This window comes from Choloepus didactylus, chromosome 4, assembly GCF_015220235.1.
Source record: "Choloepus didactylus isolate mChoDid1 chromosome 4, mChoDid1.pri, whole genome shotgun sequence".
In the NCBI taxonomy this organism is placed as follows: Eukaryota; Metazoa; Chordata; class Mammalia; order Pilosa; family Megalonychidae; genus Choloepus; species Choloepus didactylus.
The window spans coordinates 173,382,428-173,670,785 of record NC_051310.1 but is presented as its reverse complement, the minus strand read 5'-3'; the positions used below and the strand labels follow the sequence as shown (position 1 = coordinate 173,670,785).

The following is a 288,358-nucleotide window of genomic DNA, read 5'->3' as shown; positions in this document are numbered from 1 at the left end:
TTAGGGTGGGTTAATATATCTCAATAAAACTGTATTTAAAAAAAATAAATGAACAATGTGGGTGAAGAGGGAAAGGGGATGTTTTGGAAACTCTTTTTATTTTAATTTTTGTTTTACTTTTTGGAGTAATGAAAATGTTCAAAGATTGTGGTGATGAATGCACAACTATATGACAATACTGTGAACAAAAGATTGCACACTTTGAATGATTGTATGTTATGCAAATATATCTCAATAAAATTGCATTTTAAGAAAAGACACAGATTGGCAGATTGGATTTAAAAACATAAACCATCAATATGTTGCTTACAAGACACTCATCTTAGACCCAGCGATGCAAAGAAATTGAAAGTGAAAGCATGGAAAAAAATATTCCATGCAAGCAAAGGCCAAAAGAAATCGGTGTAGCAATATTAATTTCAGACAAAATAGACTTTAAATGCAAGAATGTCATAAGAGACAAAGAAGGACATTATATACTAATAAAAGGGACAATTCACTAAGAAGAAATAACAATCATAAATGTTTATGCACCCAATCAAGGTGCTCCGAAGTACATGAGACAAACATTGGCAAAACTGAAGGAAGCAATAGATATTTCCACAATAATTGTGGGAGACTTCAATACATCACTCTCTCCTATTGATAGATCAACCAGACAGAGGATCAGTAAGGAAACTGAGAACGTAAACAATGTGATAAATGAAATAGAATTAACAGACATATATATAGCATTGCATCCCAAATCACCAGTAAATACATTCTTCTCTAGTGCTCATGGAACTTTCTCCAGGCTAGATCATATGCTGGGGCATAAAACAAGCTTCAATAAATTTTAAAAGTTTGAAGTTATTCAAAGCACATTATCTGATAACAGTTGAATACAACTAGAAGTCAAAAACAATCAAAGATCTAGAACATTCACAAATATCTGGAAGTTAAACAACACACTTCTAAACAATCAGTGGGTCAAAGAAGAAATTGAAAGAGAAATTGCTAAATATCTAGGAATGAAAGAAAATAAGAACACGACATATCAAAACTTACAGGATGCAGCAAAGGCTGTATTGAGGGGGAAATTTATAGTTCTAAATGCATACATTAAAAAGGAAGAAAGAGCTAAAATCAAAGAACTAATGGAACAACTGAAGAATCTAGCAAATGAACAGCAAACTAAAGCAAGTAGAAGGAAAGAAATAACAAGGATTAAAGCAGAGATAAATGACATGGCGAACAAAAAAAATCAATAGAGAGAATAAACAAAACCAAAAGTTGGTTCTTTGAGAAGAACAAGAAGACTGACAAGCCCTTACCTAGACTGACAAAGTCAAAAAGAGAGAAGACTCAAATAAACAAAATAATAAATGAGACAGGAGACATTATTGTGGATCCCAAAGAACTCTAAAAAACCGTAAGAAGATACTATTAACAATGGTATGCCAACAAACTGGATAATTTAGAAGAAATGGATACTTTTCTGGAAACACATGAACAATGTAGACTAACCAGAAAAGAAATAGAAGACCTCAACAAACCAATCACAAGCAAAGAGATCCAATCAGTCATCAAAAAGCTTCTCACAAATAAATGCCCAGTGACAGATGGCTTCACAGGGGAATTCTACCAAACTTTCCGAAAAGAACTGACACCATTCCTTCTTAAACTCTTTCAAAACATTGAAGAAAATGGAAAACTACCTAACTCATTTTATGAAGCTAACATCACTCTAATACCAAAACCAGGTAAAGATGCTACAAGAAAGGAAAACTATAGGCCAATCTCCCTAATGAATATAGATGCAAAAATTCTCTACAAAATACTTTCAAATTGAATCCAAAGACACATTAAAAAAATCATACACCATGACCAAGTGGGGTTTATTCCAGGCATGCAAGAATGGTTCAACATAAATTAACCAATCAATGTAATACAACACATTAACAAATCAAAAGGGAAAAATCAAATGATCATCTTAATAGATGCTGAGAACTCATTTTGACAAAATCCAGCATTCCTTTTATATAAAAACACTTCAAAAGGTAGGAATTGAAGGAAACTTCCTTAGTATGATGGGCAGATATGAAAAACCCACAGCCAGCATAGTACTCAATGGAGAGAGACTGAAAGTCTTCCCTCTAAGATCAGGAATGAGACAAAGATGCCCACTGTCACCAATATTATTCAACGTTGTGCTAGAAGTGCTAGCCATAGCAATCCAGCAAGACAAAGAAATAAAAGGCATCCAAATTGGAAACAAGAAGTAAAACTGTCATTATTTGCAGATGATATGATCTTATATTTGGAAAACCCTGAGAAATCTATGACACAGCTACTTGAGCTAATAAATAAATTTAGCAAAGTGGCAGGATAAAAGATTAATGCACAAAAATATCAAGTACCTAGGAATAAACTTAACCAAGGAAGTGAAAGACCGCTACAGAAAATTACATAACTTTACTAAAAGAAATAGAAGGGGACCTAAAGAGATGGAAAAATATTCCATGTTCATGGAGAGGAAGGCTAAATGTCCTTAAGATGTCAATCCTACCCAAACTGATCTACAGATTCAATGTAATTCCAATCAAATTTCCACAACCTACTTTGCAGACTTGGAAAAGCTAGTTATCAAATTTATTTGGGAGGGAAAGAGGCCTTGAATTGCTAAAAGCATTCTAAAAAAGAAAAACAAAGTGGGAGGACTTACACTTCCTGATTTGAAGATTATTATAAAGCCACAGAGGTCAAAACAACATGGTATTGGCACAAAGATAGACATATTGATCAATGGAATCAAATTGAGAATTCTGAAATAGATCCCTAGATCTGCGGTCAACTGATCTTTGATAAGGCCCCCAAATCCACTGAACTGGGACATAACAGTCTCTTCAACAAATGTGGCTGGGATATCCATATCCAAAAGAATAAAAGAGGACCCCTACCTCACACCCTACACAAAAATTAACTCAAAGTGGATCAAAGACCTCAATATAAGAGACAGTACCATAAAACTCCTAGAAGATAATGTAGGGAAACACTTTCAAGACCTAGTATTAGGAGGTAGCTTCTTAGACCTTACACACAAAGGACAAGCAATGAAATAAAAAATAGATAAATGGGAACTACTCAAACTTAGAAGTTTCTGTACCTCAAAGGAATTTGCCAAAAAGGTAAAGAGACAGCAAACTCAATGAAAAAATATTTGGAAACCATGTATCTGACAAGAGACTGATATATTGTATATATAAAGAAATCCTACAACTCAACAGCAATAGTACAAACAGCTCAATTATAAAATGGGCAAAAGATATGAAAAGATGTTTCTCTGAAGAAGAAATACAAATGTCTAAAGAACATGTGAAAAAATGTTCATCTTCACTAGCAGTTAGGGAGATGCCAATCAAGATCACAATGAGATATCATCTCACACTAATTAGAATGGCTGCCATTAAACAAACAGGAATCTACAAATGCTAGAGCGGATGTGGAGAAATTGGAAGTCTTATTCATTGCTGGTGGGACTGTATATGGTACAGCCACTCTGGAGGGTAGTTTGGCAGTTCCTCAGAAAACTAGATATTGAGTTACCCTATGATCTAGCAATTTCACTTCTTGGTATATACCCAGAAGATCTGAAAGCAGTGACATGAGCCAATATTTTCACACTGATGTTCATAGCAGTATTATTCACAATTGCCTAGAGATGGAAACAATCCAAATGTCCTTCAACAGATCAGCGGATAAACAAAATGTAGTATATACATGCAATGGAATACTACATGACAGTAAGAAGGAATGAGGTCATGAAAGATATGACAAAATGGATGAATTTTGAAGATATAATGCTGAGTGAAATAAATCAGACACTAAAGGAGTGATATTGCATGTTACCACTAATGTGAACTGTGTGAAAAATGTAAAATAAGTGTCTTAAAATGTAGAATATAGGGGACCTAGAGATAGTCAGAAACTTGTGAAGGGGGTATAATAATCTAATATGGACAGATGTGATAATGAAGGTGATCTTGATGGTATGGGAATGGTCAGGAGTGACCATGGTTCGTTAATGTGGCTATAAGTATCAGTGACACATTGAAGGTGAACTTGTTCATAAATGTTTGTTTAAAGGTAAGTAACACACAGAGTAGTGCCACAAACCTAAATAAGTGTTAGCATGATATACTTATAAGGTATGACACTGCTGCAGAGGGTTAACATCAGAGTGGTATGGAAAAACTACCCATTGTGTATTAATGATTTCATTTAATAGTAATATCAACTCTACACTAATATTAGGGATGAATAATTAGCAGCTGATAAGAGCTCTGGGATGTTTTTGGTTATGATAATTGTTTAAAGTTGAGAGTCATCATGATTGTACAACTAAGTGAAGATAATGTAACAAACTGACTGTTTATCTTGGGATAGAATATATATTAAATCAAGTTAGGAACCCACTACTTAATAAATCAAGCCATTGACTTGGGACTTGTTTTTTTGAAATTTGGGATTGTAAATAGGAGGCTGAGCCCTCCTATAATTATGCTTAAGAGACAACTCCAGGTAATCTGTTTGTTGCTCACATGTGGCCTTTCTCTCTCTAAGCCCAACTCAGCAAATAAATTCATTAACCGACCCACTATGAGGAACATGACTCCCAGGGGAATGAATCTCCCTGGCAACATGGGACATGATTCCCAGGAATGTGCCTGGCAGTGAGGGATTGAAAATGCCTACTTGACCAAAAGGGGAAAAAAGGAAGGTAACAAGCTGAGGTCACAGTGGTTGAGAGATCCCAAATAGAGTTGAGAGGCTGTCCTGGAGGTTTCTCTTATGCAAGCTCCAGCTAGACATCCCAATTGGCCACAGCATGCCATGCCCTTACCAAAAGTAGTACCCAAATACCTAGGTTTCTACCTGATATTCTATAAAAGATGCACTCGCTAAGTTTTTTCTTTCAGAAACTTAAATCAGCTAGAGTACTCTAATACCAGACAAGTCCTAAAACCCAGAGGCAGCAGCATCTTTAAGAACAACTATCAGATGTGGCCCCCTTCCCCATACTAGTGACACCCCCTTTGATATGAACAAGTTAGGGTAGTCACTGCTTAGACACCCCTGAAGATGGAGAAAGAGATTAAATGAGAGTAGGGGGTAGCAAGAAACAAGACAAGATTGAACAAAGGTCTATGAATACTGAAACTTTATATAATTATATATATTTTTTTGGATGCTGGGGTGTTGGAATGGATGGAAGGAGGTAAATGACATGGTAGAAGTGTAGCCTATAGCATCCCTTAGGATTTGCTCTATAGCTACTTGTTGAATTGTGTCTTGAAGGTCTTCAACTTCTGTATATACCTTGTATTGCATAATAAGGAAAGAACTGAAATTGTGGAACTATAACCCGTAACAATTTTTGAAATTACCTATATGACTGCTTGTTAAGCTGTACATCAAGAGATGACACCTTTTGTATGTATGTTATATTTTATAATAATGGAAATGGATGAAGTTGAAGTTGTGGAACTGTGACCCATGACATTCTTTGATATTTGCTCTCTAGCTGCCTGTGAAATTGTCCATTGAAAGTTATCACTGTTATGTATATATGTTAAAGTTCACAATAAAAAATGGAAAAAAAAGAATTGGGGAGACTTATAATTTATAAAAAGTGAAATATTCTAATAAGATGCAGAGAATAAGCACTATGGCACTATGCAAATTAAAGGAAGGGACAGGGTTATTCTGTGTCTGGGAACCAAGTCCCTCAAAGAAAAGAAAATCATCAAATCAAAAAAAAAAAGTGATGTATACCTTCCAACTCATGAGAGAGATTTAAAATAAATAAATCATAGTTTATATAGAAATTCTTTTGGAAAATGCTTTAGAAATATTAAATATTACATAAAATGTTTAGTAATACATTTATACCATTTGATCCAGCAACTGCATTTCTAGGAACCTAAGAAAATAGTCGTTAATGCATAGTAATTATTGGAAAACATTGGAAAAATATCTATTCATATTATAGACTATTGTGCAACCTTAATGTAGGGACTATAAGAAAGTGCCTTGCAGCCCTCCAACTACAGGAAACATAGTTGACTAAGGGCCCTCCTGGCTGCTGCATTTTGAATCCATTGCCATGCTTGCAGGGAGGCCAAGTTTCCCAAGGCCACTCCCAGAAATGACTGAGAAGACAGACCCATTTCTGGGAGGCAGGAGATCCCTGGCCAACTCTCAACAAAGTTGTAATGCCTGAGCTGCCCTGGTAGAGGGCAGAGAAAGAAACAAAAGCATGAGGAAAGTAGGTATGCTGGGTGCATAATATTATATTAAGTCAGAAGACCCATGCAAGGACTATGTTCCACAGAGGGACCCAAAAGTCTCACCAGAAGTCTGTCAGGAAGGCGCTGGTGAGTGGGACAGCAGCATCACTAAGGACAGGAGTGATGGTAGGAGAGGTGGAATCAGATCTGGGCTCATTGATATCCCTGGGGATGATGAGACTCCAAAAGAACAGAGGCCAAAGTGTGGCTGAGTTCATCACCATAAGCTGGAAGCCTCCATTTACCATAAAAAAGTAGGAAGAGTAGTACCTGCAGGGCATTGGTTAAGAGATAGTAGGAGATAGTCAATAGAGATAGTTAATAGAGCCTGGTACAAAGGCATAAGGCAGAGATGGGCCATCTATCATCCAAGAAAAAAAAAAGAGAAGAAGCAAGAGGCCAAGGGCAAATGACCAAAGAAAAAGTATCTTCTGCCCAGTTCCAGGACCTGATTCAGAGACAGGCCACTTTAGTAAAGTCTTCAGAGAATCAGTGCTTAGGGATTGTGGGAAAATGGCCTGAGCTTGGAATGCGTCCTTGACATACTCAAGGGTGCGGACATTGGAACACCAAGTCCTGCCCAGATGGAACATTGTCCAGGGCAGCACCCACATTGTGTATGCAAGAAGCATGCAAGTCTCGAATGGCCCGTCCCTGACTTCCCTATCTTGCTAACTTCCCTATCTTGCCTTCTCCGGCCTGTTAGCAACTCCTCTATTTCCTATGATAAAATGAAGCTAATAAATATGATGTGGAACAAGCAGATGCACTCTTTGCCAACTAGGCTCTGAGTTCCCTGCTCCCATCTTTGCTGCAACTGTTATTTTGTTCCTTATGTTCTGTATTGCCTCCCGACAACAAGGGATGGCCTGGAAATCCCACTCAAAGTAAAAGACAAATTTTCTGCATCTTGCATCACCAACCACAAAGAAGGAAGCATATTAGCCAGCAGTTCTCTTTGAGTTCTGGAGGTGATGCATTCCACATATACCTAAGAATATTGCCTCAACCCTTAAACCAGGGGATGTGGAAGTCTTCCAGCTTTCCATGGGTCCAGGAGTAGGACAAAGCTCTGAAGCAGGTTTGGGCTATTTTGGAAGCATTTTGTGTTATAAAATTTGGCAGATCCTATGGGGTTGGAGGTGCCAGTAGTAGGAAAAGGTGCAGTGGCCCAAAAAGAAACCCAATAGGAGAACAGACACAATAGGTGAATCACAACTCAGGCCCCTGAGCTTCTATAGCAAGGCCATGTCAGCTACAGCAGCGAATTATCTCATTTAAAATGCAAGAGGTAAATGATATGCCTAGAATAAGTTAGATATTTATATCAAGCTAGATATTGTGGGAAAATAAAAGAAAAAATACACATTAACATGAAGATACATAAAAGATACATATATTATACAATGGATCAAGATATACCAAAATGTTAAAAGGGGTTATCCTGGGATAGTAATACCATAGGTGTTTTTCATTTTATCTAGTTTTTCTGAATATTCTTTTTCTAAAATGAGATTGTTTTTATAATTTAAAACATGATATAAACAAAATTTAACAAAACAACAATTTTATAGAAAAGTAGACAAAATAAAATTTAGCTAAGCATAAAAATGGTTGAGACACATGATCCTTTCCTAAAATAATTTAGGATTTTTTGTTTGTTGATTTATTTTAAATAGGAACTTCAAAGAGAAAGATGGGATTTCATATTCCTCCATACATTTTTTCAGCAGTTCTATTGAGATACATTCACATACATTCAATCCATCCAAAGTGTACAATCAATGGCTCCCAGTATAATGACAGAGCTGTGCATTCATCACCACAATCAACCTTAGAGCATTTTCATTGCTCCAAAAAGAAAAATCCATATGCCTTAGCAGTCACTCTCAATCTCTCTATCCTTCCCCAGTCCTACACAACCACCAATCTAATTGCATCCATAAAGATATTTATATTCATATTTTATAGAATCATACAATACACAGTAGTACTTTGTGTCTGGTTTCTTTCACTTAGCATAATGTGTTTTTTAAATTATTGTTGTATATATAATATATTTATATATTATATACATACTTTTTTAATTAGAGAATTTGTAGGTTTACAGAAAAGTCATGTAAAAAATACAACATTCCCATATACCCCCCCCCTATTGTTGACACTTTGCATTAGTATGGGACCTTTGTTATATTTGATGAAAGAATATTAAAATATTATTGTTAATTTTAGTTCAGTAGCTTACATTAGGTGTATTTTCCCCTATACTCTCCTATTATTAACACTATGTAATAGTGTCATATATTTGTTATAATTCGTGAGAGAACATTCTTATATTTGTACTATTAACCACAGTCCATTGTCTACAACAAGGTTCATTGTGTTATACAGCCCCATGTTTTATCGTCTAACTTTCATTCTAGTAACATAAATGATCCAAAACTTCCCCCTTTCAACCAAATTCACCAACATAATTCAGCACTGTTAATTAACATGGTTTTGTTCACTCACCATACACTCCCTCCCAAGTAAATAATCGATGTTTCTCTGCATGGTCATACATTTATGTGTTCACCACCTTCACCACTATCTATATAAGGGCATCTACATTTCTTCCACAAGGCAGGAGGGAGAGTCAAAGAAGGTAGAGAGGCAAAAGAAAGAGGAAAAAAAATGACATCTAGGAAGCAGCAAAAAGGAAAAATAACCTTAAATCAAAGTAGAGTAAAGAATCAGACAATAACAGTTTTGCATTTAAAGTCTATTTTGTCCAATATTTGTGTAGCTACCTCAGCTCTTTTTTGGTTACTGTTTGCATGGAATACCTTTTTCCAATCTTCACTTTCAGCCTATTTGTATCTTTGGGTCTAAGATGAGACTTTGTAGACAGCATATAGATGGATAATACTTTTTTATCCACTCTGCCATCTGTGTCTTTTGGTTGGGGAGTTTAATACATTAATATTAAATGTTATTACTGTAAAGGCAGTACTTGCTTCAATTATTTTGTCCTTTGGTTTTTATATGTCATATCTTATTTTTGTCTCTCTTTTTACCCTTTTGGTTACCCTTACCAAAGGTAGCCAAATAATCTTCAAGATTACCAAATAATCTTCATTTCTACACCCCCTTCTATACCTCCCTCTCCTGTCTTTTCTTTTCAGCCTGCAGAACTCCCTTTAGTATTTCTTGTTAATGAACTCTCTCAGTTTCTGTTTATCTGTAAATATTTTAGACTCTCCTTCATTTTCATTCCCATAAATTATTGTTTCTTTTCATACTTTCAAATTCTTCTTTATACTCACCCAGTGTCTTCTAAATATCCTTTATCTCTTTAGCAATATTTTCCTTCATCTCCTTGAATTGTTTTAAGAGATTTGTTTGAATATCTTTGATTAATTGGTCCAAATTCTGTACCTCCTACGAAGTGTTAATAACGCTATGAAGTGTTCCTTTGATTGGGCCATATCTTCCTGTTTCTTAGTATGGCTTGTAAGTTTTGCTGAAATCTAGGCACCTAATTATTTTGATGAGTTTACTCTGAAGGTCAGTTTCTCTCTCTGGCCTCAGGTTTTGTTGTTGATTGGCTTTGTGTTGCAGCTCTCTTTTGACACTTGGTTCAACTTATTCTGGACCTTTAGAATGGCCCATATTTAACTGATCAGAATTCTTCAGCTCTTCTTCATCTGATTCTTGCCCTGGGTATGTGATACATGATTGCCCTATTTGTGAAACTGTTTCACCCCCAGGGTAAATCTTCCTTTCCTGTGTTCCTTCTCTGGGAATCTTCCTCTCTTTGTTTGTTTTTGTTTTGCCTCTCCATATTTATTACTCTCCTTTCATTGCCTGTAGCTGCTTTTGCCTTTAGGGCAAATCTGGAAGGCGGGTCACCCCAAAGAGGACTTTCCCAGGTCAGTATGTCCTAGCCAAAACAGAGGGAGGGACCCATGATGGGGGTGCAATCCAGTTCCAAGAAGCCCTGGGGAGAGAATCAAGAAAGACATCAAAAAACCTTTTTGATGGTTGCTTGAAGCTGTGTTTTCCTGACCTACCCAGCAGATGGGGCTCTTCAGCAAACTTGCCAGCAGCCCCAAGGAGGCCCTCCATCTTTGAACTTCTGCTGCCTTCATCCCTGTCAGATACAGTGTTGAAATAATGGCTAGGTGGTCCCTGTCTGGGGTGGACTAAAACCATGGCTCAAATCTGGGACACAGGGATTGCAATACGCCAATCAAAAGCCATGATAGGTACTCAGCAGTGCCCTCCACTGCATTGGGGGATGAGGGCTTCCACAGCCCTCTCTGTCTGTAGCAACCAGCCAGAAACCAGACCCAAGATGGCTAGCCTCAAAAGTGGGGGCTGGGCACCGGCAGTTGCTGCTGAGCACTTTGCTTACAGTTCTTCACTGCAGTGTCTCAGCCTCTTCATCTTGCTCTTCCCTGGATGCTGTACAATGCTCCCCTAACCTCCACAGCCCCCAGAACAGTTGTTTCAGAGTTTCTGCATGTCCACTAGCTATTTTTGGAGGAGGATTTAGTACTGCAGCTCCCTACTCCACCATCTTCCCCAGAAGTCTGATTTCTCACTACTTTGATTAATTTGAATATGTGGGATGGAATCACTGTCTTCTCTTTTTATTTTAATGGATAAAAATAAACTATCTATTTTATGTTTATGAACAAATGTGTCACTACTAGGAGAAAATGTTGCATTTCAAAAAAAAAGTAAGAAAAGACATGGAGCTCCATGCTTCCTTTCAAGAGAAAATAAACCCTGCTCTTGATGTAATTTATGGCAAAAAGACTATCTTCTAGCAAGATTATACTTTGAGTTACATGGACTATTGCTTCTGAAAGCATCTGTGTGTGTGTGTGTGTATGGATGGTTGGGAGGAAGTTTCAATGGTTAAGGTGGGGCAATTTATGACAAATGCTTTTCACTTTCCAGCCAGCTTTGGTAGCCCAGTAGTGACTGCTTTGATGAGAAGGATTCTGTGGCAGCATCTGATTTAGATGGCAAGAGTTACATAATCAATGAATTATGTCTGCCTAAGTGTGAAAGGGAAGGTGTTCTAGTTTGCTAATGCTGCCAGAATGCAAAACACCAGAAATGGATCAACTTTTATAAAGGCGGTTTATTTGGTTACAAAGTTACAGTCTTAAGGCCATAAAGTGTTCAAGGTAACACAGCAGCGATCGGGTAACTTCACTGGAGGATGGCCAATGGTGTCTGGAAAACCTCTGTTAGCTGGCAAGGCATATGACTGGCATCTCCTCCAAAGTTCTGGTTTCAAAATGGTTTTCTCCCAGGATGTTCCTGTCTAGGCTGCAGCTCCTCTTCAAAATGTCACTCTCTGTTGCTCTTGGGGTGTTTGTCCTCTCTTAGCTTCTCCAGAGCAAGAGTCTGTTTTCAACAGCCATCTTCAAACTGTCTCTCATCTGCAGCTCCTCTCTCAGCTCCTGTGCGCTCCTCAAAGTGTCCCTCTTAGCTGTAGCCAGCTTGCTCCTTCTGTCTGAGCTCTAGTAAACTAATCAAGGGCCATGCTGAATGGGCAGGGCCACACCTCCATGGAAACTATCCAATCAGAGTCATCACCCACAGTTGGATGGGTCACATCTCCATGGAAACACTCAAAGAATTACAATCTAATCAACACTGATACATCTGCCCACACAAGATTACATCAAAGATAATGGCATTTTTGGGGACATAATACATCCAAACCAGCACAGAAAGTATTTGTTATCTCTGTGGTAATGGGTAAGCAACATACCATCAATCTAGAAGGGTTTGTTTGTTTGTTTGCCAATACATATGTGTCTTCTGTGTGACAACTATTTAAATTATCTGTCAGCCTACTATTGATCAAAAGCATTATGCTTTTATGTCTCTTCCAAAGTCTGTTGATTTTGAAGCTGTTAATTGTTGAATAATGTAGTTGAGGAGTCAATGATATAAAGTAGGAGAGTATTCTAGTTAGCCACAAAAAATCTGAGAATCATGAACATTTAGAAACTAATGATCCATGTTTCTGAGAACTGATCATTTTTATGGAGGTGGGGGTAGTTGTTCATACACCATTAAATTTTACTATGATGTCTTCTGTATTTGCACAACACTAAAATGTTTGTTGTAACGTCAACTATGATGCTGGAGTTGTACATTTGAATGTTTAAATATAATTCATAGTTTTTTGTTTTGTTTTGTTTGCTTAGTTTTAAACCAAAAGTGTTCATGTATTGTGATTTGAAAAGAATACTAGTACTTCTCAGGGATACAGAATGCGTGTATTTTATAAGTTACTATTATTCAGAATGGAATCTGGATGTATTAACACATGAGTCAGAGTCAGGGAAGGATATCCAGCATTTCACATTGTGGAACTTGGCTCAATTAGCTAGAATCACATGGGAGCTTCTTCACAGCGCAGTTTCCTGGTCCCTGCTCCCCACCTTCTCAATCAAAGTCATTTGGGCCCAGGTTCTACAAATCTACATTTTTAACAAGCACGCCAATTTGAGAACTACTGATCTAAACTTTTGAAAAGGTTTTGCCACTTAATCCTCCAAGGCAATGTCCCTACTCCCTCCTCCCACCCTACCATTAACCCTCATCCAAAAGCACCACCAGGACCTAGATTATTCTCTATTCCATACCTAAGTCTTCAGGGCAAATTCTGAGGGACAAGTGTACTTATTCCTAAGCCTGAATATTAACAATCCTCCCAAGAGAAGCTGTCGACATGCTCAAAAATTTTTGGAAAATAGTTGCTAGCATCTTTCCTTAAAGCCAGAGTTCTTCTACTCTGCATTCTTCTTAAGAAAACATATATTCTTTTGGAAATTGAGGTATCTTTCACACTGAATGTGAAAATGGCCTCAGGTGCATTTCCATTATGATGGACATGATTATGTTTGGTACTTTTTACAAAGCTAATTTGAAAAGCAGTAGTAACAGTAGTAGTAGTAGTAGATAGGAATTGAATGTATTGAATGCTCTTCCTGTGTCCAGTCCTGTGTACTCAGTATTCAGATGTCTGTGGAATAGCTTTGTATACATCTAGATTGATAGTTAACTTTCTACAGCCTTATACCTGGAGCAAAGCACTGGTCTTCATAGCCTACCCCTCATCCATACCCTCTGGCCAGAGAAAATATGGATTTGAAGGAAGTCTTTCTCTTTATGGAGTCTCATTCAAAACATAATGAATTTTAAATGATATCATGTCAGCAAATCCAATGAATGATCCCTAAAAAGAATGTGTTACCTAAAATGACTTACAGCATCGATTATCCTTGGTTGAGGTAGAAAACCACATCTAAAAGGAGCTGCTATCTGGTATTGCAGTTGCCCTAACAGCAAACGCACAAGGTTTCTGTTGGACCAGATGCCAAAGCTGTGTTGACATTTTCTTCCATTACAAACCTCGTGAGTTTACTACTGGACACTACAATGGGTGATGCTCTGGTTACTGGACACAGAGATAAAATGCACTTAAAGTTTTAAATGTTTACTAGCTCTGGTAAAAGCAAGATGGCTCCATAAAATACACAATAAAACAGTCTCTTGGGGCTTTTGAAAGGCAAAAAATGCAAGAACTTGTTTGTGGTGCCATTTGTGACTCAGTGGTCGTGAGGCTATCAGCATTTCAATTCCTAAATTCTGCATTTTTAAATTCTATTTGGGCAACAACAAAGTCCTACATCGTGGAAAGGAAAGCTCTGTTCAGAAACTGTCTTTATCAAAAAGACCGTATTTATAGAGAGATCACCAAAAAAAAAGCTTTGTTATATCTCTTAAACAGATTAAGTGTTTATGCCTGAGCATGCTGACAATTTCTCTTAAGAGGAGTGTTAAAGTGCAGGCTTAAGAGTAAGTATACTTGTTTTCTAGTGCTTCTTTTAAAATATTCTCTCTTTGTTTTTGCCTCTAAAGTTGTGGGGTTCTGGAGGGAGTAATATTCTCATTTTAATCCAGAAAACATCTCATGAACCCCATATTTGTCTCTAACAACTCTGGTAAACAAGCTCTTAACTCCCTTGAGAAAAAGTGTCCTTTGGACCTTACAGGGAGTTTTCAGGCCAGGAGATTGAACTAGAGATTGAATCAGGATCTGGAATGAGCAGTAGGCCAGCGGTAATGGTACAGAACTGGGAATTAATAATTCTGCATTCTGACTCTACCATTAGCAAACCATGAGATCCTAAATAAGACCCTGAATTAATCCAACCAAAATCTGTTCTGCCTCTCTGGGGACAGAATGCTGCTATAGAAACACATGCCATCAATGGGCAATATTGAAAAATGCTGGGTCTCCATCCCAACCAAACCCTCACCACTGTTTAGTAATATTCAAATTAAAAGAGAGACAGATGGGTCTAAAACTGCAAGAGACGTCAAAAAAGCTCTTGGTCAGAGAACAAGGCATTCATTATTCTGATGCCTGAAGCTCGGTCTTCTGCTGTCAATCCTGAGGAGGCCCATTGCATTCCTGGTGGGAGTTCTTAACCACAGGATTCCCACAGACATGCCTCAGGTGGCTGTGCCGCCCCCGAAACTGGATGTAAAATTAGACCTTGTGCCTTTCCCTGGGGAAAGGCTCCATTGCTTCTTTAAGATTTCCAAGGAGCTGCAAGACAAAAAGATTAAAAGCCACTTTATGTACTGTGAAAAGAAAGGAAAGTTCTGCATTATCCACATCAGCCTGAGAAAGGAGAACGGTATTTCAGCTTTGAATCTATAGTGCCTTGCACATGATATAACTGCCATATGACATACTCAAAAAGGGTTCCATTAATAGATAAGGGAAGGAATAAATGAAAGAACAGATGCACAAACCCCATTTGGGATAAGTTTCCAGGCCCTGTGAAGCACCTGCCTGCCGCAAGTAGCACAGCTAATCAGGAAAGAGCCTCAGTTCCTTAAATGAGCCGTGATCTCTGCTTCCCCCATGGCAATTTGTGAACCAATTTGGTCTGCCTTTCTTTCTACTAGACATAGTGCTTATTATTATTGTTCATGGCCAATTAACTTCAGTGGAAATATGAAATCCATCATAACATTCATTTCTTTAATGGAGAAGTTAGATGCAATCTTCTCTGAAATAGGGAGGCATGATAAAGGACATACTGGAACAGACTTGAGAGTGAGCACTTTTCTTGGACCACCATGTTTCGGTTATTGGGGCCAGAACCAAGCCAAAGCTGGGTATTCGTGTGGCCAAGGCCCTTGGGTGCCAGCTCTGCCAGGACAGATCTCTTTGCTCATTTGTTCAAGAGTCCATTAAATTGTGGTTACTTTGGCTCTAGCCCAAAACCCAAGAATTCAGGTGTCTTTGGTTTATTTGCTCAGTTGCTATTCTCACTCTGGTCCCTTTCCAACCAGCAGCCTTCTTTTTATGCTGCCCATTGCTGATGTTCTCTCATTTTGACATGTTCCAGGAATAGATTGAGCTTTCAGAGCTGCCTTTAACATATCTCTGGCACTACACACTCTTCAAAGAGCACTGACACTGCTGCATGGGAAAGCCAAGCTGCTGCCTTCCATATCCCAGGTGAAGGCAGGTGCTTCGCAGGGCCTGGCAACTTATCCCCAAATGGGGTTTGTGCATTTGTTCTTTCATTTTTTCATTCCCTTATGTATTAGTGGAACCCTTTTTGAGTATGTCATATGGCAGGTATATCATGTGCAAGGCACTATAGATGGTCGCTCTATAGTGGTGCTAATACAGGACCGCTGTTGGAGTCCCATTAATACCAGGGAAGGTTTCTGCTGCTTCTATGAAGATATCCTGATGCATGCTGCATGATGGTTGTGTAAAACCCACGAAGCACCTCTACTTCTCCCTTCTTCTTGTCTTCTACATATCCCATCTTTAAAAAGTTAAAACTAAGTCATTCAAGGCAGTTGAGCCTGAAGAATGGCAGGAATGTTTCCTCACCACAACTGACTTGAAACAGACCTTAAAGATACAGCTCTTCAAGGGTGCAATGGTAATCAAGAATCACAGACTCCAGCTACAAAACTACTAGATATAAAGCAAAGATGGAAAAGAAATTCTCACAGAGGTCCACGGAGGACAAGTATCTGTACATGTGACGATGGGGAGTTGGAGGTGATGGGAGAAAGAATAGTAAAACATGATGGAGATATGTCATACAGCATCAAAAAGCAACAGACTAGAGGTTTATAGAACAAAATAATTATATCTTAAAAATATAGTATGGACTTCCAGTTTCAGCCAATGTGTAAAATGCTTGGAATGCATCACCTCATCCTTACAACAAGAAAAATCTAAATAAATTTAAAATCAATGACTTTTCTTAGACCCATTAAAGAGCTAAATTTACAGAACACACCACCACCCCAAAACCTGAAGAAGGTGAATCCAGATAGTGGCAACCAAAGTTGCATACCTATAGCAGAAGCCACTGGGGTTGTAAACTTGTAGAAACACTTAAATAGTAATTTGAAAGAATTGATGGAGGCTGAGGGTGGACAGAAGAGTGAGCAACTCCTGGGAGCCACAGTCCTAGAGGGGCTCCACACTTTCATGGGCTTTATCTCCAGGTAACCCACCAGGATGTCACATAAAGATCCCCTTGTGGGTCTGGCAAGGGGAGGGCAAGAGTAACCCTTGTGAAATGTGCCCAGAGCCTTCTTCATAACAAAGGCCTACATTCCAAGGGAAAAAACCTTTACTAGATCTTGCTTTAGAGCCTGGAACTCCTGCCGCCTCTAGCCTTCCTGTCTCATCTATGTGTGTGAGAACAGATGGATAATGTAAGCAGAGATTAAAATTCTATGAAAGAAGCCAAGGGAAGTGCTAGAAATAAAAAACACTGTAATAGAGGTGAGGAAGGCCTTCAATGGGCTCATCAATAGACACAATATGACCAAGAAAAGAATCATTGAGCTTGAAGATAGGTCAATAGAAATTCCCCAAACTGAAACATGAAGAGAAAATAGAATGAAAAGTAAAACCCAAAACAGAACAGAATATACAAGTGTACTGTGAGACAATTTCAAAAGATGTAGCATGTTTATAATTGGAATGCCAGAAGGAGCAAACTAGAGAATAGAACAGAAGAAATATATGAAGTAATAATGGCTGAGTACATTCCAAAATTAATGGCAGACATCAGCCACAGATCCAGGAATCTCAGACAACACCAGATAGAGAAACTACCAGAAGAACTTCGCCGAGGCATATGATATTTAAACTGCAGAAAACCAAAGACAAATAGAAAATCTTGAAAGAAACCATAGGAAAAAATAAATGCCTTGCCTATAGAAGAACAAGGATAAGAATTGCACACACTTATCGTGAGGTGAGTGGATAAATTCTGGTAATATCTATAAATGGAATACTACTCTGCTATAAAAAGGAATGGATTAAAACAGGGCAAGATAGATGAATCTCAAAATATTTTTTGCTGAGTGAAAGAAGCAGATGAAAAAGAATATGTACTGTATGATCACATTTATATAAAACTTTATAAAATGTGAACTAATATATAGCAACAGAAAACACATCAGTCATTGCCTGGGCGACAGGAGGCATAGTAGAAATAGTTCGCAAAGGAGCATGAGTGAATTTGGGGGGTGATAGATACATTCATTATCTTGATTGTGGTAATGGCATCATGAGTATATGCATGTCAAAATATATAAAATTACACACTGTAAATGTGCCAGTTATAGCAAATATGTATAAAGCTAAATAAGAGAGAAAGCAAATATGCAGTTTCTAGTTTTCTGAGTGAGAAAAGCAAGATCATCCACAATGTAATGATTCTCAGGATCCACAAGGAAATTTTAAAAATTCATTTGAGGAAGCAATAGCTGTCTATAATTTTTTCCAATATTCTTTCTCTGGATATAAAGATTATCTTTCACATCTTTGAAAAAATACAAAATATCTCTGCTCTTCTAAAAAATATTTTTCTAATGAAAGAAACAAAGTGTATAAAAATACAACAATCTCTCCCACTGCCCCCACATACTCTTGGTACCCAACCACACCCATAGAACAGTTGCAAATCCTAAAAGAAATGATCACCACCATGTGTTTCTAGATTTACTGTTGAATAGTGAACTAGTTCCACAAAATTAAATTGGGCAAGCCATAAGTGCAAATCAGAGTAAATTTCTTCCTTGCTTAAAAGAAGAGAACACTCTAATTTTAATACTTATTCAACCATTAATTAAGGAAAAAATAAATTAGATGTATTAGATTCCATGAGTTTGTCTGTATAGAAAATACTGCATTGATTAAGCATTTTATAAAATGAAAATCTTAATGGATTAAAATAGCCAGCATTTTATATTTATCTCGGTAAATAGAAACCAACCTAGAGCCAGCAAATTTTCATCACTGCTGTGCTTTTCTTCTGTTGGCTCAGTTATACTCATGAGCTGAAATTTTCATGAATTTGTATGACTCCCTTTGGACAGACATACAGCATTGAAACAGTTGTCTAGGTAGAATTTTAGTACATTCCGTCTCTTTCAAGGGAATGGCTCAAACTGAGCCAGAGCAAGATCCAAACATCATGGAAGGAAAGATTCTAAGAGATACTAAGGGAAGTCAGTGATTCATCTTTGATATCCTACATATTTTGTTTTCACAGTGCTAGCTCCCCACTCATTTATTGGGCCCAGTGCTCTCATGCTAAAATGTAAAACCTACTTTCACAGAAAGACAGTGTAGGAAAAAAATAATAATGGTTATTTGGGTTATTTATTGAGAACTTAGTATGTGGCAGGCAGTATTGTAAACTCATTTCTGCTGATAAGAGTCTTATGAGGTTGGTATTATTATGATCCCCATTTTAAATCATGGGAATGGAGACAAGAGAGATTAAGTGACTGCCCAAGGCCCACAGCTGGTGAGTGACAGAGCAGGATTGGAGATCAGAAAGTCTGGCTACAGATCCCACATTCCGGATTCCCACCCTGCAGGCCTCCCAAACATGGGCTTTGTTGCCAGATATACCTGGACTTGGATTCTCATTCTGCCACTCTCTGTTTAACCATGCAGAGTTTCTCTTCCTCAGGCTCTTAAATGAGCCTACCCCTCAAGCTGTGATGGCAATTCACTGAGACCATGTAAATCTCCTGCTACAGATCCAGTGCACAGGAAACATTTTATTTATGGTTATATAGACACTGGAGATATAAAGATTCATAAGATAGGAATACTGTCCTTAGAAGAGCTCACCTTTGAGAGAAGAGGGTCTGCAGTATAACACCACAACTGCAAATTCTTCATTGAGGACACATAGAATTGCCTCTCTGTATCTTACTCACACTCTATGCATGTTGTAGTCATCACTCCAAATGACCACTGCCTGTTTTGCTGACTACCTCATGAGATGGGGTGGAACTCTGGATCATTGACTTCCATGCTTGTTCTTCTGCTTCCTGCTGCCTGTGTAGTCTGTGACAGCCTCTGAAATCTGGTGAAAATATATCATTATTATGCAGTGCTTTAGAAGGCCAAATGATATTGAATGTGCAGTGATCAGACAGTACAGATCATCAGTTCCAGTTCTCAGGGGAAAGTTTAATGACATTACACAGGAAACTTCATGCTGCCACACAATAGGGAATCCATTTCCAACATGAAATTTCAGTAAGGATTTTGAAATATCTCTCCCATTACTAGAAAAACTAAATACCAAGTGTTCCAACCCAGATCTTGAAGGGCTTGGGTCAGCACAGTTCTAAGACCAAAGAACACACCAGGCCAGAGTGAGACATGGGTTTATTGGGACTTACGAACAAGAAAAGATTCTTCACAGTGGTGGCCAAATGAGGAAAATGGAATTAGTGCTCTGCAAAGGGTGGGGAGTGCAAAGGGCAGCTTATAAGAGTTTAGGACAAGGACTTTCTGTAGGATATCAGAACAGAGTTTCAGCTGAGTCTTGTGACACAGAGGTCTAGAGGTTTGTTATCAATGGTGATCAGGGGAGGGGAGTTTCAATGCTTTGCTTACAATACCATCTGTACATACTTTCTTCCTTGAGGAGGTCTGATGACCTTCAACTTATGTCCCATTCAAACAGGCTGCTACAGGTTGTGGGGCCTCATTCCCCATTATGGAGGGGGAACCCAGGCCCTCGGTCACCACAAGTGTGACTCAGAGAGCTGGCTCTATGAAAGAACCCAAACACAGAAGAATCAGGATGCAGAAGAGCTCAAGATCCTGAAAACATGAATGAGTATTTTGCAGAACATATTGAAGTAAATCAAATTTTCTGTAGAAATCAGTTGTTATTCCAAAGGCTATACAGCAATAAAGTCACAAACTACATACAGTAAATAAAGCAGGGCCTTTGGACAAGGTGTAAATCATTTGATACAATTCTATGAGGAGATGCAGAGAGACTTTTCAAAAGGAATCATTCAATGTACATTGCATGTTTTCTTTAGGTTGAGGAGCACTGGTCAATAGAATTGATCTATTATACTGAAGTAGGGACAGCATGGTTAATTAGTATAAAACACAGTGAGTTTGCACAGTTGGCAAGACTGTGGGGGGTTAGCTAATGCAACAAAAAAAGAGGAGACTGCAAAGCATTTGAGGTCTTGGATTGGAAGGAGGCAGTTCAAATGGAGCAGAGGATTTGAGTGAAACAAACTACACAACAGCACTCCTTCTCATGCTAATATTTTAAATTAGAAGTATAAGTATTTAGTAATCAAGGTATGGCCACAAATGCCACTTTAGCAAAAGACCAGTGCATGATTTAGGAATGACCTGTGCTGGACACAAAGTATGGGATCACTGGGCCATAGTCTAGGATTGTAATAGGCAGGATTGGGCAGAGCCTATTGATTCTCTTTTAAATAAGTCAAAATCAGTTTGAATAAACTAAATGTGTACCTAAATAGCCTCACCTGTCTCACCTGACTCCATCAAGGCCAGGAAGGAAGACCTAAGAAGGAACAGGATAGATTAGGCAACAGTTCTCGGTGTGACAGTTTTGCTTTTATGAAGACTTAAGATTCAAACAAAATAAATAGCCATCATTCAGTGCTGGTTAAATAAGTTGTGGCATATCTAAACAATAGAATGCTATAGAGCCATTAAAATCATATCACGGAAAAAATATGTGATCACATGGGAACATGATCATTGTATACTGTTAAGTGAAAAAAACAGTTTTTATAATGCATAACATTACACTAAGGACACAACAGTGAACAAAGCAGACAAAAACCCTGCCTGTATGGAGCTTATAGTCTATGACAACAACAAAATATGTGTATAATAGCAACTGTGTATTGTCTTTCTAGTATCTTTTTGGAAAACCAATCCTTCTCTACTCTGATTCTAATAATTTTCTGCAGCCCTTGAGCTCTAACTAATGGGCCTATCACCTCTTCAACCCTCTGCAGCCCTTGGAGTGGGCAGTCAGCATAGATGTAGCCAATCAAAGTAATTCATTCTCTGACTCTAGTGACCAGTTAAATAATAAGTACATAACCTAAACTGGGATAGTTAGAATCTTCAGTGGCACTTTTGTCACAGAGGAAATTGTCCTGCTAGGAGGGGTTTTGGGCATGGAGGGATGAGACAAAAGATACAGAAAGCAGCATGATGTTTGTTCTTCAGTCCCCATGCTTTTGTGTTTGAGCCCTAAGAAAAGAGATGAGGATGCCAGCAAAAGGAGATGTTTTGTAAGTCTTCTACTAGGTATGAGTTCAAGCACCTTTGTTTGAGGGTCCAGGTGCCAAGTAGTGACACAGCAGGCAGGGTATGAAGACTGCAGGACATTGTGTTCATTTGGTAGCTCAAGGTTTTGCAGATTAAGTGCGACTTAAAGACAGTTCCCTTAGCATGAATATAGTGTTCTCAAGGAAGATACAGAGAATAAGGTACCTAAAGGGCTGTGATCCAAGTGGCTTTACAAAGAGTTGACTTGGATTGCAGGAGACATACTTATTGACACCCCATAGGAGTCACCCCAGGGCATGCCCAAAATAACATGGGGAGTGTGATGGTTAAGTTCATGTGTCAACATGGCCAGGTGATGGTACCCAGGTGTCTGGTTAAGCAAGCACTGGCCCAACCATTACTGCAAAGACATCTGTGACTGATTAACAAACCAGAAGGCTGGTTTATTAAATCCTCAGTCAATTGGCTGCAGCTGTAACTGATTACATCCATGAAGGGCATGTCTTCCACAATGAGAGAATGCAATCAGTTGAAGACTTTTAAGCAGACAGAGGACCTTCATTTCTACCTTGGCTGACCAGTGAAGCATTTTCTGAGATCATCGAAGTTGCCAGTTCATTGCCTGAGGAGTTCAATGAACATCTTCATTGAAGTTGCCAGTCTGCTGCCTGCCCTACGGAATTGATTCATGTATACCATGGCTGTGTGAGACACTTTTATAAATCTTATATTTATAGATATCTCTTGTTGATTCTGTCTCCCTAGAGAACCCTAACTAAACAACTTGGTACTGGGAGTGGTTCTTGAGAAACAGAATCTTAAAATGGGCTTTTACAATCAGTTTTCTACTCTGATTAGATTCAAAGGCACTGATGACTCCATTTCCAATAATCAAGATGGCACTGACATTCCATGGCATGTGTTGGCAATGGAGATATGCAAAATATCACCATTTGATTCTCCTAATCATATTCTTGCATGAAGCAAGGCTCTGGGTGACAGTGTTTTTGACACCTTAACAGAGATTTGCGGAGTTGAGGTATAATGATGTTGGTTGGTTTCTTTTAGATATGCTAAAGTTGTAAGAGAAAGGAATGAGCTAAAGACTTCAAATTTAAAACTTAAGCACCATAAACAGATGTAAATGTTTCTATGTGTGCCCTGAAAGAAAATCTTCTTTCCTGTGGCTGCAGACTTGAGATTTCTGAAATCCAGACCCAGAGTCTCATTGTGCTAGTAGAAGATTTACAATGTAAACTAAAATCTCAATCTCACAGGGTGTTGCTGTTAAAGTAAAGGCACTGAATGTAAATGAATGGGATCCTGAAACTTGGGATGGGGACATATGGATTGATAATAGTGGCAGTGAGGACATTGGAACCCTGGATTCTGAGTCTTTGTTAGATATACCTGTAGTGGTCTGCCCTGAGGAAACAGCTTCCCCACCTCCACTCTGCCCTGAGGAAACAGTTTCCCAACATCCAGTATGCACCCAGGAACCTGCCATCCAAACTCCACCTAAAGAGATTAACCCTTCCATGCCTGCTAAAGCTGTAATCACCTCCCCTGAGGAAGCAGCCCTCACTCCTCTGTCTGGAGAGATTAATCTTGTTTTACAAGATGAAACAGCAACAGAATGTCCTGAGGTAAATGACTTGAGGGATACTTCTAATTCTTTTAGAGCCCCACCCCCACCATCAGTCTTTGCTTCAAGACCTATAACTAAAGTCCCAACAGGCCCTGAAGGGTAAGGTACCAGCTGTGACCCATGAGGAAGTACACTATACTCAAAAAGAACTGCGTGAGTTTCCAACTTATACAGACAGAAATCAGGGGAATATGTGTGGGAATGGATATTAAGGGTGTAGGATAATGGTGGAAGGAATATAAAGTTGGATCCGGCTGAATTTATTGATATAGGCCCACTAAGCAGAGATTCTGCAATCAATATTGTAGCGTGAGGGGTTAGAAAGGGTGTTAACTGTTTGGGTGGTTGGCTGAAACATGCATCAAAAGGAGGCCGGCATTACCAGAGGTTGAAATGCCAGAACTTCCCTGGTATAATGTAGAGGAGGGATTCAAAGGCTTAGAGAGATTGGAATGTTAGAGTGGATTCATCATGGGAGACCTGCTCACACACCCCTGGAATGTCCAGAGGACACATCTTTTACCAGGACAATGAGGAATAAATTTGTGAGACTAGCTCCATCATCCCTGAAGAGCTCTGTAGTCGCCCTTCTCTGTAGGTCAGATATTACTGTGGGAACTGCTGTCACTGAGCTGGAATCCTTAAACACAATGGGGATAATCAGATCCCAAGTGAGCAGAAGCCACATGGCAGAAGTTAATCATCAAAGACAAGGTGGGCATGGCTACCATAATGTAAAACAGGCTCAAGGCAGCAGTCAAAATAATCTGATTTAAAGAGACTTATGGCTAGTAGATCATGGAGTACCAAGTAGTAAAACAGATGAGCAGTTGACTAAATTCTTGTTTGAACTGTATAAGCAGAAGAATTCTAGGTCAAGTGAGCAAAAGTCTCCCTTGAATTACAAAAACAGAGAGTCATGTCCCCTTAATCAATTTCCAGACTTGAGACAGTTTACAGATCCAGAACCCCTTGAACGAGAGGAAGGCCGTGTACCCTTGGAGAAGGACCCTGTTACACTGCCCAAAGTTTATATTGTTAATCTTCCTCCCAGCCTTGCCCAGAGGACCTACAGCCTCTTACCAGGGTAACTGTGCATTGGGGAAAAGGAAATGATCAGATATTTTGGGGATTATTAGACACTGGCTCAGAAGTGACATTAATTCCAGGAGACCCAAAACGTCACTTTGGTCCACCAGTCAGAGTTGGGGCTTATGGCGGTCAGGTGATTGATGGAGTTTTAGCTCAAGTATGCCTTAAATTGGGTCCAGTGGGTCCCCAGACCCATTCTGTGGCTATTGCCCAGTTCTGGAATGTATAATTGGAATAGAGATACTCAGGAACTGGCAGAATCCTCACATTGGTTCCCTGACTCGTGAAGTGAGGGGTATTATGGTGGGAAAGGCCAAGTGGAAGCCACTAGAATTGCCCCTGCCTAGCAAAACAGTAAACCAGAAGCAATACCAGATTCCCGGAGGGATTTCAGAGATCAATGCTACTCTTAAAGACTTGAAGGATGCAGGAGTGATGATTCCCACCACAACCCCATTCAACTCTCCTATTTGGCCTGTGCAGAAAACAGATGCGTCTCGGAGGATGACAGAGGATTATCACAAGCTTAAACAGGTGGTGACTCCAATTGCAGCTGCTGTTCCAGATGGGGTATCATTGCTTGAGCAAGTCAACACATCCCCTGGTACCTGGTATGCAGCTATTGATCTGCCAAATGCTTTTTTCTCAATAGTTGATAGTAAGGGCCACCAGAAGTAGTTTGCATTCAGCTGGCAAGGCCAGCAGTTTACATTTACTGTGCTACCTCAGGGTTATATCAACTCTCCAATCCTATGTCATAATAATGTCCACAGGGATCTTGATCATTTCTCCCTCCCACATGACATCACACTGGTCCCTTATATTGATATTTAGTTGATTGGACCTAGTGAGCAAGAAGTAGCAACTACTCTAGATTTGTTGGTAAGTTATTTGCATGGCAGAGGATGGGAGATAAATCCAACAAAAATACAGGGGCCTTCCAACTTAGTAAAATTTCTAGGTGTCCCATCTTGTGGGGCATGTTGAGATAGCCCTTCTAAGGTGAAGGATAAGCTGTTGCATCTGGCCCCTCCTATGAACAAAAAAGAGTCACAATGCTTAGTTGGCCTCTTCAGATTTTGCAGACAACATATTCCTCATTTGGGTGTACTACTCCAGCCCATTTACTGAGTGACCAAAAAAGCTTTTGTTTTGAGTGGGAACCGGAACAAGATGAGACTCTGCAACAAGTCCAGGCTGCTGGGCAAGCTGTTCTGCCACTTGGACCATATGATCCAGCTGATCCAATGGTGCTGGAAGTGTCAGTGGCAAATTGACATGCTGTTTGGTGCCTTTGGCAGGCTCCTATAGGAGAATCACAATGCAGACCCTTAGGATTTTGAAGTAAAGCTTTACTATCTTCTGCAGATAACTACTCTCCATTTGAGAAACAGCTGTTGGCCTGCTACTGGGCCCTAGAGACAGAACACTTAACCATGGGCTGCCAAGTTACCATGAGACCTGAGTTACCCATGATGAGCTGGGTGTTGTCTGACCTGCCCAGCCATAAATTTGGGCATGCCCAGCAGCAATCTGTCATAAAATGGAAACAGTATATATGACATAGAGCTCAAGTGGGTCCTGAAGGCACAAGTAAGTTACATGAGGAAGTGGCCCAAATGCCTATTGCCCCCACTCCTGCCACTGTATCTTTTCTTTCCCAGCCCACAGCCATGGCATCTTGGGGAGTTCCTTACAATCAGTTGACTGAGGAAGAGAAAACTTGGGTCTGGTTTACAAATGTTTCTGCATGATATGGAGGCACCACCCGAAAGTGGACAGCTGCAGCACTGCAGCCCCTTTCTGGGATGTCCCTGAAGGACAGTGGTGAGGGGAAATCCTACCAGTGGGCAGGACTTCGAGCAGTGCACCTGGTTGTTCACTTTGCTTGGAAGGAGAACTGGTCTGAGGTGCATTTGTATACTGATTTGTGGGCTGTTGTTAATGGTTTGGCTGGATGGTCAGGGTCTTGGAAGGAACATGATTGGAAGATTGCTGACAAAGAAGTCTGGGGAAGGGGTATATGGATAGACCTTTCTGAGTGGGCAAAAACCATGAAGATAAATTTGTGACCCCTGTGAATGCTCACCAGAGGGTGACTTCAGCAGAAGATTTTAATAACCAAGTGGATAAAATGATCCAGTTAGTGGATACAAATCAGCCTCTTTCCCCAGCCACTCCTGTCATTGCCCAATGGGCTCAGGAACAAAGTGGTCATGGTGGTAAGGATGGAAGTTATTCATGGGCTCAGCAACATGGACTTCCACTCACCAAGGCTCACCTGGCCATAGCCACTGCTGAGTGTCCAATCTGCCAGCAGCAAAGACCCACACTCAGTCCCCGATATGGCACCATTCCCCGAGGTGATCAGCCTGCTACCTTGTGGCAGGTTGATTACATTGGACCACTTCCATCATGGAAAGGGCAGCAATTTGTTCTTACTGGAATAGATGTACTCCAGGTATGGGTTTGCCTTCCCTGTATGAAATGCTTCTACCAAAACTATGATCTGTGGACTTACAGAATGCCTCATACACCATCATGGTATTCCACATGGCATTGCTCATGACCAAGGAACCCACCTCACAGCAAATGAAGTGAGGCAATGGGACATGCTCATGGAATTCTCTGATCTTACCATGTTCCCCATCATCCAGAGGCAGCTGGGTTGATAAAACGGTGGAATGGCCTGTTGAAGACTCAACTATGGCACCAACTAGGTGACAATACCTTGCAGGCCTGGGGCAGTATTCTCCAGGAGGCTGTATATGCTCTGAATCAGTGTCCACTCTATGGTGCTGTGCCTCTCATAGCCAGGATTCACAGATCCAGGGATTGAGGGGTGGAAATAGAAGTGGCACCACTCACTATCACTCCTACTGACCCACTAGGAAAATTTTTTATTTCCTGTCCCTGCAAGCTTAAGCTCTGCTGGTCTACAAGTCTTTGTTCCTAAAGAAGGAATGCTTTCACCAGGAAACACAACAATAATCCCATTGAACTGGAAATTAAGACCGCCACCTGGCCACTTTGGGCTTCTTCTTATGCCTCTGAATCAACAGGCAAGGAAGGGGATTACTGTACTGGCTGGGGTGATTGATCCTGACTATCAAGGGGAAATAGCACTGCAATGTCAGAATGGATGTAAAGAAGAGTTTTCCTGGAGTACAGAAGATCCCCTAGGGTGTCTCTTAGTACTACTATGCCCTGTGATTAAAGTCAATGGAAAACTGCAACAACCAAGTCCAGGCAGGACCACCAATGGCCAAGAAGCTTCAGGACTGAAGGTTTGGGTCACCCCATCAGGCAAAGAACCACAGCTAACTGAAGTGTTTGCTGAAGGTGAAGAGAACATGGAATGAGTAGTGGAAGAAGGCAGTGATAAATATGAACTTTGGCCATGTGACCAGCTGCAGAAATGAGGACTATGATGGCATGAATATTTCCTGCTTGTTTTGTTATGAGTATGTTTGTATTTGTCTGTAAAGCCAGTATCTTTGCTTTCTTCCCTGTCTTATTCCCTTATTAAATGACATAAGCTGTGTTGTTCATTTTGCAGTATTTAAGTTAAAGGAAATCAATTTTAAGAGTTAATGTCACCCAAGGACTTGCACCTTATTCTGGAGAGAATTAGTTTGTTTCCAGTTGTATGCAGTACACCAGAACATTGTTAGGTGAAATATGTCTGTTATTGTTCTCTACTTAGAGATAAAGTATGATTTAAGATGATATGTATAACTGCGAAGTTGACAAGGGGTGAACTGTGATGGTTAGGTTCATGTGTCAACATGGCCAGGTGATGGTACCCAGGTGTCTGGTCAAGCAAGCACTGACCTAACTGTTACTGCAAGGACATTTGTGGCTGGTTAATAAACCAACAGGCCGGTTTATTAAATCATCAATCAATTGGCTGCAGCTGTGACTGATTACATCCATGAAGGGTATGTCTTTCACAAGAGAGAATGCAATCAGTTGAAGACTTTTAAGCAAGACAGAGGACCTTCACTTCTTTTTTGGTTAAGCAGTGAAGCATTTCCTGATGAGTTCATCGAAGTTGCCAGTTCATTGCCTGAGGAGTTCATTGAACATCTTCATTGGAGTTGCCAGTCTGCTGCCTGCCCTATGGAATTTGGACTTGTGCATACCCACAGTTGCATGAGACACTTTTATAAATCTTATATTTATAGATATCTCTTGTTGATTCTGTTTCCCTAGAGAACCCTAACTAATACAGGGAGGTATTGAGGGAAGGCTTGGGCTCTAACATTGTGCTACAAGCCAGGGAAGTTAAGATAATTACAGTGAAGTATTGAGATAAGTGCTTTAACCTCACTTATGCCAATAGAATGTTGTCTAGAAATTTTTAAATTCATGTTTAGAAGGATATGTACCAAAATGATAATAATGGCTGTTTTAGAATAGCAGAATTATGGATGACTTATTTTCTTCTTTGACCTTTTTTTAATTCCTCCAAATGTTCTATAATGAAATTATATATTATAGTGTGACCAGCAAACAAGTGCACAATAACATGATGTTTAAAAAGATGTGCTTTGACCTTTCAGCCATGCCATTCAAATGCACCCAAGAGCTTATCTACCTTCTCAAGAAATAATCTCACAATTTCAAGTTCAGAATAGAAAGAAGAAAACCTAAGGTCTTGGAGATCCAAGAGTTGGAAGATTCCTCTTCTCAGGAAAATTAACTTATCTTCTTTGTTTGTGACCAAAATCATCAGTAATATCAGCAAACATCATCTCAGAAAGTCATCTGAAAAACAAAGAAATTGAAATTGTTTTGAATTGATGATTTTTTAAATTTTAGGTATACGAAATATAAAGTTCATTTGACACACTCTGTATCATTTGAATGACTGTTAATATATAGATATAGATAGCTATTGATGTGGATATAGATATAAAAATACAAACATGGACATAAAACAGGCATAGCCATTGGTGTAGGAATATATCAGGGCTTTCAGAGCCATACTTGGAGACAATTCCTATTTTCTCTGGTATATACTCCTTCATTCCTCTACTAAAACTTATCTTATTCAAAATGTTTTCAGAAACCTAATCCTAGTCTTAAGGAAAGAAGTATTATAGTCCAGTCCCTAGACAACTTTCCATTTTGTCTCTTCTCCTGCTGGCTATGTATTCATTACAGAACAGTGGTGTGCAGAGTTGATGATTTAAAAGAAAGGGCAGATACAGGTCCCCTACACAAGGATTGTATTACAATCAGGGGACAAAAAAAACCCAGGATGACTACGTTTCTCAACTCTGGGGCACCACTCACAGCAACCGTCGGCAAATACCACACACAAAAATTTTTATAGAGATGGCCAGTAATTGTTTTCCTAAAGGATCAAGAAACAGCCTGTAACTTAACCTCTGGAGATACACGTTTCCCATCTTCCTATAGCTGATTGCTTATTTCATGTTTCATTATCTGATTGACCATTTTCTCTGGTCTTCAGTAAGAGTCCACTCTGTTTCCAGCAAATCATTTAGCAATAACTTCCAGCTCAAATTCTCTCTGTAGTTTCTTTCATATGTATGATGACTTGTTGCTTTGCTAAGAGCTCATTTGCTGGACTGTAATTTTGGTTCAAGAAGAATTAACATTTTGCAGAACAGATGGTGGATAATAATTCATCACACCTTGAGAGTTTCCGTGTTGCTGCTGCTGCTAAAATGAAAGCCAAACTCATTTGACAGGTGTTCCATTGCCACTTGCTATTGTTCGAGGTAATACAAAACTTTTCTCTCCTGCATGCCTTGAATTTTTCTGCAAATTTTGCAGAACCGAAAAGGCTCTCTGAATGAAAAGCAGCATATTCTTGTAGGGCAAGTCTTACTGTGTGAATAAGAAAAAAATGTAATCTGCGGACGCATTCATCACTTCTTTGGCTAGAGAGACAATTACATAATTTTTGCTAACTTTTTCATTTCATTTTCATTTCATTTGCCAGAGCAAATCTAAGACTTAAAAGTACATTTCTAAAGCAGCCATCCTGACTCAGCAACTAAGAATAAGACTGAAAATTTTATTTTTAATAAGAACAGCTAAACAGGTTTCCACTCTTGGAAAGTTGTTTGCAAATTCAAATTTTCAAAGGCATTAGACTCCCTTGTTTTAAGCAGACTCAGAGTATGTGTAAAATTGACCTCAAAGTTACTGTTTGAGGATCTATTCCCTTGACCTTCTCCAGGTACTGTGTACAGCACAAGAGTGTTGACAAGAGCTGTACAAAGGGTTCTAATGTAGAGAACTGACATGCAGAGGCAAATCATCCTCCAGAATGATTCATAAAAAGTGACAGGTTGGAAGGATCCAGAATTATCATGGAATAAAATAAGGGAATACACAAGATTCAACTTTTTATCCATGACAACCTTGCCATTATGATTTTGGAATTTAAATATGAAAATTAAGAAGTGGTTCTCACAGAGGTAAAAAGTAAACTAAAAATGCAAGCCATGCACTCTAAGGACATAAGCAAGGACAGAATTCTTGGAGGAAATAAAGGAGCATCTATGGTGAAAGGACAAGTGTTTCTCTAAAAACACTCAGAAATTCTGAGGCATATTCTGCTTTGTCTTTCAGAGTTTTCCAATGGGATTGAGCTCAAATTGCCCATAGTGGTAAACTGATCCAAAACTCACCTTTTACTGGCTTTCTTCCCTTCCCTGTCTCACTGCCTCACCCCCTTATTAGTGCTTCCTGGGTCCATCTCCAGAGAAACTTTGTGTACATAAATCTTTATTTCTGAGGTACCTCAACCTACAATGATGTGTGTGCATACAAGCCCCTCTGAGCTAGAACACCCTATTTTTCCAGCATCTACTGTGGTAGGCAGTAAAAGATAAGGAGCTGCATAAAATCCAGTCAAAGAACAGAGAAAAGCTCTAATCCTCCTTAAAAAAAAGGGCTCTTACTATTTATGGTGTCCAACCCCATACATGCTACATCCACCAGCTTGACCTGAAAAGCAAGTCAAGTAGTGCTCTTTCCTCACACACATACATACCAAATATGATGATGATGATAGATGATAATAATTTTAAAAATTTACTCTAGCTAGGAATAAAGCTCTTAGCACAGTTAGAATATGTGGAAAATGCATGGTCAAAGGTTCCTAGCTCCTACTATTACCTAGTTTATGTTTTTTTCTTTCTAGATAGGCTATAGTCTGCAGGATTTTTGCTCTCAGAATTCAGTTACGGACAATGGATCACTATTCTCCTCTTTCCTGAGAAGAGTAATTTGGACAAAACAGCACCTTCCCTAGACAGTGAAAGCCAAAAGCGAGATCCCTGACCTTAGCTTCAGTCATTCTGGGAAACACAGACAGTAAGCAAGAAAAAAGCCAAGTGCCATATTTTCATAGTTGGTCCCTTGCAGTTGAGTGCAACAGTTGTCATGGGCAAACCTGCTCTCATCTTTATAAGCCTGGTTTTCAAGTTAAATACTCCCAGGTTCTTGAGTAATTCACAAACATGTAATGGTATTTGCTCTAGTTTGCTAATGCTGCCAGGATGCAAAAATGGATTGGCTTTTATAAAGGGGGTTTATTTGATTACAAAGTTACAGTCTTAAGGCCATAAAGTGTCCAAGGTAAGTCATCAACAGTTGGGTACCTTCACTGGAGGATGGCCAATGGTGTTCAGAAAACCTCTGTTAGCTGGGAAGGCACGTGGCTGGCATCTGCTCTAAAGTTCTGGTTTCAAACTGGCTTTCTCCCAGAACATTCCTCTCTAGGCTGCAGTTCTTCAAAAATGTCACTCTTAGTTGCACTTGGGGTATTTGTCCTCTCTTAGCTTCTCTGGGGCAAAAGTCTGCTTTCAAAGGCTGTCTCTAAAATGTCTCTGTAAGCTGCAGCTCCTCTCTCAGCTCCTGTGCATTCTTCAAAGTGTCCCTCTTGGCTGTAGCAAGCTTGCTTCTTCTGTCTGAGCTTATATAGTGCTCCAGTTAACTAATCAAGGCCCATGCTGAATGGGCAGGGCCACAACTCCATGGAAACTATCCAATTAGAGTCATCACCCCCAGTTGGGTGGGTCACATCTCCATGGAAACACTCAAAGAATTATAATCTAATCAACACTGATACATCTGCCCACACAAGATTACATCAAAGATAACAGCATTTTGGGGGACATAATACATTCAAATCAGCACAGTATTCAAACCATATGAATGTATATTCAGCTTCTTTGATGTGATTTCTCTTTTGATTGCTAATGAGAAGGCAATGAAAAGGAAAAGAGAAGGTTACTGAACAACCAGAGCACAATATCCATCACTAATTATTTGAAATCCTAAAGATCCTGCATCCTGATTAGCACAAGCCTGGAAAAAGCAAAGAGCAAAACTAGACATTTATTCTTCAATTAGAGAGCAGAATGAGTACTGCCTTCCAGATGTCCTGGGGAGAAACACTTTAACTTCATCAATCCATGAGCAGAAAAGTAATTTAAAACACAAAGAAGTGCCCACTTAAGTCTATGAACATAGCATCAAAATGCTCTAGTGTGGAAGATGCTCCTGACTTTTTCAGCTTTTATCTCTTAATCAAATTAGTTTCCTGCTGAGATAAAAAAAAAATACAGTTCACAAAATTATATACACGCTACTATCTCAGCTATTTTAAAATATTCATGGAGGGGGGAAGAAGAAGAAAGTATATAACTACTGACTGTACTTATTTTTGAGGATGTGATTATGCATGATTTATTATTTTTCAATACTTTTATATTTACCATTTTCTATGTTAAGTATATGTTGTTATGTTAATATTTAATCATTAATAGCTTAATATGCTGAATGTTTATAATGTACATGACAGGATGGGAAGAAAATTTCACATATCTCCTTTAATTCTAGGGAAAGAAAGAAAGAAAGGAGGGAGAGAGGGAGGGAGGGAGGAAGGGAGGGAGAGAAGGAAAAGTAGAAAGAGAAAAAGAGAAATAAAGAAACAATAAAGGAAATATTATCTTTATTAGGTAACTTGCCTAAGGTCTCTTAGCTGATATATAGTAGAGGCAGGATCCAAACCCATATCTACATAATTTCATTCTATCTCCCATGTATTGTTCTCATAATCAGAGGAAATAAAGGCTATTCTGAAAATAGTATCTGAGCTAGTAAAGTATAGGAATCAATTTGTGTGAACCAAGCTTCGTAGAATGCAAATAAAAATAACCAATATATTTGGAGAAGATAAAAATCTGTAAAAACATTTTATCTCAGGTTTTCCCAGTGTCAACTACCAGATATTTAATGGTTTTTCAGTCTGAAAATGCATATTACCATCTATATCACTTTATAAAGTGCCTGGAAACCAGAGGTCCTAACAGGAAGATTCAGGTGCTTTTTCTTTCTGAAATTCCATGTTTTCATCTGTGTGGTGGTTTGAAGCCATATGTACCCCAGAAAAACATGTTCTTAAATCTAATCCACTCCTGTTCTCCTGTTAAGTGTGAACCCATTGTAAGTAGGACTTTGTGACAAGGTGTGTTCAGGTGTGTCCCATCTCATTCAGGATGGGTATTTTTCATCCTACTGGGGTCCTTTATAAACAGAATGAATACAGAGAGAGAGAAAAAAAAAATCCTGGGAACAAGAAGCTGAAATCAAGGGAACCCAGAAGTGAAGACCACATATGCCGCCATGTGCCTTGCCATGTGGCAGAGGAGCCAAGGATCACGGGGAAGAAAGCATTGCCCTGATGATGCCTTGATTTGGACATTCTCCTGGCCTCAAACTGTAAGCTAATAAATTCCCATTGTTTAAAGTCATCCCATTTCATGGTATCTCCATTGATCAGCCTAGGAAACTGTTCATTCATCCATCCATTAATTCAACAGATATTTGTGTGCCTGATATGCCTGGCATCCAGCTAGGCCCTTGGGGTAAATGCAATGAGTGACAGACTCATGTTCTCAGCCCTCATGGAGCTTGGTATCTCACCTATAAATAAAAAATACATACTATATTCTTCAGCTGGGGTTGTTGCAAGCATGAAAAAAAGTAAAGTACTTGTCACAGCACTCAACATGTGGAAGGTGCTCAATAAATGTTATTGCTGGTATAATCTCATTATTCCAGGTATAAAATAGAATCTATCTTATCCTACTTGGCTGGGTGTAAGAGTACTAATCTCTCTAATCGTTTAGTGATTCATCTGTCCCAGTCCAGAGAACACCTTAGTTTTTAAAAGATGCTGCAGAGAACAGAATGTCAGAAGATAAGATGAGAATTTAGGTGTTTGAGTTCAGGGTTGCAATAGGTTAAGTTCCATTTGCTTTTCAGAAATATTTTTTGTTTTGACTATCAAAATCCACAACACCATATACCCCCATGTAAAAATTGATATTTCATTAGGAAAGCTCTGAAAATATTTATGTAAGCCAATTCTTATGATCTGAGCTTTCATGACAGAAGAAGTTAAGGAAAAAGTTTGATAAAAACTATTATAAGCAAGTTCCTACTTTCTAAAAGTCTTTCAGATAGATATATTGTGATATAAGTCAAAGTAGAATTCTTCTATGGCTAGAAATATGTTCATGCTCACTATAAGATGCTGTAATGCATATTCAGTATCTTGTGAGCATAACATCTTCATTGTCTCATTACAAATCTAGCCTTATGTACAACGGAATGGAAATTTTTTAAAAAATCAAATCAATAGTGACTAAAAAGAGCAAGTTAATAGCACAATTATAATAATATGCATTCATCAATTGTAGCAATGTTGCCACACTAATTCAAGGTGCTAATAATGGAAGGGAGGCATATATTCTTATTTTTTGCATGATTTTTCTGTAAACCTGTAACTTTTCTAATCAAAAAAAAAATCTTAAAAAAAGAACAAGCAAGGGGAAATAAATGGCCAATGAGCAATGGCTGTTCTCTTTTATGATTGCTCTAGGATCTTAATTACAGAGTATTACGGGGATCCAGGATTGTACAGGATCTGCAAACACAATCCACTCAACTGCTCAGAGTTTGGTTTAATGAGTTACCAATCTAATTGTATGTAGCTACCACTGTAATCATAATAATCCAGAGCAACAGTACAGCTTTGAGCTCGTATCAAGGGATTTACACAGATTTTTCTCTAATGCTCCAAACATCCCTGGAGTAAAGTGTGACATCCTCCATCAGAAACCGCAGCCTGGAGACCTTGAGCAGTCTACCAGATCACACTGGTAAGTGTCAAGGTCTGAATGTGAGCCCCAATTGTCCAACTTCACAATTTAACCTCTTTAAATAACACCACATTCCTGTTCTAGCAACTGGGGTTTATTAATTCCCAGAACATCTCATTTCATCTTTAGAAGCTCATACAATTCAGACTTCCTCCTAACGTTGACCTGAAGTCTATCCCATTCTAGTATTTGCCATTGGTTCTAGGTTCATACTTCAGTTAAATTAGTTAATCTAATTCCGTCTCTGTGTGAGAACTCTCCAAACATTCAAAAACATTTCTCCTTTCTTCCTCTCCACTGAATTTTCCTTTTCACAAAACTAAACAGTACCATTGTTCTACTGTTCTTGAAAGTATATGGTCTTGAGTATCTACCGTTTCCTACCCAGTTCCAATAACCATAGTCTTGTTTGATTATATCACTTTTAAACATATAGAAAGAACTAAAGACAATACCACAGGTGTGGTATGAAGCTCACAGGGTTGAATTTTCTTATATCCATCCTTGTCCTAGATATTTTACATCTATTTATGTAGCTCAATAGCAAATTAGTGATTTTATTCCAGCCACCACATGCTGCTAACTCACATAATGTTTGCTGTAATTATAATAAAGCCTCTAGGTCTTTTTTAAAAGCTCAACTATTAATCTACATTTTCAACACTACACCTGAGCCTCGTTTACATGACAGTGCAGAATTTTACCTTTTTTCCATATTTAGCTACAACTCTTAGATTGGGAAGGCTAGGATGATGGGCCAAGCCTTTTTTTTTTTTTAATTTATGTTTTGGTCATTTAATGTAGCCCCTCTCCTTCACAGTTCCACTTCATCATAAACATGCTTCCCAAGACATTGAGTAAAATATTGACCAACCAGGGAAGGTAATCGAGTGCTGGGATTCAGCTTCCTATCTGGGAAACTCCTTTCAGGGGTGACATAAATTTTCACATTAGCAACTTGCATGCAGGGTCAATTTAATCACTTGGGTCAAGTCCATGTGCTCCTCCACTGCCCCTCAAGGATTCTACCACAGACCATAACAGATGCTTTACTGACATCCAGAGGTTCTTGGTCTGCTGTACGTCCCACACCCCCAATATGACAACCTTGGTACTTCTGATGGTCTTCTGTTTTAGGATGTACAAAGCTCTTGGTTTCTTTCATTTTGTTTTCTTTCTTCATCTTCTAGAGCTCACTCTCACCAAATGCTCATCATCTTGCTGCTACAGCCCTAGGCTTCACTACTTTCCAGGCAGGGTCAGCTTCATGGGTGGATTCAGTCCCTGGTTTAATGCTGTGCTGTTGCCATCTTGAAATTCTTAATTTTATCTTTGACTTTGTGCTTTGTGTTTGGAGCATGCGTGTGAGCGGAGGAGGTATGCACAATATGTGTGTCTGCTGTTGTTCCACCCCATTCACATACAGCACTTGCTATGCCTCACGACACATGATATATGGGAGTTCAATGATACTCAAGGTGAGTACAAGGTAAGCGTGTTATGTTTAAGAATGAGTAAGTGCAGGCTCTGACAGGACCGAGAAACCATCTTTTCAAACCAGAATTTGCTTCAAACAAAGTAAAAAAAAAAAGAACAATGAACACAAATAAGGAGGAATCTGATCCTAGTCTTTCTTATTTGTGTTAATTCCATGTATTAGCCAGCCACTTATGCTGAAAATGATGGCTTAAAAGAAAAGGGGAAGATAGTACTATTGCTGACAGGGCGACGCAGGAATGAGACACGGACACAAAGCTAAGAGTTAAGGGAGCAGGGGGCCCACTGTCTTTAGGGTGAGTGGACGACAATGCATCTTTGCTCCAGCTATTTATTAGAGCAGATCACGTGCATATGCTAAAGATCCTCGGGCTCAGGAGAGCCCACCAGATACCTACGTTCACATCAGGTGTAGTTACATCAGGTGTGTACATCTTGTTTACATCAGGAACGTCATAGTCACAAATTACATCAGGTGTATATCATAGTCACAAGACACATACATCAGGTGTATATCGTTATCATAGTCACAAGGCTTACATCTTTACAGGGCGAGCCTGCATGGCATTCTATGCAGGCCTGCAGCTCAGCATTCTCAGCCACCACCCTAGAAATGCCTCAGGCAGCATGGAAGACTCGGTTTCCCACATAGTACAACACATAGTTCCTTTTCCTTTTAGTCCTTCTTTATTCATCAGTAAGCCAAAGGTAGAGAGTGTTGATAGAATGTGAAGATTAACAAGAGAAGTAAAAACAAGTGAGTTAGAGTTAGTTTTGTACAGTATTTCCACTGCTCTTGTAAGAACAAAATACATGTGCATGCACGAACTGCAAAATAAGAAATTTGTAAGCTTGGTGTTAAATTTTGGCATACAAGTTAAATGCTCTTATACTGGCATTTAAAACTGACATTACACAATACAAAAAATGAATAGTATAATACATGCTAGTAATTTAAATTTTTAATTTTTCTTTATGTAGAATGACATTAAATAGCAAATAAAAAGTACTATGAGAAGTCAAAAGACAGACCACAGAAGAAAGGAAAGAACTTTATATTTAGTATCTTCAATGACACTTTTTCCCTGCATTTTGAACAACGAGTCCCATGTTTTCACTTTGCACAGGACCCCACAAATAATAAAGCTGGTCTTGTTTCCAGGGTGAAAATTCAAAATATTTAACAAGTGCCACATGAGCCCTACCAAACTGGATTAGCTGCTTAACCAATCAGAAACCAATCATTGCGTAGAACTGCAGCAAGCAAGCTGAATTTTGGCCTTGCTGCTTTCTGTCTATCGAGTTGACGTAGTTTCCTGCAGAAGCATGTTTTATTATGAGATCCCTTGACACACACCGAGCAACCTTAGGCTTGTGCCACTGTCAGTCCTACTCCCCCCTACCTATTTTCCTGTCTCCAAGCTGCCACACTGCATCAAACCATTGTTTAATAAACAGTTTACCTTGTTCTGAACTTGAAAAACAAATAAAAATACATTATTTCCAGAGAAAGATTAAAGTGAAAAACCCGTTTAGAACCTTGCAAAAATTATAGAAAACATTAACTGATTTACCATATCGCATGGCAACGTCAGAACTGTTAAATTTTCATTCCTTAACTTCATGGCTTGAAGAATTTGTGGTTGAAGAAACTTGGTACACCAGAAGCCTTCCTAAAGGCAAGGGGTGGGGGGTAATAGCTACAAACTTGTCCATATATCACAACTTCTGACAAAGCTCACAGATTTTTGCCTTCCAAAAGTACTGCTTGCTATTGGTGTTCTTCTATGTATAGGTTTTGGGGACTCTCAATTGAAATACAATCATAACAAAGACATTCTCTAATTCTTTTATCTTTCTGAAGTGAGCAAAAGTCATTTCTTTCAGAGCTCACCCCCAGTAAAAGGTGAAGTACCATCTCAATCCCTGTCCCATGTCCCTCTCTTACTCGTAAGTACTCGCTAGGACCCCAGCCCTGGCTTCCCAGTCCTCTCCTGGTCCTGCCCAATTTTACATTATAATCACCATCTATAACACTTGCTCAAACTAACATCTCTCCTCCTAAAATATCCTCCCCTCTCTGTTTTCCTATGTTTCCCATATATCGTTTAAGGTTCCAGTTCAACTTCCATTTCTCTGTGAAATTTTCCTCCTCTCCCCTACAAAGACTCACGTTACTTCTGTATTCCTGTTTTCAAACAGTCTGTTTCAATATCATTTATCTAAATGTCTGTTTAAGATCCAATTTATCTGCTTTGCCTTTAGAAAACATCCACAGTTCAAGTGAAGTGAAGGCTGATTAGAAAAGCTCTAGACATTTATATCTATGAAAGATTGAAATCTAAGTAAGGTGACAGAAAGAACGTTGGCTCTGAGTTGAAAACATGATATTCTTACTTTCTTATATGTGATCTCTGGAAATCCCTTTATTTTATTAGCTTGTATGTTTATTTGTGAAATTATAATAATACCCACCTGACCAGGTTCTTATAAATGTGAAATTCTCCTTTATTAAAAGATAGCCGACTAGTACAATTCCTGGCCCATAGTAAGCACCAACTAAATAATAGCCATCAATATTAGGAAACACTTTAACACTACTTGTCTGATTATTCGTCATTTCAATTCAAGTACTATAAATAGGTAGTGTCCTCTATGAGCAATCAATTTTGTGCAAGAAAAAAATATATATATATGTAGTCTTTGCTGCCTAGGCATGTTATTGAGGACAGTAATATTTGTAATTGAAACAGAGAACACGTTTGTGAGAACTAAAACATAAACAACTTCTCAGGAGGTTAGAGGTGGATATGTGGTCATGTTTAGCAGAGTCCGATACATGCCAGGGTATCAAGAATGGCCTCGTGGTTTCTTGGTCCCTGTATCGAGAGAGAAATAAAGAGTCTACATTTCTTCTGAGGGTCCCATGAGAAATATCCTGACTGCCCCATTCCTGTTAGCCAGGCATTTTAAATCCCTACTGACCTGGAGCAGATGAAAAATTATAGGACATAAATGAGATTTATGTGGCAGCCCCATGCATCATTTTGCTCACCTCAGTGACCTTAGCCCCAGAATACCATTTTTTTGTAAAGTGCCTGAACACTGAAGAATTTAACAGGTTGTCTTTATTTTGCTTATTTCTCCAAAATCCTGCTTTGCAAACTTTTTGGCATTTCAGCTACAGAAATTATTTCTCAGGGATATATAAAAGTGTCAGTGTTACCAGGCGGTCTGATGATGCATGGCATACTTCTTCCTAGAGCAAAGGCAATGGAGAAGGCATTGCTTTGAATCAAACACTGACACAGGGCCAAATCATGGCATGTAATACATTCTCTGATGTAATAGGTCACAAATGTGCCAGGAGCTGTGATGATGCATGTGTGAGATGCACACCACACATCAAGACAGCCAAGGTAAGCTTTAGCTGAGAATTTGAAGAAATCCTCAGAATTGTTCTCATGTTGGCCTAATTGAAGTTTTGAACTAAAAGGCATGATACATATGTTTGGGTGCTAAGAGGCAGGAAGAGGAGAACATGCTCCTCCTTCATGTGGCTGATTCCTACATATCCTTCAGGGCTCAGCTCAGCAATTACCTTCTTCAGGAAGTTTTCTCTGACTCCCACCACATCCATCAACACCAGTCCCCAGCACCCCACCACTGCTACCACCAGCTCTACCTCCTCCGCCATCACCCCACCACCACTGCCGCTACCACCACTGCAGCCCAATCTATTTAGGAAACCCCACATATGTCTCTTTTGAGACTACATTTGCCTAACTTTTCCAGGTTTCCATAACAAAGTACCATGGGCTAGTTGACTCAGACAACAGAAATTTATTGTTCCACGTATTGGAGGCTAGAAGTCCAAAATCAAGGGATTGGCAGGACCATATTTTCTCTGAAGTCTGTAGCATTCTGATGGTGGCTTGCTGACAATACATAAAGCAATCTCTACCTCCATAATGTGACCATTTTCTCCATTCTGTCTACTGGATTCAAATTTCTTCTGCGTGTAAGGACTCCAGTCAAAATGGTGTCTGATTTAGTTTGGTCTCACCTTAACATCTTCAAAGTTCTTATTTACAAATGGGTTCACATCCACAGGACCATGGAACATGTCTTTGTGGGGTACTTGATTCAATCCATAAAAGTATTTAACTGTCACTTGCTACTATCTCACTGGCATTACTTTTTTGGAGTCAGGCACTGATTTTGTCCAGGGCCCAATGAAGAGCCTACCCTACAGGAGGCAGGCAATAACAGTTTTCTGAATAAATAAACAAAATAGAATTACTGCTCAGAAATGTTTACTATATGAAACCACCTTCCTTTTAACAAAATATAAAGAGCCAGATTTTCACGGTGTGGAAATTAGTAACTTCATTAATCTTTTCCAGCCACTAAGGAATGTTAAAGAAATAATCTATGCAATGATACCCTAGTGACCAGAATGAGGTCACTAATGTGACTAATTTCAAAAGTAATTTCCAAGGAGAGTCTGCCCACAGGAAAAAATATGGCTAAATACTTCCTCAGACTATAAGGATGGGGAGCAGTAAATTAATTCACTGGGCATTGTCTTTTCAGACTCTCCGAGGAATTGCTATGTGGTGTCCTGTGGTGGAAGCCACTATTGAAAACCCCTCGTAGGGAAATCCCACTCCCTCCTTACCTTGATTTATGGCTTGATGATCCATACATGGAAATTCATGTTTGACTCTAACATGGATTGTCAAATTGCTCACAAATGATCTCAGAACAATAGGGGGGAAAACAGAAGTTATTTTATTCATTTCTACAGGTTGTTCCTTCTTGTGACACCTGCACATATTTTAAAGATAGGAAAAGAAACAGAAGAAAAGGGAAGAGGGAAAAGGGAGAGAGAAATGGAAAAAAGTTTTAAAATATATATTTATACATGCAACATCACATCAGTTATTACTTCCAAAAACCAATGTAATTTTAGAATCTGTAACTTCTAGTAACACGAAATTCTCTTGTTCTATCTAGTCTTAATTCCCTTACTAACAATTTGACATTAAGGAAATGACTTCACCCTTCTATTTCTTTTTCTCTAAGGTTAGGGGTCCAGGGGAGGTGGCTGGTATAGTTTATCCCAAAGGTCCCTTCATGTCCTATGATTTTATAAACTTCTACAAATCAGTGTCAAGTGTTCCCCATTTTCTTTTCTCTCTGCTTCTTTCTCAATTAGAATACCACAGGTCTACATGAAGGAGAGACATGCTACAAATGATCACCCACCCAGGGATCTCAGGAGATATTTTTTCAAAACTTACATAGTGAAAGAGAAGTTGCTTTATTCTGCTGGCAAGCTCAAGGAGAGTTATAGGCACAATAACTGGGTTTGAATTTTAAGGCCTTTATCAATCACATTCACCCAGGGTTTAGTGTTGATCTCATTCCAATTTTTCAGCACCTTACAACAACAAAAAGAAAATAAGAAAGACACACAGAGTAGAATGGTTCCCTTGGCCATTGCTGTCACCAATTCCTTTAGACAGTATGTTCCCAGGGAAGGAATAAATCCTATCCAGGAGTAACCCATCCATTTATTTACCACCTAGCATTTACCAAGGAAGGACCATCTACCCAATTCTCAATCCAGTCCTTTCCTGACCTCAGAGAAAGGAAGGTACAGAGAAAAGGTCAGGGGAAATGTGGAAAGGAAGAAAGCCGAGGTCGACTCTGCTTTTGAGGTTAGGAATTACGTGCACTGGATCACCATGGTTTTGCATTTTATTTATTTACTTTGTTTTTGATTGTCTTTATGTTATTAGTAAGCCATTTTTAAAGAGTTAAAAACTCCTTCAACCTCAGAAGTCAGGAGCAGTAAGAGTGATTCAGGAAGCCGAGCTGAAAATGAGTAGTTTGGAGCAGTGAGTGGAGTGAATACATGATCACTATTCCCACACCCATTGGATGTCCCTTTACATATTTGCTCCTTAGAAGCAGACTTTCTGCCATATATTAAGTAAATTGTAGCCCCTAAATGTAGAACCTTTTTATGCACTCAGCCCATGCATTTGAAATTTTATCAGTAGTACAGTAAAACTAACAGCTTTGAGAAAACCTCTAACAGGGATATGAGATTTAGCAAATTCTTGGTTTATGTACCATTCTCCATAACAAATTTTATGTAATGGAAAAAATATAAATGCATATCTGATAATGATACAGCTTTAAAGTTTTCATTATCTCAAAAGATGAGAGATTTTTCATCCCTATTTCTCAAAATAAGCAAAGTATCCTTTAAGTATTGCACATGAAATTAATCCAGCAATAAACCATGGTTGTGCTTGTATTCAGCCTCTTCTAATGAAAAAAAAAAAAAAACTCTGATTTGTAGTGTTTGCCAATTTCCATGCTGTAAATACCCTTACTATGGCCAATTTCAAGCTACCAACGGTTTAGCAACCAGCTTGTGAAATACCTGAATATTAAATAATTGGCTGTGTGAGCCAATCCAAGCCAGTTCTACCACATCATTGCATCATGTAATTAAACAACCTAAGAATTCTCTTCAGAATGTAAACTGTGTTATTTAAACAACTGGAATAAGGCAATGTGAGTTCATAATTTCTTCTTTCTAGATTATGAAATATTGGCTCTGTGAAATACCATCAAAATAACCTGATAATAAAGCAAAGCTGAGCTTTTAATTGTAAGAACTTCCTTGGCAGATTCTTAGAAGCATCTCAGAGGGAAGAAGGCAACAATAGGATATTTATGAGATTTAGGACCTTGGTTTAAGCAGATTTTTATTCAGATGACGTAGGGGTCATGGTAAGTTTTTGACATAATAGTTTAGGATTGATGAACATGGCAAGGCAAGTGTTTCAAAGTGAATCTTTAAGAGTAAATAGTTTTTGGTGCTATCATCCTGGGAAAGGGAATTTATTCTGATGAAAGTAAGTTGAGTAGTCTAGTGATCAGATCAATAAATTTTGGAAAATTTTCTGAAACAAATAATAAAATTATTTACAACTTTTTCTATCTGGAAAAGAATTTCCTGGAATATTAAAAATTGTGTTTAACAAGATCAGTCAAATATGAAAATTAGTTTAATGAACACAGCCAAATAATAAAGTTCTGTGTGGACAGAGATGGTTTCAGTTCCTAGAACCAAAGCTCTTTGAACCTAGAGGCTTCTTTACATGCAACTGGTGATTTTCCTCTAAGGATTAGAAAGGACCATTAATTTTTTTTCTCAAGTCGTGGAGAGATTCAGTTCATGAACATTAGAAGATGCCTACAGAGGCCTAACAAGTATTCCAGAGCTCCTAGATAAAGAAAGAATAGCAGGGTGTAGACAGGTTAGGCATTTGTCTGCTTCATGTAATAAGGGGATTCACAGAAGGCCCTTCCACAGAAGTGTTGCAAAATATCTGCCACTGGCCTTTCTCATCTTGGTGATCTCCTTTAAATACAGATTTTTCAACACGGAGTCCTACTAACAAATAGTCTCTAATATGCTGGTATGAATGAGTCATTATTCCATTGTTTGTTTCAATCAGGCAATCATTCATTCGTCAATTATTTATAAAGTGCCCTTTAATTTTCAGACTGTAGTAAGCATACATTCACAAAGATGGACACAAAGAAGTATATTCAATATGCCATCAACTAAAAAGGAAAAACAAAGAGTGTAAAACATTATTGCTGTTGGTTACAGAAACTCCAGTACTTGCAGACTTCAAATTTTAAAACATTTTTGTTCGTACTGGAAAAGCAAAAGCATGTCAAACTAGCCTGCCCTTAAATAGTGGTCATGTGCATTCATTTCCATAAGGGACACTGCATTATTCATTAGCCTAAGGATATTGCTAGGATGTTAATGTTGAGGCATTTAAGAACATTTTTACCCCATCACATTCTATAAGTGCATTAACAGTGAGACTGACTCTTAAATTCTTGTAAGATGGAGCATTAAATTGCAATAGAAATGAAAAGAAGTGTGTATGTGTAGTGTTTTTTCAAGTGGATGAGAAAATAGTGAATATCACACTAAAACTTGGACTAACTCATTCACAAAAGCAGGGGTTATGATGGAAAGGTAGTAAATCATGCAACCTGTGAAAAGGTCTGAGAAACAACAATAGTCATGAAGAGAAAGGAAAAGTGATGAACAAAATGGCGTGGGGGGGGGGTCGACGTGGGGGGGGGGTGAAAGACTGCAAAGCTAAAGCACCAGTATCAATCAATAAAGCACCAGAATGAAGAGAATGCTAGGAGTTATTTGAGAAATTAAAGGTAAACATGGTGGAGTCCTGCTAATAAAGCTTGTCCTGCAGAAATTCCATAGATTCAAAGCCTCTTTGAATCTGCACAACATCAAAGGTTTCTGAGTGAAAATAGTGTAGCTTAAAAAGAAGTCTCCTAGAACATTTCCTAGATGGTGGTGATGAAGGTGGGTGGGATGGGTTGGGTGGTGGTTAAAACTGATCAATTTAGGGTAGTTTATCAAGAAAGAGAGGAGGCTTCTTGATTTTAAAGGTTCTCACTGGCAGCTCTCCTGGGAGCTTATGTCCTCTGTGTCACTCTGTACTTACCAACGCATGGCCCTATGAAAAACCTTTCAGAACCTGCCCCATTCTTACCACGTCCTTCTCGACTTCAAAGGCTTGCCGGCGCCTGGCACTAAAAATAGGCAAGTGGCTGCATAGGAGCAGCACATAAAAAATGTGGCAAAAGCAAAGGTTCTACATCCTAGTGTAACTTGGAGAAACTGTTTTCATGTCTCATGCTTTCAATTTTTTGACCTCAGGAAAATGAGTTTTAATGAGAGGTTGAACAAGATTGAACTATTTTTTCATTGGACTATTAAAGAAAACATCTTAAAGATTCTGTGCAGGGCTTTTAGGGGGCTGAGGTTAGCTTTTAAGTAACTCAGGAATAAATTTCTGAATGAATTTAAAATTAAACTTTAACTATCCGACAATTTATAAAATATACCATGTGCATCTAAGCAATTTTAAAATGTTACTTCCAAAACATACACACACACACACACCAGAATTATTGAGAAAAATCTAGGAAAACAGACGCAGATATTTTTCTCCCAACACCTAGCTCTGCTTTATAAAATACAATGCAAACACAGAGACATAAGCCTTCAAGTCTTATACCCAAAGGATTATCTTTTGTAAGTTAAGTTGTTAAAAATCTGTATTTATAGAGATAAAACAATCTGAAGGCATTGTTATATTTTAACAGCTTTATTTTTACCAAAAATTAATGTTCTTCAGTCATATTTAAAAATGCACATTAACAAATGAAGAAAATAAATTAAATACTAGCTATAAATTTCATGACAGTAAATAATTGTTTTTTGCAATGTCTTAATTTTATATCTAAATATTAAATATATTTTGTTTACAAAAAGTGACTTTATACCTTATTTAGTACTGTTATCTCTTTTGACCCAACAAATGTTGGTCCATATTATTAAATATCATCCCACAACAAATTCTAAACAACTACATATTTATTTTAATATATGGTCATACCATATTTATTTAACTCATCCACTATCAATAGAAATTTGGATTATTTCCAACTATTTAATATTAGAAAGAATTTTATGACTATCTTGAGTTATATTATTTTCTAAATAAAATATTCCATAAGACAAAATGTATTTCTAAATTATACCCAAGAAATATTGTATACTCCCAATAGCAGGATATGAAATTACTTTTTTCCAAATATCCTCATCAACATTTAGTATTAACATAATTTAAGTATTTGGAATTTTGAAAGGTAAAATATGATGTCCCATTATTGTTTTGTACACATGTGTGAGTATATACATATGTACACACACTCATATATATGTATAAAGAGAGTTTTGTGCATGTGTGTGTATACATATATATTTGATATATGTTTGAATATTAGTTAGGCTATAGTTTTATATGTTTCTTTATTATTTCTATTTCTCCTTTGAGAATTGCTTGTTCACATCCCTCGCCCAATTGTCTTTCTTTTGTTGATTTCTAATTGTTTTTATATTATTATATTTATCATATATTTATATAAATTTTTGTCTAAAATATTTAAATTTATATATACTTTATGTTTTAAATTTTTATATACTTATACTACTATATGATATATTCAATAATTTAATCCTTTGCTTGTCAGCTATCAAGCTAATATTTTTTCATAGTTTATCTACCTCTCAATATTTTTCATGGAGTTTTAGAAGTATGAAAGTTTTAAATGTTTAGGAATTGATACCTACAAACTTGTTAGCTGTTTTTATTTCTGTATTGAATCCTGCTTTGGAAGTCTTTCCCTATATGAGGATTTTTATAAATATTTACCTATATTTTATTTTAGTGTTTATATGGTTTCCCTTAGAACATTTGTCTTCAATTTCTCAAGAAATTGTTCTGATGTATACAGCAAGTTATGAAAGTTAACCATTTTGCTTCCAAATAGATTCCTGATTGACCCCTAAAAATTACTGAATAATTCACCCTATAATCATGGCTATGAAAAGCTGCTTTCAATATAATAAATTCTTATCTTTACTTGAGTTTGTTGTCAGACTTTCTAGTCTGTTACACTGATCTCTTTAACTGTACCTGGGCCAATGTAATATTGTTTGGTTTAATTGTAATTTCATCTTTATTAACAAAGCACAAATTTAACTGTATCCCATTAGGTTTAGGAATGAGATGGTATCTATTAAACTGCTTCATTGTGATTTTCTTTTTGATTAGTGGGATTATCTGTGAATATGTTTCTTAATTTTCACATTGCTAAGACTTTATTGGATACCTTTTTTATTTTTTCTAATTTTATAGGATTACAATCAGACTGTGTAACTTGTAAAACATGTAAAAAAAATCTAAAAAGCTGTTTTGAATTTCTGAATACTTTCTTTGTAGCCAAATGCATGATCAACTTTTGTACCTGTTCTATAAATGAAACAAGTATTTTCTCTGAAATATAACGTGATTGTAAGGAACCTTAGCTATTTCACAAGGGTGGAAACTTTGTTCTTTATTTTTTATTTTTGTAAAAAAATAGTTAAGGCTATTACAGAAGTAAATGCAATCAGAGAAAATTATTCTGGTGAAATATGGAATCTCTGCTGTCTGAATAGATTTCACAGAGGGTGCAGAATAACTTTTGACTATCAATTCTATGACTCACTTATAATTTTAACAGAAAGAAAGCTAAATTCCAGTTTTGTACTAACAATATTTGGCAGCAAAAGATTCACAGGCTCCTTTTTGTTCCTTAAATTATCTGATGAATAAACCCATCAAAGCCAAATAAATTTTGCCAATTTTATAGCATATCAAAATCAGATGCAAGGACATGTGAACTTGAAATTACGCTTAGTAATCAATGTTTCTGTATCAATGCTACTTAAAAATTATCTGGGTATCCATTGATTATCCTTTGATTAGGGCAGTACGGAAAATTCCAAGATTTGAGTTAACTAAGGTTCTTGGCAATTGTGTTCAAACTGACACACTACAAAACATAATTACTGCTATAAAAATGTTTTTCAGAATTATGAAAGAATTATGAAGACAAATTCACATTTTTATAACCATAAGCATTATGTCTCTGTGATGTTAGTTTATTTGATTAGTAAACCACTATAAGAAGTTTAGGAAATTCAAATTAACAGTCTCCTCATGAGAAAACACACCCAAATCTTGTTTTAAATAAAAGATGCCAATTATACCGAACACTGATAAATCAAAGAAAATTATTATACCAGTATAATCTGTCCAAAGATTTGCCTTAATTAAATGAACTTGGATTCTTAAAATATTTCTAAGCTAGCAGTTTCTATAAGAAGGATTTTTTCCTCAAAAGTCTAGCACATTTATTAAAAGATTAGTTTATTTTCTAAGAATTATGGGATTATTTGATTTGTATTAGCTGTTGTTTATCTCTATAAATCAATCATAACAGAGTTCCTTTAATTTAATAGACATTGCAGTCTCCAGAAGCAAGAAAATATTTCATTTTCACACAAAGGTGTAGAGGCTGTTCTGAATTACAAATACCCAGACACGTAGTTCTGAACTCCAGTTCTGCAACAACAGCTGCAAGTCAAAAGGAAACCCAGAAACACAAAAACTCACCTGTTCCGATCCCAAGAGCTGTTGCCCTTCCCAATGGACATGAAATATTTTTAATTGATTTGAGCTCACAAGTAGACAAGCAAGGAAAGATGGACAAATCAGATTCTGTCATCTCTCACCCCTCAGAGATTACATATCCATCATCCATTTGACAGGAATCACCAATGGTCAGACCATAAAACCAAATCCCCAATCTTTGCTGCCACCAATGGGGAATGATTTTATTGACTATGCAGGAACCAGAAAAAACGAAAACACAAAATCAATAGGGAGTGGGAGAGGAGAAAACTAGAAAAACAGAGTATCAGCAAAGTTCAAGTTCTGTTGTTGCTTAGGATTTACTCCAGGAGGCAATCAAAGACATGCTTGAGCTTAAATAGGCTGTGAAGGGCACATCTCCAGCCATGCAGCTTCTTCAGATGAGTCCACTTGAACATTTTGGTGGAAGATCTCCAAAACGCTTAAAGAATAATTTTCAAAAAGGTAAAAGCTTGATTCTCATGCAATATAAAGTGAGCACATTTCAATGATTTTATTCAACTTATTAATTAATGAGAAAACCAGTAAGATATTAAAAATGATTCAAAAAGCATTCAAAGTAGATATGCACAAGTAATTTAATAAAGGAATGTTAAAATAAGATGACTATGGTAGATAAAAACTGTTCAGCATCATACAGAGAAATCAGTAGTATCTTTGGAGCTTATCTGTTCCACAAAGCAGAAATTACTTTCATCTCTACCAGACAAAAATCTAAACGTTAACCCCTGCCACCAAGGACTTATAAAATAGCTTAGTAGAAAGTTAAGCCCAGCACAGCACAGTAAGAATACCCAGCAATCTCTTTTGCCTGTTTCCAAGTTTTGGATCATTTTTCTGGCAAGTTCAAGAATTCTTCTTTGACTCGATAAACCCTTCCTTGGATTGTCTTTCCTTTACTCTTCTCAACAACTGGGTGGTAAAATCCAGACAGTGGTATTAATGTGTGGGCTTTGAAGACGGAAACCAAAAAGGCCTCTTGGCTATTTTGTGGTTATCGTTATGGTTGTTATTGTGTTTCTTATTGTTTGTCCAAACCACTTAGATCTGACCATGATAGAGTAAAAACATTTTTGTGACATATTGTGGCACAGTTTAGCTCAGAGGGAGACTAAATTTAAATCTGGAATTAAGCCTCCAGCTATTTATAGTCAATCTTTACCCAAATTTATTTCTTACACATCACCCCTGCAGTCCAGTACAGTTAGGAGACTGATCACAAATGACACTTTGCTTCAGGTAATTGGGCTAACTTTTCAAAGGTGGGGAACGATACATCCTTCAGGATTAAATAAAACAGGTCTCATGGCTCTAAAAAGATTTTATGGCTATATAAAAACCAGACAAACTTGAAGCATTATCAATATTATTAGAATCTTGAAATGGATTCAGAGATTTCCCTGCCTCATTCCTATTTATGTCCATAATTATTCACAGGTGCAAAAAGAAAACAAACCAAGCTGAATATCTAAGCAGTAGACTGAGCCTGCTTTTTTAACATTATGAACAGAAAACATTATTTGCTTTTACTTTGATTGATTTGTATCTTTAATGTTATTTTTCAGTTTATAAAAATACAAAAACATAAGAAAGAAAATAAAAATCACCTATGGTCTCACTAGAGATAACCTCAACATTTTACTGATTTCACTTTCAGTCTTACATATACATAAATCGAATGAATTCAGGTGTGTCTATATATTCATTTTTATCTGATGATGTGGGCAATGTAGAGCTAGTACTTAATGGTTATAAACTTTTTTTCAAAATTGTATTTGAACTTACTTTTTACTAATTATAAAGTCCAATAGTTACATAAGTACTGGTTTAATATTCGTTTACATCCCAATCCTCACCAGTACAGCCCAGGGATATGCACATAAAACATCACTGGGTTATTTTTCATTCTTATATTTTATTTTGATATTAATTTATAACAATTACTTGGTCTTCACTCTATACATAGATATGGAATTGGTGCTTTCACTACAGTCCTTTAGGATCAATATAATTTTTGTACCCTCAACTTGCTTTATTTTTCTTAATTGAAAACTTTAAATTGTTTTCATATTGACAATTAAAATTTCACCAGCATATGTCTAGGACTGCTCATTTTATTCATTTTGCCTACATTTCCCTTTCCAATCTATAATCTCAGGCATTTTTTTTCAGATGCAAAAACTTTTTTTAGTCTCAATCTCAAGGGTGCCAATTATTCGTAACTTCAAGCTCCATCCCCCAAATCAATCATTTTCTTTCTTATAATTTTCTCTTTTATTCTGTATTATATAAAAGACTCTGTGCTTACTATCCCAAATGTGGATTTTAATTCTACAGTGGGATTTTTAAATTTCTATGGCTTCTTTTCTTAGCAATGGTAATTCTTTTTTCATTTATTAACTCCCCTTTCAAATATTTTTTCATAGATACAATTTTTGTCTTTTAATAACTCTAAGTAGGTGTATTCTAAATTTTCTTCTTTTATCATGATGTTCTTGTACACATATTTTTTTCTTCATTGTTCTTTAGCCATGGATCCTCTCTTTTATTTTACATAGGATGTTTTGAAAGGTTGTTTGGTATTTTTATCCCTTGTTTACACAGGAGGAAAAATTTTAACCAGGCCTAGTGATTGCCAACTAGCAGGGGCAGACTACCCTTTGTTTCCAGTGGGTGTTCCCAGCTCTCAGAGCACACCCTTCTCAGGCCCTCCACTGAATATGGATGGGCACAGCCCCTGTAGACATTAATGTGGGAGACTCTAGTAGGACTTGTTCCTATTGCTGGGTCCTCTGCTATAAGTTGCATTAATTCCTGGAAATCTGGATTTCATATGCATCCAGAGACACTGTGTGTGTGTGGGCATGTGTGTGTGTAAAACCCATGTTTTGAACAAGCATACTCCATGATGTGCTATAAAGGCAAGAGTCCCACATTATCACCTTTTTGGGTGTTTTGTTTTTCACTACTTAAAGTAAATTTTTAAATCGAAATATAATATACACAAAGAAAAGTTTACAAATCTTAAATGTGATGCTTGGTGAATTGTTCATCTAGTGGATATGCCCATGTACCCAACCAGATGAAAAATTAAAACATATTTAGCACTCCAGACACCACCCTTGTGCCTCCTTCTAATCATAAATCTCTCCCAGAGGTAGTTACTATTCTGACATATCACCACAGGTTAGTTTTATCTATTTTTGTACTTTATATAAGTGGAATTACACTGTATATAGTCTTTTGTGGCTAAGCTTCTTTCAATTAACATTATGTTTTTGAGATCCATTCATGTTGTATGCAGCAAGACTATGTTCATTATTGCTGTATAGCAATGATACGTATTCAATTGTATGAATATATCACTATTTATGTATCTCTCCACTATTTCATGCACATTTGGGTTGTCTCCAGTTTGGAGCTATAAACATGCCTTTTGTTATATACATGTTGAGTCATAGATTATGTGCAGATGCAATTTTGGCAGATTCTACCAAACAGTTTTCTAAGCACCCCATGAGTGTTCCATCTGCTTCTAACTTTTAGTACAGTCCATTTCTTTTTTATTTTAGTCCATTCCAGTAGCTGTGTCGTGATGTTTCACTGTTTCATTTGCTCGTAGACCATTTGAATATCTTCTTTTTTAAAGTGTCTGTTCAAGGACTTTTCCTATTTTCAATTGGGCTGTCTTTTACTCATTGATGTGCAGGAACTCTTTGTATACTATGGATATGAATCCGTTTTCAGTTATACATATTGCAAAATACATTCTGCCACTATATGGCTTACCTTTTCACTATCTTATTGGAGATTTTAAAAACTTTTTACATTGAAATAATTTTGGACTTCCTGAAACTGCACTCACTTTCCCGCTGAACAGCCTCTCCCTTTACTGGCCTTGTAAAAGTTTCTATTTCCTTTGTGTGAGCTCCCACCTCCTCATGTTTATCAGAAGAAACTGCTAAGCTGCAAGAACAGTAACTTTCTTCTTCCTTTGCTGCACCTGTTAAAGCTGGTTCTGGCCATCTAGCCACTAAGGGTATGCACAGTCAGGAGAATTCCCAACCTAAAGTTAGCTCTGCCTAATTATAATAATAAAAATCACACCCACTGTGCAGGCTAAGCTGCCATTTTTGAACATGCATTACATAAAGTAACATGATTTGGAACTATACCTGCTCCACTTAAGCCTGCCCCTAAACCATATCACCTCACCTTATCCTAAACCACTCCCTTAGACTTACTTACCTGAAACTGCATAAATATCTCAAGTATCTTCAGCTTGGGAAAACAGATCTACTTCCTGTTTACCTCCTCTTTAACCTCCTGTTTCCTTGATGAGCTGCTCACAACAAACTCTTGCCTTTCTCAAAATCCTGGTGTCATGGTATTGACTTCTGTGCACATCGGGCAGTGAGCCCACTTTGGGCAATAACACTCCCCCAAATTGCCAAAATAGTAGATACCTCCTATATGTTCTTCACCCAGCATCCCCTAATGTTAACATTAACATTTAAATAGCTCCATTTTTGAAACCAGGGAAATAGCATTGATATAATACTATTAATTAATCCCCAGTTTGCCAATTGTCCACTAGTGTCTTTTTCTGTTCTAAGATCTACTGCAGAAACCAACATTGCATTTAGTAATCATGTCTCCTTAGTTTCCTCCAACCTATGACAGTTCCTCAGTCTGTCTTTATCTTTCATGATTCTGAAACTTTTGGGAGTACTGCCTATTATTTTGTAGAACATTTCTTAATTTGGGGTTGTCTGATGTTTTCTAATGATTAGAATGAAGATATGCATTTCAGGCAAGAATATCACAGAAATAATGTTATGGCCTTCTCAGCACATCATCAGGAGGTATTTAAGGTTGAAATCTTATTACACTAATGGTGTTAACTTTGATTACTCAGTCATAAAGTTACCATTTTCACCTTTCTACATTAATAAGTATCTTATGAGAAGATACTTTGAAACTGCAAATATCTTGCTTTTCATCATACTTTCACCCACTAATTTTGTTCATCCATTAATGACTCTTGTCTGCAACAATTATTACTAATTGTAATGTTAGTAATTATAATTGTAATTATTACTAATTGTAATTATTTGATGATAGTGATGTTCTATTTCTATCATTTCTTTCATATTACTAATTGGATTTCTAAAATAATGAAGAGCTGTCTCTTCTCCCTAATTTGTCTATTTATTCAGTTATTTATTTCTATAAATGTAGATTCATAGGTATTTATTTTAACCTGTGGGTTATATTTTGACCTCTTCATTTCTTTTTGGAACCACAGATGTCCAGGCTGTTTATGTATTTTTCTTGCCCTAGACAAGGAATCCAAAACTTTCTCCAAACGTTCTCCAAAACTATCCTTTCTACTGGACAATGGTATTTAAAAGCCAAGATCTGGGTGTGATCACTACTACTGGGTGGCAAACAAGGTTACCAATAATGATCACAAAGGCCAACAGTGTTGGGAAAAATGAGTTTTATTTTTCCTTGGTAACATGAATGTTTTATCTTTCCCAAATAAACCAAGTTGCAAAAGGATGAGCTCAAACTTCTGTCTCCTTAATTTTTACCTTGAAAGACTTTCCATCCTCCCCTCTAAGCATTCCCTGTGTCTCATTTTCATTATGAATATGGTAGATTGGGGGGAGGGGGTGGTGGAGACACTGCCTGCTCTGTTCTTTCTTATGCACAAGAGCAAGAGCATGGCTAAAAAGCAGGAAACTCGGAATAGAGATGTTAAGGCATTGATGAGCTGTTTACCCTCTCGTATCATCATTATCATGGCCAATAAATCAGTTGTACTGATTGGCTCCCTACAGCACTGTGTAGGATGCATTTCTTCATGCACTGATATACTGTCATTTATCATTACTCTTTAATTGTCACTGAACGGCCAGTTTCAAGTGCTCGGTGAATTGTCAACGCTTCAGTGGCAACTGGAATAAAATTTTCCCATGTCTGGTTCTTTTTTTTTTAATTATTAATACATTCACTTAACTAACATCACTAGCATTTAACTACCTTCAGTCACTCTAAGCACCATTCTAGATTTTGTGGTGATTGTGTCACAGGCCTTGCTTTCATGACAAAACAAGAGTAAATGGTATTTGAGCTAGTGTGTACTAAATGCTACACAAAGAAACACAATGGTATAGAAATCCAGAAGAGGGGATAATTGTTTCCATCCTAGAGAATTAAAGAAGGTCTCATAGAGGACTTAGTTTCTGAGCTTTTCTGTACAAATAAGTGGGTTTTGAACAGATAAAATTGGACAATAAAGGAAAGAGATTTCTAGTAAATGGGATAGCATGAAGAAATAGATGATTATCCAAAGAACGGCAACTGGACTGGGGTGGGGGAGGGGTCCTTAGAGACCGATAACAGAGGGCATAATTTGGGAAATATAGATTTGAAATAAGTCAGGGAAAGCTTTCAATGCCAGTCTAAATAGGTTTATATTTTCTATTGTAATCTTACCCACAAATACACAAAACTTGGAAATTTTATTTACTTAAAAAATTCTGACTGAAGATTTACCAATTATTCTACTTGAAAGAATATATTATTTACAAGAAAAAATAGTTTTGAAAATCTTTAGATTTAATGTCCAGCAATATCAGATAATTTTTTAAATAAATTTAATTCTTGTACTACCACTAAGTAAATTATATGTTAGACAGCGACACCTAATGGTAATAGGTTATTTTACAGCCAATTCTATGATTTGGGTAGAACGGAGACAAAAGCAAGGAATGGAGTTGAAAGAGTCCTCCTCCCACGAGGTAGACTGCCCACGATTCCAGTAACAAGTGTGGTGGACTTAGCCAAGGGCAAGAAAAAGAGATGGCAGGGGATCAAGAAGGGCCCAAAATTTCCTCCGTGCCATGTTCTCTGTATCTGCTCAGGGATGATGATGGCAAGCCCAAAGGATTTCTAACTAAGGATAGTGGGAGAGTAAAAAATCCACATATAATATTTGATTCTTCCAGTTCCCTGGAAATTATTAATGCATGCACACCAAGACAAACCCCAAAGTCTAAATATTTGTCTAACACCACACATAAACAATGAAAATTTATAAGAAATGTCTTACATTCTATTACTAATTATCTTTCTGAAAAAGAAATGAGATAATATGGCAAAGTGCCAGGCACCAGATGCTACTGTTCTGCCACCTCAAGTGCAAAGGTCTTTGCACCACTTGCCTACAGATGGCCGTGGCTTTGTGCCAGAGGAACTTCTCTTTTGATTGCATCCTCAGAATGGAGTGGGCGATGGACCTGGCTAGGATAAATTCTCCCAAGCACTTTCCCAAGGACAAATCAAACCTACTAAAAAGGAATAGATCCCCTCTCACACTCACACAATAACCACAATAACATTCAAAGCCTGCATTCTCTTGCCCACCCTCTAGTACTGGATCAAACATGGATAGAAATTGTCCAGCTGATGAAATGAACAGGGAACTTTGTTTTCACTCTCTGCCTGTGTTTAGTATGAAGACCATCATCACCCTAACTGTCTGGGACTCCAGGCTATAATCCACTTTATCCTGATTTTAGTAGAAAAAGTGAACATTAATGCAAAACACCCAAGTCATTTTAGGTTCTGAGTTTGTCAACAGCATGGCCTTCTACTCACACCTTCAAGTATTACCAAAAAAAAAAAAAAAAAAAAAAAAGACAACTCTATGTGTTTATATGATTCTAATTAAGTACACTTCATTTCAGCTTTTAGTTCAACCTCTATGATTTTAGCTCAGACCACAGAACAACTTTGAATTATATTTCTATTTTGATTCAAGTTTGTGGATATAATTCAGTTTCCTAAATGACACGAATTGAACACCATCTTTTGAAAACCTGCTATGAGCCCATCACAGAACTAGGTGCAAGGAAAATACTGATAAAAAAAAAAATACATTTTTCTTTCCAATATCAAATATTTGTTTTCCCTCTGACATTCGCATCCAAAGAAAATACACTTATGCATATCAGGTTTACTCATATCTCTTAGTTTGACTTCTGTTGGATTTAAATTATATAATGACCAGAATATGCTTCCAAAATTTTCAGTTCCTACAATTGTCTATATTGTCATCTCTTAAGAATGTATAAAAGCTGGGGGTAAGGGACAGGCATCAGAATATAGTATTAGCTGAGGAATAGAAAGATGTTTAAATAAAGAGGGATTACCTGAAGACACATGGCCTGAACCCAGAATGACAAAGTAATTTGAGATATTGCTATTGGTTCTGAGAGTGAATAATCAGGGTACATGTGTCCCAACTGCCACTCCCTGCCCCCAGAGAGAGGGAACTAGAGTCTGTGGAAAGAGCTGATGCTGCCCAAGGCTGCCCTGCCTGTGAATGGCCCTGCCAGCACCGGTTCCTTGGTGAGTTGTAAAGAGAACACCATGCAGAGCAAGTGCTCCCAGGAAGCCTGCCTGCCAGCCACCACCAAATGCGGTTCCACCCAGCTGGTGGAAGACTGCCTCTGCAGCAAGACATATCCCAAAGAGACTGATTCTCCATCCCTCCCGCTTGCTTCTCCCGTCTCTAGCAGCATAATGTGCCCTGTGAGAATTACAAAAAGCTACTGATGCCTTTTGGCCACAAGATTGTCAATTTCCTTTAATAGGAACCCCAAGCCCAATGTGCATTTGCCTTAAAACCACAGCTTGACAATATCCCTCATAAAATTAGATAACAAACCTCTATGTGAAGTCCATACCACATGACCACCATACATCTGCAAGACCTTTTCAACCTTTCCTGGCCATTCTGTGATGCATGAATTTCTTATAAGCAGCATATAGTGCAATGCTTTTAACTCAATCTGAAGTTACCTGTCTTTCAATTAATGAGTTCAGTCCACTCACATTTTACATCAAAGGAAATATATATACCTTGACCCATTCACACCTTGACTATTGCTTACTTGCTCATATTTTTTTCATTCACTTGCCTTCATAACTCCCTCACCTCTACATCCATTAATTGGGAAGCTAAGCAGTATATGTTCATTTTGCTAAGCGATTATTGAATCTATATTGCAATGTTAATATGTCTAAATCAAGGTGTCTCAATATGTCTGAAGGTTTTGCTTCACCAGTCCCCTCCTTGCAGTGCCCCCTTAGCAACCTAAGGTTTTGCTTAATTAGGATTTTTTTCTGAGAAGCTTCTGTAGTGGTGGTTTGAGCTCAACAGGCCTCCACCTTAAACCAGCAGTCCACGCCCTGCCTCCGGCAGGCTCAGGCCAGGCTGCATCCTGAACTAAGAGCAGCAAGGCAATCGAGGACAGTGCCAGTCAATTACCTGCAATTGAATGACCCTTTTAAAGTTTTCTAATCCTTTCCATTTTTTTATTTCCAATCTTTTGCAGGTACTTTTTTATAAAATACAATCTAAATAAACTGCTAGAGGAAATGAAATTAAAAAATGAAGACACACAAAAAAACAAGCCAAAGTAAATCTGATACATAAAATCAAAACAAGCATCATGGAAAAAGAAAAGAATTATAAAACTGCTTGCATCATTCATTGAAAGTATGTAAACAGGAGATTAATATAGAAAATTGTCATCACACTTGCAATTTTTACCCATGCTTCAATTGAAACACAAAATTATGAGTTAAACAGTGATCCTCATAATAAATACTCTATATACACCTTGAACACACACCATATATATCAACACTTAGTTTTGAATGCTACAAAGGAACTTGCTTCTTGCTTGTTAACTTATGTAAAAGTTAACCAAGTTTACTTGGCAATAATGTTACTCATAGGGGATAACAGGTATCTAAATAAACTATTTCTATGCTTTCTTTTAATAACACCTGTAATAGAGAAACCAGTCTTACAGAAGTATGCTAACAGGAATGGAATATGAGCTTTTCAAGCCATTTTAGCAAATTCGGGATATTCATTTTCACCTTTTATCCAAAATGAAGCAAGTAATTCCATATTTTCAAAATTCATCTATCCTAATTCATCTTTTATTCTTATCCAGTAGAAGGATTCTTATCCTTATATCCTCATCATTAGCATGTTACAACAATTTATTCTGTAAAGTTATAGTCAAATTTAAATTATTTTGATGAAAATAGTGAATTTCATATTTTGTACACTTTTAGATTTGAATTAACAAACTAACTTTAAAATATCACCCAGAATGCTCAGGAACGATACAGTTTGTTAATTTCTGGGGGGTATGGTAGGAACAAGTTTGCAGAAATGTAGTTATTTTAGGTTATTTGTTTTTCTTAATCCTTTGTTGGGTTATAGTCTGTCTATTTTCTTGGGGTAGGGTAGGAACGTCTTGGAAGCAATGTAGCTATTTTAGATTATTTGTTTTTTCTTATTCCTCTGTTGTGGTTTTGTTTGAAATGATTTTTTTTATTGCTTGTTTTTTTAATTTTTTTAATGAAGTTAAAAAAAAACAATGAGTGTGAAAAAAAGTAAATGAATGATGGGAGAGGAAGGGAATGGAATGTTTTAGATGTTCTTTTTTTATTTTAATCTTTATTTTACTTGTCAGAGTAATGAAAATGTTCAAAGATTGATTGTGGTGATCAGTGCACAGCTATGAAATGAACAACTGTACACTTTGAAGGATTGTATGCTATGTGAATTTACCTCAATAAAATTGCATTAAAAAAAGAGAAAAAAGTTTATATATATATATATATATATATATATATATATATATATATATATATATAAAATCACCCAGTGTAACTTGGTTTTGGTTTTGCTGACTGGTACATCTCATCTACAAATGGAATTTACCACATGAGGACCCAACACCTGAATTGGACCCACCTCTTCAAGGAGATGACCTCTGATGATATCCTTGAATGTCATGGCAGTGTCAAACTGCTGTAAAAGTTTCTAAATGCCTACTGTCAATTTCTGTACAAAGAGATCACATACAAGCACTGGTCCACAGACCAGACTTTGAATAGCACTATGCGAGAAGGCATCCCTGGAAAGAATGGATCATCGCCATCTGTGGCAAGTTTGAAAGAAAGATAAGTTTCAGAGATTCTATTTGGGTTCTCTCAGCAGGAAGCTTCACAGTAGTGGATCCATCTGTCCATGCTGGCTTCCAGATACACACTCTAGAGCTGCAATGTCCAATAGAACTTTCTAGGAGGAAGGAAATGTTCTATATCTGTATAGTCCACTTCAGTAGCCACCAAATGATTATTGAGCATTATGTGACCAACGCAAGTGAGGAACTGAAATTTCATTTTATTTAAATTTAAGTGCCACATAGGGTCCCCCAGGCATGCCTTAAGATTTAAGGATACACACCCTCATTTCCCTCACAATATGCTTTGGATGGCCAGTTTCATTGAATGAAGGCTAAGATTTAGGCAATTTAGGCATAGTATCAAAAGAAATAAAGACTCGAGACCTCATAGCTTGAAGTGTTGATGCCAGAGAGGCAGAGACACCACCTAGAGATGTTTTTTGCCTCTTTGTAATGACTGCCCCCATCATCTGGGACCCGTGGGAGGATAGCACCCCAGTCAAGTATGACATATTTGCATCCTGTGGGGCCCCAGGATTGGGCAGGGACCTATATGTCAGTCTAAATGCTAGACAAGAACATTACCCTTATCAAATCAAATGAGTAATTTATTTCTTCCTCATGTAGCTGAGTACTTAATGACCCAAATCTTAGAAACTGCATTGAGTCAGTTCGCTGCTGGATGACCCATCCTGACTTTAGAAGTTACTATTGTTTATACATTACCCTCAAGTGTTATCATTGTGTTGGGAGAAAAACCAATTTCCTTAATCACCCCCGATTTCCCAAACCCTTCTTCACTAGAATAATAGCATCACAGGCTGCACCATCAGGCATCTGAGATATAGTTGAATTAGTAACACCTCAAAGATCATTATGGCTGAACCATTCAGCCTCCAATTTCATCTAATTAGAGAACAAGATTAGTTCCCCAAAATCCTCACTAATATTTTGAAGTGACAAACAATGACGCAATCCCAATAAGGAGAATGAATGAGCTTCATAAAGCCGCCAGCTGTTGCTCTTTTGCTCCCTCTACAATAACTTGACCACGCTGCTCCATGTGCAGCTTCAAGTTTCAATGACAGAATATATAAGTATTTGTCACAATAGTCATCAGCCAAAAAACAGCCAAAGAAACTTCCCTGAATAATCAGAAGCATTTCAATTCTCAGGCAACCATCGCCAGGAACATTGCTACTGCTTGTATGCATAAATTCTTTAACACTCAGGGACAGAGACAAAACTTGCTTGATCTCTTATCAAGAGAGTACTTAATTGTTTACTAAAACTAATTCTCCCAATAAATTACAGCTCATTCCCCAAAGACAGTTATTTCTCAAAAGCACTAAGAAGCATTTAAGAAAAATGGTCAATAAGGTTTCATGGGGGAAAGGCAATCTGGCTAAGTCTGCTCTAGCTTATTAAAGACAACATTTTTCATCTGAGACAACACATCATGTTGCCTATTTTTAAACACACATCATGATCTTGGAACGAACACAAAATTGTGGACACAAAATTAGTGAGTGGACTACAAAGGAAACAAGACAGGAAGGAATATAGAAAATGCTCAAAACAAGGGGGAGACAATGGAGATAACAACTGAATGAAAAGAAAAGAGGGAAAATGAACAGAAAGAAGACAGCAAAAGAGAGAGAGATTAGTGTTGTGCAACCACGTATGTTCTCCATTGAGGGGATTTGCCTTTGTCCCCAGGTCCTTAAGTCACAGTGAACCTGGCAGAGTAGATGTGAGCCACCAGGCAGTTCAGTTTACACCATGGCCGTGTTGGGGGAGCAGTAAAACAGAAGGTGCTCAGTAGGATAATGGGAAATCCTGCATTCCCTCTGCCTCAACAGAAGATGTTCAGGTAGTAGGGCCCATAAACGTGTCCTAGGCAAAATTAGATGCATCACCTCCTCCTGCCATTTGCAACGAAAGGGGTACAATGGGCAGAGTTTGAAAGTTGCTCTATGAAACCTTAAAATTGTCTAATTTAGTGTAAAGCCAAGTACTCACTTAGAGATGTGCAAACTAGCAACATTTTCTAGAAATCTAGAAAAAAAACTAAATGCCTTGACTTTCTGAGGACCAGTAGTACAGCTTATTAAAGCAAATGTCAGCCAAGGAAAGAGGACCTGCCGATATTGTTTTTCCTCTCTCCAGCAGGAGTCTGGAGACCTGTTTATTTTTCAAGGAACAAAGATGAAGGCTATTAAGTGGTGAAGTCGGGATCTGAGGGCCACTGGGTCTGACTCATGACCACACTAGTTCCCTGACCTCTATGCCACATTCAGTCACTCATTGTACTCTGATTGGTTATCAAACATATGTTTTTAACCTTCCTAGGTATTTGAGACATGCAAGTCAAGGGATCCTCCCCTCTGCTGGTGGGCTGTCAGTCTTGTGCTAAGCCATATGAGCCCTTAAATTAGTGGAAGTGAATACTCTTTTACTAGGTAACGTTTCGTAAGCATTTACCATGTGCTGTGCAGTGATCTGAATATGGCTCGTGAATCACCTCATTTATTATAACCACCCTGAGAGGTAGCTGTCCCTATTTTACTGATGAGGAAATTGGCACATGGAGACGTTAAGTAGCCCAAGGCCTCGTGGTAAGTTAATTGGGTAAATAGGAGAGGGAGGCCGAGCTGTGGACTGTGGCTCCAAATGGTGCTTTATTCTACGACACCAGACCACCAGTTGCCATCATGTCTGTGGTGATTTGGAGCTATGTACCCCAGAAAAATATGTTCTTAAACTTAATCCATTCCTGTGGGTATGAACTCTTGTAAATGAGACCTTCTGATGAGGTTACTTCAGTTAAGGTGTGGCCCACTGAATCAGAATGGGTCTTTATCTTATTATTGGAGGACTTTTAGGGAAGGTCTCAGAGAGAGACAAAGCCACAGGGAGCAGCCAGAAGCTGGAAGTCAATGGCACTGAGAAGCCAGGAGAGGCCATCACGTGTACAGCCAAGTGACTGAAAAGCCAAGGACCAAGGATCGCTGACAGCCAGCCCCAGAAAGCCCCAGTCTTCTGGCAGAAAGCATCGCCTTGAGGATGCCTTAATCTTGGACTTCTCCTAGCCTCAAAACCAGGAGCCAATAAATTTCCATTGTTTAAGCCAACCCATTGCATGATATTTGCTTTGGCAAGTTTTAGTTTAGGAAACTAAAACAGTGTCTCTCTCCCTTTATTTTTTTTTTAAAGCCTGCTGATATTTTTTCAGGTCACAGCCCCCCACATGCTTGATTAAAAAAATATTTTAATATATTTTATCATTGTTTTCTTCCACTATTATTTTAATTTTTTGAAATGTTATTGAATACTTTGAGCATTTTCTTTTTCTTTTTTTTTTGTTTTTTTAAAGAATTCCTGTCAAAACACGAGATAAGACATTTAAAGAACACTGTTGGAGGCTGTGCTGCCATCCAGGCCCTTATATATCCTATACAGCCTGATTATCTGAAAGCGGAATTCTTGTGTTCCACTCTTGGAGCTGCACTAGCTGACCTCCACTTAACCCGCTTGGTGGCTAACAGATGATCCCCACTCTCTCTGAAAACACACCCTAGGAAAGTCTGCAGCCATCTGAACGCTAGCAGCTAGCAAACCTAGTTATTTCTGCCTCCACCAATTATTTGCTTTCCAAGACAAAACTATATTTTCTCTCAAATTTATTTATGCTAGCTAAATTTATTATTATAATTTAGTTAAATATTATGCAAAGTGTTCAAATATGACAGTAAAAAGATATTAGACGTTTCTGTGAAAACTTAGTTGATTGCTTTCAAAACACTTAATAAATTGGTTGCCAAAAATTGCTCTAATACTAAAGCTATATTAGATAACTATTAAACATTGGGAAAATTTCTAAAAGTGCAGAGGTTTAGAAGCATCCTTCACTCAGATTGCAATGAAAAGAAAAGGTTCTGGCTCCACATCAAAAGACTGCCAAATGAGGGCAATTTTTGTTACAATAAAATGAATATTGTATACAGCACTTTTTTATTATTCTAACAGGCTTTTCTAGTAGCTGACTCTTGCTACTCAATGTGTAATCTCCAGACCAGAAGTTTCAGGATCAGTGGGAGCTTGCTAGAAATGTAGAATTTCAAGCCTACTGATTCAAGAGATACAGTACAGTGCACATACATTAAACTTTGAAAAGCACCAATTTACAGAATATTTTCTCTCTGATTTTTTTAAGGGATGGATGTTAAAATCAATGTTCAGTTGAGGAATTCTTGATGCCTTACTCAGCCCATATCAAAAATTTCTTTAAATCTGGTATTTGGTAAAGTTTTGCTTCTCCTAAAGAACTGCAAGTTCTTTCCTCATGGACAGTAAACATCACAATATCAATCTCATCCCCTTTTGGCTTTGATCACAAGGAAGCACATAAACAGAGATTTACTCAGTCATATCATCTGTTCTTTTCTTTTCCCCTGTCTTGTCCTCCTATTTTAACTTGCCTCTCCTTTAATGCAATAATCTCTATTAAAGTTTTATTTCATTGTATATGGGTTTTCACATTTATTTTTTTCCTAGCATTGTAAATGAGGAAAAGTAGGAAGCTAGAATTGAAGAATTGCATTTAATCTGATCTCCACCTACCTTCCTGACCTTAGCTCCTTCTCCTGCCATACACGAGCATCATCTTCTAGCCCCTATTGAGCCCTGCTGTTACCCAAACATGTTTTTTCCTTGAATAACCTCCCTTGATTCCTCAAAATGCAACCCGAATTATACATCCTTAATGAAGGCTTTTTCCCAGCTCATCCTCAAGGAAAGTTTCTTTCCATCTCTAGAGTCCAGAAAGCACTCTGTTGGTCCCACCCAAATACAAATTCACTTTTAGACTCACATTGTGTTCATTTGCATGTGTGGCTTGCAAGATCATTTTGCAAGTGGTTGGAAGCATGTATTATTTGGGTCACCTGCAGTGCCTAGTGCACAGTCCATGCTGTATCAGTGAATGAACAAATGTGTAATAGGATGAATTAAGCACGTATGATGAAGAGTTTTGTTCAGCTTAATTTATTTTTTTAAAGGGATTTGACACAAGTAAGCCAGTCTTGTAAGGAAAATAAGCCACTGTTTTTTCATTTGTTTCTTCACTTGTTCATTCAAAGGAATTCATAACCCAGGATTTGGTTGGGCCTCTGTAAAACTTATGCAAGATATATAAGTCTACAAGAATATGAACTTCAAGGCAAGCCAAGGTGGTTTGAGGATGTGAGGTAGAGCAGGTGAGATATCTGTGTGCAGAATTTGGAAGGTGATAGAAGATACATCCATTTTTACCAAAGCCATAGTGAACACCACAGGACACCTAGCACCATTTCTAAAGATCAAGCCTTTTAGGGCCAAAAGCTCTCCACAGACTGTATCACAAGGATCTGCAGGGAACCAAGGTAACATTGACTATGTTGGCTGAGAAACTGCACAACACAGCAGCAGACAGACAGCCTGGCACATGGCCAGCCAGGAAAGTGGGAAATCTGCATATGAGCCAGAACATTCCACTGACCTTGAGCTGAAGGGATGAGCCTCTGCAGGCACCATTCAAAGACTCACACTCCCCAAGCAGAGCGAGAACTTCACACACAAGAGCAGAGAAACCTCCTGTGCCACATTCACAAGCCTGGGACATGGCACTAATCAACAAAGTCATCTGGGGACACCGAGAGCAATAAAATACATCACTTTTCCTCTCACATTCTGTTTAGATCAGCACGGCCTTACAGAAGTGTAATGCAAGCCACAAATGTCATTTTAAATTTCCTAGTCTCCATATTAAAAAAGTAAAAAGAAACCCGTGAAATTAATTTTAATAATACATTTTATATTTAACCCAATATACCTAAAATGTCATTTCAACATGTAATCAATATTTCAAGAGTTAAGAAGAAGATAATTTACATTTGTTTTTCGTACTACGTCTTTGAAATCCACACTTCAATTTGGGCTAGCCACAGATCAAGTGCACAGTATCAGAGACTTTAGATACTGAAAATGTAAAAGTGGTAAAGTAGGCATCTGTCAATGATGGATAAGGTCCTGGCTTCATAGACCAAGGCATCTAGTTTATGTGTCTACCCCATGGCTTACTAGCTGCTGCACTAGAGAGGCCATTCAACTTCTCTGAGCCACTGCCAATCAGGAAAATGTGGATAAGTAATCTTTACCTTTTGGATTTGCAGGGATGAATGTATCCCCAGCACCCAAAACAATTCCTAATATGTGGAGGATGCTCAGTGTGCTGTGACATCGAGATAGAAGGGGGACTCCAGTGCTAGTTGTAGTGGAAGTGAGGACTCGCTAGGAAGGGAATTAAACCCTCTCTTTTTTACTGGTTCCTAATCATGGTGATAGAAGAGAAAGGTTATTTCAATCTACTTTTTTTTCATTATGTTATTTCAATGCATGTATTCCTTCTATGAAAATATACTGGTTGGAGGAACCCATAGGTTGTTACGTTTATTGTCTTCAAATCAAGGAGTCAAAAATATTTTGAATGTGCAATTCATCAATGTTTGGAGATGTTGAGAGATGGAAAATATCTTTCACCAAGGAATGTTTTGCCTCCTACCGTCACTCCACAAAATGATTTCATGATCAAGGAATTTTTTAAAAAGTGACTAGTGTCAATTAGCTAAACAGAATAGCTGAAAATGTTCAGGCATCATGGGGTTCATGCCACTGCTGAATTTAACCTCTCCCATCCTTAGTGTCCTTTCCTCACTTGCCACAATTGGGCAGCTGGAGTCCAAGCAACCAGTCCACATTTTTGCTCTATTGAAAAGTAGTGTTGGAAAATATTTCAGAAGAAGGAGAAATGAGGTTTGGCATTCAGGAAGTAGGGAGTTGTTCTAGAAGCAGAGAGTTCACTAAGGAGATTTTAATCAGAAAAAAAAAAAAAACAGATTGTCAAGAGATGATTTCCTGGTCTTGAGCAAAAGGAGAACAGAATCATTTTGGTAGATGCAAGTGGGGCTTGGGAGGTATAGGAAGTCACCATCCTCCAGAAAGGTCCAAACTTAAAACAATTACTAAAGAGAGCGGAGAAGATAAGTTATGAAATGAGGACAGGGTGAATGTGGTCACCTTCCAAAACCACTGTGCCAGAGAGATGAGCGGATGGTTTTCAATGGACAAACAGAGCAGTGAGGCCAGAATGTGAAACTAGGGGGCAGATACCACAATGTCTTCCTGGAGGGAAGTTAGAAGCAATAATAACTTCACTTTAGGAATAGAAACAGAACTTTAGGGATGCCCCAGTAAGAAGCGGATCAAAGTCACTGCAGTCTTTACAGAGGTCAGCTGTGAACAGTGGCTAGCTACTTCTGTGTGGACTAACAAAGATGGACTGAGGATACTAGGAGGGGGGAACAGAATGATATCCTGTCTTGGTAGGAAGCAAAAGGAAATCTCACTTATGGAACCATTCAGGACAGAATTATTTTTAGATTGACATTATTAATGGTAATTATTAAACATTTTTGCTTTCCCACCTCCAACTTCCTACCCTTCACCTTGTTTTTTCTTTCATTGTTGCCATTAGTAGCAATTCAGGAAGAACCAGCTCTTTCCTCCTAAGAATGAGGAAATTCTACAGACCCAACATATCAAATGCTTAGATTAGAAGGTAATGCGGGGCGGGGGGGGGAGGCGGGGGGTCAGCTTGACAGGGGAAAACACCTTTCATTTAGCAAAATTAGAAATAGTATATCTATAAGAATGATTACTTCCCATATCTTATTTTCCTTAGGAACTTCTGAACCGGCACAAATTGTCCATAAGACTTGTAAAACTTAAGTTATCCAGGTTTAGAGCAAGCATCACTTCACTGCTTCTTGCGGTCAAAAGCAACAAAGTGTGACTCTTAAAAAGGAACTCCCTTCCCTCATGTTGTTTGTCCTGGGTCTCTTACTGTGCCTCTGCTGCCCCACTAGCTGAAGCCAGATAAGCTCCCCAGAATCTCACTCTGCCATGGTTTAAAATCTACACTTATTACAATGCCACATGTTTCAAAATTGCCCCGGGTTTTGCTGGCAAGCTAGTATGTATTTGGACATGTGTAATAGATAGAGGAGAACACCACCTCAAGCAGTGGCTTTTAAACCTTTTTTTTCTTTTACTACAATTCACAATAAGAAATAAATTTTATAGAGTAACCCTGTACCCACATGTGTAAGATAAGATAAGAAAACATATACATACTGAATCAAGAGAATCATTAAGACAATGTTCTATTACCCCTGATGCACTCTAAAATTTCAACTCTAGTTCTATTTCATTAAAAAGAAATGTTTGCTGCTACCCACTGTATTGATCAGTGTCCATTAATCAGTCATAATCTTGGTTTCAAAAACACTGGCATAAAGATTGTATTTCACTTCCCAAGTTTTTACTAAGTCTTGTGTTCACTCAGCTGCCTGATTTGCAAGGCCTTCTATGATGTGGTCCCATTTACCTGTCTTGTAAGTATTCACACTTTTCTTAACACAGCTTTAAATATAACATAACAATAGCTTCCTTTTGTAGGACATCTACTATGCGACAACTTCTGTACCAAACACTCAGTGTATGATATCTCTATTACAACCCAATGAAGAAGGTATCACTTTCCTTCCAAGTTACAGATGAGGAAACCGTGGCTCAGGGAAGTTGACAAGGTAAGTAAGTAACTGATCAGGAACTAGACCTAAGGTGGATAGAATCCCAAAGTCCATTCTCTTTCTAGTGGAACACCCTGTCCTCCAAGTACGTGTGTCTCTCCCTGCCCCTCCACCCAACATACCCGGGGCCCTCCAGTGTTGATGCTGTTCCCTGACTGGAAGGCCCTTCCAGCCTCTTCTTCTGGCCATACACACCTGTCTACTCAAACTTCTGGACCCAGCTGGAACCCTGCTGTTTCCAAGAATCCAGATGACATTGTTTCATGTACTTCTCCATTCTTGTAACTCTGGGAGGCAGCAAATCTCAGTGGTAGCCCTGAAACCAGACCACCAGGTTTGAATGCTAGCTCAGCCACTTAGGATCTGGTGACCATGTTAACCTTCTGTCTTCCCCCCCACAGTAGTCTAAGTTCCTAAGATCAACCAGGGTGGGGTGGGAAGATGGGGTAAGAAATAGGTCAATAGCTTTCGTAGGTTTTGGTGTTTTAGTTTTTTTTCTAATTCTGGCTTTTAATGAGGCCATGAAGGAACGTGGTTCTCAGAGGTTAGTTCGTTATCTGGGCCTCTGTAGATAAAAGGGCATTTTAAGCATAGTCACCATAGCCACTTTTTTTGCTGCTGTTTCTTTTTACTCTCACCCCATTTTATTCATTCTGCAAACTTCTCCCTTACAACAAGGACTTCACTTCAAGGAAATAATGGTTTATAGCAAACGCAAAGTCCTCCAGCCTGGCTTACTTTTGCCACCAATCATAATAGGAACACATTTTTTTCTTGTACACAGAAACACAAAACAATAGACACAAAAGGACACAAATAGAAATCTCACAGGAGAAAGCATCCAGAAAATCTAAAGCAAGTCATGTATTTTACCATATTATTACCTTTTCCAAGAAATGAAAGTGTGAGGTCCCTTGACTTTCTGCCTGCAGGGAAAACATTTCTGTTCTACTAGAACTGTCCTGATCAATTTCAATGGCACCCAGACCTGGACTTTCACCTGCTAAGTGGTGTTCCTCAAGGATGTGGTTCTGCCATCTTGTTCCCACATTTTGCTCATAGCATGGGTTCTGGTTCAAGGAAGGAAATGTGAAGAGAAATGACAGCTACTGGGGTGGTGATGGAGGGTGGGAAGCTTTTTTTTTTTTTCTGGAAAGTGACTTGAATAGGCTTCAGCTGAGGCATAAATGTCCTACTCAATTGATGGCTCACAGGAAGCTCTAGTAGAGCCTGGGCACACACTGGTTGCTTGCGTTCTTGGAATTATGACCTGTCATTGAGTGAATTCACTTCTGAAGCCCCAGCATGCTATATGCCATGTGCTTATGTAGGCACAAACAGAAATTAATAAATCAGTGCACAGTCAGCTGGGACTGAGGATTTTACAGTGTCCTTTGATATATTTGGTAAGAGACTAAAATTGCTAAGTCCGATTATGGCTTCAGCCCAAAGCCATAGGTACTGGTTGTGGTCAGGGCAGTGCTAAATGAGAGTTAGGAGAAACTTATTTTAGGAATCACAGACTTGTTTGACATCTCTGGAGACCCCAGCAGCAAGCTCAAGTGACCACTTAGTAGGCTTGGCCTGGCTGCCCATGGGCTTATGACAAAGATGGACATCAAAAGCTACTATGTCAGTGATATTTATGTAAAATAGTCATTTATGTATGTTAAGAAAATATAAATAATACATTTCACTAAATAAATGATTTTCTGTGGTAACAAAGTGTAGAACCAAGAAAGCCAGACTTTATTACATAATAAAATCTTTCACCAACTTTATTTTGACTCTTTTTTTCACAATCTCTGCCTAATTGTTTAAAAAAACAAATTTCATTTTTAAATCATAGATTAATATAACCTCCCTTCTACCCTGCTGAAAGGTGTGAAATGAGAAATACCTGCTTGTCAGTTTTCAGAGTTTGAAACATCCCACCTTCTCCTTCTGGAAGAGTTGGAGGTCTTCCTCCTGAAGTAAAATCTTTCTTTGAGCAAAATCATACTTTTGAGATACTTTTTTTCAAGGAACTCTCCCTCTGGAATTCCCTTTCGAGTAATTCTATCAAACTGGTACCCATCTCTACTTTAAACCTAGAGAAAACTATCCTTAACCTTTATATACCAGAGGCTTATTTTCAAAGAATAAACATCAGTTGATATGGAGTCTAAAAACATGATGGAGAAAAAATTTCAGAGACTACATCAAATCCACTCGCTGAAGTTTTGGAGCAGGTGGCTGGCCAGACAAAAAAGAAAGAACCTGTTTTGGGGAGTCCATGAAACATGGGCAGCTCTGTTCTGAACCCTGTGATGACGCATAGGGGGAGGGGTGGCTGGATGGAGACAGTAGGATGTGGCTCTCCTGGGATCTGGGCCCCTGCAGTTTAGCTCCCTGAGAGTGGTTACCACATGGGATGAGGAGAAGGACAGAAAGCCTTGAATGAGCCATTCCAGGGCTCATAGCCTACACTCAACCCAAAGACGGCCACAACCATAGATGGCACCTTGAGCCGGAGATTTAGCATCAGTCTAACCTGCGAGAACATCAGCAAGGTCAGTGAGAAGGACAAGATCATCACACATCATTCTCCTGTGTTTACCTCTCCAGTGGCTCCCATTTTTCTTACAATGAATTACCAACTGTGTTCCAGGTCCTTCTGACACCTGCACAATTTGGCTCCCACGTGCCTCGCCATTCCCCTCTTGTGGGGCTACTTCTCTCTACTTCTGTGCTCCAGCCTCACCCCCTTCCTTCTGCTCCCACCCAACTCCTGCTCCAATCAGAACCTTTTTTGCCTAAAATGTTCTTTTCCCCCTCCTCCCTCACCAGCTCCGATATCCTCATGTCTCAGTTTAAATGTCAGTTTTTCATGGGCACAACGTGATCTTCCATCACCCTGCATGTTCCCTTTTGGAACCTGATACAATTCTTATTAAATCATAATTTTTTTACTACATATCTTTCGCATTAGACTTGAAGACTAATGACAGCAGGAATTCTCAGCACCTAAGCCAGTGCCTGACTCACAGCAGGTGCTCAGAAAACCTTTGCTGATCACATAGCTGAGAAAGAATGAAGCTGTGCAGGAGAAATGGGGGACAAGTCAGTTAGTAACTGATTATACTTCTAGCATTCTGAAAATCTCCCAGACAGGTATCTTCTAAATACCTATTGCAGTTATATACAAAGATTTTATAAACGACTAACAAAATAGATCTTTTAAAAACGTATGGAACAATTTTATTCTATCCTCAAAGCCAGAATATGGCTTTTCTGCCACTTCAGCTTTTTAATTTAGTGGATTTTTAAAATTTAGAATTCCACTTGAGCTACTTCCTGCTTTCATTATCAGGCAGTCATCATGGCAGAAAAAAATGAGCAGACCTGGGCCAGAGTTCATCATTGCCAGGTGTTGGGGATTGAATCATGTCCCCCACAAAAAGCAGGCTCAGGTCTCAACTCCTGCTTCCTGTGAACCCATTTGTAAATAGGACCTTTAATGATGTTATTAGTTAAAGTGTGCCCAAACTGAATGAGGGTGGGCCTTAATCCAATAAGGTTGAAGTCCTTATAAGCAAAGGAAATTGGACCCAGGAAGAGAATCCTCAAGAGAATCAAGAAGCTGGAAGTCAATGGAACCCAGAATAAAAAGGAGAAGACTCTGCCACATGCATTGTGTGACAGAAAAGGCAAAGACCAAGGATTGCTGGCAGCCAGCCCTAGAATGCCACAGTCTTAGGAGAGAAAGCATCATCTTGCTGATGCCTCGATTTTAGATGCCTCCTAGCCTCAAAACTGTGAGCCAATAAATTTCCATTGTTTAAGCCAACCCATTGTGTGGTATTTGCAGATAGGAAATTAATCAGGTAAGCAGACTGGAACAGGAATTAGAGTGATCAGAGATAATTACCCAGCAGGTAACATTGATCTCAATTCTTTCCCAGAGTTTAGTTGATTTACAGCAGAAGTTTATAAACTTTAATGTGCATATGAATCACTTGGGAATCTGGTTAAAATGCAGATTGTGGCTCAATAAATGTAGAGTGGGCCCAAATTCTGCATTTCTAACAGGCTCCTCTGTAATGTTTACGATGCTTGTTTGAGGGCCACTCTTTATGTAGCAAGAAAGGAACTAGAACAGACAGGACTGGTCAACACGGGTTGGCGCAGGTCTCAGAGGGCACAATCATGCTCTAAAGGAAAAAATTCTTCACTGGGAAGCACCACTTCGATATTTAGTCCCTGGAGGGGCCAGGGCACGAAGAAGGAGTAGCAAAGACCAGCTATTGCCAGCAGAGGGCAGCAGAGATCCGGGTAAATTGCACAAGACTCCCCATCAGAAAACTCACGCCAAAGGTAATTCCAATAAAGCTCAAAACCTAGCATAGACACAGGGCCATTGGAAAAGCAGGACACTGAGAGAACCAGCAGCATGGAGGGCCAGAATAAACTCACAGGAGGGTGCACTTTGTAGCAATGGAAAGGATACCAATCAGGGAGACAAGAGACCCAAAAACAAATTATGGAGTGTAACTATGATGTGCCCTTCCTGGGCCAGCCACTCACTGATCCTCAGCCTTGATTTCCCCAACCGTAAAACAAAAGAAAGTGCAAAGAGGGCTCTGTAATGGGCATTTCCAGCCTTAACATGCTGTAAGTCAGAGGTTCTTGCTCAGACTGAAGACACAGAATGGTCCCTATATAGACCAAGAATTAGGAGTCAAAGGGAAGCCAGAGTCCATGAGGAGATGGCCGGTCACCAGCAAAGACGAGACGCCATAGAGCAGTTACTTGCAGGGCAGTGAATCACTTTGGTCTGTAAGTCAGAGCTCAATGGAGACCTTTTTTTTTTTTTTTTTTTAATTTTTATTTATCAGGTTACATTTGTCCTCTGTTTTGTAGGCATATCTGGAATCTTTCATTGAACAGAGACATTATTCTGCTTTTTATCCCCCCTCCCCCCTTTTAATAATGACTTTGTATGTGATTCACCTACAATCCTTTTCTGCACTAATTTTTCAGAGAAATTAGTCTTCCTGCACTCATAGGAGGGAGGGGTTCATCTAGATAGCTTTTCTAGTGTCACAGCTCTAGTGATCCCTCTCTTATTGGTTTTTGAAAACAGATACATGTATGGCGTTGAACTTTCTGAGATGTGATTCCTCTGCTCCCCATTCCTGTTCTCATCCACGACTTCTCGTTCCTTTGCCGTTATTATTTCTGTCCTCAGTCTGGACTCTACACTTGGCAGTTTCTCCTCACTGCAGGACTTCACCACTTGAAGGGAGCATTGGATTTTTGGTTTCTAGTTTTCATAGAACCCAGACGTCCCCTGGATGCTCTCCCAGTCACTGTATTCCCCTGGCCAAGTCCTGGATTCAACTCATGCTCAGTACACCAGCTCCAAACACTGTGATTGTTTCACCACATCTTACTGCAAGTCAGAGAAGTGTGATGCTGGTTTCACACTGCTTGGTATCACATTCTGCTCCCTGGGACTTCTTAGGAACCTACCTAATTAATAGACAAAGTTTGAAGAGATTCAGGAAAGGTGATAGACTGTGGCATAATTTATTAATCTCTTTGAATCCCCTTCCCCTTAAAACTGACAGAGCAGTTATTTACCTTGAGTTCTTAAGTTTTTACCAATATTATTTCAAAAACAGAAAACTCATTGGATCCATGGAATTTGGTTTTGTTATTCCAGTTTTTTATGTTCAGAGTAGCTGAGTTTGAATTGAGTAGTGACCTTGGACTTATACAACCCATTCAGAGCCTTAGGTTTACCATTTGTAGAATAAAGAATAATTCATACCCAGCTCAATGAGTTATATTATCATGATTAGATGAGGTGATATAGAACTTGAAACATAAAATTGCTGGTATGATTGAATCTGATATTTTAAATGTATTTATACACTTTAAAGTGATATGACATTAGTTGTTTTAAAGTAGATTTATGAAATATGTGAAAACCTATAATTTTATGTTTAACTGCATTATTTTCACCTAATATGCTATATGTACTTTTTCTGTCTTTTTCTACCAAAATGTAAGCATCACAAGAGCAATGCCTGTTTTTTGTTCAATCTCATATCCTCACTGCCTAAAAGGGTGCCTGGTGCACATAAACACTAATAAACACTTGAATGACATAATTATTTGTACTAGTTTTGCCTTAAGCAGATTATGCAAAGGATAAGACAAATGGGCAAAATTAAATGAGTATTACACTGTTGTTGGACTGGGCCTGCGTAACATGCTCTGCCAACTTACTTCCTTCAGCATTCAAGTGTGCTTTGCATTCTTGCCTAAAAATAACATTGGCTCCCCTGCTGAAGAGCAAGGATTCTGCAAAACTCAGAGTGCCAGAAACAGCTACTGCAGGAAATGTGGCAGCCTTGCTCTCCAAGTCTCAGTCTTCCAGTCCAAAGCATAAAAAGCTCAATACAACATGGATAATAGCTGGGCCGAGAACAAGGAGCAGCACTGTGTTTCTCTTGCTGGTGTTTATAGAAGTCTGGCAGTCTGTTTTTAAGTAAATAGACTTGCTTCAATGGCGCAATCTATCAAAATAAGCCGGGCCGCTTAGAACCGGGGAAAAGGTGCAGGGCTGCTCCCCTCTCCCCTGGGAGCTGTTTATATGAGGAGGATAACAAATGAGAATCGGGGCAGACGCCTGCGGTCACAATTCTCAACGCGAGAAGAATAGCGTGTGGTTTAGGATGGTCTCATCTTAACGTGTACATGGGTTTTGTGTGTTTAAAGAGCGAGCCCTTTCCATTTGCATCTCAAACACACACCTGAAGGAGGAGACAAAAGCAGAGCCATTACAAAGAACAGGGGTGGTTCAACGAATGCATTAATGTACAGAAGTTTGGTCTATACAGGTTTTCTCCCACTTTACTAATGGAAGGGTGACAAAACCAGCGATTTGCTTCATCACCACCCAGCACTTGATAAATGAGTAACATATTTACCTGGTGAGATGGATGGGGCGGGGCACGGGAGGAGGGGCGGGAAAGGACCCAATACTCCCAAGAAGGCTCATATTTTGGACCCTGCTCACAGTATTCGCTGCTTGTGAAATGACACAATGAAAGGGCCAGGTGTAGTTTAACCCTTTTAGTTTGTGCCAGAACCTTGAATTCTTTGGAAAGAAGAAAGGGATTTAACATAAACTACAAACGCTTTAATCAAGTGGTTTCTTCACATACCATGAAAGCATTTTGAAACATTCAAGGGAAAAAAAAAATATATCCTTATTTTCTGAAAATATAACCTCTTAAACACCAAGGACGCTGACAGGCCAAGTCCCGTCAAGTAACGAAGCACAAAAAGAAGCTTAAGAAGGGTAAGGATTAAGTTACATTTGTATGAATAAGCTCATTTTTATTGTTCAGGTCCCAATCCTTAAATGATCCCTATCTCGTGTATGGAAGGTGTCTCCTCATTAAATTATACACTAATATTCTCAGTGTGGGTCCCTATTGGGCCCAAATGTCCCCAGGCCTCACCAACCTTCGGAGACAAATAAGTACATCTATGGCAGTGATTCAAATTCTGCTCGCCCTCTGTCCCCACCTGCAGCTCTCTGCTTCCCCAAGGTGTTCCTGGGACTCCCTATGTGCGGATGAGGTGGCCAAGCCTGCTTACTCCACCTGAGCACAGGTGCTGCCCCACACTGGCACTGTCTTGGTCTCCCAGGGCTGCTGTAACAAAGTACCACAAACTGGAAGTCTTAAAACAATAGAAATTCACTGTCTCACAGTCCTGGAGGTTAGAAGTCTGAAATCAAGGTGTTGGCAGGGCCATGCTCCATCTGAAACCTGTAGGTAAGAATCCATCCTTGCCTCTTCCTTGGTGGTTGCTGGTAATCCGTGGGGCACCTTGGTTTGTAGCTGCAGCACTTCAGTCTCTGTCCCCATCATCCCTCGGTGCTCTCCCCTCTGTCTGCATCTGTGTCCAAATTTCCCTCTTCTTGTAAGGTCACCAGTTGTGTTGGATTAGGGCCCAACCTAATCCAATTTAGCCTCTTCTTAACTAATCACATCTTCAAAGACCTTATTTCCTAATAAGGTCATATTCATGGGACCAGGGGTTAAGAATTGAACATGTCTTTTGAGGAGACACAATTCAGCCCAAAATAAGCATCTTCTGAGGGGATGCCATTCCTGCCCCCAGAGCTCCCCAGGCTCCCAAAGCTGCAAAAATCACCAGATGCCAATAAACGCACATCCTCTTCAGTCGTCATGGAACCAGAGCCATGCTGGCTCCACAACCGAAAGGGACCATGTAGCACCATGTTACATGTTGGTTCCTGGGCCCCCAAACAGCTACACCTCTCAAAACCTCTCATGGAAACATCTCCATCAGCTTCCGCTTTCTGCTCTTCTCTCTGCCCAGGTCAGTTCTAGACCAAGGCCCTGGGAATGGCCTTCCTCCATGACCCAAAGAGACACAGATTTCCTTTTTCCAAGAAAAATAACAAGTCCCCAGGTAAATTCACTCCTCGGAGGCCTCTCCTACCATTTTGTCAAAGATACCAAGACATACTGGAAGCTTAACAGTAGCGACAGAGTGTCTAACCCTGCCTAATCCGTGTCCCTCACACCCAGGTACCAGGTCCTGTAGACTTTTGCTTCCTAATGCTTCACCCTGAGCCTTCCTTTCCTTCTCATCCACCACCGTCTTAATTCAAGTTTCTCTTTTCTTTGCTCCTGGCTTACCTCAGAAGCCCACTAATTAGAATCACTCCTCTGGTAATTCATCCTAAAAGCTGCTGCCAAACCAATAATCTTTAGACTCTGCCTTGAACACTAAACTTTTTGCAGTAGTTTCTGACAATTAGCCCTAAGTATCAGCGGTGTAATAATGGAGAGAGTATTCGACTTCGAACCAGCCAGCCTGGGTTCAGATCTCACCTGTGCTTAAATAACCTTTGTGACCTTAGTCTAATCGCTTAATTGCTTTTAGCTTAAATTTCATCATCTGTTAAATGTGATATTAATATCTGCCTCATAGAGCTGTTATAAGACAAAAAATAAACAATGAGTACAAGGTGTTTTTAAAATGTGTAAGTACAAATGTAAGATGTAATGCTATAAAAATCCAAGCACTTTGTCCTGAAACTGAAGACCTTCATAATCTGGCTGCCACCTACTTTTCCAAACTTTTCTCCAATTATTCTCATTTCCAGCTCTCCTCCCTGGACTCAACAATCTTGTTTCTTGCCTTTCAAACATGTCTTCCACTTCTAGATAGTTCTGGTTGATATAACAGATGAACCAAAATTTCAATGGCCTAACACAGAAGAGGTTTCTTTCTTACTCACTCAAAATCCAAAATAGGTATTCCTACTTGGTGGGCAGCTGTCCTCCAAGAAATGATTCACGGATCCAGGGTCCTTCCGTCTTGTGGCTCCACCATCCTTGATACGTGGCCTCCAGGGACACTCCAGAAGAAGTGAGAACGTGAGGTATCAGATGTGGGAGGCTGCTATAGGCCAAAACTGGAGGTGGCACATATCAGAGCTCAGTCACGTAACATCACATAATGTAGTCTAGTGTAGTGTCCAAGAAGAAGAGGAAACAGGTTTGGTAAACAGGTGGTTACGCTCTGCCACCCCTATAGACACACAACTAGAATATATTTCCCAGAATGCATTCCCTAGAAATATCCTTCAGAGACCAACTCAGGTCTCACTTCCTATATGAAGTCCTTCTGGAATAATCCAGCTGATGTTCTTATTCTCTAAACTCACAGTCCCAGCACATATTGATTATGCTATCCTTTGACCCAATGACCTCCTTTTAATTTCTGTATTTTTTGGTGTCTCCATTGTGGTAAGAGGAAGTGCTCAAAATTATTGACTCTGAAAAAAGGTGAGTCTCAGGCCAAAGGTCTTGGCAATGTTTTCTCTCCTTTGCCATCTTTAATCTTTGCCAAATTGGTAAACAGATCAGAAAATGTGAAGAGGGAGGGGCACTGCTATTGCTTCACCTGACCACAGGAGAGAGGTCCTTAACCATGACTATGTATTGGAATCCCCTGGGGAGCTTTTAAAATAACTGTCTGCCTGTGTCCCACCCCCAACCATCTTAATCAAACATCCTGGGTGGTGGACACAGGCATTTTTTTTTTTTTTTTAAGATCTTGGGTGACACTAAATGCAGCCAGGCACTGTCTAATGCCGTAGAAGTCCTTGCAGGCAGTATCTGATGCCTGTCGTCTGTCAGAGGATGATCGGAGTGTTGAGATGCTATCAACAAACTTCACTCTAAACAGTACACTCAGCTTTTACGTGTATAAGAAAGCATGTTTGAATCTTCTGGTTGAAAGTGGCTAGGTAGATGGAGCCAGGTCTCAATCCTCAACCTCAAAGCTAGAAGCATTAATTTGGGAAGAAGTTGGCCTTAGCCCAGAGATTTTCCAAAGCTTCCAAAGCCTCTTCAACTGTTAAATCAAGTTAATAATTTGTATATAAAAGGTAACGAAGTAAAATATAATTTATACTTGTTTGTAGTCAATAATCCATGATTAGAGATGGGTAGTATAAGCTATAGAAACAGTAGTGATAAAAATAGGAATTAAATATTCAAGGCAGTTAAAGACTGGAAATAGCAGAAGATGTAAGAAGAATTCTCTGTTCACTTTTTATAGTGTTCATTAGTCAGACATGGTAAAGTTCATGCAATACATGAGATGGCAACGTAAGTACTATTTCACTCTCTTGTCTGTTCTTCATGGCTCTTGGGAACAAATGAGCCCCTATGAGACTGAAATAAGAGTATCATTTGGAGATAGAAGAAGGGAAAAAAAAAGAGAGACTGGATTCAATAGTAATTGCTCACAGAAATTTAAAATACAAAAAAAAAAAATTCAGCAAAATTCCTAAAGCCCATTTGCAATTGTAAAATAGCTTCTATTCCCTCTCCTCTCTTCCAACCTTGAACTTCTCAGATCCCCGAGTCTTACAGGACAACCGAAAATCCCTGCTTTGAAATCTCTAGAGATGCCCTGAAGTGTAGAGATACTGTTTTTCCTCCAAGAAGCACAGCAGTGAAGCCTCCCTGTTCCCTCCAGCTGGAGGAGCTAGCTCAGCCCATCCTTTTGAAGACATAAACCTCACTTCTCGTTCCGCTGTTGATGGCATGGAACGGTGTAAACTAAAGGCTCCTTCACACTTATTCATGCAGCTCAGCTCCTGCCCTGTTAACGTTCCTAAGCAGATGTGCAAGTGCCCAAAGACAATTAAATTATGATTCATACTCCAGGACGCCTGCTACAGCAGGCTGCCTGGTTGTGAGTGAAAACATATTTCAGCAGTAGCTGATCTTTTCCTTTGGTAGAAGACCAAGTCAGACTAGGCATGGCTTTGAAGTTATTTCTGTCTCGGTGGATTAGAGGTATCAAAAGAAGCAGCTCCACAAACCTTTCAACAAATATTTACAATTCTGCACTAAACAACCTCCACCGTACCTTAACCTTTACTGTCTTGTGAAATGCTTGCCAACCTCCCTGCCAAACTCATGCACTTGCCAGAGTAGGAGAGAGGGCAACAGCTCAAAGGAAATGATGAAGAACAAAACGGGAAGGCATCTGCTCCCTTTATGGTAGAGGAGAAATGAGCCTTTTTGTGCTGGCCTGGCTACAGAGGTGATTTCCCTTCCCTGCTCACCCCTGGAGTTAGGCCCATGATGGGGTAAGTAAAGGAGACTCACAAGGTGGGGCAAGCATGGGCAAGATCCTCAAGTGGCTTTAACCAGAAAGAGGGGCCTCCACCAGAGAAGTCACCAAAGGAAGGCAGAGCTTTACAGGACTAGGAGTGGGCTGCAAAGAAAATGGCCGGCAGCATTTGTTCATGAGGCCCCACAAGGACACGGCATCCAGGGACCCCAGAACTTACGGTGAGGCTCTGAGAGAGCCTAGAAACCCCTTTGCAGTGATGGAGGCAAGAGTCAAAAAACATATGCTATCTTGTTAACAGCACATCAGCTGTTACCTCGGGCCAGTATGACCCATGAGAAGGAGATGAACTCAGGATTTGGTGGCTAGGATTGCAGTCAGGCATTTCATTCATTCATTCATTCATTCATTCATTCAACAGCTGCTTCAATTTCAAGTCACAGGGCTGTGTTTTAGAAAACACTATAAATTATACCCAGGGCCTGCCCTCTGAAGTCTTATACCAATCACTAATAGAAGGATACAAATATCTATAAAATAAGACAGTAATTGGTTAAGTTTTGTTATATAGTCACAGAAGCCTTTGTTGGTTCAGGTGTGTGAGAGAGGATCACCATGTTAGGAAGACTGGAAAAGATTTTGCAGAGGACATAAAGGTTGATATCAAATTGTTGCATGCAAAGGTAGTGTAGAGGGATTCTCAAAGAGAAGCAGCATGAGTAATGGTATTCAAGAGAGAAAGTTTGGACAAACTCAAAAAAAAAAAAAAAATTCAATTTGGGCAATAGTGTATATGAAAGAGATTAGTGGGAAATGCTGTCAGAAATGCAGATTAGTTAGGAAATGAGGGTCTGAGTAGCCAGTTTGAGGAGTCTGAATTTTAGTATTTCGTATGATTGTATATATTTTATATATATCTATATACATATATTAGTCAGTAAAGATTCTTTAGCAGAAGAGTAACTTGATACGATGGTTACTTCAGGAAGATTAATCTTCATTTAACAGCCCAAAAATCTCTGGTATGTAAGGCCAAGTTCACAATCAATCTTCAAAGTGCCTCCTGTTTCTGTAATACTCAGTTGCATGAGTAAGCAAGATTATCACCCAGTTTTCAATCCCAAACTTATTTCTTCCTATTGTCTGTAATACTGTCTCAAGCTATGAACTTTGCTGAAAGCTCAGGGAGTGAAAACTCATTTAAATAACAGGCTGTGTCAATCATAATTAGGAAGGTCAACCTGCTAGAAAGAGGGGCAAGGCAGAATGCAGTGAATAACTAATTGCATATGAAATGATTCTCACCCATGCTGACCAACAGGGGGCATGTCTGGAAGCCTTTCTGACTGCTCCACGGCTCCCTCACCCCAGGTAGACTGCTGCCTTCTTTCTAGCCCATAACCCCTGCACATATTCTTAATTTCCTCAAATAGCTTTCTGTCATTGATGCAAGACCTCATTCCCAAAAAACAGTGAAAATGTATTTTTTTGACAGGGGCATTTTCCTTGTTAATTATGTAATAATCATAATAGCACAAAGACACTGTCAATCTTATTTTGAGGCATTAAACTTTCCATAAACTCAATACACTGTATTTCACACATTTTAAGACAATGAAATAGGAACAGCAGTCATCACTACATGAAATCTAGTCAACACCTGTTAGTTGTACTCAAATGTAATAATCTCTCCTTATAGAAAATGTCTCCATGACCCAGCTGGTCATGAGTATTTGCATTTAATTTCAGAATTGTTTTATAGTTTGAAAATCAAGAGGGATTCCAAAAATCAAATGTAAACTTTTTTTCTCTTTTCAAAAATGTATGCAATACGTCTTTTGCTGTTGGAAGATTAGAATACATATAAGCAAAATGAAGAAAATAAACAACTTAATCCCACCATTCAGAAATTATGACTATTAATACATTGTTATATAAATAACCTTCCAGATATAGTTGCAGACAGGATCATGCTTACACATTATTATGTAATTAGCTTGTTTTATTGAATAACGTATTGTGAACATCTTTCTAGGCAATAACTATTCATTTATGTTGTACAGAACTTTTAATAGAGAAACACTATTTTATTTTATAAATATATCATAATTCACTCAAACAAATATGCTTTTTGTTTCCAGTTTTCAATTTTAAAAGCAGAACTCTGGTGAGCAGGCTGATATCAAATATTTGCTTACATTTGAAATCATTTCCTTAGGATAAATTTATAGAAGTCTAATTTCTAGGTCAAAAGGTTGTCAAATCTTCCAAAAATCTTAGACCAATTTAATTTCCTTTCTTCAATGAAGGAAAGTGACCATTTTCTTGAATATTAGAAATAAAGACTATATTTTATTATTTGTCTGTTTTATAGGTGAAATATATGGTTTAATTTGCATGTCTTTAATTAGTTATACTTAATATTTTATATTATTCATGTTATTTCATTTCTGAGTTATGTCCTTTGCCTGTTTTTAATTTGGATATTTGGGCTTTTTCATTCTTATTTTTAACAGCTCTTTATGTGTATGTGTATATATATATATATATATATATATATATATATATACTTGCCAGTATATTTATTTTTTTAGTTTCCTGTTTTCTTTTTTCCCTTTTTGGTAGTATTTTTGATATAGAAAAGATTGAATTTGCACATAATTAAATATGTACATTTTCCTCTTATATGATTTCTGGATTTGATGTCAGGCTTAAAAATATAGCACATTCAAGATTATATAAATATTCATTAAAATTTCCTTTTCCTATTCTCATGGATTTATTTTTCATATTTAAATTTCTTTAATCCATTTGGAATTTATTTTGGAATGTGGTGATAAGTATTGAATTATCCCTGTGTCTTCTGAAAACTGCTACCCAGTTGTCCCAACACTATTTGGGAAAAATTCCATCCTCCACTGTTTCACCCATTTAGTTACATACCAAATTTGTAGAGATGAAATGGACCAGATTTTCTATTCTTTTCTTTTCAGTAGGATGCCATTCCTTAGCCAACATTATACACTTTATTTTTGCCATAATGCCTTTTTAATATCTGGTATGGTATGATGAGGTCCTCATGATTGTTTTGTTTTATTTTGTTTTATTTTCAAATAGAAATTGAGATAGTTTCACCCATTTATTCATTAGCATTTTTCAATGTACTGTAGTATGAAAATTTTCAACTGTATAAAAGGCATATAGAATAATAAAATAAACAATGTACACCACCCACCAGCTGAAAAACTAAAAAGCGCTAGCAATATAGTTGATGTCTGTTATCCCTCCCCATTTATTGCCCCCCCAAAAGAGAGCCAACCACTGTCTGAATTTAGCATGTATCATTGGCTTGAATTTATTTACACCCTCATATGTAGTCATCATTTAGCATTTTTAAAACTTTTTATAAATATTATCATACCATGCATATATTTATGTCTTCTTGTTTTTGTTGTTTAATATTTTGTTCATGAATTCTAAGTAATTGACATATGTAGCTCTAGTTCATTCACTTTCATTGCTGCATAATAGTCCTCTCTATGAATGGAATTTATTGTTTTCATTATTTATCCATTCTCTTGTAAATGAATATTTATGTGGCTTCTTTTGCTGTGAACATTCTTCTCCCTGTGTGCATATGTAGGAGTTTCTCTAGGATATATACTTAGGAGTAGAATTGCTGGCTTGTAGGATGTGCACATCTCCAACTTTATACCTGACATTGTCCAGCTGCTCTCCAAAGAGGTTATACACTTATTCTCTCACAGAGTCTAAGAAGTCTCATCGTTCCACATCCTCAAGCTGTTAGTACTTTGTCAATTTATTCTTCCAAGATGAACTTTAGAATCACATTGTCAAGTTCTAAAAATATATAACCTATTGAGATTTTTATTGGAATCTTTAGCATATATTAATTTGGAAAGAATTAGCACCTATATAATATGAATTCTTCCCATCTCAGAACATGATCTTGCTTCCCAAAATTTTTTTTTGCCTCATAGTAAAATTTTACACTTTTATCATACAGGTCTTGCACATTTCTTAAGTTAATCCATATACATTGCATATTTTGTTGCTATTGTCAATGAGCTCTTTTCGCAAAAGAATAATTTTTTAAAGCCAAATTTTACTTTATTCTTTTATTGACTTTGTATTCAAGTAGATTAGTGCCCCCCCAAAAAGATGAAAAATATGTTAAGAACAAATAGCTGAGCACATCCATAGCATTATCTAAAATGTCAAATAAAAGGTCAGCACTGAAATTAAATTTCAGTACCATTATAAATACTGCTGGTCCCTTCACTTTATCTGTCCCACTCCCCAGAAGCTTATTAAAAAAAAAAAAAAAAAAGAACGAACCTCACTTTTTAACTGCACCTCCTCCTAAGGCTGGTAATCACAAACCGTCTAGAATTTATCACATGAAGGAGAGGGCAGAGTAGACAACTCCTTCCCAGGGCACTTGACACCACCTTGCCAAGTTCTCTACAGTTGGAACGGCAGTGCTTAACTCTCAGCTGTAACCCTAAAGTCAAAACTCAGGGACACAGAAGAGAATGAGGAGTACCTATTTCCATTCTCCTTTTCTCTCTTAGCATCTACCCCTTCATCAGTAGAAGTTATGGAGCTACTTCCATATGGATGCTGTTAGGGTAAGGGAGGAAATATAAAAAAGTCTGGAAGACATGGTTCCTGCCCTCAAGGAGCACACAGTCTAGTTCAGAAGTTGACTAATGACCAGGCAGAACTAGAGAACAATTCTCCACCTCTAAAGTGTATTCTTATTTTTTCCATTGTACTCTCAACTGCCTTATAGCATCAAATAATATTTATATATGTATATAAAATATTCTTGGCATATTGGTTATTCTTTAATTGCCGGTTTCTGGCTTACTCTGTGAATCTGAACAATGGAAAACATTCCTTTCATACCACAACTGGATGGAGGATCTGATTTAATGCTACTGTGCCTCAACAGTGACAGCCAGGTAAAAAGTTGCCATTATTTCCCTTTGGCCTCTGAGTTCAACTCGTGGAATCACCACTCACTGGTCCTCACTTACTCAGTTCCCCTGGCTATGGGTTGTTTTAGACCACAGCTCTTTCCTCTCCCAAAATATTGAGTCCCCGGCTCTGTCTCTGCCATGAAACAGTAAACTGCTTTTCACAATTTTGAAAGGGTAAGGAAAAAGTCCAGAAACCTGTGTACCTGGGATTAATTTTCCTTCTGTTGAAAAAAAGAAAAGAGTTCTCCTCTCCAGCTCATTGCTTTAGAATGACACTTGGAGTAACATCTAGTGAGAGAGAGATTAGTCTGTACATTTGTTTTGCATTATGGTGCACATCATTAAAGATCTAAATACAAAAGATATACACACAGTCTTGAAGATTAAAAGTAAATTGCAAGCTATTTTGATTCTTCAGAGGGAATTAATAGTATCATATTCCTTAATCTTTTTGTAGAGGGTTTTACAAAATAGTTTCATAAATATGATCCCCTTTAATTCCCACAACTACCCGGTCGGGAAGGCTGAGCAGGTAACATTAGTCACATCAAATCCACAGACTTTAAGGCTAGAAGGAACTTGAAGACCTAACTTGCAGATAAGAAAACAGGTTCACAATGGCTAACTGAGGTCACGCAGCTGGCAAAGGGACTAGAAAACCTAGTTCTGACTCCCAGACCTGTTCCCTTTGTACCACACCATGATGCCTTATCTGTCTAAAGTAGGGGAAGTTAAAAGGTGGTCATTTGGTCTGTAGACGACCACAAAAGGAGAAGGAGGAAGAAGTTGTCAAGAATTTCAATAGCAGAAAGTCTCTCTTTTACCACCACATCAGCTGAGACACCCCCTTCACCACACAAACACACTTTCCAAGTTATGAAGTGTGAGGTATAGAACGCCTTAAATATTCTCTGGTCCTTGCGTCAATGCTACAGCTAACAGCAGTGCAAAGCCCTTTCTTTAGCCTCTTCCATTCCAAGGGAAAATTGTTTCCCAGTCAAAGCATTCCCACCTGCTCTTTCTCAGCAAATGTCCAGGGTCAATTCTAAGGCTGACTGTGATGGGTAGGGACCAAACTTAGTCCAAAATCCTGGAACCCTGTTAGAAAAAAAAATTCTATCCAGAACAGAACCAAATTTTACAGTTTTTCCCAAGACCAAAAACCACGTAACATTTCCAGAGCGAGGATAACTCGGTGCTAGCCCCTGCCTTGTGTGAGCCTATAAGCTAGACCCACAAGGCTAAACAATGTGAAAGTCAAGGGAGTAAGGAACCATTTTTTCAAATCATTAGGAGATCCCTGTGTCTACTTTCATATTAAACAACTGACATGGCAGGTACAGAGGTGAGAGAGGTTCCCCAAGGATCTTACCCCAATCCCTCTCCCCTGATGAGGCAGGGGACTATGTGACAGTCTAGATAAGCTCTTTACTTGGCAAGCCATTTGGGACAAACAACTGGGTCATCATGTCCCTGTGACATCAGCATGGTTCAGACACTGGAGCAAGTAAGACAGGAATTTGATCCAAAGATTGGTTTTGGAGAACCACACTCAGACTGGAAGGCTGAGCCCCTGAAAAAGATCTGTCTCGCCAGCTGGCCAAAATAAACACATTCAGAAATAAGAGAACGGGAGAGAAAAGCAGATTATGAATAGTTTTTCCAGACATGCAATTCTAAACCTAAGTCCAGATATGCACTTTAGAAAAAAAAAAAAGTGCCCAGTCTTTTGAACTATTTCATCTCTGGAAACAACCTTATTTTACTTTTAATTCAAAACCTGACATAGATTGAGATCAAGGAATGTATACGCATTTATATAGAAGTTGATCATTCTGAATATTAAGACACATTAATACATGACTGAAATGCATGCCTGCTAATTATTACCATATAAGCTTACGTAACTCTCTTCTATATCCTGGCTGTTAGCACTGACTTTTTGTTGTGGAATTACCAAACCCATGTCTATCTTTTAAATTCAGCTTCTTTTTTGAGGGCTCATACTTTTTTCCCAAATGTTAAGTTTACGTATTTTAACAAACTTGCATCAAATGCTTACTATGTGCTGTGCATGCTGTTATTGGTAGAGGACTGCTTCATTTTTATGTCGAGGAGAGGAAGAAAAGAAAGTAAAGGAGTCTTGATGGTTTAGAATGCTGATCTTCATGTAACCCAGAAGAGTAGACAGTAAATATGAAGAAGTTTTAATACTCCCCTAAAGAAGAGATGGATATTATTTTGCTTCTGCTTATAAAGATCATGGTCAACTTATATTTTGAAATGGTAGCATGCATTGGTTGGTTGTAATTCCACAGTCTCAAATAAAAACACCAGTGAAGCAAAATTATTAGGAATAATATATTAATTATTACATACCCAGATTTTAACAGCAATGATATGGCTTGTAAGTAGACCATTTAAAAGCAAAATCTTCAACAGTAAAGAAATAATTCATCCAAATACTGTAAAATTATGTAAAACACAAAATAAATGCTTGTAATTAACTGCTACATTTACTTGTTCTAAAACTCTCAGGCCTAAGGAGCAGAATGTTTACAGCGTGTGTTACCATCCGTATCCTAAATAGCTGTTTAATGACACTGTTCTTCTTTGGTTAAATTATGTCACATAAAACCTCCCAGAGAAATGAAAAGGAACACAGTAATGAAAAAGACGTATAAAGTTCCCCACCTCATTCAATAGCCTTGCCGAAACACTCATCCCATTACTAAACAGGTTTCAAAGGAGACTCTCTGACCCTCCTGATGAGCATCTTTTGAGAATCGCAACTGTTGTAACGGGAAGAGATCTTACTACCCAAGAAAGTTCATATCCCACATAAGCCCCACACATTAAATATTACATAATCCGTTCACTAGGGAGCAAGAAAAATCCATACTCTAAGTGCAGTAATCTCAAATAAGCTTAATTGAATGCTTGTACATTTGGAATAATAATAATCTACTCTGAACCCTATATTATGAGAGTAAACATTTTCATACAAAACATTTAAACACTTTCTCTTGTTTTAGACAATTTATTTAAAACTTTTAATTAAGCCTTTGATGCCTGACCCATTTATACATGAGTTACACTATAAATCAATATGAAAGAGATGTCTTTAATTGGCTATCACATAGCATAATTAACTTTCCATGTCAAAAGATATTTATTCTTCTTCATTACAAATTGAGATGGATTGGAAATATGCTCAAGAATATCAATCTTTATATAACCAGCCCTGGTTACTGTTTGATATCAAATTTCTGTAGCCAAATAGCTAAAATATATATTGTTTTGAAAACACTCAAACTAAAGAAATATGAATTATAGAGGATTAGTAACAACAAAAAATTTCAAAAACAAATCCACTCGTTGTATTGATGCTGCATTTATATACTTCATATTTTTAATTATGTCTTAATGCTGCTTACCCACATCAATGATGTCTGGTTTTTGTGGTAAAGCTCAGATTAATAGTTTCTTTAATAGTGTCTAGCACAGTACAAAACCCATTTAATAAAAACCTTTGATGATGGTTACAAACCCAGCATAACTGCCAAATACCACAGGGTATCTTGCACCAAAAAAAAAAAAGTTTTTAAACGAACCTATAATCACCAATAGTAAAGATTCCAGTACTGACTTGTCACTACTTTTAAGAACTTTCAGTCAGAAGGGAACTTTTAGGAGTAGGGCATGGCTTCTTAAACTTTACTGTGTACAGAACACATGCAAATTCTGTTCTGGGAGTATGGGGTGGGACCCAAGATTCTGCATTTCTAACAAGCTCCCAGATGAGGCTGTACTCTGGTCAGGGACCACACTTTAAGCTGCTGGAGAGTAGAGACATATGTCTAAGAATCCAGCAAGAAGTGTGAGTAACTCTATGGTGCTTCCCTTGGATTTTAATAGGTTGTTATAAAGAGGCTCATCCCAAGCACTACCTACCTTCTGCGCCAAATTAAATTTTAAAATAACCAGCATTGCTGTGAAGATAGAGCCTTCAAATGTGAAAATAGGAAGCATTAACTGTCTAGCTGTAATTTAAAGGAATTAAATACATGCTTCACCTACACAAGAACTCATTAATCAAACATCTGTTGAGCATCACCTAAGTGCCTAGCCCTCCTCTATGCACTATCAGGCAAAACAGAATTTTTAAAAATCACAGCTGTGTATTTAAGGAGCTTGCAGTATGGTAGAAAAGACAGAACATCTTCCCCCAAACATAAATAACTCTGCCACCATGTGGGAAAGAATCAGTGTCTTTGAACACACACAAGTGAAACTTGGGGGTGGGAGGTGCTGAGGAAAGAGATGACTCACAACTGTGTAAGTCAAGGAGGGCTTCCTGAAGGAGACAGGAGCCACCCTGTGAGGGATGAGCTGGGTTGGGTATGCAGAGATGGAACAGTGCAGACAGCAGCTCAGATAGAAGTTGGGATGTTTTGTCACGCTTATGTTTCAACAACCAATATATTTAGCATTTAACATTTTAGGGCATGTTTTGTTAAAAGCTTTTCAGGACTTTAAAGATTAGAACTAAAGCACTGGTCCTCAAAGTGGGGTTTCCAAACCAGCAGCATCAGCATCCACTTGTCACAGAATGCAAGTTTTTGGGCCCCACCCCAGAGCTACTGATTCACAAACCCTCCATGCTAAGTTTGAAAACCATTGGATTAGACCTTCTCAAGCTTCAGTGTGGGTAGGAATCTCCTTGGGGGCTCATTGAAGTATATTCCTAGGCTCCAGCCCAGAGATTCTGATACAGCACAGATGAGGTAAGGCCTAAAATGTGCATTTTTCAATAAGCATCCCACCTAATTCTGGTGCAGAGGGACCAGAGATCCCACTTTGAGAAAACCTGATTTAGAGTATCGTCTCAGAATAGGGGCTGAGGGAAAGAAAAAAGGATGGGAAGAGATGCAACAACACATAAACAATGGGGAGAGGAAGAAAAAGAAAGAGTAAAACATCTCTTGTTTATCAGTTTGAAAGTGGCCAGTAAGGAAAGGGGTTGGTTCTGAAAGCTCCGGAAAGAAAATTAGATCCAAAAAGCTGATACCTAAGTAACTTACACATTTCATAAAGTTTGATGGACAGTTCCATGGGATTTTTCAATAGCCATAAGCAATTCCTCTTTTATCACAGAGGTCTCTGAGTATGACTCCTCTTGACATTACGACTGTAGAGAAATTGCTTCAGTTCTTCCCTGCTTTAAGCCCAAGAATTCGATAAGCCGTTGCCATTTTTAAAAGACTGTCATTTATTGCTTGTGGGCCACAGGCGAGCTTAATGGCAGAAATACTTCTTAAAGTCTTGTCCTGTTTAGAATGCTAGCCCAGCATTAGCCATTTCCTCTCAGAGTTTCCTTTCTTTTTCCTATAAACTTTAGGGGATGAAGATCGGAAAGACTTAGCATCTAAAAAATCAAGTTCCTGCTCAGTGGAAGCTGTGACCCTATAGCAAGGTGAGATTAATTATTAGGTTTAAGGTTGCATTTTATCCTCTAATCTTCCTCATTTTAAAAGCAAAATTGAATCACCCACTTTAGGTATAGGTTATTGCAAACAGAGGTTAAAATATGAAGTTCCTGAAGTCCTCAAGGAAACTTAACAATGTTTGGGGTCCCAAGAGATAGAGTTTTCAGGGCAAAGATCTTCCAAAAGATTGGAGGCAGCTGGCAGGCAGCTCCTTTGTAAAGGAATGGCGCCCCAGTGCTTTTCCTCCATCCCCAGTTTAGAATTGTGGCAAAGAGCAGAAAGCCGTCGGATCAAACTGCTCTATCCCTTCCTAGATATGTGGCTTTAGGCAAATTACCCATCTCTCTCTGTTTCAGTTTTCTCATCAATAAAATGGCCACATGAATCTTAATTGTGATCATAATTAAAGCAGTAATGCAGGTAGAGCACTTAGTAAAGATTTGACCCTTAATATGCACTTAATAAAATGTTACTAATTTTTCTCCATATTTATATAGTAGAGGACACTTCTAAATAGGTAGGAAAATTGCACTTGAAACATTAAATACAAACACTTGTATCAGTGAATTCCTTTGAGAAATCAATTACTCTGCATCTAGTTAGTCAAGAGTGCATTAGATCAGAATCCCTAAAACCAACTCAAAGAGAGAAGCTCCAGCCTTTTTTTTTACACTGCTTTGTTGGTATTTCCTTTGCAAAGTATTCCTGAAATGGTGTCTCTCAAACTTCTCAGATTGTCTAGGTTTATATCCTGACTCGGCCCTTAAATGTGTGATCTCCACAAGCCACCTAATTTCTCCAAACCTAAGTGCCTTCATCTGTAAAAAGGGATAAGAACTCATTGTGAGGATTCAGTGAGCCCCTGCTGAATGGGGGACTCCGGGACTGGACAAAGTGAATGCCAACCCCTGTGCATTTGCAGCCCACCCAGAGAAGGAGAAACATCTTTAATGCTTTATCATTCTCCAAGGATTTTCAATTCCCAAACTTTCTTTCTTCCCCCATCTTGTCCACACAACCATCAGAGATCCAATATAGTAAATACGTAGCCTAGGAATTGAAAGCGGAAGACAGAGCACTAGGAAAGCCAGCAGTCAGTAGAGATGAGAATGCTCTGCAAAGCTATTACACAACTCATACATTATTCAGTGTAAACTGCAACCAGAAGAATTGCATTGAGATGTCTCCCACATTTCAAAGGCACAGAGTTCTACTACAGAATTTGTAAATATTCTGAATAGGGATCCAAGAGTGTAATAAAGTCACTTGCTCTATCGTTTTTAAGGAAAAAAAGACTTCATCTCCACTTTTCGTGTAATAAAACACCTTAACTTAGACTCTAAAACTCTTATCTTGGTCTTCAGACTGAAAAGCAAGATTTGTTCCTAACTTATAAAGCAAACATACCTAAATGGTGGTCTCCCAGTCTAATAAATTCAGAACATCGTGACTTACCACAAGCTCTAAAAGAAAACTTACTACTGTGTAACGGTCAGAATGCCATAAAATATTACTTAAGCTAAATTCCCAATGACTTTTTGTTTCTTTGCATAAACATAAGTCAAGCTAAGTTGATTTGTAGACTCATATACATCTCCCATGGGGAAGTTAGAAAAAAAGAAATACCTCATGCAAAACAGTTAGGGATATTTCCCTTATGTCTTCCCTTACATAAGTAAAAATGGTGCTTTAAAGTGTCAAATGATGAAAAACTATGTGTAGCAATAAATGGAATTGTATAACCTATTAACAAATTGAAGAAAGATTAATGAACATTTTTATATTTGGAATGTATATTATTTTTTTCACTTAGTGATTTATTACTTATAAGTGATAGTTATAAAATTGTAAGTACCATTGGCATAATAACCATGGGTCTCTTAAGATTCCTTTCTCTATTCAAATTTGTGTCATAAAGTTGATAGATAGGTTAAGAAAAAGTTCCCAGTGATTAACTTTTTTTTCCTTTTTAGCATAGGCTATGGAGAATTTTATACTTTCAGAGAAGAATCCTTAAATTAAAGTAAAATCACATAACTACATGCAAACTTCCCCTTTTGCAAACAAATGAAAATTGTAGTACTGGAAAAAGAAATGGTCCCAACTGAACCACAGGTTTAGACAGCACATTTTACATTTTCCTTGGAAATTTAAATGACTATGACCATTATCCTATGTATTCTAGAGAAAAGATATTTAAGGTTAAGTTTTTTCTAAGAGATGATCATGGTGAAAACCCGGACCTGAGATCTTCATGGGCAAGATCTGCCTGAACCAGTTCAACCTGTGACAGTCTCCCCCACCCCCACCAATTCTAGCTCAGAGTCCACTGTCGGCACCCCAGGGAAATGGCAATGTGGATCTGTCATAGTTTTCGATGTTGCCTCCAAATAAGCTATTTAAGTTGGGAGAGTGAGAGAGATTATTTTATATTTTTCCTTTTGTAAAACTAAGACATACTCAATGATTAAAAAAATAATAGATTGAGAAAGCAGAAGTGTCAAAAATGAAAAGCCAATTGTTATGCTTTGCTAATGCTGCCATTATGCAGGACTGGCTTTTTATAAAGGGGGCTTATTTGGCTACAAATTTACAGTCCTACAGCCATAAAAGTGTCCAAACTAAGGCATCAACAAGAAAATACCTTCACTGATGAATGGCCAATGGAGCCTGGAACACCTTTGTCAGCTGGGAAGGCACATGGCCAGCGTCTGCTGTTCCTTGCTCCCAGGTTGTGTTTCAAAATGGTGTTCTCAAAAATGTCTCTGGGTTTCTCTTAGCTCAGCATCTCTAAATGTCCTTGTCCTTCTGTCTGCATCTCCAAGCATCTCTAAGCATTAGCAAGCATCTGGGTCTGTGTTGACTCTTAACTTCTCTCTTAAATACTCCAGTGAACTAATCAAGACTCACCCAGAATGGGCAGGGCCACACCTCCATGGACATAGTCTAACCAGAAGTATCACCCATAGTTGAGTGAGTCACATCTCCATGGAAACAGTCAATCAAAAGTTTCCACCCTTATCAAAACACTAATAAATCTGCCCCCACAAGACTGCATTAAAGAACATGGTTTTTGGTGGACATAATGTATCCAAACTGTCACACCAAACTAAGGATCTCTTAAATCTCCCCACACCCCCTACCAACAAACCTACACCATCAGCCGCATTCTCCACAGGCACTTTTATGAAATATGGTACATTCTGCATATATATATATATATACTTTTATAAAACATGAAATCATACTATCCATATTTTTCTGCATGTCCATTTGGAAAAGTAAACTATAATTAGAAATTTTCTTGGATAGAATAGAAGCAAAGAGAAAAATGTTAGTCAAATTACCTTGATTTATTGGATTCAAGCTACAGCAGTGGGATGATCCATTTACAATATGGAAATTTATCAACTATTGAGAGGTCAAAGGATCAGAATGTTTCTGTCCACTGCTTAGAGCATCCCTTCAGCAACCAGAGCTAAGAACATGCATACAGATGTTTGCACTCTGACTGCTCTCTCTCCCCCCCCATTCTAGAATCAGCACACATCATGCCCCCTTCATTAGTGCAACCTTTCAATAAGTAAAGGTAGTGATTAAAATTTTATTATAGACTCTTATTCCCTCTACTTGGTTGAATTACAACTTGATTATGTTGTAGCATAATCCAATTATAAGGATTGCAATGATTAGCTTAAGATGTTGATACATCATGATTTCAGACATTACACCCTCATCACCTTGACAAAGTTCTGTTTTCAGCAATTTATTTGTTGACTAATCATTCCTGCAGGTCATTTTACAATACACTGATCTCATCTCTTATATCTTGATTTTTTCCTAATTTCATTTTGTAAGGTTAATCTTATCTTGTGGCCCTAAGAGTGCCTTGTGTGTGTGTGTGTGTGTGTGTGTGTGTGTGTGTGCGCACGAGCATGCAAGTAAGTTAGGTGAAAGCTGTATGGGTGGAAGCTAAGGACCTCTCCTATCTCAGAGAATCTTAAATAAAAACCATTGAGGACAGATGCTGTCATTGCCTTGATCTTGGATGATCTTGGATGATTCTAGACTTACCGAGACTCTCACAAGATGATCACTTTATTGTTGAAAAGGATAACAAAACATATATCCCCAGCATATTGTGTCATGCTTTAACAAGAGTGAGTGCTCTAACTTGTGTGCTATTTAAATAAATTCATCAAATATATATGAAACCCCTGCTATGTACCAGGAACTGTGATAAACATTGGGGATACAGTGATGAACAAGGTACACATAAGCCTCACCCTCATAGAGTTTCCAGTCTGGTGGGGAAGACAGCTGTTGAACAAGAATTTACGGCTGTGAAGCATGTTGCAAAATGGTAGGTAGCATTTTGTTTTGTAGAACGAAATTCTGTAGAAATGTATAACAAGAAGATCTTGGGTAGTGGATGGAATTCCATCGTGACAGTAAATAAGCCAAACCAAGATGCATAGGGAGAGCAAGAAATGTTCAACATTGCCTGAAATCTTGTAGTAAATGCCCATTAAGGTTCCTGTTATTTTTGGAAATCAATGCTTCTAAGACATTGACTAACAAAACATTTTTATGACATTGGAGAACCTCTGGGAGTAAGATCTGATTGTTTCAACAGGTTAAGAATGTAGACTGAGACTCTCAAAGCACAAGATTACTGCTTCCAGCTCCAACCTGCCTGCCTGGGTGTCAATCATTTTCTGCTTTTTGTTCATTCCCTCTTTCACCATCTCAACAGCATCATATGCTTTTCCCTCCCTCACTCTTATCACTCTTCCTATGTGACCCATTAAGCAATACTATGGAGTGCACTGTTCCCAAAAATGTAAAATGAGTAACACTGGGAGAAAAAAAAAGATGATTTTCAATAGAACAAGGACAAATGTTTAATAGTTATGTATTTATATTTACACATTCCTTCTTTTAAAATACATTTAATTAATACTAGTGAGTCAATTTAAAGAAATATATTTGAAATAAGACTTAAGTGGAACACAAAATTTGGGTGACATTTTTACACCAGGGAAGTACTAAACTGATTGTTTAACTTTTCTGTACCTCATATTTTTCTTCTTCAAAAAGCGAATAAATAATACCTGCCTCATTGATATGAGTGAAAGGAAAATGTCCTTAAGCCATAGCTGAGTGTTTGGCACAAATGATCGTTCCCTTTTCCTTCCTTTTTGTACTGCCTGCGCATTGACCTTTCACTTATCAATTCCTATCTGGCCTTCACTATTAAAGATGAAACTATATAATATTACATATTGACTGTATTTCAAATTATTAAAAGCTCCAGATAATCTTATTACTACAGTGCATTTATCTAAGAATGTATTAGATATAGGTACAGACATAGATATAGATGTGGACACAGATATACACACGGATTTGCCAGTACAAAAAGAAATGTTTAATCAAAGACTGGCAATCCTTGTTATGCGCTAAACATCATTAGGGAGGCAGGCAGAGAGCTTTAGTGACATTACGACAAAGATGGTATAACAGACTATGAGTTTATTTTGCTTTGTTTTTTTTTCTAGGTGCAAAGGAGCAGGAGAGCATAGACCTTGAAACTAGAATAGGGTTTGACTCTCAACTCCATCATTTACTAGCTGTGACCGAGTGTATAACTCAATTCTTCTGAGGCTCAGTTTCCTCACCTAGTGATACCTTCTGTCTTATAAGGCTGCTGAGACAGTAAAGGAAATGTATGTGGGGCATGGAACACTATACTTGGCTTAAAGGAAGTGCTAAAAATAATGATTATTATAGTTATTATTTCCAAGCTTTAGTTATCTGCTTCTACCTATGACCAAACTATGTAATACCCTATTGCAAGAAAAAAAAACAAAAAACAACAACAAAAAAAAATGCTATTACTTTTACTCAATCCATAACAAAAGAAAAATAAAAACCTAAATTAGTAAAAAAAAAAAAAAAATCTTTGCTGCATAACATATCAGCAGAGTTCAGTTTTAGGTAACAGAAGCCACTCTAGTTATCTAAGCAGAAAAGGATTGTGTAGAAGGAAATGGGTGCTCACAAAATCACTGGAAGGCTGGAGCAGACGGAACTAGGCTGAGCCGTCCAGAGCAATAATGCAAAACTGGCCCAACTGATGGAGATGCCGCTCTGCCATAAGGAGGTAGCTGGGCAATCAAGAGTTGGGAACAGCGACTATTGGTTCCAGGAAAACATAGAAGCCATCCAGGGTCAGGAACCCTGGCCATGACGGTTGACTCCACAATAAGCTTGCCAAGGAAAACACAGGACACCTGGTTAAATTTGAGTTTCTGATAAACGATGAATAATTTTTAGTTAAGTGTGTCCCATACAATATTTGGGAGGTGTTTATGCTGAAAAACTTATTGGTTGTTTATTTGAAATTCAAATTTAACTTGGCATTCTGTATTTAACTCGGTGTCATAAATTATTCATTGTTTATCTGAAATTCACAGTTAACCAGGTTTCCTGTATTTTTAATGCTACATCTGACAACCCTACTCTAGAGGCACCCCAAGCCTATTGTGTTAGCACCAGCAGAAGGGTGCCTTGTGTAATGCTGCTTCTCTCCCCACTTAACTCAGTTTTAATTCAGGTTTCATGGGATTGTATCAAATTGATAGAAAATAAATCACCTCAGAAACACTGGCTGCAAAGACATCTGGGAGGCAAAATTTTTAGCTTTTCAGCCTCTATATTATAGGAAGATGTGCAAGAAATATGAAGAAACAAGCAAACAATCCACCCCAATAGCTGCACAATAATATTGTTTCATTGAATTTATAATTTGTTTATTTATTTATTTAACAAATATTTCTAGAGCATCTATTTCCTGCCAGGCACTATAGGCACTGGAGATAGAGCATTAAACAAAAAAAGACAAAGTCTCTATCCTCACAGAGCTTATACTCTAGTGGAGAAAAAAATACAACCAATAAATAAAAAGAATTGGTATAAACAAATGCTTAAAGTAATAACATAAACAAATAAACCAATCAGATTTTAATCCATGATGGCACCTGGTTTAGAGTAGCGTAGAATGCATTTATTTTACCACATGGAAAGTCTAACATCCTATTGTCCTATGCATCCCTGCAGTGGGTCTGTACAAGCTGAGTAGAGCCTCCAGGCAGACATACTGGGGACAGATGACTGCTCAGAGCTGCCAGAGGCTAAATGTAAGCTGTGTCTATCACAGGGAACACCAAGGGTCTAAGACTAAGAAAGCCCCAAATGGTTAAGTCCAAAGGAAGATGAACACAGTTTTTCATCTAACTGCAACTACCAAGCACATGGCCTGGTGTCCTGAAGGACACTGGGCTATATACAGGACCACAGGAAGTCCCAGGGAGACCAGATGCAGTGGCTGGCATAGGCTAGTGATGTAAGACCCCTATGTATACACACTCAATCAAATGCTGAAGGTCATGGACAAACAGGCATGAGCTCAAGTGTGCAATTTGCTACTTTCTGTGTGTCTGTGGGCAAGTTATTACACCTCTCATATCCTTGGATTCTTCATGTGTAAAACAGGATTAATGATGTCCACCTCATAGCATTGCTGTGAAATTTTGCACAAGTGTCTTATACATGGTGTTCTAGTTTGCTAATGCTGCAGAATGCAAAACACCAGAGATGGATAGGCTTCCATAAAACGGGGGTTTATTTCACTACACAGTTACAGTCTTAAGGCCACAAAGCATCCAAGGTAACACCTCAGCAATTGGTTACCTTCACCAGAGGATGTCCAATGGCATCCGGAAAATCTCTGTTAGCTGGGAAGGCAGCCAGCATCTGCTCCAAAGCTCCAGCCTCAAAACGGCTTTCTCCCAGGAGGTTCCTCTCTAGCAAGCTTGCTCCTCTTCAAAACATCACTCCCAGCTGCACTCAGTTAGTTTCCTCTCTCTGAGTCAGCTCATTTATATAGCTCCACTGATCAAGGCCCACCCCGAATGGGTGGGGCCATGCCTCCATGGGAACATCTCATCAAAATGATCATTACCTACAGCTGAGTGGGGCACATTCCAAGCAAATCTAACCAGCACCAAAAACGTCTGTCCCACAAGACTACAAAGATAATGGCATTTGGGGGACACAACACATTCACACCGGCACATTCCACCCCCTGGAACCCAAAATGACATTATCTTTCCAAATACAAAATACATTCATTTCATCACAATATCACAAAAACTTAAATCATTTCAGTAACAAAAGTTAAGTACAAAATCCCATCAAAATCAATTTAGGCGTGGTCAGTCCTAAGGCATAATTCCCCTCTAGCTGTGGATTTGTGAACTTAGAACAAGTTATGTGCTTCCAATATACAAAGGAGAGACATTCATAGGATAAACATTTCCATTGCCATAAGGAGAAACAGTAAGGAAAACAGGGTTAACAGGAGCAAAACAGTTCCTAAAACCCACAGGACAAACTCCATTAGATTTCAAAGTCTGAGAGTTACTAACAAAACAACGTTGCATCCTTGGGGCTTGAGAGAGTGGGAGCCTAACCCTTCCCAAGGGCCTTTTTGGCAGCTGTTTCTTCTCCAAATGCTTGGGTGAGTGCTCCAACATTTCCACACATTGGGGAGACCACCTTCTCGGCTCCACCCTCCTAAAACCTCGGGGCAGCTCCCGGATTCCCTTCCATCTCCGGGGCACACGCTCAACCCCTTCAGAACAGTGGGGTGGCAGCCAGGCTCTCTCCAATTCCCTGGGAATGTGCTCCACCCTCTTTGGGACCTGAGGTGGCAAAACTCTTCCAGAGCATCGAGGCGGAAAGCCCGCCCTCGACCTCCAGGGCAAACTCACCCTTTCCATGCATGTGGGCTGCTCTGCTCTCCCAGCCCAAAACCTCCTGACTCCAGACCTCAACCTCCATGGCTCTGTCTTTGAAGAGATTTTTCCTTTAATTTTTTCCTTGTCTGTCTCCTCCAGTCCAGACCGGCAATGGCTCTGTCTATAAAGATCTCGCAAAAATTCTGTTGGCTTTGCATGAAGCATGCAGGGGTCAAAGCCATCAGACAATAGGACTTTCCACAAATCCTTTCTGGATAATTCCATCTCCAATCCTGGCCAGTACTGAAATGGTGGCTGGGTTCCATGTTTGGTTACATCCTCACGTTGGGCTGTAGCTTCTGGGATTCCACCCCCTGGAAGCTCGTAATTTTCCAAGCCATCAGCTTCTGGTTTCTTGGAACCCAAGAGTTCAGTTCTAAGTTTATCTCTTTCTGCTTGCATTTTACTATAAGCTGCAAGGAGAAGCCAGGGTATCTCCTCCACATGTAGTCTGGAGATCTCCTCAGCTAAGTATTCCAGGTTGTCACTTTTAAATTCTTCCTTCAATGTGACACCAGGACTCAATTTTGCCAAATTCTCTGCCACTTTAAAACAAGGATCGCCTTTCTTCCAGTTTGCAACAACACATTCATCATTTCTGCTCAAGTCCTCATCAGAAGTATCTTTAGAGTCCATATTTCCATAAACAGTCTCTTTAAAGCAGTTTTGGCCTTTTCTATCAAGCTCGTCCCAATTCTTCCAGAATCTTCCCCTTATCCATTTAAAAAGCTGTTCCAACATGTTTGGTATTTGCAAACTCAGCAGCAAAAGCACCCCACTTCTCTGGTACCAAAATCTGTCCTAGTTTGCTAATGCTGCAGAATGCAAAACACCAGAGATGGATAGGCTTCCATAAAACGGGGGTTTATTTTGCTACACAGTTACAGTCTTAAGGCCACAAAACGTCCAAGGTAACACACCAGCAACTGAGCACCTTCACTGGAGAATGGCCAATGGGATCCGGAAAACCTGTGTTAGCTAGGAAGGCAGCCGGCGTCTGCTCCAAAGCTCCAGCCTCAAAACGGCTTTTTCCCAGGAGGTTCCTCTCTAGCAAGCTTGCTCCTCTTCAAAACATCACTCCCAGCTGCACTCAGTTAGTTTCCTCTCTCTGAGTCAGCTCATTTATATGGCTCCACTGATCAGGCCCACCCCAATGGGTGGGGCCATGCCTCCATGGGAACATCTCATCAAAATGATCATTACCTACAGCTGAGTGGGGCACATTCCAAGCAAATCTAACCAGCACCAAAAACGTCTGTCCCACAAGACTACAAAGATAATGGCATTTGGGGGACACAACACATTCAAACCGGCACACATGGAAAGCACTCAATAAATACTTAGGAATTACAAAAAACATCTACTGAGCATTAACCCTGTTGTAAGTGCTTCACATAGCACCACAAGAGAGGTTATACTATAATACCCATTTGGAAGATGCAGAAACTGAGTCACCAAGAGGGTTAATAACTTGCTCAGGTGACACTCTAATAAGTGGCAGAGCTGAGTCTTGAACTCGGGAAATGGACTGCAGGGTCCATCCATTTTGCTACAAGATGCTACACTTTGGTCGTGAAATCTAAGGGCAGGCAGCAAAGACTTAGGAAATAAATCAGTAGATTTTAGACCAAGTAAAACTAGGATCATTAAGTGACATACTAGCCTTTTTTTAGGAAGATAACCTTTACATCATCCTATTTTTAAGTTAATTAATTTCATTTTCATTCTTATTTTCTGAAAACTCACAGATGTTATACAGTACACCACCCTGTGAAAGGCTGTTTGTAATTGGGGAGTGATTATGGAAGGAATTCTGACCTGCGGGCTCAGTAATACCTGAATCCTGATTTAGTCCACCACCATCCCTCCCCCTGATGCTTCTGAAGAAGATACACATCCCTCAAGAGAACAATGAAAAGGAAAGTGAGGTAACAACTCCTTGTTACCTGCTCTTTTAACCCCCAAGGAGAGACCCTCGATAAAGAATGGGCTAAACACACACAGCCTGAACTAGAGGGCAAGGAATCCCCTCCCTCCTACAACCAAACCTGAATTTAGTTTCTCTCTACAATTCACTCTGCCATGGGAAAAAGCAGAGACTAGGAAAAAGTGCAGGCAGGCCCTTGAAGACAGGCCCTGAGATGGCTAACCTGCCATCTGTGACAACCAGCCCCCAGTCCCTCCACCCCTAGAAAAGATGAGCCCAGCTGTGCCCTCGAATCTGGCCCATGTACACCAACTTCTCCCAGTAAGGGAGCATGAAGGAAGGGGCTGGCTTCAGAGGAGAGTGGAGTCCTGGACTTCTTCCTCTAAAGGCAATAACGATCAAATCAACTCTTTCTTCTTACTTCTCCTTTAAACAATTGGTCCTCCTAGAAGTTAAATGATTTTCTTTGTCTGAGTAAAAAGGGACTTCTTTATTCACTCGTTGTACATACACAAAAATTAGCTGTAAGGTGCTGTGCTGGTCACAGATGCATTCATTCCTCAATTGTAAGGATTTCTTGGTGAGGCAACGCGTACAAAACAACATGCAAATAATTACAGTTTGAGGCAGAGTATGTTAACTGCTGGGAAATGATACAAAATAAAGCCACGAGAGCAACCTGGGACTAATCACATCTAACTGGGAAGAATGGAGAAGGCACCACAGCAGAGTTTGTCCCCTGGCACATATCCCCTCAGCACTCAGAATTTCTGTACACACCAACAGCATCCTACTGGAAGCTCCTACAGTTCTGCACTGAGACATTTCTCTCAGTCCATGCACCAGGCAGGTCCAAACTTCAGGGATCTGAATTGCAACCTACCGCTAATGACAGACAGGAGTTGTAGGATAAATACCTCAGCTTGCCTGCCTCTTGGGGTTAACTCTCCCTAAATTTAGCCCCAGTTATCTACTGCATAACTTCCTCTATAACATACCCCGTACTGTGTTCCTTTCCTTCCTTGCCTCACCTCCCTCCTCCCCTGTTGGAGCTTGCTGGGATCTCCTCCCAAAGAAACTACTTGGATTAACATCCTTGTCTCAAGGTCTGCTTCTGGAAGACTGAATCTAAGACAGCATCACTGAGCAAGAAGCATTTAAGATGGATTCTGAACAGGGGAAAATATTGAGAGCAAAAAATGTTGAATAGTCATTCAGACTGCATGTCAGGATAGAGATTCAGAACTGTGAAAATAAAAAAGCATTTTTGGAGAGAGGCTGGGGAAATTAGGGGAGCAGAATATGGTAATGTAGTAGGGGTCAGACATGGAGGATCCTTAGTGCTAGACAAAGAGTGAGGACTTGATTCCACAGGCAATGAGGACTTGTTGGAGGTGTTTCTGGACACAGAAGCAACTTAATCAAAGCAAGATGGAGGAGAGGGAGAAAAACCTGCAATTGAAGAGTATAGTCAAGAGTCTTGAAGCCAGTGGAGCAATGGAATTGGAAACTGATGAATGGATGGCTGAAATGTTGTTTTAAAATTTTTTAAATATTTGGGAGCCAATTGTAGGTAACAGTGAAGGAGACTAGAATAGCTTTGAGACTTCAAGCTTAATTTCAGTAGCACAACTAAACCAAATGGGAGGAGGAGTCATTCAGGGATGAAAAGGAATTCAGAGACTCAGAGGTGCAGACTGAATACCCAGATGAAAGTTTGCAGCCAAGAGCAAAAAATGAGAAGCAAACTTAGGAGAAAAGTTGAAGCTGGAGATAAAGTTTGAGATGATGCCGACATAGAGGGGTAAATTAATACCAAGTAGCATCAGAAATCTCTGAGGTAGAGTATATATAAAAAAGATTAAAGGTCTAAGGGTAAATCTCCGGGGAATTCTCACATTTACATAGTGGAAGAAGTGATACATGGAGAGTAACGGTAGTGAAAGAGGTAGACAGAGAACCAGCAAGTACAGGTCACGGAAGTCAGGGGAGAAAAGAGAACCAAAATACAAAGGTTAAAGAAATTCAAAACCCATCACATGCTGAACAGAGCAGCTGAATAAGTCTTACTAAAGGCTCTCTGTCTTCACAAAAGAGAGGTCAATCATAATGGAAAAGTATGACTTTTTGTTAGAGATAGAGAGACATGAACTGGAGAGCAGGCAGGGAAGATGTTAATACACCATGCACACGTCATTATCTTGAAATATTTGAAGGTAGCAAAAGAGGAGAGAATCCAAAGAGGTCTCTAAAAAGCCAAAGCATCCAATGAAGATTCAATATGTTGGGTGTGTGTATGTGTGTGTGTGTGTGTGTGTGTGTGTGTGTGTGTGTGTGTGTAAAGAACAAAACATGCTTGTTGGCAGAAAGGAGGAACTAACTAACAGAGGAAACAATTGAGAGAAAGACTGAGGGAAAAAAGTGCCAATGCAATAGAAAATATTCATCTTGGGGAAGAGGAATAACTCTTTTCTGCGACAAGAGAAAAAGGACACTAACGTGGAGAACAAGATGTTTTGAGAATATATCCTGACCAATGGAAGGATGGGGAAACTTTGAGAACTCACTATCAGTAGAACTCATTCTCTATTTTTTTCCATGAACTAGGAAGCAAGGGTGGAATGGAAATGCTTGGGGCAGCCACTAGGAGGAACATTACTACAGTTAAACTATGAAAGAAAGGATCACTGAACCACAGTGAGTCCCCAACTGAGGCTATGTAACTACCTGTGCAGCAATGCAGTCACACCTTTCTATGTGACTTTCCTAAACATATTTGGCAGGTCAAATACAAGAGCAAAAATCAAAGAACAAAAAGAGGGATTATAAAATATCAGAGAGGGAACCATTAAAATAGCTGACCATGGGGCTATTTGTAGATAGGCAAGCAAGGAAATCCTGAAAGGGGTGGCATCTTTCAAAATGCTTTAAAAAATCTGTCTACTGGACCTTTTGGGGTAGATGGTGGATTAGGAGAGGTAGAGCAAACTTCTCCTCCATGAAAAAGACTGTATAGAAAGCAAAGGATGCCCCAGAGCAATAGTTCCAGGGTACCACCAGCTGAACAGGGACCTCTACACCACAGAGTGGGGATTTAGATGGAGAAGCAGAGAGAATGGGCTTGAAAGGATGGGGAGAGTGTTCAGCCAGGACTGCCAACAGGATTCATGGCTGGTGCCAGATGCCAAGGGCAGGAGGGAGCAGCCTTCCACATCCCATGTGCCCTTCTCAGCAATTGGCTGGGGAGATAACCCTTCACAGTCCCTTGGCTGAGAGCCCCCATGAGGGACCTCAGGATTTGGTGGTCTTGTGGTGACCACATTCACTCTTCCTTCACAGAAACCTGTGGTGTGCAGAGCTGAGAGGCAAGGGCACCACACTAAAGCACAAGGAGCCCCTCCCCAACCCCAGAGGCTCATGGGCATACAGTGGACAGGAATTGTGGTGCATTTGAACTGGAGGGTGAGACATGTAGCCCCACAGCCTCAGAGTGGTTTACTCACAGCTCCAGGAACTGCTGGACCCACTGTTCCCTGGAGCAGACGCCCCTCCAAATTGCAAAGAGCCTACTCCCCACCCACAGGGCTGGCAATCTCCAGTGCACTAAGAGAACTGGGGTGCTGATTGGATTTCCACCTGGTCTGGACCCTGCTTAGTGCACAGGCAAAGTTGGGGAAAGCTGGTGTGCCAGTTTGAATGTATTACATCCCCTAAAACACCATTATCTTTGATGTAATCTTGTGTAGGCAGACGTATTAATGTGTTGATTAAAATGTAATTCTTTGAGTGTTTCTGTGGAGATATGCCCCACCCAACTGTGGGTGATAACTCTGATTGGATAATTTCCATGGAGGTGTTACCGCACCCATTCAGGGTGGATCTAAATTAAATCACTGGAGCCATATAAATGAGCTGACAAACAGAAGGAACTCAGTGCAGCTGAGAGTGCCATTTTGAAGAGGAGCTACAGCCAAGAGGGACACTTTGAAGAACACACATGAGCTGATAAGAGAGGAACTGCAGATGAGAGACAGTTTAAAGATGGCCATTGAAAGCAGACTTTTGCTCCAGAGAAGCTAAGAGAGGAAAAACATCCCAAGAGCAACCAAGAGCGACATTTTTGAGGAACTGCAGCCTAGAGAGGAACGTCCTGGGAGAAAGCCATTTTGAAACCAGAACTTTGGAGCAGACATCAGCCACATGCCTTCCCAGCTAAAAGAGGTTTTCTGGATACTGTTGGCCATCCTCCAGTGAAGGTACCGGATTGTTGATGCCTTACCTTGGACACTTTATGGCTTTAAGACTGTAACTGTGTAACCAAAATAAACCCCCTTGTATAAAACCAATCCATTTCTGGCATTTTGCATTCCAGCAGCATTAGCAAACTAGAACAGCTGGCTTGAGAGTAAGAGGTGGCTTAAGAGTGCCATCTGCTGGGAGGACAGGGGAAGTGCACCCTACCAAGCTGTAGCTCTGCCGAGTTAGAGATAAATGTTCAAATAATCCTGCATATCCCAAAACAAACTTATCAAGATTAGCAAATGCCCCAAAGCCAATAACAGAAAATAATACAGCACACAAAGAAACAAGAAGATATGGATAAGCCAAATGACCAAATTAAAAAGCTGGAGGAGACACAGAACTTGGAGCAATTAATTAAAGAAGTACACACAAACTTCCAAAACACCTTCAATGAGTTGGCTAAAGATATAAAGAACATCAAGAAGACTTCAGAAGAGCATAAAGAAGAATTTGAAAAAGTAAATTAAACACAACACAGCTTATGGAAATAAAAGATACTGTGGACCAAATTAAAAGTAATCTAGAGACACACAACAGCAGCTTTGAAGAGGCAGAAGAAAGAATAAGTGAACTAGAGGACACAGCAATTGAATGCTAACACACAAAAGAACAAATGGTGGAAACAAATGAAAATTTTGAGACGGATATCAGGGAAACAATGGATAATATAAGGTGCACAAATATAAGAATCACTGTCATCCCAGAAGATGAAGAGAAGAGTAAAGGGTTAGGAAGAGTATTTGAAGACATAGTCAGTGAAAACTTCCCAACCCTTCTTAAAAACATAAATATGCAAATCAAAGATGCCCAATTTATTCCAAATAGAATAAATCCAAACAAACACATTCTGAGACATACACAAATCAGATTGTCAAATGCTGAAGAGAAGGTCAAACCCCTGAAACCAACAAGAGAGAAGCAATTCACCACACACAAAGGAAACCAAGTAAGAATAAGTACTGACTACTCAGCAGGCACCATGAATGCAAGAGGGCACTGATATGACATATTTAAGATTCTGAAAGAGACAAGTTGCAAGCCAAGAATTCTTTATTCAATGAAGCTCTCCTTCAAAATTGAGGGAGAGTTTAAAATTTTCACAAACAAATGCTGAGACAATTTGTTAAAAAGAGACCTGCCCTGCAAGAAATATTAAAGGGAATTGTACCAGCTGAGAAAAAAAGAAAGAAGAGAGAAGTCTGGAGAAGGGCACAGAACTGAAGAGTAATAGTAAGGGTAAACTAAGAATAAAAAAAGAAGAAATGGGGGGGACAGATCTGACAAAATCCAGGATCTTGAGGAAATTTGGAAATTGAGAACCTAAACAATGTGATAAATGAATTGGACTTAATAGACATATAGAGAGCATTACATCCCAAATTACCAGTATTTACATGCTTCTCAAGCACTCATTGAATGTTCTCCAGGATAGATCATAGGCTGGGGCACAAAACGAGCCTCAAGAAATTTTAAAAGATTGAAATTATCCAAAGTACATTGTCTGACCATAATGCAATGCAACTAGAAGTCAATAACCACCAAAAAAAAAAAAAAAAAAAAGAACATTCACAAATATGTAGAGGTTAAACAACATACTCCTAAACAATCAGTGAGTCAAAGAAGAAGAAGTTGGCAAATATCTAGAGATGAAAGAAAATGAGAACACAACATATCAACACCTATGGGATGCAGCCCAGGTGGTGCTGAGGGGATAATTTATTGCTCCAAATGTATACATTATAAAGGAAGAAAGAGCTAAACTCAAAGATCTAAATGAACAACTGAAAAAGTCAGAGAATTATCAGCAAACTAACCCTAAAGCAAATAGAAGAAAAGAAATAACAAGGATTAAAGCAAAAATAAATATGGAGAACAAAAAAAGTAGAATAAATAAGTGAAAGCTGGTTCTTTGGGAAGGTCAATGAGATTGGCAAACCCTTAGCTAGACTGACAAAGTCAAAAAGAGAGAAGACTCAAATAAACAATATCAGAAATGAGGGGGGAGACATTACTCTGGATCCTGAAGAAATTTTTAAAAAATCATAAGGGGATACTATGATATATATATGTGCCATATATCTGATGAGACTGATACGCACGTATAAAGAAGTGCTACAACTGAATGACAACTGTACAAACAACTGATTTGTAAAATGGGCAAAAGATATGAAAAGACATTTTTCTAAAGACAAAATACAAATGGCTAACAGACACATGAAAAAATGTTCATCTTCACTAGCTATTAGGGAAATGCAAATCAAAACCACAATGAGATATTATCTCACACCAATAAGAATGACTGCCATTAAACAAACAGGAAACTACAAATATTGGAGATGATGTGGAGAAATTGGAACTCCTATTCATTGCTGGTGGCAATGTATAATGGTACAGCCACTGTGGAAGACATTTTGGCATTTCCTCAGAAAACTAGATATTGAGTTATCCTATTATCCAGTAATTTCACTTCTCAGTATATACCCAGAAGATCTGAATGTAGTGACATGAAGAGAACTTACACACTAATGTTCATAGAGGCATTGTTCACAATTGCCATGAGTTGGAAACAATCCAAGTGTCCTTCAACAGATGAGGGGATAAAAAATGTGGTATATGCATATGATGGAATAGTATGCAGCAGTAAGAAGGAATGAGGACCAGAAACATATGACATCATGGATGAACCTTGAAGACACAATACTGAGTGAAATAGTCAGACACAAAAGGAGAGATATAGTATGTTACCACTAATGTGAACTCCCTGAACAATGTTAAATATGTGTCTTATAATGTTGAATTTAGGGGACCTAGAGATATACAGAAGCTAGTGAAGGAGGAATGATAACCTAATATGCACAGACATGATAATGAGGGTGAACTTAAAGATATGGGAATGGATAGGGGTGATGATTGTTAATGGGATTTTAAGTATCAGTGACACATTGAAGGCAAACATGATTGAAAGTGGTTGTTTAAAGGCATGTATCCCACAGATTAGCACTAAAAATATAAATAAATGTTTACATGATATATTTCTAAGGTAGGACACTGGTACAAAGAGTTTCAACAACAGAGGGGTATATGGAAAGACTACCCATTACATATATGTATGTATATGTAATAAGAGCACCTTAGCATTACTACACCAATACTAGGGATGAATAATTAGGGGCTGATAAGAGCATTTGGATGCTTTGTGTTATGATAATCTGAGAGTGATGATGATTGTACAACTAAGTGAAGATAATGTGAGATACTGATTGTTTATCTTGGACAGAATATATGCTATGTGAAATTAGGAACCCCTACTTAATGAGTCAAGCCACAATCTTGAAGCTTGCTCTTGTGAAACTTTTGGTTTTAAAAGGGAGGTTAAGCCTTCATAGAATTATGACTAAGAAGCACCTCTAGAGATACTCTTTTGTTGCTCAGATGTGGCCTTTCTCTCTCTAAGCCCAGCCCAGCAAATAAATTCATTAACCCCACCCCTACCCCCTATGTGGGACATGACTCCCAAGGGAGTGAATCTCCCTGTTTATGTGGGACATGACTCCCAGGAATGAGCCTGGCCCTGGCATTGAGGGATTGAAAATGTCTTCTTGACCAAAAGGTGGAAAAGAAAGGTAACAAAGCAAGCTTACATTGGCTAAGAGATTTCAAATAGAGTCGAGAGGCTATCCTGAAGGTTACTCTTGTGCAAACTCCAGCCAGATATCCCAAATGGCCACAGTATGCCAAACCCTAACTAACAGTAGTCCTAGGATACATAGGTCCCTATCTGAGATTCTATAAATGTTTCACTCACTAAGTATATTTTTCAGAAATTTAAATCCACCAGAGTGTTCCAATGCCAGTCAAGTCCTAAAACCCAGAAGCAACAGCCTCTTTAAGAACATCAACCTGATGCAGTCCCCTTCCCCATGATGTTGACACCCCTTTTCAATATGATCAAGTTAGGGTGGTCACTGCCTAGATACCCCTGAAGACTGAGAAAGTGGTTAAATGAGAGGAAGGGGTAGCAACAGACAAGATAGGATTTAACAAAGGAATACAAATACTGAATCTTTATATAAATATCTTTTTTCTTAGATGTTAGGGTATTAGAATAGCTAGGGGGAAATAACTGAAATGGTGGATCTGTAACCCAAAACAATCCTAGAAATTTGCTGCATAGCTACTCATTAAATAGTACTTTGAAAGTTATCACTTTTCTGTATATAGCTTATGTTTCACAACACAGAAATAACTGAAACTGTGGAAATGTAACCCATAACAATCCTTGAAATTACCTATATAACCATTTGTCAAATTGTACTTTGAAAGTTATCAACTTTCTGTATATATTTTATTTATCACAATAAGGAAATAACTGAAATTGTGGAATGGTAACCCATAACATTCTTTGAAATTTGCTAACTACTTGTTAAATCATACTTTGAAAGTTATCACTGTTCTGTATAGATGTTAAATTTCACAGTAAAAAAAAAAAAGGTATTTTAAAAAGATACATAAAAAAATCTTGCATTTTGGTGAAGTGTGAGACACAGTAAACAAATACAAATTTATAAATATATTTTAAAAATGTGTCTACCCCTATGAAATTTTAAGCTGCAACTTTGTATGATTACTTTTTTCTTTCCTATTACTTTACCACCCAACACTAAATTTCCTCTATTTTTAAAAATTCAAGTAATGCTTAAAGGGTGTTACTAGTTATACCTTGTTTTCCATAATCACCAATCATCAAATTAAAATAAAATATTTCAAATCTAATTAGATTTATGAAAAAAAGGAAATGGATATTTTATTCAAAAGGAAATAGATTATTGATCACCATATAGAAAAACACAACTTATTAATTATTTAAAAAGTGAAAATTAAAAAGACTATGTAAAACCATGAAAAAAATGAATCAAATGACAAAACACAAATTCATCTACTATAGTCAAGACTGAGTTCTCCAGGATGGATGGTTCAGATAAACAAACAGTAACAAGAACAACAAAAAACCTACCCAGATTTCCAACCACTTGGAAATCAATACTTGCAGCCATTTAAAAGAATAAGATGGGAGGATTGTGAGAAGTTGGTATAGGAAGTTTCAGGAGCCAGTCCCATCATCAAAACAACTATTAAACAGGTAGGCACTATCTGAGTCATCTATTTTTAACTCCAGAGTCTACTAGAACACTGTGCATCATCCAAGGAAGAACAAGAGGAAGAAGCTGGTAAATCACACAAATACTGGTGAATTGCCCTCTCTGGGCAGTGACTATCATAGCCCATCCCACAGCATCATGGCAGACAGCAGAGAGGAGCTCAACCCTGGACCCTGTACAGCTTGTTGGTGCCAGGGTTGAATATAAAGACTTAGTTCTCTAAGATCCAGGGGCATGTGGTCCCAATGCTGAGCACTGCTTTTGATTAGTGACTTCAAATCACTAAAGTAGCTCTAAGGATGGCCATTGTTCCAACCAACCCCAGGCAAAAGTGGCAGAGGTGACTTAATGACAGTATCCTTCCTCAAAACTATGGAAAACAGAATCTTATTTCAATTTGCTCTTGAAGTTAAGCTGGTATCAAATTTAATCACTGCATTTACTGGGCAAGTGTCAAACAGAGAAAATGCAGCTTAAAATATCCATAGGAGAATCTCCAGCACCCATGCTGGCCCTTCCCTCATTCCCTCCCCCAGGGCAGTGTGGAGCAGGCCCATGCTCATCTTGTGGGTCCCTTGGCCTTTCTCCATCTGGGATAGACTGACCTGGAGAACTCCTCTCCTGCTGGTCCCATTCCCAGAACTTTCCCTCCAGGCAAAAGCAGATTTAGACAAGGAAAACCATGTAAGAAACAACTGAATCTGGTGGCCTGGAGCAAAGGCTTACCTGCTTTAAGCCCTGCAATGGAGCATTGGGAGAGGGAGAAGATCTATTTCCTAAGGAGCTGAAGGGGCATTCAAATTTCTATAAATGGGAACCACTAGCATGCCCAAGTCCAGGACAAGACACAGGACCAGAAAAGACAGGGAGGACTCTGCACCTTGAATTCACCTTGGACTGACCTTCTTGATAGAAGGGCTGAACTCTGAAGGAAAGCACTAGCCAATGCAAAGCCAATTTGCAATGACTATTAAAGGTGTTTTGTTTTTTTTTTTTTTTTTTGCTTTTGGTACTTCAGTTTTGTTAGCTGCTGGCACTCAAGAAAATCTCTGATATATCACTAGCTGGATACAAACTCAAGAAACAGACACCACAGGGACCAAATCCCAGAGTTAACATTTTAAAATATTAAAATGTACAGTGTGCAACAAAAGACTACAAGGCAAACAATGAAAGAGGAAATGATGACCCATCCAAAGGGAGAGGATAAAAATCCAGAAAATATCAATGAAGAAGATCAGACTGGGGACATACTGGATAAAGATTTTTAAAAATTATTTTCAGTATGCTCAAGAAGATGAAGAAAAATACAGGGATAGAACTAAAGGAAGTCAGGAAAACAATGAATGAACAATGTGATAATCTCAATAAAGAGGTGAGAATTTTAAAAAGAAACTAAGCAGAACTGCTGGAGTTGAAAGCCACAATAACTGAAATGAAAAATTCCCGGGAAGATTTCAACAGTTGATTGGAGCTGGCAGAAGGATCAGTGAATTCATAGACAAGACAATTAAATGAGTCAGGTGAGGATAACAAAGAAAAAAAGAATTAGAAAAAATGAAAACAGCCTGAGACCTGTGGAACAACATCAAGCATACCTATTGTATTAGTTAGGGTTCTCTAGGGAAACAGAATCAATGAGAAGTGTCTATGACTATAAAATTTATAAAAGTGACTCACACAACTGGGTATGCATGAGTCCAAATTCTGTAGAGTAGTCAGCAAACTGTCAACTCCAAGGAAGATGTCCGATGAACTCCTCAGGAAATGAACTGGCAACTTCAAGGAACTCCTCAGGAAACATTTCGCTGGGGGGCTGAAGAAGTGAAGGTCCTCTATCTGTCTTGCTTATAAGTCTTCAACTGATTACTTGGATTAAATCCAGCCAATTGCATTCTCTCATTGTGGAAGACATGCCCTTTGGTGCATCAGTCACAGCTGCAGTCAATTGACTGATGATTTAATAAACCAGCCTGTTGGTTTATTAACCAGTCACAAACATCCTTGCAGCAATTGTTAGGCCAGTGTTTGCTTGACCAGACACCTGGGTACTATCACCTGGTCAAGTTGACATATGAACCTAACCATCATACCAATATACATATTGTGGGAGTCCCAGAGAGAGAAAGAGGAGAGAAAGGAGAATAAGGAATATTCAAAGAAATAATGACAGAAAACTTCCCAAACTTGGCAAAAGATGTGAATATGCAGACTCAAGAAGCCCAACAAACAACAAACAGGATAAACTTGAAGAAAAATACATCCAGATGCATGGTGTCAAAGGTGGTATGCAAAGGATAAGTGAGTTGTGAAAGCTGCAAGAGGAAAGCAATGTGTTATGTACAAGGAAAACCCAATTAGATTAAGTGCCTATTTCTCATCAGAAACCATGGAGGCAAGGAGGCAGTGGTGCAAATACTTACAGATCCAAAAGAAAGAAAGAAAGAAAGAAGGAAAGAAAGAAAAAGAAAAAAAAAACAATTGCCACCCAAGAATTTTATAGCTGGTTTGACTTTCTTTAAAAAATTAGGGAATGATTAAGACATTTCCAGATAAACAAAGCTGAAGGAGTGCATTACCACTAGACCTGCTCTAGAAGCAATGTTAAAGGGAGTTATTGAGACTGAAAGGAAAATTCACTACACAGTGGATCAAAGTGGCTTAAAGAAATTAAGACATCCAGTAAAGGTAACCATTTAGGTAATTATAGATACCAGTACTACTGTATTGCAATTTTGGGCATGTAACTCCACATCATACAGGTGCTAAAATTCAAATGCATAAAAAGTAATGATAAATCTATGGTTTTGGACATACAATGTTCCAAAATATAATGTATAAAGTATAAAAAATGTAGGGGGTGGAGGGGCATATTAGCAGTGTGGACATATGCTATTGAATTTAAGTTGGTATCAAATTTAAAAATCATTAAAATATATGTAGGATGTTAAATTCAAGCCCCATGGTAACCACAAAGAAAATATACGAAAAATATATCCAAAAAAGAAATGAAAAGACCTTCAATATGGTACAATACAAAATATCAAATAAATATGAAAGTAGGCATTAATGGAAGTTGGAGGACTCACACTTCCCACTCTTAAAACTTATAAGCCACAATAATCAAAACAGCAAGGTACTGGGACAAGTACAGATATACAGACCAATGGAATCAAATTGAGAGTTCAGAAATAAACCCTCACATTTACAGCCAACTGACTTGACAATGTGCCAAGTCCACTCAATTGAGACAGAATGGTCTCTTCAACAAATAATGCTGGGGAAACTGGATGTCCATCTACAAAAGAATGAAGATGGACTCTTACCCCACACCATATACAAAAATTAACTCAAACTGGATCAAACACCTAAATATAAGAACCAGAACTATAATATTCCTAGAAGAATGCATAAGAAAGTATCTTCAGAATCTTTTGTTAGGCAATGGTTTCTTGGTTAACACCAAAAGCACATACAACAAAAGGAAAACACCAAAAGCACATACAACAAAAGGAAAAATAAATGATACCTCATCAAAATTTAAAACTTTTTTGAATCAAAGGACTTTATCATGAAAGTAAAAGCATAACCTACACAATGGAAGAAAATATTCAATGAGGAGTTAATGTCCAGAATATATAAAGAAATTCTTAAACTCAACAACAAAAAGACAAACAATCCAATTTAAAAATGGACAAAAATATCTACGATGGTGGCATAGAGAAGAGATGAAGCTAGTTAGCCCCCCCCCCCGGAACAACTCATAGAAAACCAGGAACAACTAGTAAATAATCCAGAATAACTGCAGAGGGACAAACGTGACCATCCACTCAACATACACCAACCTGAATTGGGAGGAATGCCCAAGATCACAGCATAAGATCTGTAAGCAAAAACTACAGATCCAAGCCAGGAGACCCCTCTCCCCACAGCCTGAGCTGCAAAGCCTCATGGTGCTAGAGAGAAGCTCTCTCCCAGCAAGCAAATATAGCTCAGCTGAGTTCCAACAGGGGTTTTAATTAGTGAGTGTGGACTGCTCACTATGAGCTACAAATCCCCAACAAGCAAACAGAGGCTTTTGGTGATGACTGACCTTGGAGAGTTGGAGGATCACCACAGACTAGCCCTGAAGGGGACTTTTGGTCCCTGTTTTGGTTCAGTGGAGAAAGCCTCGGCCATTTTCAGTTCCCAGTGCTCTGACTCAAACAAGGGTGGAGATAGCACAGGCAGAGAAAGACCACGGAAATGCTAATGACCTCTCCCTAGGGGGTCTAACTTCTCTAAGAGGAAAGGGATAGGGCCCAGCTCTACTACCTGCCTTCCATTCAGAACCAGATCCCAGAGCCTGGGGAAAAACAGCCACAGGCCACACCTCCTTATACCAGTCTGGAGTTACAGGCTAACAGGTGCCACATGCTGGACAGAAAAGCACAGTGACCTGAGGGCTCACAGGGTGTACCAATTTTCTAAGACACACCCTGATACTGAATATTTCTTCCTTCTGGGACCTGAGCCCATTCTGGTCTGGGAAAACCTGATTGGGGTAACCAAGGAAACCATGCCTACACAACAGAAAACTACAACCTACACTAAGAAAAATGAAGTTATGGCCCAGTCGAAGGAACAAACTTATACTTCAACTGAGATACAGGAATCGAAACAACTAATAATAAGTCAATTCAAAAAGTTTAGGGAAGATATGGGCAAAAGAGCTGAACCATATAATGAAAACACTGGGCATACATAAGGTAGAAATTGAAAGTTCAAAAAACCAACTGGCAGAATCTATGGAAATGAAAGGCACAACACAAGAGATAAAAGACACAATGGAAACATACAACAGCAGATCTCAAGAGGCAGAAGAAAACACTCAGGAACTGGAGAACAAGGCTCCTGAAAGCCTAGACACAAAAGAACATATAGAGAAAAGAATGGAAAAATACAAGCAATGTGTCTAGGGACTTAAGGACAAAATGAAAAGCAAGAATGTACGTATCATTGGTGTCCCAGAAGGAGAAGAGAAGGGAAAAGGGGCAGAAGCAATAATAGAGGAAATAATCAATGAAAATTTCCCATCGTTTATGAAAGACATAAAATTACAGATCCAAGAAGTGCAACATACCCAAACAGAATAGATCTGAATAGGCCTATGCCAAGGCACTTAATAATCAGATTATCAAGCATCAAAGATACAAAGAGAATCCTGAAAGCAGCAAGAGAAAAGTGATCCATCACATATAAAGGAAGCTTGATAAGACTATGTGCAGATTTATCAATAGAAACCATGGAGGCAAGAAGGAAGTAGGGTGATATATTTAAGATTCTGAAAGAGAAAAACCACCAACCAAGAATCCTATATCTGGCAAAACTATCCTTCAAATATGAGGGAGAGCTTAAAATATTCTCTGACAAACAGACAATGACAGAGTTTGTAAACTTGATACCTGCTCTACAGGAAACACTAAAGGAAGCACTGCAGACAGAAAGGAAAAGACAGGAGTGAGCGGTTTGGAAAACAATTTTGGGAGATAGTAGCACAGCAATGTAAGTACACTGAACAAAGACAACTGTGAATATGGTTGAAAGAGGAAGGCTGGAACCATGTGGGACAGCAGAACAAAAGACAAATGATAAAGACTGGGACTGTGTAACTCAGGGAAACCAAGGGTGCTCAATGATTGTAATAAAAGGTACAGATATGTTTGTACATGAGGTAGAACAAATGAATGTCAAAATTGCAAGGTATTAAAAATAGGGTGAGATTGGGGGGAAATACAATCAACGCAAACTACAGACTATAATTTATGGAAACATTGTATTGTGCTTCCTTTAATATAACAAAGGCAATATACCAAAGATAAATGCATATGGGGGGTGGGGAATATGGGAAGTGTATGGGACTCCTGGCATTGGTGATGTTGTCTGACTCTTTATTCTACTTTAGGTTAATGCTATCTTTCCTTTTGTCATTTTCTAGCTATCAAGTTTTGTTTTTTTGTTGGTTTGTTTGCTTATTTTCTCTCTTTCTCCTTTCTTTTGCTTTTGCCTCTCTGCCTTCTTTGACTCTTCCTCCATCTTTGTGAAAGAAACGGAGATGTTCTCACAGACAGTGGTGATGGTGCTGAATACATAAATACGTGACTATACAGAGAACCAACGATTGTTTACTTAGGATGGAATGTATGGTGTGTGAACAAAACCATCTTAAAAGAAATGGGTTGATGAAGAAAGCTTGAGGGTACTATATTGAGTGAAATAAGACAGACACATAAAGGCAGATATTTGCAGGGACTCACTGATATGAACTAGTTATAATACGTAAACTCATGGACATGAAATATAAGTTACCAGGATATAGAATGAGGCTAAAGAATGGGGAGCAGTTGCTTATTATGAACAGAATGTTCAACTAGGGTGAACTTAAGTGTTTGGAAATGGACAGAGGTGACAGTAGCACATTATTGTGAGAATAACTAACAGTGCTGAATGGTGTGTGAATGTGGTAGAAAGGGGAAGCTCAGAGTCATGCATGTCACCAGAAGGAAAGTTGGAGGTTAAAGGATGGCAATGTGTAAAACAGTGAATCTTGTGGTGGACAATGTCCATGATTAACTATAAAAATATCAGAAATCTCTCTCACAAACTAGAACAAATGTATGACACTATAACTAGAAGTTAATAGAGAGACAGAGGGAGGCGGGGCAAGATGGCAGACTGGTGAGCTGTATGTTTTGGTTGCTCCTCCAGGAAGGTGGGTAGAAGGCCAGGAGCTGCATGGACTGGACACCACAGAGCAATCTGACTTTGGGCATACTTCATACAACACTCATGAAGACGTGGAACTGCTGAGATCGGCGAAATCTGTAGGTTTTTGCGGCCGGGGTACCCGCGCCCCTCCCTGCCAGGCTCGGTCCCGGGGGAGGAGGGGCTGTCAGCTCCGGGAAGGAGAAGGGAGAACTGAAGTGGCAGCCCTTATCAGAAACTCATTCTACTGATCCAAAATCCAACCATAGATAGACTGAGACCAGACACCAGAGAATCTGAGAGCAGCCAGCCCAGCAGAGAGGAGACAGGCATAGAAAAAAAAAAACAACATGAAAAACTCCAAAATAAAAGCGGAGGATTTTTGGAGTTCTGGTGAACATAGAAAGGGGAAGGGCCCTGAGGCGCACATGCAAATCCCGAAGAAAAGCTGATCTCTCTGCCCTGTGGACCTTTCCTTAATGGCCCTGGTTGCTTTGTCTCTTAGCATTTCAATAACCCATTAGATCTCTGAGGAGGGCCCGTTTTTTTTTTTTCTTTTTTTTTTTTTTTAATCCTTTTTTCTTTTTCTAAAACAATTACTCTAAGAAGCCCAATACAGAAAGCTTCAAAGACTTACTATTTCGGCAGGTCAAGTCAAGAGCAGAACTAGGAGAGCTCTGAGACAAAACGCAATAATCCAGTGGCTGAGAAAATTCACTAAACACCACAACTTCCCAAGAAAAGGGGGGTGTCCACTCACAGCCATCATCCTGGTGGACAGGAAACACTCCTGCCCATCGCCAGCCCCATAGCCCAGAACTGCCCCAGACAACCCAGTGTGATGGAAGTGCTTCAAATAACAGGCAAACACCACAAAACTGGGCGTGGACATTAGCCTTCCCTGCAACCTCAGCTGATTTTCCCAGAGTTGGGAAGGTAGAGCAGTGTGAATTAACAAACCCCCATTCAGCCATCATTTGAGCAGACTGGGAGCCTCCCTACACAGCCCAGCAGCCCAGAACTGCCCTGGGGGGACGGCACTCACCTGTGACATAGCACAGTCATCCCTCAACAGAGGACCCGGGGTGCACGGCCTGGAAGAGGGGTCCACTTGCAAGTCTCAGGAGCCATACGCCAATACCAAGGACTTGTGGGTCAGTGGCAGAGACAAACTGTGGCAGGACTGAACTGAAGGATTAGACTATTGCAGCAGCTTTAAAACTCTAGGATCACCAGGGAGATTTGATTGTTAAAGCCACCCCCCCCCCTCCCTGACTGCCCAGAAACACGCCCCATATACAGGGCAGGCAACACCAACTACACATGCAAGCTTGGTACACCAATTGGACCCCACAAGACTCACTCCCCCACTCACCAAAAAGGCTAAGCAGGGGAGAACTGGCTTGTGGAGAACAGGTGGCTCGTGGACGCCACCTGCTGGTTAGTTAGAGAAAGTGTACTCCACGAAGCTGTAGATCTGATAAATTAGAGATAAGGACTTCAATTGGTCTACAAATCCTAAAAGAACCCTATCAAGTTCAGCAAATGCCACGAGGCCAAAAACAACAGAAAATTATAAAGCATATGAAAAAACCAGACGATATGGATAACCCAAGCCCAAGCACCCAAATCAAAAGACCAGAAGAGACACAGCACCTAGAGCAGCTACTCAAAGAACTAAAGATGAACAATGAGACCATAGTACGGGAGATAAAGGAAATCAAGAAGACCCTAGAAGAGCATAAAGAAGACATTGCAAGACTAAATAAAAAAATGGATGATCTTATGGAAATTAAAGAAACTGTTCACCAAATTAAAAAGATTCTGGACACTCATAGTACAAGACTAGAGGAAGTTGAACAATGAATCAGTGACCTCGAAGATGACAGAATGGAAAATGAAAGCATAAAAGAAAGAATGGGGAAAAAAATTGAAAAAATCAAAATGGACCTCAGGGATATGATAGATTATATGAAACGTCCAAATATAAGACTCATTGGTGTCCCAGAAGGGGAAGAAAAGGGTAAAGGTCTAGGAGGAGTATTCAAAGAAATTGTTGGGGAAAACTTCCCAAATCTTCTAAACAACATAAATACACAAATCATAAATGCTCAGCGAACTCCAAATAGAATAAATCCAAATAAACCCACTCCGAGACATATACTGATCACACTATCAAACACAGAAGAGAAGGAGCAAGTTCTGAAAGCAGCAAGAGAAAAGCAATTCACCACATACAAAGGAAACAGCATAAGACTAAGTAGTGACTACTCAGCAGCCACCATGGAGGCAAGAAGGCAGTGGCACAATATATTTAAAATTCTGAGTGAGAAAAATTTCCAGCCAAGAATAGTTTATCCAGCAAAGCTCTCCTTCAAATTTGAGGGAGAGCTTAAATTTTTCACAGACAAACAAATGCTGAGAGAATTTGCAATCAAGAGACCTGCCCTACTGGAGATACTAAAGGGAGCCCTACAGACAGAGAAACAAAGACAGGACAGAGAGACTTGGAGAAAGGTTCAGTACTAAAGAGATTCGGTATGGGTACAATAAAGGATATTAATAGAGGGGAAAAATATGACAAACATAAACCAAAGAATAAGATGGCTGATTCAAGAAATGCCTTCACGGTTATAATGTTGAATGTAAATGGATTAAACTCCCCAATTAAAAGATATAGATTCGCAGAATGGATAAAAAAAAATGAACCATCAATATGTTGCATACAAGAGACCCATCTTAGACACAGGGACACAAAGAAACTGAAAGTGAAAGGATGGAAAAAAATATTTCATGCAAGCTACAGCCAAAAGAAAGCAGGTGTAGCTATATTAATCTCAGATAAAATAGACTTCAAATGCAGGGATGTTTTGAGAGACAAAGAAGGCCACTACGTACTAATAAAAGGGGCAATTCAGCAAGAAGAAATAACAATCGTAAATGTCTATGCACCCAATCAAGGTGCCACAAAATACATGAGAGAAACACTGGCAAAACTAAAGGAAGCAATTGATGTTTCCACAATAATTGTGGGAGACTTCAACACATCACTCTCTCCTATAGATAGATCAACCAGACAGAAGACCAATAAGGAAACTGAAAACCTAAACAATCTGATAAATGAATTAGATTTAACAGACATATACAGGACATTACATCCCAAATCACCAGGATACACATACTTTTCTAGTGCTCACGGAACTTTCTCCAGAATAGATCATATGCTGGGACATAAAACAAGCCTCAATAAATTTAAAAAGATTGAAATTATTCAAAGCACATTCTCTGACCACAATGGAATACAATTAGAAGTCAATAACCATCAGAGACTTAGAAAATTCACAAATACCTGGAGGTTAAACAACACACTCCTAAACAATCAGTGGGTTAAAGAAGAAATAGCAAGAGAAATTGCTAAATATATAGAGACAAATGAAAATGAGAACACAACATACCAAAACCTATGGGATGCAGCAAAAGCAGTGCTAAGGGGGAAATTTATAGCACTAAACGCATATATTAAAAAGGAAGAAAGAGCCAAAATCAAAGAACTAATGGATCAACTGAAGAAGCTAGAAAATGAACAGCAAACCAATCCTAAACCAAGTAGAAGAATAGAAATCACAAGGATTAAAGCAGAAATAAATAACATAGAGAACAAAAAAAAACAATAGAGAGGATAAATATCACCAAAAGTTGGTTCTTTGAGAAGATCAACAAGATTGACAAGCCCCTCGCTAGACTGACAAAATCAAAAAGAGAGAAGACCCATATAAACAAAATAATGAATGAAAAAGGTGACATAACTGCAGATCCTGAAGAAATTAAAAAAATTATAAGAGGATACTATGAACAACTGTATGGCAACAAACTGGATAATGTAAAGGAAATGGACAATTTCCGGGAAACATATGAACAACCTAGACTGACCAGAGAAGAAATAGAAGACCTCAACCAACCCATCACAAGCAAAGAGATCCAATCAGTCATCAAAAATCTTCCCACAAATAAATGCCCAGGGCCAGATGGCTTCACAGGGGAATTCTACCAACCTTTCCAGAAAGAACTGACACCAATCTTACTCAAACTCTTTCAAAACATTGAAGAAAATGGAACACTACCTAACTCATTTTATGAAGCTAACATCAATCTAATACCAAAACCAGGCAAAGATGTTACAAAAAAGGAAAACTACCGGCCAATCTCCCTAATGAATATAGATGCAAAAATCCTCAACAAAATACTTGCAAATCGAATCCAAAGACACATTAAAAAAATCATACACCATGACCAAGTGGGGTTTATTCCAGGCATGCAAGGATGGTTCAACATAAGAAAATCAATCAATGTATTACAACACATTAACAAGTCAAAAGGGAAAAATCAATTGATCATCTCAATAGATGCTGAAAAAGCATTTGACATAATCCAACATCCGTTTTTGATAAAAACACTTCAAAAGGTAGGAATTGAAGGAAACTTCCTCAACATGATAAAAAGCATATATGAAAAACCCACAGCCAGCATAGTACTCAATGGTGAGAGACTGAAAGCCTTCCCTCTAAGATCAGGAGCAAGACAAGGATGCCCGCTGTCACCACTGTTATTCAACATTGTGCTGGAAGTGCTAGCCAGGGCAATCCGGCAAGACAAAGAAATAAAAGGCATCCAAATTGGAAAAGAAGAAGTAAAACTGTCATTGTTTGCAGATGATATGATCTTATATCTAGAAAACCCTGAGAAATCGACGATACAGCTACTAGAGCTAATAAACAAATTTAGCAAAGTAGCGGGATACAAGGTTAATGCACATAAGTCAGTAATGTTTCTATATGCTAGAAATGAACAAACCGAAGAGACACTCAAGAAAAAGATACCATTTTCAATAGCAACTAAAAAAATCAAGTACCTAGGAATAAACTTAACCAAAGATGTAAAAGACCTATACAAAGAAAACTACATAACTCTACTAAAAGAAATAGAAGGGGACCTTAAAAGATGGAAAAATATTCCATGTTCATGGATAGGAAGACTAAATGTCATTAAGATGTCAATTCTACCCAAACTCATCCACAGATTCAATGCAATCCCAATCAAAATTCCAACAACCTACTTTGCAGACTTGGAAAAGCTAGTTATCAAATTTATTTGGAAAGGGAAGATGCCTCGAATTGCTAAAGACACACTAAAAAAGAAAAACGAAGTGGGAGGACTTAAACTCCCTGACTTTGAAGCTTATTATAAAGCCACAGTTGCCAAAACAGCATGGTACTGGCACAAAGATAGACATATAGATCAATGGAATCGAATTGAGAATTCGGAGATAGACCCTCAGATCTATGGCCGACTGATCTTTGATAAGGCCCCCAAAGTCACTGAACTGAGTCATAATGGTCTTTTCAACAAATGGGGCTGGGAGAGTTGGATATCCATATCCAAAAGAATGAAAGAGGACCCCTACCTCACCCCCTACACAAAAATTAACTCAAAATGGACCAAAGATCTCAATATAAAAGAAAGTACCATAAAACTCCTAGAAGATAATGTAGGAAAACATCTTCAAGACCTTGTATTAGGTGGCCACTTCCTAGACTTTACACCCAAAGCACAAGCAACAAAAGAGAAAATAGATAAATGGGGACTCCTCAAGCTTAGAAGTTTCTGCACCTCAAAGGAATTTCTCAAAAAGGTAAAGAGGCAGCCAACTCAATGGGAAAAAATTTTTGGAAACCATGTATCTGACAAAAGACTGATATCTTGCATATATAAAGAAATCCTACAACTCAATGACAATAGTACAGTCGGCCCAATTATAAAATGGGCAAAAGATATGAAAAGACAGTTCTCTGAAGAGGAAATACAAATGGCCAAGAAACACATGAAAAAATGTTCAGCTTCACTAGCTTAATTAGAGAGATGCAAATTAAGACCACAATGAGATACCATCTAACACCGGTTAGAATGGCTGCCATTAAACAAACAGGAAACTACAAATGCTGGAGGGGATGTGGAGAAATTGGAACTCTTATTCACTGTTGGTGGGACTGTATAATGGTTCAGCCACTCTGGAAGTCAGTCTGGCAGTTCCTTAGAAAACTAGATATAGAGTTACCATTCGATCCAGCGATTGCACTTCTCGATATATACCCGGAAGATCGGAAAGCAGTGACACGAACAGATATCTGCACGCCAATGTTCATAGCAGCATTATTCACAATTGCCAAAAGATGGAAACAACCCAAATGTCCTTCAACAGATGAGTGGATAAATAAAATGTGGTATATACACACGATGGAATACTACACGGCAGTAAGAAGGAACGATCTCGTGAAACATATGACAACATGGATGAACCTTGAAGACATAATGCTAAGCGAGATAAGTCAGGCACAAAAAGAGAAATATTATATGCTACCACTAATGTGATCTTTGAAAAATGTAAAACAAATGGCTTATAATGTAGAATGTAGGAGAACTAACAATAGAGAGCAATTAAGGAAGGGGGAACAATAATCCAAGAAGAACAGATAAGCTATTTAATGTTCTGGGGATGCCCAGGAATGACTATGGTCTGTTAATTTCTGATGGATATAGTAGGAGCAAGTTCACAGAAATTTTGCTATATTAGGTAACTTTCTTGGGGTAAAGTAGGAACATGTTGGAAGTTAAGCAGTTATCTTAGGTTAGTTGTCTTTTTCTTACTCCCTTGTTATGGTCTCTTTGAAATGTTCTTTTATTGTATGTTTGTTTTCTTTTTAACTTTTTTTTCATACAGTTGATTTAAAAAAGAAGGAAAAGTTAAAAAAAAAAAAAAAAAAAAAGATGCAGTGCCCCCTTGAGGAGCCTGTGGAGAATGCAGGGGTATTCGCCTACCCCACCTCCATGGTTGCTAACATGACCACAGACATAGGGGACTGGTGGTTTGATGGGTTGAGCCCTCTACCACAGTTTTACCCTTGGGAAGACGGTTGCTGCAAAGGAGAGGCTAGGCCTCCCTATGGTTGTGCCTAAGAGCCTCCTCCCAAATGCCTCTTTGTTGCTCAGATGTGGCCCTGTCTCTCTAGCTAAGCCAACTTGAAAGGTGAAATCACTGCCCTCCCCCCTACGTGGGATCAGACACCCAGGGGAGTGAATCTCCCTGGCAACGTGGAATATGACTCCCGGGGAGGAATGTAGACCTGGCATCGTGGGACGGAGAACATCTTCTTGACCAAAAGGGGGATGTGAAAGGAAATGAAATAAGCTTCAGTGGCAGAGAGATTCCAAAACGAGCCGAGAGGTCACTCTGGTGGGCACTCTTACGCACACTTTAGACAACCCTTTTTAGGTTCTAAAGAATTGGGGTAGCTGGTGGTGGATACCTGAAACTATCAAACTACAACCCAGAACCCATGAATCTCGAAGACAGTTGTATAAAAATGTAGCTTATGAGGGGTGACAAGGGGATTGGGAAAGCCATAAGGACCACACTCCACTTTGTCTAGTTTATGGATGGATGAGTAGAAAAATAGGGGAAGGAAACAAACAGACAAAGGTACCCAGTGTTCTTTTTTACTTCAATTGCTCTTTTTCACTCTAATTATTATTCTTGTTATTCTTGTGTGTGTGCTAATGAAGGTGTCAGGGATTGATTTGGGTGATGAATGTACAACTATGTAATGGTACTGTGAACAATCGAAAGTACGATTTGTTTTGTATGACTGCGTGGTATATGAATATATCTCAATAAAATGAAGATTAAAAAAAAGACATAATGCTGAGCAAAATAAGCCAGGCACAAAAAGAGAGATATTGTATGTTACCACTAATGTGAATTCTGTGAAAAATGTACAATGTTTTATACTGTAGAATGTACGGGACCTAGAGATACCAATTAGTGGAGGGGGAATGATAATCTAATAAGAACAGATAAACTATGGAGGGTAATCTCAATGTTATGGGAATGCTCAGGAATGATTATGGTTTGTAAACTTTCTTGGATATAGGAAGATCATGTTGGAAGCAATAGAGTTATTTTAGGTTTTTTTTTTCTCTTATTCCTTTGTTTTCTTAGGGGTTGTTAATTTTCTTGGGGTATGGTAGGAACATGTTGGAAGCAATGTAGTTATTTTAGATTGTTTTTCTTACTCCTCTGTTTGGACATGGTTTATTAATTTTCTTGAGGTATGGTAGGAACATATTGGAAGCAAAGTAGTTATTTTAGGTTATTTGTTTTCCTTAATCCATTGCTTTGTTTGAAATGTTGTGGGGTTTTTTTGGTTGTTGTTTGCCTGTTTGTTTTTAATTTTTTGATAAACAAAGTTAAAAAATTGAAAAAAAATCAGTAGAAAAATGGGAGTAAAAACTGAATGACAAATAGGGTGGGATGGGGGGATGGTTTGGGTATTCTCTTTTCACTTTTATTTGTTATTCTGATTCTTTCTGATGTAAGGAAAATGTTCAGAAATAGATTGTGGTGATGAATGCATAACTATATGATCATACTGTGAACAGTTGATTGTATACCATGGATGACTGTATGGTTTGTGAATATATTTCAATAAAACTGAATTAAAAAAAAAAAAAAAAGAAAAAAAAAAAGAAAAAAAAAAAGAGGAACTATAACATTAAAAATCATTTGAGAGTGAAAAAAAAAAAAAAAGAAGTTAATAGAGAGGCATATAGGAAAAAAATATGTATACCTATTGCTAACTGTGTACTACAGTTAGTAGTATTTTAACATTCTTTCATCAAGAGTAACAAATGTAGAATACCAAAACTATGAATCAATGATGGAGGGGGGCATGGTTAGGGGTATAGGAGAATGTGAGTTTCCTTTTTTTGTCTTTATTTCTTTTCTGGAGTAATGAAAATGTTCTAAAAATTGAAAAAAATTTAATTATGTTGATGGATGCACAGCTGTATGATGATGCCATGGGCAAATGATTGTACGCTTTGGATCTTTGGATAGTTGTATGGTATGTGAACAATCTCAATAAAAAATATTTTTTAAAATGGAAAAAAGACTTAAATAGACATTTCTTTGAAGAAGACAGATAAATGGCAAAAAAGCAGATGAAAATTACTCAACATTATTAATCATTAAGCATATGCAAATCAAAACCACAAGATACCATTTCATACCCACTAGAATGGCTACTATTTAAAAAAAATTACAAATGTTGGTGAGGATGAGGAGAAATAAGAACACTATTCATTGTTAATGAGAATGATAAATGGTGCAGTACTCTGGAAGAGAGTCTGGCAGTTCTACAGTAAGTTAAATATAGAATTACCATATGAACTGGCAATCCCACTTCTAGGTATATACCCAAACAATTGAAAACAGGGACTCAAACAGATGTTTGCACACTGAAATTCATAACAGTATTATTCACAATTGCCAAATGGTGGAAGCAACCCAAGTGTCTATCGACAGATGAATAGATAAATAAAAAGTGTGTATATGATATATATATTATATATATTATATATATATAATATATATGTGTGTGTTTGTGTGTACATATTTATTATTCAGCCATAGAAAGGACAAATATTGTATTATCTCACTGATATAAAATAATTAGAATAAGTAAATTCATAGTCAGTATTTAGAATCTAGGTTGCCAGGGGCTGGAGTGGAGCTAGGGAATGGGGAGTTAATGCTTAAATTCTACAGTGTTCCTATTTGGGATGATGGAAAAATTGGGGTACCAGACAGTGGTGATGGTGATGATGGTAGCACAAAATTGTGAACCTAAATCAGAGCACTGAAACATATATTTGAATGTGGTTAAAAGGGAAAAATTTAGTTTGTATATATGTTACTAAAACAATTTAAAAAAATAGAATTGTACAACACAAACAGTAAACCCTAATGTAAACCCGTAATGTACAATTACAAAACTGTTCTTTCCTCAATTGTAACAAATGTACCACACTAGTGAAAGGTGTTAATAATAGGGTGGTATATGGGAACTCTGTATTTTACGCATTTTTTTTCAGCATACCTATAACTTCTCTAATAAAAAAAATTTAAAGAATAAGATGGGCTATATCTACTTCTACTACTAAACTTTAAAAAGTGAATGGAGCAGAACATCATGTAGAACATGAATTTTATTTTCAAAAGAAGAGAAACACAAAGCAGAACTCTGTGTGTGTATATCTATAAGTACACATACATATACAAGAAAGAGAGAGAGAGAAAAGATGTTCTCTATCCCCTTCATTCCCTTTGTCTCCCTCTGTTTCAGTTTTCCAGGCTGCTAAGATGAATATCATGCAATGGGTTGGTTTCAAATCAGGAATTTATTGACTCATGGTTTCAGAGACTAAAAGGCTTACTTTCTTCCAAGGATGTTCAAGTCCCACAATCCTTGGGGTTCCTTGGCTTGCCTCTTTGTTCCTGTCACATGGAGATGTCCTCTCCTTTCTCTTCTGGGTTCCTGCTGACTTCCAGCTTCAAACCCTTCCCATTGCTTTCTTGTACTATGTCTAAATTTCTTCTGTTCATGAAGTAATAAACTAAAATAACTTCTTCAAGACATTCTATTTACAATGGGTTCACACCAATAGGAATGCAGATCAAGACCAAGAACATATCTAAATTGAGGTATATAATTCAACCCACCACACCCTCCATCCTCAAGTTAGTGGAGTGTGGCTATTTTAGCATCACCATGTAAAAATTAGACACATTAGAAGTGACCAATAATATCCAGGAAAAGATTTTCCCTGTACTGTATGTGTCCCACTTTGAGTACTATGAAGATGCAAGGCAGGTAAGTGAGAGCCAGATGAAGGCAGGATTGGAGAGGATGGAGGCCAAGAGAGAAAGTGACTTCCAGGAGGCTAGGGGAGCTGCACAAGGCAACAATGACCGTAAAGGAAAAGGAAACATTCCAAATCTTTTTCTGATTAGCTTTTTGTATTGATTATTTCAGTGGATGAACTAAACCTATATACTTCCCACCACTGCAGGACTTATTGGTTGGGTTTCATTTACATACAATTTGTGTGTAAGTACACACACATGCACAACTTTTATCAATGGCTATCTCTGGGAGGTAAAATTGGAGGGCGAAAATGGAGAAATTTTTACTTTGTTTTTCATCCACATTAAGAAGAAGAAGAAAGAGTGATAAGATTATAAAGGCCATTATTTTCAATTTTATGTATTTCTATGATTTACAGTTTATCTATAATGAGCATGCATTTTTTCATAATCAGAAAAAATTATTAAATTACTAATTGTCTTAGCCGGGGTTCCCCCAGAAGACAGAGCCTGAGGCAAATGCTACAGGGGTGGTGAAAAGGGAGAGAGGCTGGAAAAATGGGAGCACTGAACCAAAGTGTATTTTTAAAGCTGGCCACTAGTAACTACAACTGACTGCTTAATTTCCCAGGACTATCCTTCAAGAAGCTATATAAACTGAGTGCCTTGGAGCAAGCACTCCACCATGACGGAAGGGAGAATAATTTTTCTACCAGTTCCTTTCTCCCATGTGTCAAAACGCTCAGCCCACAGGGACTTCGATCCCCTGCACATCCATGGTGCACGTGGGTGGGCAGTGAGAGAATCCCACAGCATATAATACCTCAACATCAAAATTGAAGCCCCAGGGAAGTTGGTGAAAGCTGTAGGGCACAAGCAGGAGGCAAGGGTCTGAATCTCATCTGTGGCAGGGGCTGAGATAAAAAGTCCTGGAGACAAGTGAGGGCAAGAAGATCCAAAGCTGATCATCAAATGTGTCTGATGCGCCAACTGAAATAACTCACCAGAGATGACCCCACCTTAGGGCAGCCCCAAATATCACACCAAGAAAATTATCATGAGGTAGTCTGAAGCATCCCCATAGTAGTTACAAATCAAAATGAAAAAACTCTCACAAAAACATTGTGAAAAACTAGTACATCATACTAAATAGCAAGGGAACTGGATTTATAGAGGGTTTTCTTTCCAAAATGCCTGATCCCAGTGAAAATACTTCTCTGAAAAGCTGGAGAAGTATTAGAGGGAACAAAGAAGGAAAATAAACCAAGTGAAAAAAATCCGAATGAACTAAAAGCCAGGAATCCTGTCATTATCCGTGCAGGAAAGGGAAGGGGTTCTTTGGTTCAAAGATTTTTTAGCTGTTTTAATTTTTACTTTTCAATAGCTATGAAGCACTGAGTATAAGTGTAAACACATTTGTATTGTGTGTCTATGAAATTTGGGTTAGAGAGGCAGAGGGAACTATCTCAAAGAAATGATATGCTCAGAAGCTTCATAGGTGCTGTCCTGGAAGGGAGGCAACATGTCAAAGAGAAGGATGTTCATCGGTACCAAGAATTTGGCCACCAGGAAGAACTCAGGTCTGCACACACATTGTATAAAGAAGGAGAAGCAAATGTACCTGACTTCAATATCTTTATAGTCATCAGCTCTGTATTTATTTTTTTTTTTTTAAATCTGGATACTGTTGAATACATTATGAAGAAAAGGTAGATGACATTTTTCCCACAATATTTAAAGAAAATATTTTAAGTTTTTATATCCCTTAAGAAACAGTTCAATTTAAGTTCTGCATGCTATGAAGAAATTCAATTGTTGAGTTATTCCAAATATGTGTAAAATATTCTAAAAATTTCATAATTAATGTGTAATGTAAATATTTTGTTTAAACGCAATGAAGGGTTATATAGAAGGTTAAGTATAATGAATACAATATTGAATGCAATGTGACTTTTTAAACAACAAAGGGATTTCAATTTCAGGAAGAACAGCACGTAAACTCCTGTAGAAACCATGGTCTATGCAATCATGTAACTGAGGCATATTCTTGAAAATCAAGAGCTTGGTTGTAGTCAGCCATAGCTTCCTCAATCAGACCTATTTTGCCACGAACTTCTGCTCTAAGATTATATGCTGCAGCATTGTCAGGCTGCAAAGACAGGGCTGCAAAAGAGAAAAATAAATTTCAAGATATATTTTATGCTAGCATTCAAAAATTGTCTCATTTTTTAAATTAAAAATTTTGTAATGTAAAACTTTATTTGAAAACATTTTTCTTCAAGTATAACTGTTTAGTTAAAAATACTGGTTCTAAGAAAACTAACTTTGAAAAACAGAGTATATCTTTTTTAGAGACTGCCATCATTTGCACATGGTGTCCTAATAATTTTCTATATCTCAACTTACCAAAGCCTTAAGTTAAGATATTACATAAAAGAATCTATATTGATTACATTAAAGACATGGTACCTAAAAACCATAATTCTTGTATAAGTTTACCTAGGCAAAAAGACCTGATAATTTTCATCATCTGTAATCTAAAAGCAAGCACATCAACTACTATATTCTTAGCAAGAAAGTTTTTTAAAATACCTTTATTAAGGTCTTCCTCAGCTATTTCATATTGTTTTAAACAGCAGTAGAAGTTTGCCCTATTAAAATATAATGCAGCCCAATAGGGACAGCTTTCAATTGCATTTGCAAAATCTTCTTTTGCTTCTTTATATTTCTTTAAAAGTGTATACGTAATAGCTCTATTCATGAGAGCACATTCATTTTCTGGATCAAACTTCAGAGCCTTTGAGAAGTAATCATTGGCCTATAAAATATGAAGATAATGATCATTTTAATATATTTTAATATGCAGCAATCTAAAACACTTTTACTCTTTATTTAAAATTACCGCTCGTGGTGTACCAAGGGGGCAAGTGGAAACGTTCCATTCCAGATACAGACAATAAAGAGGTGCACTGTCTGTAGAGGATGCATAAAACAATACTAAAACTGACTCAAAGTCAGTCTGCTTATATTGTCACCATGTGTCAGCAATTCTAAACAATGTCAGTCATAAACTCCTCCTCCCTATTGGATTAAAATGCTCCCCCTTCCCACCCCCTTCCCACCCACACCCGCATCCCTGTATACCGCTAGAAGAAGGTGAAATTAGCAAAGAAGATGGCCACACCAAGAAGATAAAATATAAATTAGAAACATAACACTTTACATGCAAAAACAGCTTTAAGAGCTAAAGCGATAAATGAATTTTCTCTAGGATTTAAACCATACCAAAAGGATAAATCTTAGTTATGCTATGAAAAACTATAAGGAAGGAAGGGAGGAAAGGAGAGGAAACAATCAGCATTTTCAGAAGATCAAAGACTAGACTATTCATAACTCATCAGGGAGTTGGCAAGTCCATCAAAGTGTGGTCCACAAATAAGTGTTAGGGCATTGGTCTGAAAACCATTTGCTACAGGTCTGGAAAGAGATGAGTACAGACATTAACAGTAAATGATTAGTAACTTTTAGTTATATTTTGGCATTGCTATGACATGCAAGTACACAACCGTTTCTTCAAATCCCCACCTCAGTAAAAAGAAGTCAGTAAAACTCCAATAGTTAGAGCCTAACTTTGAATAATGTAAATTTCCATTATAGTGTAGAAAATATTAGAAAATGGAAACCTATAAATTGAACGAGGTTACTTAAAGTATCAGAGTGTTAACCATAGATCAGTTAGAGGCCAAACACACCTAACACAATGGATGGCCTTGATTTTTTAAAATAATTGGTCTCATGTCCTTAAGTCTGTAATTAATTAGAAAGCAGACTCAGTTATTTTTAAAAGCTGCCTCTAGTTGCTGATTATAAACCAGGTCACCTACATTAAAAAAAGTAAATTTATTCCTTTCTCTTATGGAGGGGCACATGTAGCTCATCTAAATGTGGTTGCAAATCATTAAGTCACAAATTAAAGGTAAAAGAAGCCAGAACACATACATGTTTTAACCCTCTAGAGATTATTATTTGATCTGTTGAGGGACTCTTCCTCCTGACTCTAGATCTCCTTCCAGTCTAGTTAGAAATAAAGCTAAATAGCTATGCTCAAAGCCTGCTTGTTCCTGGAGGCAGTGTGCACTGAGAAGCCCACACATTCAGTTTATCAAGACAGGATGGAATACATTTTAGATAGCAAGCTAATAGGTCTGTGGTTTGGGGGTAAAAGAGCCATGATTTTTAATTAAAAAAAAAAAAAAAAAGATCAAACTATACTTTAGGTCTAATCAAATGGAGTCATATATGAACCCTATGGTTTGTACATGATACCTATAGGGTTTTTAAGTCAAGTTTATTAGGCGAGGGGCTCCCACTCAAATGGATCTTATGGAAATAGGAAATTGAACTGGCACTTTATTTGCTTCTCATTAACCAATTGTACAATCCAAGGAAGTATTGCTGGGACCCAGTCAGAGAGTGGTCTGAGATTGAAGTTTAAGGCAATTGACCTTGGTTTCTCAGCCTGGGAAAAGTCAACACCCCAGCTGTCCACTGAGATCTGAGCTAGAATAATCTCATTCATGTCTTCAAAAAGTGTATCTTAGATAACTATGCCCCAGCATCTGGCTTCACTACTTAGATCAACCAGGCTAATCACGGTCAGTGAGTTGTTGAAGGTCATTATCTAACTTTGGATAGGTTAAGGCTAACCTAAGGCAATGACAGTGGGAACCAAGTGGAGGGGGCGTATAAGAGAAAAAAATGAAGAAAGAAAACTGACAGGACTTGATGACCAATTCCATGAAGGAGATGAGGTGGAATGAGTCATAGTTGACTCTGATAATTTTTAATCATGTAACTTTATGGAAGATGATACTTTGAATTGAGAGAGGGTTTATATGCAGAAGAGCTGGACTGAGGGTAGGAGATATGAGGAGCAATTCATTTTGGGCTTCAACACATTTGTAATTCATCCAGTTTTAGTGGCTGGGTTAGGAACTCAGAAGAAAGATGTAGGTTGACAAGTAATGCAAATCATGAGAACAGATGGGCTTTCTGAGAAAGAAAATGTAAGAAGAAGAGGGCAAAGCATGGCTCCAGCCCCTAAAGAGCTTACAATCAAATTGGAGTGAGAAGGTAAGAGATCAACACACAGAAACAATTGTAGAGTGGCAAAAGCAATATTGGATATGTACAGCAATTATATACAGAGCAGTATAGAATCAAGATCTCATTTTAAATTCCTAATCACAAACCTCAAATTAGAACTCTATATTTGCAGGTAACCCTACTATACTCCCCTAGTATGTTCACTTTTCCACTCTCCACAACAATTATTTCACACCATCTCTTTTCTCCCCCAAAACTCCTGACCCCCCACCCCTACTCTTAACCATTGACTGATATTCATACTCCACAGAGAAAATAACATCAATAGGTAGAAATGCCTACTACCAAAATCTACCTATCTACAGTCAACTGTGCCAAAATCCCCTTCTTTCCCTCTTGATATAATGTATAGCAGAACTTGCTCCTGTCAAAGGCTACCCTGTAACTTTTGAACTCTAAACCCATCTAATTCACAAAGATTTTGCTCGTAATTATCCCCTCTGCTCTCTCCTGCAACAATTTCTCCCTTTCTACTAAAACCTTCTAAATTGACATAGGAATAAATACCATTCATCTTCATAACAACAAAAACCTCTGAACCCCTCAGCCCACTCGATCCACCACCCCATTTCATTTTTCTTCTTCCCAGCAGGATTTCTGGAATAGGTTGTCTGTAGTCACTGTCTCTAACTCTTCAGTTCACATTCTCTCCACAGTCATGTCCATTCAACCCTCTGCCTCCAACAATGTTCTTGCCAAAGTGATCAGCAACCTTATCCATACTCCTCCTACTTGAACTCAAAGCAGAATTTGAACTTTTCTCTTTCTTCAGACATGCTGCTCTCCTCTCCTGTTTTGCTTCCCATTATCCTGGCCAAATGCTTCCTTCTCCTTCTGGCACCTCCTCTCTGCCAACTTCTAAATATCCATGTTACCCCTGGGCTTGCTCTTTAATAAGCCCCATCTCTCCATCTACACTCTCTACTCAGGTGGTCTCATATAGTCTCACACATCTGCTAATACTGATGTAACAATGGTTCTGTGAGATTGTACTACATTGTACTAGGCATTTGCCACTAAGTATTTTCTTGTTTACATATTTCCTTTTTTATTTCCTATATCTTCCTGCAATGAAACAGAAGCTATATCAGAAGACTTCTTTGTCTTGATCAGCTCTGTATCCTCAGCCCATTATTACTGCCTGCCATAGGGCAGGTACATCATAAATACATGGAGATTGAATAAATGAAGAACTATGTGCAATCAGGAAATGTTTGCTGAACATTCCCAGCAAAAGGTGGGCCAGAACCACAGCATCTTAGCAAATAAAGGTGCCATAAAGATCATTTCATAAAGGAGTATGATGATACACCTGGGTGGCAGAGGGCCCCAGAAAATGCCAGTAAACAACAACAACAACAAAAAAAAAAACCTTTAAAAGTGAGTGCATCAACTTAGAAGGCAAAAGCTGTGAAAAATGGTAAGAAACACAGTAGAAGCTTTCCTAAACCAGACTAGGCTAGGGCTGCCATATTTTAAAGTCAGAGGGACAATGACCACAACATCAGAAGGACACCAACTTGGAAAGCTACCAAGGCCCATCATTCTGTTTCCCACAAGAATTCCTGCTTTTGGTCCAGAGAAAATTTTTATCTTATTCAAAGGGGAGTAACAGAAAAGGAATTTGCCTGTCTTCATTGTAAACAAAAGGATGTAAAATAGCAGCTTTACTTTTGGAAAGATAATAAAAACTCACTAGAAAAAAAAAATATTGCTATAAGGCACATGAAATTATAAAATTTCAAAATGAACTAGAAAAAAATGCTAAGAAAGCAATCATAGTTAAGAAAAAACAAATCAGAAATAAAGGTCCACAAAGGGTAACAGATATCTCAGAAAACACCGTTAAGACATAGAAAAGAGGCATGAGGAAAGCAAAGAATAGGAAACAAATTAGAGATAAAAGCATTTGAGGAAAAAGTAAAAGGTATACAGAAGTCAAAGGACAGTCAACATATGTATAACTGGGATTCCCAATGAAGAAAATAAAAAACAAAACAGTTAAACCGTAATCCAACAAAACTTTTCTGTAATCTACACATTGAAAATGCACATTGCATACACAACAAAATTGACCCCAAAGACATATCTTGGTAAAACTTTTTGTTTAAAAAAAAAAAAAAAAAAAAAAACCTTTGGCTGTCTTAGCAAAAAGGACAAGTTGCTTAAAAGAGAAAGAAAATCAGTTTGGCATCAAGCTTCTTGATTCCAACATATAACACCAGAAAACTGCGCAACACTTACAGACACTCAAGGAAAAAAAAAGTGAGCCAAGAATTCTAAATTCAGAATGTTGTCCTTAAGGTATAAAGGCTGCACACAAACAACTATGAACATGCAAAAAATTCAAAGGATATTGTTCTCATGAGTCCTCCTCAGAACTCTATTACAGGACTAATTTCCAACCAATAAATTATAGAAGGCAGGGAGGGGTAGAGGTGGATGTTGGCTTAAAGCCTGGTAGGGAGAACTGAATGTATTGAAATGGGGAACTAAGACTAAAGGGCACAAAAAGAGGAACAAAATTTTGTGTAAAAATTAAATACTCTGGCAAGGTAGGAATAATGAAACACAATGAAATGGGAGAACAGGGAGAGAGAGGGAAATAAGTTGACACAATAAACTCACACAATCAGCTCAAGAATATTTCAGAATACAAACATGAATATTTTCAAAAAGAGAGAATACTATTAACTAAATTTGAATAATGAATGAGAGGAAGGAGTACTGGTGGAGACAGTTACAGAGTAATTTTATTGTTGCTCATGGTAGAGAAACTAAAGAAATGAGGAATAAAGGTACATTATATACAGGTATTTTTATAAAGATAATCACTAGAGCAAAAATACAAATCTTCCTAAATATCAGGAAAACTGTGGAAAAAAAGTTAATGAAAACAGACAACAGAATAAAATGCTTTGAAAAACACATAAATAGAAAACATAATATAAAAAAATGGAACTAAGACCAAACATACTGATCATATCAAAATGTAAATAGGCTTAACTTATCTACTAAAAGAAAATATTTTCCAACTGACTCTTAAAGCAAAATCCAAATCTATGTTGCATAAAAGAGACACACCTAAAACAAAGGCTTCTAAACATTTAAATTAAAAAAAAAAAAGCAAAGGTAACCCAGTAGTCTTGATTCTTGAAGACGACTGTATAACAATATAGCTTATACAGTGTGACCATGTGATTGTGTAAACCCTGTGGCTGACACTCCCTTTATCCAGTGTATGGACAGCTGAGTAGAAAAACAGGGACAAAAATTATATGAATAATAGGGGGGATGGGGAGATGGGATGTTTTGGGTGATCTTTTTCACTTTTATTCTTATTCTTAGTTATATTTTGTGTTGGAGTAACAAAAATGTTCAAAAATTGATTGTGGTAATGAATGCATAACTCTATGATGGTACTGTGAACAACTGATTGTACACTGTGGATGACTGTGCGGTATGTGAATATACCTCAATAAAACTGAATTTAAAAAATAGGAAAAAAAAGGAAAGCAAAGGAAAACCAGACAAAAGCAAACCAAAAGAAACTAGGGATAATGATCTTAATATAGATAAAATAGAGTTTGTTCCAAAAAGCTTTAAAGGAAACAAAGAAGGGCATTTATGATGCTGAAGACTAAAATTTACAATATGTATATAACAGGTATGAATATCTATACATGAAATGATGCAACAGAAATTTTCATAAAGCAGAAACTACAAGAGATGTAAGGAGAAAGAGATAGCAACTAACCAATAATAGAATACTTGAATAAACCTTTATCAGCCTAACATAAACCAAGGGAAAAAATGGATATAAACTAATTAAAAATGTAATTAATAAGATAGACCTTATAAATATATGTTTAATTCTATATTCTCATAGTAGAAAACTTCTCTGAAAAGACCCATGGAGTATTCAAAAAAGTTGCCATATATTAGACCACATTAACACTCAATAAACTCCAAAATTTAGAAAAATATAAAAATTCTTCCACCTGGAACTTTTACACACCCTATTAATTTATTCTTGAGTCAAAGTAAAATACAAACTGCAGTTGTAGAATTTTGGAAAAACATCAGTAATAAAAAAACAAAACACATGAGATACTGCTAAAGCAATATTCAGGGAAAGGGATAATCATAATAATTTATCACAATAAAAATGAAAGGGTTACAATAAATGAAGTAAACTTCCGACTCAAAACAAAGAACAACAAAGTAAACTGGAAGGAAAACCAAACAAAAGAGTGAATATAGACAAAAAGCAGAAATTTAAAAATTAAGGTTTTGAATCATGTAAATGCATTAGCAAGTCAAAATAAAACAAATTTTAAAAAATCATCTACTAATTCAACACTTATTTCAGATATTATGATTGAGGTCCAAAGAGGTTAAGAGGTCAGACAAAAACAGAACTAAACCCCAGTTCTCCTTATTCCCATTAGGTTCCCGCAAAACCAAAACTAAAACCCAGGTCTTCTTACTCCCAAACAGATGTTTCTGTGACTCAAACTTAGAAAAGGTAAAAATTTAAAAAGTTTGATCATCACGTCACAAAGGAGGGTCTTGAGGTAATCCTAGATTTGGCTAAGTGCAGGAAAGGAGCAGAGGATTCCATGCTGAAAAATTGGTGACAACTTCACCACAGGAAGGCAATGCTGATACCTGGGGAAGTGGAAATGAATATTTACTGGACAAAAGTTGAATAGTTGATGATAATGAGAAGAATAAATCCATAGAGATGCAAACATTTCATAAATAATTCTAAACATTTTTGTGAAAAAGAACATTACATTTCTTAAAAGAAGAGCTAATGAATGATTGGTGTATTGGGATGTAAGGATTGCATTTTGAAACAATACATAACAAAGATGCATTTCATGTCAAAAAGAAAATGTTAAGGAAAACACATTACCTGGGAAAACTGCCTGTGGTGAAAGTAGATATTTCCTGCATTAAAGTAAGCCAGCGCGTACTTGGGATTTAGAGAAATTGCTGCTTGATAGTCTTTCATTGCATTCTGTTTTTGACCCATAAACTCATGAATCACACCACGATTTGTTAACAATTCTGCTGTAGTATTGATCTGCAATATAATATTATGAGTATTTAGCATCTGGAAATAGTACTTAACTCCAATTTCATGTCTGCAAAAATGAACATTATGAAATCTATCTTGTGGGAAACTAGTAACCTCATAGTGCAGGTAAAAGCCCATTAGAGCAAATATTTTGAGAAAGCGCTCTGCATGAAGTTGGTTCAATGTCAACACTTGGTTGATTTGGTTGCAGTAAACAAATAAGCTTAGTGCTTTATTCAGTTCCTTTTCAAGGAACAGACATGGGGAACAGCTTATCTGTTTAGCTATGTTAAACTAGAGAAGAATTAAACTGAATGGTTAACAGGTTTTATTTTTCCTATGTAGTTTCAATTATCCTTTTTCTCATCTTAAACAAATCTCACCTACTCAAATATACCAAAACAAAACCCAAGATTCAAGTTCTAGAAGAAAAGAGAAAGATTTTTTCTGTCACTGTATTCAAAACCTGGTATTATTATTTGTCATTTCACTATAGCATTATTCTTTTTTAAGTTCCTTCAAACTGAGAACATTATTTTATATTGTGCAATTCGATTTGTAGTAAAAATAATGCTGATGTTCCATGAAACTATAAACTGCACTTACTAAGAGAAATCAGTGTTTATCAGGAATTTGTTTTTGAATTTTAAATGCATTAAGGTTTATAAAATTGGCAAGCTATAGTAATTCTTTATCCTAGGAATCACTTGGGGAAAAAAGCAATTTTCTCCACAAGTCACTTTAAAAAGGTAAGAGAGAACTTCTAACTTAAACCTGTTTATTGATGGTATAAATGTATGCTAATGATAAGTGGATTTTTACCTTTATGGCAGCATTAATATCCTGAATTGCAGCAAAATTGTTACTCATCTGAAGACAAACCACAGCTCTTCCTTCATAGGCTAGGTAGCTTTTTGGATCAATTGCTATGGTAATGGTAAAGTGGTTCCAAGCTTTCTGGAATTTTCCTTGAGCCTAAAATAATTTTTCATTTACATGAGGTACGAAATAGTCTGTAACATGATAAATGTTTATAATTCTAACCCACTTAATCAAATAAAACTTTTAGTAAGGGTATATTTATATTGTACTAAATCTAAGATATTTTAAACAAGAAAGCAAGCCGTACTGTGTGTGCATTCAATTGACAAATTAACTCTCAGTATTTCTGTTGAAATTTCAATTAATTAAAATAAATTTCATTGTCAGAGTAATTTAATACCAATCTTGGTCACTAAAATCATATTCACCAAGTGAAACACCAATGCTTCTGACAATGGCTGCAAAATTTACAATGGGCTCCACACACACAGGCAGGGATTGTATTTATCTTGCTTGGCTCTGAATCTCCAGTGCTGGGCACATAGTAAAATAAATATGTGTTGCATAAATCAGTGAGTGAGTTAATGTTGTAAAACATATTTTGATAAATCATACCAGCATTTGGTATTTAAGGATCACTATACATATTCTATGGAAAATGTGTGCAAAACTACCAGGCATCTGTTTATAGCAAACTCAGTGCTAACTGGAAAAATGTAAACAGGTCAGGAGAGGGAAACTGTTAATAGAATGATGTCAGAGTCTTTCCCAGAGACGACCAGCTAGTAACTAATTAAGTACCTCACCACAGGAAGGCACTGAGTTGATACATGAGCATGGTCCAAGGTCTGTCCTTTATTCTTATGGGGTCAAAACCCAACTTGCCAGAATCTCAGAAGATAACTTACTTCGACCAAGATGAATCCAGTCACTCTCACATAAAACTAACAAGAAATATAACTAGTAAGAGAAGCAGACACTATTCTTTGACCAGCAAATCTTCTCCCCCTGGATTAACCATGTGGAAATCCACATCATCATCACAAGTTCATTTGATAAACAAGGAAACAGGCAAACTGAGATTAGGTTATTAGACTATTCAGCTGCAAACAGCCTCACAATAGATTTTATCTGTCATCTGTTGCTGACATTATCTGTTTTGCTCACTTCTTTAGTAGGGGAATCTATAAGTATTTGTTGAGGAATGGTTACTCCTTCCCCTGCACAAAACTTTGGATGGGCCTCTATAACCTTTTTTCAGTCCCTCCTTTCCTGATTCAATCCTGATTTATGCTTTTCAACCCTCTTTCAAGTTGATACATATCCAGTGGGATCTTGGTAAAATGCAAATCTCCTGTCATTTTTAAGTGGCCTACAAGTCCTTCAACTCCAGCATTTGTTCAATAGTCTACCCTCACCTCACACCATTCTCCCCTTGCCCATGACATTCCACCCACTTAGGCCCTCTGTCTCCTTCTCAAGACTTTCTAATGGTCTGTTCCCTGTCTGGAACACTATGTCCTATCCCCAAGTCATCAACATTCATTGTCTTCAACTGGCATTTTACTGAGCACCTACTGATTAATTACTAGTCTTTCAGGTCTTAACTTAAATGTTACTTTCTCATGAAGCCCTCTCTGGCCCCTCAAACAAAGCAAAGTCCCCTTGCTATAAGATGTCCTAATACTTGTTCTCTTCCTTTGTTTCATTTATCATGACTATATTTAAATAATTATTCATATGATTGTTTGATGCCCATCTCTCCATTAGACAGCAAACTCTTCAAGTAGAAGAGTCAAGTATAACTTGTTCACTGCTGTAATCCCTGGGCTGAGAGCAGTTCCTGCCATATAGTAGGTGCTCAGTAAAATGCCTGTTGAAGGCAATGAATGTTGATGTTAACACATTTCAGTGGATTGCAATCAGCTCTAGCTGCTCTGGGAGTCATCCTGTCTCTTTAAATTGACCTTGCACATTTCTCCTGTGATCCAATAAGAGCTAAGACACTCAGAGGCAATCTTATTTCCTCTATTAACAAGTTCTTGGGCACACTTCACTTTAACTACCAATCCCAACAACCACCTACAAATATATTTATTACCAGATCAGCAAACTTAAATGAAACAAAGATCAACTTGGACAGCCAATTATTAATAGGGATTTCTGCAAATTATAATAATGTAAACATACTCTTTGCCCATTATTTAAAATTGTCAATATTAAAAAGGATGAGAAGATGATTTAAGCTTACTCAGTCCCATTTCATGGAAAATATGGCATATTTAGCATTTTATTCCAAGAATGTAACTACATTTTTTATTAGTGCAAATTAATGCAAATAGCTTCATGAATTAAGAAATTTCAGGGCATGAGTCAGATCAGAGTGCCCCAGAAATTACTACAAGAACCTGCCTGGCAACAAACAGAATGACACTTAGTTTTTCATCTAGCTGGAAGGACAGATGCCTTGCAACCTGCCTTCCCAGCATCTTCTAATTCACTCCATCTGGAAGATGACTTGAATTCAGAAGTCTCTATATGGCAGCTATCTGACCTACCATAGGTCTGGAGCCCACTGCTAAATTTTCAAACATTGTTTATTCCCTTTAGCTTCTGACTAATTTAATAAGACAAAAACCTATGGTGCTCAGGTATAATAAGCTAGTGAAACAAATGACCACTTCAGTTCTTATCTGTGAAATTCATTAAGCAAATTTTTTAAATTGCTATTAGTATTGGGTGATGTAGAGAGGGGTGCAGCTATTAAGGAAACTCAGGTCTAAAAAATCCCATCTGACTCGCATACCAGGTCCCCAGGCTCATCCAGGCAGGCTCCCTGTAATTAACTGAACCCCTGTCTCCAACTGCCACTCTGGATACTAAAAATAAGGGAAAGGTAAAATTTTCATAACTAATGAAATAACATTTACTCCCATCTCCAGTAAAGGGCCAAATATATCCTTTCTCTTGTCCAAAAGTTGCTTTAATAGCTTATGGTATTATATAACAGTACCTGCAAATTATAGCCTAAACTAATCCTGGCTTTTGTGTACATTGGATTAAAATGCAATGCTTTCAGAAAGTCCTTCTGTGCTTGCTTGGTGGCTGCATCATGACCATATTCCATGTAAGAATTTCCTCTTCCTACATATGCATCCAGAAAACGTGGATTAATTTTAAGAGCCCAGGTGAAGAAATTGACAGCTTCTTCAAACTCTTTAATTCTGAAAATAAATGAAAATATTGATGCTTTCCCATCTATTATTTTTTCTTAAAGATTTGTATTAACCCTTATAAAAAATCTTCTATTTTTATTATCTGTCTGTGCTGGTTTGAATGTATTATGTCCCCCAGAAAAAGCCATATTCTTTGATGCAATCTTGTGGGACAGACATATCAGTGGGGATTAAGTTGGAACGTTTGGATTAGGTTGTTTGCATGGAAATATGCCCCACCCAACTGTAGGTGATAACACTGATGAGATAATTTCCATGGAGGTGTGGCCCCACCCATTCAGGGTGGGCCTTGATTAATGGAGCCATATAAATGAGCTGACAAACAGAAGGAACTCAGTGCAGCTGCAGTTGTGACTGACATTTTGGAAGAGGAGCTACAGCCAAGAGGGACATTTTGAAGAAAGCACAGGAGCTACAGATGAGAGAAAGTTTGAAGACGGCCGTTGAAAGCAGACTCTTGGTCCGGAGAAGCTAAGAGAGGACAAATACCCCAAGTGCAACTAAGAGTGACATTTTTGAGGAACTGCAGCCTAGAGAGGAACGTCCTGGGAGAAAGCCATTTTGAAACCAGAACTTTGGAGCAGACGCCAGCCACGTGCCTTCCCAGCTAACAGAGGTTTTCCAGACGCCATTGGCCATCCTCCAGTGAAGGTACCCGATTGCTGATGTGTTACCTTGGGCACTTTATGGCCTTAAGACTGTAACTGTGTAACCAAATAAACCCCCTTTATAAAATCCAGTCCATTTCTGGTGTTTCGCATTCTGGCAGCATTAGCAAACTAGAACACCATCTTAGGATGCAGATAGGTAAATCCTTCTGATCTGAGGAAATCAGACAGGTTATCTGAAGTTTTGGGTAAAGGTAAAGAGGGAAGGTAAGGGCCATTTTTATAACAGAATGTGCTTGAGTGCTATTTCTGAACCTGTTTTAATAGTTATCAGTTGTCAATATAGAAAAACACATGCTATTATTTATTAGTCTGTTTATATCAGATTAAAAATAAATTTATGTATATGTATTTAATATTTCCTTATACAATACAAGGAACCAAGTTTTCATGAAATGGGATCCATAAGACTGATCTTCTGTAACGGCAGCCTATTTCATTACATATACCACAAAAAGAAAGGGAGAGAAAAACGTAAAACTTGTTAAATTGTTAAAGTATGTGGCTAAATGATAACTTTCTATCTTCTCTAATTATTCTCTGTGGTAAGGATAGGGGCTGTTGAAGGAATCAAATATTTGTTCATGGGCACATAAAGTCACTTCTCCATTTCACGTGCACATCCAATAATTACATTCAACCTTAGTTAGCATAGAGAGTCTGGAATTTAAACAAAAAAAGGGGGGGTGGGGCAGAGAAGCTAACACTGGGCAACTGCTTACTTATTAAGTACTCTTCCACGTGTTTTACATATGCTATTTCACATTCCAAGCCCTCTGTCAGTTAGTGACAATTATCTCCATTTGATAGATGAAAAGAAAATCAAGGCTCAGAAAAATCTGCACATAGTAAATGGCATAGAAAATACCACCCAGTCCAAAGTTTGCAGAGTAAACACCTGGGATTCACACCCAGGTAAGCCTCATCTCTACCGCACATTCTTCACCTGTACCTGCAGTTGGCGCCAAAGAGCCAGGAATCAGGTACCTCATTAGCACAGTCAGAAGGGATTGTATATCATTGTATATCAGTCCTAAACATGCAATAATACTAATTTTGCAAAGTTGTTATGAAGATCAAATGACAGCATGTGAAAAACACATAGCACAGAGTATTTCATCCAATGAATATTATCTTCCTTACATTAATTTCATTACATCTCAAATAGTTTTCAAAATTTAATAGAATACATCTCTACTTTTGCGGCTTTTTCCTTTATAAAATACATAGAATCCAAGATAACTGTTCGAGAAACTACTAGCTCTTAGATATTGCTTGGGAGTATCACTTAAAACAGTTGTTTTCCAAATTTCAGGCTCTCTTTCATGACAGTTGCCTTATGTTCTATCTACACTATCATTTACTGAATATATTTTATTAAATCAACTTATTTTCTTAAATAAATTTATTTTTAAAAGACAACTTATTATCACTACCATAAATAGAAAAAAAATCACTATCTCAAGCCATAAATAGAAGGCAGCTCTAAAAATAATCAGAAATTACACCTGGATACTGTAGTCGGCAGAAAACTCTCATCCTGCAGGCTGCTCCATCTATTATGAAGGAAGATTATTAAGTGTTAGAAAGATGTTAAAGACTGCTCTTGGTTGAGAATTTCTCCTTTACATAATCAGAACATTTGAGAAAGAATTCAGTCTGAAACTGAAAAATGATTCAGTTTCTCACAATGTGATTCAATGCTTTGTGTGTGTGTGTGTTTGTGTGTGTGTGTGTGTGTGTGTGTGTGCTTGTCCACACACTCTGAAAAGTAACTGCAGTACCCATGATATTTGCTCCATGTTTTGGGAAACACTACCCGAAAATCATGCACCATGTGTTCTGCTACAAGACCACGCAAGAATCAACAGTGAAGCACTAGTAAAGCTCAGCTTCTGACGTTACAGACTAGACATGCAAGCAGTTAGTGTCTTTTGAGTTCTCTCTGTGGGTTGTTAGTAAGAAAACACAGGCTCACCCCCATCAGGTAGTTTACAATAAAATTGTGCTCCCCTTTCATGATAATTGGCACTGTATTTAGAAGTTCTTAATTAACTTAACGTAGGGTCACAATGCCTCTACAACTGCCTTGTCACTGTATTACAGAAATAATTCTAAACCTATCAAAATAAATATTTATCAAGGATTATTAACCCATAGTTATTTTGTAGAAAGTGCATCTAATTCTTGGGTTTTGTAGCACTCATTATTTCTAGCTATGGATTGTAATGTGTTTCCTTAGGTGCATACCTGTGGTGAACATGTAAATTGAAATTTCCAGGACAATCTCAGTTTGCTGATATTTTCCCCACAAATTATTGAAATGCTCCTAGTATACCGACATCCAGAATGCCTCCTACACCCTGCCCTTTCTCACCCAGAGGGAGATTAAAAAGCCTTTGTGATTATATATTCTAATATATGGTCTATAAGATACAATCTCTTCCCTTGTAGAGCCTGGTCAATTTTTTAAAATGAAGCTCACCACCATGTTGTTTAAGTTATGAATAAAAAAAAATAGTGATTGATATTATTTTTCTGAATCTATTTAGTTACCAGCACTAACATTTAATGAGCACCTAGTCTATTCAATCTAAGTAAATAATAATTAAACCTTAAAGTTGGAAAGGGACCTTAAAAGCCACCTAGCAAGCCTCTCACTTTATACCGTATAATGACTAAAATCAAGTACAGAGTAGGTAACAGTGCCAAAGCCAGAGACTCCCCATCCCCCTGCACTAATAGACAAGGAAAAAAAAAAATGAAACAGATGCCTTTATAGAAAGAGCAATTTCATTTTGCTAAAGACGTGCATATCACTGTTATACCATCAAAACTTTTTTATGTGCTGCCTTGGCATCCTTCTTACTTTGGCTATGTCGCTTGCCTCAGCACTGACTTTGGCCTAGTTAGTGAACAGCTTTCCAGCCCTGGGGCATCAACTCCCCCCAGAGCCCCAACCTACATCTGCAGCCGTGTCCACTCCACCCACACACCTCAACCAAATCCTACAGCTGGTCCCAAATGCTAAGCTAACCACTCCCTGCCCTCAGACAACCAGTCCCTTTCCCTTTTCGTGCACATATGTTTTAAACTAACCAATTCTTGACTCTGACAGGTAACCTAGTAACCTCCACCCCTGGACCACAATAAAGGCGCAAGCCCACTGGTCCTTGTTTCTCTGCCCGTGTGCTCCCCACCCGAGATGCCTGTGCTTTCCATTGACCCCTCGTGGCACCCCTCTCTCTCTGGGACCTGTGAGTAACAAACTATTTTTTCTTACGCATGATGGCTCAGTTTCCCTTCTACCTGAACCCAAATTTAAAATCCAACTTAACTAATCGGCAACAATCACACAGTGTCCTCAGGTTGAGTTAAGTAACTACATGACAGCCAATGGAAAATGTGTCACAGAATCTATGCTATATCAGGAAATACTGTCATTGAGACATAAATTGTTAAGCATCAATTTCCACTAATATAGAAGTGTATTAAATGAGTTTTTCTAAAATAAAATGTGTTTGTATAAATTTAAAGTAATAGGATCACTTACTGAAGGTTCACGATTCTCATTAAATTGTCCTGTTAACTCTGCATCATGTGCTGAGCTTACAGGCCAGGCCATGCGCACAAAGGCCCACTGCATTTTCCAAATTAATCACATACGTGACCAGATGTGCCCTACTGCGCTGTACAAATAAATCACAAATACCTCCCAAAACTAAAGAATGTGGCTCGCAGAGTCAAAGATTCAAAAATATTTCATGCAAATATAAGAAGAGTGAAATAATAAGTATACTGATGTAAAAAGTACATACATCTCTGAGTAATCAATCAGGTTTTCTCTGTTATATATATAGATACTTTTAAAATCTTAAGTTTTTTTTTTTTTTTCAAAGAGATCTAAAAATTAACTCTGCCATAACACTCTTGGTGACCAAATTGGGCAACAAATAGGATATTCAGACTAAGGAATGTTGTCTCCTAGCAACCACAAGAGTGAGAACCAAAGATATACAAAGGCATACTTCAAAAGTCTGCAACCCCAAGAGTTCAAAGATCAAAGCCTTAAAATTTAAAGGTTCATTCCTTTTTTTAAACTTTACAAAGGGGAAACATTTTACTTTTCTCACTATAAGACACCAATGGTGTCTCACCATACTTACAAATCACACTACTATGTATATTATCAGTAAATAACTTGCCTTGAAAAGCAAAAACATTTTTCCTGAGATAAATATAACCAATTACTAAACATTTCTTATTGTTAAATTCAGTAAAACTGTTAAAACTCAAAGCACATGGAATTTAGACTGTGAGTTATCAGGGCTTTAGTGTTGATTTAAATTCTACTTTTATTAAAAGACAATAGAAATTCTAGTCTGCTGGAAAAAAAAAAAAAAGTTGGTTATTTGGAATTGCAAAGCAGTATCAGCTTAAGGAGGTTCTGACATATATACCCAGTGATTAGATTTCATAAAAGAGATTGTGATCTGACACACAGAGAAATTTACTGACTCTGATAGTTGCCAACCACAGGAAGGAGGATGAGGGAAATTTTGAAGCCTGTTTTCAGTTTTAAGAGAATACAACCAATGTATACATTGTTGGTCTTTACCCACCAACGAAAACAAACACATCAGTCATCATTATTCCATCTCTTCTTAAGAATGACAATTACTTGAAGAGATGGGTTGTACAAAGTTTGATGGATTAAAATAACAACAGTGGACTATGTTTCTCAGTGGATAGAAAATTAAAGGTCTGAGACGAGTTTGAGTCTTTTAAGCCAAAGGCACCTTCACAAGTTCAGGTGAATGTATTTATATATAAAACTTGCAGGGAAATGTAGCTGTACCACATATGTCCTAAGGTAGGAAAGATGAATGTTGATTTCCTAAATAATTCAAACTGTGTTCTATTTTCTAAATTGGACATTTACACAGCCTAGTCTACATAATTTATGAACTATCCTAATTTCCCCCTCCAAATTAACCACACTTACTATTATTCTTTCATGAAAAATAATTGCTGTAAACTACTGCTTGACCAAATACATTTTATCCATGTTAAAACCCTCATGTGCTGAATTTCTATGTTTTTAAAAGCAAAATGAACAAAAATTAATTTTTGAATGTCAAACGTATATGTAGAAATGTAAATGTTATGTTTAGCAAAGTTATCTACTATTCCATAATAGTATCTTGGTCTATATTTTAAGCTGATCATCTTCTGTATTTCAGCCTTACATAACTGTTCTTTTCCCTTCTTCTACAACTTATTTTTATAACAATCCCAGAAACAGGTAACAATGTTTTAAGTAATGTGCTTTTCATAGAGCATAATGTCCTTTCCATGTATTTGTTAGTATTGTTTTCATTACTTTTAGATTTAGAATTATGTTTTTAAATGCTAAATTTTCTTGAAAATACATTATTTTTTGAAATCACTCTCTTAATCCAGTAAATAAGCTTTTGAAAAATTAGTTCCATCTTATGGGTAAAACAAATGAGTTTCTTTTATTCTTAGATATTTTGAGCTACATGTAAATTTATTCTGTATATTAGCCATGTCTTTTATTCTGTATTTTGGGGTTTTCTCTTTAATCAGTTAGATATCCCCCAATGCCATGATCCAGGTATTTACTTGCTGGCTTGGCTACAATAGTTTATTCGAAGTTAGAAGTGTGCTAATGCCACACTTAGGTGGTCCTCACTTCCTTGCAGGAAATTCTAGACTTTGCTTTGTGTCTCTCTTCATTTTTGTACTCTGTCTCCTCCACACCATTTTCCTCTGTTTTTGCTCTTCCTTCTTGGCTTACTTATGAGGCAATAATTAGGTAAATTTGATGATCCCACTTGTTTTCACTTCAACATAAATTGCATTCCATACCTGTGATGGCACAAGGCAACAGCCTGACAAAGGCTCACCGTCTGGCTTATCAGAGCAGCTTGTTTAAAATCCTGAAACAATTTTATAAGTTTTTGTTAATTGTGCAACATTATTTTTTGTGCTTTTTAAAACTTCCTTCCAACTTTGACTCTACCGTGAATATGCTTAACACAAGCATCGAAATACACATCTTTTCCTAAAACTTCATTATTTCTTTATAGTATTACACCTAGTGAGAAAACATGGAGCAGAGGACACCCATTACGGTAAACTCACTTGGGATCTCATGCTACTGGTCTTCACTTCAAGAATAAGGACCTTTCCTATGCTTTTGCCCTTCTGTGTGTAATGGGGAATCTTTTACTTTCTATTATATTTTTTCCTTGCAAACACTGGCAGAGATTTTCCCGTCTGGGTGGAAATGGAAATTCATGTGGAGAGAACTTTGGAGTTACATAACTGAAGGCACCTGGGCCACAGACTTTTGTGTGGATGAGCTAAATCCAGTCTTGCCCTTAGAATTTGCACTTCTGGAGAAAAATGTATCATTTTCTCCAGGGATCTAAGAAGCCTTTTGAGAGGGAGAAATAGAAACTCTAACCCCAAGATTCGAAGTTAGGAACATCTGCTAGGATGAGCCCCAATGGCCCTGGGGAAACTGTTAAAGAGAATTAAAAGTGCCAAGTCTGCTACCGAGGCCCAGAACCCTCTAGTCTATTAAGCACCAGGGACACAGTGTCTGAAGTCTAAAAGCTTTCCAAATCCCTACAAAAATATTTGAGACATGAAATAAAAATGGAATAACATTGCTAAATTTCAATTAAATAAAATATTTAAATCAATATCTATAAATCAAAATACAATGTAATTGCAACTTACTATACGATATGGGATAAAGATCAATTTCAATGTTTGCTATAATATGGGAAGGGACATTTCATAAGTAAGAGAGTCCAGAACCCATAAAGGAACAAAATCGGCCCTGTTTCATCCCAGAGGATCGCTTCAGCAGGAATCCTGATGGGCAGTTTTGGTTGTGACCTCATTTGACCAAGGTAAACAGTGGGGAACCCTGGAACCTTCCTTAGAGTGGTGAAAGGAAATACCTCCAGAATGTCATCTTGGAAGCTGGGACACATGTACCCTACAGCTTCAAAAGGTATGTGTCAAAGTCCTGGTTTCTACCCACCCAACCAGAGAGGAGCTTACCAAGATAGACAGTTTCACAGTCTCTCTCTCTCTCTCTCTCTCTCTCTCACTTTCTCTTTCTCCTCTGCCCTCCTCCTTCCAAAACCCTCCCTGGTTTTATTAAAAGGAGAAGGCTGGCTGTCTTGTGGAGTAGGATGGGTTTTCTGCTATTACTGGGGGTGGAAGGGGGAGTAGTAGGGTCAAGTGAGCATTCTGGGATCCTACTGGAGGAGAAAGCATTAGAAACAGTCGATCTGTAAGTGTGGACTACCCACTTAGATTCATGAAGCATATTTTGATACTAAATGGTGCTATTTAGAGGAAAATAAGAAATTTATTATCTAAGCAAAAACAACCTAATCAGGATTTCTGCTAAAATGGAGGCAAATTCACAAGTGTAAGTGAGATTTATTACATACATTCCCATAAATTTGGGGGCTGTGAGGCATGACCATGAACTTAAAAAGCTGAGAATGCCATGTTTACCTTTGTAATTAGATAAAACTTACAAAAGTCAACTTGGCTCATTAAATTAAATGCATAATCATTATTATGCTACATGATCATTAGGCATTAATTATCAGTAATAGATATAAATGGTGATTATCAGCATTATTCAGAATAAAGCTAACTGTAGTTTTTATAATTTTTCTCTTCTATATCAATTGTGTCTATTATACCAGGATCATAAAAAATAAATTCTCAGTGTCACTCATATACAAAAAAAGTCCTCTCCTCTCCCATTCCCTCCACTGATCAATTTATTTGTAATGACCCTCACCCACTGTGGTGGTTTGGGGCTATATACTTTAGAAAAACATGTTCTTAAACTCAATCCATTTTTGTGGCCATAAATCCACTGTGAGTAGGATCTTTTGATAAGATTACTTCAGTTAAAGTGTGGCCCAACTCAATCAGGATGAGTCTTAATCCTATTACTGGAATCCTTTATAAGTAGAATGAAAGCTACAGAGGGAGCAGCCAGAAGCTGAAAATCAGCAGAACCTGGAAAAGAACGGAGGGGCCAGGAGAGGCCTCCATGTGCATTGCTATGTGACAGGAGCCTAGGACCAAGGATTACCAGCAGCCAGCCCCAAAACATCAGTCTTTGGGAAGAAAGCATCACCTTGATGATGCCTTGATTTGCACTATTCTTAGCCTCAGTCCGTGAGCCAATAATTTCTCATTGTTTAAGCCAATCTATTGCATAGTATTTGCTTGAGCAGCCAAGGAAACTGAAACAGATTTTGTTACCAGGAGAGTGGAGTGCTACTATTGCAAGTACCAAAAAATGTGGTAACAGCTTTGGAATTGGGTAACAAATAGAAGGTGAAAGAACTGTGAGGTGCTTGATGGAAAAAAGCACAAATTACTTTGAAGAGACCATTGGTAGAAATATGGATGCCAATGATACTTCCAATGAGGCCTTAGAAGAAAAAGATGAATGTGTTATTGGAAACTGGAAGAAAGGTAATCCTTGTTTTTAAGTGGCAGAAAACTTGGCAAAATTGAGCTCTGATGTCAGATGGAAGGCAGAACTTGAAAACAATGAATTTAAATATTTAGCTGAGGAGATTTCCAAGCTAAGTGTGGAAAGTGAAGCCTGGTTTCACTTCACAACTTCTAGTAAAATGTGAGAGTAAAGAGATAAACTGAAAACTGAACTCTTAAGCACAAGGAAACCATAAATGTGATGGTCTGGAAAATTGTAAGCCTAGCCAGATAGTGACTAGAGTCAGAAGCAACTCTTTTAGGGAATTCCCTGATCTTCCAGAAAGTAAGCCTATGGAGTATAGGGCTCAAGGTGAGAGTTTAACTGAACACGGATGCTCTCAGCCATTTCAGTAGAAGTCAGGATTGGAAATGCAGTTTTTCAGAAAGGATCTGTGGGAAGTTCTTCTGTCTGATGGTTTGGATCCCTGTCAACTGCATGCAAAGCCAACATGGTTTCAACAAAATTTTTATTAGCAGATCCATTGCCAGCCCTGACCAAAAGGGACAGAGAAGGGACAAATTGAAGGAAGAATAACATCAAGGGCAGAACCATGGAAACTGAGGTCTGAACCAAAGATATCTCCTCAGGCCAAGAGAGCGGGACCAACCAGTTATGTGGAAAGGGTAGATCTGCCCCTGTGCTTGGAGGAAGTGGGTCTTTCACCCCATTATTCAGGAAGAGTGCCACCACCCCAGTGTTCAGAGAGGATGGGGCCTGTGCTCTGAGGTTTTGTAAAGAGCCTGTCCACCATCCAGATGCTTGGAGAGGGTGGAGCCTTCACCTCGGTGTGTTCGGGGAGAAGATGGCCATTATGCAATCACTTGGCATGGGTGGGGCTGCAGCTCCACCAGGCTGAAATCAAATAGAATTTTCCCTGCTAGGTTTCAGAATTGTTTGGGACCCATGACTCTTGTTTTCTTCCAATTTCTCCCTTCTACAATGGGAATGTCTATCCTGTGACTGTTTCTTCATTGTAAATGGGAAGCAGATAACTTATTCTGTAAGTTTCACGTGTCTACAGATAGAGGGAAATTGTGGACAGACCACACCATAACTGATTTTGATAAGACTTGGTACTCAGCATTATTACTGAAATTACTTAAGGCTTTTGGGCTGTTGTGATGGAATGAGTGTATTTTGCATGAAGAAAGAACAAGTCTTTTGGGGATCCAGAGGTAGAGTGTGGTGGTTTGGAACTGTACATACCCCAGAGAAACATGTTCTTAAACTTAACCCATTCCTGGGGGTACAAACCCATTGTCAGTAGATCTTTTTGATGAGGTTACTTCAATTAAGGTGTGGCCCAACTCAATCAGGATGAGTCTTAATCCTACTTCTGGAATCCTTTATAAACAGAATGAAAGCCACAGAGGGAGCAGCCAGAAGCTGAAAATCAGCAGAACCTAGAAAAGAAGGGAGAGGCCAGGAGAGGCCGCCAGCCCCAGAACATCTGTCTTTAGGAAGAAAGCATCATCTTGATGATGCCTTGGTTTGCACTTTTCTTAGCCTCGATCCATGAGCCAATAATTTCTCATTGATTAAGCCAATCTATTGCATGATATTTGCTTAAGCAGCCAAGGAAAAGTAAAACATCCACACTATTTTCCTCTCTGTGTCAGGATGGATTCTTCACCTCATTCTTTCACATCTCCTCTGGAAATTTGCTCTGTAATATTCCTGGTCTTTTGTTATTTTAGTCTTTGTCACACTTTCGCTGACCTAACAGCCTTCAAGTTCTTGACATTACCAATCTCCTTAAAACCTAGTCAGCACTCACTGTCCCCATTTCACAACTCCCATCAACTTATTATTCTTATTGTTTAATAAGACCAATTTTATTGTATAATTTGTAAGCTGGCTCTAAATATATTTTATTTTGTTTACTTTTATTCTTATTAAAGTAATCAGTGTATACAGTATACAGGGTCTAAAAAACTACAAGGCTTCTGATGCTAACACAGGGATCCCTTGCCCCACCTCTCTTACCCCTGAGCACCACTCCCCAGAGGCAATCATTTTTATATCTTACCATTGTCTCTTCCATGGTTAATTTCATATATCTAAATAACATGCTTATAGTATCATATTTTAGCTTTGTGGTACAACTATTCTCTTCCTACATAGAATTTAGCTTTGTCACACTACCACTCCACATACCTCCCATCCTCCCATCCTCCCATCATCCCATATACTTATGACAAATTTGTGTATATTTGTCTCTCTTTTATTTCCTTCAAGTGTATGATTCTTGGCTACTCATTCATATTTAAGTTTGAGACATTAAAATCTGGAATGGTATTTTGGGGTGGTTGGCCATCTCTTCTCATACTTTCTTTATCTTTCACTATTGTTTCAGTTTGCTAAAGCTGCCAGAATGCAATATACCAGAAATGGGTTGGCTTGTTCAAGTTCTAAGGCCATGAAAATGTCCAAATTAAGGCACCATCTCTGAGGAAAGGCTGCTGGCATTCAGGGTTCCTCTGTCACATGGTAAGGCACATGGCAACACCTGCTGGTCCTTCTCTCCTGGGCACTGGTTTCAGTGGCTGTCTCCCAATTTGTGTGGGTCCTTGCTTAGTATCTCTTGGGTGTCTGTTTGTCTGTCTGTCTGTCTGTCTCTCTCTCTCTCTCTCTCAGCTCTCTCCAAATGTGTCTGCCTTTTATTCTCTCATAGAGGACTCCAGTAAAGGATTAACACCCACCTTGAATGGGCTGGGTCACATCTCAATTGAAATAGCCTAACCAAAAGGTCCCACCCACAATAGGTCTGCCCCCACAGGGATGGATTAAAAGAACATGGCATTTTCTGTGGTACATAACAGATTCAAACCAACATAACTATATTCTTTATTCCTTTACTATCATTATGGTAGGTTCTCAAGAGAGAGAAGAGATAAATAAATATCTCAATCTAATAAGTTTAACTGTTAACTTCTCAATCAATTCCAGTTTAAAAGCTGCCCTCTAAACCTCCTGATCAATATGTTTCTGTGAAGGTCATGCAACTATCAATTCAGTAATACATTTTCAGCACTCATCTTACTTGACATCTCTGTTAAGCAATCTTTCCCTAAAAACTTTTTCCTGGGTGGGTTCTAAGATTCTTCTCTTTTTGTTCCTCATCTACCCCTCTATTACTCAATCTTAAATTCCTTCCTTCATTGAATCTTTTTTTTTATTTAATTTTTAATATTTAGTTTTTACTTTACATAGAGTAAATTTCAGGGTGTCTTTAGTATGCAGTTTTGTGAGTTTTAACAAATGTAACCACCACCACAATCAGGATGCAGAACAGTTTCCTCACCCCTGTGATGCCCCTTTAATATGCAAATCCTAATCCCACCCCTCCCCCTGGCAAGTACCATTCAATGTCTTCTCTGACCCTACAGTTTTGCATGTTTGGGGATGTCATATAAATGGAATCATACAATATATAGCCTTTTGAATCTAACTTCCTCTGTATGGATGTGCCACAATTTATTTATTTGAAGGACATTTGAGTTGTTTCTGTTTTGGGGCAATTATAATGCTCCTGCTATATTTATACACAAGGGTTTGTGTGAAAACAAATTTTCATTTCTCTAGGGTACATACCTAGGAGTAAGATTAAAAGGTTATATGGTGACTGTATGCTTAACTTTAAAAGAAACTGCAAAATTGTTTTTTCAGAGGGTCTACATCATTTTGCATTTTGCCAGTTGTTCCAGATCCACACCAGCACTTGGAGTTTTCAGAGATCCTTTGTTTTGGCTTTTGTTTTCGTTTGACGGTACTTTTTTTTTTTTTTTTCCTATTCTAAAAGCATCAAAGCCTCAAGGATATTTTGAGTATATCAAAAAGTCTAAAGGAAAGCAATGGTTGAAATTACATTTCATCATAGTGTAACCTGTTTAAAATAAGATTTCTCAGACACTTCCCTAATAATAAGTAGATGATTCTGTGGGGTATAATCTCCAAAGATGACTCCATAGGTACAAAAATAATACAAGCCATCTTTGGAGGTGAAATGAATAGGAAACTCCACTATATAATGTTATGTTGCAACTCTTCAGAAACAAAGAAACAGAATTACTATTTAACTGCAAGTCTCAAATTGCTATTTAATTTTTGCCTTGTGTCTCTTAATCTTAATTTCAAAGTTATCTTAAATTAGACAATAAAAATAAAAGATAAAAACGAGAATGATGGATTTTGTTTATTCTATAATGAAATACATGTTACACTGCATATTTCTTTTTAATATACTGCATATGCTATCTTCTATTGCCATTCTGAATGTCTGTTCTGACTAACTTAGCCTGTTCCAAGTAGCTTATTTTGAGCAGCTATTTTCTGCCCAAGCAGATTTAGTTTTATGTATTTTTAATGGGGAATGGTGGAAATTGTGAATGAGAAAAAGTTAACACCAAGCCTCAGAGTAAATGATACATAAATCAGTTTTTGTTTTGTTGTGGGGTTTTTTTGCCAAATAATTCATCCTTGTATATAGTGAAGATACTTCTTTGTGGGATATGACAGTCTTGATAATGTATTTCATCAAATAAGAAACTATTTTAATGTAGTAGCTATTTATCTGTAATCAAAATAAAAAGTAAAAATACACACTTTTTCAAACATTCTGTTAGTCATTCAAATTATTTCAGTACAATTATTGCTAAAGTTGTTACTGCTCATTAATATTGCCATCTGATAGCAAAACTAAAACTTGTTCACTAGTTTTCAGAAATAGACATGCAAAATCAAATGGTTTAATATTTAATACTTAAACAGGAAGATTTACCTCTAATGCAAAGCCATATTGCTCTAGTTCTTTGTAGATACGTCCACGATTGATGAAGGTATTCAATGTTATAGTTTCTCCAGCATCAAGAAGAAGCACAATTCCATAATCTATTAATGCCTAAAAATAAAATAATCATTTGCAACCTAGGCTTAACTCTTTAGAACTTTGCTTCAGTAGCCATAGACAAATGTGTTTTTGCCCAAAATAAGACTTTACAGTTAGTTCTTTCATTTGACTTTAAACTTGCAACCAAAAATAATTTGTTAGATTTGAAGGGTCTTCTCAGCTAAATATTATGATACAACTACTTTTTAGTAAGTGGTGCACACTGTGCTTACATTTAGCATGTTATTTGTGAATCACCCTATACATTTTCATTTGTGTATGTATTAGAAGGGATGCAAAAACCCTTCAGTATTTTCACTAAATGACTGTTAACTTTAAAGCAAAGCACTTACTACCATTTGACTTTTAATTTATTTTTGGTGTTTGTTTTCCTCATTGATCTAAGTTCTGTGGGAGCAGACCTTTTCCATTTTTTTTACCAGTGTAGCCCAATAACTTTGGCGCTGGGCACATACTAGGCATTCAATAAATTTTTGTTGGATGAATAAATTGTGCATCAATTTTTTAATGGGCCTTAATAAAACTAATACACACTTGTTGGAAAATCATCTCAAAATATTTGATAGGTATACTCATTTTTAAAAGACATTAGTCTAAGCTGAAAATTAGTCAACTAAGAAAAATTTTCTCCATTCATTACCTTTATTGTTATTACTATTTTTGATCACCTAGTAAACAAGTTTATACCAGTCATTGATTCTGCACCAAGTACTAGAAGAACTCCAAATTTGGGTTGGGGCTGTGTCTCTTCAATAATTTTCCTACTGAACATTTTAACCAAAAGAGCCATCTGGTTTGATCAGAAAAGGGCCAAATCTTATATGCCTGTAGAACATGCTAACTGAAAAATAGCAAATAAATAATATTTTACTATTTGCTCATTTGTTGTCCTCTAGTGTTTCATGATTCGGTACTCAAGTATCTCAAATAATTGTTCAATTAAATAGCCTATATGCATGCCGTAGCATAATAAATAAGTATTGCCAGTACTTAAAAATAATTAGAACTGCTTAGGAGAAGACCTAAAATGTTAGCTCAAATATTGTATGACTTTTCCTTTCGCAGAATCACAGAAAGCAAAACCTCTAAGATGCCCTAGAGCTCCACTGAGCCAGCTGCATATGTGATACAAGAAGAAACAAAAGCAGGTAAATGAGATTTCATCAAGGTCAATGAGGTGGCAGGGGCGGAATACAGAGGTTAAGATTAAAAGGCTGACAGAGTTTTGGCCTATCATGTATCTGGATCAAGTCTCTGCTATTAAAAGCTTTGTGGTCTTGGGAAAGTTCCTTAATGTTAAGGCTCAGTTTAGTTTCCTCATCTGCAAAACTGGGATATTTGCAGTCATATTGCTGTAAGGATCTAATTTAAAAATATTTCAATAGTATGTTGGTAATGCATTTAGCCTGGTACCTGTCACATAATAAACCCAAAATAAGCAGTAGTTGTTATTATTTTTATTAATAAAAAGTGATAGGGAGAGATGGAAGAAGATGCCGGCATAGAGAGGAGTGGAAGCTAGTTTGTCCCCCTGGAACAACTAATAAACAACCAGGAACAACAAGTAAATAATCTGGAATAACTGTGGGGAGAAAAACATGACTGTCCACTCATCATACACCAACCTGAATTGGGAGGAATGCCTGAGATTGTAGCATAAAATCTGTAAGTAAAACTTGTGGATCGAAGCCAGGAGACCCCTCCCCCCATGGCCTGAACTGCAAAGCCTTGCAGTGCTAGAGAGCAGCTCTCTCCCCAGCAAGCAGATACAGCTCAGCTGAGCTCCAACTGGGGTTTTAATTAACAAGTATGGACTGCTCAATACAAGCTATGACACAGGCGTTTGGTGATGACCGACCTTGGCAAGCCAGAGGGTGGCCATGGACTGGCCCTAAAGGGGGCTTTCTGTCCATTTTTTGGCTTAGTGGAGAAAGCCTCAGCCATTTTCAGTCCCCAGCACTCTGACCCAGACAAAGATGGAGACAGCACAGGCACAGTCTATTCAAATGCTAATGACCCCTCCCTGGGGGGGTGTCTTCCCTAAGAGGAAAGAAGTGGGGCCCAGCTTTACTACCTGCCCTCCATTTGGAACCTGACCCCAGAGCCTGGAAAAAACAGCCACAGGCCACACCTCCTTACAGTCTGCAGCTACAGGCTGACAGGTGCCACCTGCTGGGCGGAAAAGCACCGTGACTTGAGGCCTCACAGGGTGCACCAATCTTCTAAGACACACCCTCAGGGAAACCTGATACTATTGCCTTCTTCTAAGACCTGACCCGTTCTGGTCTAGAAAAACCTGATTGGCATAACCAAGGAAACCAGATGCCTAGACAACAGAAAACTACAACCTACACGAAGAGAAATGAAGTTATGGCCCAGACAAAGGAACTTACACTTCAACTGAGATACAGGAATTGAAATAACTAATACTAAATCAATTCAAAAAGTTTAGAGAAGATTTCGCAAAAGAGATGAAGTGTATGATGAAAACACCGGGCATACATAAGGTAGAAATTGAAAGTTTGAAAAAACAACTGGCAGAATCTATGGAAATTAAAGGCACAACCCAAGAGATGAAAGACACAATGGAAACATACAACAGCAGATCTCAAGAGGCAGAAGAAAACACTTAGGAACTGGAAAACAAGGCACCTGAAAGCCTACACACAAAAGAACAGATAGAGAAAAGAATGGAAAAATATGAGCAATGTCTCCAGGAACTTAAGGACAAAAAGAAATGCAGGACTGTATGTGTCACTGGTGTCCCAGAAGGAGAAGAGAAGCAGAAAGGGGCAGAAACAATAATAAAGGAAGCAATCAATGAAAATTTCCTATCTCTTATGAAAGTATAAAATTACAGATCCAAGAAGTGCAGCATAGCCCAAACAGAATAGATCTGAATAGGCCTATGCCAAGGCACTTAATAATCAGATTACCAAACGTCAAAGACAAAGAGAGAATCCTGAAAGCAGCAAAATAAAAGCAATCCATCACATACAAAGGAAGCTTGATTAAGACTATGTGCAGATTACTCAACAGAAACCATGGAGGCGAGAAGGAACTGGGGTGATATATTTAAGATACTGAAAGAGAAAAACCACCAACCAAGAATCCTATATCTGGCAAAGCTGTCCCTCAAATATGAGGGAGAGGCTAAAATATTGTCTGACAAACAGACAATGACAGAGTTTGTGAACAAGATACCTGCTCTACAGGAAACACTAAAGGAAGTACTGCAGACAGAAAGGAAAAGATAGGAGTGAGAGGTTTGGAAAACAGTTTTGGGAGATAGTAGCACAACAATGTAAGTACACTGAACAAAGATGACAGTGAGCATGGTTGAAAGATGAAGGTTAGGACTATGTGGCACACCAGAATGAAAGAAGAAAGATAAAGACTGGGACTGTATAACTCAGTGAAGCCTAGGGTGCTCAACGATTGTGATAAAAGGTACAAATATGTTTTTACATGAGGTTGAACAAATGAATGTCAACATTACAAGATGTTAAAAATAGGGTGGGAATGGGGGGAAAATACAATCAATGCAAACTAGAGACTACAATTAACAGAAACATTGTATTATGCTTCCTTTAATATAACAAAGGCAATATACCAAAGCTAAATGCATATGGGGGGGACTTAGGGGAAGGGTATGGGACTTCTGGCATTGGTGATGTTGTCTGACTCTTCTACTTTAGTTTAATGCTGTCTTTCCTTTTGTTGCTTCCTGGCTGTCATTTTTTTCTCCCTCTTTCTTTTTCCTTTTTCTTTTGTCCCTCTACCTTCTTTGACTCTTCCTCCTTCTTTGTGAAAGAAACGGAGATGTCCTTATATAGATAGTAGCAATGGTGCTGAATACATAAATATGTAACTATACAGGGAACCAATGATTGTTTACTTAGGACGGAATGCATGGTGTGTGAACAAAAGCGTCTTAAAAAAAATGGGTTGATGAAGAAAACTTGAGGGCACTTTGTTGAGGGAAATAAAGACAGACACATAAGGACAAATATTGCAGGGTCTCACTGATATTAACTAATTGTAATATGTAAACTCATAGACATGAAATATAAGTTACTAGGATATAAAACGAGGCTGAAGAATGGGGAGCGGTTGCTTATTATGAGCAGAATGTTCAACTAGGGTGAACTTAAACATTTGGAAATGGACAGAGGCGATGGTACATGTTGTGAGAATAACAGTGCTGAAAGATGTGTGAAGGTGGTGGAAAAGGTAAGCTCAGAGTTATGTACATCACCAGAAGGAAAGTTGGAGGTTAAAAGGTGGAAATATATAAAACAGTGAATCTTGTGGTGGACAATATCTGTGATTAACTGTACAAATAGTAGAATCTCTCTCATGAACTAGAACAAATGTATGACACTGTAACTATAAGTTAATAATAGAGGGGCATACAGAAAAATATATATACCTATTGCAAACTATATACTACAGTTAGTATTTTAACATTCTTTCATCAACAGTAACAAATGTACTATACCAAAACTATGAATGAATAATGGAGGGGGGTGGTTAGGGGTATGGGAGGATTTGAGTTTTTTTTCTTTGTCTTTGTTTCTTTTCTGGAGTAATGAAAATGTTCTAAAAACATTGCAAATGTTCTAAAACTTGAAAAAAATTAATTGTGGTGATGGACGCACAGCTGTATGATGGCACCATGGGCAACTGATTGTACACTTTGGATCTTTGGATAATTGTATGGTTTGTGAACAATCTCAATTAAAAAAAAAAAACAGCAAAAAAAAAAAAAAAAAAGTGATAGGACCCCGAATTCACCTTTGCTTGGCTTTTATGAAACCGTATCTTAAAGAATGCCCGAGTGCATTGTTCTGCAGAAAGATATTTGGGCATTCCCAGCCTGGAGATGGCAGGAATGGGGAGAAAGAGGTGAAGGAGGTGACTCTGGTAAATGTGGTAAATGACATCCGGTGCACAAGCTGGAGGTCAGATGGTTTTACAAGACTGTATTAACCCAGAAGCAAACACACCTGTGAGCACTGATACTGGTCTCTAACTCCCTGGGTGACTGGGATGAGTTTTCTAACCTCTCCCTACTTCCATTTCTTAATCCGTAAAATGAGCAACACTAAAATCACCAATATTTTATTATTCTAATTCAGTCAGGCTTTATTTAGGTAGTTTTGCATTTTCTTTATTAAGGGGGAAGTGGCTTTTTTTACATGCCTGAGATAACAAAAATGGGAGTTCCTGCCCCTCCCCAGCCCATTGTTTGCAGCTTCAAGGTTACCCAGAAAGGAGTGGGGGATGGAAGGGAGCAAGTCAAAGACGCCTGCTATGTGGTCTCCTCTCATAAATGATCCTGTACTTGGCTCTTAAAATCTTCAGAATTCTTGGTTATAAATTAATTATTCATTTGTCAACATTTCTGGAGGGAACCTGATAGTCTGGTTATCAGGAATTCTACGTCCTCTTACATAGAAACTGTTTTCCCACCTTCTTCCTTTCCATAGAGTATGAATTTCTGAATTTCTCAACGTTTTAAGCAGGATGACTTCCAAAGTTTCAAGGAGATTGGGGAGTGTGTCCTCACAGAGTACCAGGAATGAGACATGAGGGGAAGGTATTGTAAAGGAATGCTTCATTTACCAAGGAAGTGGGGTAAAAATGAGGGGGAGACAAATGGAAAGGAGAGAAAGAGAAATATGCAGAGGGACAAAACACGAAGAGACCACTGACCACCTGCCTCGCAGTGAGGAATCCTGATTGAAAAACGACTAAACTCACTAGGGGGCCGGAAGAGAGGGAGTCATATTAGAAAATATAAAAGGTTTTGCACAGGTAGAAGCTGGATCAAAACAAATGGAGAATAGGGTTTGCTGCAGTCATCAGTTAGGCCGGCTCAGTACTAGCGAGTCCCAGTCCCCAGAGCCAAATCTTCCCGCTGTGTCTATGGTCTGAGCACCGTATGAAAATTACCTCCAAAAACCATTTACCTCATGTTGAAAATTTTAAGCAACAGTATTGCTAGTGATCACTGCTTAAAAATTCTGGTTGAGGTGTGATCAGTAGAAACAAATGAGAATTACTCCATTGAGAATTAATTATGTAATATATATTTTAATGATTTATGCCTTAAAGTGCTTTATATAAGGATTGTAAAGTGAATTTTTCATATGAATCATTGCAGAGATTATATAAGAACATTTGATGAGCACTAATAAACTAAATGCCCTTTGAAATGGTTCTTTGGCTTCTCAAGATTTCTGTGTGTGTATTTCCACAGGAATTATTTTCCAAAATTATAACAGAAGTAATGAGATAATGCTTTACATATAACTTTGACAGAAATCCATCCAAACATAAAAGATGCTACTTAGAACAGGGTATTCTTTAAATAATAAAAATTCTGTAAACATGTTTATTAAAATGGTAATCTTACCATTTGAAGTTCCTTTATTTTGGTATAACATATTGCTCTGTTATAAAATGCTATATAACTGTTTTTGTCCAGGTTGATAACTGTGGTTAAATCTGTAATTGCTAGGTTATAAGTCTACAAAAAAAAAAAAAATAATTAGTTGAGAAGGGTAAACCATAATGTACTGAAATTTAACTGTAAAATAAATTCTTGATTCTGTCAGAGTTTTCGGAGCACACATTTAAAGCTGTGACATTAAGACAACCAAGTTAATCTTTCAGGGAGTTAGTTAAGGAGATCGCTTAGAAGGAATTATTATAGTTACTTCTACCGGCACATAAAATTAAATGTATAAATAACTTTAACTGTATCGTATTACTAATGTTGCTATATGGCAAGGTGAAAATTATAGTTCTTGTTGGTAAAAGAGAAGCAAGCCACATTCATCCAGCAAACATTCACCAGAGCTTGCTTGCTTCTGTCACTCGTGCTCTAATATCACATTATCATAATGTTTTCTATTCACGTTCTCTTTTGCTTTGTCTTTGATTCTTTCTTGATACCTTATATAGAGAGAAACAGTAATTTTCATGGAATTAACCTGTAATGCAAGGTCTTACTTTTGCTTTAAGGTGTTGTTTGCAAAATTATTAATATGAAATAGCTACAAAGAAAGGTCGGAAAAGAAAAGTAGGGAGAAACAAAGTATTCCAGGCGACATCGCATGTCAACTGGTAAGTGATGCTCATACTCTGTGACCCAGTAATTTCCATTTAGAAACTAAACATAAACTCAGACAGTGATTTTCTATTCAGTTGTGCATAACCACATTATTTTAAATAGTAAAACAGTAAAAACTTGAAAACAATCTAAATGTCCACCAATAAAATGGTTAAAAAAATATGACGGAATATTATGCAATCATTTTTTAAAAATGGTATCTTCAAAGATTACATGTAAAAACCAGGGCACAACACACAATTATTCAAATAACATAGTCCTAGTTTTGGTAATCATCTGTCATGTATTACCAGGAAAATAGAAAGCCTAAATGCAAATACACCAAAATGCTCTCAGGAATTATCATTTGGTGGTGGCATAACAGATAGTTTTAATCTTCTCCTTTATTTCCTTCTGTGTTTTCCAAATTATCTACAATTACTATATACTACTTAATAAATTTTATTACTTTCTTAATAAAACTGAATGTTATTTTAAATGTAAATGTCAAAAACGAATTTGAAAAAATTATAAATCAAAATCCCTCTTAACACACTTTGAAAGAGTAAAGTATTCTATGTAGTTCTGCCCTTCACACCAGGGCGTTTCTCCTATCACAAAGGAAAAAAAGGAAGTGAGTCCCCATTTGGCATCCTGAGAAACCACCCACTCTAAAATCTCAGTTAACAAGGCAGGATTGAACCTACCTTGTTGTAATATTTCAGAACTCCTCTGTAGAGGAAGGCACGGGCACTCTCAGGGTAAATTTTTATGGCTTCGTTACAATTCAAGATTGCTTTGGAGTATCTGCCTTTCAAGCCATAATAGGCTACTCGACTTAAATATGCCTTTTCAGAGAAAGAGAGGAGGAAAGCAGGGAAAGATACTTTAGTAACAGCATAAATTCTACCAAAATATATGGTACTTTCAACAAATCTATGCCACACAAATATGGTATAAACTGTAAAATCTTTTTTCCCACTATTTTATTATGAAAAATTTCAAATATACTGAATAACTGAAATAATAGTACAATGAACGGCCATATACCCACCCCCTGGATTCAATCATCATTAGCATTTTGCCATATTTATTTTATCTATTTTTTGCTGTACTGTTTGAAAATAAGTTGTCGATGTCTACTTATCAAGTCTTAAGCATGCCATCTCCTATGAAGAACGTTCTCCTACATAAACACACTACTATTATATGTCTAAGAAAGCTAACATTAATTCTCAAAAATCTTCTAATATTTAGTCTATCATCAAATTCCCCCAATTATGAAAACTAAGTCTTGAATAAACTAAAAAAATCAGGATCCCATCAAGCTTCACTGATTCAATGTTGTATCTCTACAGTCTCTTTATTAAAAGGTAGGAGTCAATGTGATAGCAAACCAAGAAGTAAATAAAATTAATAATATAGTATATAAAACTATAATTATTAAAAGATATATTGAAATACTAACAATATTTATATGCATAACAGTTCACAAAGCACTTTTGCAGATGTAATATCCTTGTTATTGAAACCGTGGGTGAGAGAGCCAGGAGTCCTAACTAAAAATCGAGATTCAGGACAAATCAACTTGAGGATTTTTCCTCTTCCATAACTAAAATTCTTTCCTGAGCTTCTTTTACAAGCAGTCAAATTTAGCCACATGCGCAGACACACAGCTTCTTGTCCCTTGAACAACCCTTGAGACACTAGGAATGAAAATCACCTTCCTCAGCACCAAGATTACAGGGATGAGGAGTCATCAGAAGCAATAAAACGCAAAGAGTCCCTCAACAAGGAAGATAAGATTGGGCCCACGGGTATATTTCTACTACACATAGACAGTCCTATAAACAACCAATCAGAATATGCCAACCTGAATCCCTGTCACTGTCCCCACCTCCCTTTGTTTCCATCCTACAAATGTTCCTTAATTCTTGGACTGGGGAGACAGATTTGAGCTTGCCTCCTGTCTCCTTGCCAGACGTCACAGTAAAACTCCTTTTCTCAAAATCCTGGTGTCACAGTATTGGATTCTGTGTGCATTAGAGAGTGAGCCCACTGCTCAGTAACATTATAGATAGTCCTTTTAGTTCAAAGGGAAAATACAGATTACTGGGTTGTCAAAATTTAGTTTGTTGGAAGGAACCAAGTGGGCATGAAAAAACCAGGCATGAGCCAACCAGACATGAATTCTTTGCAAGAACTATGGAGGCTCAAGACTGCTCTGAAATCCTGTGCTGGTTAAGAATTGGCTACTTAAGAAAAAATGCCAGCCACAGTGAAGTTAACAGCAACAGATTTACTCAGGGATGGCTTTAGAGACAACCTCCTTTACTACTGCTTGACTGCAGAAGTACACAATCAACATAAACCATCAGGTATAGTGACCATTGGATTTGCCATGTATTCTTTAGCCCTGATGGGTCTAGGTATTGGAGCTGAAATTCTAAAGAGGCTAAGTCAGATACCCATCAGAAGCCAATGCACTTTCTTGTCATCATTTGGAACCAACTTGTATTGACTACTCATCAGGGGGCTTTAGACCTTTCTTCAGATGAAGACTGGCATCTGTTCAGGTTTAACAGAGAATTCATGGACATGGCTGGGGAAGAGTGAAAAAGGAACCCATCTGAACACATACTCCAACATTTGAATGTCACCTGAGTCCAACAGCAGTTTTACTTTGAATGTTGTTCAATACAGCAAGTGATCATAATATATAGTTGGTTGAAAAGTAAGCAAAGTAACCAGTAATTGCTATCTAAAAACAGTGGCATATAAAGAATTTAATAATTTTAGCATAATTAATACACTGTTCAAATCACTGAAATTGTTCATTTAAATACCTGGTAATGTTTTGGATTGAGGGTAATTGCATGATTAAAATCCAGGATTGAGTTATCCTTGTGGAGCTTTACTTTACAAAGCCCTCTTTGATAAAAGCCTTCTGCAAAATCAGGATTTGCTTTCACAGCTTTTGTAAAAGAATCATAAGCCTAGAAGAGCATATCATTAAAAAGTAAATCATTTGGTAAGAATATTATTTTGAAATGTTAATAAATTACATTATGTAACTATTTTTAAAAAGTTTTCACTAATTGGTCACTTTATATACATTTCTCCCAATAATCCTTGTAGAGCAAACAAGAAGTAATATTTATGAACAAGCTGGCTTTATTGTTATAATTTATAGGTTTACTTATTTCCAGACTAATGTCTACATAATCCATGTTGTTAGGTGTGGTGGCTTGGAGCTATGTACTCCAGAAAAAAAAAAAAAAAAATGTTCCTAAACTTAATCCATTCATGTAGATGTGAAAAACTTTTTGATGAGGTTATTTCCGTTAAGGTGTGACCCAGCTGAATCAGGAAGGGCCTTAATCCTATTAGCGGAGTCCTTTGTAAGCAGAATGAAATTCAGGCAGATAGGAGAAAGCCACAGGGAACAGCCAAAAGCTGGAAGTCAGGAGAACCCTAGAAGAGAAAAGAGAAGCCAGCAGAGGCCACCAAGTACACTGCCATGTGAAAGAAAAGCCAAAGATCTAGGATTGCTGCAGCCAGTCCCAGGAAGCCAGTCTTCTGGGAGAAAGCATCTTCTAGATGAGGCATTGACTTTAGACTTCTCCTAGCTTCAAAACCATGAGCCAATAAATTCCCATTGTTTAAGTCAACCCTTGCATGGTATTTGTTTCAGCAGTCAGGAAACAAAAAATTAAGTTATAATACTTTTAAGAATGTAATTTTAACCATTATTCTTAAGAATGAGTTTCATCAAAGAAATCACAGCATGCACATTTATTTTCCATGACGTTTCAAAAAACCATAGCAGATACATAGTGATGACATTTCACAACAGTGAAACTCCAAAATTCACCCCAACTTTGTAAAGCAAAGCTGGATTTGTTCTGGTTGTAAAAAAATAAAAAATAAAAAATAAAAAATAAACTATAAACAAAGCAAAAATTTATTAATTAATCTTATATTTATTGGAATTTTTTAATGGAACTAATCAAGTTTTATGCTTTTTCAAGGTTATTTAGGTTATAAGGTATGTATTGATGTCTCTCTGTGTATGTGAGTGTGTGTGTTTGTAGAGATGGAGTCATGGAATACCTAACATTAACCATTGTATAATATTATTTTACATATTTATCACATTCTCAACAATTTTGAAGTGTACAATTGTGCAAAACAGCTTGACACTTCATAAAAACATAATTGAATCAACTGGTTTTCAATGAAACTAGCCATCTTAATAACAAGTTTCAACCTGATGTGAATTTTTCAATTGCTTAGTTAATAAGAGAAGCAAAAGAATGTCCTAATCATTTTCCATTTATTTACATTACATTACATTGTCATTTTAAAGTGCTTGATGATTTAATAAATCAGGTGACGAAATTATTTTGAAATAGTATTTTACAATTAGATTTACTGTTTTGGTGGGAAACACACATTAGTCTTTAGCATATTGTTAAAGAAATGTTAAATAAAGTGTATTGATTAAATAAAACAATGTACTAGGTATTGCAGAGTGCAGACTGACCTCTAAATCAATGTGACACAACAACAATGCCAAGCTTTATGAGAAGGTTTGAATTAGTCACTGTATAGGTAGCTTTGAGAAATAGAGTTGAATGCAAGCAATCAAATCTCAAAATCACAAATAACCTGTACTCCTAAATAAACAAAATACCATTTGTAAATTGCCGTCCTCCACATAACAAAGGCCCATGTTATACAGACAGTCTGCTGAAGCCACTGTGATATTTGGTCCTTTATCAGAATGAGAAAACACATCCAATGCCTTTTTAAATGTCCTCACAGCTTCCTATAATAATAAAAAAGGGGGGGAGTGGGAATATTTCTTTATAATATTTATTTAGCATTATAGCCCTAAATATTAGAAAGAACTCTAAGCACACAGACCTGCTCTCATTTCCCATGAGGACATGAAGCCCTGGGAAAATCACAGATCTTCTTGGTACACTGAAAAGAGGACCCAGCTGGGGAGTCTGATCTCAGCACGACCCAGCAAGGTGGCTGCACTGGGAGCTGGTGCTTAGCAGGCTTGTACACATGGATTTTTGAATCATAATTTTGAAATTTTAAATTCCATTTTCTTATAGTTTTAAGTCAGACATTAATGCTTAATTTACAACCAATTTCCTGATAATTTTCCTGAATGGAATATTGCAATACCACTTAGTAGTAAAGAATCTGATAATATCTGATGTAATCTTAATCAACCTTTATTTTGTCCTGCTGTGCTCTTAATGGGCTTCCACTGGCACCAGAAAATAAACTATCATCAAAAATCACCCATTTAGGTTATTTAGTCATAATAGTTGAAACTCATTAATTAAAAAAAATAATAATCCAATTAGCTGATAGAAATGCCATTTAACAATCAACTAATTATTGTATATAACTTTATAGAAATAAAAATACCTGTTACTCTTTAGCCCATTTTCTTAATTGCATTAAGTTGTCAGAGAAACAATGAGATTTAATGTAGATATGCTAAACGCCCTTTCTTGATCCTCTTTAGCAGCTACTTCACATTTACAACCCATCTCAACACCCATCCCTCTGTCCTCACTCTCTAGCATATGGCCTTGCCATAAAGAAAATGGATCACCTTCCCAATTTTCCTTTTTCTTGCTTTTTAATGTATCTATATCTTCATCCATTTTCACCTGTCTGTCTCCTGTATTTAAAAAGTTTCTTTTCTTCTCTTTTCTGGAGCTAATTCCTCACGCTGTGTTCTTGACCCCAGCTCCTTCTGTTCCACCTGAACTCAAACCATTATTTCCTTCCTTCTTTGGATTGCTGCCTCTTACTGTCTCTTTGAGTCCATCGATCTGTGCAATTCTTCAATCTCATTTAAATTGGAATTAACAAATCTCTGCTTCCTCTTGCTTCCCCCTCTGGTTGATGTCCCACCCCCCTCTCTTTCACTACTGTAAGAAGTCTCCTCAGGGAGCTTTGGTGGACTAACCAATAAGATAGACACCATATTTATTTTCTGAAAACAGCCCTTTGGCTGATTTGTAGATAAAAGCTTGGAGGAGTACAACACTGTTCTCATAATTCAAACAAAATAAAAATATGTTCTAAAGAAAGTAGACTTGAGAGATATTTAGAAAGTAGAACCAAGAGAACTTCATTATTGATTGAACGGAGGAGAAGCAGTCAAAGGTGACCCCAGCTCTCTGGCTAGGGCAAATGAGGGGATGGGGTGGGGGAAATAAACTGTAAAAGAGTATTTCTAAAATGATGGAGAGATCAACAACTTCAAATGTTGAAGAAAAATAGACAAAGATACATATTGAGAAATGACCACTGAATTCACAATAAGGGAGTCACTAACAAAACTAGTAAGAGCAGTCCCTTCTGAACCAGGGGTATATTAGTTTTCTTTTGTCAAGAATCAAATCACCACAAACTTATCATCTGAAAGCAACACACATTTACTATCTCGCAGTTCCACAGATCAAGAGGTCAGGCATTGATTAGCTGGGTCCTCCACTCTGGGTCTTACAAGGCTGCAAGCAGGGTGTCAGCTGACCTGCATTTTCATGCACACTCAGACACCATAACCAAAGGCTGAGTGGTATATGAAGGATAGAAGGAGAGGGGTTGCATGGCTGGCATATGCCTATGGCAGCATCACAATGTGGATATTGCCTAATGGGTCAGCAGCAAAGAGGAAAAGTGGAGTCTGGCACCTCTTCATTGGATTGGAAGGCTCAGGGGGCCAGAGTAATCCCAGGCCATGATATGCCCTGGCTCCTGCAGCAATGGACACAAATCTTATCTGGAGGAAAATGGCTTCAATTTAAGCCTTTGGATTCCTACAAGCAAGAAGCTTGTAAACAAAGATCATGAGCACAGAAAGAGGCAAGCTACTATGAGTAAGAACTGGCAGACCTATCAACAGTCTTTGATATCTAAGAAATGCAAAATCAGAAGTCTCAGATATAAAATATCGGTTTATGACATTTTTGAAGAAATAAGCTTGAAGTATAAGATGAAATAAAAGGAGATGATTAGGAATGACTAGCAAGATTTGAAAACTATCAAATGAAGTGAAAAGGATTATTGAAATAAAAGAAGATACAGCTAAAGAAAGAATATGTGAACTTGGAGATAAACCTGAAAAAATTACAGAGTGAAGTAAGAGATGAAAATGCAAAAGATAAGATAAAGGGATGCTAGAAAAGGTCTACAATACATCCCATCAGAGTTCCAGAAAGAGAAAATAGAGAAAATGGAAGAGAAACAATATTTGACAAAATAATGGATAAGAATTTTTGAGAATGAGAAAGACTGAATCCACAGATTCAGGAACAGCAGCCAATCAAAAGTAGGAAAATAAAAAGAAATAAACAGGTATACAACTTGTAATGAAATTGCAGGACACTAGAAACAAATAATTATTTTAAAAGTAAACAAAGAGACAAGAAAGAATATATTTTAAAAAGGAAAGACAATCTAATAGCAACTTCTCATCACCAGCAATGGTTGCCAAAACACAAGGCACTATTACCTTCAAAATGTTGAGAAAAATAACTGTCAACTTAAAATTTTATTGTAAAATAAACAAAAATGAAAGACTTAACCATTAATAGAAGTTCACTTTCCTTTTGGAAAAAAAAGAAAAATGATCACAGAAGGAAAGTCTGCCATCTAATAAAAAATGGTGAGCAAATACAATAGAAATGTATGTAACTATAAACACTGTATACAATAATAGTAGTGCTAATAGTGAGTTTATTTGGTATTTGTAATGGGTTTGAAGCTATTTTGTACCCCAGAAAAGATCATGTTCTTTTAATCCATTTCTGTGGGTGTAATTCTATTGTAGGTGGGAACTTTTGATTAGGCTATTTCAGTTGGGATGTGACCCACCACATTCAAGATAGGTCTTAATCCTCTTATTGGAGTAATCCTTATAAGAGGATAAAAGACAGAAAATCCCCCAGAGAAGCTAAGAGAGACAAAATCTACAGGGACACACAGAGAAGCTGAGAGAGAAAGCCACTGAAGCCAGAAGCAAAAAGCAGTGAAACCCAGGAAATGAGGGTCAGCAGACACCAGCCACGTGCCTTTACATGTGACAGAGGTGTCCCAGATACCAGCAGCCTGTCTTCAGAGTCCAGGTATCATCCTATTGATGCCCTGAGTTGGACATTTTCACAGCTTAAGAACCATAAAGTGTAAGTTAATAAATCTCCATTGTAAAAGCCAACCAGTTTGGGGGGCAAGATGGAAGACTGGTGAGCTGTATGTTTTAGTTACTCCTCCAGGAAAGTAGGTAGAAAGCCAGGAACTGCGTGGACTGGACACCACAGAGCAATCTGTCTTTGGGCATACTTCATACAACACTCATGAAAATGTCGAACTGCTGAGATCAGCGAAATCTGTAAGTTTTTGCGGCCAGGGGACCCGCGCCCCTCCCTGCCAGGCTCAGTCCCGTGGGAGGAGGGGCTGTCAGCTCCGGGAAGGAGAAGGGAGAACTGCAGTGGCTGCTCTTATCGGAAACTCATTCTACTGATCCAGACTCCAACCAGAGATAGACAGAGACCAGACACCAGAGAATCTGTAAGCAGCCAGCCCAGCAGAGAGGAGACAGGCATAGAAAAAAAAAAAACAACACGAAAAACTCCAAAATAAAAGCAGAGAATTTTTAGAGTTCTGGTGAACACAGAAAGGGGAAGGGCGGAGCTCAGGCCCTAAGGCGCATATGCAAATCCCGAAGAAAAGCCGATCTCTCTGCCCTGTGGACCTTTCCTTAATGGCCCTGGTTGCTTTGTCTCTTAGCATTTCAATAACCCATTAGATCTCTGAGGAGGACCCTTTTTTTTTTTTTTTTTTAATCCTTTTTTCTTTTTCTAAAACAATTACTCTAAGGAGCCCAATACAGAAAGCTTCAAAGACTTTCAATTTGGGCATGTCAAGTCAAGAGCAGAACTAAGAGAGCTCTGAGACAAAAGGCAATAATTCAGTGGCTGAGAAAATTCACTAAACACCACAACTTCCCAAGAAAACGGGGGTGTCCGCTCACAGCCACCATCCTGGTGGACAGGAAACACTCCTGCCCATCGCCAGCCCCATAGCCCAGAGCTGCCCCAGACAACCCAGTGTGACGGAAGGGCTTCAAATAACAGGTACACACCACAAAACTGGGCGTGGATATTAGCCTTCCCTGCAACCTCAGCTGATTGTCCCAGAGTTGGGAAGGTGGAGCAGTGTGAATTAACAAAGCCCCATTCAGCCATCATTTGAGCAGACTGGGAGCCTCCCTACACAGCCCAGCAGCCCAGAACTGCCCTGAGGGGACGGCACTCACCTGTGACATAGCACAGTCATCCCTCAACAGAGGACCCGGGGTGCACAGCCTGGAAGAGGGGCCCACTTGCAAGTCTCAGGAGCCATACGCCAATACCAAGGACTTGTGGGTCAGTGGCAGAGACAAACTGTGGCAGGACTGAACTGAAGGATTAGACTATTGCACCAGCTTTAAAACTCTAGGATCACCAGGGAGATTTGATTGTTAGGGCCACCCCCCCTGCCCGACTGCCCAGAAACACGCCCCACATACAGGGCAGGCAACACCAACTACACACGCAAGCTTGGTACACCAATTGGGCCCCACAAGACTCACTCCCCCACTCACCAAAAAGGCTAAGCAGGGGAGAACTGGCTTGTGGAGAACGGGTGGCTCGTGGACACCACCTGCTGGTTAGTTAGAGAAAGTGTACTCCACGAAGCTGTAGATCTGATAAATTAGAGATAAGGACTTCAATTGGTCTACAAACCCTAAAAGAACCCTATCAAGTTCAGCAAATGCCACGAGGCCAAAAACAACAGAAAATTATAAAGCATATGAAAAAACCAGACAATATGGATAACCCAAGCCCAAGCACCCAAATCAAAAGACCAGAAGAGACACAGCACCTAGAGCAGCTACTCAAAGAACTAAAGATGAACAATGAGACCATAGTACGGGATATGAAGGAAATCAAGAAGACTCTAGAAGAGCATAAAGAAGACATTGCAAGACTAAATAAAAAAATGGATGATCTTATGGAAATTAAAGAAACTGTTGACCAAATTAAAAAGATTCTGGACACTCATAGTACAAGACTAGAGGAAGTTGAACAACGAATCAGTGACCTGGAAGATGACAGAATGGAAAATGAAAGCATAAAAGAAAGAATGGGGAAAAAAACTGAAAAAATCGAAATGGACTTCAGGGATATGATAGATAATATGAAACGTCCAAATATAAGACTCATTGGTGTCCTAGAAGGGGAAGAAAAGGGTAAAGGTCTAGGAAGAGTATTCAAAGAAATTGTTGGGGAAAACTTCCCAAATCTTCTAAACAACATAAATACACAAATCATAAATGCTCAGCGAACTCCAAATAGAATAAATCCAAATAAACCCACTCCAAGACATATACTGATCACACTGTCAAACACAGAAGAGAAGGAGCAAGTTCTGAAAGCAGCAAGAGAAAAGCAATTCACCACATACAAAGGAAACAGCATAAGACTAAGTAGTGACTACTCAGCAGCCACCATGGAGGCGAGAAGGCAGTGGCACGATATATTTAAAATTCTGAGTGAGAAAAATTTCCAGCCAAGAATACTTTATCCAGCAAAGCTCTCCTTCAAATTTGAGGGAGAGCTTAAATTTTTCACAGACAAACAAATGCTGAGAGAATTTGCTAACAAGAGACCTGCCCTACTGGAGATGCTAAACGGAGCCCTACAGACAGAGAAACAAAGACAGGACAGAGAGACTTGGAGAAAGGTTCAATACTAAAGAGATTTGGTATGGGTACAATAAAGGATATTAATAGAGAGAGGGGAAAAATATGGCAAACATAAACCAAAGGATAGGATGGCTGATTCAAGAAATGCCTTCACGGTTATAACGTTGAATGTAAATGGATTAAACTCCCCAATTAAAAGATATAGATTCGCAGAATGGATCAAAAAAATGAACCATCAATATGTTGCATACAAGAGACTCATCTTAGACATAGGGACACAAAGAAACTGAAAGTGAAAGGATGGAAAAAATATTTCATGCAAGCTACAGCCAAAAGAAAGCAGGTGTAGCAATATTAATCTCAGATAAAATAGACTTCAAATGCAGGGATGTTTTGAGAGACAAAGAAGGCCACTACATACTAATAAAAGGGGCAATTCAGCAAGAAGAAATAACAATCGTAAATGTCTATGCACCCAATCAAGGTGCCACAAAATACATGAGAGAAACACTGGCAAAACTAAAGGAAGCAATTGATGTTTCCACAATAATTGTGGGAGACTTCAACACATCACTCTCTCCTATAGATAGATCAACCAGACAGAAGACCAATAAGGAAATTGAAAACCTAAACAATCTGATAAATGAATTAGATTTAACAGACATATACAGGACATTACATCCCAAATCACCAGGATACACATACTTTTCTAGTGCTCACGGAACTTTCTCCAGAATAGATCATATGCTGGGACATAAAACAAGCCTCAATAAATTTAAAAAGATTGAAATTATTCAAAGCACATTCTCTGACCACAATGGAATACAATTAGAAGTCAATAACCATCAGAGACTTAGAAAATTCACAAATACCTGGAGGTTAAACAACACATTCCTAAACAATCAGTGGGTTAAAGAAGAAATAGCAAGAGAAATTGCTAAATATATAGAGACGAACGAAAATGAGAACACAACATACCAAAACCTATGGGATGCAGCAAAAGCAGTGCTAAGGGGGAAATTTATAGCACTAAACGCTACATTAAAAAGGAAGAAAGAGCCAAAATCAAAGAACTAATGGATCAACTGAAGAAGCTAGAAAATGAACAGCAAACCAATCCTAAACCAAATAAAAGAAAAGAAATAACAAGGATTAAAGCAGAAACAAATGACATAGACAACAAAAAAACAATAGAGAGGATAAATATCACCAAAAGTTGGTTCTTTGAGAAGATCAACAAGATTGACAAGCCCCTAGCTAGACTGACAAAATCAAAAAGAGAGAAGACCCATATAAACAAAATAATGAATGAAAAAGGTGACATAACTGCAGATCCTGAAGAAATTAAAAAAATTTTAAGAGGATATTATGAACAACTGTATGGCAATAAACTGGACAATGTAGAAGAAATGGACAATTTCCTGGAAACATATGAACAACCTAGACTGACCAGAGAAGAAATAGAAGAACTCAACCAACCATCACAAGCAAAGAGATCCAATCAGTCATCAAAAATCTTCCCACAAATAAATGCCCAGGGCCAGATGGCTTCACAGGGGAATTCTACCAAACTTTCCAGAAAGAACTGACACCAATTTTACTCAAACTCTTTCAAAACATTGAAGAAAATGGAACACTACCTAACTCATTTTATGAAGCTAACATCAATCTAATACCAAAACCAGGAAAAGATGCTACAAAAAAGGAAAACTACCGGCCAATCTCCCTAATGAATATAGATGCAAAAATCCTCAACAAAATACTTGCATTTCGAATCCACAGACACATTAAAAAAATCATACACCATGACCAAGTGGGGTTCATTCCAGGCATGCAAGGATGGTTCAACATAAGAAAAACAATCAATGTATTACAACACATTAAAAACTCGAAAGGGAAAAATCAATTGATCATCTCAATAGATGCTGAAAAAGCATTTGACAAAATCCAACATCCCTTTTTGATAAAAACACTTCAAAAGGTAGGAATTGAAGGAAACTTCCTCAACATGATAAAGAGCATATATGAAAAACCCACAGCCAGCATAGTACTCAATGGTGAGAGACTGAAAGCCTTCCCTCTAAGATCAGGAACAAGACAAGGATGCCCGCTGTCACCACTGTTATTCAACATTGTGCTGGAAGTGCTAGCCAGGGCAATCCGGCAAGACAAAGAAATAAAAGGCATCCAAATTGGAAAAGAAGAACTAAAACTGTCATTGTTTGCAGACGATATGATCTTATATCTAGAAAACCCTGAGAAATCGACGATACAGCTACTAGAGCTAATAAACAAATTTAGCAAAGTAGCGGGATACAAGATTAATGCACATAAGTCAGTAATGTTTCTATATGCTAGAAATGAACAAACTGAAGAGACACTCAAGAAAAAGATACCATTTTCAATAGCAACTAAAAAAATCAGGTACCTAGGAATCAACTTAACCAAAGATGTAAAAGACCTATACAAAGAAAACTACATAACTCTACTAAAAGAAATAGAAGGGGACCTTAAAAGATGGAAAAATATTCCATGTTCATGGATAGGAAGGCTAAATGTCATTAAGATGTCAATTCTACCCAAACTCATCTACAGATTCAATGCAATCCCAATCAAAATTCCAACAACCTACTTTGCAGACTTGGAAAAGCTAGTTATCAAATTTATTTGGAAAGGGAAGATGCCTCGAATTGCTAAAGACACTCTGAAAAAGAAAAACGAAGTGGGAGGACTTACACTCCCTGACTTTGAAGCTTATTATAAAGCACAGTTGCCAAAACAGCATGGTACTGGCACAAAGATAGACATATAGATCAATGGAATCGAATTGAGAATTCAGAGATAGACCCTCAGATCTATGGCCAACTGATCTTTGATAAGGCCCCCAAAGTCACTGAACTGAGCCATAATGGTCTTTTCAACAAATGGGGCTGGGAGAGTTGGATATCCATATCCAAAAGAATGAAAGAGGACCCCTACCTCACCCCCTACACAAAAATTAACTCAAAATGGACCAAAGATCTCAATATAAAAGAAAGTACCATAAAACTCCTAGAAGATAATGTAGGAAAACATCTTCAAGACCTTGTATTAGGCGGCCACTTCCTAGACTTTACACCAAAAGCACAAGCAACAAAAGAGAAAATAGATAAATGGGAATTCCTCAAGCTTAGAAGTTTCTGCACCTCAAAGGAATTTCTCAAAAAGGTAAAGAGGCAGCCAACTCAATGGGAAAAAATTTTTGGAAACCATGTATCTGACAAAAGACTGATATCTTGCATATACAAAGAAATCCTACAACTCAATGACAATAGTACAGACAGCCCAATTATAAAATGGGCAAAAGATATGAAAAGACAGTTCTCTGAAGAGGAAATACAAATGGCCAAGAAACACATGAAAAAATGTTCAGCTTCACTAGCTATTAGAGATGCAAATTAAAACCACAATGAGATACCATCTAACACCGGTTAGAATGGCTGCCATTAAACAAACAGGAAACTACAAATGCTGGAGGGGATGTGGAGAAATTGGAACTCTTATTCACTGTTGGTGGGACTGTATAATGGTTCAGCCACTCTGGAAGTCAGTCTGGCAGTTCCTTAGAAAACTAGATATAGAGTTACCATTCGATCCAGCGATTGCACTTCTCGGTATATACCCGGAAGATCGGAAAGCAGTGACACGAACAGATATCTGCACGCCAATGTTCATAGCAGCATTATTCACAATTGCCAAGAGATGGAAACAACCCAAATGTCCTTCAACAGATGAGTGGATAAATAAAATGTGGTATATACACACGATGGAATACTACGCGTCAGTAAGAAGGAACAATCTCGTGAAACATATGACAACATGGATGAACCTTGAAGACATAATGCTGAGTGAAATAAGCCAGGCACAAAAAGAGAAATATTATATGCTACCACTAATGTGAACTTTCAAAAATGTAAAACAAATGGTTTATAATGTAGAATGTAGGGGAACTAGCAGTAGAGAGTAATTAAGGAAGGGGGAACAATAATCTAAGAAGAACAGATAAGCTTTTTAACGTTCTGGGGATGCCCAGAAATGACTATGGTCTGTTAATTTCTGATGGATATAGTAAGAACAAGTTCACAGAAAGGTTGCTATATTATGTAACTTTCTTGGGGTAAAGTAGGAACATGTTGGAAGTTAAGCAGTTATCTTAGGTTAGTTGTCTTTTTCTTACTCCCTTGTTATGGTCTCTTGGAAATGTTCTTTTATTGTATGTTTGTTTTCTTTTTAACTTTTTTTTTCATACAGTTGATTTAAAAAAGAAGGGAAAGTTAAAAAAAAAAAAAAAGAAAGAAAAACAAGGAAAAAAAAAATGATGTAGTGCCCCCTTGAGGAGCCTGTGGAGAATGCAGGGGTATTTGCCTACCCCACCTCCATGGTTGCTAACATGACCACAGACATAGGGGACTGGTGGTTTGATGGGTTGAGCCCTCTACCATAAGTTTTACCCTTGGGAAGACGGTTGCTGCAAAGGAGAGGCTAGGCCTCCCTATATTTGTGCCTAAGAGTCTCCTCCTGAATGCCTCTTTGTTGCTCAGATGTGGCCCTCTCTCTCTGGCTAAGCCAACTTGAAAGGTGAAATCACTGCCCTCCCCCCTACGTGGGATCAGACACCCAGGGGAGTGAATCTCCCTGGCAACGTGGAATATGACTCCCGGGGAGGAATGTAGACCCGGCATCGTGGGACGGAGAACATCTTCTTGACCAAAAGGGGGATGTGAAAGGAAATGAAATAAGCTTCAGTGGCAGAGAGATTCCAAAAGGAGTCGAGAGGTCACTCTGGTGGGCACTCTTACGCACACTTTAGACAACCCTTTTTAGGTTCTAAAGAATTGGGGTAGCTGGTGGTGGATACCTGAAACTATCAAACTACAACCCAGAACCCATGAATCTCGAAGACAGATGTATAAAAATGTAGCTTATGAGGGGTGACAATGGGATTGGGAAAGCCATAAGGACCACACTCCACTTTGTCTAGTTTATGGATGGATGAGTAGAAAAATAGGGGAAGGAAACAAACAGACAAAGGTACCCAGTGTTCTTTTTTACTTCAATTGCTCTTTTTCACTCTAATTATTATTCTTGTTATTTTTGTGTGTGTGCTAATGAAGGTGTCAGGGATTGATTTAGGTGATGAATGTACCACTATGTAATGGTACTGTAAACAATCGAAAGTACGATTTGTTTTGTATGACTGCGTGGTATGTGAATATATCTCAATAAAATGATTAAAAAAAATAAATAAATAAAAGACATCAGTAAACAGACAAAAAAAAAAAAAAAAGCCAACCAGTTTCTGGTATATTGCATTTCATTGGTCTTATCAAACAAAACAGATTTAACTATAAAATTTAAAACACACAGAACTAAAATATTGGACAAAAAGAGTATGTGGGTTGGAAAGTGAGTGATAAAAGTTAAAGGATTATATATCCTTTTATTACTCAAGAGAGGGAATACAATATTGTTTAATTTCAGACTTTGATTAATAATCATAACACTTCAAGAGTAATGACTAAAATAATAGAAATGGAACAAATTACAAAAGAATAAAAGATGAATGGAACAAGGAAAATTTTTTTAAATTAAAAAACCCCAATCCAAAAAATAAAAGGTGATAGAGGAGTTCTAAAAAGAGGCATTGAAAAAGAAGGACAAATATAAATCAAAACTAAGACAAGAGAAACAAATCCAAATATAAGATGAATCACAGCTGTTAAATTTATCAAATTTGCCAGGTAGAACAAATATATTATCAGAATGGAATTTTTAGAATCTTGTTATAAAGTGTTTATAAGAGATAAACCTAAAAGCTAGGATATGGAAAGGTTAAAAATAAAAGGATAGAAAAAAAGGCATACTTTAGAAATACTAATCAAATAAAGCAGGAGTACTTATCAGACAAAGTAGACATTAAGAGAATGTTACTAGGAATGGAGAGGGTCACTCTGTAATTCATCAGGAAGATGTAAAAAATTCTAAAGCTGTGTGTTGACAACAAAACACTCTCAAATGACCTAAAGCAAAAATTGAAAGAAATAAAGAGAAATTGACACCCAACATCATAGTGGAGATTTTAGTATATTCAGTTATTAATAGATGAGGTAAAAATACAGATATTTTGAACAACACACCAAAAGTCAAATCTAAAGAATGCATAGTTTGTCTATCATTAAGAATCTATTATACATAATTGACTAATTAATAGGTTAAAGGATAAAAACATAATCACTTAAATATGGGAGAAAAGAATATGATGAAATTCAAAAGTGGAATGGAAAGAAAATTTCCTAACCTTAACTTATTTATTAAAAACCAACCACAGTCTTCATTCTTAGTGGAACAAATGCCCATTAAATCTGTTAGAAGACAATGATGCTCTCTATCATCACCTTTATTCAGCATTATATATGAGCTTTTAGCCAGCACAATAAGACAAGAAAAAGAAATGAGACGTAAGAAAGAGAAAAGAAGAAATAAAATGGCCATTACTTACAGATGACATAATTTTCTATTTATGTGCCAAAAAAAAACAGACCTACACATTATCAGAAATCAGAGTTTTGCAAGGTGGCTGGTTAGAAGACAAATATTCAAAAACAATTTCATTTCTATAAACCAGTGGCCAACAGTTAGAAAATATTTTAATACATTTTAGAATAGAAACGAAAATCTAAGAATACCTAGGAATACATCTAACAAGAGATGCATAAAATCTATTTAAAAGAAAAGATAAAATAAATGGGAAGATATATCACATGTTCAAAAACAGAAGGACTCAATATGGTAAAGGTGTCAATTCTCCCTAAAATAATTTAAAGATTCAATATATAATTTCCCTCAAAATCAAAGCAGGGCATTTAAAGGTTCTTGATAAGCTGAATTTAAAATGTTTATGCAAGAGTAAGGACTCAAGAAAACCATCAGGAATTTCCTTGAGAAGAATATGAGATGGGGACTTGCTCTACCAGATATCAATAACTAAAATAAAGCTATAGTAATTAAGACATTGTACTACTAGATCAGAGATAAAGAAATTGACTAAAGACCAGAATAGAGAGCCCAGAATCATATCCACATATAACAAAACTTGCAATATAACAGAGGTGGTACTGCAGATCTGTGGGTTATGAAGCACTATTCAATATGTGTTACTGAAACATTTGAATATGCATATGGGGAAAACTGAAATATCACTATCTCACACTTAAAAAGAACTGATTTAAGATAGAGTAAGATCTTAAATGGAAAATGAAAAACTTTTAAACTGTTAGAAGAAATGTGGAAGAATATCTTTATGAGCTCAGTGAAGGAAAGGACTTCTTAACAAAGAATTTTTCTAAAAGCCCTGACCATAAATAAAAGACAGCTAAGTTCAACTACATTAAAAATAAGAACCTCTGTTACTCAAAAGACACCATAAAGAAAATGAATGATTCATTATGAATGTATTTTAATGATTCATATTTCAAGAAGATATGTGGTACACATATAATCAACCAAGGATTAGTATGCAGTATTCATTTCAAATGCCTATAAATCAATAAGGAAGAGGCAAACAACCCAGCAAACAGGCAAAGGTGTTTCCAGGCAGTTGACAGAATGGGAAGCATGAGTGGCTAAAGAACATATAACAAGATGCTCAACTTGATGCTCAAACTGAGAAATGCAAATTAAAACCACAATGAGGTGATGCCATCAATATGGCGATGTAAGATGTCCCACAAAAAGGCACCCCAGAGATTTAGTGACTAAAAGGACAAATCCCACTTGCTTAGAACTCTGGAGGATGGTAGAGACTGGAGAAGGATTCCACAAATGTTGAATCCTGGAAACAGGAAAATCTCAGGTAGGAGAATTCCATCCCAGAAGCTAGTCAGTTCCCATTGGTCTGCCTCTCACTCAGTCCCACACAGCTTGGAAGTCACAAAGAGGCAGCATGGCCTGGCTTCCTACCCCCCTCACCCGTGGACTGAGACCATAGAGTGACTCACAGCAGTGAGCTACAAGTCCACGCATATCCAGGCTTAGGGACCTAAGTCTACAGAGACCCAGTGCAGAACACAAGCTGCCGAGGAGTACCACATACAAAAGGGCACCCAGGAGAAAAAAAAAAAAAAAAAAAACAGAGAAAGAGAGGGACCTGTGATAGACAGGCTCGTAAGAAACAGTTATGCCCTAACTCAATCTGGTTTCTGTCATCTGTCAGCTGGACACCTAAAGGCAAATCAGACTTTGCTCAAGCTACCCACCTTTCAGGATTGACCCTATCTGGCTTCCTGGGGCAGCATACTATATAAGGCAAAGAACTGGAGGCAGAAAACCTCACAGAAAAAAAAAGGGGGGGGGGGCAGGGAGGTTAAAGCTAAACTGCTATAAGAAAGGATGGGTACCAGAACTAAAAAGTGTGAGGAAAACAAGGCATTGAGTGAGGACGAAATTTTAAACAAATCACAAGAGATAGGGAGAAAAGTCTGCAGAGAAATAAATAGAACAGATCAAGTTTCCTGGAGAAGGAACAGAGGAAAGGAAGCTCTCTCAAGGTGAAATAATTGCACAAAAAACACAATAGTAAAAATTGCACCACATATCCAGGGCAAGAATCAGATGAAGAAGAGCTGAGAAAATCTGAACAGCTAAACACAGATTATTCTAAAGGTCTAGAATAAGTTAGACCAAGCATCAAAAAAGAGTCTTAACACAAAGTCAATCAACAATAAAACCCCAGACAAGAGGGAGAAATGGACATTCTGAGTCAACTCATCAAGATAACCAGAAGCCTAGATATCAACAAAATACTACAAGCCATAATAAGAAACAGGACAATTTGGCTCAGTCAGGGGAACAAATTTAACTTCAGAGGAGACGCAAAAGTTGAAACAACTAATCATAGATGTTCAAACAAATCTCCTAAATCAATTCAAGGAGATGAAGGAAAATATGCATACAGAGATAGAGGATATTAAGAATACAACGTGTGAGCATAAAGAAGAATTTGAAAGTATAAAAAGAAACAGCAGAAATTGTTGGGATGAAAGGCACAATAGTAGAGATTAAAAATACTCTAGAGGCATAAAACTAGAAGACAAGACAATCGAAATTATACACTCAGAAGAAGGAATAGAAAAATTGAACAGTGTCTAAGGGATTTGAGTTACAACATGAAGTACACATACATACATGTTATGGGTGTCCCAGAAGGAGAAGAGAAGAGAAACGGGGCAAAAAAGAATGTCTGAGGAAATAATGGCCAAAAACTTCCCAACTCTTATGAAAGACATAAATATACATGTCCAAGAAGTTCAATGTACTCCAAACAGTATACATCCTAATAGACCTACTCCAAGACACATACTAAGCAGAATGTCAAATGCCAAAGATAGAGAGAATTCTGAAAGCAGCAAGAGAAAAATGATTCATCACATACAAGGGATCCTCAATAAGACTAAAGTACCAATTTCTGATAAGAAACCATGAAGGCAAGAAGGCAGTGACACGATATATTTAAGGTACTGAAAGAGAAAAACTGCCAGCCAAAAATTCTTTATCTAGCAAAACCGTCCTTCAGAAATGATGGAGAGTTTACTATATTCACAGATAAACAGAAACTGAGACAGTCTGTCAACAGAAGAGCTGTCCTACAAAAACTACTAAAGAGAGTTCTGCAGGTTGAAAGGAAAAGACAAGAGAGAGTGGCTTGGAGCAGTGTGAAGAAATGAAGATCATCAGTAAGGGTAACTAAAAGGGTTAATGCAAACCCCAATAGTACTGTATCCTCAATATACAACTCTATTCTTTAATTCCTGTAAGAATCAGAATACAGTTGAACAAGAAAAGGCATATTTACTGATAAGACATGCAAAATATAAAGTGGTAAAATGGGACAAACATAACATAAAGAAGGGAAACAGGGATGTGGGAGCAGAGAACATGTATGCTATTGAAGCTAAGTTGGTATCTTTTCAAATTAGTAGATTATAGATGTAGGTTGTATAATATAAACCCCAGGATAAGGAAAAGAAAGTATTTTTAAAATATACAGAAAGAGAAATGAGAAAGGGATCAGGCAGAAACGTCACGAATGATTATCTATACAGAAAAGGAGACTGCAACAAAAAAAAAAAAGAGAGACAAAAAAGCTACAACATCTAAAAACCAAAGAACAAAATGGCTGATGTATAGACTTTATAGTAATAACACTGAATGTTAATGGATTAAACTCCCTGATCAAAAGACACAGATTAACAGAATGGGTAAAAAGGTGTGATCAAACTGTATGCTGTTTACTGAAAACTCACCTTAGACACAAAGACACAAATAGGTTGAAAGTCAAAGGATATTCCATGCAAATATTAAACCAAAACAAAAGCCAGGGTAGCTGTACTAATATTGAACAAAATAGACTTAAAGTCAAAAGCAGTTATAAGAGACAGAGAAGGACACTCTATATTAATAGAAGGGGCAATCTACCAAGAAGAAATAACAATCATAAATACTTATGCACCTAACCACTGTGCCCTAAAATACATGAGGCAAACACTGGCATAACTGAAGGGAGAAATAGACACCTCGACAATAACACTTGGAGACTTCGATACACCACTCTCAACAACAGACAGAATATCTAGACTGAAGGTCAATATGGTAACACAGAACATGAATAATAGGATAAGCAAACTAGACCTAGCAGACATACACAGAACACTGCACCCCCAAACAACAGGATGTATATTCTTCTGAAGTACACATGGATCATCCTCCAGGATAGACCTCATGTTGAGTCACAAAACAAGTTTTAATAAATTTAGAAAGATAAAAATCATACATAGTGTCTTCTCTGACCATAATGGAATGAAGCCAGAAAACAATAACACATACAGAACTGGAAAATCCACAACTATATGGAAGTTAAATAACACTCTTTTAAACAATCAGTGTATCAAACAAGAAATTGCAAGGGAAATTAATAACTATCTTGAGACAAATGAAGAGAACACAATATATCAAAATGTATGGGATGAAGAGAAAGCAGTGCAGAGAGGGAAATTTATAGCCCTAAATGCTTTCGTTAAAAAAGGAAAAAAGCTGAAATCAAAGACCAAACTGCACACCTGGAGGAACCGTGAAGAAAAAGATCAAACTAACCCCACAGTAAGCAGAAGGAAAGAAATAACAAAGATAAGGTAGAAATAAATGAAATAGAGAATTAAAAATAGAGATATTTAACAAAACCAAAAGTTGGTCATTTGAAAAGATCACTAAAATTGACAAACACTTAGCTAGACTAACCAAGAAAACAATAGAGAAGATGCAAATAAATAAAATCAGAAACGAAAGAGGGGATATTACTACTGAGCCCACAGAAATAAAAAGGATTATAAGAGGATACTATGAACAACTGTATGCCAACAAACTAGACAACCTGGATGGAATGGACAAATTCCTAAAAACACACATGAACAACCTATATTGACTCTACAATAAATCAAACACTTCAACAGACCAATTACAAGTAAAGAGATAGAATCAATCATCAAAAACCTCCCAACAAAGAGAAGCCCAGGAACAGATGGGTTCACAGGTGAATTCTACCAAATATTCCAAGAAAAATTAACACCAATCCTGTTCAAATTCTTCCAAAAAATTGAAGAGGGAATACTACCTAAATCATTCTATAAGGCCAACATTACCCTAATATCAAAGCCAAATAAAGATAAAACAAGAAAAGAAAATTACAAATTTCTCTTATGAATATAGATGCAAAAATCCTCAACAAAATACTTGCAAATTGAATCCAACAGTACATCAAAAGACTTGTACACCATGATGAAGTGGCTTCTATCCCAGGTATTCAAGGGTGATTCAACATAAAAAAAAAAAATCAAGTAATGTATATACATTATAGCAACAAAACGAAGGGAAAAAAACCCACATGATCGTCTCAATTGTCACAGAAATGGCATTTAATAACATTCAGCATCCTTTCTTAATAACAAGTTGGAATCAACCCAAGAGTCCATCAACAGATAAATGGATAAACAAAATGTGGTATATACATACAATGGAATATTATTCAGGTGTAAGAAGGAATGAAGTCCTGATGCATGCGACAATATGGATGAACCTCGAGGACATTATGCTGAGTGAAATAAGTCAGACACAAAAGGACAAATATTGTATGATCTCACTGATATGACCTAATTATAATAAGCAAATTCATAGAGTTAGAATCTAGAATATGGGTCACCAGGGGATAGATCGAGTAGAGAATGGGGAGCTGATGCTTAATTTGTACTGAATTTCTACACAGGTTGATGGTAAAGGTTTGGAAACAGATGGTGGTGATGTCAGCACATCATTGTGGGTATAATTAACAGTGCTGAATTAGGTATGCGAATGTGGTTGAAAGGGGAAGTTTAGCATCGTGTATGTTACTAGAATAGAAATTAGAGGATAAAACATGGGACAGTATAACACAATCAACACTGTTGTGGATGATGGACTGTGGTTAATAGTACAAGTATAAGAATACTCTTTCATTAATTACAACCAATGTATGACACTAATACAAGGTGTTAATAATAGGGTGGCATATGGGAAAACATGCACCTGATGTAAACTATGGATTGTTGTTAATAGTACTATTTTAATATGCTTTCATCAACTGTAAAAAAGACACCACATTAATGTAGTGCCAACAATAGGGAGGAATATGGGAACTTTGTGCTTTTTCCATTACTTTTCTGTAAACTTACAACTCCTCTATTAAAAATACAATAATATTTTTTAAAACAGTATGCTAAGTGAAAGCAACCAGAAACAAAAAGGTCTATATAATGTATGATTCCATTTATATAAAATGCAAATATAAATAAATCTATAGAGACAGGAATAGATTAGTGATTATGTAGGAATAGGGAGGGACAAGGGATTGAGAGGAAACTGCTGAGCGGTAGGGGTTTTTCTTCCTGGAATAATGACAATGTTTTAAAGTAGATTGCAGTGATGAACACACAACTCTGTGAATATACTAAAAGCCATTGATTGTACACTTTGGATGGATTACATGGTATGTGAATACTTCTCAATAAGACTGCTTTAAATAAAAAAAAATACCACAACAAGACATGAGTTTTTAATCCACCAGATTGGCAAAAAATAAAGTCTGACAATACCAATTATTGTGCAAGAAGCAGATCAACAGGAGCAACCATACACTGCAGGTGGGAGAATAAACTGGCAAACCCTATGGAACAACCGGTCATTTACTTGAAAGTGGAACATTCACATTCTCTACATACCAGCAACTCCACACCTAGGAATATATCCTGGAAAATGACTCCACATGTCAAGAGAAGACTTACAAAAATGAATATTTAGAACAGCCCTATTCTTAAAAGCAAAAACAAAACAACAAAAATATGGAAACAACCCAAATGTTAATTAGCAGAATAAATAAAAATAAATACTATAATTTAGTTTTGTATAAAATATTTAAGCAGTCATACTAAACACAATATGTCAGTTCCACTAATATATCTAGCAAACGTTATACAGAGGACTTTTCACCTTGTTTCGCTTGGCCTTCATTTGGGCTTTCGCTAACAGAGCATATGTGGTTATCTCAGGCTTACTCAAAGAGATTGCGTTTAAGACTTGAATGGCCTTGTCATGGTTTTCACAAAATGAATAAATGAGTGCTTGCTGTACAGGACTAAACTCAATGAGACCTAGAAGGAAATGAAAAGTTTATCCATGTTTTGTGGCACCTTTGTCACTTATCTAGGATTGAGAATATAATGATATTAAGGAATTCAAGCAATTCAATAATCTTATTCTGTATTACAAATTAAATCAATATTCTACTAAAATCCATTTACTACCCAAAACAATAAGACATTCCAATTACAAACAGAAAAATAAAATTGGAAGCCTCTTTCCTATCATAATCTCTCTTACACAATTTACATTATGAATTATCTTACTAATTGATAATGCACATGTGAAAATGAACCCTCATACTATCTATATAGAGCTATTGCAAACAGTATTTAGAAGTTTTCTTAAGTTAAGACAATTATAATTTTTCTATTAATTATATTTACCTTTGTTCATTTCTGCAACTTGATAAATAGTGAATTTTGCAAGATCATAACATCTCATTGTAAGCAAATATTGTCCTCTGAAAGAAATAATAGCTTCCTGATTTTAAATGGTTAAAAATATTTTTCTAAAATAAACGTTCTTATAACAGTTATTAAAATATTGCCATTAAAATATATTCATTCATATGTACATTTGTATATAAACAAAAACAATATGAAGATTGTAGACATTTCATATAATCCAAATAGACCAATTAGCCTGGTGATGTGGTAAGAAAACAATTTAGGAAATATGATATTGAAAGAAAATAACTCAAATATCTTTTTGTAACTATCTGTATTTAAAATGTTCTACTCTATTGTTGAGAAATTATTAAAAGATAAACAAAGTCCAAGGTACATGAGAAGGGGGAAGTATTTTCATTATCAGAAAGCATTGCTTATCAGAAAGCATTGCTGCATACCATTTCCCCAGATTTATAAATTCTCAAAAGTTATAACATATTTTTGGTAGTGATGACTCATAACTTCCAAGGGTGCCTTTATACCGAGCTCTAAATATTGCATTTGAAATACAAATCAGTGTGTCTTGTTTTTCCCCATAGAATTAGCTGAGGTTTATATTTGGCACCCATTTGTGGACACAAAACAACTGTTCGATATATGTTAACTATATAACCAGTAAACTAAAGAAGCCTTTAAGAACTTAAACACTAGACAGTTATGCTTCAATGCAGGGACAGAACAAAGGGAAAGACCTGGTTACCTTATGTTTTAAATCACCTTAAAGTTTAACAAAAATGATAACTACCTCTGGCTTATAGTTGAGAGAGTGCCATTGCTGGGAAATTAAGCATAAAACAAGGAGATTAGAAGACTCAAGAGACAACTAAACATCCCAATAACTAGCTCAGTTGCTAAATTATTCCAAAAAGAATTCTATTTATATGCTCATACCTTATTATATATAATTGGATTCCATCTGGCTGAAGGTGGATAGCACGAGATAAATCTTTTACTGCCTGTTTCAATTTATGTAACTGTTGAGTGATAAACAGAAACTTAGCTCATGATAACACTGATTGCTTCCTTTATGATGTTTATTCCCTCCCATCCTTTTTATTCGCTCCTACCCTTCACTACAGAAATTTTGCAGGAACATCTCCTAATACACGTTTTTATTTTTTAAAGATCATCAAAACAACCATTATACAGATAAGTTAAAAAAAAAAAAAAAAAAAGTGGTTATGATGCAGTCTTTGGGGATTTTTTAATCATTTATCTTTTATTTTGAAGAATGATTCCACATACATAATATATTTTTACATAAATGTGTTTGTATCATACATTCTGGTTGGAGTATGTGTGTACATTTCTCTTTTCCTTTTTTATTCGCTTTCCGTTGTTGCTCCCTCAACCATATCACCCTTTTCAGCAAACTTCACCCATGCATGTGAAGGAGACTGAAATAAAACATAAAAGTCAATTCCTCTTAAAAATAAGTGGGAAAAACAAGCATGTACCCAAATTAATGAGTAAATGAATGAATGAATGAATGAAGAAACAAAACACAATAATAATTAAGAAAGATTCACTTAACCTCAACATATAATGAAAAGTAAACATTTATTCTTTCCATAATACCAGTCTTAGAAGCATAATCAGGTTGTACAAATTTGAGGGCAAAAACCAAATACCATTGAGGGTACCACAAAAGAAGGACTGCACAGAACAGAGCAAAATTAACCTGGGATGACCAACCACTCTTCTTATGATGACATGATGACGCAAAGTGGAGAATGCACAAAACTAATTTGTGCATGGAATTAGCCTGTACATGTTTGAAGAAGATAGTGAGTGGAGTCAAAAAAAGAAACTCAAAAGCAGTAAGTTTGAGATTTGTGTAAATAAATTTGAGAACGATGGAACTTCAGTTCTGTTGCTTCTTAAGCTCACCTTCCTCAGATTGGTTGTGTGAGCCCTGGGCCAAGGGCCTTCCCCAAGTACCTTGAAGATTGTGCACACAGCAGCTTGCATGACCTAGGTCAGTTAAGGTTTGACCTATTCTCCTTGTAGGATCAGTCCTCTGGTACTAAATGTAATCTATAGCTTACCTCCCTCTTGAAACTACCTCCTTCCCTGAAACTCCCTTAGATGCCATTATCTACAAGATAACCTATAATCCTCACCTCTTCCCTGTTGACTATGATCCTATGTTCACAGGACCCCCCTCCCTCCTGCTCCTGCACATATGCTGTCATGCCCATTGGAATGTCTTTGTCCTAACCCTAAACCACTCCCTGGCAGAGTATCTTCACGTTAACCTCTGAACCCACTGCCATCCAGAGCAGCTCCTGAATCCAAGGCAACATGACCGACTTCCATTTCCTTAGTAAGTAAGCCCTGAATAAAAGTTCATGTCTCAGAAACTGCCTGGAGTCTTCTTTAGTCCTTCAACTGCAAAAGCCCCCTTGGGCAGTGACATTGGTATAATTAAGAAATCATCCAGTCATATGTCCACAAATGCTCCACCTGTTCTACAACCATACATATCCATGCATTGAAGAAATCCTGGACTGGAAAGAGATGGAGGCTCACTCTCTGATCTTTCCAAGATGCCCTGGGATTGGAATCCTCAGGTAGCCTTAAGTAGATTCACCTTATAGGCTGGACCCATGTAGTAGGAGTACGTATTCTTCTATATACACCCACACTGTTAGACTTGTGATTGTTTTATTTACCTGGAATCACATCATACACACTTTACACTCTTCCAAATCTTGTTTTTCTTACTCAAAAATGTCCCTCCAAGTCAGCTGGCATAGCTCTAATTTATTCTTTTAATTGACACCATAATAGTCCTTGGTGTGAACTCCCCCAATTTATTCAACCATTACTATGTAGAGATTTTGCCTCTCAGAACGAGTCTTTAAATATATTTCTTTATACACTGCTATCAGGTTGTTGTTTGGTTTCTTTGGGTGCTCAGGTGAACTCCCAATACCCCCAGATGGCCTCAGCTTCATCAACAGGGGCTTGTGCAAAAGGCCCAGAACACGTTGCATATCTTCCCCAAAAGGAGTCAAGAGCAAATTTTCCTGGGGTCACCTCCATGATCATGAGGGTAAGGACTTTGATAAGAACTAATCTATGCTTCCTCCATTTTATACATGGGGCTTGAGGGGACACCCCAAACACCCACCCCTTTCTGGAAGCCTATCTTGTTGGAAGGATCAGTTATGAGTACACTGAAATCACCAAGAATTAAAGTCACCCTTTTCTCCTACCCTCTGCTCTCCCATAAAGTTTTGTGTGTCCCTTATTCTACCCTATCTTCCATTCCTCCCCAACTCCTAAAACCATTTCTTAATGTTTCTGGAATTATGTCCATAACTGAAAAAAAACCCATCCTCAACATTTCTTTCAAATATTTCTTTTACCTTTATTCTCAACTGAAAATTGGCTCTCTCCCGAGGACCCTGCTTCCTATAATGCTCTCAAGAGGTGGTTGCTTTTTCTCCCACATCCTTCAAACTGGAAGTGGGACCACTATCCTCCTTTCCTTCCTTCCAAACCTCCCTTTAAAAAGTTTTGAATTTCAAGTCATCAGAATATATCACCTAAAACCTCATACTTTTGCTGTCATCAATCATCTGAGCACTCCTCATTTCTCAATTATTTTGGTTTCTGGCTCACAGAACGCTACTCCTGCCTTAATTTTTGGTGATTTCAGCATATTCATAAGTGATCTTTACAACAATCTAGGCTTTCAGTTGCTCGAACTCTTCTCCTCCATTGATCTTGCCCTTCACTCTTCCTCAGCCATTCATCATAGAGGTCACATCCTGGACCTTGTCATCCCAATACTTCATTGAGACTTTCTAGCAAGACTGCAGAAATGTTATGGGCTGGTTACTTCTGTGTGTTCCCATTCTTCTCCTTTCTGAGTGAGAGCATGTATTGTGACCATCCTTTTCCTGTAATACCAGTGGTCATTTTGCTGGTCTTTTTACTACACAGGTCTTCATATTAAGATAACTGGTCGTCTTCCTTCATTAGTCTTCATATTAAGAGAAAACCAATGGAGACTGACATATACTGAGCCATGAACCACCCTTATCTTTATACATCTAAACCTGCAGTATATTACCCAGAGATCTTGGTCTTTGAACTTGAAAGTTGTGACAGATTAGTACTTTCAGATCATTAACCTTGAGTAGAAAGTGAGTGTGTTTTGCTTACAGCAGAAAAATGAGTCAAAGACTTTCTGAATAAAAAGATACAGTGGGAGTCATTTATACTGTTCACCAAATGCATAGAGCTCTCCACCTTTCAGGAACACAGTAAGATTTTACTTCCTGGCCCCCCAGGACAGAAGCATGTGTTGTTTCCGAGGCAGAGACTTTAACTGTGGGTGAAAAGACCTTCCTGCTTCCCCTTTTCCATTCCATGACAACTGGCAATGTTCTCACAGTAGCTGTTCCATCAGCCTGGGTCCTGAAATGTGGACAGTGCAGTGCAGAACCTCCAGCGAGCCCTCAGTGAACATGTAGTGTGAGCAAGAACTAGACCTTTCTTATTTCAACACTGCCATTTTGAGGTTGATTTTTACCACAGCATCACCTAGCTCACCTGACTGAAGCCAGTGTGACTAAATTAGTGTGACCACTTGTAGGAAATGAGGACAGAAAGGTAACGAGGAGCAGTTCATGTGGAGTCTTGCAGGCCTTTGGAAGGGTTTGGCTTTTATTCTGAGTGCAAAGGGAAACTATTGAAGGGCTTTGAGCAAGGAAGTAAAATAATCTGGCCTATGTTTTAACAGGATCACTGTGGCTTGTGTGTTGAAAATCCACTGAAGAGGAGTAATGAGCAGAAGCAAGATACAAAACTAGGAGGCTACTGCGATAATCCTGGAGAGAAAAGATGGTGTCCTGGACAGGCTGGGTAGTAGTAGCGTGGTGAAAAGAGGTATTTACTTTGAAGGGTAGAGACAACAGTTAACAGTGGTTATCTCTGAGAGGGCAGATTTAGTTGGAATCAGTGGACTTTCACTGTTTATTGTATTGCTTGAATTTGTTACACTAAGGACATTTTACATTCATATATTTTTGAATTTAAATAACTTACAAAAATTTTAAAAATTAAAGGAAAGTATAAACACACACATGCAAAAAAAAAAAAACCCACTGGACAGACACCAGATAGTTAACAATAGCTATCTCTAGAGAATGAAATGGATGCTTTTTAATTTATTCTTATTTGCATACATATATTACCTACAACAAGCACTAACTGGTTTTGCACTAAGGAAAATACAGATATTAAAAACAAAAAAATGAAACATGAAAATGCATAGCTCATATGTAGAGGTTTTATAATTGTGTAATTATAGTTAACTATATTTGCTTTATAGTTATAACTTATAAATGCAATAGCCTCTGCAATTAGCTGAAGTAAAGAACACATTAATACTCAGAAAAATACTTTTTTAAATTTAGGTTCTCAAACCTTAAATACCTTATGATAGCTTTCTGCTCGACAAATATAGCTCTTAATACATAAAGGATCCATTCTAATAGCTTCAGAAAACTGCCAAATGGCATCAGTGTAGTTATCCAGGTACAGTAGATGTATGAGACCAATATTTATATAAGCCAATGGTAGCGTTCTAAAAAAAATTAGAAAGCAAAATCTTTTTATAGTTTTAATCATTCCAAATATTCTCCAGTCATGAGTGAACATAATGAAATACATACATCAATATACATCAGGGATTTCTTTCAATGTTTAATTAAAACAGAATAAAGCAGTTAACTACTCTTAAAAATTACAAACACCTTTTTAAAATCCTTGATAGAGAATTAACATTGGATAGTCTGTGCTAGGAACAGAATTTCTGAAGCTTCCTGGACTGTTACTATACTTGACTCTTCCTTGACTCAATCTTGACTTATCTTGAAATACAAGCTTAGTTTTTCTCACCTCAAAAGTCTTTGCCTTGGGCTGTCTTCCCCTTGACTAACAGTGAGAAATAGCAAGAAACAATAACATTTTAGAGGTTGGTGGGCTGGGGTTAAAAATCCTCTCCACATAGATATTAACCAAGCTGCTTTTATGTCTCAAATAGACATTATTTTTCTCTCTTAGAGTCAAACAATTTTCAGTATAAAAACAACTTAGAAATTACCTTGCTCCATGAAGCCATTTTAAAATAAAGAAACTACACATCCCATAGCTAAATTGCATAGAACCCCTGATGCTTTGTCTAAAAGACATCAAAGTTCCTGTGACCTACTTTCTGACTCTTTGCAACTGCAACTCCTCTACTCTTCTTTTCCTTTCTCATTCAAACATGTCCAAAAAAAAAAAAAAAACGTGGTCATTACAGAGCCATGCTCCAAGACTTTCCTGAGACAAGTTCAAAGTTTACCTTTGATAAGCTCAGTAAACAGCCTTCTACTGGTATGATCTTTTCCTTTTTCTAATACCTTCTATTTTGATGAGTACTTCATGGAAAGAAGGGAAATTGTTATAATTAAATTATATGTTTTACAGCCTAGCTTTCTGACTACAGTGTGTAACTTTCAGTCTGTGTTTCTTCCGGAACTTATGTTCTAAATGGTATTGGCTTTTGTCTTTTGCTTCACTAAACAAAATGAAGTCATATGTTCTAAATAGAGGTTTCCTCCTGTGAAGTCATATGTTGTATAGAGCAATGATATATCAAGCAGAATATTTTGTCACTATTTCAAAACTTTATGGTAGTTTCCCATGAAGCTATCTTCAAAAAGCTCTAGTGTGGGCAACCCAAGATACTCTTTATAACCTGTTCATTTGTTACCCTTGAATTTAATACCTCCCTTCAAACCCATTCTATCTCTAAAATTTGCAAAAGCATTTAAGGTCAACAGATATTGATAACAGGTCTAATTGTAGAATGACTTTATAGCTGCTTCACTGATCAATGATGATGGAAAACACCTTCTTTCATTTCAATTTTTTCTTAATTTTATACAAAAGTGAAGTCAGTAACTATGAAAAGGAAAACGTACCTTTCTAGAGAAATAACAGTTTCAAAGTCACACATTGCCAGCAACCAATTTTTTAGATCTGCATAAAGTATGCCTCGATGTAGAAAACAACCAAGATTCTCATAGCCATCATTTATGAGAGCTTAAAAATAAAAGCATATGTCTTATTCAGGTTCAGAAAAAACATACCTGAATTATATTTTAGTCTCTACTCTTCCTATTGTCTACCTTTCTTTTTAAAATTTACATAAAATAAAACATATCTATAATGACTACAGTTATTTAGTGAGTGAAAAATAGTATGGTACATCAAAACATATTTGTTTCAGTCACAGTGAGGCTATTATGGCTCACAAATTCATTAGGGCTGGAAGAAAACCTTATGATAATCTAATACACTCCACTCACTTTACAGATGAGATTAAGGTTCTAAGGGGCTAAGTACATTGTACATGATCATGATGCAAGTGAATGGTAACAATGGGTTCAGATTTAACTCTGTGCCAGTTTGGATATATTATGTCCCCCAAGAAAAAGCCATGATCTTTTAATCCAATCTCACAGGATATTTGGGATTAGGTTGTTTCCATGGAGATGTGAGCCTCCCAACTGTGAGTGACACCTTTGGTTAGGGTGTGACTTCTGATTGAATGTTTCCATGGAGGTGTGGCCCCGCCCATTCAATGTGGGTCTTGATTAGTTCACTGGAGCCCTATAAAAGCTCACAAAGAGAAGGACCTGAGAGAAGCTGAAGCTTAGAGACATTTTGGAGATGGCCATTGAAAGCAGACTTTTGTTATTCCAGAGTTTGCCTGGGAGAAACTAAGAGAACACCCCCAGATGCCTAAAGAGAAAGCGAAAAAGCCATTTTGAAACACAACCTGGGAGCAAAGGAAGAAGATGCCAGCCACGTGCCTTCCCAGACAACAGAAGTGTTCCAGACACCATTGGCATTCTTCAGTGAAGGTACCCTATTGTCAAAGCCTTAATCTGAACATTTTCATGGCCTTCAGATTATAACTTTGTATCCAAATAAACCCCCTTTAAAAAAGCCAATCCATTTCTGGTGGTTTGCATAATGGCAGCATTAGCAAACTGGAACAAACTCTCTATAGTCACATCAGTGGACTGCAGTCTGAAGGGTGTCAATGTTCTTGATGGCCTGTTATTATCAGCAAGATGTTTTCACTGACCAAGTAGCCATCTCTGGTATAAGGCCAGACCGGGACAAGATGACAGAGGTCAAGTTTACATACATAAGCCAGGGTGGGCAGATGCAGAAAGGCTACTCCAAAGCAAACAGAACTTGGAGTCAAGGCAGGCAACTTGACTACACACATTCCAAATAATAGAAGCAAGAGACCAAAAGAACCTCCTCCCAATACTCCAGGTGGGTGACTCTCATCAATAACCAATCTCAAGGCCATCTCATTCCTCCTCACTTACTGATTCCCTTTCACTTTTGAAAACATACTAGAGTATTAGGTGGGTTTCCTATGTCTTCCAAGATTCTCAAGTCTGTTCTGGCATAGGAAGGAAAGTTTTTCCCCAACTGTGCATAATGTTCACAGTCTAGGATGCAAATATTCACAGTGCTGGACTTTGGAAGGGATAACCAGTATAAGCAATGATAATACAGATTAAAGTAAATAACCACCTGAAGGCAGTCTGTCGGGTCAGTTTTCTGTGTGATTGACTAGCAAGGAAAAGTCAGCTGTAGCTCTAGAAAAACAGGAATATTCTTCTTACTGAAAAAAATTAGAATTAATCTCTCTAGGCCTCAGTTTTGTCATCAGCAAAAATGGGGATGGAATTACCTACTTCAGAGTATTATTCTGAATATTTATTTAGATACTCCATATATAGCACTTAGTGCTTGGCAAGTAATAAAATGCACAAAAAATGGTAGATATTATTATTAGTATCATTATAATATTAGAAAATTATCCCAAGGGCCATTTTTGATTGTGGAAGATTAAAATCCTTGGACAGGCCTACAGGAAAGGATTGAGGCTAAGATCAAGTTGGTTTTCTCTGAATAATTAAATAGTAGGGACTTCAAATTATTATGATAACCTGGAAGAGAAGAGGGGAGGAGCCCAAAACTTGTAGAAGAGGGAAATATGAAAAAGAAGCCTCTAGAAAAAGTCCAGGGGTCCAGCTAGATGGAAGCCAGGTGGAAGATGACAGAGCCAGACAAACTCACAGAAATAGAGCTGTTTGGTCTTCAAGTTAAATTAAAGTTAATACACTTTAAGTTGTTTGTGTTCTGTACTTTCTCCTCTAAACTATAAAATGTTTATCAGACTATTACACACAATGGTATGTGTTAATGCTACATTTGGGGATGAAGGAAAAACCTGGGAAAATGCAAAATAGACGGAATGGTAACTACAAGAAGTGAGTGGGTGAGCAAAGATGGAAGATCAAACAGAGTGGAGAATCAAATGACAAGACAATTAGGGTCCTCTCTCCCAAGAAGCCTTGGAAATGGCTGGGAGAACACTGGCTCCTTCAGCACATAGGATGGGATTTGAGTTATTTTATTGGAATATTAAAGGGAAGGGTGATCTCAGAAGGCTAATTGAGTTAGAGGTATTCAAGTAACAATTATCTTAGATTTCATCCACTGAGAAGCTATTTATTCTCTTTGAGGGAGTCTAGCTGTCTCTTAATCTCTGGCTACTACCTGATCTAAGATGATGGAATTCTAGCACTTTACACACAGGATGAGATCATTCATTCAGTTGAAGATGGCAAACTAAGCAACATACCTTCACTGGGAGTGCATTGGTAGAGAGTAAGGAGGAACTGGCTACTTTTAGCTGTGGATTCCTCTACCTACTGAGGATCCTCAAAACCTATTTTTGGTTTTAAGGGTTAAAAAATGTGAATTTGACTAATCTGTGGAATTCATCTATGGAGTATGACACTGCCCACTAGAGTAATTCAATGCCATTTTAGCAAGCTGACTGAAAAATAGACCTGGCTTTCCAGAAAAATCCTCAGAATTCAATATATAGAAAGAAATTTCTTTGATATGATATTCTCCTTGCCACAGTTACACACATACACACACACACACAAAGTGCATATTAGAATCACTTCTAGCTAAACCATAGTAGCTCATAGTAGTATATATAATTATAAATAAATATACATAAGTACATATTTAGTATATAAAATATACATATTACAATAATAATCCCACATTGGTATTCCACTCCATGAAAGTGACCTGTTGAACCTCAGATCAGATTACTGTATATCTGCAGTTGAAGATAAAGTACCTGAAACACTATAATCCTGTAGTGCTCTAGATGGGTTGCTTTTCCTAAATAAGCAGGCTCGAAAATAAAATGCTAACCAGTTATTAGGATCTAAGTGAATTGCAGCTGAAAGATCTTGTGTGGCTTGTTTATAGAAACGCCGTTTAAAATATGCTCTACCTCGGTATGTCCTAAAGAAAAGAAAAAAGTTCATTTTACCATGTAGTGCAAAATATGCATTTCCTCTTTTTGGTAAACATATACAACTAATTTTATATTTAAATAATAATATGTGATTGTTCTTCTTGCTTCTCAAGAGAGTTTAGTCATGATGTTAATAGCAAAAGGATGTAATATTTTAAAAACAAGTCAATTAATTACGTTTTACTATACGCATTGCAAAATTACATGCTTATTAATTGTTTGTTATATATTAATTGCATGCTTATCAATTTATTTTATTTCTTCCATTTCTCAGGAAGGCATTTCAATAAAATAAACACAAGATTTACTTATTTTTATTATTTATTGAGTTCTCAAAATGTGTTATACCAAATTTATACCAAATTTATACCAAATTTATACCAAATTGTTCCTCTTATCTAAAACGACAAAAGAATCCATTGTTCAGGAAATGGGCCCCAGTGAACTACAAGTTGTTGTGGGTTTTTCTCTGGCACTGAAGATACACCCCAAATAAATGGGAGTCTGATTTTTGATGGATGAAAGCTATTACATCAGTTGTGAAATGGGCTCTTTCCCCATTAACTTATTTAAAAATAATCATTGACCTATACCAATTCATGAAAATCTCATTTTCATTTAGTCAACAATATGAAGGAAGTCAACTTTTAAAAATAAAATAGAGGTAACACTTAAGGAAAAACAAGGAGAAGCTACTAGGTTGCCTGCTCTGAAGAAGTTAAAATAAATCCATAGGGAGGATAAGTAGGCATTCAAGAAGGTTATATTATTAAAGCAAGGGTAATTTGGGGAAAAGAGTACAACCCGCAGGTTAATTAGCTAATTAGTCAGCAGACTAATAATAGTGGCCTTCCAAAAGCACAGAGTATCTTGAAACCTAGGATATTTTATCCTGGGGGAAAATACTTTTTCACCACACCTTTTAAGAAATGCTTTATTTATTTTCTAATGAGCAAAACAATGTTATATTTTATTATTTTTAATCAATACTGATTGCAAAAAAATGTCACTATCTTTAAGCATGTATATAATTCAGAACTTTTAAAAATCTTCCAAAAGAATATTTAGTAATAATCTTCATAGCATACCATTAAGTAATGCAATGAATAAGATACAAAACTTGTCAGAATTAGCTATTTCAAAACCCTGGAATCTAATTTTAAAAACTTACAAAAACCAGGGGAACACACATTGAAGTAGAAAATACTGAATTTTGATAAAAGAGCTCTGTGGCATTTTAACTTACCCTGTTACAATCTTCCACTTCTCAGCTTGGGTACAGGAAGCAATATAGACCTTATTTTAAAGAATCATGGTTGTGAGTTTTGACCTGTCTGTTTGCTCCCTGAAGGCCTGGCTCAAAGATTTGCTTTTGTTATGCCTTACTTTGGAGCTTCCTGACGGCTGAGCTGGCTTCCCCCATTTGCCATAAGCATTTAAAGGCAAATGTACTTGGACCAAGGGAATACTAGTCAGGGCAGGCAATAGACATACTGAAAAGCCTGGAAAGGAAGAGACTGAGGAAGGATATACTTAGGGGAAAAAGGCTTTGAAAATGGTCCATGAATTCATGGGAATACGGAAGGCCACATTAAGCCCAGGGCTGGATGCAATGTTCAGAAAAGACCTGAGAAGAAGCTAAGCTCTCCACCTCTACCTGATTTTCAGGTACCACTGCAAGCAGAAGTAAAACCAAGGCAAAGACAGAGATTTAGTTTGGTTTCTTGTTGTTGACTTATTTGTTCTGTTTGTTTGTTTGTTTGTTTCATTTTGGTTTCTGGCACTTAAGGAAATCTCTGTCAAATCACCAGCTGAAACTAAGTTTATGGAATAGGGACTTCAGTGGCCAAACAAGACAAACAATAAAGATTTTACAAAATTAATTCCAAAAAGTCAATAAACAACAACAACAAAAAAAAAAACTTGAACAATAAACAGCAACAACAAACCCTTGAGTGAAGAGAGAATCTAATTTCCAGAGATGCCACAATAAAGTATTCAAAATGTATAATTTTCAACAAAAAAATTGCAAGGCACACAAGGAGACAAGAAAGTAGGGACCATGACAGAAAAAAAAAATGCAATAAAAACAAACTATCCCTGACTAAGCACAGACATTGGACTTACTAGACAAAATTTTAAATCAACCATCTTAAATATGCTCAAACAGCTGAAGGAAACCAAGGGCAAAGAACTAAAGGAATCCAGGAGAATTATGTTCCACCAAATAAGAATATCAACATAGAGATAGAAATAATTTTTAAAAAATAGAAATTCAGGAGTTGAAAAGTACAATAACTAAAATGAAAAATTCTCTACAGTCATACAACAGCATAGTTGAAGCAAGGGAAGAGAAGAATAGTAAATTTGAAGACACATGACCTGAGACTATCCAGTAGGAGGAGCAGAAAAACAATGAATAAAAATGAGCAGAGTTTAAAACACCCATGGAACACCACTTAGTAAACCAACATATTTACAACAGGAGTCCAGGAAGGAGAAGAGAAGGAGAAAGGAGTAGAAAGAATATTTAAAGGAATAATGGCTGAAAACCCTCAAATTGATGAAATACATGAAGCTGCACAACCAAGAAGCTCAATGAATGCCAAGTTGGTTAAACTCAAAGATAATCACTAAGACATAGTAGGATCAAACTATCAAAAGCCAAAGACATAAAAAGAATCTTGAAAGCAGCAAGAGAAAAGCAACTCATCATGTATAAAGAATGCTCAATAAGATTAACAGCTAATTTTTCATTAGAAGCCATGGAGGCCAGAAAGCAGTGGGATGACATAAATAAAGTGTTGCAAGAAAAAATATGTCAACTAGAATTCAATATCTGGGAAAATATCCTACAAAAATGATGAAAAATGAAAGAAATTCCCAAAGGAAAAAAAAACTGAAGGGTTTGTCATTAATGGATCTTATCTACAATTAATGCTAATGGCAGGCCTTCAGGCTGAAATGGAAAACACTGGACAGTAACTCGAAGCCAAAGAACACCAGTAAAGTAACAAATAGGTAAATATAAAAGATAGTAATTTTGTACTTTGAGAGTCTACCTCCTCTTTTTTTTTCCTTAAGGACTTAAAAGACAAATATATAAAACAATAATTATAATAAATATTAATGGGCACACAATGTATAAAGATGTAATTTGGGATGATAACAACATAAAGTGAGGGAGGTATAGCTATATAGGAGCAAAGTTTTTGTACATTACTGAAATTAAGATTATATTAATTCAAATTACATTTTTATAAATTAAAATGTTAATTGTCATTGTTAAGGTAACAACTAAAAAAAAAGAAAAATACAGCCAAAGAAACAGGAAGGAAATCAAAACAGTACACCATAATAAAATCAATTAAACACAAAGGAAGGCTATAATGAAGGAAATGAAGGTCAAAAATATATATATATGACACATGGAAAAGAAATAACATAATGACTTAGTAAGTTCTGCCTTGCAATAATTACATTAAATGTAAATGGATTAAACTCTCCAATTAAAAGGCAGAGATTGGAAGAATGGATGAAAATACATGATTCAACCATAAGCTTTATACAAGTGATTCACCTTAGATCCAAAACACATATAGGTTGAAAATGAAAGGATGGAAAAAGATATTCCATGCAAATAGTAACCAAAAGAGGGCAGAAATGACTACGCTAATGTCACACAAAATAGTCTTTAAGTTAGAAATTGTCATGAGAAAATTACATATTGATAAAAGGGTCAATGTTCTAGTTTGCTAATGCTGCAGAATGCAAAACACCAGAGATGGATTGGCTTTTATAAAAAGGGGGTTTATTTGGCTATACAGTTACAGTCTTAAAGCCATAAAGTGTCCAAGGTAACATATCAGTAATCGGGTACCTTCACTGGAGGATGGCAAATAGTGTCCGGAAAACCTCTGTTAGCTGGGAAGGCACATGGCTGGCGTCTGCTCCAAAGTTCTGGTTTCAAAATGGCTTCTCCCAGGACATTCCCCTCTAGCAAGCTTGCTCCTCTTCAAAACGTCACTCACAGCTGTATTCCATTCAGTCTCTTTGAGTCAGCATGTTTTATATGGCTCCACTGATCAAGGCCCACCCTGAATGGGTGGCGTCACACCTCCATAGGAGTATCCCACCGAAGTCACCACCCACAGCTGGGTGGGGCACATTCCAAGCAAATCTAACCAGCACCAAAAGGTCTGTCCCACAAGACCACAAAGATAATGGCATTTGGGGGACACAATACATTCAAACCGGCACAGTCAATTTATCAAAAAGATGTAACATTTATAACTACATATGCACCAAACAGAAACTCACATCCTATGAAGCAAAAATTAATAGAATTAAAAGGACAAATAAACAATTCTCCATTAATAGTTGGAGACTTCAATACCCCACTTCCAATAGAACAAGTAGATAAATTCATCAAGTAAATAGAATTCCTGAACAACAATATAAACCAAATAGACCTAACAGACAAATAAATCCACCCTGCAACAGGAGAGTACATTCATCTCAAGTGCCCATGGATAGACTATATGTTAGGCAACAAACCAAGTCTCAAAATATTTTAAAATATTGAAATCATGCAAGCTATCCTTCCTGACCACAATGGAAGGGCACTAGAAATCCAAAGCAGAAGGATATGGAAAGTTCATAAATATGTGGAGGTGACATCATCAACATGGTAGTAAAAAACACCCCCTGGAAAAGTCTCCCCTAAAAAAATAAACTAATAGAAGGATGAATCCCATTTGCTTATATTTCTGGGGGGCAAAAGAGACTGAAGAAGGGCTACACAAACAATGAATAGAAGAAAAGAAAAAAAAACAAAAAAGGTAGATTCATGACCTGGATACACCAGTGTGGACCCCTCCACCTCACTCAGTCCCATGCAGCTTAAGAGTCACACAGAGGCAGCATACCCCGGAGACCTCCTACTGTGGATGCAGACCACAGAACCACTCACAGCAGTGAGTTAGAACCCCAAGCATATTCAGGCACAGGAAGTCAAGTCCACAGAGACCTAGAGCAGAACACAAGTGACTGGCTAATGTGTACATACAAAAAGTCTGCCAGGAAATAAAAGAGACTCTAGCAGAATTGTTAGCAAGAGGTGCACACACTCAGACCATTTCTGACTGCTGGAGCACCTAAAAAAAAAACCCCTTTGGATTGCACCAGTCTGGCTCCCTGAGGCAGAAAACCTAACAGAGAAGTAACCAGAGGAAGAAAAGCCTCATGGGAAATAAGAGGGAAAACTGAGCTGCTGTAAGGCAGGTTAGTTCCCATAACTGGAAAATGTAATAAAAAGGGGGCTCGGAGTAAGAGAAAGATGTTAAACAAATAATAGGAGCCGGGAAGAAAAAAAAAGCAGAAAAGATCAGGATTTCTGGAGAAGGAACAGAGGAAATGAATCTTTCTTCAGGGTATTAAACAATTGTGCATAAAAGGGCAGTCTTAAAAGTTATACCACATGTCCGGGGCAAGAATCAAGTTGCAGAAGGCCTGAAAAAATCTGAGTAAGCCTGGGCTACTCTAAAGGTCCAGTAAAAGTTGGAACAAGGTTCAAGAAAGAGCCCTAACATATAACCAATCTACAATAAATCCCCAGGCAAGAGGGAAAAATTGACCTTCTGAATTAGCACATCAAAAGAATCAGATGCATAGACACAAGAAAAACTTAGCAAGCTGTACTAAGAAACAGGAATATTGCTGACTCAAGGGAACAAATTAAAACTTCAGAAGAGAAACAGACTTTGGAACAACTCATCAAAGAAGTTAAAACAAATCTCTTAATCAATTCAAGGAAATTAAGGAAAATATGGATAGAAATAAACCAATGTTAGATATGGAGTTAAAGGATATTAAGAAGACAGTGGTTGAGTAAAAGAAGAATTGGGAACTTTAAAAAGAAAAAAAAAAAACAGTAGTTATGGGAATGAAAGACTCAATAATGGAGATTTAAAACACACCAAAGAATAAAGAATCAGTGAAACAGAAGACAGAAAAATTGAAATCATGAAGTCAAAGAACAAATGGAGAAAAGAATAGGAAAAACTGAGCAGTGACTAAGGGACTGGAGTAACAGCATGAAACATTCCAATATATGTATCATGGGATTCCCAGAAGGAGATGAGAGGGGAAAGGGAGCAGAAAGAATATTTGAGGAAATAAAAACCAGAAATTTCCTAACTCATATGAAAGACATAAATATACATGCCCCAAATGTGCAGTGTACTACAAACATAAACCCTAATAGATCTACTCCAAGACACATAATAATCAGAATGCCAAATAACAAAGACAATGAGAGAATTCTGAAAGCAGCAAGAGAAAAATGATTCATTATATACAAAAGAAAGTGGCTTGGAGCAGTGTAAAGAAGTGAAGAACTTGAGTAAAGGTAACTAAATGGGCAAATGCAAACCCAAAAGTATTGTATCCTCAATATATAACCATAATCTTTAATTCCTATAAGAGTTAGAATACAATTGAATAATAAATATTCGTATTTCCTAATAATTGACACAAAATATAAAGAGGTAATCTGGGAAAAAAGCAACATAAAGAGTGGAAACAGAGGGATATGGGAGCAAAGACATGTATGCTGTTGAAGTTAAGGGGTTCTTTTCAACTTAGTAGCTTATGGATGTAGGTTGTGTAGTACAAGTCCCATGGTAACCACCAAGAACGATTTTTAAAATACACAAAAAAGAAAATGAGAAGGGAATCAGTAAGATACGTTACAAGTGATCAACTACACAGAAAAAGAAAGTGTAGTAAAGTAAAATAAAGGCAAAAATGATATAAGACATATGAAAACCAATGGACAAATAGCTGAAGTAACTACTGTCTTTACAGTAATAACACTGAATGTTAATGGACTAAAATCCACAAAGTCACAGACTGGGAGAATGGATTAAAAAAACATGATCCAAATGTATGTTGTTTACAAGAAACATACCATAGACCCAAAGACACAAATAGTTTGAAAGTGAAAGGATGGAAAAAGGTATCCCATGGAAACAGGAACCAAAAGAGAGCTGGAGTAGCTATAACAATATCAGAAAAAAACTAAATTTTAAGTGAAAAGCTGTTATGACACAAAGAAGGACACTATATATAAATACAAGGATCAATCACCAAGAAGAAATACAGTAAATATTTATGCAACTAACAACTGTGCCTAAAAATGCATGAGGGAAATACTGATAAAACCAAAGGGAAAAATAAACACCTCTATAATAATATTTGGACACTTCAATAAGTCACTTTCATTAGAGTCTATCTATAGACCATCTAGACAAAAGATCAATAAGGAAACAGACAATTTGAATAACATGATAAGTGAAATAGATCTAACAGACATATACAGAACATTGCACCCCAGAAGAGCAGGATATAGATTCTTCTGAAACACACACAGATCATTCTCCAGGACAGACCACATGTTGGGTCACAAAACAAGTCTCAATAAATTTAGAAAGATTGAAATTATACAAAGCATCTTCTCTGACAGCAATGGAATGAAGCTGGAAATCAGTAACAGGCAGAGAAAATGTAAACTCCATAATATATCAAAGTTAAACAACACACTCTTAAACAATCAATGGGTCAAAAAAAAGAAATCAGAAGGGAAGCTAAATATCTTGAGATGAATGGAAACAAGAAGACAACATATCAAAACTGATGGAATGCAAGGAAGGCAGTCCTCAGAAGGAAATTCACAGCTCTAAATGCTTACATTAAAAAAAGAAGAAAAAACAACAGCACACATAGCCCAACTATGAAATGGGCAAAAGATATGAAAAGGCATTTTTCCAAAGAGGAAATAAAATACAAATAAAAACCACATGAAAAAATGCTCATCTTCACTAGCTGTTAGGGAAATGCAAATCAAAATCACAATGAGATACAATCTCACACCAATAAGAATGGCCACCATTAAACAAACAGGAAACAATAAATGCTGGAGAGGTTGTGGGAGAAATTGGCACTCTTATTCATTGCTGGTGGAAATGTATAATGGTACGGCCACTGTGGAAAACAGTTTGGCAGTTTCCCAGAAAACTAGATTTCAAAACACAGTATGATCCAGCAATTCCACTTCATAGTATATACCCAAAAGATATGAAAGCAGTGACAGGAACAGAATTTGTACACCAATGTTCATAGAGGCATTGTTCACAATTGCCAAGAGATGGAAACAAGTATCCTTCAACAGATGAGTAGATAAACAAAATGTGGTACATACATACAATGGAATACTATGCAGTAGTAAGAAGGGAAAAGGTCCTGAAATATATGAGTGAAGTAAGTCAGACACACAAGGAGAGATATTATATGTTACCACTACTATGAATTCCCTGAATGTAAATTTGATGTCTTATAATGTAGAATATTGGGGACCTATGATATACAGAGGCTAGTGAAGGGAGAATGATAATCTAATATGTTCAATTATGTTAATGATGGTGAATTTAAAGGTATGGTAATGGATAGGGGTGATGATTGTTAATGGGATTATAAGTATCTGGGCTCTATTGAAGGCAAATAGTATTGAAAGGGGTTGTTTAAAGGTATATATCCCACAGGTCAGCACTACAAATATAGACGTGCTTGCATGATAAATTTCTAAGGTATGACACTGCTACAGAGAGTTGACAACAGAAGGGTATATGGGAAAAATATACCTATTGCATACTAGGGACTATAATTAATAGCAATACTTTACTAGTACCACACAAATACTAGGAACAAATAATTAAGGACTGAAAAGACCTATGGGGTATTTTGGGTCATGAAAATTATTTAAAATGGAGAATGATGAGGACTGAACAACTAAGTGATGAAAATGTGAGACAGAGATGCATTATCGTGGACAGAACATAAGCTATGTGAACTTAGGAACCCCCTACTTTATAAGTCAAACCCTTGATCTTCAGGCTTGCTCTTATGAAACTTATGGTTGTAAAGGGGAGGTTAAGCCCACCTATAAGTATGCCTAAGGGTCACCTTCAGAGAGTCTCTTTTGTTGCTCAAATGTGAATTTTCTCTCTCAAAGCCCAACTCTGCAAATAAATTCATCACTCTTCCCTTGATGTGGGACACAACCCCCCAGGTGAATGAGTCTCCCTGGTGACATGGGACACAGATTCTGGGAATGAGCCTGACCATGGCATTGAGGGATTGAGAGTGCCTTTTTGACCAATAGGGGGAAAAGAAAGGAAACAAAATAAGGTTTCAGTGGCTAAGAGATTTCAAATAGAGTCAAGAGGCTGTCCTGAAGGTTATTTCTATGAAAGCTTCAACTGGATATGCCAAATGGCCACAGTATGATAAGCCCAAGTCAACAGTAGTCCCCAAAACCCTAAAGAATACCCAGATCCCTATCCGAGACTCTATAATAAAGTTTCATTCACTAAGTTTATTCTTCAAAAACTTAAACCCTCTAAAACGCACCTATGCCAATTAAGTTCCAAAATTCAGAGGCAATAGCCTCTTCAAGAACATCAGCCAGATGTGTCCCCTTTTCCCATAATGTTGACACCCTTTTCAACATGAACAAGTTAGGGTGGTCACTGCCTAGACATCCCTGAAGATTGGGAAAGTAATTAAACTAGAAGGGGTGGCAACAGACAAGATGGAATTTAACAACAGATTATGAATACTGAATCTATATAATTTTCTTTTTTTTAGTTGCTGTTATATTGGATTAGTTAGAAGGAAAGAACTGAAATGGTGGAACTGTAGCCATAGCAATTTTTTGAAATTGCTTCTATAGCTACTTGCTAAATTGTAATTTGTATATATATTATATAAGAAAATAATGGAAACTATGGAACTATAAATCATAACATTTTTGGAAATTTCCTATATAACTACTTGTTAAATTGCACTTTGAAAGTTATTACCTTTTCACATATATATTTCACAATAAGAAAATAATGGAATACAGAAACTATGGAGAGTAGCCCATAACATTCTTTGAAATTTGCTTTCTGACCACTTGTTAAGTTGTACTTGGAACAGTCATCACTTCGATGTATATACGCTATATTCCACAATAAAAAAAATATGATTATAAAAGAAGAAGAAACAGCTAATACCAAAGGCCAACCACAACCTGGAGAAACTAGAAAGAAAGCAAACTAACCCCACAGCAAGCAGAAGGAAAGAAATAACAAAGATTAGGGAGAAATAAATGAAATAGAGAATAATAGAATTAACAAATCAAAAAAACACAAACAATAGAATTAACAAAACCAAAAGTTGGTTGTTTGAAAAGATAAAATAAAATTGACATACCTCTAGCTAGACTAAGATAGAATAAAAGCAAAAGAACACAAATAAATAAAATATGAAATGGGAGGGTGCATTATTACTTACCCCACAGCAATACTATGAACAACTCTGCACCAATAAGTTAGACAACCTAAATGAAATGGACAAATTCCTAGAAACATATGAGCAGCCTACACTGACTCTGGAAGAAATAGAAGATCTCAACAGATCAATTACAAATAAAGAGATTCAATCAGCTATCAAAAACATCACAACAAAGGAAAGCCCAGGACCAGACGGCTTCACAGGTGAATTCTAACAAACATTCCAAAAAAGAATGAATACAAATCATGCTCAAACACTTCCAAAAAATTGATGAGTAAGGGACACTACTTAATGCATTCTATGAAGCCAACTTCACTGTAATACCAAAGCAACATAAAGATACTACAAGCAAAGAAAATTACATGCTGATTTGTCTCATGAATATATAGATGCAAAAACCCTCACCAAAATCCTACCAAACCAAATCCAACAGCAAACCAAAAGAATTATACAACATTATCAAGTAGGAATTATCACAGGTATGCAAGGGTTATTCAATGTAAGAAAATAAATTAATTTAATACATTAAATTAATTAACAAAACAAAGTGAACAAACCATATAATTTTCTCAGTTGATTCAGAAAATGCATCTGGCAAAATCCAGCATCCTTTCTTGATAAGAACACTTACAAAAATAGGAATAGAAGTAAACTTCCTCGACATGATAAAGGGCATATGTGAAAAACCCACTGCTAACATCACATTCAGTTATGAAAGAGGGAAAGCTTTCCCTCTGAGATAGGGAGCAAGATAAGGATGCCCACTGTAACACTGTTATTGAATATTGTACTGGAACTTCCTGCCAGAGCAATCAGGTAAGAAAAAGAAATAAAAGGCAAATTGGAAAGGAAGAAGTAAAACTTTCACTATTTGCAAATGAAATCATCTTATATAGAAAAAGTCCTGAAAATCATAAGGCAAAGCTACCAGAGCTAATAAACAAACTCAGTAAAGTGAGGGAAGAGGGTAGGAGTGGGATGAGATCAACACACAAAAAATCAGTACTGTTTCTATACAGGAGATACAAGAGATGGAAACAGCCCAAGTGTCTATCAATGGACGAGTGGATAAACAAACAAGTGGTATATACATATGATGGAATATTACTCAGTTATAAGACAGAATAAAATCATGATGCATGCAACAACACAGATGAACCTTGAAGACATTATGTTGAGTGAAATAAGCCAGAAACAAAAGAACAAATACTGTATGGTCTCACTAATAAGAACTAACTAATATGAGCAAGCTCTGAGTTAAAGTTAAGAACACAGGTTATTAGGAGGTAGAAAGGAGGTAGAGATTGGGTATTTGATGGTGAAGGAATACAGAATGTTCAACAGGACTGACTGTAAAAATCCAGAAATAGAAAGCACAATGCTATCTGATGAGAGCACAATCACAATGCTATCTGATGAGAGCACAATATGGTTAAGTATAATGAGCAAAGCTGAGTGTGAATATGGTTGAAAAAGGATGGCCAGCAGCATGTAAGACTCCAGAAGTTAAGATAGAGGATAAAAAATGGGACTGTATAACTTAACAAAAGCTAGAGTGGGCAAGGATGGTGACTAAATGTACAAGTATAATAAAGTTTTTACTTGAGGGAGAAAAAGTGAATATCAACATTGTAAGGTGTTGAAAATGGGATGGTATATGGAAAAATACAATTAATGCAAACTGGTGTCTATAGTTAACAGTAACATTGTAATAGTCTTCCATTAATTTTAACAAAGGCAATATACCAAAGCTAAATGTCAATTGAGGGAGATATAAGGAAGGGGTATGGGATTATTGTTGTTGTTTCTCCTTTTTAATTTTTTTGTATTCTTTATTCTTGATTTTTTTTCCTTTTCTTCTTTCTTTGCAGAAGATATAGAAGGGTTCTCATACAGATTGTGGTGGTGAATGCATAACTATGTAATTTTACCAGAAGCTATTGATTGTTCACTTAGGATGGTGTGTGCATAAAACTGCTTAAAAAATAAACAGAAAGAACAAGTGCTGGAGAAGATGTGGGGAGAAAGATATACCTATTTACTGTTGGTAGGGAAGTAGAAAGGTGCAGCCCCTCTGGAGGGCAGTGTAGTGGCTCCACAGAGACTAAGTATAGGGTTGCCATGTGTACTAGTTTGGATATATTATGTCCCGCCAAAAGCCATATTCTTTTAATGCAATCTTTTGGGGGCAGATGTATTTGTGTTGGTTAGGTTGGAATCCTTTGATTGAGAGTTTCTATGGAGATGTGATTCTATCAACTGAGTGAAACAGTTGATTAAATTATTTCCATGGTGATAGAGATTCTGCCCATTCATGGTGGGTCCTTGATATAATCACTGGAGTCCTATAAAAGAGCTCACAAACAGAAGGACCTCTGAGCAACTGAGAGAGACATTTAGGAGCCAGCAGCTGAAAGAAAACTTTTGCTGAAACTTGGGAGATGCTAGCCCAGAGTTTGCTCCGGAGAAGTTAAGAGAGGACAAACATCCCAAGGGCAACATTTTGAAGAAAGAACAGGAACTGAAAGAGGAGCTGGAACACAACCCAGGATCAGCAGACACCAGCCGCGTGCCTTCCCAGCTAACAGAGGTTTTCTGGATATCATTGGCCTTCCTTCGATGAAGGTATACTCGTGTAGATGCCTTAATTTGGACATTTTCATGGCCTTCAGACTGTAAATTTGTAACCAAATAAACCCCCTTTATAAAAGCCAATCCATTTCTGGTATTTTTCAAGATGGCAGCATTAGCAAACCAGAACACCATATGATCCTGCAACCCCATTATTTGGTATATACTTGGAAGAACTGAAAGCAGGGACATGAATGGACATTTGCACACTGGTGTTTATGGTGGCAGTATTTCTGATTTTCAATGGATGGAGTTGGCCTAAGCTTACATTGATGGGTGAGTGGAGGGGCAAAATATGGTTTATACATACAATGGAATACTTAGCAGCTTCAAGAAGGAATGAAGTTGTGAGGCATGCAACTAAGTGAATGAAACTTGAGGACATTATGTTGCATGAAATAAGCCTGAAACAAAAGGACAAATATTTTACAGTTTCACTAATATAAACTAACTATAAGAGCAAATGCTGAGAATTTAATTTGAGAGCATAGGTTATCAGAGGAAAGAATGTGGGCAGAGATTGGGTAATCAATGATGCAGGAGTACAGAATGTTTAATAAGGCTTATTGTAAAGTTTCCTAGATTGCAAGCTCTTACAGCAGTCACATCTATTCCTGAGTTTTAACTGTTATTTAAGAGATGTTCATTTGGTACAAAATTTATATTCTCTGCAGCACACTATCTAATTTAACCTGTATGGTCAGTTTATTTAAACAACATAATTACATGGAACCTAGTGTAGGAAATGAGATCTTGTTATTCTGTACTGGTTAATATAATGCCCCAAAACATCCCAAAGTATTTTGGGCAGAAAATTAAAATGCAGTTGCAAAATCCCCTTGAGGGACCGGGGGAAAATGTGTAAATATTAAACTCCCCCACCTGGGGAATTCCTGATATTCTCAAAAGCATTAGGGACTCCCAATTTAATAAGACAAGCCCTCCATCTGGGGGCTTGCCCTTATGAAACTTATTCCCACAAAGGAAAAGCTAAGCCTAGTTAAAATTATGCCTAAGAGTCAACCCCAGAGAACCTCTTCTGTTGCTCAGATGTGGCCTCTTTCACTCAGTCAACTCTGCAAATAAACTCACCACCCTCCCCCCCTATATGGGATATGACTCCTGGGGATGTAAGTCTCCCTGGCACCCTCCACACTATGTGGGATATGACTCCTGGGGGTGTAAGTCTCCCTGGCAATGTGGGACATGACTCCCAGGGATGAGCCTTGCCATGGCATCATGGGATTGGCAATGCCTTCTTGACCAAAGGGGGAAAAGAAATAAACAAAATAAAGTTTCAGTGGCTACAAGATTTCAAATAGAATCAAGAGGTCATTCTGGAAGTTCTTTTTATGCATTATTTATTTTTTAGTGTATTAGAATAACTAGAAGGAAATACCTAAAATTGTTGAACTGTAATCAAGCAGACTTGATTCTTGATGATGACTGTATAACTATATAGCTTTTATTGTGTGACTGTGTGATTGTGAAAACCTTGTGACCGACACTCCCTTTATCAAGTGTATGGGCAGATAAGTAATAAAGACAAAAAATATATAAAAAATAGGGGGAGAAGGGGCATGGGATGTTTTGGGTGTTCTTTTTTATTTTTATTTTTTTCTTTATTTTGGAGTAATGAAATTGTTCTAAAATTGATTGAAGTGATGAATGCACAATGAAACCATGAGCCACTGATTATATACTTTGGATGGATTATATGGTGTGTGAATATATCTCAATAAAATTGCATTAAAAAACTTATTACAAAGCTACAGTGGTCAAAACAGCATGTTAATGACACAAGGATAGACACATAGACCAAAGGAACTGAACTGGGAGTCAGAAAAATACCCTGACATCAATGGCCAATTGATTTCTGACAAGCCTGCCAAGCCCACTCAATTGGGAAAGAATAGTCTCTTCAACAAATAGTGTAGTGAGAACTAGATAACCAGATGGAAAAGAATCAAGAGGGGCCCCATATCTTAGAGCATATACAAAAATTAACTCAAAATGGATAAAAGTCCTAAATATAAGAACCAGGATTATGAAAGTCCTAGAAGAAAATGTAGGGAAGCATCTTCATGACCTTGTGTTAGGCAATGGTTCCTTAGACTTTAGACCCAAAGAACAAGCAACCAAAGAAAACAAATTAGATAAATGGGATTTCATCAAATTGAAAAACTGTCGCACATCAAAGGAGTTTATCATGAAAGTGAAAAGCCAATCTACTTAATTTTAGAAAATAATTGTAAACCACATATCCAAAGAGAATTTAATATCCAGAATATATAAAGAAGTACTACAACTCAACAATAAAAAGGCAAATAACCCAACAAAGTAAAGGAGATTAAGTAAAGGAGATTACCCTTCATAATGGGGGAGGGGGAGCTTCATCTAATCAGTTGGAAATCTTAACAGCAAGAAGTGCGAGTTCCAGGGAAATGAATTTCTGCCTCAAGTCTTCAACATCAACTAATACCAGAATTTCCAGCCTTCCAGCCTCTTCTATGTAATTCGGACTTGCCAATCCCCACAACTGCATGAGCCAACTCCTTAAAATAAATCAAATCCTGTTGGCACTATATCCCTAGAGAATCCTGACTAACAGTTATAAAGACTCCATATTGCAATATTGTAGAAATGTTGACTTTTCCCCTACTAGTTTGTAGAGTCACTGAAACCATAATCAATATAAAAAGGGGTTACTGTGGAACTTGAAAAGCTGATTCTGTTAGGTTAAACTTATGAAATTTATCAAATTTGACTATTTTCACATATAAAGTCAATTTTCATGTAGTTCAACCTAATAAAATGTGCTTAGAAATACAAAAAAACCAAGACAAGCTATGGCAATCTTGAAAAGATCAAAGGACTTATTCTACCAGATATCAGTACTTTCTATGAAACTACAGTAATTAAAACAGTATAACATTGCTGTAAGAATAGATTTAAAAAAAAAAAAAAAAACCCCAAACGAATACATAAAAGGACACAGAAAGAGGTCTACCCATGTGTGGATCTTGATTTCCTACAAAGCTAATACTGCAGAGAAGTGGTAAAGGCCAGTCTTTCCATTAAATGTTGCTGGGAAAATTGCACATGGAAGAAATGAAATTTGGCTCCTACTCCATACCACATACGAAAACTGATTCCAGATATTTTGTAAGTCTAGATTTGAAAGGCAAAACATTAAAACTTCTCAAAGATCATATAGAATAATATCTATATGACATCAGGGTAGGAAAGAATTTCTTATAGAACACAGAAAGCACTACCTTTAAAGAAAAAGGTTGATAAATTAGATTAGACCACATCACATTTAAGAACTCTGTATACCAAAAGACCATACTTAAAGAGTGAAATGGCAATCCTGAATGGGAAAAAAATATTTGCCTCAAATATAACCAACAAAGGGCCCATATCAAGAATATATAAGAACTTGTAGAAATTAATAAAAAAAGATAATCCAAGAGACATGAATGACAAAAGAGAAAATTCAAATGATTAATAAACATGAAAAGCACCCAATCTTATTAGTAATGAAGAAAATGTGAATTAAAACCCGATGAGGTACTCCTGCATACTCTCCAGAATGGCTAAAATTTGAAAGTTATATAATACCTAGTGCTGGTGTGGAACCTGTGTACACTTCTGGTAGTACAATTGCTTTGGAAAATCAATTTAGGCCTAAAACTGAACACTTGCATACCCTATGAGTCAAATATTCAATTCCTAGTTGCATATCCAATAGAAATGAGTAAATGTGTGCACCAAGAAACCTGTATCAATTGTTCATGGAAAAGTATTTGTAATTATCAAAAACTAGAAACACTCAAATGTCCATCAATAGTGGAATGGATAAATAAATTGTAACATATTCATGCAATTATACAGAATACAAAAATTGAACAAACTAGAGTAACATGCAACAATACAAAATATCCAGCAAAATAAGTTAGACACAAAAGGATACCTACTTTATGAATCCATTTTTATGAAATTCAAAAAAACAAACTAGATTATGAAAGTTTAAGGACACATACCTTTGTGATGAAACAATAAAGAAGTACAAAGAAGTGATTAAAATAAAAGTCAAGAGAGTGGTTACCCTCTGGGGGAAGCAAAGGCACAAGGGGGGCGTCTAGGATGCTGGATATGTTCTGTTTCCTAACCTGTGATGATTATACAAGTACTTACACTGTGGTATGTTATCAAGCTATACATTTCTATTTTGTACATCTTTATGGATGCATTTTTTATTTCACTATAAAAAGGTTTAAAATTAAACCAAAATTGTAAGTGAAAAATGGACAGGTAGGACTACATAAACTTCTTGAAAATGAAACTTAGATTTAAAGGAAAGCAGAAGAAAGTTTAATATCCAAGTTACAAAATGATATCATAGAAATCTATATGAATAGCTCTCTGTATTCAATGAGCATAAAGGACATGAAAAAGAAATTCAAAGAAGCAAAATCATATGTAATGAGCCAATTCTTTAAAACTTGATAATTTAACTAGAATTTATAAAATATAAATGAAACTAATCTGAATTATCATTTTATGCCTCTTAAGTTACCCAATAGCATTAAGGTATAGGTAAGGGTTTTCACTCATTGGTGATACTGAAAATTGATTCATTATTATTAAAAGGCTACCTGATATATTTCAACCAATTTTCTTCTTTGTGCATTTCAAAAAATAATTTCAAAAACATCTAAAATAATTCTTACCATGCTTGAGAATTTTGGTGGTCTATATTTAATAAGGCTGTAAAATCCTGTATAGCTGCAATCCAGTTTTCATTGTCATAGTAATGCTTCCCACGCTTCAATAATGCATCTGTTCTTTGGGGATCATAAAAAATACACTATATGGAGAGGGATGGGAGACACAAAAACATATATAATGAAAAAAAAAAAACTAAGAAAAGTATATAATCCCATAGCACATTTTTAACTTCAGATTACATAAAAGCAACCACATTTGCATCTAATCAAAACCATGTCCCTCCTCATCAAGTTTTAGAAACAAAAGATTTTCTGAGATAAATACAAAAAGCCAAAGCTTTTGCCCACTGTAGTGTGTACAGAAAAAACTTTTTAAGTGAATCGTTCATCTAGAGTGGGCTTATACTGAATCTACTTAAAGATGATATGCATTAAATCACATCAAGGCTGATTCAATCAAATCAAATATATTAATCCAATCATTAAAATGGTGAAAAGAAATGAATTGGTATTGGCATGAGTGGTGGTTTGGAGCAATGCACCACAAAAAAACATGTTCTTTAAATTTAATCCATTCCTGTGTATGAACACATTGTAAGTAGGACCTTTAGATGAGGTTACTTTAGTTAAGAAGTGGCCCAACTCAACCACCATGGGTCTTAATCCTATTACTGGAGTTTTTTACAAGCAGAATGAAATTCAGACAATTAGAGAGAAGCCACAGGAAGTCAGAAGCTAAGGGTCAACAGAACACAGAAGAGAAGAGAGAAGCCAGGAGAGGCTGCCAAGAGCTAAGGACCAAGTATTGCTGGCAGCCAGCCCCAGAACACCACAGTCTTCTGGGAGAAAGTATTGCCTTGATGATGCCTTGATTTTTAGATTTTTCCTAGTCTCAAAACTGTGAGCCAATAAATTGTCATTGTTTAAGCCAATCCTCTGCATGGTAATTGCTGGAGCAGCCAAGGAAACTAAAATAGCATGATTCATTCATTTCACATTTATATACAAGGCAAGAGAGTTAACAGACTAAATCATTGTATACTCAGTTGTAAAAAGCTCCTCACCTATTGGAAGTAGAAAACAGTTGAAGTGTAAAAGAGGTTACTAAGTATGTTTAAAACAAAATAAAACTGAAAACTAAAGATTTGGAAACTTGTAGACCTCAAGGAGCTGCATTAATCAATTTTTAAACTATTGGTGCCAGATGGAGGAAACAAACAGAATAGAGAATCAATCTAAAAGAGTATATAATTCCAAAAATCTTCCAAAGAGATTTTTGGCCATTTCTACCCCCAAAGTTACCAAACTTACAAATATTCTCCTCAGGCAGAAGAATGTCAAGTGTGTGACTAACCATCATGGATTAAGAAACAGAACATTTGGGAATATAGAAAGTGAAATTATTTAAATAATTTATCCTGAATTCTCAATTGTAATAAGAGCTAAGAATTTAGAGTTGAGAGGCAGGAGATCAGGGTTACAATTCTGCTGCAATTAGGGGAATATTTTGCCCTGACTCCAGCTTCAAGTCCAGCTTAGCTAAAAGTTCATTTCCTCAAGAGGTATTCCCCAAACAAATACAAATTAGCCTTCCCCACCACCATCCTTCTTACTTTCAACACACTTATCATAATTTGTAATTATATATGTATGTATGTGTTTATTTCTTTAATCTCTGTCCTTTCTTTTAAACCATAATCCTCATTTAAACAGGAAGCTTGTCTGTTTTATTCACCACCATTTCCCACTGCATAGTGCAGTGCCTTAATTAACAAGTATTTGTGAGTGAGTGAGTGAGTCAGTCAGTCAGTCAGTGAACGAACTATCCCATGAACACAGCTTGAGATCAGACAGGTTCTCTGCAGAAGAGAATCAATTATGTCTCAAGATTTTTAAAGTGGAAAAAAAATTCTCTACTGTTTGAAGGGAAAAAGCAATTTTCAAAGGTTTTTTCAACAACGATTTCATGGTTCTAGAGGAGAGAACTGGAAAAGTTAGGGACGCTCAAAGTTGTATCAATGCCCTCTCCCACAACTCTTCGATGTGTTTCTATTCATTCACCAATAATTTTTAAAAAAATTGCTGACATAGAGTTAGTATCAATTCCAGTAATACAAATACTAGGCTCAAAGCCATAATAAATTCATCATGATTATAAAACATATATGAAGACTTCCAAATTTTGCTATACTATTAGCATGAGAATATAATGATTTAAAATATATAAATGGCAGTATTATATATGTTGAAGCTTACTTTAGAAAAGTCATCAATGGCCAGTACTTTGTTTGATATTTCATACATCTCACCCCTCCTGAAATAGGTATCAGCATTTGTGGGCTTGCACTTAATTGCTTTAGTATAGTTTAGAATTGCCAAAGAAACATCACCTTTTTTCTTGAAAATTTCAGCCTTTGACAAATATACCTCTAAAGAAGATTTAAAAAGACAAAATTTAGTATTATATTCCATATTAACTATGAAAAACTTAAAAGATTAATCCCTCTGCCTTCAAAAAACAGTCTTAGAATAATTTTTCTCTATAGTGTTTTCTTAAACATTTAACTGAAGTTTTTCTAAAAATTTCAGCAATGCAAGGTTTGTTCTCAAAAGCTAGATAACTACTTCATGTGCAGTTAAAAGTATTCTCAAACTGAAGTGACAAAAATTATCTTTTGCCTTTTTGTATGTGTGAAATGTTTCATAATTTTTAATAGTCATAGAAAATTTAGATATTGATGGCAAAAAAATTTGTGTAGATGAACACAGATCTAAAATATTTATTAAGCACATATATTTTAGGGGTATGTTGTGGGTGCTGGGGATACACATGAGTATGACTTTTTCACATTCTCAGGATGGCTCATAAGAGCAAAGGCTTAGCTTTTATCCACCCAAAAAGCTCTGGGAACAGTGAAAGCAATGCTGATTCAGAGATTTGTGGTCAAGAAATGATTTGTGAAACACTTCTAGAACAAAAATTTTTTAAATAATATTCTTCTAGTGAGATGAGAAGTAACCAATTTACTGTAATGTTTATCAAGGACAATTATATGAAAAACTGTGATGAATATTTTGAAAACAATATAAGATCCTATGAATCTAGAACTTATAATATCAAAATTAAAAATTTTTACTTAGGAAAGTCACAACCATTTGTTGCAGGGCTTGATTTATGTATGTTTTTAATAAAAGACAAAAGCTTAGACAATGATATTGATAATATAACTGTCTCCACAGACAACCCACCTGCATTGTTTTTATTATACTTGTTAATAAAATTCAAGTCATCCAAGGCTTCATTAAATTTGTCTTGGAAAAGATAAATGAAATGTCGGTGCCAATAGGCATTGAGAAACAATGGCTCCAAGGATATAGCCTAGGAAAAAAATGAATGAATTCAACTAAAGTTGATTTATTAAAAGAAAATAACCTAACAAATAAATGTTTCAAACACTATTGATCATTATGGCTTGGTATGTGTGTAGTATAAATACCTATCAATCTGACAAATAAAATCTGGTATTTTAATATTAATTATTTGAAAATGCCAGCAGTTTTACTTATTTTTACAACCCCATATATTATACTACAAGCATTCATTGTTCAAAGTCCTCATAAAAATTACTATATAATTAAAACAAGTGTAAGTTATGAATATTGTTATTTTGAGTAGATAAAACTTACTTCCTGTAGATCATGCATGGCACTCTCTAACTTGCCCAGTTTCCTATAAATAGCTCCACGCCGACAGTATGAAAATGCAGATATTTTTGTCTTATTATTTATTTCTTCAGTCAAGATCTCCACTTCAGATTCATAATGTTTAACGACTTCTGGAGGAAGATCACACGCCAAGAAATCACTTAATTCTAAACTTGGAGGCTCTTTCTCTTCTTCTCCAGGCTCATCTTTTTTAAAAGATACTTCAGCAACATGCTCTTTTATGGATAGTCTCTGAGATTTATATTTAAACCACAAATCAATAGTCCATTCCCAAGGATCGGTATTTTGTGGAATTCCTCCCTTACTTTGGGCAAATTCTTCAAAATTTAGACACACAGGTAGACTGGGACTCCGAATTTGACGTTCATATAATGGAACTTTGAGTAAATATTTCTTCTGTTGGAGAAGTATTCCATGAGACTCTGATCTAGTGTTAAAAAGAATGATTTTTAAATTACAGAAATAAAATTATCTTTATAATCAAAAAATCAGTATTTTTTTACTGTTGTCATTGACATAAAATTACATGTGATTTTTTTATACAATCAAATATATCTTTTCATTCATTAAAAAAAAAAGCGGTAACTCTTTGACTCAGCTGTGTCGAGTTTACAAAAGCAAAGGAAGCTGTTTTGAAAAACGTCATTTCCTTAATGTACTGATGTAATGGGGCCAATGCTCCTTTTAGATTTAATTTAGTCTTCCCCCCTCCTCAAAAAAGGAATTACAATAGAGAATTAAGGAGATAAAACATTATATGAGAAAGGAAATGTCAACCAAGAGGCTGGAGAGGACATGAACTTGAGGAAGTGGGAAGAAGGAAGGATCTGACTACACAGCAGGCCACCAAATAAAATAAATATCCCACACTTTACCTCTCTTTAGTAAAGGATTAATTTAGATAATACCTATAATGCTTCAAAAAGCTACATTCTAGGGTATCCTCCTCACATTCTCCATTTGCAACACAGTTTTGATTTAGCAACATTTACCATATGCCTGGTACAATACTAGACACAGGATACAGAAAGATAAACACATTATACTGGAAGAAAAAAAATGAGTTAACACCAATCATTTCACAGATATTTCCCAAGTGTGTACTGTAAGAAAGACCTAGTGCTAAAAACTAAGCAAACAAGTGAGAAAAGTCTGTTTTCACTCCTTTCCTTACTTTCTAACACTCTCTATTCTCTATACTCTAGTGCAAATGTCCTTCCGCTTTTACACCTAAAGTACAATAACTTCTAAGTCCTTTGTTTTACTCCTGCCTTTCATATAATACATCCTCCACATGGCAGCTAGCATGTTTTCTTTTTTTACAAATATTTATATATATCAGAGAATGTCACCCCATCCAAGAGCTTTTACTAATATCTAGCATGTAAACCAAACTTTCACCATGGTTACAAGGCTCTAAGTGGTGAGGTCCCTGCACTTATTTCTGGTGCCACTACTCTTACCCCTCACTGCCTGTCTCCAGCTACATCATCCATGAGTGAAACTTAAGGGCATTGCACTTTCTAGCACTTCTGCCTAGCTGGTTCCTTCTCATTCCATCTGTGCCTTCAAATTCATTTCTATCCTTCTCCACCTTGCTCTCTACCTTGGGAGACTATTCTATATGGACTGCATCCATAGGATTCCTTGCTGTCCTCTCCCTGATAACTCCTTCAACCTTACTTCTAACCACTCTGCACTCACTGCGCTCCAGCCACAATGAGCTCTATACTGTCCCTCAAAAACAACAAGGTTTTCAACTCAGAGCCTTTGCACTTCCTATTCCCTCTTCTTCAGATATGCAAACACCTCACTCCTTCATTCCATTAACTCTATACTCAAATATCACCCCCTCACAGAGGCCTTTCCTGATCTCCCTATTTAAAATTGTAACCCCAATTACCCTGCTTTATTTTTCTTCATAACACTTCTCATGTCCAAACAGCCCAGTATGCATTTGTTTATCTTTCCACTGTCGATCTTGCTCCCTAGAATATAAGCTCCATTAGGAGAAGAAGTTTGCCAATCTTGTTCACTGCTCTGTAAATGTACATTCAAGAAATGAATGATTCAACTCATTTATTCACAAATGATTGTTGAGTTCCTACTATATGCCACAATTCAATAAAAGAATATGCTATAGTCCATCCAACTCTTCACTCTAAGCTGATATACTTCACTTTCATTAGAAATGTAGAAGCTATCAGACTCGAACTTCCCTCTTTCTTATAACCAAACCTACAAAACCACATGCATCTCTACCTTGTTCTCTGGAAGTTCCATTCTATCACCTGTACTCTGTATCCACTTTTGCCTTATCAGGTAACTTCACACTTTCAATAAATCCTGATTTTTACACATCACAAATTGTTCCCTCTCCACTAAGTCGTTCTCTTCACATTATAAACATGTTATGTTATCTCACATTAAAAACTCACACAGAGTTCTTATTCTATTATGATGGGGTAAGCCCCCAAAAAGACATCCCTCCCATTGATGACACTGATAAACTCTGGAAAACAATTTTTAAAAACAAACCAAAACTATTACCTGAAGTATTCGGAAGAGTAAGCAAAAGCAAAAATGTGGATGGGAGTCAAAACTTGAAGAAGCAACAAGCATGGAATGAGTTTCACAATCAATTTTTCTTCTATAGCATTGCATTAGGAATGGATATAGATTTAGAACAGCCAGGGGCAAGTGGCTAAAAATCTGATAGATAGATAAACTGGAAGTCTGCTAGACAGAGACACCAAAGAGTGAATACAGTCAGTCAAGAATGGAAGGCAATAAATAAGGGATCCTCTACTTCCATGCATGTCTCAGCCTAAATCCTGAATCATTCATGTGTGGAACTGACCGAAACAATGTATCAAAGGTTTGAGGAATTGTACTGAGAAGTGAGCCAGCACCTGAACATAATCTGAACCCAACTAGGCTGATGGCATGTGAAAACAAACATATCACCATTCTCCAGAAGACAATAAAAAGACCAAAAGTTTTCAAAACATGACATTAAAATGTCCATGTAAAAACCAAAATGACTAGACAGAGTCCCAGGAAAGTGTAACCCCTTCTAAAGAGAAAAGACAATAAACACATGCCAACCCCAAGACAACCAAGATGTTGGAATCAGGATACAAAGAACTTCAAAGCAGCTATTATATCTTTATGATATAAAAGAAAATACACTTTAAAAGGGTAAAAATGAATAAGAAATACCTTAAAAAGTTAAAAGAGAACTATATGGAAAGTTTAGAACTGAAAAATATTTGAAAAAAAAATCACTGGATGGGGTTAATAATGGAATGGAGATGACAGAGAAAGAAGACAGTGAATTTAAAGACAGATTAATAGAAATTATCTATTCTGTAGAACAGATAGGATAAGGATTGAAAATGAGGAGAGTCACAGAGAATAGGACAATATCAATAGATATAATTGGAGTAATTAGAGTCCTAGGAGGAAAGGAGAGAGAAATTGGAAGAAAATAAAAGTTTCGTGTGTGTGTGTGTGTGTGTGTGTGTGTATTATATATATAAATTTACTTTAATTTCAAATTTAGTGAAAGACATAAATTTACAGATTGAAGGAGCTCAGTGAATCTCAAACTGGATGAATTCAAAGAAAGTTATGCCTAGACACATCATTAAAAAAATTGTTGCAAAAAAAAACTAAGAAGAGCCAGAGTAAAGCAACTCATTACAAAAAAAAAGGAACAATTAAAATAACCACAGATTTTTTTTTATCAAAAACTGTGGGAGCCTGAAGACATTTTCAGAGAAGGAAAAATTAAGAGAATTTGTCACCAACAGATCTACACTAAATGTGAAAGGATGAAGAGAAACAATACCGAGGGAACTATCTAAGAATAAATGGGAGAGAGAGAGATACCTATTCACTGTTGGTAGAAAAGTAGGATGGTGCAGCCCCTCTAGAGGGCAGTGTGGTGGCTCCACAGGAGGCTGGGTGTAGGATTGACAAATGATCCTGCAATCCCGTTATTAGACAAAGACTTGGAAAAACTGAAAGCAGGGACATGAATGGACACTTGCACACTGGTGTGTATGGCAGCATTATTCATGATTTGCAATGGATGGAGATGGCCTAAGTGTACATTGACTGAAGTATTGGTCACCAATATCAAGTATTGGTGGTATTTGATGTGACTGAAACTCTCATATATAGTTGGTAGGAATGTAAACGTTGTAACCGCTTAAGAAAAATAGTTTGGCAGTTTTTTAGAGTTAAGCCTCCCATATGACCCAGTCATTCAACTCCTAGATATTTACCCAAGAAAAATGAAAGCTTCTGTCCACACAAAGACTTGTTAGATGAATGTTCATTGCAGCTTTATTTGTAGTAGCCAAATCTAGAAGCAACCCAAATATCCATCAACAAATGAATGGATGAACAAATTATGGTAAATCCACAAATGGAATATTACTCAGCAATAAAAAGAAACAAATTATTCATAAATCAAAAACATATTTGAATTTCAAAATCATTGTTGAATGAAATAACTCAGACTGCACACTGCTTATATAAAATTTTAAAACAACAGAAAGATCAGTGGTTGCCTGGAAACGGGTAGAAAGAGAGGGATGGATTACTAAGGGGAATGAGGAAACTTTTGAGTGGACTAGAAATGTTCAATATCCTGACTGTGGTTACAATTTCATTAATGCATACAGATTTCAAAAGTCATCAAATGTTATAATTCAAATATGTGGAGTTTGTGTATGTAAATTATAACTCAAAGTTGTTTTAGCAAAATGTAAGCATCATATATTCCTCCCTTAACCTCACATCCCTTTGAGTTATTACCCCTGTGCTCCTCTTCTGTGGACAAGTTTCTAGAAAGATTGTCCTAACACACTTGTTCCTCAAATCCCACATTCTTTTGTTTTTATAACAGTTTTATTGAGATACCATTCAAAGACCAAAATAATCACCCTTAATGTGTCCAATTCATAATTGTGCAATTATCACCACTATCTAACTCTGGAACATTTACTCACTCCAGAAAGAAACCCTGGACCCATTAGCAGTCACTCCTCATTCTCCCCTCTTCCCCAGCCCCTGGTAACCACTAATCTACTTCCTGCTTATATGTGTTTTCCCATTCTTAATATTTCATATAAATGAATTTATAAAATATGCGGCCACTTCCATCAGGCTTCTGTCACTTGGTAATCTCTTTCAAGGTCCATTCATGTTGTAGCACATATCAGTACTTCATTCCTTTTTATAGCCAAAATATATTCCATTGTATGGATGTACTACATTTTGTTTATCAATTCTCAATTAATGGACATTTGGGTTGCTTGCAACTTTTTGCTATTGTGAATAGTGCTGCTATGAACATTCCTGTGTGAGTTTTGTGTAGACAAACATTTACATTTCTCCTAGGTTATTTTTATTATCTTATAAAATAAATATATTTTAAGGGAAAAAACAACAATATCATGCTGGACAACTTTCTAGAAAAATGTGAAAAGCAAATGCAGACAGTGAATTAGCTTTTATGAAGAAAAGTTATAGTCCCAGATCATTGAAATTAAATGGTCCAAATAGAAGGAATATGATGAAAAGAGGGACAAGGGGACTTGCTCTTTACTTCTACTCCAAAGGAGAATATTTCTTCCTTTCCTATAAGTCTGGATCAATGTTTTCACAATCATGAATACAACTCAATGTCTTTCATTTAGAGGAACTATGATAAATTAATTTTGTAGTTTGCACACCAGTCTGAGAAAGACAGGCCCTCCAAACTGATACATAGATACATATGATAAGAGTAAGATGTGAGACTATTTGAGGAAACAAACTTTTTAAAGTTTATAATTTGTTGCTCAAAATGTTCTTTTGAGTAGGAATAAGGAATATTTTATTACCTGAATCATGGGATCTTTGCACTGGATGTTACTTTAGAAATCATAAGGATAAGCTCCTCATCTTTCAGTTGGAGAAACAAAGTTCTGAAGAAATTAGAGAGTTTGCTCCACTCACCAAGAACCTAGTACATGGGGCTTGGAAGACAGTTGTACAGATTCCTGTACCCAGGGTTTTTGCTCCAGGATCATAATGGCTACCAGCTCTTACAAAAGCAAAGTAACAAATGAGAGTCAAAATATGCCTGATGAGGGCTTCTAAAAGAGAAAGCTGATAGGATAATTAGAGAGTAAAACAATGAAAACACGTCATCTCCTGCTTGAAGGAAAATACATCCTGCCTCTCTTGGGGATGTAATGGCAGTAAGATGAACCCTGAAAACCAGCGCTGAGACTACAGATTCAACTCTCAAATGCAGGTCAGGAAGTTCTGAGAGTGAAAACAGAAGTACGATCAGTTATTCTATAAAGCACCACAAGGAAACACATTCACAGGGATGGAAGAGCCATTAGGGCTGGCCTGGATCTCAGATCAAGGATGTTAGTCGATCCTAGAAGACAGAATGATGGCAGAGATCCAAGAGGCAAGCAATTCGCAGACACCCAGGTAAGAGGGATGACAGCAAGGGGTATATAGGGATGCTGCTTCTGTGAGCTAAACAGCAGGAACCGAAGAAGCAAGAAAAGCCAGGCTTTCTGGTGCAACAGCGAACTGGACAAGTCATCTAAGCACTAGATGGGCTGGATGGACAAGGCAGAAATCTGGCACAGAGGCACTGCGAGTCAAGGTCAGCCAGGCACCATCAAGAGCAGCTCACTGCTGCATCAGCAAGCTATAGAGCAGGATCTCCTCTAGGCCCTCACCGACATGCATCAATATTGGGCTCAGAGACCAAAGCAGACGGCAACTTCCTAGAATGAGAGTAAAACTGCAAAGTTATTACACACCGATGACATCTTACCATGACCTAGGTGAGGAGGGAGACAACAGGGGAACCTATATGGAAAAGGGACTGAAAGGAAATACATGGGTCTGCTTAATTTATCAAAAAGGCTAGAAAGGCAGCCGGGTCTTTAATCAGCTGAAATGGGTTTCTGCAGGAGTTTCTCTTCATGGTCAAGATTTAACTTGATATACAAGAATGTATACAGACTGCTTCTAACCAATAAGGACGTCAACCAAAAATAAGTGTGATTAAACAGCCTTAAAGGTTGTATATAAAATTTTAAGAATGATATTTCTGTTACCAAGCTAAGATTATTGAAAAAGACCTCAAACTATATACTAGGAATAAAATTATTTTAAAAGTTACCCTGTAAATTTGTTTTAAAATAGCACAATTATATTATATTTATACTTATGTGATAAGTTGGTTTAAATAAGATTTTTAAAAGATGGGAAAGCTGTACTAATGTACTAGCATATATGAGTACTCCCACAGCTTATCTTACTGCCTCAACCTAAAGGCTCGTCCTATGGCTCATTCCTAAATTACACCTTGTTGACAGCAGATACAAATTGCAAATTCAATTAAAAAGCAAATAAATCCCTTTAATGGTAGAATTTTAATATCAAAATGATAAAGGGTCAATAGGCAGTACAACACAGCACAGAAGCACTGCTTCATTTGCTTGTTTCCTTTATAAAGACAGAAGCCACTTAAGCCCCAGTCAGAAGAGTGCCGTATTAATAATGGATTTGTGATACTTTGAAATCAGCAAATGTATCAACAATGTACGAGCAAATTTCTGGTTCTGATCTAGAAGATTAATCAACTTAGAAAAACCTGCCTGATGCTCTTCTAAAGATGAGCTAACAAAAGCTTCCAGATACTACATTTGTTGCAGGGGAAACTCAAGCACACAGAGGAGTGCAATAGCGTTCTGAGTCCCCATAGGGCTGGCCTCTTTCCCACTCTGTCACTCACACTTGAAAGGATTATATTTCCTGGTCTTCCAAGGGGCAATGTCACTGCGCCAAAAGATAATTAGCACTTCTGCAGAACCAGCAAGTTTTAATAAGCATAAAATGAACAAAAGATTTATGATTCTCTTATCACCAGTAAGGTCTTCACTTTTCAAAAGGGTCTATGTTTAATGATTTCTGCACAATCTGGAGGTATCTGACGAGAGAGAAAGCCCAGAGCTTTTTGAAACTATTTTGCACAGTGCTTGGGTTATAAGAAAGTTAAATCCTGGACACTTAAACGTGAACTCACCTGGAGTTTCAGTTGTTATTAAGTCCCTCCATATTTTTTTAACATGCCAGATATGACTACCTCCAAGCAAGGGCAAGATAAATTATTTCCAGATGTTGATCGCTGAATAAGGGCTCACAACATACAAAAAAGTTTGTCTATCTAGATTTATTACTAGACTTAATTTAAAATTTGGAAACAGTTAAATAGGAGCAATCTACTTCTATTTTTGAATGGGTGGGCCTTGTTTGGAGCAGGAGTTGTTTTTTGGTGCTAAATCACTTCAAACACATAATTCGATAGATTTTTGTTTCTTTCCACTGGAAGATTTTGCTTTGCCATCAAGTGGATTTACTCTTACTTCATGTTTTTAAATCAGCTCCATCTTTAAATCAAGTTTGAACCATTCATATATGTATACTATTATGTATCCATATATTAAAAAATAAGGGATTGTCCTTTTGCTAAGAGTTCAGCATATTTTCAGTGGAGAATAAAATAATAATTTCAGTGGTTGAATTTGTAAAACTAAGACCAAAAGCACAATGCATTTCTTAAAATATAATAATTATTGATTAAATAAAACCTTTTAAGAATTTTTGGAGGCTTGGCTAACTCTTCACACACACTCGTAAGTTTTTCTATGTTCAAGACGTCCCGCCATCGCAGCTTCTTTTTCTTGGGATAAACAATGTAGCTAATGCCAGCTTTTCTGGATGCTTCAACGAGAGAGAGAGACAGATTTCTTATACTGTCTCTGTTCTGCAAGTTTTCGGACATGGCATCTATATTTTCTCTCTCGGGGCTGGATTCCTCAGGCTTAATTTGCTCAGCAATCCGACACTCCAGCCCCTTCACTTTCTGAAACATCACTTCTTTTATATTGCTCTGCGTGTCATCCTGGACCTGAAAAGGAGCTGTGGTCGCCTTCTTCAATTCAACTGCAGATTTTGCTCTCTTTAAGGAAACAAAAATATAGAAAAATATATAATCAATTTAATTGCTGTCCATTTAAAATGAATTTAGTTACAATTGCTATTAATGTAGTTTGATAGCTTTATTGAAGTTTTTAAAATTATTCATAAGCATATTCAGAGGGTCAGCTTATAAAGTTAATAGTGGGCTAGCTAAAGCAAAGTACAATAATTTAGTTGGTCATATGACATTTTGTTAGGTACATACAAACAATGGACTACAATAGATATGCATTAATTATGATTTTATATACTCTTAATTGAAAGAGAAAGCTCTTTACATATCCAAATGAAGTACATACTCTATTTTTCCTTTTAATACAAAAAAAAAAAACTGGTAGAATGGGCAAAAACTATTAAAATGGCTTATCCTATAAAAACACTGTTTTCTAAAACATTTTAACATTGAATTTCTATATAATACTATTCAAATATTCTCTACAAAAACTTTCAATTCAATATTTATAAGCTCAAATAACAGAATTACTACCATATATACAACTATATTTTATCTAATCAATAATCAACTTGATTTTTAATAATATTAATTAATTTTATAATACATTAGTAATTAAAAATAATTTATAATAATTATAAATACATTGATACTTGAAACTCTAATAAAACTTATTGCTAATAAAAGAGAGATTACTTCCAATCCTTTGAGATAGCACTTCCTGATTATTGATGTTAGTTAATAAACTAACCTCATTTCATTTTGCTAATAACTAACAATTTGCTATACAAAGGCTTTCCTTTATAGTGTATGTGAGCCCAAATTTCAAACATAACAATTTTATACAAGTTGGTTATGAACTTTAAGATAAACCAAAATATAATAGGCAGAGATAGTGACCCTCCAGGGCTTACTACCCTTCTCTCTCTCTCAAGAAACTACACATAGCTCAGTGTGAAATGAAAATAGAAAATAGATAAATATATATAATACAGAATATATATGTACCTACATATTATTTATCAAGAACCAGTTGAAAATAAGATCCCTGCTGACTAGATATGAATTATGCAAGGGTGTAATATACACCTCTTAGAACACAGGGAAAGATATCACTGGCAGAATTCCAAAACCATAAAGCAGAGCTACCAGAATGTTTTAAGGCTTCCTGACTAGGGGTGATAAAACACACAAGTTCTGTCACAAAAATCACAGCTCTATTTTAGCAAGCTGGGTGCTCTGCAAGCCCCATTCCATCCCTTTGAATGTGCGAATGCCCTTTGCTCCCTTCCTACCCTTTTGGTTCACATTGTCCCCCTGCTGGTACTTCCAGTCACCTCCTACATCAGAACCTGCTACAGGCACTCTCTGGCCATGGCCAGGACATGAGTCCCTCATGGACTTCATCTGCAAAGTGCCACTTCCCAGCTTCTTCTTCACCAACTTAAAACAAACTCCAGCACAACAAAAATAAGAAAGAAACAAAAAGCAAAACAAAACACCTCAAGAACCTCAACACAACATAAAATGACCACAGTAAAGGTAGTTTCAGAAATTCCCATAACAGTGACAGGAGAAAGCTGTAGAAGAAATATAGGCATCAGAGAAAAAGTCCTAAAGACAGTGTCAGTGTAAAGGGATAAGAAACAGAGGACTCACAATGTTAGAAACAAAATAGACAGCAGGCTGAATGTGAGCAGGTTAAAAGAAATAAAATGGAGAAACAAGGAAATTGACTGTGAGATTTCAAAAAGAGAAAGACAAAGGCTGGGAGCTGGTTGTGTCAGTGACTCTAAATGAGTAAGAACCAGCTACTCAAGAAGGCAGAGGGCTGTGGAGTTAGTTTCAGTTCCGCCATCTGTCACTTTCTGGCCCTTGTTTTTAAATGTCTAAACCAAGGATAATATCTGTATCATCTTTCTCCCAGGGATACTGGGATACTTGAAATCAAACTGAAATAGTGTCCATGAAAGCACTTTAGATTGTTAGCCCTATACAATATTATGAATGACTTGATTTATGATATACTAGAAAAAGTCAAACTTGAATATAAAAGAAACTTCCAAGAACTGTTGGAAATCTTCAGTTGGTATCACCAACTCCAATCTTCTAGAGACCCAAATATAAACTTGAATCTAAACATGCAGTCAACTCTAAGTTAATCAACTAACTATACTATACTAGAAATATTTCTTCTGAATAATAAAAACTGAAAATTATAATACCTTTAATTGTGAAGATTGTGTGCTGACACGTATTTTAATAGTGTCAAGTGATGCAGATTTTCTGGGGAAGAAAGTCTGTAAAATAAAAAAAATGACAAAAACACACTGAGCATTTATAATATTCAATCCACTAAAATATAACAGTTGAATAAAGATAACTGTTTAGGTAAATTAACGAAATGCAGAAATACTAATTACAATACAGGTTCTTTTGAATGTCACTGACTTCAAAAGAGAGAGGCACAGAACCTAAAATCCACCAATTTAGAAAAGTATATAACAATAGTAACTACTTTGCTCTTAAAAATTCAACTTGATATAACAAACACTTGCCAAGTACCGGATATGTACAAGATGCTAGAGGACAGGTTTCCCGGTAGGTGTAAGAGCCACAGGTGTGTGTAAATGAGCCATTAATCCCCTTAGCCTTAGGGCTGCCCTAGAGGTAACTGAGGCAGCTACTGTTTCCTGGACAATCACCTTTACTCATGAGCATCCTCAACCTTTTGCTCCAGGGAATCACACAAATATTAGTACTTCCCATGAGAGCTATTATATCAAAAGAGTTGGGAAACACTACTCAAGTAAACAGTGGAGAGTACAAAGAAAATGACATGGTCCGTGGCCTCATACAATAGAACATAAAGAAATAACTATCATACAAAGAGAGTAGGCAATGCTGTAAATATGACATGAATCAGGTACAAGAGAGGGAAAGGTCAACTCGGAAAGTGGGAAACATGGATAGGCCAGCTGGAAGAGGTAGCATCAGAGTGGGCCTGTGAAAGGAAGTGCATTTCCATAGACTGAGAGGGGGTTGAGAATATTCCAAGTCAAGGGAACAGCCTAAACATAACAGAGAAATGCCAAAGTGCCAGAAATTTTAATCCACAAGGACTTTGGTGCTGGCAGGGTACATGGAGGTTACATGGAAGAAGAGGTAGAATGGGAAGTAAGATAGAAAATAGAGTTGGGGTTCAGTTCTGAGGCTTAGTTAAACATTCCGACTTTATTTGGCAGGTAGAATTATTAAGTGTTGTTGGGAGATGAATGACTTAATCATACCTGTGGTTTAGGAACATAGCAGGGGGCAGTCAGGAAAGATGTTTTGGAAGAAGCAGCTACTAGAAATGGGACTGTAACAATAGTCTAGAAAATGCAAATGGCATTCAAAACCAGAAAACTGGCATTTGTTGGTTCAATTACTTTTTGTGTATCAGACACTGTGCTAGGTGATGTGGATGTAATGAACAAGAATGATAAGTCCCAGGCTGGTGAGGTATAAAGAGATCAAACTTGCAAAAGGACAAATATTTGATAAGTGCTATAAAGGAAGTAGCAAATAAGTGAGTTGTATTAGAAATACTACCCTCAAAAAAGAATTGTCTGATTGATGGGGGACAAGGGATGAGGCACAGGGACATTTTTAACCTGGGTAAGAGACTTAAATAGGGGTTCAGTTTATCCCAGGGCACTGAGACCCCTACCATATGGCACTGAGCACCCCAAGATATAATCAAGGGGAGTAAAAGGCTGAAGGCACAAATGAGAAAAAAATAAAACCAGTTCCTGTCTGTCCCCCATAAAGTTTAAGAAATGTATGTGTTTCATACCTCTCTTCTTCCCTCAATCGCTATCTCTTTTCCTCTCCTATTTTATTACTTAATTAGTTTACTCGGTTACACTGTAGTGATGATAAAGCCATGAGCATGAATCTAATCACGACTGAGGACAATCATTCTCACTGTTTCATGGCCATAAACAGCTCCCTTATTTGGTCAAATGACTCATAAACATGTTCCTTTGATCATTTAAGTCCTGGGCAAAAAGTAATGAAAGAGGCAAAGAACAGAAATTTTAGAAATGTTGGGAAAACACGCAGCAGATATCCTGCTGCTGGTTAGTGAACATCTGAGTGTCGTAAAGGCAGCATATTTGAAAATGAGGAAATATGTCCTCAACACAGACACTATCGAATGGTCTGAAGCATTTCCTGGAATGAGGAAGCAGCAAGAAATAGGTTTTGGAATTACCAGAAATAATTTCTGTACTTTAAGCAGATAAAGAAGCCAACCACAATGCATAACAAAATTTATACATACCCCATCATTTCTTCTGAAGCCCTGATTTAGAGTAAAGACACTTTCCTTGCTTTCAGATGAAAATTTCTCAACTAAAATTCTGCTTGCTTGAACACTCTGTGATAAAGAAAAAAGAAGTCTTCAATCATCTTGTGGAATACTTTATAAGGCTTATGATCATTGTTACTTCATAGTATATAATATTATGACCCAAAGAGAAAATGTATGGAAGGGGTAGGATTCTAGGAAGCACTTACAAGAGATGCTTTGATGTCCAACTATAGTGTTCGCATTTGGCCAAAACTTGTAATTTGGCTTCAGCATTGGCCTTAGCCAAATGGGTATTTTGTACATTATTTCTGGCATCCCCTAATCTTAGGAGTGACCAGTATCCTGTAATCTCATAGGTCAGCATTGAATCTATTTAGCATATCAACATCAAGATTATGAATAAGACATGTCTTTTGGATTTACTATCAATCCCTATTTGTTTTCAAATAGAAGTAAACATTCTAAATGTACACTGTAATAAAAATCTCCTTAAATGTTTCATCACTAGAATTCTGTCAATCAGTTAAGTTATAGATATTTGTTTATTGTTGTAAAAGTAAACTACTGCAAAAATTATGATTATTATTAAATGTGCTACTTCTTTATCTTGTAATCAGACATTTGGATATGCAGAAATAGCTATAAGACCTAAGTCTCACAGGCTGCTGTATTCATGGTGAATTCAATCACAATGCTGCTTTAATTGTTTGCTGAATGTTTTTTCTCAAACAACATTTCAAACTAAGAAATACTTACTGCACAGAAAATTGGTTTTTAAGAGCATAATGCAATAGAACAGAACAGATATGGAGAAGGCTATGGGTAATTTAGGAATCACAAGCATTGAGTTTTTGATCACTCCCTTCTGTTGTATTTTCAGAAGGTAGCTAAAACACAATGTAATGTGGGAGTGTTATCGGACATAGCAGAAAGATTCTAGGTCAGTTCCATCATTATTCTTCAGGGACAAACTACATGATGTACAGGAGATTTTCAAATAATTTCTCATGTGCTTACCTAAGATACTCAAATAAGATGAAATAGCAGCTATTATGTATTTAAAAGAATGCTTTTAACAATGAAAAACCTTAATAATGAATTTTACAGATTTCAAAACAGCAGAACTTACTAATAATAAATGGTTGCTTTTTAAAAAAATAAAGTAATTTATATATTGGATCCTGCCAAAAGATGTCCTAAACTAATGTGGCTTGAGAAGGCAATTACGGTATTGCTTACATGATAACTGATATAAAAAAATTCTCCTGTTCTACTCCAGAGACATTGCTAAAATGGGTATCCTTGCAATAAAAGCTGGAATCCTGAAGGAAATGGAAACATTTTTGTTACCTTGAAAGTCAGTTATGATTTATGCTTCTATTTATGGAAGGTTAGGTAATTCTGGTGAGGACAACTAAGAAAGCCATATGTAATATGAAAAACCTAATCTTCAAAGCATCAAAGAACTAACAAGATGATGAAAAAATACTGGGCCAAAATCTAAGAAAAGGCAAAACCCTGGAAAGGTGAGCTCAGAATTCAAAGATGTTTTTGTTCTCAAGATATGTTCCAAAGCAGCTGAAAATCTGAGCTAGAACTTTGGCAACTTCTGGGAGCACAAGTGACAGAAATAGGAGCCCAGAGTCTGTCTAAGGTGTGGAGCCTGATAATTAATATACACAAAGTGAGAGGCCACAGAGCTACCCCCTCATATTTAAGAGTGAATGAAAGTAAACCAACCTTTGTGTGTACTTGCAGACTGGCCTGTGTCAGGAGGGTAATCAGAAAAATTCAAGACTCAACCTTATCTTAAGACTGTCTCTGAGTAGTAACTCCCAGTCTCTGACAAACTTTCTCTGAAAGGAGCTAACATTCTAGGTCTCAAATGTTTCCTAAAAAATGATGCTTTAAGTACAGTGATAAACAAATAACTAAAGACAGTCAGGTACACAAAGAAACAAAACACAATTAGCAAGAACCAATAGGAACAAAAAAGTAGAGAAAAAAAATCCACAAAGGCTTCAGATATTTTAAATTACCAAACACAGACTTCAAAATAATTACATTTATTTATGCTTAAAAAACAAAAGTTAGGCTTGAAAATATAGAAACAATGAAACATATAACAGATATGGGGGCAAAAACAGAAATCCTAAAGAAATGAAAAGCCAAAACTAAAAATACAGTGGACAAGTTTAACAGAGTATTAGACATAACTGAAAAGATCTTAGTGAACCTAAACTATAAGATAGATCAGAAGAAACTGTCCCAAAATCCAGTATTAAGAGAAAACAAGACAGCTAATACATGTGATTAAAATCTCAGAAAATGAGAGAGAGAATGGACAGAAGTGATATTTGAAGAGATAATGACTAAAATTTTCTCATATCTGATAAAAGGCATCAAACCCCAGATTCAAAAATCCCAATGATTCCAAAGCATGATAAATAAAAAGAAATCTACATCCAGACACATTACAGTGAAACTGTAGGGAAGAAAAAAGAAAAACTTAAAAGTAGCCAGGTTGAGAGAGCAGAAAATAGTGAAACATCATTAGTGTGCTATAAGAAAATATCTGCCAATCTATGTTATTATATCCAGGTAAAGTACCTCTTAAGAATGAAGTAATTTAAAGACATTTTCAAACAAACAAAAACCAGGATTTTTCAGTAATTTCAGACCTCCTCTCACAGCAAAGGAAACTCAAAAGGATGTACTTTAGGCATAGAGTAAAACGATTGCAGATAGAAGAGTCTGAGACACTAGAAGGAAAAAAAGCAAAATAAGAGATAAATGTATCAGTAAATTTTACAGAACATTAACTATATAAAATGATAATAATGCTTCATGGTGTTTTAAAAGATATGGATCTAAAAATATATAAAAGTAAAAGCCTATTAATTCAAGAAGATGTAAATAGAATTAAAGAGTTCTAAGGTCATTGTATTTTTCTGGGGGAGTAAAAAGATATGATTAATATTAGATATTTATAAGTTAAAAATGCATATTCAGGGAAACCACCATTAGAATAAGAAACAATATATAATTTCCAAAAGAGTAGAGGAAAAAGGGGATGACTGATATAATCTTTCCAAATAATTGGAAAAAAAAAAACAACAACAAGAAAAAAAGAAGCACAGCACAGATAAAGAAAATAAAAGGAACAAAATAAGAAATAGATCTAAATTTAAATATGGTCTAATAAAAACACAAAAAATTCCCAAATAGATATATTTATTTTAACCTAATTATATATTGTTTATAAAATACACATCTAAACTATAAGAATCTAGAAAGGTTCAAAGTAAAGTCACAAATACTAAACAGAGGAAACAAGTACTGATTTATTAATAGTACACAAAGATAGATATTAAGGTAAAAATCTTTACTAAAAGATGTTCATAACATAATTGAAAGCCTCAAGTCACAAGAAAGGTCTAACAATTCTAAATTAATATGCATCCAATAACATGGTATCAAAATACAAAAGGCAAAAATTGACAACATTACAAGAAGAGTAGACACATCCATACCATGGTAGATTTTAACACCTCTCAGTAATTAATGGAATAAACAGACAAAAAGTTCAATACGTATATAAAGACTTAAGCAAGTCTACTTATTACAACTAATGGTTGTAAATTTAAAAAACTATACCAATAAATACTTAAAATTTATCCTTAATAAACATACATGAAACATTTTTAATTGACTATATGCTAGACCATAAAGCAAGTCTCAACAAATTTTAAAGTATTACAATCATACATTGTATATTCTTTGTCATAGGCAATCATGGTATAAATCAATAACAAAATGTTAACTGGAGAAATTTCTACATGTTTAGAAACTAAGAAAAATACCTAAAAATAACACACATCAAAGAATATGTCCTAATGGGAATTAGAAAATATTTTGAACTGAATGATAATAAGAATACAACATATCAAAATCAGAACTCAGAGAAAAATTTATAGCCTTAAATGCATGTATTAGAAAAGAAGAAAAGTTAAAAATTAATTATCCACTCTCTCAATAAATTTAAAAAAGGAATAAAATAAAACCAGGAAAGTAGAAGGAAGTGTTAAAGAGAAAAAATAAATAAAATAGAACATAGGCATACAATGGAGAAGATTAACAAAGCCAAATGTTAGTTCTTCTAAAGGAATAATAAAAATGATAATATAAATCAAGAAAAAGTGAGAGAAGATACAAATACCTGATAAGGGAAATAGAAAAGGGGATATCAACACAGTTTCTACAGACATCAAATAGCTAATAGGAAGCTATTATACACAACTTTGTGCCAAAAATATTTGCTATGTATGCAAAATAGACAAATTCCTAGAAAAATACTTATTAGTAGAAATTGAAAATTGGAATCACTTCATAATTATTTTTAAACCAAATTGGAAATTATAAGCCTTCCCACAGCAGGAAGGAAAGAACTGGGAAGGGAAGGAGAGAAAAAGAAAAAGAAACTCCAGGCCCTAATGGCCTCATGGGTGAGTTCTACCAAACATTTAAAGAAGAAATCTTTCCAATCTGACACAAGTTCTTCCAAAGTATATAAAAAGAGCCTACACATACCAACTAATTTTCTAAGACTAGCATAACCTTGACACTAAAACTTGACACAAACTAGGGATTGGGAGAGACTTCTTAAGCATAGGATAAGAAGCATAACAATAAAGGGAAAGATTAATAAGTACCTATATTAAAATTAAGAAATTCTATTCTTCAAACATACCATTTTGAGAGTGAAAAGAGAAGCCAAGAATGAAAGGAGACAAAACTGTCAAAGGTCTCACACCCAGAATATGTTTTGTTTTGTTTTGTTAAGAAAGTAAGAGAGAGAGAGAGGAGAGAAAGAAAAAGGAAGGAAGGAAAGAAGGAAGGAAGGAAGGAAGGAAGGAAGGAAGGAAGGAAGGAAGGAAGGAAAAAAGAAAGAAAGAAAGAAAACTCCTATGACTCTAGGAAGGAGGTGGTGGATAGTCTAGGACATGTGGGGGCTGCTGAGGAACTGGAAATGCTCTGTTTCCTGACCTGGGTGGTGGTTACCTGGGAGTTAACTTATAACAATTTTAAATGCACTTTGTATGTGTGTATTTTCTTTCATAATTAAAAATGAAATTTTAAAAAGGACAAAGGCAATCCATTTTTAGAAATTCCTGGAAGACATAAAAGAGACAAGATGTTATTGATCTGATTGACAGAGAATAATGTCAGACTAAACCATAGCCCCATACTAGAACAAGCTCAAACTACTATAAAGAGAAACGACAAACAAAAAGTGAGCTGCAACCAAGAATATAAAAACATTTGAGAAAAAAATCAACACCATGATGGAGTGGGATAAAATGTGACTAACAGAAAAACTAGCACCGAGGAAAAAGAGTTAAAGAATAAAACAGAAAGAAATATTAAAATAAATATAATAGCTTCATAGAGAGAACACATATGTGGGCATATCCAGAAAATTTTTAAAGAAATTTTAAAAACTCAAACAGATGTTCTAAATAGCATACCGAACACAGCTAAGGAATGAACCAATAAACTGGATGATCAGTGCAACTCCTGTAGTAATTATTGGGGATTTAAATATCCTCATAGATAATCTTTCCAATATTCTGGCCTCTCAGATCCATATCCTCCTAGATTCTAATGATTTTGTATCAATTTTTGCTTCTCTACTGGACCATGCCCATGACTGTACAAACAGGCTATAATCTCTCCCACCCACAGACCTCATATTCCCTTTCAGCTACAACCTCATTTCTCTACTCAACTTTATAGCAAAGCTCCTTACAAGACAGCTCACTGTTCCCACTTCCTCCCCTCCCATTCTCTACTGAACTCATTCTAACCAGGCTTTCAACAGAAACATCTCAAATAGATGTTCTAAATAGCGTACCAAACTGAAACTGCTCAATTTCCCCAGTGATATTATTACCAACGAAAAATTCTCAGGCCTTGTATTTCCCAATGTATCAGCAGAATTTGGCACAGTTGACAGACATCTGTTTCTCTGAGGAACCATTCCCCCTTGGTTCTTTCCTATCTGTAGCTGAACTTTCTGAGCGTCCTTTCCTGGCTTCTCAAGTTCTCCACTTTAGACAATGGAGAATCCAAGTGCTCAGTGTCTGGACCACTTTTCTTTGCATTCACACCCTTGATGACATTATAGACAGACGACTCTTACATATCTATCTCCAGCTCTAAGCAGTCATGTGAAATCCAAGCTCCCATATCCTACCATCCTTGAATGTTCACTTAGATGTCTAATTGACATCTGAAATGTTGCATGTCCAAAGCTGACCTCATGATTTTCTCCCCAACCCTGCTGCTCCCAGTTTTTCTCATTTCAATAAGTGTCAACCTTTTTCTTCTACTTAGTTCTTTGACCTCCATTTGGAGTCATCTTTGATTTTTCTTTTTCATCCATCCACCCAACATCTATCCAATAGAATACTGAAAAGTGCTACCATGGAAATAAAGCCAGAATCAGAACATTTCTCATGATCTATACCACCATCCTCCTAGTCCAAGCCACAGACACCTGTCATCTGAGCTCCTGCAATAGATCCCCTAACATGTTCCCGGCTTCTACACTTGCCTCCCTAAAGTCTGTTCTCAACAGAGCAGCCAGAATGATCCTTATAAAACTTAAGTCAAAGCATGTCACTCCTCTGCTTAAAACTATTAAGGTTTCCCATAGCAGAAGTGTAATAACGAAAATTATTCCATGGCCCATATGATCTGCCCTTTCCACTATCACCTCTCTTCCTGCCACCTCTCCAATGTCATCCCCTGTCACTATCACTTGGCATCACTTACTCCATTCCAGACATTAGCCTCCTTGCACTTCCTCAAACTCTCCTAAGCTTACTTCTGCTTCAGGGCCTTTACATCAGCTATTACCTCTGGCTAGAGCATTCTATTCCTACATATCCATGTCTTTCTCTTTCATGTCATTCAGGTTTCTGCTCAAATGTCACCTTATCAGAGAAGCCACACATGACTGTCATAAAATATTATTTCCCACTGCACAACATTTATCCTCTTTCTTATTTTTCTTCTTCATAGCACTTCACCACCACCTGAAACATTTACATGTTTAGTGTATCTGTCCCTCATACTAGAACTTAAGATCCATGAAAGCAGCAATTTTGTTTTTCATTGCCACATCTCCAGTCCCTAGAACAATGGCTAGCACATAACAGGTGATCAAAATACACTTATTTGATGAATGAACAAATGAAGAAATGAAACAAAAAAAGGCACAAGTCTTCAGCTTGAACAAGCCCATGAAGTGCCAAGCGGAATGAATGAGAAGAATTATAGTGTCTGACTACTTATCAGTAGCACTGGATACTGCCTAGAACATAATTAGAAAAAGAGAATTTTATACCAAGTCAAATTATAATGTAAGATGAAGGACAAAATAAAAACATATCTATGAATACAAAGGCTCTGAAAATTTACCACCCACAGACATTTCCTGAAAGAATTAATCAAAAATGTTTGAGCAAAACAAAAACGATTAGAAGAAAAGAAATGATGTAAGATAAAAGAGTGGTAAGAAAAAAAATCAGTAATATTTACAGCTAAATATGAGTAATTATTGATGCATAAAGTGAAAATTAAAATTTATCTGGATTTAACAACCTCAGATTTGGCAGACTGCACACAGGTGCAGGCAGGAGTGAAGAGAAACATTTTTAAATCCTTATCCTTTATGGGAATAAACATGTACATTCTGATTAGCACTTGCCATTGTTAGAAAAATGTGCTTAAATATGGGTTGAATTTTTTAAATCATCATGAAGAAATAGAATCAGACTATATTATAGCCTAACCACTGAAAGAACAAAAAAAACCACAAAAAAGAAAAATTTAAGAAAAAGAATAAAAGGAGAAAATGAAACAAATAAAAGGTGGACTCAACCAAAAAAAAACATAAATAAAATGGCAGGATAAAAATAAAAAATATCAGTAATCAAAATATACATATATAAATGGGCAAAATTTGTTTTTTAAAAATTATTAAAAACATGCACCACAGAGTACTACTGTAACGGTAACAAAAAAGAATAATAATTTAAGTTAAAAAATTAAGATGAAGAACAACATAAATTATGATTCCACATATGCAAAAGCACTAATTTGCATATGCCTGCATTACACAAATGAAAATACAAATGTCTGTGTGCACACATTGCATTTAACAATGGTTAACTTCAGGTTGAAGACTACTGGGGAAGGACAGCATTAAAGTGCAGGGGGCTCTTTAATCAACATACATCTCTATTGTCTGATTTACTATTACAAAAAAGCATTCATATGCCACTTATGACATTTCTTAAGTAATTTTAATAGACCTTGCCACTCTTTAATAATTACTATTTATCAGGCAATATCCTATACAGTCTTTCATTAAGTACTCAGAACATCCACTTTACACTCAAGAAACAGACTTTGAGAAGTTAAGCTACTGATACCAGTAAGTGGAATTCCAATCCAAGACTGTCTGATTCCAGAGTCTGTGCTCTGTTTAGTCCAGGCACAAAGTGAAAATGGTAACTACAGATAATATCATTGAATTAATAGATTCATACTGGAATATCTAGAACATCAAAAAGCACATATCAACTGGTATTCTAAAGAACATATTTTCCATGATAATAAAGTAAAACTAGAAATTAGGAATAAAATTTAAACAAAATAATTCCAAGTGAAATAAATGAGGTGAAAAAATTCCTACATAAATAGTATCTCAAAAGGAAATGAAAATTCCAATAAAAGTTATTTAGGAAATAACAAAGTTAAAGACACTAAAAATATTTATTAAATAAGGACAAAATCTTACACAGAAGAAAATTCAAAAATTACTTATATGACTTAAGAAAAGAAGATAAAGAAATTAATTAAATTTTCAACTCAAGAAATTATAAAAAATGTCCAATTAAAATGCAGTATACTATGGAAAGGAGGAAGTCAATAACCAAAACACAATTTAGAGATAAATAACCATTCAAATTTCAGAGGGTAAAAAACTGAATTAATAATTAATCCAAAAGTTTTTTTTTAATTAAACAAAGCATACATTCTGATTGGATAGACCAGATGGGTGAGTTGAACTTATTTGGTTTACTTGCTGACTAGCCCATGATATTTAATAGCTCGAGGATACCATGTCATAAACCTTGCTGAAAAATAAAAGGGATGGCTCTATACTTTTATGAATATAGGAGTTTGACAAGTACAGTAATTTGTTTTATCTTCCCTTTGTCTTTAGAAAGTAAAGCATCTGTAAATAAAAATAAATGAGAAAAGACAAAAATTTGTTTTAATTTTCTGAAAAATATATTCAAGAGAAGGAAAAAAACTCAAAAATATCATTAGAAATGGGAGAGAAAATTATGCAATATTAGAAATGGAGGAGAATAAAACTGAAGAGAAAAGAATATATACAATTCTATGCATATAACTTATAAAATCTCAATCAAATTTATTGCTTTCTATAAGAATTTAAGTTACCAAATTGATTCAAGAAAAAATAGTAAACATGGATAAGTCAAGAATTAGAGAAAAACTTTTAAATTATCAAAGAATTGCTTCCACAAATGACTCAGATGAGTCAGGACAGTGAGCTCTTCCAAATTTTAAAGATTATTCCTATGCTAGATCAGTTCCAGAGTATTAAAAAGCTTTATTACATTTATGAAGCATGAATAATAATGATAGCAAAATCCAACAAAGAAAACACTACATTTCATCTGTGAGTAAATATTAAAAATATACATCTAAATAAAATATGGCTTAACAATTCAACTAAATAGTTAAGAATAATACACCATGACCAAGTAATCCAAGAAATGCAAAGATATTTCAGTGTTAACATTCTAAACTATAGTATTGATAGGTCAAGTATGAATGTCAATCCATTCCTGCCTTGGTTGCAGAGAAGCTAAGAGGTAAATTCATCACCCCTGCATATATGGACTGAATATCTTTGTATTAATCTTGTCTTTGGCTTTATTACTTTATTACCCTTGCTATGCTTTCTCCATCATTCCTTTAATTCATTTTATCCTTTTGTTATATATGTGTTTTTGTAAACTGCCTAAAATCCTGTGCTAAACCTTGAATGCCATAAAAATCTACGCATAACAATGTTCATCATAGAATTATTTTAAAAGGAATAAAATAAGGAGGAAGAAAAAGAGAAAAAGTAGAGAAAAAAGGAGTAGGAAGAGAAAAAAGAGCATTTAAGTATGAAATGAAATGCATCAAAAAGTGGGCTCTAATTTTCTTGGGAAAGAAAAATAGATGATTTTGGTTTCCTTCTCTTAATTTTTTCTAATTTTTAAAAATAAGCAACATAATATAAAATAAAGGCAAGGAACATTCTTTAAGGGAAGGGGGAAAGATTAAATTTGCTTCTCTAACTTAAGATTACACTTTTTTAAAAAATAAAAATACCATGACTATTTCCTAAATAAACCCAAGTGGCTTTATAACTTTAAATCTCAATCAAATAATATTCTTCTTGATTGGTTAAAGTAACATGGATAAGAACAACAATTTTTAGAAATATATATAAGGTATAATATTTTTTAAGAATATATGTACACACACATAAAATAATACACGTGTATGTGTGTACACATATATACAGACATACATATACATATAGTTTCTATAATGCCATCCAGTCATTCCCAATGATGGCAATTTAGTTGTCTGACAATTTACACAACTGTCCAGTAAAACTTAATATCATAATCAATTACACAATTTAATTGTTAAATAATAGTAACTGTATGTTACCTCATATTTTGGATATAAAGTTTCTCTCATAACAGATACTGGAACAGAGAATTTGGGTGCAGTTGGATTCCAAAACAACTTCATAAGTTCTGGATAAAAAGACACCTTTGAAAATAACATAAAATGATATTAGAAGCAGTAACAAACAGATCCCTAGGGTGAAAACCCAAACTCCTGTCAAAATTGTTTACAGTTGATGACAAAGGGACTTGATTGATTCCACAGCATCTGGAAGTCTGAGAAAGACAACTTTTCACACCCACCATGTTGGCAAAATTGTAAAGTTGGCAATAACAAATGATATCAAGGATGCAAGGAAATCAGTAGAACCACACGGGAGGCAAATTAGTCATTTCTAGTAAAATAAAAAATGTGCATGCCATATGACCCAGCAATTTCACTTTCAGCTCAATATCTTATGGAAATGCTTATGAACATGCATGAAGAGAGGTGTATAACAATGTTCATGCAGCATATGAAATAGCAAAAACAAAGCCTAACCTAAATGTCCATTAATAGGTAAACAGATGAATCAAATGTGGTTTAACTAAACACTATAAAGTCGCTAAAACACAAGAATTATGATTCACTGATGGATCTTATAAACAGTATTGAGAGTATGTCTGTATATCTAGACCACACAAAACCACAGCATTTAATGCTCAGGGTTGCAAATATATCTATCAAAGTACAAATTCATGGGCTGGAAAGACCCCAGTCATAACAGTAACTACCCCTAGCTAGGGAGGAAGAGGAATGGAATTCAGAAGAAGTACAAGAGTACTTAAGTTAATGAATTTTAAAATTCCTTTTATTTTAAAAATATCTGAAACAAGAATGACAAAATCTTAACATTTACAGTTCTTGATGACATATACCCAGGTATTTGTTAATTTCATATCTGTACTTCTGTGTATCGCTAAAATTTTTCCAAATAAAACCATTCTGTATGATGCTGCAATTTGTCAATACGTGAAATGATGCATTTGTCAAAACCCACTGAACTTTAGAGTGCAAAGAACAAACCACAATGTATGTAAATTTTTTAAAATAATTTAGGAGGTCAAGCATAATGCAAGGATAGAATGTAGAAGGTAACAAAATCTAACTGCATTACGAATGCATGAAACAACCTCTATCAAGCAGGTCAGAGGGAAGAGGTGCTGACTATAATTTGGAAACGAGTTGCACAAAAGAAATTGTACCTAGCCCTGTGCTTTACTTGATAAAGTTATATCCCAAGGACGTATGGGTTAATTATGATACTTCCATATATATAACAGGAATTGAAAAATTAAGTAAATGGACAGAGGATGGTAGAAGGCAGCTTTCTCACTCTGGAGTGGGGATTTAAAGATAAGTGGAAGAAACTAAAACGATCCATGTAATGTGCTAATGGATTAGAGTTGGAACATCAACTCAGTATGAGTTCATGTTTAGCTTAATGCACACACAGATGGTTACACATAGAAACCTTTATAAATACACATATATCCACAGGTTAGTACAAACACATATATTGCCTTGCCCTGTCAGCAAGAGGACCTAGAAGCAACAACATTCTGGTAGCAAAGAGCACACCTATTCTCCAGATCTTGGTTTCTAACACCATTTTCCAATAAAGGGAATCAGGCTCCTTTTAAAAATGGCTGATTTAAGGACTGAGGCAGGAAATACATAAGATAAGCCTGGAGCATCTCGTAGTGCTATAAATTAAGTAAATGGTCAAAAAACAAAAAACCACATTGATGGGGCCATGTCAAAAGGGAACAAGAGCCAACCAAAATAGCTCTCAATGGCCAAAGCTGGAACAATTTGGGCAAAAAGAATATAAATAAAGTAGCATTAGATTATAATCCAAAATATAAAATAAAGGAGACCAAGGAAATGACTGAAACTATGGTTCTAAAACTCACAATAACTTTGGAAATTTCCTATATATCTACTAGTTAAATCATACTTTGAAAAATAGTATCTTTTTGTTTGTGTTATTTTTATAAAAATAACCAAAACTGTGGAATTGTAGCCTATAATATTCTTTGAAATTTGCTCTCTAACTACTTGTTAAATTGCACTCGGAAAGTTATCACTTCTATACATATATATGTTATATTATACAACAAAAAAATATGATAAATAAAAAAATAAAATAAATGAGACCATACCGACATGAATATATCATTGAATAAATAAATAGAGAATAGACTAATCTCCTGTGCAGAACTTTAATTATTATAAAATCTCTGCCCACAAGGAGGATAATTCCCCATTCCTTAAATATGAGCTGTGAATACTGAATTCCTTCTAAAGGATGCAACATGGAAAAAGAGAATAAGAGTAACTTTACATGGAGATACCTGGCAAGCACTACCTCAGCCAGGTGATCAATATCAACATCAGCAGTCATGAATCATGTTGATGGTTTGTGCCCTTGATATGATGTGATGAAATGGTACTTAATCTCACTGTCTTTCATCTAAAATCACACAACCCAGTCTCATCATGAGAAAAACATCAGGCAAATTCCCATTCTACAAAATACTCAACCAGTACTCCCCAAACTTTCAAGGTCATCAAAAACCAACAAGTCTCAGAAAACTTTCACAGCTACAAGTATCCTAAGAAGAGGTGACAGCTGAATGTAATGCAGTACCCTGGAAGGAATCCTAGAACAGAAAAAGGACATTAGGGGGAAAACGAAGGAAATCTGAATGGAGTATGGGCTTCAGTTAACAATAATATATCCATATTGGCTCATAATTTTAACAAATGTCCCATATTGCTGTAAGATATTTTCATTTCCTAGGGCTGCTGTAACCAATTATCACAGACTAGGTGGCTTAAAACAACATAAATTTATCCCTCCACAGTTCTGGAGGCCAGAAGTCTGAAATTAAGGTGTCAGCAGGGTTCGATCCTCTTGGAGGTCCTGAGGAAGAATTGGTTAGATGCCTCTCTTCTGGACTCCAGGTAACTCCAGGCAATCCTTGGCGTTCCTTGGTTTGTGACAGCATAATCCCAGTCTCGTCCTCCAGCCTGCACAAAGCCTTCCCCCTCTATGCCCCTCTGTGTTAAAGGTCCATCCCAAACCCAGAATGATCTCACCACGAAGATCCTTAATTATATCTGCAAAGACCTTATTTCCAAATAAGATTGCATACGCAGGCACCAGGTAAGAGCTTAGACATATCTTTTGGGGGTTACTACTTATGCCAGTTTGGATATACTATGTTCCCCAGAAAAAGTCATGTTCTTTAATGCAGTCTTGTGAGGCACATGTATTTAGTCTTGATTAGGTTGGTACCTTTGGATTAGGTTGTTTCCATGGAGATGTGAACCACCCAACTGTAGGTGATAACTCTGATTAGATTATTTCCATGGAGGTGTGGCCCCACCCATTCAGCATAGGTCTTGATTAGTTTGCTGGAGCCCTATAAGAGCTCAGACTGAAGGAAGGAGCTCAGTGCTGCGGCTGAGAGAGATATTTCAGAAATGGCCACTGAAAGTAGACTTCTGCTGACACTTTGGGGATGCTAGCCCAGTGTTTGCTCTGCAGAAGCTAAGAGAGGACAAAATGTCCCAAGACCAACATTTTAAAGAACACACAGGAGCTGAGAAAGGAGCTGGAACACAACCCAGCATCAGCAGATGCCAGACTGGTGACTTCCCAGCTAACAGAGGTTTTCCGGACACTATCTGCCTTCCTCTGGTGAAGGTATACTTGCATTGATGCCTTAACCTGGACATTTTCATGGCCTTCAGACTGTAAATTTGCAACCAAATAAAACCAATCCATTTCTGGTATTTGCATAACGGCGGCATTAGCAAACCCGAACACTACTCAACCCACTATAGATGTTAATAACAGGGGAAACTGGGTGTGGGGTATATGGGAACTCTCCATAATGTCTTTGCAATTCCTCTGTAAAGCTAAAGCCATCCTGAAAAGTAGTTTATCAATTAAAAAAATAATAATAAACCAAACAATCAAAGAGAAGTAATTAAAAAATAGTTGGGAGGGAAAAATACAATCAGGCATTCATGAAAAGATATTGAAGAAAGCGTGATAAAATTTTTAAATAATAGATGTTGGAATCCATGGTATTATTGGTTAATTAGGTTTCCTTTAGTGTTTTCATTAATTTTCAATGATATTTAATTGGACTATGCATTTTGCCCAGAAAGATTTCTCATTCACCACTAAAATGAGCTCAAATGATTTTAAGGCATCAATTTGCAAGCATTACTCTTATAGTAACTATGAACCCTGACAGTGACATCACCTGGAATGTGGATGTTACACAGACTTTCTAGAGTAAATATAAAAAGGGCCCATACCCAGTAGAAGGTATTGAATCTTGGGCACTTTTATTTCTACTCAGAGAAATATTTCAACCTTCCTATACATTTGATCACATGTTTCTTATCTACTAGCAGAATATTTAGGCAAAGGCTGATTTCCTAATTGCCAGGTTAATTTGTCCAATGTAGGAATTTAAAATTAAGTTTTTTAGTCTCACACATCCTTTGTCTTGCTGGGCACACACTGCATCACTCTATGCTGAACGTAGACCTAGAGCCAGGAAGTCCTTGCTAAAAGATGAGTAAACTCTTCCAAAATCAGCTGACAATTCTTCTCCCAAAGATCACCTAGAAATTAAGAGGATTTCAGGTTTTCAAATGATATGTCACATATAATACAGTAATTCCTCTCATGTAGTAGATAGATTTCCAGTAGTTTAAGCATCTAGAATAAAATTATCCCCCTAAAAGTTAGCAAGATACAAGTCTCTGGGTTGGAAAAGAGAAAAAAGTTATCACTAAATGGTTGTACTTTGCTCTCAAGGTAAAGCACAGATGTACTTTCAGAAGAAATTTTATCAAATTAAAATAATGAAAAAAACACTTATCACAGCAAACTGGTTTCCTGAGCAAGGCTCAGTTGTTTGTAAGAGGAGATCTAGGAAAATGATTATAAATTGCAGGGTGGTGGCCACTAGAACTTGACAGGAGGGTAGAGATTGCACCGGAAGCTGAATTACTAACTATAAAGCAACCTGAGTTAATTTAATGTAACATCACCTCAACAACCCCTAAGGTTACTATGTCTGTAAGTATGTTACTATACTATGTATGTTACAAAACAATACAATGTTCATACTGATGACCGAGAATCAGAATATTCTTTTACTAAGGGAGAGAGACATGCAAATTAGTTTCAGGGTCTAAATTAGGTGTCATATCAATGAAACATAAAAAAAGCAATGGCTTTCAAAATGAGGTCTGGTACCTTGGAGATACCCAGAACATTTTCAAGGGATCTATCTGCAACTTTGAAACTATTTCTGAAATAATTTGACTTTTCCATTTGTGTTGACATTTACACTGATGGTGAAAAAAAAGGGGGATGTGAAAAACTGATAGTGCCTTAGCATGAATCAAGGCAGCAACACCTTTAAAAGGCTCATGAGGAAGCAGGGAAAATTGTTAATTTTATTAAATCTCAACCTTCAAGTACACATATTTTTAATGTTCTGTGTAACTAAATGGGGAAGTACACATAATAACCTCTGTGGCCATAGTGAAGAATATTGGTTGTTTTGAAGAAAAGCACGTGTGCTATTGTTTGTGTAATGAACTAAACTAGCCATGATTTTTATTTGAGAGATTGAACATCAAACCACGGTTATTCAGACTTGGGTATTTAGCAAGTATTCTCTTGAAAATGACCAAAGAAATCTACCAGTTCAAATAAAACAACTGAGAGTAGTTTGGCCAATGAAAACATCTGAGCAAAAGTTAGAATTTTGGAAAATTTGTGTCCATCACCATGAGCTTGCCAGGTTTCCAATACCTTAACAGACTTTGCTGATAATATTAAAATATGATATTTTGATATTGTATATGTAGTGAAATGTATTAACATTTGTAGATCTGAATAACTCAGTGGACAAATATTTTCCAAATAACCAACGCATTACATTACAAAAGCATGCATGGGTAAAAGATCTATCCAATGTACAAGATAAACCAATAGATTTTAAAGTAATGAGGTATGAAAAAGTCATTGATATAGTTTCAAATTTCAATTGCAACCAACTTTTTTTTTTACTGTACAAGTTATCATTTAATACATCCTCCCTTTAACTAAGTTTGATTTTTCTTTTTTACTTATTTATTTGTTTGTTTATTTATGCTGGTTCATGGACCAAAGCTTTTAATTAAACTTTTTATTCTGAGGTAATTGTATATTCACATGCAGTTTTAAGAAATAATTACAGAGGTCCTATGTACCCTTTAAACACTCCACCAAAGGCAACATCTTGCAACACTCCTAGAGCTCAAAATTGAGTCTTTTTCCAATGTGTACCAGAATCAATTAAGTGATGCTGGAATTTTGAGACGGAAAAGAGTTTACCCAGGAAAGGCTAGCTTCGTGGACACAGGACAGCAGTCCTCAAGTCTGTCTCCCTGAGTTGGAAGTGCTTAGGATTTTTATGGGATTAAACAAAAGGGAGGTGGGGTTGTGATGGAGTTTGGGTTGGCATATTTTGATTAGCTGTTTATGAATCATCTGAGGGAAGATTAGAGTGCAGTAGTGGGGAATATGGCAATGGGTATCATTCTGACTCACTCCACATGTCAATGTGATGTTTTAAGCACAATGAGTGGGTGGAGGTTTATCAGGGCAGATCTCATTAGGTTACAGGGAGGCTTACAGGGTAGAGGAGTTAAGGGAATATCTGGTCGTAGAAATTGGTATGGTAATTTATGGGCTGATATGTTCATTATTTTTTTTTTATTTTATTTTGAAATAAATTCAAACTTACAAGAATAGTTGCAAAAACAATACAAAACCCATACACAGAACTCCAGCATACCCCAACTCCCCTCCCCCGATACCCCAATCCACCAATTTTAACATCCTGTCACACCACCATTTCTTTCTTTCCCGCCCTCCCTATCATCCATCACCTATTGCACTGTCTTCTGAACATATGAGAGCAAGCTGAACACATCCTTGAACAAACAATATAATTCACATATACATTTCCCATGAACAAGAACATTCTTTTATGCAATCCCATTAAGCGCAGCTAAGAAGTTCAAGAAATTCAACACTGGTACAAAGCTTACATTCTATATTTCCCTTTTTTTTTTTTTCTTATGTCCTAACTGTGTCCCTTTGAGCCTCCTCCCCTCCATCCTCAGATCCCATCCAGGATCATCCTTGGCATTTAATTGTCATTATCTATTTAGACTTTTTTTTTTCCAATTGTGGAAACATATATACAGCCTAAATTTTCCCATTCCAACCCCTCCCTACCATTCCATTAGTGGGATTCATCACATTTAGAATGTTGCAATGCTATCACCTTCCCACTATCCATTACTAGAAATTTCCCTACACCCCAAACAGAAACCCTACACTCATTTCTTAACTTCCCATTGCCCCTTCCTTCCCCCACTTCTCATAACCCATACTCTATTTTTCATCTCTATGGTCATATTCTCTGGTACTTTCTTTGTGTTTACCGTGGGGCTTAAATTTAACATCTTAAATCTATAACAATCTTGTTTTTCTTTGATACGAACTTAACTTCCATAGGACACATAAACTATGTTCCTGTACTTCTCCATCCCCCCACCTTTATGTAGTTCTTGTCAAAAATTACATATTTTACATTGAATCCAAAACCACTGATTTATCATTATAGTTTATGTATGTTAGATTCTGTAGGAAGTAAATAGTGGCGTTACAAATCAAAAATACAGTAATATTGGTATTTATATTTACCACGTGATCTTTACTGGAAATCTTTATTTCTTCATGTGGTTTCAGTCAATTGTTTAGTGTCCCTTCCTTTCAGCCTGCACAATTCCCTTTAGCATTTCTTATAGGACTGATCTACTGGTGATGAAGTCCCTCAGCTTTTGATTATCTGGGAATGTTTTCATCTCTCCCTCATTTTTAACCTCCAGGTGTTTGTGAATTTTCTAAGTCTCTAATAGTTATTAACTTCTATTTGTATTCCATCGTGGTCAGAGAATGTGCTTTGAATAAATTCAATTTTTAAAAAATTTATTGAGGCTTGTTTTATGTCCCAACCTATGGTCTATTCTGGAGAAAGATCCATGATCACTAGAGAAGAATGTGTCCTGGTGATTTGGGATGTAAGGTTCTATATATGTCCATTAAATTACTCTATATCTCTCTCTCCTTTCTTTGTTTCTCTGTCAGTAGGGCTCCCTTTAATATCTGAAGTAGGGCAGGTCTCTTATTAGCAAAGTCTCTCAGCATTTGTTTGTCTGTGAAAAATTTAAGCTCTCCTTCAAATTTGAAGGAGAGTTTTGCTGGATAAAGTATTCTTGGTTGGAAATTTTTCTCTCTCAGAATTTTGAATATGACATGCCACTGCCGTCTCGCCTCCATGGTGGCCGCTGAGTAGTCACTACTTAGTCTTATGTTTTTTCCTTTGTATGTGGTGAATTGCTTTTCTCTTGTTGCTTTCAGAACTTGCTCCTTCTTTTCGGTATTTGTCAGTCTGATCAGAATATGTCTTGGAGTGGGTTTATTTGGATTTATTCTATTCAGAGTTCGCTGGGCATTTATGCTTGGTGTATTTATATTGTGTAGAAGGTTTGGGAAGTTTTCCCCAGCAATTTCTTTGAATACTCTTTCTAGACCTTTACCCTTCTCTTCCCTTTCTGGGTCACCAATGAGTCTTAAATTTGGATGTTTTATTTTATCTATTATATCCCTGAGATCCATTTCGATTTTTTTTTATTTTTTTCCCTGTTCTTTCTTTTGTTCTTTCATTTTCTGTTCTGTGGTCCTCAAGGACACTGATTCATTGTTCAGCTTCCTCTAGTCTTGCACTATGAGTATCCAGAATCTTTTTAATTTGGTCAATAGTTTATTTCCATAAGATCATCTATTTTTTTACTTACTCTTGCAATTTCTTCTTTATGCTCTTCTAGGGTCTTCTTCATGTCCTTTATATCCTGTGCCATGCTCTCATTATTTGTCTTTAGTTCTTTGATTAATTGCTCCAAATACTGTGTCTCTTCTGATCTTATGATTTGGGTGTTTGGGTTTGGGTTCTCCATATTGTCTGGTTTTATTATATGCTTTAAAATTTTCTGTTGTTTTTGGCCTCTTGGAATTTGCTTTACTTGATAGGGTTCCTTCAGGATATGAAAAATACCAATCTCTAATTTGTCAGATCTACAGCTTGGTGGCATACACTTTTTCTAACTAACCAGCAGATGGCATCGGCGAGTCACCTATTCCCCTCAAGTCAGTTCTCCCAACTTTGTCTTTGTGGTGTGTGGGGGTCTGATTCTTGTGGGGTTCAATTGGGGCACTAAGTTTGAGTGTGTTGTTGGTGCTATCTGCCTGAATGTGGGGCATGACTCTGAGTGGTCAGGGAGGCAGGGCAGCTTTAATAATCAAACTTCCCAGGTGTTCCCAGAGATTAAAGGCTGTTGCAAGAGTCTAAGCTTTCATTTCAGTCTTGCCACAGATTGTCTCTGCTGCTTACCCACAAGTCCTTGGTATTGGCGTAGGATCCCTGGGATTTCCGAGCAGGTCCCCCTTCCCAGCCATGCTCTTCCAGGACCTCTGCTGAGGGAAGACTGTGCCACATCACAAGTGCACACTGGCCCTCCAGGGAAGCCCTGGGCCACCAGGTCATGCAGGGGCATTCCCAGCCTGCTGTAAAGATGGCTAAATGGGGCGTGTTAATTTCCGTCTTTTTGCACAGGTCTGCCTTGCCAACTCTGGGGCAATTAGCTATAGGTGCACTAAAGGTCACTGTCCAAGGCCGATATTGTGGCTTGTGTGCAGTGCTGTGGGAAACACTCCCCGTCACACTTGGGCCCTTGGCGTGGCTCTGGGTGGCTCCGTCCCCGGGCAGGAGCGTCCCCAGCCCGCAGGGAAGATAGCTGCAAGGGGCATGTTTTCTTTCTCCTTTTGGCTCCCCTCTGCCCTCCTGGCTCCAAGACAATTAGCAGCAGGTGTGGGAAGGGCTATCTTCCACACCAGATATTGACACGTTGGTACAGCCCATTCCTGCCGCACTTCACTGCATGGTTCTTGCTGCCATATCTGCAGCCACTCCCAGGTTCTTTTTTTTTAAAAAAAAGAACTAGTCTGTCTCCAAACGCCAACCCACGGTTTCCCCACACTGCAGCGTGGCCACCGGACTTTCAGCTGGCTCAACCACTCGATTCAGAATGCAGACTCCCAGTTTCACCAAATGCACAGTCCCTGTGGATTTAGCAGACTTTGTCCGGCTGGTACGTCGCTGGAACTGGTGTTCTGGGTTACTTTCTGGCTTTTATCTAGTATTTTTCATGGAGGTGTTTTTTTGCCCTAGCTCACCTATCTGCCATCTTAGGCTCTCTCGACATGTTCATTACAAAGGGGCCTATGTGCAAGGGCATTTGACTTCAGGGTTGCAAAACAAGATAAGGAGATGCAAGCAGGGCCAGATAATGAGCTGTCTCATTATTTTCCAGTTACAGAGTAAAGATTAAGCAGCTACAAAATATAGAATCAACATCAAAGAAACAAAGCATCTGGTTTACAGTTCAGTGAGTTACAACAGTTACAGATAATTGCTTCTGCCTGCATCACAATATATCAGAAAGTTAAAAAGCATTGGGATAATGATTCAGTAATTGTAATCACATTTGTTAGCTCTTGGTTACAAAACCATAATACAATGTAAGAAACAAAATATTGACAATGACATAATCAAGATACAGAACATTTCCATCACCACAAGGATCCCTCATGTTTTCCTTTCATAGCCACACCCATTTCCCTTTCCCCATCCCCATCCTTAAATATTGCAACCACTAATCTGTTCTCCTGTTTCTATAATTATGTCATTTCGAGAATGTTATATAATGAAATAGCATAGTATATAATCTTTTAGAACTGGCTCTTTTCAGCACGATTCTCTGAAAATTTATTCATATACTTGTGGGTATTAATAGTTTGTTCCTTTTTATTGCTAAGTATTCCATGGTATGCACTCATCACAGTTGGTTTAACCCATTGAAGAACACTTGAGAAGTTTCCAGTTTGGGGCTTTTATGAATAAAACTACTGTAAATATTTGTATACAAGTGATTGTGTGATCATAAATTTTCATTTCTGTGGGATAAATGCCCAGGAACATATTGTTGGGTCCTATGGCCATTGCATTTTTAGTTTCATAAGAAACTGCAAAACTATCTTCCAAACTAGGAGTGTAGGGGTGGTCTAGTTTCTCTGCATCCTCACTAGCATTTGTTGTTTTCACTATTTTTTTAATTTTAAATATTCTATAGTGATATTTTATTGTGGTTTCAATTTCCTAATAGTTAATGAAGTTGAACATCTTTTCATGTGCTTCTTGTCATCTGTATATACTACTCGGTGAAATGTTTGTTAATGTTTTTTTGCCCATTTTCCAATTATACTGTTGTTGTTGTTTACTGTTGAGTACTGAAAGTTCTTTATAAATTTTAGTTACTAGTCCTTTGCTAGATATTTTGCAAATATTTCATCCCAGTCTATAGCTTGTCTTTCTATCCTTTTAACAAGTTCTTTGTAGAGGAAAAGTTTTTAATTTTGATGAAATCCAATTTCTCATTTTTTCCTTTCATTGATAGTTCTTTTGGTGTCAAAGCTAAGAATACTTAGCCTAGCCCTATACCCCAAAGATTTCCTGCTATGTGTTTTTCTAAAAGTTTTATAGTTTTGTATTTTCCATTTAAGTACATTATCCATTTTGAGTTAATTTTTATATAAGAAGTAAGACAGATTGAGGTATATATTTTTTTTTGCCTAGAGATGTCTAATTGGTCCAGCATCAATTGTTGAAAAGGCTATCCTTCCTCCATTAAATTGGCTTTGCACCTTTGTCAAAAATCAGTTGGGCATATTTGCATGAGTTTATTTCTGGGCTTTCTATTCTGTTCCACAATGATCTATGCATCTATCCCTCTGACAATATCACCCAGTATGAATACTGTACCTATATAATAAGCCTGGAAATCAGCTAGACTGATTCCTCCAATTTTACTCTTCCTTTTCAAAATTGGCTTAGTGATTACAGTAGTTACTTTGCCTTTCCATGCAATTTTTTAAATGGTTATGTGTTTAGCCCCAGCCACATTGAGTGCACACAGACACAGAGTAGGCAGAGATACAAAAAGAACAAAACTCAGATTTTGGCCAAATGAACAACCTTTTTGCTATGACTTACAGCTATATTCTATGCTTATTCTTTCTTTCATGGACAAGAGGCTGAAACATATTTCTACCAACACAAAATACAAAGTTTCAACAATTCTGGTTGATATTCCCCTCCTCATGCCATTCAGTTGTATGTTCATCAATCCCACTGTAATGGTATCTCATTGTGGTTTTAATTATTGATGTTTGAGCATTTTCTCATGTATTTTTTAGCCATTTGTATCTCCTCTTTGTAGAAATGTCTATTCAAGTCTTTTGTCCACTTTTAATTGGGTTGTTTGCCTTTTTATTGTTGCGTTACAGCCTCTCTTTACGTATCCTGGATACTAAACCTTTATCAGATATGTGGTTTCCAAATATTTTGTCCCACTGAGTAGGCTATCCTTTCATTTTCATGATAAAGTCCTTTGTTGCACTAAAGTTTTTAATTTTGATGAGGTCCCTTTTATCTATCTTTTCTTTTCTTGTTTGTGCTTTGGATATAAAGTCTAAAAAACCATTGCCTAACACAAGATCCTGAAGATACTTCCCTACATTTTCTTCTAGGAGTTTTATAGTCCTAGTTCCTGTATTTAGGTCTTCGATTCATTTGAGTTCATTTTTGTATATGGTGTCAAATGGGGTCCATCTTTGTTCTTTTGCATATAGATATCCAGTTCTCCCAGCACCATTTGTTGAAGAGACTATTCTTTCCCCCATTGAGTGGACTTGGTAGACTTGTCAAAAAATCAACTGGCAATAGATGTGAGGGCCTATTTCTGAACCCTCAGTTCTATGCCATTGGTCTATGTATCTATTCCTGTGCCAGTGCCATGCTGTTTTGACCACTGTAGCTTTGCAATAAGTTTTAAAGTCAAGAAGTAAGAGTCCCCCAAGTACTTTGTTGTTGTTGTGGTTTTTTTTTCAAGATGGTTTTGGCTATTCAGGGCCCCTTACCCTTCCAAATAAATTTGATGATTGGTTTTCCATTTCTGCAAAGAAAACTGTTGGAATTTTGATCGCATTGAATCTGAAAATCCTTTGGATAGAAATGACATCTTAATAATATTTAGTTTTCCAGTCCATAAGTATGGAATGTCCTTCCATTTATTTAGGTAGTCTTTCATTTATTTTAGCAAAGCTTTATAGCTTTCAGTGTATAAATCTTTTATAGCCTCGGTTAAATTTATTTCTAGGTATTTGATACTTTTAGTTGCTATTGAAATGGAGTATTTTTCCTTGATTTGTCCCTCAGATGGCTAATTGCTAGTGTATAGAAACACTACTAATTTTTGCGTGTTGATTTGTATCCCGCCACTTTGCTGAAGTTGTTTATTAGCTCTAGCAATTTTGTTATAGATTTTTTGGGACACTCTATATATAGGATCATGTCATCTGCAAATAGTGGAAGTTTTACTTCTTCCTTTTGAATTTGGATGCCTTATGTTTCTTTTACCTGCCTAATTGCTCTGGCTAGACCTTCCAGTAAATGTTGACTAACAGCAGTGACAGTAGACATCCTTGACATGTTCTACATCTTAGAAGGAAAGCTCTGTCTTTCCCCATTGAGTATGATCTCTGCAGTGTGGATTCTTCATTTACACCCTTTATTGTGTTGAGGAAGCTTCCTTCAAAGCAGTAATGGCCCCCTCTCATTTCTGTTTTTATTTATTTTAGTCCTCTCTCTTTTTCCTTGTCAGTCTAGCTAAAAGTTGTCCATTTTAATGGTCTTTTCAAACAAGCAACTTTCAGTTTTGTTAATTCTCTCTATTGTTTTTAATTCTCTATTTCATTTATTTCTGCACTAATCTTTGTTATTTCTTTCCATTTGCTTGAATTGGGATTAGTTTGATGATCTTTTTCAAGTTCCTCCAGGTGAGCAGTTAGGTCTTCGATTACAGCTTTTACTTTTTCTTTTTAGATATAATCAGTAGGACTATAAATTCCCTTCTCAGCCCTGCCTTTTCTGTGTCCCATAAGTTTTCGTATGTTGTGATCTCATTTACATTTGTCTCAAGATAGTTACTGATTTCCCTTGCAATTTCTTCTTTGACCCACTGATTGTTTAAAAGTATTATTTAACTTCCATATGTTTGTGGATTTCCTGGTTCTCTGCCTAGTTTTGATTTCCAGCTTCAGCCCATTGTGGTCAGAGAAGGTGCTTTGTGTAATTTCAATCTTTTTTAATGCATTGAGACTTGTTTTGTAACACTACATGTGGTCTATCCTGAAGACCAAGCCATGTGCACTTAAGAAGAATGTGAATCCTTTTATTTTGCAATGATGTGTATAAATCTCTTAGGTCTAGTTCATTTATCATATTATTCAAGTTTCTGTCTCTTTATTGATCCATCTAGATGGTTTATCTATTGATGAAAGTGGTATATTGAAGTCTCCAACTATGATTGTACAGGTGTCTACTTCTTCCTTCATTTTTGCCAATGTTTTCCTCATTTTGGAGCACCATGCTTAGTTGCATAAATACCTATGACTGTTATTTCCACTTGGTGGTTGACCCTTTATTGAAATATAATGTCTTTCTTTGACTTTTGTAACAGCTTTTGACTTAAAGTCAATTTTGTATGGTATTTGAATAGCTATCACAGCTCTCTTTTGCATCGATTGTCTTTTTCCATCTTTTCACTTTCAACTTTGTGTCTTTGGGTCTAAGGTGAGTCTTTTGTAAACAACATACAGTTGGATCATACTTTTTTTATTCATACTGCCAATCTTGTAAAACATCCACAGATAAACTGCAAGAATTTTTATCTTTTGATTGGAGAGTTTAATCCACTAATATTCAGTTCTATTATTGTAAAGGCAGTAGTTACTTCAGCCATTTTGTCCTTTGATTTGTATATGTTTTATACCTTTCCTGTCTCTCTACCTTTACTGCAGCCTCCTTTTCTGTATAGTTGGTGTTTTGTCATGTTTCTGACTAATCCCCTTCCCTTTTTTAATTCTGTATATTTCTTAGTTACTTTCTTTGTAGTTACCCTGATATTTCTATTAAACAACCTACTTCTATAATCTTCTAATTTGAAAAGATCTCGACTTAATTTCAACTGCATTAATACTCTCTGTTCCCATAACCCTCCATTTCCTTCCCCTGTTTATCTTGTTTCTTGTCCCATGTTACCTCTTTATATTTTTTGTGTCCATTATCAGGAAATAAAACTATTTCTTATTCAACTGTATTCTAACTCTTATAGTAATTAAAGATTGTACTTAAATATTGAGGATATAATGCTATTGGGTTTTGAATTTACCCTTTTAGTTACCGTTAGTGAAGATCTTCATTTCTTCATGCCATTGTCTCCTGTCTTGTCCTTTCAACCTGAAGGACTCACTTTAGCAATTCTTGTTGGGCAGGTCTTTTGGTGACAAATTCTTTCAGTTTTTATCTGTGAATGTTTCAAAGTCCCCCACATTTTTGAAGGACAGGTTTGCTGGATGAAGAATACTTGGCTGGCAATTTTTCTCTTTCAGTATACCTTAAATATATCATACTACTGCCTTCTTGCTTCCATAGTTTTTTTTTTTTCTTTTTAATTTTTATTGGGATTTTTCAGATACCATGCAATTATCCAAAGATCCAAAGTGCACAATCAGTTGCCCCTGGTACCCTCATACAGCTGTACATCCATCACCACACTTAATTTTTGTTCAATTTTTAGAATCTTTTCATTACTCCAGACAAGAAATAAAGTGAAAGATGAAAAAAGAAAAAAGAAAAAAAAAAAGGAAAGGAAACTCAAATTCTCCCATATCCCTAACCAACCCCCCTCAATTGTTGACTCGTAGTGTTGGTATAGTACATTTGTTACTGTTGATGAAAGAACGTTGCAATACAACTAACTGTAGTATATAGTTTGCAATAGGTATATATTTCTTCCCCAAATGCCCCTCTATTATTAACTTATAATTGTATTGTCATACATTTGTTCTGGTTCATGGAAGAGATTTCTAATATTTGTACAGTTAATCATGGACATTGCCCACCATAGGATTCAGTTTTATACATTGCCATCTTTTGACCTCCAACTTTCCTTCCGGTAACATATATGACTCTGAGCTTCCCCTGTCCACCTCATTCACACACCATTCAGCACTGTTAGTTATTCTCACATCTTGCTACCGACACCTCTGTTCATTTCCAAACATTTAAGTTCATCCTAGTTGAACATTCTGCTCATACTAAGCAACTACTCCCCATTCTTAAGCCTCATCCTATATCTTGGTACCCTATATTACATGTCTGTGAGTTTACATATTATAATTAGTTCCTATCAGTGAGATCCTGCAATATTTGTCCTTATGCATCTGGCTTATTTCACTCAGTATATTGCCCTCAAAGTTTTGTCATCAACCCATTTTTTTTTAATATGGTGTTGTTCACACACCATACATTCCATCCTAAGTAAAAGTAAACAATCGATGGTTCTCTGTATGGTCACATATTTACGTGTTTACCACCTTCACCACTATCTATATAAGGCCATCTACATTTCTTCCACAAGGCAGGAGGGAGAGTCAAAGAAGGGAGAGAGCAAAAGAAAGAGGGAAAAAAAATGACAACTAGGAAGCAGAAACAGGAAAAATAACCTTAAATCAAAGTAGAATAAAAAGTCAGACAACACCACCAATGTCAAGTGTCCTAACGTGCCTCCCCCATCCCCCCTCTTATCTGCATTTACCTTGGTATATTGCCTTTGTTACATTAAAGGAAGCATAATACAATGATTCTGTTAGTTACAGTCTCTAGTTTACATTGATTGCATCCCTCCCCCAATGCCTCCCCATTTTTAACACCTTGCAAGGTTGACATTTGCTTGTTGTCCCTCGTAAAAGAACATATTTGTACATTTTATCACAACTGTTGAACACTCTAGATTTCACCAAGTTACACAGTCCCAGTCTTTATCTTTCTTCCTTTCTTCTGGTGTCTCACAAGCTCCCAACCTTCCTCTCTCAACCATATTCATAGTTACCTTTGTTAAGTGTACTTACATTGCTGTGCTACCATCTCCCAAAATTATGTCCCAAACCACGCACTCCTGTCTTCTCCTATCACTCTGTAGTGCTCCCTTTAATATTTCCTGTAGGGCGGGTGTGTCAGTTACTCTGAATATATACAAACACATTTTAAATTTTGATGGCTACAGCTTCTGTTTTGATTGGTGAAACATTCCTGTTTTAGCACAATCATGAATAATGTATTCAGCAAACCAATTCCAAGGACATACCTTCTCCACAGGTTTCTTAATGAAATAATACTATTATTTGTACCACATCATTGTCCTCTAGGAATTAAAAACACATATATTACACAAAAACAAATAACTGTATCATCTATGTTGAACAGAATTTGTAACAGCCTTCATAATGTCAGGTTCTTCACCTTCAACAGAATGAACAACCAGAGCTTCACTTAGATTTCATGAAATGAATGGAAAAATAAAAGCATTATTGGAATGAACTGATTTTCCATTTGAAACATCTGAAAACATTTATATAAGTAGAGCATCATTTACCTGTTTTTGCTGTTGACCTGATACATTAACTACAAGTTTGTGTGTGTCAGAACATTTGGAATGCAACTGCGGGTATGGACAAGTCCAAATTCTGTAGAGCAGTCAGCAAACTGTCAACTCCAAGGAAGATGTCTGATGAACTCCTCAGGAAATGAACCAGCAACTTCGACGAACTCCTCAGGGAAAGAACAGGGATCTTCGACGAACATGTTCAATGAACTCCTCAGGAAATGAACAGGCAACTTCGACGAACTCCTCAGGAAACGTTTTGCTGGGCAGCTGAAGAAGTGAAGGTCCTCTATCTGTCTTGCTTATAAGACTTCAACTGATTAATTGGATTAAATCCAGCCAATTGCATTCTCTCATTGTGGAAGACATGCCCTTTGGTGAGTCATCAGTCACAGCTGCAGTCAATTGACTGATGATTTAATAAACCAGCCTGTTGGTTTATTAACCAGCCACAAATGTCCTCACAGCAATTGTTAGGCCAGTGTTTGCTTGACCAGACAGCTGGGTACTATCACCTGGCCAAGTTGACACATGAACCTAACCATCACAGTCCACCCCTTGTCAACATGGCAGTTATACATATCACCTAAAACCATACTTTATCTCTAAGTAGATAACAATAACAGACATATATTTTGCCTAACAATACTCCACTGTGCAGCATACAACTGGAAATGCCCTAAATCTCTCCAGAATAGGGTGCAAGTCCTTGGGTGACATTAACTCTTAAAATTGATTTCCTTTAGCTTAAATACAGCAAAATGAACAGTACAGGTTATGCCATATGATAAGGGGGTAAGATGAAGAAAACAAAGATATTTGCTTTACAGACAAATACAAACACAATCGTAACAAAACGAGGAAATATTCATGCCATCATAATCCTTGTTTCTGTAACTGGTCTTGAGGCTGTAGTTCATATTCACCACTACCTTATTCCACTACCCATTCTATGTTCCCTTTACCCTCAGCAAGCACTTCAGCTGGCCATGGTTCTTTGCCTGGTGGGGTGACCCAAACCTTCATTCTGAAGTTTCTTGGCCATTGGTAGTCCTGCCTGGATTGGGTTGTTGCAGTTTTCCATTGACTTTAATCACAGGGCATAGTAGTATTAAGAGACACCCTAGGGGACCTCCTGTATTCCAGGAAAACTCTTCTGTACTTCCACTGTGTAGTTGCAGTGCTATTTCCCCTTGACAGTCAGGATCAATCACCCCAGCCAGTACAGTAATCCCCTTCCTTGCCTGTTGATTCAGAGGCATAAGAAGACCAAAGTGGCCAGGTGGCGGTCTTAACTTACAGTTCAATGGGATTATTGTTGTGTTTCCTGGTGGAAGCACTCTTCCTTTTGGAACCAAGACCTGTAGACCAGAAGAACTTAAGCTTGCAGGGACAGGAAGCAAAAATTTTCCTAGTGGATCACTAGGAGTGATAGTGAGTGGTACTACTCCTGTTTGATCTCCTCCCCCAGGCTTTGAGGTCTGGTTTCAGTAAGGCAGGCAGTAGAGCTGGGCCCCTCCCTTTCCTCTTGGGAAGCTATGCCCCCTCCAGAGATGTCATCTGCATATCAATAAGTTCTTTGTGTCTCTGACTCTGCTGATCAAAGTGTTTTGATTTTGAAATGGCTGAGGTGGGTGTCTTGTTCACAAAGTCTCTCATTGTCTGTTTGCTGGAAAATATTTTGACCTCTCCCTCATATTTGAAGGACAGCTTTGCTGGATATAGGATTCTTGGTTGGTGGTTTTTCTCTTTCAGTATCTTAAATATTTCACACGACTTCCTTCTTGCCTCCATGGTTTCTGCTGAGAGATCCGCACAGTCTTATTAAGCTTCCTTTGTATGTGATGGATTGCTTTTCTCTTGCTGCTTTCAGGATTCTCTCTTTGTCTTTGACATTTGATAATCTGATTATTAAGTGGCATAGGCCTATTCAGATCTATTCTGTTTGGAGTACACTGTTCTTCTTGGATCTGTAATTTTATGTCTTTCATAAGAGATGGGAAATTTTTATTGATTATTTCCTCTATTATTGCTTCTGCCCCTTTTTCCTTTTCTTCTCCTTCTGGGACACCAATGATATGTACATTCTTGTACTTTGTTTCATCCTTAAGTTCCCAGAGATGTGGCTCATATTTTTTCATTCTTTTCTCCATCTGCTCCTTTGCATGTAGGCTTTTAGGTGTTTTGTTCTCCAGTTCCTGAGTGTTTTCTTCTGTCTCTTGAGATCTGCTGTTGTATGTTTCCATTGTGTCTTTCATCTCTTGTGTTGTGCCTTTCATTTCCATAGATTCTACTAGTTGTTTTTTTGAACTTTCGATTTCTCCCTTATGTTTGCCCAGTGTTTTCTTTACAGCCTCTATCTCTTTTGCGAAATCTTCTCTAAACTTTTGAATTGATTTAGCATTAGTTGTTTAAATTCCTGTATCTCAGTTGAAGTGTACATTTGTTCCTTTGACTTGGCCATAACTTCGTTTTTCTTAGTGTAGGTTGTAGTTTTCTGTTGTCTAGGCATCTGACCTCCTAGGCCACCCCAATCAGGTTTTCCCAGACGAGAACAGGCTCAGGTCACAGGAGGAGGAAATATTCAGTATCCAGTTTTCCTGATGGTTTTTCTTAAAGGACTGACATACCTGTGCTTTTCTGTCCAGCAGGAGTACCTGTCAGCCTGTCACCAGCTGGTGTAAGAGGGTGTGGCCTGTGGCTCTCCTCCCCCAAGCTTTGGGGTCTGGTTCCTAAAGGCAGGCAGTAGAGCTAGGCCTTCCCTTTCCTCCTGGGAAGCTATGCCCCCTCCAGAGATGTCATCCGCATATCAATAAGTTCTTTCTTTCTCTGACTCTGCTGATCAAAGTGTTTTGATTTTAAAATGAGAGAGAAAGGGACAGAAAGTTTCCAAATTCACCCATCAGCCAGAGATAGCACCTGATCCTCTGGGCTCCCTGTCCTGAGACAGATATGTCCCCCAACTCTCCCAAGGTCAATTATCACCAAAAGCCTCTGTCTGCTTGTTGAGGATTCGCTGTCTGTATTCACCAGTTAACATTAAAACCCCAGTTGGAGCTGGGCTGAGAGAGTGCTGCTCTCTAGCACCGTGAGGCTTCTGTGAGGGACGGGCTCTCAGCTCTCAGCTCTCAGTGCAGGTCCACAGTTTTCACTTACAGATTTTATGCTGCGATCTCAGGCAGTCCTCCCAATTCAGGTTGGTGGATAATGAGTGGACAGTCATGTTTGTCTCCCCCCAGTTATTCCAGGTTATTTACTAGTTTTTTGGTCATTTATGAATTGTTCCAGGAGGGGACTAACAGTCTTCCACTCCTCTCTATGCCCTCATCTTAGCTCCTTGCTTCCATAGTTTTTGATAAGAAATCAGCACTTAGTCACATGAGTATTCCTTGTGTATGATGAATCACTTTTCCCTTGCTGCTTTCAGAATTCTCTCTTTATCTTTAGCATTTGATGTTCTGATTACTATGTTTCTCAGAGTAGTTATATCAGGATTTATTCCATTTAGAATATGTTGTGTTCCTTGGGGATGTATATTTATGTCTTTCATAAGAATTGGGAAGTTTCTAGCCATTATTTCCTCAAGTGTCCTTCTACCCCTTTTCCCTTCTCCTTCTGGGATTCCCGTGATATATCTTTGGTATGCTACATGACACCACTCAAGTTCCAAAGACATCATTCATTTTTTCCATTATTTTCTCCATCTGTTCTGGCTTTATGATTTGATTGTCCTGTTTCTAGTTCATAGATTCTTTACTCTGCTTGTTCAAGTCTGTTACTTTATGCCTCTAGTGTAGTTGTTTTTATAATTGCAATTTTGCTGAAATATAGTCACACACCATATAATTCATCCAAAGTATACAATGACTCACAGTATCAGCATACAATTGTGCATTCATGACCACAATCAATTTTAGAACATTTTCATTACTAAAAAAGAATAAATAAATAAAATAAAAACAATTAAAAATTTTAAAAAATTAAAAAGGATACCCAAAACACCCCATACCCTTTATTCCCCCCTCCCCATTATTAATTTATTTACTGTCTTTATTTTCTTACTCATCTGCCCATACACTGCATTTAGGGAGTATCAGTCACAGGTTTTCACAGTAACATGGTCACACCATAAAAGCTATATAGTTATACAATCATCATCAAGAATCAAGCCTACTGGATTAGCAGTTCAACCATTTCAGGTATTTCTTTCTAGATATTCTAATACACTAGATACATAAAGGAATGTCTATATAATGCATAACAATAAACTCCAGAATGACCTCTCAACTCTATTTGAAATCTCTTAGCCACTGAAACTTTATTTTGTTTCATTTCTTTTCCTACTTTTGGTCAAGAAGGCATTTTCAATCCCTCAATGCCAGAGCCAGGCTCATTCCTGAGAGTCATGTCCCACATTGCCAGGGAGACTTACAACCCCTGGAAGTCATGTTCCACATAGGGGGAGTATAGTGAGTTAATTTACAGAGATGGTTTAGAGAAACAGGCCACATCTGAGCAACAAAAGCAGTTCTCTGGGGTTACTCTTAGGCAGAGTTATAAGTATGCTTAGCTTCACCATTGGAGAGATAAGTTTCATAAGAGCAAGCCTCTAGATCGAGGGCTTGGCTTATTAAATTGGGAGCCCCTATTGCTTAAAAGAATAGCAGGAATTCCCCAGGTGGGGAAGTTTAATAGTTCCACATTTTTCCCCAGTCCCTCAAGGGAACTTTGCAGATAACTTTTTATCTTCTGCCCAAAATATTCTGGGATGTATTGAGGTATTACATTAGCCTCAAGATCTCATTCCCTGTTCTAGGTAACTACATTGTTTAAATAAACTGAACAGACAGGTTAAATTAGACAGTGTGCTACAAAAAATGTAAGTTTTGTACCAAATAAACTTCCTCTTCCTTTGATCTCACACAAAAGTTGAAGTTTTAAACTACAGTCAATATCAACCTTTACCCTGTATTATAATTTACCTTAGTCCTAACCAAGTCCATTTAATTCATATCTCTAATTGAGTCTGATCTCTCTTTCAGCTTCTTTTAACAGTTGCTGTATGGAGTAATGCTGACTTTCAGAGCTGCAATACTCTAATGTTGAGTCTCAGGTTTCACACAGATACCCAAAATTCCAGGGAACTACCAGGTTATATTCAAAGAACTCAGCATCTCAGAATTTAGAAATAAAAGTTAAAACTCAGGAATAAAAGTAACCACTGTAAGAGTTTACAATCTAGGAACCTTTACAATAAGCCTTACTTATTGTACTCCTTAATCACTGACTGCCCATTCTCTGCCCCTCATTTATCCCCTGATAAGCCATGATCTTGAATTCAATTCTCAGCATTTGCTCATTACAGTTAGTTTATATTAGTGAGTCTTACAATATTTGTCCTTTTGTTTCTGGCTTATTTCACTCAACATAACATCCTCAAGGTTCATTCACCTAGTTGCATGCCTCACAATTTCAGTGCTTCTTGCAGCCACTCAATATTCCATTGTATGTATATACCACAGTACACCCTTATGTTCATTCAACAATGTACCCTTAAGCCATCTCCATGCATTGCAAATCATGAATAATGCCCCCATAAACATCAGTGTGCAAATGTCTATTCGTATCCTTGCTTTTGTTCTTCCAAATAAACACCAAATAATGGGGATGTAAGATCATATGACAGCCCTATACCCAGCCTCCTGTCGAACCACCACACTGCCCTCCAGGGGGGCTGCACTATTCTACTTCCCTACCAACGGTGAATAGGTATATCTCTCTCTCCACATCTTCTCTAGCACTTGTATCTTTTTGTTTTTCAAAAAGTTTTATTCACACACCATACAATCTATCCTAAGTTAACTATCAATGGCTCCCTGTATAATGACATAGTTATGCATTCACTACCACAATCTATATCAGAACATTTTCATTTAATTCTGTGCTGCGATCTTGACCCTCCTACCCATTCCAGACTGGTGTACAATGATGTGTATTTGGTCACTGAAGTCCCCCAAATAGTTGTTCCAGACTGCTGTGTCTATCTACTAGCTGCCCTAGAGGGTGAACTAAATTCCACACATCCCTATGCTGCCATCTTGCCCTGCCTCCTCTAGTATAGTTTTAATCTTCATTATTGTGCCTTTCATCCCCATAATTTCTGTTATGTATCCTTTTAAACTTTCTAATTCTTCTTTTTGCTTACATTGTCTTCTAACTATCCTTTAGCTCTATATCTGGAATTAGTTTATTTCTATTCATATTTTCCTCCATTTCCATGAATTGATTAAAAGGTTTTTTTTGTTTTTTTTTTTAACTTCTTTGAATTGTTCCAAAGTCTGTGTCTCCTCTGAAGTTTCAATTTGTTCCCTTGACTGAGTCATATCTTCCTTTTTCTTAGTATGGCTTGTAATCTTTTGGCTGATCTCTAGGCATCTGAGTATTGATGTGCTATCTCTGAAGGTCAGTTATTCCTTGTTGCCTAGGGTTTTATTGTAGATTGACTATGTTTTAAGGCTCCTCTTTGACACTCAGTCCAACTAATACTGGACTTCAGAGTAGCCCATGTTTAACTGTCAAGATTATCACAGGACTTTTGCACCAGATTCCTGCCCTAGATATGCATGCAGTAAAACTTTTAAGCTTGCCCCTTCACATGCAGTTGTTTCACCTCCAGAAGAAAGCTTCCTTTCCTCTGTTCCTTCTTCCAGGGATCCTGATCTGTTCTGTTTGGTTTTGTACAGAATTTTCTCCCCAGCTCCTGTGATTTGTTTAACTTTTCTCCCTCACTCAGTTCCCCCTTTAAGTACACTTTCCAGTTTTGGGGCCCAATCTGCATTACAGCAGTTCATTCCCTCTCCCTCCCCCTATTTTTTTTTCTGTGAGGTTTTTGCCTCCAGTTACTTCCTATTGGTTTATCCTGCCCTGGGGAGCCAGAGCAGGTCAATCTAAAAGGGTCCTTCTTTGTTTAGGTGCTCCAGCAATCAGAGACTGGGCTAGGTCTGTGCTCCTCTTGCCAACAGTTCTGCCATGGTCTCTTTCATTTCCTGGAGGCCTTTTTGTATGTACATGCTAGTCAACCACTTGTGCCTGCCCTGGGTCTCTGCAGACTCAGGTCCCTCTGTTTGGATATGTGTGGGATTCTAACTTGCTGTTGTGAGTGGCTCTATGGTCTGCATCCACAGCAGGAGGTCTCCGGGGTATGCTGCTTCGGTGTGACTCTTAAGTTGTGCAGAACTGAGTGACAGGGAGGGGTGTGGACTGGCAGGTCAGGATTGTAGATCCCCTATCTTCCTTTGGTGTGCTTTTATTTTGTCTTTTTCATCTCTTCATCATTTGTGGAGTCCTCCAGTCTTTATCACCCTTCAGAGTTCTGAGCAAGTGGAATTTGTCCTTTAATTAGTTGTTTCTGAGGGGAGACTTTTCCAGGGGATGTCTCTCATCACCATGTTGATGACATCACTCTCTCCATATAAATTTTAAATACTGTCTATAGCTACAAAAATTCTTGGTGAAATTTTAATAGGAATTGCATTAAACCTGTATATCAATTTGGGAAGAACTGACAGCTTTACTCAAATCATGAACTTGGAATGTCTATCCATTTATTTAGATCATCTTTGATTTATGTAATCAGAATTTTATAGTTTTTAGGATCCAAGTCCTATACATGTTTAGTAAGATTTATCCTAATTATTTTATGAGAAATTTTAAATGGCAACTTATTTTTCATTTTTGTGTCCATGCATTCATACAGAAATATAACTGATTTTCTAAAATTTTTATCTTGTATTCTGTGGTCTTACTGAATTAAATTATTAGTTATGGTATTTTTTTAGATTCATTGGAATTTTCTACATAGAGACTCATGCCATCTGCAAATAGGGGCAGTTTTTTTGCTTCTGTTCTGCTCTTTGTTTTTATTTCCTTTTTTGCCTTATTGCACGGCCTAGAATTTGTAGTGTCTTTATACTGGTTTTGATATCAGGGTAATACTAGCTCAAAAAAAGGAATTTCTAAGTGTTCCCTCCTTTCTTATTTTCTGGAAGAGATTGTGTAGAATTGGTGTTAATTCTTCTTTAAATGTTCTGTAGAATTCTCTATTAAAACCATCTGGGCCTTGAGATTTTAGTGTGTGGATGGTGGGGTATTTTAAATTAATAATTCAATCTCTTTAATAGTTATAGGGCTATTCAAATTATCTATTTCATATTGAGTGAGTTGTGGCAGTTTGTATTTTTCAAGGAATTTCATCTAAGTTGTCATATTTATCTGTGTAGTGTTATTCATAGTATACTCTTATTATCCTTTTGATGTATTCATCTCTATACCATCTGATGTAGTGATATCTCCTGTATCATTCTTAATATTGACAGTTTGGGTTTTCTCTCTGTTTTCTTGTGTGTCTTGCTGGAGGTTTGTCAATTTTATTGATCTGTTAAAAAAACAGATTTTTTTTCATTGATTTTCTCTAGTATTTTTATTTTCAATGTCATTAATTTCTATTCTTATCTTTAGTATTCCTTGCTTTGGGTTTATTTTGCTCTTTTTTTCTAAGCATTTAATACTACAAATTTTCCTCCCAGTATTGTTTTCTCACAAATTGTGATATACTACATTTTATTTTCATTCAGTCCAATGTATATTTTTAATTACTTTGAGACTCCCTCTTTGACTCAAAGATTTCTAACTGAATCAGTTAGATTCTTAATGTTCGAAGATTTTCCTTTTTTCTTTCTGCTATTGATTTCTAGTTTGTGGATTTGCTCTACCTTGGTATATGTTCCTTGGGAACTTGAAAAGAATATATATTCTTCTCTTATTGAGTGTGGTGTTCTATAAATTTCAATTAGACCCTGTTGGTTAATGGGGTTGTTGAGTTTTACATACTCACTAATGTTCCACTGAGCTCTTAATTTCAGTTACTGTATTTTTAATTCTAAAATTCGCATTTGCCTCCTCTTTATATATTCTATTTCTTTACTAATGCTTTCTATTTCCTTGCTAAATCTATTGTTTTCATTTGTTTCAAACATATTCATAATTGCTTGTTGAAGCATTTTTTTGTTCCTTTAAAATCTGTCAGATAATTCTAATATCTCTGCAATCTGTGTTAGCATCTTTTGATTGCCTTTTTCATTCTGTGTAAGATTATCCCAGTTCTTGGTATAATGAGTGATTTTCACTTGAAACCTGGATATTTTGAATATTATTCTGTGAGACTATCTTATTTAAACCTTTTGTTTCAGTTGGCTTCCTCTGAAACCACTCTGACAGGGGAAGGGGGGTGCTGTCTCATTACTACCAGGTGAGGGCAGAAGTCCAGCTTCCCCACTCAGTGTATACTGATTTTAAGTCATTGAATTTGGGTGGGTTGGAAATTCTTCTGGCCTTCCCCTAGGTCTCCACTGATACCTCCCTGACTGGGAAGAGCAAGAATGCATCACAGCCCCTACTGTCACCATGGGAGTGACCGCATTACAGTCGGTGATGGTGAAAGTCCTGACTCTCCACTAGGCCTCCTCTGGGGGAGGAGGTGGAGGGTTGCCTCATTACTGCCAGCTGGGGATGGAAGCCCAGGTTCCCTGTGTGGTCTCTACTGCCACCATGCAGGAGAAGGCTCAGCACTACTGCCCTTTTAGGATGCAAGTCTTAGTTCCATACTCAGCCTTCTCTGACACATCACCCATAAAAGAAAGTTGAGCCACCTCATTACAGTCTGGTGAGAGTGGAAGTCTAAGCTCACCATTGGCATTTGCTGGTATGGGTAGAGGTGGAACCATAGTTTTGTCTGTGGTGTTTGACTGGAGTACAGCAGCTATTGTCTAAAAGTTTTTTGTCTTGCTACACTGCCCCTTGCTTGTTCCTTCGGCTAGAGAGAGCAGGCTTTTGTTGGGGCTTATTTTTGTCTTTACCAGTTGACATTTCTAGATTACCAGTTTCTTCAGCACCAAGTCTAGGATATATGAAGCAAAAATTAAGCCCAGAGAACTCACCACCACGCTATTCCTTGGGACCTGCGGTCTCTAGCCAGTGTGACTTCTCTTCAACTTTCAGAGTCTTCTTATCTTATTACTGCCCAGGTTTTTAGTTGCTCTTAGTGGAAGGAACAGGAAAAAGTATTCCTCCTCCATCTTCATCAAAGTGGAAGTCTCATAAACAAATTTTAAGAAATTACTACTTGTTAAGTTTTGGTGTGCTATGTAAAAAGGCTATTGAAATAATCTTTCCTTTTCCAATGACATATTTGTTTCAGGACAGATTTTTTTCAAATATTTCAACCAAAACAACCTGTCACAAAATTGAATGCAGAAGCAGACATGAGAATTCCAACTATCTTCTGTTAAGCCAGGCATTTAGAAGACTTGCAAAAAAAGTAAAACAATCCTAATTTTCCCAATAAATACATTGTTTTCAAAAATATAGTTTTTAAAAATGTTATGTAAACATATATGACTTCATTATTGCTGTTATTTGAATTAATAAGTATTTTGATACTTTCTGTTTTAATTTCTAATATTGTAAATATCAGTAGATACAACCCACATAAACAAAAGTTCCTTGAGGTCCTCAATCATTTTTAAGAGCGTTAAGGGGACCTTAGACCAAAAAGTTTGAGGTCCTCAGAGGTAAAGAAAATTAATGTCGGAAGAAGTTCTTACTTCCTCTCCCAAGAGTAGCAGCTGTGGTTTGCGAGCATGCTGTCCAGTTCCTCGTGTCAATTCACGTAATTCAGGTGTTGCTGGAGGAACAGTGACATATTCTTGACTGTCACCCATAACAGGAATTCCATGCAGCATCCTACAATATGATAAAAACAACAAATATGTTTTTTAAATCATTGCAATATGATGTTTGCTCTCAATTTATACCTCTGCCGAAATAAACATATTAACTTTTGATGTCTGTACTCAAACAGATTGTGAAGTCAGATAATCCAAAATGGGAAATAATCCAAAAATAATTTGTTTGCTTCTGAAGGCATTTTAGTAGTAAATTTTATGATGGTTTTGTTTTATTATATTGGAATAGTAAATTCCCCCTATGATTGCAAAAGAGATAAAAAGTTCTCCACCTGCTGATTACTAATCTGCTTCCCACTGCAAGCTCACAGAAAACAGTTTGATTTCTTAGACTGGGGCAGAGCCTAAACAGAATTGCATTCTCACATTAAGGTTTTCTCTTTTTGATTTGTCTTTTGCTTGGATGAACAAAACCTGACTTGGCATTAAGTTTTCCCTTCTAGACTGCATGCTATATGTATATAAGAATATATTTAGGCGGTACAAAATGTATCAACAAAAGCCTTAATTAAGCCAAAGAAATGAGATAAATAAAAATTTGAAGATAAATGTGTCATCAATGACTCACCTACACACTGTAATTTTGTATTGTAACACATACTGTAAAGGACATATTAAATGAATATAAAGGGAGCCTACACAGACTGTAGCTATATCAACCTCACATGGCAATATTTAGAGAAAAAATTCTCTCCAGCTTTTTGATATACCACTATATGAACAATCACACTTTAGGAGCCACCAAATATGAAGACTAAGCATACACAAACCCTACTGAGTTTCGTTACTAAAAGTATACTGAAATCCTCAGATCCCACCATCTTTAGGTCTTAAGAATCAAGTCCACCAAGAGCTAGGATGGAAGAGACAGGGCTTTGCCAAAAGCAGAGTCATGAATAAAAAGCATCCTATACCACCTAGTTAAATACGTGAATTCAAAGACAAGTAAGGCTCAACTCCCAGTGTGGTGAATGTATTAGACTGCCGGTCAACACCCTTTCCATTCTAGTGTAATTTCCCAAACTACAGAGGATGGAGAGGTAAAAGTTCTCCTGCAGCCCATGTTCTTGATATGATTTAGGACCCATTGCTCAAATGTGCTCACATTCTCATTGGAAGGCATATGAACAAGCTAGGGTGGTCAATGCCTAGACATTCCTGAAGATGGAGAGAGATTAGGCAAGAGGAAAGGGTAGCAACAAACAACATAAGATTGAACAAAGGTCTGTGAATTTTATAATAACTTTTTTATAATAACATAATATATATTTTTTATATTTTATAATAATATAAAATAATATATTTTATAATATATTTTTATAATTTTATAATAACATAATATATATATATTAGATGCTGGAGTGTTGGAATAGCTAGAAGGAGGTAAATAACATGGTAGAACTGTAACCTATAACATTTTTTGAAATTTGTTCTATAGCTCCTAGTTGAATTGTGCTTTGAAAGTCTTCACCTTTCTGTATATATTCTATATTTCATAATAAGGAAAGAACTGAAACTGTGGAACTGTAACCCATAACAATTTTTGAAATTACCTATATAACTGCTTGTTGAGCTGTACATCAAAAGGTAACACCTTCCTGTATGTATATTTTATTTTACAATAATGGAAATGGCTGAAGTTCTGAAACTGTGACATGACATTCTTTGAAATTTGCTCTCTAACTACTTGTTAAATTGTACTTTGAATGTTATCACTGTTAGGTATATATGCTAAACTTCACAATAAAAAATGCATTAAAAAATCAACTGGCCATTGATGTGAGGATATATTTCTGAACTCTCAATTCTATTTCATTGGTCTGTATGTCTCTCCTTGTGCTGGTATCTTGCTGTTTTGATTACTGTAGTTTTGTTAAAAATTTTAATTTGAGGAAGTATGAGTCCTCCAATTTTATTTTTCTTTTTCAAGATGGCTTTGGCTATTCTGGGCCCCTTAACCTTCCATATAAATTTAATGGTTGGCTTTTCTTTTCTGCAAATAAGGCTATTAGAATTTTCATTAGGATTGCATTGAATCTGTAAATCGCTTTGGGTAGGATGGACAATAATTAATCTTCCATTCCATGAACATGGAATTTCCTTCCATTATTTAGGCCTTATTTGATTTTTATAGTTTTCCATTTATAAGTCTTTTACATCCTTAGTTAAATTTATTCCTACATACTTGATTCCTTTAGTTACTATTGCAAGTGAATTTTTCTTTCTTAATTTCCTTTCCACATAGTGTATAGAATATAAAAACACTACTGATTTTTGTATGTTTATCTTGGATCCTGACACATTTATTATGTATTTATTAGCTGTGTATTTTTCAGAAGTTTTTGTATATAAGATCATGTTGTCTACTGCGGGACACTGATTACATGCTTCGACTTGGCGGGCCTGGGCCAGGGGATCGGCCACCCCTGGGGAGGGTAGTGGGTATGGGTGAACAGCGCCCTTCACAGCCCCCCAGGCCTGGGAAAGTGAGGCCGGAGGCAGGCCCCATTTCCTCACCCAAAATACCACTGTTAGGGGAGGCTTGCCGGAGGGAACCGCCTTTTCCCCACCCCCTTATCTTGCCCGGACACTCCCCGTTGCCAGTGCAACTCCCATCACCACCAGTGCGCATACATTGTTGCCAGACACCGTTGCCAGAGCAACTCCCGCCCCTTTTCAAACAACCTCCGTGCTCTCTTAGAACCAATCCTAACCTCCGCACCCTCTCAGAACCAATCCTAGCCTTTCTCCCCTCAGCATTGGCTTGTAACAACCCCCGCCCTCTATGCCAGCCTATATAACCTGTGCTCACCCCTAATAAACGCTCTTGGCTTTACCCCCCTGAATAAACCCCCCTTTTGTTCTACCCCTACTGGAGGAAGAGTGTCTTGTCTTTCCCTTCTCGCCGCCCTCCACACCTTGCACGCCTCCGCTGGGGACCGGGCCCAGTCCCCCGCCTCGCCCTCGCCTCCGGGAAAGAGCCCCCGCCGCCGGTACCCTCCGAGCAACGCCGAGAGCCGAGGGTTCAGCAACCGGCCGCCCCCCCCCCCAGACAACTCAACTGCGACCGCAACTGGCGCCCAACGTGGGGCAGGTCCTCTCCACGCAGCGGTCCAGTAAACCACTCGCTCGCCCGGACGCCTCTCCAACTCCCCTTCTCCTCGCCTGCAAGGTAAGGGCCGCCTCTCCCTCGCCGCCCCGCGGAGCCGCCTCTCCCTCGCCGCTCCACGTCCGGAGCCGCCTCTCCCTCGCCGCTCCGCGCCCGGGCCACTCCTCCTTTCCCGTATTAACCCGGCTTTGCCCCCGACTACCTTTCGTCCTCTCTTCCTATGTCCCTCATTCCTCCTAACACTCTTCCTCCAGACACTCTCCCTCTTCCCCTCCATTACCTTGCTGTAGTCCTTTGTGTTTTTGTTTCTTTGTTTGGCGCCGTGTGCCTCTTTGCAACCGCCCCCCCAGACTGCTCCAAAATGGCGAACTTCCTCCTTCTTCTTCTACTGAGGGGAGGAAGTGCTCTAGTGATGACGTCAGCCCTAAGCCGGGCCGGAAACCGCATGCGCTTTACCCCACCCTTTCACAGGGCGGAGCTAGTCCGCCATCTTACGCCTTAGGCCCCGCCCTTTCACAGGGCGGAGCTAGTCCGCCATCTTACGCCTTAGGCCCCGCCCTTTCACAGGGCGGAGCTAGTCCGCCATCTTATGCCTTAAGCCCTGCCCTTTCACAGGGCGGAGCTAGTCCGCCATCTTATGCCTTAGGCCCCGCCCTTTCATAGGGCGAAGTTAGTCCGCCATCTTATGCCTTAGACCCCGCCCTTTCACAGGGCAGAGCTAATCCGCCATCTTGTGTCTTAGCCACGCCTACCGCGCCGCCATCTTGCGACGCTTGGGGCCTCCCACTTCCACCTCCCCCTTCGACAAGCTCCCCCTCGGAGCCGCTGCCGGCAGCTGCCGCCGCCCCTCCCACCCTGCCGACTAACAACCCCTGGCTGCCTTCTACACCTCAAGGCAACCCTTAGAACAGCGCTGCCCCTACCCCCACTCCCGTGCCAGGCCCTCTACTTTGGGTGCACCCTGCTAAAAGCCGGCTTAGGAAAATCTGCCCTGCAGTGCGGCTCTGGATCAGCCTAGCTTCAGATCTAGTCACCCTGACTGTTCATGTATTTGGAGCGCTGCCGGAAAAAATTGTTTGGCCCCTGGACGCAGGCCAAACCCGCCTGCTTATACGTGATAACCCGGACATGCAAATCCTCTTAGAAGAATTTCAGAGGGAATTCAGCTGCCACTATCCTAGCCATCGGCTATTACAGGGACTCGCCAAGCTTCCCTTCCGCAGCCCCTTCCACCCTTTCCCCTCCTCTGCACCCATCCCGGGTGCCACTACTGTCTTCACTGACACCTCCAAAACCCGTTTCGCCTTCCTCTCTTATTCCCAGTACCACCCGGAACCCCGCCTATTCAGTTATGTCAATCTTCATTCAGTCCAAGTGGGGGAAATTCTGGTGGTGTCATACGCACTAAACACCCACTGTAACCACCCAGTAAACATTTTCACAAACAGCCTCTACACGTATCAGGTCTGCCGAGTCCTCGCGTTTTCCACCTTTTTCCCGGGAAACTCGGCCATTGATAAAGCCCTTTCTGAGCATCCTGGAGCATCGACAGGATCCTTGGTTCATTAGCCACATTCGTAGTCACTCAGGCCTTCCGGGGCCCCTAGCTAATGGCAATAATATAGTAGACCAAGCGGTCTCAGCTCAGAATACCCAAGCTATGCTGACCCACACGGCAGCCCCTCCAGAGGATGCTGTTAACCAGGCCAAGTTATTGCATTCCAGGTTTCACTTTTCGGCTACGTCGTTACATCATTTATGTGGCCTCCCCCTAAACACCTGTAAACATCGTGTCCGCAATTGCGCAACTTGTGCGCCCTTTGCGCCGCTTGGCCCCCTGCAACCTCAGGGAGTCAACCCACGAGGCCTAAAACCCAATTCTAGATGGCAAATGGATGTAACTCATGTTCCGTCCTTTGGACGCCTCAAATATGTGCATGTAATAATTGACACCTTCTCGGCCATGTGTTATGCAGTCCCCCTTGCCGGGGAAACGGCTAAACACTGTATCAAGGCCCTAAGACAAGAAATTCTCTTCATGGGAGTCCCCTGGGACCTAAAAACGGACAATGGGCCTGCCTATCGCAGTACCTCCTTTGCGGCCTTTCTTCAGTTATATAACATCACCCATCATTTCGGCATCCCCTATAATCCACAGGGGCAAGCCATTGTGAAAGCAGTCCATCGCCGCTTAAAAACACAAATTGAAAAAGAAAGGGCAATGCTCCCCCAGGCAACTCCAGAGGACCTTATCATAGCAGCCCTTATTCACCTTAATCTACTCACATTCAATAAAGAAGGGCTTTCGCCCCTACATAAACATTGGGGGCCCTCATATAGGCCCACCCAGGCCCCAATGGTTTACTGGAAGGACCCAGAGAATAATGCCTGGAAGGGTCCCTCCCCACTCCTCGCCCAGGGGCGCGGGTTTGCTTGTGTTTTCCCAGATGATGCAGCACAACCAATCTGGATCCCAGGAAGGGCAATCCGGCCCGCCACCAGCAACCACGCGTCTAACGAGACGAGAACGCCGTCGTCTCCGCAACCTAGTGCACCAGATGACAACAGTACACCTGGGCCTGGACCCCAGTCCGAGTGAATCCCCTTTTTCCACAGCCCTCCAGCCGCACCTCAGCTCCAACCAGCCGCACCTCAGCTGCAAACAACGCATTGCCAACCCCACCACCCCAACCTTTCCTACCCCCCTCTCGTTACTCCTCTCCCCTCCTCGGCCTTATCCAAGCGGCCTTCGCCTCAGTGAATTCCTCCAACCCCAATCTTACCTCCTCTTGTTGGCTTTGCCTCTCCACTTCCTCCCCCCTGTATGAGCCAGTTGCCTCCAACCTCTCCTTTTCAGAAAACACAGAGGACAGCCCCTCGAAATGCAATTGGAATACCTCTGCCGTCCCCCTAACCTTTCATTCATCAGAAAACACAGAGGACAGCCCCTCGAAATGCAATTGGAATACCTCTGCTGTCCCCCTAACCTTTCATTCAGTCTCCTTTACAGGAAAGTGCATCCGCCCTCGCTCCAGTAACTCTCCCAACCTCACAGCTTGTGCCAACTACTCATCTCCCAGCAGCTCTGCCAAATTTCTTATTCCTCACAACTCCTCCCAATGGCTCTGCTCCTCTACAGGACTTACCCCCTGCCTTAACGTGCAAACCCTCAATACAACTAATAAAACTTGCCTCCTAATTGTCCTTATCCCTAAGGTCCTATACCACAGCGAGGAAGACTTCTTCCTCCGCCTGGAAAGAACTGCAGCTCCTGCCCCTCTGCAAAAGCGAGAGCCCATCACCGCCCTCACAATTACCTCCCTCCTAGGTCTTGCAGGCGCTGGCACCGGAATCGCTGCATTAGCCAGTCAAGGCTCCGCCCTAACTCACCTCCGAGCGGCGGTTAACGAGGACATTCGTCACCTACAGAACGCTATTTCCCATCTTAAAAATTCTGTCAATTCCCTCTCTGAGGTAGTGCTCCAAAACCGCCGAGGTCTCGACCTTCTCCTCCTCAAAAAAGGAGGCCTCTGCGCCGCCCTAGGAGAAGAATGCTGTGTCTATGCCAATTCCACAGGTCTCGCCAAGAACAGCCTAAACAAGGTCCGAGAGGGACTAGAACGACGTAGAAGAGACCGTAAAGCCACCAGCTATTGGTCCCACATCTTTACCCCCCTCCTCCCTTACCTCCTCCCTCTTCTCGGCCCCCTACTAATGATCATTCTAGCTCTCACTTTAGGACCCTGCATTATCCGCAGAATCGTCCAACTTGTAAGAAAACAAACAAATGCTATTTTTTCCTCGTTCGTGCAAATCCAGTACCAGCGACTCGCCACCTCTGACGCTCCCTACTCCAAGATGACAATCAACCCTCCGCAACCTCACCGCCACCGGTCAACCCGCCGACCGCGAGGCCCTTCTCAATCGCCTGAACCTCGTACCAACCTCGAGCTCCAGTTAAACCTTCCACCTTTGCCCATCCTGCTAGCAGCGAGGCCCTTGTCGAGCGCCCGGGCGCCACACCAACGCTGAGCTCCAGCCTTGCTGAGCCACCATCAACCCTTTTTCCCCTCCCCAACCTTCCCCTTCCCTCATCCTTTAGCGGACCTCTCCGGTAAGCTTCTTCCTTTAATTAGAAAAAAAGGGGGAAATGCGGGACACTGATTACGTGCTTCGACTTGGCGGGCCTGGGCCAGGGGATCGGCCACCCCTGGGGAGGGTAGTGGGTACGGGTGAACAGCGCCCTTCACAGCCCCCCGGGCCTGGGAAAGTGAGGCCGGAGGCAGGCCCCATTTCCTCACCCAAAATACCACTGTTAGGGGAGGCTTGCCGGAGGGAACCGCTTTTTCCCCACCCCCTTATCTTGCCCGGACACTCCCCGTTGCCAGTGCAACTCCCATCACCACCAGTGCGCATACATTGTTGCCAGACACCGTTGCCAGAGCAACTCCCGCCCCTTTTCAAACAACCTCCGTGCTCTCTTAGAACCAATCCTAACCTCCGCACCCTCTCAGAACCAATCCTAGCCTTTCTCCCCTCAGCATTGGCTTGTAACAACCCCCGCCCTCTATGCCAGCCTATATAACCTGTGCTCACCCCTAATAAACGCTCTTGGCTTTACCCCCCTGAATAAACCCCCCTTTTGTTCTACCCCTACTGGAGGAAGAGTGTCTTGTCTTTCCCTTCTCGCCGCCCTCCACACCTTGCATGCCTCCGCCGGGGACCGGGCCCAGTCCCCCGCCTCGCCCTCGCCTCCGGGAAAGAGCCCCCGCCGCCGGTACCCTCCGAGCAACGCCGAGAGCCGAGGGTTCAGCAACCGGCCGCCCCCCCCCCCCAGACAACTCAACTGCGACCGCAGTCTACAACATGAAAATTGCAGGAAAATTTTACTTCTTCCCTTACAATTTGGATGCCTTTTATTTCTTCTTCTTGCATAAATGCTCAGGCTAGAACCTCCAGCAGAATGTTGAATAACATTGGTGAAACTGGGTATCCATGTCTTGTTTCTGATGTTAGAGAAAAAGCTTTCAGTCTTTCACCATTGAGTATGTGTTAGCTGTGGGTTTTTCATATATGCTCTTTATCATTTTGAGGATGTTTCATTATATTCCTAGTTTTCTGAGTTCTTTTATCAAGAAGGGGTGCAGAATTTTGTCAAAGGACTTTTCTTAGTGTGCCAGTTTGAAGCTGTTATGGACCCCAGAAGAGCCATGATCTTTTAATCCAATCTTGTGGGGTAGGACCTTTTGATCAAATGTTTCCTTGGAGATGTGACTCACCCAACTGTGGGTGGGACCTTTGATTAAATTATTTCCATGGAAGTGTGAACCTGCCCTTTCAGGGTGGGTCTCGATTAGAATAAGTTAGAGAGTATTTCCTTCTCTACAGTTTTTTGGAAAAGCTTTAGCAGTTTTGTTGTTAATTCTTCTTGCTATGTTTGGAAAAATTCACGAGTGGAACAATCTGGTCCTGGGCTTTTCATTTGGGGGAATTTTTTAATTACTGATTCAAACTCTCTTACTATTGGGCTGTTGAGACATTGTATTCATTCTTGAGTCCATGTATGAAGTTGGTGTGCTCCTAGGAATTTTTCCATTTCACTAGGTTATTAATTTTTTGGAGTACAATTGTTCATAGCATGTTCTTATAATCTTTACTTCTGTGGGGTTGGTGGTAATGTTCCCCCTTTCATTCCTAATTATAGTTATTTGCATCTTCTCTCTTTTTTTTTCTCAGACTAGCTAAATGGTTATCAATTTATTGATCTTTTCAAAGGACCAACTTTGTATTGACCAAGTCTTCTATTATTGATCTTCTCTCTAGATGTTCTAAACTTCATTGAATGTAGTGTATTGAAATTTCCGATTATTAATGTAGAACTGTCTGGTTCTCCCTTCAGATCTGTCAATGCTTGCTCATATATTTTGGAGTTCTGCCATTATGTGCATATATTTTTATTTGTGATGTCTTCCTATAGAAGACTCTCTATGAGTATATACTGTTCTTCTTTGCCCCGTGTAACAGATTTTTACTTAAACTCTATTATTATCACATATTAATACAGCTACCCAGATCTCTTTTGGTTACTATTTGCATGGAATATTTTTTCCATCCTTTCACTTTCAACTTCTTGTGTCTTTGAATTTAAGGTGAGTCTTTTGTAAATGGTATATAGTTGGGTCATGCTTTTTTTTACCTATTCTGCAAGTCTCTGCCTTTTGAGTGGAAAGTTAAATCCATTTACATTTAAAGTAACTACAGATAACATGGGAGTTTCTTCTGCAATTTTTCTTTTTGGTCTTTGTAACTCATATGCCTTTTTTTCCCCTCAATTCTTCCATTAATGCCTACTTTCATATTTATTTGGTATTTTGTGTTCTGCCAATTTGAGTCCCTTCTCCTTTCTTTCTGTATATATCTTTCATATATTTCCTTGCTTAAAATTAGCATCCTGATGTATAGCAGTCATGTTCGATTTAATACCAAATTTACTTCAATAGTATACAAAAATACTATTCCTATACCCATTTGTTCCCCCACCTTTTGTTGAACTTGTTATAATTTATATCTTTTTACATTGTGTGCCCAAAATCATAGATTCATTATTATTTTCTATGCATTTGCATTTTAGAATCTGTAAGTAGTAAAAAGTGGAGTTAAACAAAAAAAAATTATTCAACAGTACTTGCATTTATAATTACCCATATGGTTATATTTATGGAGGTCTAAATTTCTTTAAGTTACCTTGATCCACTTTCTAGTGTCCTTTACTTTCAGTCTGAAGAAATCTCTTTAGCATTGCTTATAGGGTAGGTTTAGTAGTGATAAACTCCCTCAGCTTTTGTTTACCTGGAAATTTCTTAACCTCTCCCTCAGTTTTTTTTTTAATTCAATTTTATTGAGATATATTCACATATCATACAATCATCCAAAGTCTACAATTTTTCACAGTACCATCATATAGTTGTGTATTCATCACCTCAATCTATTTTTTGAACATTTTCCTTGTGCTAGAAAAAGTGAAAATAAGAATAAAAAAACACCCAAATCATCCCCCCACTCCCACCCTATTTTTCATTTAGTTTTTTGTCCCCATTCTTCTACTCATCCATCCATACACTGGATAAAGGGAGCATGATCCACAAGGCTTTCACAATCACATTGTCACCCCTTGTAAGCTACATTGCTATACAATCATCTTCAAGAGTCAAGGCTACTGGGTTGTAGTTTGATAGTATCAGGTATTTACTTCTAGCTATCCCAATGCATTAAAACCTAAAAAGGGTTATCTATACGGTGCATAAGAATGTCCACCACAGTGACGTCTCAACTTCATTTGGAATCTCTTAGCCACTGCAACTTTATTTCACTTCATTTTGCATCACCCTTTTGGTCCAGAAGATGTTCTCAATCCCACAATGTCAGGTCCAGATTCATCCCTGGGAATCATATACCACATTGCCAGGGAGATTTACACCCCTGGGAGTCAGACCCCACATAGGGGGAAGGGCAGTGAGGTCACTTGCCGAATTGTCTTAGCTAGAGAGAGAGGGCCACATCTGAGCAACAAAGAGGTACTCAGGGGGAGACTCTTAGGCACAATTATAAGCAGATTTAGCCTCTCCTTTGCAGTAATGAGCTTCATAAGGGCAAGTCTTGTGATAGTCTCCCTCAGTTTTGAATGACAGTCTCACTGGATATAAAATCCTTGTTGGTAGTTATTTTCTTTCAGCACTTTAAAAATTTTATCCCACTATCTCTTGCCCCCATGGTTTGTAATGAGAAAATAGAAATTAATCTTGTTGGAGTTCCCTTATACATAGCAAGTTGCTTTTCTGTTGCAGCTTTCAGAATTCTCTCCTTGTCCTTGGCATTCAAATGTTTTACTACCATGTGTCTGGTGGTGTTTCTCTTTAAGTTTATCCTGTTTGGGTTCATTGACCTTCTCGGGGAAGTATTATGCCATTATTTTTTTGAATATTCCTTCTGCTCCTTTCTTCTCTTTCTGAGACTCCCATAAAGCATATACTGGTACATTTGTTGGTGTTCCACAGGACTATTAGGCTCTATTAACTTTTTTCATTACTTTTTCTTTCTGCTCCTCAACTTGGTATATTTCAATTGTCTTTTCTTTGAGTTACTCACTCTTTATTCTGCCTGTCCCAACCTATCATTGAAACCTGCTAAGCAGTTTTTTTATTTCAGTTATTGTGGTCTTCAACTCCAGTATTTGTGTCTGGTTCCTTTATAAAATTTCTACATCTTTAATGAGATTCTCATATTGTTCATTCATCATTTTCATGATATACTTAAGTTCTTCTCCATGTTTTCCTTTATCTTTTTGAGAATATTGAAGATCATTTTTTAAAGTATTTGTTTGATATATCCAAAGTCTGGTCTTCTTCATTGATGGTTTCTGAAGTTTTATTTTGTTCTTTGGATGGGTCATCATTTCCTTTTTGTTTGTCTTATAATCTTTTATTGTACATATTAATATTTTAATGTGTTAACTCTGGGATTTAGTCTCTGAGAAGTCTGTTCATTAGGTTAGCATCTAGCTAGTCATACAACAGAGATTTCTTTGCATGCCAAGAGCTAACAAACATTTTAAAAATGCAAAAAACACCTTCCAAAGTCTTTGGAAATTGGCTCTGCATTGGTTAGTGCTCTTTTTCAGAATTTAGCCCTCCTATCAAAAAGATCAACCCGAGGCAAAGTGTGTGGTCCTCTCCTTCTGTTCTGAGTCTGCATCTTGTTCTGGGCTTGCGCTCATGGCCTTATGAATTCTGTCACTGGAATCCAAATGCCCCCTCTACTCATTATAAAAAAGACCTTCCCTCCTCCAGGGCACTCTACTGTATGCCTAAAGCAGGTAATCTTTGCTGTGGCTGCTTTGACTTAATTGTTTTTTCCACTGCTTTAGCTGTGTGCAAGCTCTTTCTGTCTGTAGGGAAAGTTCTGGGAGGGTGAATCAGAGACGAGTGTCCTGGTTCACTTTTTTCAGTCTGCCACCTGAAAGACTGGCATCAACATACAGGCACCCTGGGATGCACCTAGATGTTACTCTGCTCCATCCAGAATAGTGCCAGTGACCCACAATGGGAGTGCAGGCTAGCTACACACCACATCAAGGAGAGTGACTGGGGAGGGGCCAGAAAAGTTGCCACAAGCTTCTTCAAGCAGTTTTTTTAATGCATCTTTACTGAAATATATTCACATGCAAGCATCCAAAGTGCTCAATTGTTCACAGTGTCATCATATAGTTGTGCATTCATCAGTATAATCAATTTTTGAACATTTTCATTACTCCAAAAAAAATTAAAATAAAAGCAAAGAACACCCCAAAAATCCCATACCCCTCCTCCCTCCCTAATATTAATTTATTTCTTTGTCCCCATTTTTCAACTCAGTTCTCCAGACACTGGATAAAGAGAGTGTGAGCCATAAGGTTTTCACAGTCATCCAGTCACATCATATAAACTATATAGTTATATGACTGTTTTCAAGAATCAAGGATACTGTATTGCAGTTCAACAGTTTCAGATGTTTCTAGCTATTCTAATAACTAAAAACAAAAAAGCAATATCTATACAATGCCTAAGAGTTACCTCAGAAAATCCTCTCGACTCCCACTTGAAATCTCTCAGCCACTGAAACTTTATTTTGTTTTATTCCTCTTTTCCCTTTTGGTCCAAGAAGGCTTTCTCAATCCCATAATGCCAGAGCCAGGCTCATTCTGGGAGTCATGTACCATGTTGCCAGGGAGATCTACACCCCTGGGAGTCAAGTCCCACATAGGGAGGAGGGCACTGAGTTTACTTACCCAGTTAGCTTAGAGAGAGAGGCCACATCTGAGCAACAAAAGAGGTTCTCTGAGGGTGACTTTCAGACACAATTATAAGTAGGCTTAGCCTCTCCTTTTCTGTAACAAGCAGCAAGACCCAAGGTTGAGAGCTTAGCCTACTAAATTGATAGTCCCCATTGCTTTAGAGAATATTGGGAATTCTCCAGCTGGGGAAGTTTACTATTTTCATATTTCCCCCCAGTCCCTCAAGGGGGTATTGCAAATACTTTTTATTCTCTGCCTAAATTACACTGGGATATATCAGGGCTTCATGCTAACCTGTACAAACCAAACAGATCCCATTCCCTATTCAAGGTTCCATGTAATTATGGTGTTTGAGTAAAATGACCATATGAGTTAAATTATATAGTGTGCTACAGAAAATATAGATTTTGCACCAAATAAACATCTCTTCCTTTGGTCCCACACAGAAGCCAAAGTTTTAAAACACAGTTAATATCACCTCCACACTTTAGTCTGATCTACTCCAATTTCAACCAAGTCCATTTCAATCATATCTCCAGTCAAAATCTGATCTCCTTTTCCGCCTCTTTAACAGTTGCTGCATGGGGCAATGCCAACACTCACACCTGCTGAATTCTGGCGTCAAGTCCCAGGTGCCACACAGACACTCGCAGCTCCAGGGACCAACCAGGTCACACACAAACAGCTCAGCATCTCAGAATTTAGAAATAACTATACAACTCATGAATAAATGTGGCTGCTGTATGAATTTATAACATAGGAACCTTTACAGTAAGCCTTCCCC

At 37.5% G+C, this 288,358-nt stretch overlaps 1 protein-coding gene and 1 long non-coding RNA gene across 2 annotated transcripts; one reads left to right on the top strand and one right to left on the bottom strand.

The window, feature by feature from the left end:
* The first annotated feature begins 80,976 nt into the window (after nt 1–80,976).
* On the top strand, nt 80,977–197,745 carry LOC119532448. The gene is made up of 6 exons (XR_005216545.1): nt 80,977–81,109; nt 91,501–91,575; nt 147,440–147,578; nt 158,871–158,953; nt 194,681–194,826; nt 197,695–197,745. It is a non-coding gene; the product is annotated as an uncharacterized LOC119532448 (long non-coding RNA).
* TTC6 (tetratricopeptide repeat domain 6) lies at nt 131,131–218,146 on the bottom strand. The gene is made up of 17 exons (XM_037834869.1): nt 218,125–218,146; nt 196,911–197,031; nt 195,376–195,526; nt 190,816–190,898; nt 189,859–189,935; nt 189,323–189,483; nt 169,622–169,756; nt 167,772–167,921; nt 165,633–165,773; nt 164,227–164,340; nt 157,677–157,796; nt 150,214–150,284; nt 143,431–143,641; nt 140,418–140,570; nt 139,431–139,601; nt 131,936–132,161; nt 131,131–131,506 (listed from the first exon to the last, which is right to left on the bottom strand). Exons 2-17 carry the CDS (start codon nt 196,943–196,945, stop codon nt 131,370–131,372), a joined length of 2,136 nt encoding a protein of 711 aa, XP_037690797.1. The 5' UTR covers nt 196,946–197,031; nt 218,125–218,146; the 3' UTR covers nt 131,131–131,369.
* Nucleotides 218,147–288,358: the final 70,212 nt, after the last annotated feature.

Coding starts and splice junctions, on each gene's coding strand:
- TTC6 (XM_037834869.1), bottom strand. CDS start 196,945: ATGTGTGACTTTGAAACTGTTATTTCTCTAGAAAG. Junction 189,484..189,858: donor AGTTGCAGAAATGAACAAAG/GTAAATATAATT, acceptor ATTTCCTTCTAG/GTCTCATTGAGTTTAGTCCT. Junction 140,571..143,430: donor GTTTAGGCTATAATTTGCAG/GTACTGTTATAT, acceptor AAATTATTTTAG/GCTCAAGGAAAATTCCAGAA.